The sequence below is a fragment of the Xiphophorus maculatus genome, chromosome 13, assembly GCF_002775205.1.
Source record: "Xiphophorus maculatus strain JP 163 A chromosome 13, X_maculatus-5.0-male, whole genome shotgun sequence".
NCBI lineage: Eukaryota > Metazoa > Chordata > Actinopteri > Cyprinodontiformes > Poeciliidae > Xiphophorus > Xiphophorus maculatus.
The window spans coordinates 9,737,900-9,983,874 of NC_036455.1; the positions used below are offsets into that span (position 1 = coordinate 9,737,900).

The 245,975-nt window shown below is 37.6% G+C and overlaps 15 protein-coding genes and 74 non-coding genes across 99 annotated transcripts in view; 10 read left to right on the forward strand and 79 right to left on the reverse strand.

The window, feature by feature from the left end:
* Positions 1-9,921, reverse strand: part of LOC111610605 (integumentary mucin C.1-like) — a gene marked incomplete at its 5' end in the record, with an annotated part of 20,458 nt that extends 10,537 nt beyond the window's left edge. Inside the window, 2 exons of the mRNA XM_023345306.1 lie at positions 5,734-5,823; positions 9,874-9,921. Of these exons, the coding sequence (XP_023201074.1) occupies positions 5,734-5,823; positions 9,874-9,921 (138 nt within the window). The remainder of the gene's footprint in view (positions 1-5,733; positions 5,824-9,873) is intronic.
* A 23,849-nt stretch (positions 9,922-33,770) lies between these two features.
* Positions 33,771-40,821, forward strand: LOC102226665 (E3 ubiquitin-protein ligase RING2-A). 2 transcript variants are annotated; one of them, XM_023345226.1, is made up of 7 exons: positions 33,771-34,024; positions 35,706-35,804; positions 36,793-36,953; positions 37,204-37,428; positions 38,201-38,521; positions 39,144-39,384; positions 39,476-40,821. In XM_023345226.1, exons 2-7 carry the CDS (start codon positions 35,727-35,729, stop codon positions 39,635-39,637), a joined length of 1,188 nt encoding a protein of 395 aa, XP_023200994.1. In that variant the 5' UTR covers positions 33,771-34,024; positions 35,706-35,726; the 3' UTR covers positions 39,638-40,821. The 2 variants fall into 2 exon arrangements, with proteins under 2 accessions (XP_023200994.1, XP_005804784.1); XM_005804727.3 differs by having other exon boundaries at positions 33,772-34,024; positions 37,204-37,419.
* A 57-nt stretch (positions 40,822-40,878) lies between these two features.
* rps18 (ribosomal protein S18) lies at positions 40,879-44,190 on the reverse strand. Its single transcript, XM_005804726.2, has 6 exons — positions 44,086-44,190; positions 43,379-43,477; positions 43,152-43,238; positions 42,189-42,290; positions 41,974-42,065; positions 40,879-41,000 (listed from the first exon to the last, which is right to left on the reverse strand). The coding sequence occupies exons 1-6, from the start codon at positions 44,086-44,088 to the stop codon at positions 40,925-40,927; spliced, it is 459 nt and encodes a 152-aa protein (XP_005804783.1). The 5' UTR covers positions 44,089-44,190; the 3' UTR covers positions 40,879-40,924.
* Positions 44,191-44,379: 189 nt separating this feature from the next.
* vps52 (VPS52, GARP complex subunit) lies at positions 44,380-56,999 on the forward strand. Its single transcript, XM_023345225.1, has 20 exons — positions 44,380-44,515; positions 45,165-45,246; positions 45,720-45,772; positions 46,360-46,435; positions 46,652-46,719; positions 46,911-47,086; positions 47,269-47,419; positions 47,949-48,049; positions 48,235-48,367; positions 48,575-48,632; positions 49,195-49,328; positions 49,743-49,898; positions 50,257-50,375; positions 50,544-50,667; positions 51,176-51,271; positions 51,538-51,645; positions 51,845-51,910; positions 53,302-53,413; positions 54,193-54,311; positions 55,064-56,999. The coding sequence occupies exons 1-20, from the start codon at positions 44,423-44,425 to the stop codon at positions 55,208-55,210; spliced, it is 2,172 nt and encodes a 723-aa protein (XP_023200993.1). The 5' UTR covers positions 44,380-44,422; the 3' UTR covers positions 55,211-56,999.
* A 1,295-nt stretch (positions 57,000-58,294) lies between these two features.
* LOC102225894 lies at positions 58,295-62,535 on the reverse strand. Its single transcript, XM_005804724.2, has 7 exons — positions 62,440-62,535; positions 61,604-61,647; positions 60,612-60,977; positions 60,165-60,255; positions 59,313-59,491; positions 59,071-59,121; positions 58,295-58,769 (listed from the first exon to the last, which is right to left on the reverse strand). Exons 1-7 carry the CDS (start codon positions 62,463-62,465, stop codon positions 58,690-58,692), a joined length of 837 nt encoding a protein of 278 aa, XP_005804781.1. The 5' UTR covers positions 62,466-62,535; the 3' UTR covers positions 58,295-58,689.
* A 2,104-nt stretch (positions 62,536-64,639) lies between these two features.
* Positions 64,640-72,850, forward strand: LOC111610391. The gene is made up of 5 exons (XM_023344434.1): positions 64,640-64,701; positions 65,951-66,310; positions 68,063-68,185; positions 72,335-72,393; positions 72,697-72,850. Exons 1-5 carry the CDS (start codon positions 64,668-64,670, stop codon positions 72,826-72,828), a joined length of 708 nt encoding a protein of 235 aa, XP_023200202.1. The 5' UTR covers positions 64,640-64,667; the 3' UTR covers positions 72,829-72,850.
* Positions 69,248-71,883, reverse strand: LOC111610390. The gene is made up of 2 exons (XM_023344433.1): positions 71,350-71,883; positions 69,248-70,510 (listed from the first exon to the last, which is right to left on the reverse strand). Exons 1-2 carry the CDS (start codon positions 71,671-71,673, stop codon positions 70,001-70,003), a joined length of 834 nt encoding a protein of 277 aa, XP_023200201.1. The 5' UTR covers positions 71,674-71,883; the 3' UTR covers positions 69,248-70,000.
* On the reverse strand, positions 72,730-77,833 carry LOC111610389. Its single transcript, XM_023344432.1, has 8 exons — positions 77,655-77,833; positions 76,450-76,755; positions 76,038-76,307; positions 75,468-75,530; positions 75,319-75,363; positions 75,119-75,232; positions 74,602-74,658; positions 72,730-74,514 (listed from the first exon to the last, which is right to left on the reverse strand). Exons 1-8 carry the CDS (start codon positions 77,728-77,730, stop codon positions 74,342-74,344), a joined length of 1,104 nt encoding a protein of 367 aa, XP_023200200.1. The 5' UTR covers positions 77,731-77,833; the 3' UTR covers positions 72,730-74,341.
* A 1,723-nt stretch (positions 77,834-79,556) lies between these two features.
* On the forward strand, positions 79,557-96,534 carry atf6b (activating transcription factor 6 beta). Of its 2 annotated transcripts, none has more exons than XM_023345268.1 (17): positions 79,557-79,883; positions 83,575-83,654; positions 85,523-85,604; positions 86,971-87,030; positions 87,111-87,190; positions 87,471-87,678; positions 89,179-89,343; positions 89,546-89,715; positions 90,044-90,223; positions 90,675-90,757; positions 90,954-91,169; positions 91,999-92,106; positions 92,598-92,697; positions 92,892-92,959; positions 93,559-93,658; positions 93,750-93,834; positions 93,937-96,534. In XM_023345268.1, exons 1-17 carry the CDS (start codon positions 79,811-79,813, stop codon positions 94,227-94,229), a joined length of 2,151 nt encoding a protein of 716 aa, XP_023201036.1. In that variant the 5' UTR covers positions 79,557-79,810; the 3' UTR covers positions 94,230-96,534. The 2 variants fall into 2 exon arrangements, with proteins under 2 accessions (XP_023201036.1, XP_005804780.1); XM_005804723.2 differs by having other exon boundaries at positions 89,182-89,343.
* Positions 96,535-124,682: 28,148 nt separating this feature from the next.
* On the forward strand, positions 124,683-183,494 carry LOC102233410 (tenascin-like). 2 transcript variants are annotated; one of them, XM_023345108.1, is made up of 20 exons: positions 124,683-124,786; positions 129,819-130,187; positions 130,392-130,449; positions 130,623-130,832; positions 154,514-155,974; positions 160,962-161,077; positions 171,279-171,432; positions 171,967-172,236; positions 172,798-175,614; positions 177,514-177,636; positions 177,755-177,898; positions 178,252-178,371; positions 178,898-179,047; positions 179,176-179,327; positions 179,586-179,718; positions 179,796-179,947; positions 180,039-180,135; positions 180,793-180,948; positions 181,057-181,220; positions 181,627-183,494. In XM_023345108.1, exons 2-20 carry the CDS (start codon positions 130,032-130,034, stop codon positions 181,729-181,731), a joined length of 6,738 nt encoding a protein of 2,245 aa, XP_023200876.1. In that variant the 5' UTR covers positions 124,683-124,786; positions 129,819-130,031; the 3' UTR covers positions 181,732-183,494. The 2 variants fall into 2 exon arrangements, with proteins under 2 accessions (XP_023200876.1, XP_023200877.1); XM_023345109.1 differs by lacking the exon at positions 172,798-175,614.
* On the reverse strand, positions 131,168-131,241 carry trnai-aau. The gene has a single exon. It is a non-coding gene; the product is annotated as a tRNA-Ile (tRNA).
* Positions 131,375-131,448, reverse strand: trnai-aau. Its single transcript has one exon. It is a non-coding gene; the product is annotated as a tRNA-Ile (tRNA).
* trnai-aau lies at positions 131,826-131,899 on the reverse strand. The gene has a single exon. It is a non-coding gene; the product is annotated as a tRNA-Ile (tRNA).
* trnai-aau lies at positions 132,257-132,330 on the reverse strand. Its single transcript has one exon. It is a non-coding gene; the product is annotated as a tRNA-Ile (tRNA).
* Positions 132,479-132,552, reverse strand: trnai-aau. Its single transcript has one exon. It is a non-coding gene; the product is annotated as a tRNA-Ile (tRNA).
* trnai-aau lies at positions 132,701-132,774 on the reverse strand. Its single transcript has one exon. It is a non-coding gene; the product is annotated as a tRNA-Ile (tRNA).
* trnai-aau lies at positions 133,347-133,420 on the reverse strand. The gene has a single exon. It is a non-coding gene; the product is annotated as a tRNA-Ile (tRNA).
* On the reverse strand, positions 133,785-133,858 carry trnai-gau. The gene has a single exon. It is a non-coding gene; the product is annotated as a tRNA-Ile (tRNA).
* trnai-aau lies at positions 133,987-134,060 on the reverse strand. The gene has a single exon. It is a non-coding gene; the product is annotated as a tRNA-Ile (tRNA).
* On the reverse strand, positions 134,457-134,530 carry trnai-aau. Its single transcript has one exon. It is a non-coding gene; the product is annotated as a tRNA-Ile (tRNA).
* Positions 134,692-134,765, reverse strand: trnai-aau. Its single transcript has one exon. It is a non-coding gene; the product is annotated as a tRNA-Ile (tRNA).
* On the reverse strand, positions 134,927-135,000 carry trnai-aau. The gene has a single exon. It is a non-coding gene; the product is annotated as a tRNA-Ile (tRNA).
* Positions 135,149-135,222, reverse strand: trnai-aau. Its single transcript has one exon. It is a non-coding gene; the product is annotated as a tRNA-Ile (tRNA).
* On the reverse strand, positions 135,606-135,679 carry trnai-aau. Its single transcript has one exon. It is a non-coding gene; the product is annotated as a tRNA-Ile (tRNA).
* Positions 136,063-136,136, reverse strand: trnai-aau. Its single transcript has one exon. It is a non-coding gene; the product is annotated as a tRNA-Ile (tRNA).
* Positions 136,285-136,358, reverse strand: trnai-aau. The gene has a single exon. It is a non-coding gene; the product is annotated as a tRNA-Ile (tRNA).
* On the reverse strand, positions 136,487-136,560 carry trnai-aau. Its single transcript has one exon. It is a non-coding gene; the product is annotated as a tRNA-Ile (tRNA).
* Positions 136,722-136,795, reverse strand: trnai-aau. The gene has a single exon. It is a non-coding gene; the product is annotated as a tRNA-Ile (tRNA).
* On the reverse strand, positions 136,957-137,030 carry trnai-aau. Its single transcript has one exon. It is a non-coding gene; the product is annotated as a tRNA-Ile (tRNA).
* trnai-aau lies at positions 137,179-137,252 on the reverse strand. The gene has a single exon. It is a non-coding gene; the product is annotated as a tRNA-Ile (tRNA).
* Positions 137,414-137,487, reverse strand: trnai-aau. The gene has a single exon. It is a non-coding gene; the product is annotated as a tRNA-Ile (tRNA).
* trnai-aau lies at positions 137,636-137,709 on the reverse strand. Its single transcript has one exon. It is a non-coding gene; the product is annotated as a tRNA-Ile (tRNA).
* trnai-aau lies at positions 137,838-137,911 on the reverse strand. Its single transcript has one exon. It is a non-coding gene; the product is annotated as a tRNA-Ile (tRNA).
* On the reverse strand, positions 138,308-138,381 carry trnai-aau. Its single transcript has one exon. It is a non-coding gene; the product is annotated as a tRNA-Ile (tRNA).
* trnai-aau lies at positions 138,530-138,603 on the reverse strand. The gene has a single exon. It is a non-coding gene; the product is annotated as a tRNA-Ile (tRNA).
* Positions 138,987-139,060, reverse strand: trnai-aau. The gene has a single exon. It is a non-coding gene; the product is annotated as a tRNA-Ile (tRNA).
* On the reverse strand, positions 139,209-139,282 carry trnai-aau. The gene has a single exon. It is a non-coding gene; the product is annotated as a tRNA-Ile (tRNA).
* trnai-aau lies at positions 139,444-139,517 on the reverse strand. Its single transcript has one exon. It is a non-coding gene; the product is annotated as a tRNA-Ile (tRNA).
* Positions 139,666-139,739, reverse strand: trnai-aau. The gene has a single exon. It is a non-coding gene; the product is annotated as a tRNA-Ile (tRNA).
* trnai-aau lies at positions 139,868-139,941 on the reverse strand. Its single transcript has one exon. It is a non-coding gene; the product is annotated as a tRNA-Ile (tRNA).
* On the reverse strand, positions 140,338-140,411 carry trnai-aau. Its single transcript has one exon. It is a non-coding gene; the product is annotated as a tRNA-Ile (tRNA).
* trnai-aau lies at positions 140,795-140,868 on the reverse strand. Its single transcript has one exon. It is a non-coding gene; the product is annotated as a tRNA-Ile (tRNA).
* trnai-aau lies at positions 141,030-141,103 on the reverse strand. The gene has a single exon. It is a non-coding gene; the product is annotated as a tRNA-Ile (tRNA).
* trnai-aau lies at positions 141,252-141,325 on the reverse strand. Its single transcript has one exon. It is a non-coding gene; the product is annotated as a tRNA-Ile (tRNA).
* trnai-aau lies at positions 141,474-141,547 on the reverse strand. The gene has a single exon. It is a non-coding gene; the product is annotated as a tRNA-Ile (tRNA).
* On the reverse strand, positions 141,709-141,782 carry trnai-aau. The gene has a single exon. It is a non-coding gene; the product is annotated as a tRNA-Ile (tRNA).
* On the reverse strand, positions 141,931-142,004 carry trnai-aau. The gene has a single exon. It is a non-coding gene; the product is annotated as a tRNA-Ile (tRNA).
* trnai-aau lies at positions 142,133-142,206 on the reverse strand. The gene has a single exon. It is a non-coding gene; the product is annotated as a tRNA-Ile (tRNA).
* Positions 142,368-142,441, reverse strand: trnai-aau. Its single transcript has one exon. It is a non-coding gene; the product is annotated as a tRNA-Ile (tRNA).
* On the reverse strand, positions 142,603-142,676 carry trnai-aau. The gene has a single exon. It is a non-coding gene; the product is annotated as a tRNA-Ile (tRNA).
* Positions 142,838-142,911, reverse strand: trnai-aau. The gene has a single exon. It is a non-coding gene; the product is annotated as a tRNA-Ile (tRNA).
* Positions 143,060-143,133, reverse strand: trnai-aau. Its single transcript has one exon. It is a non-coding gene; the product is annotated as a tRNA-Ile (tRNA).
* Positions 143,297-143,370, reverse strand: trnai-aau. The gene has a single exon. It is a non-coding gene; the product is annotated as a tRNA-Ile (tRNA).
* On the reverse strand, positions 143,734-143,807 carry trnai-aau. Its single transcript has one exon. It is a non-coding gene; the product is annotated as a tRNA-Ile (tRNA).
* On the reverse strand, positions 144,191-144,264 carry trnai-aau. Its single transcript has one exon. It is a non-coding gene; the product is annotated as a tRNA-Ile (tRNA).
* Positions 144,426-144,499, reverse strand: trnai-aau. The gene has a single exon. It is a non-coding gene; the product is annotated as a tRNA-Ile (tRNA).
* On the reverse strand, positions 144,648-144,721 carry trnai-aau. The gene has a single exon. It is a non-coding gene; the product is annotated as a tRNA-Ile (tRNA).
* Positions 144,870-144,943, reverse strand: trnai-aau. The gene has a single exon. It is a non-coding gene; the product is annotated as a tRNA-Ile (tRNA).
* On the reverse strand, positions 145,072-145,145 carry trnai-aau. The gene has a single exon. It is a non-coding gene; the product is annotated as a tRNA-Ile (tRNA).
* On the reverse strand, positions 145,529-145,602 carry trnai-aau. Its single transcript has one exon. It is a non-coding gene; the product is annotated as a tRNA-Ile (tRNA).
* trnai-aau lies at positions 145,731-145,804 on the reverse strand. The gene has a single exon. It is a non-coding gene; the product is annotated as a tRNA-Ile (tRNA).
* trnai-aau lies at positions 146,201-146,274 on the reverse strand. The gene has a single exon. It is a non-coding gene; the product is annotated as a tRNA-Ile (tRNA).
* Positions 146,658-146,731, reverse strand: trnai-aau. The gene has a single exon. It is a non-coding gene; the product is annotated as a tRNA-Ile (tRNA).
* On the reverse strand, positions 146,893-146,966 carry trnai-aau. Its single transcript has one exon. It is a non-coding gene; the product is annotated as a tRNA-Ile (tRNA).
* Positions 147,115-147,188, reverse strand: trnai-aau. Its single transcript has one exon. It is a non-coding gene; the product is annotated as a tRNA-Ile (tRNA).
* trnai-aau lies at positions 147,539-147,612 on the reverse strand. The gene has a single exon. It is a non-coding gene; the product is annotated as a tRNA-Ile (tRNA).
* Positions 147,774-147,847, reverse strand: trnai-aau. Its single transcript has one exon. It is a non-coding gene; the product is annotated as a tRNA-Ile (tRNA).
* Positions 148,009-148,082, reverse strand: trnai-aau. The gene has a single exon. It is a non-coding gene; the product is annotated as a tRNA-Ile (tRNA).
* On the reverse strand, positions 148,244-148,317 carry trnai-aau. The gene has a single exon. It is a non-coding gene; the product is annotated as a tRNA-Ile (tRNA).
* trnai-aau lies at positions 148,466-148,539 on the reverse strand. Its single transcript has one exon. It is a non-coding gene; the product is annotated as a tRNA-Ile (tRNA).
* On the reverse strand, positions 148,688-148,761 carry trnai-aau. The gene has a single exon. It is a non-coding gene; the product is annotated as a tRNA-Ile (tRNA).
* On the reverse strand, positions 149,347-149,420 carry trnai-aau. Its single transcript has one exon. It is a non-coding gene; the product is annotated as a tRNA-Ile (tRNA).
* trnai-aau lies at positions 149,582-149,655 on the reverse strand. Its single transcript has one exon. It is a non-coding gene; the product is annotated as a tRNA-Ile (tRNA).
* trnai-aau lies at positions 149,817-149,890 on the reverse strand. The gene has a single exon. It is a non-coding gene; the product is annotated as a tRNA-Ile (tRNA).
* On the reverse strand, positions 150,052-150,125 carry trnai-aau. Its single transcript has one exon. It is a non-coding gene; the product is annotated as a tRNA-Ile (tRNA).
* trnai-aau lies at positions 150,274-150,347 on the reverse strand. The gene has a single exon. It is a non-coding gene; the product is annotated as a tRNA-Ile (tRNA).
* Positions 150,496-150,569, reverse strand: trnai-aau. The gene has a single exon. It is a non-coding gene; the product is annotated as a tRNA-Ile (tRNA).
* On the reverse strand, positions 151,155-151,228 carry trnai-aau. The gene has a single exon. It is a non-coding gene; the product is annotated as a tRNA-Ile (tRNA).
* trnai-aau lies at positions 151,390-151,463 on the reverse strand. The gene has a single exon. It is a non-coding gene; the product is annotated as a tRNA-Ile (tRNA).
* On the reverse strand, positions 151,625-151,698 carry trnai-aau. Its single transcript has one exon. It is a non-coding gene; the product is annotated as a tRNA-Ile (tRNA).
* On the reverse strand, positions 152,271-152,344 carry trnai-aau. Its single transcript has one exon. It is a non-coding gene; the product is annotated as a tRNA-Ile (tRNA).
* On the reverse strand, positions 152,506-152,579 carry trnai-aau. Its single transcript has one exon. It is a non-coding gene; the product is annotated as a tRNA-Ile (tRNA).
* trnai-aau lies at positions 152,741-152,814 on the reverse strand. Its single transcript has one exon. It is a non-coding gene; the product is annotated as a tRNA-Ile (tRNA).
* On the reverse strand, positions 152,963-153,036 carry trnai-aau. The gene has a single exon. It is a non-coding gene; the product is annotated as a tRNA-Ile (tRNA).
* Positions 183,495-185,067: 1,573 nt separating the features above from the next.
* LOC106699781 (LIM/homeobox protein Awh-like) lies at positions 185,068-189,187 on the forward strand. The gene is made up of 6 exons (XM_014470883.1): positions 185,068-185,193; positions 186,055-186,257; positions 186,359-186,467; positions 186,545-186,677; positions 188,171-188,409; positions 188,801-189,187. The coding sequence occupies exons 1-6, from the start codon at positions 185,068-185,070 to the stop codon at positions 189,185-189,187; spliced, it is 1,197 nt and encodes a 398-aa protein (XP_014326369.1).
* A 2,049-nt stretch (positions 189,188-191,236) lies between these two features.
* Positions 191,237-194,234, forward strand: LOC106699779. The gene has a single exon (XM_023344558.1). It carries the CDS (start codon positions 191,681-191,683, stop codon positions 192,281-192,283), a length of 603 nt encoding a protein of 200 aa, XP_023200326.1. The 5' UTR covers positions 191,237-191,680; the 3' UTR covers positions 192,284-194,234.
* An 852-nt stretch (positions 194,235-195,086) lies between these two features.
* LOC102233148 (major histocompatibility complex class I-related gene protein-like) lies at positions 195,087-211,167 on the forward strand. 8 transcript variants are annotated; one of them, XM_023344550.1, is made up of 19 exons: positions 195,089-195,383; positions 197,046-197,318; positions 197,420-197,710; positions 198,500-198,784; positions 200,039-200,149; positions 201,627-201,653; positions 201,800-201,823; positions 202,108-202,137; positions 202,620-202,649; positions 203,131-203,160; positions 203,642-203,671; positions 204,153-204,182; positions 204,664-204,693; positions 205,202-205,249; positions 206,913-206,981; positions 207,308-207,343; positions 207,701-207,736; positions 207,955-207,996; positions 208,250-211,167. In XM_023344550.1, exons 1-19 carry the CDS (start codon positions 195,329-195,331, stop codon positions 208,267-208,269), a joined length of 1,497 nt encoding a protein of 498 aa, XP_023200318.1. In that variant the 5' UTR covers positions 195,089-195,328; the 3' UTR covers positions 208,270-211,167. The 8 variants fall into 8 exon arrangements, with proteins under 8 accessions (XP_023200321.1, XP_023200318.1, XP_023200320.1 ...); XM_023344551.1 differs by having other exon boundaries at positions 195,090-195,383; positions 206,934-206,981; XM_023344553.1 differs by lacking the exon at positions 207,955-207,996 and having other exon boundaries at positions 195,087-195,383.
* Positions 211,168-211,362: 195 nt separating this feature from the next.
* On the forward strand, positions 211,363-221,860 carry LOC102230961 (H-2 class I histocompatibility antigen, alpha chain-like). Its single transcript, XM_023345366.1, has 15 exons — positions 211,363-211,525; positions 212,569-212,841; positions 213,057-213,347; positions 213,638-213,922; positions 214,124-214,249; positions 215,449-215,475; positions 215,623-215,646; positions 215,810-215,833; positions 216,321-216,377; positions 217,137-217,160; positions 217,325-217,357; positions 217,870-217,926; positions 220,211-220,240; positions 220,638-220,673; positions 220,768-221,860. The coding sequence occupies exons 1-15, from the start codon at positions 211,471-211,473 to the stop codon at positions 220,803-220,805; spliced, it is 1,380 nt and encodes a 459-aa protein (XP_023201134.1). The 5' UTR covers positions 211,363-211,470; the 3' UTR covers positions 220,806-221,860.
* A 1,137-nt stretch (positions 221,861-222,997) lies between these two features.
* LOC106700434 lies at positions 222,998-242,829 on the forward strand. The gene is made up of 28 exons (XM_023345070.1): positions 222,998-223,134; positions 225,967-226,239; positions 226,439-226,729; positions 227,052-227,336; positions 227,537-227,662; positions 228,860-228,886; positions 229,028-229,051; positions 229,211-229,243; positions 229,717-229,749; positions 231,893-231,949; positions 232,381-232,398; positions 232,520-232,549; positions 232,914-232,937; positions 234,684-234,740; positions 235,172-235,189; positions 235,311-235,340; positions 235,693-235,716; positions 237,463-237,519; positions 237,951-237,968; positions 238,091-238,120; positions 238,482-238,505; positions 239,068-239,121; positions 239,812-239,884; positions 239,993-240,303; positions 240,380-240,558; positions 240,635-240,807; positions 240,882-241,096; positions 241,578-242,829. Exons 1-28 carry the CDS (start codon positions 223,080-223,082, stop codon positions 241,820-241,822), a joined length of 2,784 nt encoding a protein of 927 aa, XP_023200838.1. The 5' UTR covers positions 222,998-223,079; the 3' UTR covers positions 241,823-242,829.
* Positions 242,830-245,975: the final 3,146 nt, after the last annotated feature.

Consider the following 245,975-nt stretch of genomic DNA (forward strand, 5'->3'; position numbering starts at 1 on the left):
AGCTGTGGTTGTAGTTGGTGCAGGTGTGGTTGTTGTTGGGGCTGCTGTGGTTGTCGTTGGTGCAGGTGTGGTTGTCATTGGTGCAGCTGTGGTTGTAGTTGGTGCAGCTGTGGTTGTTGTTGGTGCAGGTGTAGTTGTAGTTGGTACAGCTGTGGTTGTTGTTGGTGCAGCAGTGGTTGTCGTTGGGGCTGCTGTGGTTGTAGTTGGTGCAGCTGTGGTTGTTGTTGGTGCAGGTGTGGTTGTAGTTGGTGCAGCTGTGGTTGTTGTTGGTGCAGGTGTGGTTGTCGTTGGAGCCGCTGTGGTTGTAGTTGGTGCAGCAGTGGTTGTTGTTGGTGCAGGTGTGGTTGTTGTTGGGGCTGCTGTGGTTGTTGTTGGTACAGCTGTGGTTGTAGTTGGGGCTGCTGTGGTTGTTGTTGGTGCAGCAGTGGTTGTTGTTGGGGCTGCTGTGGTTGTTGTTGGTACAGCTGTGGTTGTAGTTGGGGCTGCTGTGGTTGTTGTTGGTGCAGGTGTGGTTGTTGTTGGTGAAGGTGTGGTTGTAGTTAGTACAGGTGTGGTTGTTGTTGCTGCAGGTGTGGTTGTTGTTGGTGAAGGTGTGGTTGTAGATGGTACAGCTGTGGTTGTTGTTGGTGCCGGTGTGGTTGTTGTTGGTGCATGTGTGTTTGTTGTTGGTACAGCTGTGGTTGTTGTTGGGGCTGCTGTGGTTGTTGTTGGTGCAGGTGTGGTTGTCGTTGGTACAGCTGTGGTTGTAGTTGGTGCAGCTGTGGTTGTTGTTGGTGCAGGTGTAGTTGTAGTTCGTGGAGCTGTGGTTGTTGTTGGTGCAGGTGTGGTTGTAGTTGGTGCAGCTGTGGTTGTTGTTGGGGATGCTGTGGATGTTGGTGGTGCAGGTGTGGTTGTCGTTGGTGCAGCTGTGGTTGTAGTTAGTGCAGGTGTGGTTGTTGTTGCTGCAGGTGTGGTTGTTGTTGGTGAAGGTGTGGTTGTAGATGGTGCAGCTGTGGTTGTTGTTGGTGCAGGTGTAGTTGTAGTTGGTGCAGCTGTGGTTGTAGTTGGTGCAGGTGTGGTTGTTGTTGGGGCTGCTGTGGTTGTCGTTGGTGCAGGTGTGGTTGTCGTTGGTGCAGCTGTGGTTGTAGTTGGTGCAGCTGTGGTTGTTGTTGGTGCAGGTGTAGTTGTAGTTGGTACAGCTGTGGTTGTTGTTGGTGCAGCAGTGGTTGTCGTTGGGGCTGCTGTGGTTGTAGTTGGTGCAGCTGTGGTTGTTGTTGGTGCAGGTGTGGTTGTAGTTGGTGCAGCTGTGGTTGTTGTTGGTGCAGGTGTGGTTGTCGTTGGAGCCGCTGTGGTTGTAGTTGGTGCAGCAGTGGTTGTTGTTGGTGCAGGTGTGGTTGTTGTTGGGGCTGCTGTGGTTGTTGTTGGTACAGCTGTGGTTGTAGTTGGGGCTGCTGTGGTTGTTGTTGGTGCAGCAGTGGTTGTTGTTGGGGCTGCTGTGGTTGTTGTTGGTACAGCTGTGGTTGTAGTTGGGGCTGCTGTGGTTGTTGTTGGTGCAGGTGTGGTTGTTGTTGGTGAAGGTGTGGTTGTAGTTAGTACAGGTGTGGTTGTTGTTGCTGCAGGTGTGGTTGTTGTTGGTGAAGGTGTGGTTGTAGATGGTACAGCTGTGGTTGTTGTTGGTGCCGGTGTGGTTGTTGTTGGTGCATGTGTGGTTGTTGTTGGTACAGCTGTGGTTGTTGTTGGGGCTGCTGTGGTTGTTGTTGGTGCAGGTGTGGTTGTCGTTGGTACAGCTGTGGTTGTAGTTGGTGCAGCTGTGGTTGTTGTTGGTGCAGGTGTAGTTGTAGTTCGTGGAGCTGTGGTTGTTGTTGGTGCAGGTGTGGTTGTAGTTGGTGCAGCTGTGGTTGTTGTTGGGGATGCTGTGGATGTTGGTGGTGCAGGTGTGGTTGTCGTTGGTGCAGCTGTGGTTGTCGTTGGAGCAGGTGTGGTTGTTGTTGGTGAAGGTGTGGTTGTAGTTGGTGCAGCTGTGGTTGTCGTTGGAGCAGGTGTGGTTGTTGTTGGTGCAGGTGTGGTTGTAGCTGGTGCAGCTGTGGTTGTCGTTGGAGCAGGTGTGGTTGTTGTTGGAGCCGCTGAGGTTGTAGTTGGTGCAGGTGTGGTTGTAGTTGGTGCAGCTGTGGTTGTTGTTGGTGCAGGTGTGGTTGTCGTTGAAGCCGCTGTGGTTGTAGTTGGTGCAGCAGTGGTTGTTGTTGGGGCTGCTGTGGTTGTTGTTGGTACAGCTGTGGTTGTAGTTGGGGCTGCTGTGGTTGTTGTTGGTGCAGGTGTGGTTGTTGTTAATGCAGCTGTGCTTGTTATTGCTGCAGGTGTGGTTGTTGTTGGTGAAGGTGTGGTTGTAGATGGTGCAGCTGTGGTTGTTGTTGGTGCCGATGTGGTTGTTGGTGGTGCATGTGTGGTTGTTGTTGGTACACCTGTGGTTGATTTTGGGGCTGCTGTGATTGTTGTTGGTGCAGGTGTGGTTGTCGTTGGTACAGCTGTGGTTGTAGTTGGTGCAGCTGCGGTTGTTGTTGGTGCAGGTGTAGTTGTAGTTGGTGCAAGTGTGGTTGTAGTTGGTGCCGGTGTGGTTGTAGTTGGTGCAGCTGTGGTTGTTGTTGGGGCTGCTGTGGTTGTCGTTGGAGCCGGTGTGGTTGTTTTTGGAGCCGCTGAGGTTGTAGTTGGTGCAGCTGTGGTTGTTGTTGGTGCCGCTGTGGTTGTAGTTGGTGCAGCTGTGGTTGTTGTTGGTGCAGGTGTGGTTGTCGTTGGAGCAGGTGTGGTTGTTGTTGGTGCAATTGTGGTTGTCGTGGGAGCAGGTGTGGTTGTTGTTGGTACAGCTGTGGTTGTAGTTGGGGATGCTGTGGTTGTTGTTGGTGCAGCAGTGGTTGTTGTTGGGGCTGCTGTGGTTGTTGTTGGTACAGCGGTGGTTGTAGTTGGGGCTGCTGTGGTTGTTGTTGGTGCAGGTGTGGTTGTAGTTGGGGCTGCTGTGGTTGTTGTTGGTACAGCTGTGGTTGTAGTTGGGGCTGCTGTGGTTGTTGTTGGTGCAGGTGTGGTTGTTGTTGGTGAAGGTGTGGTTGTAGTTAGTACAGGTGTGGTTGTTGTTGCTGCAGCTGTGGTTGTTGTTGGTGCAGGTGTGGTTGTCGTTGGTACAGCTGTGGTTGTAGTTGGTGCAGCTGTGGTTGTTGTTGGTGCAGGTGTAGTTGTAGTTGGTACAGCTGTGGTTGTTGTTGGTGCAGCAGTGGTTGTCGTTGGGGCTGCTGTGGTTGTAGTTGGTGCAGCTGTGGTTGTTGTTGGTGCAGGTGTGGTTGTAGTTGGTGCAGCTGTGGTTGTTGTTGGTGCAGGTGTGGTTGTCGTTGGAGCCGCTGTGGTTGTAGTTGGTGCAGCAGTGGTTGTTGTTGGTGCAGGTGTAGTTGTAGTTGGTACAGCTGTGGTTGTTGTTGGTGCAGCAGTGGTTGTCGTTGGGGCTGCTGTGGTTGTAGTTGGTGCAGCTGTGGTTGTTGTTGGTGCAGGTGTGGTTGTAGTTGGTGCAGCTGTGGTTGTTGTTGGTGCAGGTGTGGTTGTCGTTGGAGCCGCTGTGGTTGTAGTTGGTGCAGCAGTGGTTGTTGTTGGTGCAGGTGTGGTTGTTGTTGGGGCTGCTGTGGTTGTTGTTGGTACAGCTGTGGTTGTAGTTGGGGCTGCTGTGGTTGTTGTTGGTGCAGCAGTGGTTGTTGTTGGGGCTGCTGTGGTTGTTGTTGGTACAGCTGTGGTTGTAGTTGGGGCTGCTGTGGTTGTTGTTGGTGCAGGTGTGGTTGTTGTTGGTGAAGGTGTGGTTGTAGTTAGTACAGGTGTGGTTGTTGTTGCTGCAGGTGTGGTTGTTGTTGGTGAAGGTGTGGTTGTAGATGGTACAGCTGTGGTTGTTGTTGGTGCCGGTGTGGTTGTTGTTGGTGCATGTGTGGTTGTTGTTGGTACAGCTGTGGGTGTTGTTGGGGCTGCTGTGGTTGTTGTTGGTGCAGGTGTGGTTGTCGTTGGTACAGCTGTGGTTGTAGTTGGTGCAGCTGTGGTTGTTGTTGGTGCAGGTGTAGTTGTAGTTCGTGGAGCTGTGGTTGTTGTTGGTGCAGGTGTGGTTGTAGTTGGTGCAGCTGTGGTTGTTGTTGGGGATGCTGTGGATGTTGGTGGTGCAGGTGTGGTTGTCGTTGGTGCAGCTGTGGTTGTCGTTGGAGCAGGTGTGGTTGTTGTTGGTGAAGGTGTGGTTGTAGTTGGTGCAGCTGTGGTTGTCGTTGGAGCAGGTGTGGTTGTTGTTGGTGCAGGTGTGGTTGTAGCTGGTGCAGCTGTGGTTGTCGTTGGAGCAGGTGTGGTTGTTGTTGGAGCCGCTGAGGTTGTAGTTGGTGCAGGTGTGGTTGTAGTTGGTGCAGCTGTGGTTGTTGTTGGTGCAGGTGTGGTTGTCGTTGAAGCCGCTGTGGTTGTAGTTGGTGCAGCAGTGGTTGTTGTTGGGGCTGCTGTGGTTGTTGTTGGTACAGCTGTGGTTGTAGTTGGGGCTGCTGTGGTTGTTGTTGGTGCAGGTGTGGTTGTTGTTAATGCAGCTGTGCTTGTTATTGCTGCAGGTGTGGTTGTTGTTGGTGAAGGTGTGGTTGTAGATGGTGCAGCTGTGGTTGTTGTTGGTGCCGATGTGGTTGTTGGTGGTGCATGTGTGGTTGTTGTTGGTACACCTGTGGTTGATTTTGGGGCTGCTGTGATTGTTGTTGGTGCAGGTGTGGTTGTCGTTGGTACAGCTGTGGTTGTAGTTGGTGCAGCTGCGGTTGTTGTTGGTGCAGGTGTAGTTGTAGTTGGTGCAAGTGTGGTTGTAGTTGGTGCCGGTGTGGTTGTAGTTGGTGCAGCTGTGGTTGTTGTTGGGGCTGCTGTGGTTGTCGTTGGAGCCGGTGTGGTTGTTTTTGGAGCCGCTGAGGTTGTAGTTGGTGCAGCTGTGGTTGTTGTTGGTGCCGCTGTGGTTGTAGTTGGTGCAGCTGTGGTTGTTGTTGGTGCAGGTGTGGTTGTCGTTGGAGCAGGTGTGGTTGTTGTTGGTGCAATTGTGGTTGTCGTGGGAGCAGGTGTGGTTGTTGTTGGTACAGCTGTGGTTGTAGTTGGGGATGCTTTGGTTGTTGTTGGTGCAGCAGTGGTTGTTGTTGGGGCTGCTGTGGTTGTTGTTGGTACAGCGGTGGTTGTAGTTGGGGCTGCTGTGGTTGTTGTTGGTGCAGGTGTGGTTGTTGTTGGTGAAGGTGTGGTTGTAGTTAGTACAGGTGTGGTTGTTGTTGCTGCAGGTGTGGTTGTTGTTGGTGAAGGTGTGGTTGTAGATAGTGCAGCTGTGGTTGTTGTTGGGGCTGCTGTGGTTGTTGTTGGTACAGCTGTGGTTGTAGTTGGGGCTGCTGTGGTTGTTGTTGGTGCAGGTGTGGTTGTTGTTGGTGAAGGTGTGGTTGTAGTTAGTACAGGTGTGGTTGTTGTTGCTGCAGCTGTGGTTGTTGTTGGTGCAGGTGTGGTTGTCGTTGGTACAGCTGTGGTTGTAGTTGGTGCAGCTGTGGTTGTTGTTGGTGCAGGTGTAGTTGTAGTTGGTGGAGCTGTGGTTGTAGTTGGTGCAGGTGTGGTTGTAGTTGGTGCAGCTGTGGTTGTTGTTGGGGCTGCTGTGGATGTTGTTGGTGCAGGTGTGGTTGTCGTTGGTGCAGCTGTGGTTGTCGTTGGAGCCGCTGTGGTTGTAGTTGGTGCAGCAGTGGTTGTTGTTGGTACAGTTGTGGTTGTAGTTGGGGCTGCTGTGGTTGTAGTTGGTGCAGGTGTGGTTGTTGTTAATGCAGCTGTGCTTGTTATTGCTGCAGGTGTGGTTGTTGTTGGTGAAGGTGTAGTTGTAGTTGGTGCAGGTGTGGTTGTAGTTGGTGCAGGTGTGGTTGTAGTTGGTGCAGCTGTGGTTGTTGTTGGTGCTGCTGTGGTTGTTGTTGGTGCACGTGTGGTTGTTGTTGGTGCAGGTGTGGTTGTAGTTGGTGCAGCTGTTGTTGTCGTTGGAGCAGGTGTGGTTGTTGTTGGAGCCGCTGTGGTTGTAGTTGGGGCGGCTGTGGTTGTTGTTGGTGCAGGTGTGGCTGTTGTTAATGCAGCTGTGCTTGTTGTTGCTGCAGGTGTGGTTGTTGTTGGTGAAGGTGTGGTTGTAGATGGTGCAGCTGTGGTTGTTGTTGGTGCTGGTGTGGTTGTTGTTGGTACACCTGTGGTTGTTGTTGGGGCTGCTGTGGTTGTTGGTGGTGCAGGTGTGGTTGTCGTTGGTACAGCTGTGGTTGTAGTTGGTACAGCTGTGGTTGTTGTTGGTGCAGGTGTAGTTGTAGTTGGTGCAGGTGTGGTTGTAGTTGGTGCAGGTGTGGTTGTAGTTGGTGCAGCTGTGGTTGTTGTTGGTGCTGCTGTGGTTGTTGTTGGTGCACGTGTGGTTGTTGTTGGTGCAGGTGTGGTTGTAGTTGGTGCAGCTGTGGTTGTCGTTGGAGCAGGTGTGGTTGTTGTTGGAGCCGATGAGGTTGTAGTTGGTGCAGCTGTGGTTGTTGTTGGTGCCGCTGTGGTTGTAGTTGGTGCAGCTGTGGTTGTTGTTGGTGCAGGTGTGGTTGTCGTTGGTGCAGCTGTGGTTGTAGTTGGGGCAGGTGTGGTTGTTGTTGGTACAGCTGTGGTTGTAGTTGGGGCTGCTGTGGTTGTTGTTGGTGCAGGTGTGGTTGTTGTTGGTGCAGCTGTGGTTGTTGTTGGTGCTGCTGTGGTTGTAGTTTGTGCAGGTGTGGTTGTTGTTGGGGCTGCTGTGGTTGTTGTTGGTGCTGCTGTGGTTGTTGTTGGTGCACGTGTGGTTGTTGTTGGTGCAGGTGTGGTTGTAGTTGGTGCAGCTGTGGTTGTCGTTGGAGCAGGTGTGGTTGTTGTTGGAGCCGCTGAGGTTGTAGTTGGTGCAGCTGTGGTTGTTGTTGGTGCAGGTGTGGTTGTCGTTGGTACAGCTGTGGTTGTAGTTGGGGCTGCTGTGGTTGTTGTTGGTGCAGGTGTGGTTGTTGTTGGTGCAGCTGTGGTTGTTGTTGGTGCTGCTGTGGTTGTAGTTTGTGCAGGTGTGGTTGTTGTTGGGGCTGCTGTGGTTGTTGTTGGTGCAGGTGTGGTTGTCGTTGGTGCAGCTGTGGTTGTTGTTGGTGCCGGTGTGGTTGTTGTTGGTGCAGGTGTGGTTGTTGTTGGGGCTGCTGTGGTTGTTGTTGGTACAGCTGTGGTTGTAGTTGGGGCTGCTGTGGTTGTAGTTGGTGCAGCAGTGGTTGTTGTTGGGGCTGCTGTGGTTGTTGTTGGTACAGCTGTGGTTGTAGTTGGGGCTGCTGTGGTTGTTGTTGGTGCAGGTGTGGTTGTTGTTGGTAAAGGTGTGGTTGTAGTTAGTGCAGGTGTGGTTGTTGTTGCTGCAGGTGTGGTTGTTGTTGGTGAAGGTGTGGTTGTAGATGGTGCAGCTGTGGTTGTTGTTGGTGCCGGTGTGGTTGTTGTTGGTGCATGTGTGGTTGTTGTTGGTACAGCTGTGGTTGTTGTTGGGGCTGCTGTGGTTGTTGTTGGTGCAGGTGTGGTTGTCGTTGGTACAGCTGTGGTTGTTGTTGGGGCTGCTGTGGTTGTTGTTGGTGCAGGTGTGGTTGTTGTTGGTGCCGGTGTGGTTGTTGTTGGTACAGCTGTGGTTGTTGTTGGTGCAGCTGTGGTTGTTGTTGGTGCCGGTGTGGTTGTTGTTGGTGCATGTGTGGTTGTTGTTGGTACAGCTGTGGTTGTTGTTGGGGCTGCTGTGGTTGTTGTTGGTGCAAGTGTGGTTGTTGTTGGTACAGCTGTGGTTGTTGTTGGGGCTGCTGTGGTTGTTGTTGGTGCAGGTGTGGTTGTTGTTGGTGCCGGTGTGGTTGTTGTTGGTACAGCTGTGGTTGTTGTTGGTGCAGCTGTGGTTGTCGTTGGAGCAGGTGTGGTTGTTGGTGGTGCAGGAGTGGTTGTAGTTGGTGCAGCTCTGGTTGTTGTTGGGGCCGCTGTGGTTGTAGTTGGTGCAGCTGTGGTTGTCGTTGGTGCAGCTGTCGTTGTAGTTGGGGCAGGTGTGGTTGTTGTTGGGGCTGCTGTGGTTGTTGTTGGTGCAAGTGTGGTTGTTGTTGGTACAGCTGTGGTTGTTGTTGGGGCTGCTGTGGTTGTTGTTGGTGCAGGTGTGGTTGTTGTTGGTGCCGGTGTGGTTGTTGTTGGTACAGCTGTGGTTGTTGTTGGTGCAGCTGTGGTTGTCGTTGGAGCAGGTGTGGTTGTTGGTGGTGCAGGAGTGGTTGTAGTTGGTGCAGCTGTGGTTGTTGTTGGGGCCGCTGTGGTTGTAGTTGGTGCAGCTGTGGTTGTCGTTGGTGCAGCTGTCGTTGTAGTTGGGGCAGGTGTGGTTGTTGTTGGTACAGCTGTGGTTGTAGTTGGGGCTGCTGTGGTTGTTGTTGGTGCAGGTGTGGTTGTTGGTGGTGCAGGTGTGGTTGTAGATGGTGCAGCTGTGGTTGTTCTTGGTGCCGGTGTGGTTGTTGTTGGTGGAGGTGTGGTTGTTGTTGGTACAGCTGTGGTTGTTGTTGGTACAGGTGTGGTTGTTGTTGGTGCAGCTGTGGTTGTAGTTGGTGCAGCTGTGGTTGTAGTTGGTGCAGCTGTGGTTGTTGTTGGTGGAGGTGTGGTTGTTGTTGGTACAGCTGTGGTTGTTGTTGGTGCAGGTGTGGTTGTTGTTGGTACAGCTGTGGTTGTTGTTGGGGCTGCTGTGGTTGTTGTTGGTGCAGGTGTGGTTGTTGTTGGTGCCGGTGTGGTTGTTGTTGGTACAGCTGTGGTTGTTGTTGGGGCTGCTGTGGTTGTTGTTGGTGCAGCTGTGGTTGTAGTTGGTGCAGCTGTGGTTGTTGTTGGTGCTGCTGTGGTTGTTGTTGGGGCTGCTGTGGTTGTTGTTGGTGCAGGTGTGGTTGTCGTTGGTGCAGCTGTGGTTGTCATTGGAGCAGCTGTGGTTGTTGTTGGTGCCGGTGTGGTTGTTGTTGGTGCAGGTGTGGTTGTTGTTGGTATAGCTGTGGTTGTTGTTGGTGCATGTGTGGTTGTTGTGGGTACAGCTGTGGTTGTTTTTGGGGCTGCTGTGGTTGTAGTTGGGGCTGCTGTGGTTGTTGTTGGTGCAGGTGTGGTTGTTGTTAATGCAGCTGTGCTTGTTATTGCTGCAGGTGTGGTTGTTGTTGGTGAAGGTGTGGTTGTAGATGGTGCAGCTGTGGTTGTTGTTGGTGCCGGTGTGGTTGTTGTTGGTGCATGTGTGGTTGTTGTTGGTACACCTGTGGTTGTTGTTGGTACACCTGTGGTTGTAGTTGGTACAGCTGTGGTTGTTGTTGGTGCAGGTGTAGTTGTAGTTGGTGCAGGTGTGGTTGTAGTTGGTGCAGGTGTGGTTGTAGTTGGTGCAGCTGTGGTTGTTGTTGGTGCTGCTGTGGTTGTTGTTGGTGCACGTGTGGTTGTTGTTGGTGCAGGTGTGGTTGTAGTTGGTGCAGCTGTGGTTGTCGTTGGAGCAGGTGTGGTTGTTGTTGGAGCCGATGAGGTTGTAGTTGGTGCAGCTGTGGTTGTTGTTGGTGCCGCTGTGGTTGTAGTTGGTGCAGCTGTGATTGTTGTTGGTGCAGGTGTGGTTGTCGTTGGTGCAGCTGTGGTTGTAGTTGGGGCAGGTGTGGTTGTTGTTGGTACAGCTGTGGTTGTAGTTGGGGCTGCTGTGGTTGTTGTTGGTGCAGGTGTGGTTGTTGTTGGTGCAGCTGTGGTTGTTGTTGGTGCTGCTGTGGTTGTAGTTTGTGCAGGTGTGGTTGTTGTTGGGGCTGCTGTGGTTGTTGTTGGTGCTGCTGTGGTTGTTGTTGGTGCACGTGTGGTTGTTGTTGGTGCAGGTGTGGTTGTAGTTGGTGCAGCTGTGGTTGTCGTTGGAGCAGGTGTGGTTGTTGTTGGAGCCGCTGAGGTTGTAGTTGGTGCAGCTGTGGTTGTTGTTGGTGCCGCTGTGGTTGTAGTTGGTGCAGCTGTGGTTGTTGTTGGTGCAGGTGTGGTTGTCGTTGGTGCAGCTGTGGTTGTAGTTGGGGCAGGTGTGGTTGTTGTTGGTACAGCTGTGGTTGTAGTTGGGGCTGCTGTGGTTGTTGTTGGTGCAGGTGTGGTTGTTGTTGGTGCAGCTGTGGTTGTTGTTGGTGCTGCTGTGGTTGTAGTTTGTGCAGGTGTGGTTGTTGTTGGGGCTGCTGTGGTTGTTGTTGGTGCAGGTGTGGTTGTCGTTGGTGCAGCTGTGGTTGTTGTTGGTGCCGGTGTGGTTGTTGTTGGTGCAGGTGTGGTTGTTGTTGGGGCTGCTGTGGTTGTTGTTGGTACAGCTGTGGTTGTAGTTGGGGCTGCTGTGGTTGTAGTTGGTGCAGCAGTGGTTGTTGTTGGGGCTGCTGTGGTTGTTGTTGGTACAGCTGTGGTTGTAGTTGGGGCTGCTGTGGTTGTTGTTGGTGCAGGTGTGGTTGTTGTTGGTAAAGGTGTGGTTGTAGTTAGTGCAGGTGTGGTTGTTGTTGCTGCAGGTGTGGTTGTTGTTGGTGAAGGTGTGGTTGTAGATGGTGCAGCTGTGGTTGTTGTTGGTGCCGGTGTGGTTGTTGTTGGTGCATGTGTGGTTGTTGTTGGTACAGCTGTGGTTGTTGTTGGGGCTGCTGTGGTTGTTGTTGGTGCAGGTGTGGTTGTCGTTGGTACAGCTGTGGTTGTTGTTGGGGCTGCTGTGGTTGTTGTTGGTGCAGGTGTGGTTGTTGTTGGTGCCGGTGTGGTTGTTGTTGGTACAGCTGTGGTTGTTGTTGGTGCAGCTGTGGTTGTTGTTGGTGCCGGTGTGGTTGTTGTTGGTGCATGTGTGGTTGTTGTTGGTACAGCTGTGGTTGTTGTTGGGGCTGCTGTGGTTGTTGTTGGTGCAAGTGTGGTTGTTGTTGGTACAGCTGTGGTTGTTGTTGGGGCTGCTGTGGTTGTTGTTGGTGCAGGTGTGGTTGTTGTTGGTGCCGGTGTGGTTGTTGTTGGTACAGCTGTGGTTGTTGTTGGTGCAGCTGTGGTTGTCGTTGGAGCAGGTGTGGTTGTTGGTGGTGCAGGAGTGGTTGTAGTTGGTGCAGCTGTGGTTGTTGTTGGGGCCGCTGTGGTTGTAGTTGGTGCAGCTGTGGTTGTCGTTGGTGCAGCTGTCGTTGTAGTTGGGGCAGATGTGGTTGTTGTTGGTACAGCTGTGGTTGTAGTTGGGGCTGCTGTGGTTGTTGTTGGTGCAGGTGTGGTTGTTGGTGGTGCAGGTGTGGTTGTAGATGGTGCAGCTGTGGTTGTTCTTGGTGCCGGTGTGGTTGTTGTTGGTGGAGGTGTGGTTGTTGTTGGTACAGCTGTGGTTGTTGTTGGTACAGGTGTGGTTGTTGTTGGTGCAGCTGTGGTTGTAGTTGGTGCAGCTGTGGTTGTAGTTGGTGCAGCTGTGGTTGTTGTTGGTGGAGGTGTGGTTGTTGTTGGTACAGCTGTGGTTGTTGTTGGTGCAGGTGTGGTTGTTGTTGGTACAGCTGTGGTTGTTGTTGGGGCTGCTGTGGTTGTTGTTGGTGCAGGTGTGGTTGTTGTTGGTGCCGGTGTGGTTGTTGTTGGTACAGCTGTGGTTGTTGTTGGGGCTGCTGTGGTTGTTGTTGGTGCAGCTGTGGTTGTAGTTGGTGCAGCTGTGGTTGTTGTTGGTGCTGCTGTGGTTGTTGTTGGGGCTGCTGTGGTTGTTGTTGGTGCAGGTGTGGTTGTCGTTGGTGCAGCTGTGGTTGTCATTGGAGCAGCTGTGGTTGTTGTTGGTGCCGGTGTGGTTGTTGTTGGTGCAGGTATGGTTGTTGTTGGTATAGCTGTGGTTGTTGTTGGTGCATGTGTGGTTGTTGTGGGTACAGCTGTGGTTGTTTTTGGGGCTGCTGTGGTTGTAGTTGGGGCTGCTGTGGTTGTTGTTGGTGCAGGTGTGGTTGTTGTTAATGCAGCTGTGCTTGTTATTGCTGCAGGTGTGGTTGTTGTTGGTGAAGGTGTGGTTGTAGATGGTGCAGCTGTGGTTGTTGTTGGTGCCGATGTGGTTGTTGGTGGTGCATGTGTGGTTGTTGTTGGTACACCTGTGGTTGTTTTTGGGGCTGCTGTGATTGTTGTTGGTGCAGATGTGGTTGTCGTTGGTACAGCTGTGGTTGTAGTTGGTGCAGCTGCGGTTGTTGTTGGTGCAGGTGTAGTTGTAGTTGGTGCAAGTGTGGTTGTAGTTGGTGCAGGTGTGGTTGTAGTTGGTGCAGCTGTGGTTGTTGTTGGGGCTGCTGTGGTTGTTGTTGGTGAACGTGTGGTTGTTGTTGGTGCAGGTGTGGTTGTAGTTGGTGCAGATGTGGTTGTCGTTGGAGCCGGTGTGGTTGTTTTTGGAGCCGCTGAGGTTGTAGTTGGTGCAGCTGTGGTTGTTGTTGGTGCCGCTGTGGTTGTAGTTGGTGCAGCTGTGGTTGTTGTTGGTGCAGGTGTGGTTGTCGTTGGAGCAGGTGTGGTTGTTGTTGGTGCAATTGTGGTTGTCGTGGGAGCAGGTGTGGTTGTTGTTGGTACAGCTGTGGTTGTAGTTGGGGATGCTGTGGTTGTTGTTGGTGCAGCAGTGGTTGTTGTTGGGGCTGCTGTGGTTGTTGTTGGTACAGCGGTGGTTGTAGTTGGGGCTGCTGTGGTTGTTGTTGGTGCAGGTGTGGTTGTTGTTGGTGAAGGTGTGGTTGTAGTTAGTACAGGTGTGGTTGTTGTTGCTGCAGGTGTGGTTGTTGTTGGTGAAGGTGTGGTTGTAGATGGTGCAGCTGTGGTTGTTGTTGGGGATGCTGTGGTTGTTGTTGGTACAGCTGTGGTTGTAGTTGGGGCTGCTGTGGTTGTTGTTGGTGCAGGTGTGGTTGTTGTTGTTGAAGGTGTGGTTGTAGTTAGTACAGGTGTGGTTGTTGTTGCTGCAGCTGTGGTTGTTGTTGGTGCAGGTGTGGTTGTCGTTGGTACAGCTGTGGTTGTAGTTGGTGCAGCTGTGGTTGTTGTTGGTGCAGGTGTAGTTGTAGTTGGTGGAGCTGTGGTTGTAGTTGGTGCAGGTGTGGTTGTTGTTGGTACAGCTGTGGTTGTTGTTGGGGCTGCTGTGGTTGTTGTTGGTGCAAGTGTGGTTGTTGTTGGTACAGCTGTGGTTGTTGTTGGGGCTGCTGTGGTTGTTGTTGGTGCAGGTGTGGTTGTTGTTGGTGCCGGTGTGGTTGTTGTTGGTACAGCTGTGGTTGTTGTTGGTACAGCTGTGGTTGTAGTTGGGGCTGCTGTGGTTGTAGTTGGTGCAGCAGTGGTTGTTGTTGGGGCTGCTGTGGTTGTTGTTGGTACAGCTGTGGTTGTAGTTGGGGCTGCTGTGGTTGTTGTTGGTGCAGGTGTGGTTGTTGTTGGTAAAGGTGTGGTTGTAGTTAGTGCAGGTGTGGTTGTTGTTGCTGCAGGTGTGGTTGTTGTTGGTGAAGGTGTGGTTGTAGATGGTGCAGCTGTGGTTGTTGTTGGTGCCGGTGTGGTTGTTGTTGGTGCATGTGTGGTTGTTGTTGGTACAGCTGTGGTTGTTGTTGGGGCTGCTGTGGTTGTTGTTGGTGCAGGTGTGGTTGTCGTTGGTACAGCTGTGGTTGTTGTTGGGGCTGCTGTGGTTGTTGTTGGTGCAGGTGTGGTTGTTGTTGGTGCCGGTGTGGTTGTTGTTGGTACAGCTGTGGTTGTTGTTGGTGCAGCTGTGGTTGTTGTTGGTGCCGGTTGTGGTTGTTGTTGGTGCATGTGTGGTTGTTGTTGGTACAGCTGTGGTTGTTGTTGGGGCTGCTGTGGTTGTTGTTGGTGCAAGTGTGGTTGTTGTTGGTACAGCTGTGGTTGTTGTTGGGGCTGCTGTGGTTGTTGTTGGTGCAGGTGTGGTTGTTGTTGGTGCCGGTGTGGTTGTTGTTGGTACAGCTGTGGTTGTTGTTGGTGCAGCTGTGGTTGTCGTTGGAGCAGGTGTGGTTGTTGGTGGTGCAGGAGTGGTTGTAGTTGGTGCAGCTGTGGTTGTTGTTGGGGCCGCTGTGGTTGTAGTTGGTGCAGCTGTGGTTGTCGTTGGTGCAGCTGTCGTTGTAGTTGGGGCAGGTGTGGTTGTTGTTGGTACAGCTGTGGTTGTAGTTGGGGCTGCTGTGGTTGTTGTTGGTGCAGGTGTGGTTGTTGGTGGTGCAGGTGTGGTTGTAGATGGTGCAGCTGTGGTTGTTCTTGGTGCCGGTGTGGTTGTTGTTGGTGGAGGTGTGGTTGTTGTTGGTACAGCTGTGGTTGTTGTTGGTACAGGTGTGGTTGTTGTTGGTGCAGCTGTGGTTGTAGTTGGTGCAGCTGTGGTTGTAGTTGGTGCAGCTGTGGTTGTTGTTGGTGGAGGTGTGGTTGTTGTTGGTACAGCTGTGGTTGTTGTTGGTGCAGGTGTGGTTGTTGTTGGTACAGCTGTGGTTGTTGTTGGGGCTGCTGTGGTTGTTGTTGGTGCAGGTGTGGTTGTTGTTGGTGCCGGTGTGGTTGTTGTTGGTACAGCTGTGGTTGTTGTTGGGGCTGCTGTGGTTGTTGTTGGTGCAGCTGTGGTTGTAGTTGGTGCAGCTGTGGTTGTTGTTGGTGCTGCTGTGGTTGTTGTTGGGGCTGCTGTGGTTGTTGTTGGTGCAGGTGTGGTTGTCGTTGGTGCAGCTGTGGTTGTCATTGGAGCAGCTGTGGTTGTTGTTGGTGCCGGTGTGGTTGTTGTTGGTGCAGGTGTGGTTGTTGTTGGTATAGCTGTGGTTGTTGTTGGTGCATGTGTGGTTGTTGTGGGTACAGCTGTGGTTGTTTTTGGGGCTGCTGTGGTTGTAGTTGGGGCTGCTGTGGTTGTTGTTGGTGCAGGTGTGGTTGTTGTTAATGCAGCTGTGCTTGTTATTGCTGCAGGTGTGGTTGTTGTTGGTGAAGGTGTGGTTGTAGATGGTGCAGCTGTGGTTGTTGTTGGTGCCGATGTGGTTGTTGGTGGTGCATGTGTGGTTGTTGTTGGTACACCTGTGGTTGTTTTTGGGGCTGCTGTGATTGTTGTTGGTGCAGGTGTGGTTGTCGTTGGTACAGCTGTGGTTGTAGTTGGTGCAGCTGCGGTTGTTGTTGGTGCAGGTGTAGTTGTAGTTGGTGCAAGTGTGGTTGTAGTTGGTGCAGGTGTGGTTGTAGTTGGTGCAGCTGTGGTTGTTGTTGGGGCTGCTGTGGTTGTTGTTGGTGAACGTGTGGTTGTTGTTGGTGCAGGTGTGGTTGTAGTTGGTGCAGATGTGGTTGTCGTTGGAGCCGGTGTGGTTGTTTTTGGAGCCGCTGAGGTTGTAGTTGGTGCAGCTGTGGTTGTTGTTGGTGCCGCTGTGGTTGTAGTTGGTGCAGCTGTGGTTGTTGTTGGTGCAGGTGTGGTTGTCGTTGGAGCAGGTGTGGTTGTTGTTGGTGCAATTGTGGTTGTCGTGGGAGCAGGTGTGGTTGTTGTTGGTACAGCTGTGGTTGTAGTTGGGGATGCTGTGGTTGTTGTTGGTGCAGCAGTGGTTGTTGTTGGGGCTGCTGTGGTTGTTGTTGGTACAGCGGTGGTTGTAGTTGGGGCTGCTGTGGTTGTTGTTGGTGCAGGTGTGGTTGTTGTTGGTGAAGGTGTGGTTGTAGTTAGTACAGGTGTGGTTGTTGTTGCTGCAGGTGTGGTTGTTGTTGGTGAAGGTGTGGTTGTAGATGGTGCAGCTGTGGTTGTTGTTGGGGATGCTGTGGTTGTTGTTGGTACAGCTGTGGTTGTAGTTGGGGCTGCTGTGGTTGTTGTTGGTGCAGGTGTGGTTGTTGTTGTTGAAGGTGTGGTTGTAGTTAGTACAGGTGTGGTTGTTGTTGCTGCAGCTGTGGTTGTTGTTGGTGCAGGTGTGGTTGTCGTTGGTACAGCTGTGGTTGTAGTTGGTGCAGCTGTGGTTGTTGTTGGTGCAGGTGTAGTTGTAGTTGGTGGAGCTGTGGTTGTAGTTGGTGCAGGTGTGGTTGTAGTTGGTGCAGCTGTGGTTGTTGTTGGGGCTGCTGTGGATGTTGTTGGTGCAGGTGTGGTTGTCGTTGGTGCAGCTGTGGTTGTCGTTGGAGCCGCTGTGGTTGTAGTTGGTGCAGCAGTGGTTGTTGTTGGTACAGTTGTGGTTGTAGTTGGGGCTGCTGTGGTTGTAGTTGGTGCAGGTGTGGTTGTTGTTAATGCAGCTGTGCTTGTTATTGCTGCAGGTGTGGTTGTTGTTGGTGAAGGTGTAGTTGTAGTTGGTGCAGGTGTGGTTGTAGTTGGTGCAGGTGTGGTTGTAGTTGGTGCAGCTGTGGTTGTTGTTGGTGCTGCTGTGGTTGTTGTTGGTGCACGTGTGGTTGTTGTTGGTGCAGGTGTGGTTGTAGTTGGTGCAGCTGTTGTTGTCGTTGGAGCAGGTGTGGTTGTTGTTGGAGCCGCTGTGGTTGTAGTTGGGGCTGCTGTGGTTGTTGTTGGTGCAGGTGTGGTTGTTGTTAATGCAGCGGTGCTTGTTATTGCTGCAGGTGTGGTTGTTGTTGGTGAAGGTGTGGTTGTAGATGGTGCAGCTGTGGTTGTTGTTGGTGCTGGTGTGGTTGTTGTTGGTACACCTGTGGTTGTTGTTGGGGCTGCTGTGGTTGTTGTTGGTGCAGGTGTGGTTGTCGTTGGTACAGCTGTGGTTGTAGTTTGTACAGCTGTGGTTGTTGTTGGTGCAGGTGTAGTTGTAGTTGGTGCAGGTGTGGTTGTAGTTGGTGCAGGTGTGGTTGTAGTTGGTGCAGCTGTGGTTGTTGTTGGTGCTGCTGTGGTTGTTGTTGGTGCACGTGTGGTTGTTGTTGGTGCAGGTGTGGTTGTAGTTGGTGCAGCTGTGGTTGTCGTTGGAGCAGGTGTGGTTGTTGTTGGAGCCGCTGAGGTTGTAGTTGGTGCAGCTGTGGTTGTTGTTGGTGCCGCTGTGGTTGTAGTTTGTGCAGCTGTGGTTGTTGTTGGTGCAGCTGTGGTTGTAGTTGGGGCAGGTGTGGTTGTTGTTGGTACAGCTGTGGTTGTAGTTGGGGCTGCTGTGGTTGTTGTTGGTGCAGGTGTGGTTGTTGTTGGTGCAGCTGTGGTTGTTGTTGGTGCTGCTGTGGTTGTAGTTTGTGCAGGTGTGGTTGTTGTTGGGGCTGCTGTGGTTGTTGTTGGTGCAGGTGTGGTTGTCGTTGGTGCAGCTGTGGTTGTCGTTGGAGCAGCTGTGGTTGTTGTTGGTGCCGGTGTGGTTGTTGTTGGTGCAGGTGTGGTTGTTGTTGGGGCTGCTGTGGTTGTTGTTGGTACAGCTGTGGTTATAGTTGGGGCTGCTGTGGTTGTAGTTGGTGCAGCAGTGGTTGTTGTTGGTGCAGCTGTGGTTGTTGTTGGTGCCGGTGTGGTTGTTGTTGGTGCATGTGTGGTTGTTGTTGGTACAGCTGTGGTTGTTGTTGGGGCTGCTGTGGTTGTTGTTGGTGCAAGTGTGGTTGTTGTTGGTACAGCTGTGGTTGTTGTTGGGGCTGCTGTGGTTGTTGTTGGGGCAGGTGTGGTTGTTGTTGGTGCCGGTGTGGTTGTTGTTGGTACAGCTGTGGTTGTTGTTGGTGCAGCTGTGGTTGTCGTTGGAGCAGGTGTGGTTGTTGGTGGTGCAGGTGTGGTTGTAGTTGGTGCAGCTGTGGTTGTTGTTGGGGCCGCTGTGGTTGTAGTTGGTGCAGCTGTGGTTGTCGTTGGTGCAGCTGTCGTTGTAGTTGGGGCAGGTGTGGTTGTTGTTGGTACAGCTGTGGTTGTAGTTGGGGCTGCTGTGGTTGTTGTTGGTGCAGGTGTGGTTGTTGGTGGTGCAGGTGTGGTTGTAGTTGGTGCAGCTGTGGTTGTCGTTGGTGCAGCTGTCGTTGTAGTTGGGGCAGGTGTGGTTGTTGTTGGTACAGCTGTGGTTGTAGTTGGGGCTGCTGTGGTTGTTGTTGGTGCAGGTGTGGTTGTTGGTGGTGCAGGTGTGGTTGTAGATGGTGCAGCTGTGGTTGTTCTTGGTGCCGGTGTGGTTGTTGTTGGTGGAGGTGTGGTTGTTGTTGGTACAGCTGTGGTTGTTGTTGGTACAGGTGTGGTTGTTGTTGGTGCAGCTGTGGTTGTAGTTGGTGCAGCTGTGGTTGTAGTTGGTGCAGCTGTGGTTGTTGTTGGTGGAGGTGTGGTTGTTGTTGGTACAGCTGTGGTTGTTGTTGGTGCAGGTGTGGTTGTTGTTGGTACAGCTGTGGTTGTTGTTGGGGCTGCTGTGGTTGTTGTTGGTGCAGGTGTGGTTGTTGTTGGTGCCGGTGTGGTTGTTGTTGGTACAGCTGTGGTTGTTGTTGGGGCTGCTGTGGTTGTTGTTGGTGCAGCTGTGGTTGTAGTTGGTGCAGCTGTGGTTGTTGTTGGTGCTGCTGTGGTTGTTGTTGGGGCTGCTGTGGTTGTTGTTGGGGCTGCTGTGGTTGTTGTTGGTGCAGGTGTGGTTGTAGTTGGTGCAGCTGTGGTTGTTGTTGGAGCCGCTGTGGTTGTTGTTGGTGCTGTCGTGGTTGTAGTTGGAGCCACTGTGTTTGTTGTTGGAGCTGCTGTGGTGGTTGTTGTAGCAGCTGTAGTTGTTGTTGGTGCAGCTGTGGTTGTTGTTTGTGCCGGTGTGGTTGTAGTTGGTGCAGCTGTGGTTTTTGTTGCTGCCGGTGTGGTTGTTATTGGTGGAGCTGTAGTTGTTGTTGCAGCAGTGGTTGAAGTTGGGGCCTCTGTGGTAGTTGTTGGAGATGCTGTGGTTGTTGCTGGTACAGCGGTGGTTGTTTGTGCATTTGTCTGCATCTCTAAAGCTTTCAAAAGAAACAGTTTTGAAGTCATTTTTGGTTTTTCTTTTTTTAGACCAGCATATGTTTGTTCCCCTGTGCAAACTTACCAAGTAGGACAAGCAAAATCATGGGAATCTTCTTCATCTTTCTTGAATTTTTTCTCTCTGTTTGAAATATAGAACTGTGTTGTGTTATTTAATCTTTTTCAAGTTAAAATATATTTTCATTTATCATCCTATTTGAAGTTATCCGTACTTTATGTGGATAGCTTTAAATAATCTTATTGTGTATATATGCTTTTTCAGAAAAGTATGGTTTTTATCACCATCCTTTTTTGTACATGACATTTTCAGTCTAGTCCTATTTTCTTTATATTTACTAATATTGTTCCTTCAGTGTTCCCCTTTTTAATTCAGATTTTCCAGAAGCTTTTATTTATTTTATTTAGACATAACTCCTTTCTGATATCAGTCTGACACATTTATTATTTTTTTTCTTCTTACTGAATACAATTCGGCAAATATAATTGTATATATAATATAATTATTATGTATTCACAATACATAATTGTGAATATGTATTATATAATAATGTTATACATACATTATCATGTATTCACAATACATAATAATTATGTATCCTTAATTAATAATACATAGTATTCATTCATGGTTGTACTAATACAAATCAATGCATTCTTTGTAAAAATCTTAAACATCTCATGCAGGAGCATACATGACAAAAATGATTATCCACTCATTGTCTGAAACCACTTATCCCAGCACTTTTGCTCTGGTGGCTTTTCCCTTTCTGTTTTGGTCATTTGATAAGAGATGGGTTACAACCTGAGTAGGTCCTGTTGTATGCCATTACAAGGGAAGAGAAAAAATCATCCTAACCCAAATTTTCACTGTAGACCACTTAAGAATTTAACCTTTGCCTAATATTTGAATGCTTGGAGAAAACTTGAGTATATGGAAGCACCTCATCCATACAAAGTAAGAGCATACAAAGACTGGACCTAACATAGTAAACATTATACCACTGTCCTAACCATCAAATCACATTTTTTGTAATATTATTACTAGAGGTAAACATAAAGTTTAAGATTTATGAAGACTAAAAATATGAAGTACTTACAGTTACGCTTGTTGAAATAAAATTCAGTACAGAAAATGTTATCTCCGATTATTTCTGCTTGCTGCCTGTGTTGTGACTGCTCTTAAGTTTCACAAAGAAGCTTTTATACCTGTATAGAGCAGGTACTGTGACATCAGGACTGAATAATGATGTAAAATATCTGAGTAATAATGTGAACAATACAGTTCTTTAGGTGTGGCCTCTTCAATGATTTTTTATTTTTTATGTATTAGCTCAACTGGTTGAGCAGCATTTCTTTTGCTATTGGGAATTATGATATGACGTTAGATGTGTTTTGTTTATAATTTTGTTATTCTATATAACAAGCAATTTTTTAGAACATGGAAGTCAATTTATAGCATGGCTGCAGTGTTATGTGAAGCTTTTTGTCACAGTCAAAGATGCAATTCTAGATGGTTGATTGTAGATCTATATTTGAAATGTCCACTTCATTTTTCACATTGAGCTTTCTGTGTAAGTTTTAGTTTAGACTTACTTTTATTCTTTTTTATTTACTTGTAATCAACATATGTACTAGGGGAATCTGACATTTTGATATTCTTATCATGGGAAGCGGGACCATTTTTGTGAATATTTATATTTTTAAAAAGTCATAAAGAAGAGAAAATCTGAGAAACACAAGAGGGTAGTGCAGAGCTTTAGTCTGGGTTTGTTATGAATAGTTTTACTAGTTTGGGTGGGTAACATAAGACAATTTCTGTAAGGAAAAGTGTACATGCCTCTGTAGGTTTAAAGAATGAGTAATAATGTGTAAGGAATTCCATTAGCATCGTGTTGTGGGTCACACACCATTACCTAGTTATGTTGGAGCGATAGAAACTGGCATAGAAACTAAGCCTCTTCTGCCTCTTCTTCTGTTTTGCCTCCTAACCTATCTGTGACATAGCTTCACTCCTTTTCTTCTCTCTGGCTGTTGACCCTGTCCAAATCCTTATTATTCCATTGTCAGAAATGTAACATTGTGTTGTGGTTTGGCTACAGATGATACATATCTGACAACAGACGGCTCATGAGATGCACCTTCAATCTATTTCAGAAAACTGGGTGGTCATTGATTGATCTAATGGAGAAACTCAAGATTTACCAGTTCAGGAGAGATTTAGAAAAATAATTTAGACAAACTTTTTTCCTAAAATTTAGACTTGTTGAAGTTGTCAAAGTCAAGTTGTCATAACTTATTATTATTTTTTTATTATTATTATTTCATCTTTATTCATTTCATTCAATACAAATAAAAAAAAAAGATTTTTAATACAAAGAAAAAAATAAAATAGTTTAAAAAAATGAAATGAAAGGTAGCAGAAAGAAGAAAATAATCTTATAATATCTGCCCCTTTTTCTCAACTATGGATCAAAACAACAAAAAACAAACAAACAAAAAAAAAGAAAAAACTAAATTTTTTTTTGATTTGTCTTATGTGACAAAAAAAAGAAAACAAAGGAAGAACAAAGAAACAAGGTCAATCATCAATCTCAACTGAACAATACTATACTTTGACTTTATACTATTTCATACTTCTTCAAAAAAACAATCTTTAACATTCTTTTAAACATGTGTAATGATTTAGCATTTTTAACATCGTTTTGCAGGTCGTTCCACAGTTTGACTCCTTGTATCGAAGTACATCGTTCTTTCAAACAAGTTCTGAATTTAGGTTTCTTAAAAATCTGTGTCCCCTTAAGGTTATAACCACTCTCTCTCTTTTCAAATTTTTTTTGGATGTTTAAGGGTAATGTTTTTAGGTGTGCCTTATACATAACCAACAAAATATTATAATCAACTAAATCATTGAATTTCAAAAACCTCAAATTACAAAATAATGTATTTGTTGGATATTTACCATGTTTTCGAGCAATAACTCTTATTGCCCTTTTTTGCAAAACAAAAACAGATTTTATACTAGTATAACATGCCTTTCCCCATACCTCAACACAATAAACCAAGTGTGGAACAATTAGTGCATTATACAACATAAATAGTGCATGATCATTCAGAAAATCCCGTACTTTATAAAGCACTGCAATTGATTTTGCTAATTTTGTTCTTACCTACTTACCTACCTCCCTCTGTTTTTCTTTCATAAGTCACCATACATTTAAGATTTAGTGCATGCAGTTGGTATGCAGTTTGCATACCAATTTCATTCCTATACCATTATCATAAGCATAAATTTATGCTTAAATGTTGTAGAGGTTGAAACAATTCAACCGAGATCCATATAATATATTTTGATCAACATGACAAAAACAATTGAAAACAGAAAAAAGTAGAGAATTGTACATGATCACAAAAGCATTTGCAATTTGTTGAAAGAAATAAGAAAATGTTTTTTGATTCTGTTCTGAGAAACTGAGAAAAACTGTTATATCCAAAAAGCATCTGGGATTCTGCAGTTCTGCTTTTCTTTCAAGGTTTCTGGGAATCTTGTTGGAGTACATGGATATGGTCTCTTTAAAGTAACAGCCAATTTTATATGTGGTGGCATTTCGGGTGAATGTCATCACCCGGTCTTCATGATGATCCAAAACATATGACCAAATAAACAACAACAAAAAGAAATGGTTGGCCAGACACAAAGTTAATGCTCTTTCCATGGTGCCCAGTTCAAAATACAAGACTTAAAATCCTTGTAGGTTTTTGTGGGATTAATTGAAGAGATCCAGGATGCTAAGGAGGTGAATCAAGATTCTGGAGGATCTAGAGAGATTATGTGAAAAGGATTGGTCTAAGAACTTCCTCTCTTATTGGTAAGGCTGTGAAATATGAGGAGACATCAGCTCACATCCACTTTATAGAAGACCATGTTTGCTTAAATTACATATCACAGACAGGCAGTCTGTCTGTAAGTATTATTTACTTGAATACTTACAAAATTAGAAGCCTGTTTTTGCTTCTACGACTTTCAACAGGGTGTTGAACTATGTTTCTAAGACTTTAAGCTCTGTGACTATGACTTTGTGTGTAGAAGCAAAATGTGTTTCCTTTAAGATGAACAGATAGAGAAATAACATATTTCTGTCCTTGTTGCTGTGTTTTCTCAGAGATTAACTTTTGTTGTATTTGTAGAAGTTGCATTTGCAATTTAAGTGTTGCCATTGAAATCCACATAATCTTGTAATTGAAAGGATTATGGATGTCAGCAATGGAATTGTAGATTTCACTACCTTTAAGCAAATAATAGGGCAAAGGTAAAAAGCATAACAAGTATGAGTAGAAAAAGGTCTAAATTTAGTCAAACAACTTTTTCCTCTATTAAATGAAAACAGTTATCCAAACTAACTTGGCCTTAGATAAAATAAGTAATTAATGCCTTATATAAATTACAAACTACCTGTCTGTCTGTCTATTTTTCATCCATCCATCCCTCAGCTGTGGAATGTTGTGGTATACTGTATTACCGAATGAGCTGCAGAATGCTGCAGAGAATAACAAATTATAACTATGACTCAGCACAAAAAGAAATGCTCTTTAAGGTCGCAGCCCAGGAATGACAGTATGCTGCAGAACAACTTTGTTCTTTTTAGACAACCAGTCACTTTTTGTTTGAGTTATCTTCATTACAGTCAGGGATGGTTTCAGATACGGGCAGCAGATATGGGCCAGCTCACCTCTTCGGCCCCCAGACATGGTGAGCTCACACCACTCCCTTCTTCCTCTTTCTTGAATCAATTTTTAAATTTGCAAAACAGGCAGTGTATTTCCCAAAAAAACATTTGTACAAACAGCAAAACAGCATGGATTACCTGTATGATTAAATTTCTTTCTCAAAATTCTTAGTTCATCTCTCAAACTCAGAATGTTAAGTACTTGTTTCACTGAGTTGGATAAGACAGTTAAATTGATTTGTCATGTCAATACAGCAGTGTACTCTGCAGGGATGTTTTGATGTAAGCTATAGAAAAACTTTTGATGATAAAAATTGTAAATTGTAATGGTGGGAGATCAACGGCAAGACATTGGACAAGATTCACATTTATGTTTTTACTGTAATTTGTTGACAGATCATGCCGTTGTGGTACAGTAAGCATAGCACAAAGTAAAAAAGTAGCATTAGGAACATACATAAAACAATCTCCTTTAGGAAAAGTGTGCATGCATTGCGGTCTTCCTAAACAAAAACAAAAAAAAACAGAAACAAAATAATTTCTCTTTATTCAACAAAAACAAAGATTTCAGATATTAGCCACTTAATTTGATATATGAGACTTTCTAACAGTCAGGAATATTTCTGTTAATACAGTATTCTGAGAGGCTACTGAAATTCAAAGGGTGTGGCATACTTTTTGTTTTCCTATTGCAAACAGGTTTGGCAGCTTTGTGACAGAAACTGAGTGGATGTGGACTCAATGATTTTACTTGAATGAACAAAAGCACCTTGCGTCATGACAATGATTCTCAAATATATCAGATGCATTTGTTGAATTTTAATGGTATAGTAAACACATCAGCAACACGAAAAGTTTTCTTTTTAATTGCCATCCCACGTAGCTCATTTGCAAAAGTATCAACAAAAGCGTTGCTTTTCTATTTTGAGGTTACATTAGGTCTAAAAAACATGTGGCCAGAGACAAGAACATCCAAAAATATGTCTACATGCTGCATCTGAAAGAAAGAGGCCTGCACAGAGAAGAATCCTTTTTTTTGGTTGTGTGTTCTCTATTTCTCAGTCAACATATGCCAATTCTTTGTGCAAGCACTCATCGCTTCATCTGTGCTTTTTAGCTTCCATCATCTAGTAATGAGAACAAAGGTCAGTTGACTTTGTCTTAATGAGGCTGTGCTTACCCTGACTGTATCATCTGATAATTCAGTCGCTTTTTTGCCATAGAGTGCTGCAGACTGTCCCTGCAAATGTCTAGCCATTAGTCATTATTGAGAAAGCTCTTGTAAATAGAATAATTCATTTTATCATGTGATTCCTGAAATAATGCCATGCTATAAAATGCAAAAAAATATATTTGACCATTACAGTTCACATGATAATTTGTACTGAAAAACTCAGCAAAATTCATAACATTGCTTCATTTTTTATTTAATTTATTCAAATCACAAAACTCCTTTTTTGGCCATGTAGCCATGAGAAGTGATAGTTGATGCTGTGCCTGTTTCCCAGACAAACTCTGATCTTTGTGTTCAGAAGCTACTGACATGGAAAAAAAACCTTCTCAGCTTGAAAGCAACATGGTATCTATCTTGCATAACTTTCTGTTTTTTATGAGGTTCCATGATGTATGGTCTATGGCAACACACCTATACACACCCAGTGTACAGTCCTTCCCTCTCTTGTTAGTGATATTGTCTTCAATCTCTGACGATTGTTGGTCAGATTTGTTGTGACTTCTGTTTGTAGTCATGAGGAAATTACAAACTCGCCTTGCGTGTACTTAGGAGTGGAGTGCTTGTTATCTGTCAGTCTGTGGGCTGGCTATCTCACCTCTGCACACAGACACAAAAGTAATCAAAAATGGTGAAGGGTTATAGAAAACAGGATCCTATCTCATTAATGTGACCTGTCTAGTTCGATATCAGATACAACCCTGATTTAACAAAGTCAATTATGCAGCTAAGCTAGGACACCACCCCTGACACAGACAGGAAACTGGCTCTTTTATAGTTTTCTCCAATTGCCAAGACAGGACATGTGTAAATAAAAAGAATTCAATAAAAATAGTTCACTCTCAAGTGTATTCTAGTGTAGGATGATTGTTTTAAATGTTGCAACTAAATCACCCATAGTAAGTAGTTAAATGTTAAAAGTATTGTATTGGAAGCTAATACAGCTATTATAGTGTTAATATAATCTAATTAATATTGATGTATTAATTAAATTAATGGAGTAATATAAAAATGTTTAAGGTCCATGCACAAAAACATTTTTTTATTTTTATTGGAGTGTTATTGAATTTCAATATAATCATAATGCTATACGGAAAGTGTTTGTTGTTTTTCTTTACCTGAAAAGTCTTTCAAGGACAACAGTAATAAATAAAATGAACAAGTAGAACAAGTACGATAATAATGAATAAGTTTTGATGAAGACAAGTCTCAACAAGCCATTAAGTTGCTGTTTTTTTATTGTACAGTCTGAATCTAGCTGGTCAGGTAACTTATTTTTACTAGTCTTAAGGAATGAGAACAATATTTATAAATGTAACAATTGTTTTAGCTTGAGAACTGAACTGGATGTGCAAACCCATATTATTAAAGCAATGGGAGGATATGGGGCAACAAGAGACTCATCCTAATGAAAGACACAAACAGCATCAACCAGAAGGGAAGATGTGCCAAATCTACCAAAATAATATAAGACCATAAAGTTTAATGTTGATCTGGAAAGTGCTATGTGCCCGTGCGCAGTAGAAATGGGCTACAAATTTTATGCAAATAGCACAAGATAAGATTCTAACATTGATCCTTTTTAACCCACTTTTAGAGAAAAGTAGGTTCGTGTTACTCTAAGCATAAGTGTGAGTAATAAGTGTGATTCACAGGTATTGGTTGAAGTAGGTTTCCTATTGTTACATTGGCACATTTTTTGTTGTGTTATATGTCATTATGATGCATATGTCTTATAAAAATAAAAACTATGATGATTAATTTCCCTTTGAACCTTCACTCAGATTGCTGTTTTAAGATTGCTCAGCAATTTCACCTAAAATAAAACTTAATTGAGGGATATAAAATCTATTAATTAAGATCCAGACTGTTGACTTACAACATGGTGGCTCTTGCAGCTGACTGTTAAATGCTTTTTACAGTCAAAGATTCGTCAGAGCATTTTTAGGCTTCATGTGTCTAGTTTTGAAGAGCACAAATTAGCAGCAGCTCTAAAAAATCAAAACTGAAATATTTTCTTGATTTTGACACCTATCAAATATTTGCAACCTTTGCCTTTTACATCGATCTTACTCAAAAAGGTGAAAAGCTAATTTTATTTAGTACTTTAGTCAGTTACATCAGCTTGACAATTTACATCAACAAATGTTTCAATATATAGAACAGTTTAGGTTCTATAGATTCTATAAATGTAGGTTCTATAAATGTTCTACATTTACAATTATGTAGTTGTTTGTGACCCCTAAATTAAGCACTTTAACTAATTACTCATTTGTAACTGATTACTAATTGTAATCTTCTGGAGTAATTTCATAAACTGGTGCATAAATGAACAGCTGTAAAGTTACACAAATTTAATGGCAGTTCATTTTTGAGTTTAAATTTGTTTTGTCAACTTCATTTGTGACCATGACATGGAGATGCAGAATGGGTGACTTATCAGTTATTTATCAGAGTCTCTCAGAGGAAGAGATGGCTTTGACTTTTAGGGACTACATATGTAAAAAATAAATAAATACAGCCATTAGTGGGGATTAACCAATCAAAGCCATCCATCCTTCCATCCATCTTCTTCCGCTTATCCGAGGTCGGGTCACGGGGGTAGCAGCTTCAGAAGGGAGGCCCAGACTTCCCTCTCCCCGGCCACTTCTTCTAGCTCTTCCGGGGGAATCCCGAGGCGTTCCCAGGCCAGCCGAGAGACATAGTCCCTCCAGCGTGTCCTGGGTCTTCCCCGGGGCCTCCTCCCGGTGGGACGTGCCCGGAACCCCTCACCAGGGAGGCGTCCAGGAGGCATCCTGACCAGATGCCCGAGCCACCTCAACTGGCTCCTCTCGATGTGAAGGAGCAGCGGCTCTACTCTGAGTCCCTCCCGGATGACTGAGGTTCTCACCCTATCTCTAAGGGAGAGCCCAGCCACCCTACGGAGAAAACCCATTTCGGCCGCTTGTATCCGCGATCTCGTTCTTTCGGTCATGACCCAAAGCTCATGACCATAGATGAGGGTGGGAATGTAGATCTACCGGTAAATTGAGAGCTTCGCTTTTTGGCTCAGCTCTCTCTTCACCACGACGGACCGGTACAGCGCCCGCTTGACGGCAGACGCTGCGCCAATCCGCCTGTCGATCTCCCGCTCCCTGAACAAGATCCCGAGATACTTGAACTCCTCCACTTGGGGCAGGACACCCCCCCTGACCCGGAGAAGGCACTCTACCCTTTTCCGGTTCAAGACCATGGCCTCGGATTTGGAGGTACTGATCCCCATCCCGGCCGCTTCACACTCGGCTGCAAACCGCTCCAGTGAGAGCTGCAGATCACGACCCGATGAAGCCAAAAGGACCACATCGTCTGCAAAAAGGAGAGGCAATCAAAGCCAATCAAAGCTTAGTTTTCCACCCACATTCCTAAGGACATTTTTGGAAAGTCAGGACCCAAACAGCATCAAAAGGAGAGATGACACACCTGATTAATAAGCTTAATGAGTAAGCTTAACATCTTAACAAATGCTGCGAAGCTGTTTGTTGTCATTGTTGAACTAATGTGAACTTATGGGCATTCGTCAGCCAATGTTAGCGTGTGGAATAATTGTGGGTGTTTTTTTTTTTTTTACCAGGACAACAAAACAAAGGTTAGAACAGATGGGAGAGGTAATCACAAGGCAAAACAGGACAAACAACCATCCACACACTCACGCCCACACGGCCACTCATCTAGAGGCAATTTAGAGATAACCATTAAACTACTAGTCATACTTTTGGACAGTGGGACGAAGTCACTGTACGTGGAGAAAACACACATACACTAGAAGAACTTTCAAATTCTGCAGGAAGACCCCAGGCTGTGACTCAAACCCAAGACATTACTGAAAGTCAAATTTGCTACCAACTGTGTCACTGTGCCCAACAAAAGAGTATCCAGGTTTTAAAAACGTGCTCTTGTTTTATGAACACAAAATGTATTTTGTGCATTTTGTACAAATGTACAAAATACGTAAAAGAAAATTTTAAAAAACTGAAACAAAATTGAAAATGGCAGACATCTTCTAGTGTCAAGGAACGGTGTGGTGAGGGGTGGTGAGGCAGACGCAGCGGACCCAGGTAAGATGAATAATGAATTTTAATGGCAGAAACTCAGTCCAAACAACGTGCAGCACGGCCGAGCAGAAGCCAGGGCTCGACGCCGGTAGCAACCGTTAAACCAACGGACAACACGAAGGACTCAGAACGCATTGACTAGCAACATTGACAAAACATTGACAAGGACCCGACGAGGAACAAGGAACACAGGTGGAGTTAAATACACAGCGGGTAATCACAGAACGAGACACACCTGGGAACAATCAAGGGGAGGACAGGACACAGAAGAGAATCAAGGACACAGAAAACTCGAAATAAATACACAGAAAACACAGATCCTGACATCTAGGCTTTGATTTTGATTATGTTCATAGATTGTACTGTACAGATTGATACCATTTCCCTGTTAAACTGAGGTAAATATTTCCTGGAGATTTAATACTAGTGAGGAATATTTCATGTTAGTAAATTGATTTCTCAAGAATTTTTAATTTTCCCGACTATTTTCTTCTTATGCAGTAGGCTAAACAAATCACTGAAATTTAAAAAGATTTATAAAGTTATGTCGCTTACCAGAAAAATGCCACTACAACAAAATGAATGGCTATTTTCACACACTGAGATGGCAGATGGGTTTTTTTAAGTGACAGTAGTAATTACTATCGGACATCCCACATGACACTAACTCTCCTATTCAGCATGAATATTTCTGATTGCCAACAATGGATTCCATTCCATCTTCAAAGCCACTTATATAACTAACAACCTGCATTATTTTTGGCTTGGCTCTTTGCCAACTCCCTGCAGGGTTGTTTCTTTGCAAGTCACACCTGTATGTTTTCTTAGTAACTGTCAGTTTGCATTTTACTCAATTCAACTTTTGCTTCCCTTTTAAATCTCTAAATCCAATCCATGCAGATAATAAAGACAATCTGTCACAAAGGAAAATACTAAGGTGGGTAATATTACATTTACTTAATTATATTTGCTTGATTAAAAATACATACATTTAGGAGTAGTTTCACTGCACTGTACTCTTTACTTGAAGAAAATACAGTATATGGCTACTTTACACACCGTGAGTAATTTCACCGAATGAAGAATAAACTTTTCTAAACCAAACATGCATCAGATACAGTTATTAATAGTTTTATGCTTCATCAACTATTCAACGTTGTATGTTTGTATGAATTTTTTTATTTTTGTGTTTTTATGAAGTAAAGGACATTGAACTGCCTTGTTCTGTTCTTATTGGTTAGTACATCCTTGTAAAATAGAGTAATAATTTTAATTGATTTCTTTCCTGAAAAAATAAAAGTAAAATAAATAATAACAAAAGAAGCAAGGCTGCCATCAGATGTATTGACAAATATATATAAAATCAAAAATGCCAACAATTTGTAAGAACTGAGGAAATACTAACCATTGGCTGTTAACAGCAGTGAAAGGACACAAGCTGAACTAGGGCCTGTTAAACCTTTTTTATAATTCTGGGCTGTATTTGATCAAAAATCTTTGATTCATAGTTTCCCCAAAATATTTCTAAAATTTCACCATGTCTCTTTCTCCTGAACCTGGTGGTGTGTATCATTTTGTAGGCTCCGGGTATATTTAGACCCCAAAAATTCAGGGTGTATTATCCTTTTTTCTCAAGGTGTGTCTTTCAATTGTGACCTCGGGTGGAATGGTTAGCTTTGGTTGATGCGAGGTTACATTGTGAGAAGAGACTGACCTTCAGGAGTACAAACATACTCATAAAAATACATTCTGAAGAGAATTTTACAGTCAGTTGCACAGGTTACCTTACAATTAACCCAACAAAGGCATATTGTTCAGTCAGTCTTCCACCCACATTACTCATTAGAAGAATGTTGGTGCCTTTTTTTTTTTTTTTTTCTCCGAAGAGTTTTTGCGGCGCTAGTGGCTCGTATTTTTAGTACAGTAGGCAGACAGGAAGGAATGTGAGGGGGGAAGACATGCGGTAAAGGTCGTCGGGACCGGGAGTCGAACCCGCGACGTCCGCGTCGAGGACTAAGGCCTCCAAATGTGGGGCGTGCTAACCCCCTGCACCAACACAGCACGCCCCTGTTGGTGCCTTTTTGTCACAGTAGGTGTGAATCTCCTGTACCAGAAATAGATTATCAGACGCGTTCTAGGTCTCACACTCTAGGTCTCACACCATGCAAGGACCATGCAAAAAATCACCCTAGAATGACATTCTAGTGCAAATACCAATAAAGAAAAATCAACAACTATTAATAAATCTGAAATGTTTAGATAAATAAAACAACTTTAGGTATTCTAAATGTGGCCTATACGCAACAAAATCTATACATGTAGATAATTATAAAGCTATTTACTGGTTCGATTGTGTTCCTGCATGTTGCAATCAAAATCCAAAATTTCAACATGTTGTGTCAATGAGCTCACTTTTGTTTGAAGTTAAGAACTTCAAAGACTGCAGTGTATTGGTACCAAGGAAATGGCCAGTCATTAACTCAACAAATCATTGCCACACCTCATTAGTAAGGAAACCTGTGGATTTTGTATATTTACTGTTGAGTTTAGGAGTTTTAAGCTTCCTATGACACATTAAAGACACAAGGGAACAAAGGATTTGCGGATTACAAAGAAGAAATAAGGACAGATAAAATTAAACTCGCACATGAAGCTTGAACAGTTTTACAAATTATTGCAGTTTAGTTAGAGTAACAGGAGGTCAGTAATCAAGGTGCTTTTTTTATTAACAATTAGCTCATACACTCTTGATTTTATGAAATAGGGAGAGAGGTTCTCAATCTTTAACAAAATATATCCCACTCAGCAAATTAAGATGGTTAATGTATTTTCTCAACTAAGTTTCCATATTTTTTGGCTAAGACAGTGAGTTTAGGCAAATCCAAGCCTGAAGTCAAATGTATTGGCACATACAAAAAAATCTAAAACTTTTTTTTAGCAAACGAATTTACATGTTCAGGCCAGTTAAACTGGACTGTCTACCTTCGTCATTGTTGGGCCTTGATGAGCTATTCAGAGAAACCTGAGCAACTGGGGTAGGACTAATAGTTTCTTTCATGTCTTTTGGACAATCGTAATTACATGGTGTGATTTGTTTTTTTTGGGGGTTTTTTATGTTTCCTTGGAACAAAACACATCACTTTTGAAAAAAATGCTCTTGCTTGTCATGTTTTTGTTCTAAAGAATCTCAGCTTGTAAGGTCATTGTATCGCCAGAAATGATATTTCAGTTTGTCAGAAGCTGTATGACATATTAGGTCCTTATTATTTGAGTCATTCTTAATATACAGGATACTTTTCAAAATATTGTGATATTTTCTTTTAGGATTTTGTGCCGCTCTTAGCCTTTATTAATCAGATAGGAAATTGACAAAGAGGAAAACATGAAAGGTTTTAAGGCCAGGAGTCAAATCCTTGTTTCTTTGGATTTGACTCATTATAAGGAGTATTGTAATTATAGAAATAATAATAATAATAATAATAATAATAATAACAATAATAATAATAATAATAATAATAATAATAATAATAATAATAATGCTACAATAATAATAATAAGAGTCAGTGCCAAAGAAATGCAAAAGACTGTGCTGCTAGGGGCCGCTTGCATAGTTCGACTAATACTCAGCTGAACACGTCTGAGATTAAACCTGAGACATGGTTGGCACTTGGTGAACGAAACAGCAATTAAATAAGAAATGCTGAAGTAATAATAATCATCATCATCATCATCATCATCATCATCATCATAATAATAACAACAACAACAATAATAATAATAATAAAATTGCCAAACCTCCAAAAACTTCTGATACATAAATATTTCTTTATAAGAACTGAGCTTTTTAAACATGAAAAACGAAACAATCCCTTTGTAAGATGAGTATCTATTGAACAGGTATCTTAACAATATAATGTTTTGATTTAAATGTACTTTTAGCATTTCCCTCTTTGTATTGATTTTTTGTAGTTTTTGTTCTTCACTTGCTTCACCTTGTTGTGCAGCACTTTGGTCCAACTTATTAATTGTAATACTGCTTTGACATTGAAATAGGCCTCAGCACTAAAACAAGGCAATGACTTTTGAGAATAAAAATTATTTGAACTATATTCACTTTTGATATCTGCAGGAGATATGTGGTATTGGCCATAAACAACATGTCTAACAATATAAGTATGATTTATCTTGTTTCTAAGTATAGAATAAAAATATATTAATTATTAATGTATATAGAATAAGACACTGGACAATAAGAACATTTACCACAGGACAAATAACACTGTTCAATTCCTGGAAACAATATACCACGGAACGTCGTGAGGCATATAGCTGAGAGCATACAAAGGCCACAGACCTCGACACGGCCATCCAGAACTTAAGTCCCGTCCTCTTGCCGCATGTCTGTTATTAAACAGACATGTCTATTAAAAATAGCGAGATATAAAGATATGAATCTCAGAGTGGTCATTACAAAATGCACTAATGAAATTGTGCAAATAAAATCAAGGCTGTGAAACTGCATGTAATTTGAAATTAAATAAAACGGTGAAGTACCAGTAAGAATTTAAACACTTACTGCGTTTGTTTGGACGGGCGGTGGCTATAAAGTCTTATGACTTCTGAAGCTTCAGCCATAATGCTCTTTTGTGTACATAGGATGCAGCAGAACACAAAGCAAACACATACAATAAAAAGGAAAGTAAGGATTATTTCAGTTTTTTATTTTGTTAATACAAATCGCAGGAAACTTAGGCCTCAAGTACAAAGGAACCAGCTGAATTATGTCAGTCAGTCCAATTAAATGTGTAAGTTAGGGTCTAAAAACTTACTTAAAAATCAAAGCTTGATTTTTTGTATTTTACTCATCATTTGGTTGCCATTTACAATGGAAATAAGCTTTTCGGCATTTTATTTTCCTATACATGGCTTGTCCGTTGGGGGCAGTCTTGCTAGGTAAGCGCGGTAGTATGACGTATGAAGAAGACGACGCAGAAATATGGCTACAGCTAATGCTAACTAGCCGTTGGTGTTGAGAAAAATGTTGCATATTTGATTCTTCTTTGCTACTTATCCTCCAGACGAGGCTTAGCCGGGACACTATTTCGACTGTGTAAAGACCCGGGCAGAAGATACGCATCGGTGTGTGTGTTTAGAGGTATTTACTGAGAAGTTTGTCTAGAAGTGGTGTGTGTTGGTGTCTGCTCCTGTCAGCTGTCCGTCAGTTAAACGTCAGGTGAGTTTCCGATTTGATCGAGCCATTTAGTTCTTTCCTTGTCTAAAAGCTGCATGAAATGATTGGTAGTGAGAATTTTGCGTGTAGCAGTCAGAAACTGGGAAGAATAAAAGTTGATATACTTGTTTACTGTTAGAAACGTATGACGTCTAAGGGTTTCGTTGTTGCTGGGGTTTAATGATCTCACTGTCAAATTAGCCCATTTGAACAGCATGAGCTCTAAATTACGTATTTAAGAATTGTTTGGGGACAGTTTTTAGCGAACTATATTGAGTTATTTTAAGCTATTGGCAGTGTTTAACAGTGACATTCGAAATTTTAGATGATGCATAAACAGTAGAATAAATGTGCATACCAAATTCTAAATTTAAGTTATATTTATTGAAGAAAGGATGAATTAGTAGTTTCTTAACAGCAATGATGCTGTTATGGTCCACAATTGTGAGTATTAAAAAAATGTTTTTCTGTAAATTAGTTGCTCTCAAGGTATTTTGCTTAAACATGGGTCGCCATGAAGAAGGATCAAATCAAATTAACTGCAAAGATAATAAAAGATTAAAATAACAAAAAACGCAATTTGCATTGTGTTCCCAATAATGGATCTTTTCAATAATAATATAGTCACCTCTTAGGAAATGTAAAAAAGGACAATACAGCTGATGCGGCAGTACACAAGGTATCGAAATGTTCAAGATTTGGTTTCATAGCCAGGAGACTGCCCGGATTTTTATCTTATTGAGAACATATTTAGGCATTTTCACATAAACTTGATGTATTCCTGAATAAAAACCCCTGAAACTTAAAAAATGTCATTGTTTAAACTTCATTATACCATGGGGACATCTTAAAATATTAAATGCAGTAAAACTTGAAGAAAGTCAACTGTACTAACAAGAGTTCAACCAAGTTTTCTTCATACTTTATTTCTAAGGAGTAAGATTTTCTTTTAATCTCTGCACATAAGCCCTTCAGTCTCTGGTGGTCTTTTAAAAATGTTTCTTTTAACTTTTTCTGCCTGTCAAAAGGCAGAAAAACTATTCTATTCACTAAAAACTATTTACTAACTATCCAGTCATAAAAGCCTCCAAAGTCACATAACGTGTTGCCAATGTCAGGGACAAAATACCTGGAAAACTGCTGCACAAAACTACTTTAAAAGATTAAAGGTTTTGCTGAATGAAAGTACATAAAAATAGGGAGTAGTTAAAGCTTTTTCACAGTATTACTCATCAAACACTGAATTTCTCTATTTCAATTAACACCACCATCTTCCAACCCAGAAACAATAATGTATTGATATCAGAAAGATAATTTAGGATACTTCTTACTTTTAATCTATGTTTTCCCAACACTTTTCTTTGCAGGCCATTAAACATTGTCTCCATAATGAACTCTAGACGTTTATCACATCTTGACGTTTCACACTAAAGACGTTTATCACATCTTGTTGGAGTCTATCCAACTTGCCAAACATGTAATGATTATGATGAATATCAGATATACTGCCTTGAAATACAATATCCTACCAATGATGTTCTTGTGGTGAAAGATTTCCACCTGGTCTTTTTGACTAACAAATCCTATAACCACATAAAGATTTATTATGTGGTTCTTTCTGGGGTTAAAAAAAATAAACTGTTACTAAGAATATAATGTTTTGTTTTCTCTCTTTTTAACTCAGTAATTGTGAGAAACCGCAGGCATGGCAGCTCCTGTAAATATCCAGACTCCAAGTAAGACCTGGGAGCTGAGTCTGTATGAACTACACAGGAGCCCTCAGGTAAGTGGTAGCACAAAACAAATATGAAATTCATAAAGCTGTTTGTAAGTCTGGATTGATGTGACCATTGCGTCATGTTTAAAGGGTGAAATATGTACAGTTTCGAATTAGACATGGATATGTTGGCGCTGACCTAACAGGGTTAAAACTCCATTGTTCAAAGGGGTGTATTACAGAAGAGATTAATGCCTCAGCTATGTTTTGCTGAACAAAGGCTGCCTGTGTTAAATAAGGCTAAAGGTCTGCCTGTATGACATCAAAGACATCATAGATCAGTCTGTTACGATCACTGACTGAGTTCGTAACTTCCCATGTAGCAATCTCTGAAAGTAAAACCTGTTCACTAATCATTTTTCTTATGTGTGATGAAAAAGCCAATGTAGAGAAGATTTGTCACCTCTAAAGTCAGTTTGAATATATTTAAACACTGATCATAAGTTCAATTGATTACCTGAATATATCAAATTGGCAGACAATGTTTGAATTTATTGTCTATATTTGCTGTGAAGTTTTGTTACTTTTCCTTGTTTTCTTTTATTATTTTAGTTTTTTTGAATTCTCTCAACTCAAATGCTCAACAACTCCAAATATGTAAGATATCTTACAAATAGTAAGATATCTTACATATATATGTAAGATATATATGTAAGATATCTTACAAATAGTAAGATATCTTACATATTTGGAGTTAATATTGGGTTTATCCGAACTGGTCGTAAAGATTTTGCCTAGATCATTCTAACCAAATATATAAAAAACATTATGAAATGTTCCAAATTGGATTCCTTCTGATAGCATCTGAATTTGACTATGTAAATAGGTGGCTTTTACAGGAAATTGATTGAATTTACTCAAACCGGGTCCAAGGAAATCAACTTGTATGAATTGGACTAATTTCCCCCATAAGGTTTTCTGAGATTGGATTTTTCCTTGATTGTTACAATGTAAAGCAACAGAATAAAGCAGAATTTTGTTTGTGTGTACACAGGAGGCCATCGTGGATGGGACTGAAGTGGCGGTGTCTCCTCGCTCGCTGCACAGTGAGCTGATGTGTCCCATCTGCTTGGACATGCTGAAGAACACGATGACCACCAAAGAGTGTCTGCACCGCTTTTGTTCTGACTGTATTGTCACTGCACTGCGATCTGGGTGAGAACAACTGCCATTAGGCGTTAGTGAAGTAATGCAGGGTGGAAACTTTTCAATAACTGTTCAATATGTGGAGGTACAATACGTAAACATCTAACTGGGATACTATCAACCCATCTGATTTTGAGAATAAACAGGACAACTTTAGTATATCTTTGAATGGAAGTGTGTCATATATACACAGGTGCAAAACAAGTATTTTTAAATACTTCATTGTATTTAAAAAAAACTTATCTTTATGACACCTCAGGAACAAAGAGTGCCCAACCTGCAGGAAGAAACTGGTCTCCCGACGTTCACTGCGCAGAGATTCAAACTTTGACGCGCTTATTTCAAAGATCTACCCGAGTCGTGACGAGTACGAGGCCCATCAGCGCACCGTCCTGGAGAGGCTCAACAGGCTGCACAACAAGGAGGCGCTGAGTTCCAGCATCGAGGAGGGGCTCCGCCAGCAGGCCCGCTACAGGTCCGAGAGGTGGGGGAGGAAAGGGAGGTCGTCAGGAGGGCTCATGGCGAATGATTTCCCCCCCCCCCTCCTAGATGAAAATGTTTTTAGTATCACCAGACAGTTTATTCTACAGTAATCATTCCCAGAACATCTTTGCTGACATGGTGTAAATAGAGTAGTAAACTTGCATACTAGTTTGTCTGTAATTGCAGGTTCTTGTTTTTTAGAGAACTCACTGCTTCTGCTGCAATTATAATAACATCCAAAATCATTATTTTTGGCCTTTGAAATAAATATTTGAGTGTTTCAGATTTTATTCTTTCAGATAAATGGCCTTCTTTTAGATGAAGAATGAAAAAGTCAAATAGTTTTGTCATATCAGGCCAAGTACATATTCAAATATTTGTCTTGTTTTCATTAAATCTTCACTCATTCAGTCCAATTATAACGTTTTAGAGAGAAACTGCCAGTTGAATTTGTAATCTTTGATTGGGTTCATATTGATTATTCGGAATCATCATAGGCATCATGCATTTTATTCTGGTATTCATTGCTGAAAATATATTCTTGAAATATATATGTGAAGGCTGAATATATGAAAATATATTCAACCTTCACATCAGCCTTCTGCTGCCCCCTTATGTTAATGCTTTGAGCCAGCAAGTGGCACAATTTCAATCCAAAACGTTCAGTGCTGTTGTGTTGCGATAGCAGGGAACCATTATGAGGGAAAACATCTTTTTCAGTTTTAAACAACACTAACTTTAAAATTTTGTTAATGTTTACCCGCTCCTTACAGGAATCACCGTGTGAAGAAGCCTACTCAAGAGAGCGACAACACCACTTTCAGCGGTGGTGAGGACAACGGTGACTCCCGTTCACACCTGTCCCATGACTCTGCCCCCTCGAACACGCCACACCCCAGGGGACAAACTCCCCCGGAGGCTGGACCGAGCCGCAAGCGGCAGCGTGCCTCAGATGACGGCTCGGGCCCCGAGGCGGACAGCGGGAGCCCAACTCCTCCCCTGAGGCGCCACAAGGAGGGGCCGGCCTCAGAGATCGAGTTGGTGTTCAGACCACACCCCCAGCTGGTCCATGGCAACGACTACAACCAGACCAGGTGAGATAAGAACATCTCATGTTGCATCCAAAGAGCACAGTGTGTGTTACCACGAATAGGCCTTTCAATTTTGCTGGACGATAAATCGTCCCAGACGTTTTTGCGATAAACAAAGTATTGTTGTTTTGAGACCATTTTCAAGTTATATAATGGTTATGGCATAATAATACATAAGCCCATTCTCAAAGATCAATAAAGTTTGATCTAAATACATTAAAAAAAATTGTCCTTCAAAGAAAGAGCTAGTTGAGACCAAAGCACCAGACTGAAGAGTTTATCCAAATTTTGGTAGAAACAGAAAAAAAACAAAAAAACAATAAATTATGGAAATGATTGAGATTGTTTTATTTTATCATGCAATGACAGACCTGGCTATGGATACATGCTTTTTAGAAATGATATCCAACAATTCTATTTTTAATTGCATATTAATGTTTTTATTTGCCCCTTTCAGATTAACATTCTGCGATAAACATTTTCTTTTCTACAAAATTCTGAAGAATATCAATTTATGACCAGCTTAATTGTTTGGCAATTAAATAGTAAACTATCTTAAAATATACTGCTGTTAATAGCTATAAATAGTAATAGTAATACAACTCATCTTTCCCTCTTTTAACAGATACGTGAAGACAACAGCCAACGCCACTGTGGACCATCTGTCAAAGTACCTGGCGCTGCGCATCGCTCTCGAGGAACGACGGACTGATGGACCAACGGACAACAGAGGAAAAGAGGAGGGAGGAGCAGAGGGAGAAGGTGAAACTGGAGCAGCGTCAAGGAGTGGAGAAGGGACAAGTCTGAGCAACATCAGTGAGAAACAATACACCATCTACATAACAACAAGGGGAGGGCAGTTTTCAGTGAGTAACATTTCATTCATCTTCAGGATAAAATGTTTGTTTCTGCATAAAGAAAATTTTGCGAGCCAGTCACCTATCTTTTTCCCCTCAGACTCTCAACGGTTCTCTGACACTAGAATTGGTCAACGAGAAATACTGGAAGGTCCGAAAGCCGCTGGAGCTTTATTACGCTCCCACCAAGGAGCAGCAGCAGCCTCAAGCAGCGCAGCAGCATCAGCCGCAGCAGAAATCCCCCCCACCGCAGGATGGATGAGGTCATAGCCCCGTTCTGTCAACTGCTACGAAAACACCCATTGTGTTTGCAATCTAGCATTAATTTTGGTTTATTCTTTGATTTCTTTTGCGTATTTTTTACTTGAAACATTTGACGGCCTAGATGAATTGGAATTGATCATAAACAGAAAACATGATGCAATCTGCAGCATTAAAAGAAAAACATTTAATAAAATTCACTTAAGTCAGCAGACTTTTCCTCCTTCAGGATTCACCATTTTCTCATTCCTTAATTTTTGATAAAATTTTTGTTGGCTAATGTGTTTCTCCAAAAATCTTTGTATCATGTACCATTCTTTGTTTTGGTTATTTTACAATCATAGGACTCTTTAATTCCAGCTATTTTATGGTTCCTTGACTTGTTCTCAATATGTTGGTGCTTTAGATTTACTGTCATGATGGGCATTTGATAAGGCATAGGTCATCCCAAATAGTTTCAGAAAATGAATTGTGATAAGTTAATGTTTTTCCTCTCCTCTTCTTTGTCTTGCAATCCTGATGAAGAGTAATTTATATAATGCTACTTTTAATAGATCATATGACTGAAGCTCCTACCAGCTCTTCATACTTATAAAACAGCTGTCATGTCATTACATGTTGTACTATTGTGGCAGTAATGACTAATTCACAGCTGTAACTTTTCAACATTGAGTGAACAAACTTTTGCAGCAACAGCTCTGAATATTAAGATACATTGGGAGTGGGGAAATTGTACATTTTGAAGCTTTTCTTTAATATAGATATGTAGATTTATCCAACTGTATTTAGAATGCTCAAGTCTTACTTTGTCCTGAATAATTTTGCTGTAATATAACTGGAAATGGGCAGAATGATTTATTGCCGTGTTTTACAGCCTCTTATTTTAACAATTTTTCTGATGTTTCTGTATTTTAACTCTTTTCACCCCTTTGATTTGCTTTAGTTAATACCACAGTATGTTTCTACACTTGCTTAAAAGACAAAAAAGCCATACATGGGCCTTCTTTATGAAGGCTGAACACAAGTTGAACAATTTCAACTCTGCTTATCGTTTCTTTGCACTTTATATTTCCTGCAGCCATAGCTTACCTACTTTCATGATATAATGGGTAAATTAAATGCAATATTATTCCTGTTACAAAAGTCACTCTTTCTGAACAATTGAGAATAAACTATTTAAACCAATTTCAGGATCAGTATTTGAATCAAAAACAAAACAAAAAAAAAGACAGGATAGGTAAATTTTGTGAAGTGTGGTGTTTTATTGAAACAAAGGGAAGCAGGGAGTTTACTTCTTCTTGGACACACCGACAGTGCGACCACGACGGCCGGTGGTCTTGGTGTGCTGACCGCGCACGCGGAGACTGTAGATAGAGAAAAGAGATGCAGGAAAAGTTAAAACTAATTAATTTTAGTTCATATGGAAACAAACTAAAGCAACAAGGACAGTTTTTTTCCCTTGGCAAATATTCTTTAAGAGCACTGTAACAATTTCACAGCAATACTTCAAAAGGTGAAATATATGTACAGAAAAATGTACTGTGGAATGGGGATTTTTACCAACTAATAAAGTTTATGCAGTAAATACAGTGCACCTTCCAACAGGAAATGCAAAGCTACACTGCCATATGTCTTTTACACGTGCCATTTTTTGTATGTAAAAGAGATGCCTTTTCCATTGTTATATAGACATGCTTGCCTTTCACACAGGGACCAATTTGCATTGGGACATTTACACAATATGCAACAGAAAAACTTCACTTTTAAAGAGAAGGACAATACTTTAGAAGGCTAATCAGATTAACATGATAGCAAAACTAAATTTAATGGCTTTTTAAATAGATTTTATTCAGTAGAACATAGACAGGGACGAGGAGAGAGAATGGCCTGAGACCAGGAATCTAACCCTGGACAACCATGTCGAAGATAACATCTCCACATGGTGCATGTGGTCTTTAAAAACTGAGTCATCAAGGACCAGCCTGCTCTTCTTTTAAGCCATTTTATTTAGTTAATTTATTTAGCCAGGCGTAGTGCAAAGTGTTCAGTATAGAAACCAAAATCATTCAATAGGAATTCAAGTGTCCCCAGGACAGGCTCTCTCTGCACCACTCATCTGTTCACCTTCCTGTATTTGAACAATCTTGAGCTGAACCAGTCTGCCACAGTCTGTGTAGGGCCTCGACACTTTGAGTTGCAATATTGTTCTCAATCTTAGCTTTATCCCAGTATTACGAATTAATCGACTAAAAATGACAAGATTGGTGTGAGAACAGAGCAGCTCCTGGTGAACAAGATGTTGGTGTTTGTTCTTGGACAAACGCTCTTAATTCTTACCCCCAGAAGTGTCTGAGACCACGATGAGCCCTGATCTTCTTCAGTCTCTCCAAATCTTCTCTCAGCTTGTTGTCCAAACCGTTGGCGAGGACCTAGAGATGCACATAAAAGTGATCCGTGACTAATTGAGGAAACATTTAAAAAAACTTTACAACATTTCAGGCTATAGTATCTCACTGGGTCCAAAAGGATTTATAATACTGTTGACCACTTACTTGGCTGTATTTGCCATCCTTGACGTCCTTTTGCCTGTTAAGGAACCAGTCTGGGATTTTGTACTGACGAGGGTTCTGCATGATAGTCACTACCCGCTCAACCTATAAAAAAAATAATTAAAAAATCATATATATAGATACATATATATGTATGTACACACACACACACATATATAGCGTCATTAGGACTAATAGTTGGTAGCAAATAAGAGATAGCTTGAATTCTACCAGAAAAAGGTCAGCCTATTTGCCTAGATGTAAATTTATTTATTTTTAATCATGAATCTGATGTGGATCAAATGTTTATTTTACCAACACATGGCTTCAATGTTTGTTTAGATAGTCTTTCAATAACCACCACAAAAAAAGTGTTCAGGCAAGTGAACGAAAGATATTTAGCTTTTAAATTATTTTTATTATTTTGAGGAATATATGCCAGTTAAGATAGAACCTAATGTTTTGAAATCAGATTATGAACCACGGTGTTCACTTTTTATTCCTTTATAACAGATAAGATGCTACTCATGTGAAGAGGATTATCTCATCATCTAAAAGGCTGAGATGTTTAATATTTCGACTATCTCACAAAGAACTCAGTTACTGGAAGGGCAAAGATCAATGGCAACCACATTTCAACCTTACTGAAGCTTCTGTTCATAAAGCAGGTTGTGGTTATACGGTCTAAAGAACCTCCCTTCAAATAACCAACTATTAAAATGCGTACACAATAACTGCAGAGCAGGAACAAACACATGGTCAAGACCAAAACTTCCAAAACACAAAATGGAAAACATTCACTGTTGACATTGGTAGGGCAACTACATCTTTACAGCAAATTTGAACTATATACATTTAAGTTTTCAAGACAACAATCATTCTTATTTAATTTAGTAATCTGTCCAAAAAAAGATTTCTAGCCAGACTTGGAACTAATAATTTTCAGTTTTTAGCAGCAATGCTTACCTCCTCCTCAGTGAGCTCTCCAGCCCTCTTGTTGAGGTCAATGTCAGCTTTCCTTAGGACGACATGAGCGTAACGTCTGCCTACACCCTTAAATCAGACAAACAGTAATTTAGTATTACTCTTATGGAAACAATCAGAAGAGACCAAGTGCAGCAAGCTCAAAATGTAAGTTCAAATGTAGCACAAAGTGTCAACTATTTTAAAAAGATCAATTTTTTCAAATATACCTTGATGGCCGTAATGGCGAAGGCGATCTTCCTCCTACCATCAATGTTCGTGTTGAGAACACGAAGAATGTGCTGGAACTTCTCAGGGATGACCAAAGACTGAAATCATAACCATAACAGGAAAAACATCACTAAAAGAAAAGAGATGATCAGAGGCTGAATCCTAGCAACAGAACTACCTTAAGACCACAGCATTGCAAAATACAAGATACAATCAACTGATAAATGTTTAACTTGTTCAATCAAACTAAATGCAAAAATGCAAATCTTAATACAAACAACAGGCTTCCATTTGTAGTGCTCTTGTTAATGCTAACAAAGTAGCTAGCTCAGCGATTGAAGCCCCGAGCAAAACTGTATGGGCGATATAAATATTGATTGGACCTCAAACGTAGCAATGTAACGCAAGTTATCACTGCTTTACCTGGCACGTAAAACGTGTTTTAGCGAAATTAACAATGAAAATTGTAGGTATTAATTAATCCACTGGCGCTTCTTAGCTTGTGACTCCTCACAGCTAACCAGCGTTGATAAGATAGGGTACCATATTTCAAATATAATGTTTCATATTTAAACGATTTCAAGTTATTTCATCACCACAACATACATAGTACTTAATGGGGACGAATAAACCACAGATAAAGTAGATATAAGCTCGATGATTACAGATTTTAAAAACATACTAGATCGGTCGAAAACCAACTTACCATCTTGGAAGCAGGTTCCGTGCAAAGAGGAAGACGCTATTATCTCGCGAGACTTTGCCTGAGTTTTTGACAGGAAATTGGTCCTCCGTTTTTAGTGAGTCCGATGAGATTCTATGCATCTGAAAGCCAATTTACGAAAACATAAATTATATACATGTTACAGTTATTTTATCTGTATAAAAACAATTTCGCCATTCTGAAGCCATATACCTTACTAGGTTTATAAAAATGTTAAATGCTTTTTCATGGCTGATATCTGTAAGCGGAACCAATGTATTGGTTGCATTTGTGTTTTTGTTTTCCTTTCTATCCTCTACGTTAGCATAAATTCGCCGCAATGGCGGAGGGAGTACCTGCTGGTATTATTGAAGCCGACGTAAACATAACTGGAAACCAAACACAAATCGCCATGGCGTATCTACAGGACGAGGTGACAGTTTATTTAGTTGACTCGATAGCCTTTTTTGAGGGAACTCAGTTAAATATTCAGAATAGCTTTGGACAATAATAGCACCTGCTAGCATTTCCCTAACAGGCTTCAAACTGTCTAGTCAAACTGTGGAGCACCTAGTTTGATGATAAAACCAAGATATTAAATGCTAACTATCAATCAGTTGTTGACCGACAACTTGATTAATTACCATGTTGATTCCAAACAACGAAAACCTAACTAGAGCAGACAATTGAGGGTGTTGCAAGTCAGGTGAGATTTTCACTGTGATAAACATTTGGTGGTGTCTTCTATACTTTGAATACCTCGCACTGCACAAGTACAAGTTTCACTAAATGAGATGAAACCCTTAGAGCACAGGTGTCAAACTCCAGTCCTCAAGGGCCGCAGTCCTACAGTTTTTAGATGTGCTACAGGTACAAAACACTGGAATGAAATGGCTACATTACCTCCTCCTTGCGTAGATCAGTTCTCCAGAGCCTTGCTAATGACCTAATTATTCTATTCAGGTGTGGTGCAGCAGAGGCACATCTAAAAGTTGCAGGACACCGGCCCTTGAGGACTGGAGTTTGACACCCCTGCCTTAGAGATTCTTTTCTGAAATATCTATATCTTTATTTTTCTCTAGAAAACTGATGGAGACATCACTAACCTTAACTTGGGAGAACTGGACCTGACCACTGATGAGTTTATCTTGGACGAAGTGGACAGTAAGACTGTGGTTCATTACTATATTGCTCCAACCTTTTTTTAGTTCACAAGGGATAAACATTTGTTATTGTATGTTCATATTTAAGCACCTTTTCATTCTGAAATAAGTTCACAGTCCCAAAATAAACTAGTTTTGCTCATTTATCGTTTTCCTTATGAAACAGTATTTAGTAATGCAGCGTTCATACATAATTGGTCTGTAAACATATTATCTCATCACTAAACATTTGCAACTTGGTCTCTGCGATCTTAAGTTCTGTTTCATTCTTTTTCCTTGCTAACAGAATCTGTATTTGATTTTATCTGAACTCTTAAAGTCTCTCATTGGCATGTTTTCATATTTTAGCTGTTGCTATACACTTATTTAAACATTTTCAGTCAAGTTTGGAGGATGAGTTTTTGTCTTAAAAAGTCTTTTTGATCTCAGATTTCTACAAAATTTTTCTTAATTATTATATCTTTCCTCCTGCAGCTCATATTCAGGCAAACTTGGAAGATGATCTTGTGAAAGAAGCTCTTAAAACGGTAAAAACAACATAACACATTTGTATCAAATATACAACTTAAATGTTTAAACTGACCTGGCTATTAATCCTCCTCATTTCTCCACTGTAGAGATTTAAATGGCCAAAGGATAACACCTGTTACTGTGACAATTACTTACTTCTTTATTATTTCTGAATTTTATATTTTGAATAAAGTGTACACTCAAGAAAGAAGGCATTCATTATTGTGTCTCAGTCACTTTCACTTTGCTGTTGCATTACCTGGTCCAGTATGTATTCTTTTTCACAAACCAGAAGCACAAAATATTTGGTGTAACTACACTGTTCATTTGTAGTTTCTGGCCTCTATGCAGTATATTGTTGTACACAAATGTAATTTGTTTTAATCCAAACTGCTAAATGAACATGTTCTCTAATGTCCTGAATCATCTCAGATTGCTCATCAGCCAGAATACACGTGGTCTGAAAAACCCTCTACAAATGAAGCAGTTACTTTTAACATGCTCTATTTTACAATGTAACTCTGAGGTGGACATCTTTTTACATGAAGCCAATAATAACCATGTTTTCTAATAGTTCAGTTCTTCTCTTTGTGTCTGTTTTCAGGGTGTTGACCTACGTCAGTACTCTAAGCAGGTGGAGGCGGAGCTGCAGAGGATCGAACAGGCCTCCATCAAAGATTGTATCCTTTAAATTTTAGAACTTACTGGCCCTCACGTTGTATCAATGTCAAACACGTTTGAAGCGAGATATAGGCTATGACTAAATCCGTGAGTCTGTTAAATGGTCAATTAATAAACTAACATTTCATTGAATTGTTTACTGAACTCTTGTGAGACTTGGAATTGTTTTACTTTTTCAACAATGCAAAATTCCATCCTGAGCACATTTATGTTAGACATTAAGGAAAGTCAAAACATTGCTCTTCTGCACAACCAGATTACTGCGTGTGACTCCATACTGGAGGTGAGACCATACTTAAGCACAGTTTATTTATATAGCACCTATCCACAGTACATCTAATAGAAAAATGTTCCATTTCCACATTTTTCTTAGTGTGTAGCTATTTCATATAACTAGAAAAAGATTAGTTAAAACATCTTTCCAGTTCTTGAGTTACAGATTTTTAATAGGTTGCTTTTTCTTTTCTTTCTTAGCGAATGGAGGGTATGCTGAGTGGCTTTCAGAGTGACCTTTCCTCCATCAGCAGTGAGATCCAGACCCTGCAGCAGCAGTCAGTCAGTATGAACGTCCGATTGAAGAACAGGCAGGCCGTACGCAGCCACCTCAGCCAGCTGGTGGACGAGCTAGTGGTGCCCGGAGTCATGATCTCGTAAGTTTAAAACAGAATAATTTCAATCATGTTGAGCATACAGACAACAGTTTGGAAAGCCTTAATTAATTTTCATGTTGCTTCATGACAAAATTAGAATAAGAAAAATAGGGATGTTGTATTAAAAATGAGCGACTAAAAAACTACTACAAGCGGCTTGATGTTGTCCTCTGTCATTGCAGCACCATCCTGGAAAGTCCAGTGACGGAGCAGGAATTTCTTGAGCAGCTCCATGAGCTCAACACAAAGATCAACTTTGCCAAAGAGCTGAGCTTCAGAGAAACTTTGGCCTGCTCTGACATCCAGGACATTGTTGATCGCCTCAAACTCAAGGTAAACCCCAGAGAGAGTGGAAATGTATTTTATGTTTTGTTACTCCTTGCGTCACAGCAGTAAATTCAGTTCTTTTATGTTCATGATAGATAGATAGATAGATAGATAGATAGATAGATAGATAGATAGATAGATCTTTATTGTCATTGTCACAAGAATAACGAAATTTAAAAAGTGCCATCAGTCAGTGCATATGCTTAAAAACAAAAAATAACTGTCTCACAATTCACACATAATGTAAGACATAACAAATAACTGGTAAAAAAAATAAAGCCACATTCTCACATACATCATTCATTCATGTTGTTTGCTTTTCAGTCATTGCTTTAAATGTACTCTTGCTGCATAAGGAAACACTTGTTTCAGGGTGTAGTAATATATGTACATAACTTTTTAACTCATTTGTCAAATGTTCAAAGGAACTGTTTGAACCCCGTATGAGTTTAGTTGTATTTGTATAAGTTGAACTCCTCTAGGATTCTTTTACAATGTTTTTCACAGTGAGTAAACTGAACTCTCTCCCCCTCAGGCAGTCTCAAAGATCAGAGAGTTTATTCTTCAGAAGATCTACTCCTTCAGGAAACCAATGACAAACTATCAGATCCCACAAAATACTCTGCTGAAATACAGGTGTGTACTTTTCTACTTTATGGTGGCTTTTGAAAAGGGTCATTCCAAATTTACATAAAAATTAAACCATCAAAGCAGCTAAAATGTCTAAGTTGAACAAAAGACCACATCCTTTTTCTATTTATTCCATATTCTAAAATGAGTGAAAATGGCTGATGGTTGTCCTTCTGACTGTCCTGCTGCAGATTTTTTTATCAGTTTCTTTTGGCTAATGAAAGAACCGTTGCCAAGGAGATCAGGGACGAGTATGTGGACACTATGAGCAAGATTTACTACAGTTACTTCAAGTCCTACAGTGGCCGGCTCCTCAAAGTGCAGGTCAGTGGATCCATTAAGAAAAATCACAAGCGTGTGATGTGACCTCCATAAGTTCATCTCTGCTTCATTACTTTTTGTATTTGGTCCACCACACATCCCAGACTGTCAGGATGTGGGAAAGCACTAAGCTCTTGTCCTTTTACTACCCTTCATTTTATTTAAAGGGTTTTATTTTATATTAGAATTTGTTTTTCTGCTCTGTTTCAGTATGAGGAGGTAGCAGACAAAGATGACCTGATGGGAGTGGAAGATACAGCTAAGAAAGATATCCTTCAATTTCTGTCTTTATGCATGGTTGTGTTTGCTCATGAAAAATGAAACATTCAAATTACATTAGAAGAAAATGAAACATAGTTTCTCTTAGGTAAGTAATACTGTAAATTATTTTGTTTTTAGAAAGAGTTTCATTTTCATACAGCAAAAATGATCATTTATTTTATAAAACAAAACATATAAAATCTTGTACCATGTTCTGCTACAGGCACACATAAACTAGAAGTGTAACCTTGATCCTACAAGTTCAGCACATTTAAGTCACCTTTTAGAATAAAGTGTTTAGTTTTTTTACTGAATTTTCATACATTGGCTCGTTATGTCCTCATCTATGAATGACATTTAACTGTTTGTGTTTTATGTTGAGGAGTTTCTGTAAACGGTTTCCTCTGTATGAATGTTGTCAGCTAAGGTAAAAAGTTTTAATATGTTAAGCTCAATTGATCTGAAGTGTTTCTATCAGAAGAACTCCAACTGCATGACTGTCAGTTGGACACAGGACAGCATTGATGTACCGATGCCCAGTTTAAATGAGCCTTGACTTTGAGCTGCAGGTTTTTTCTCCAAACCGTCTTTAAAGAGCAGGAACACCATTTTCACTTTGGGCCAGAGGGGGGCAATATTGAGTCCAGCAGAGCTGGAGGGTCCCATCCTGGTTCCACATACAGCTCAGAGAGGGGACAGCAGGGTGAGCACACGTTTAAAATTACAATCTAAATTAAAAACAAAAACTGATTTTATTCAAACTGTGAAAATACTCCTTGTATTATATACAAGGTTAACACTGGCTGCATTATAAGCGATAAATGATCAGTAATACTGTGATATGAGTCACAATATACATTGTTTGTACATTCCAATAAATTGTTCTCCTACAAATATAAAATTTTCATTTTTCTCAAAGGATTAATTGACTATAATTATATCCTTATTTTGTAACATAAACTCAGAAAGATAAATGTTCTTAAATATTGCCATAAAAGTCAATATTTAAGCAGGGGTAGGAAATGGTGTTTGTAATGTAAATATTAGTATTTTAGCATCATTTCTGCTTAGGGCTAAGAAACATTGTACTGTAATCTGTTAATTGTCTGTTCCCCAGTATCCGTATGAGACGTTGTTCCGCAGCCAGCACTATGCCCTGCTGGACAACAGCTGCAGAGAATACCTCTTCTTGTGTGACTTTTTCATGGTGACTGGAAACTCGGCCCTCGACCTTTTCAACTGCATCATGGGGAAAACTCTCAGCATGTTCATGGTATGGACATCTGTTTTATCTCCAGTTGTATAGTTGTATGGGTTTCATCCTACTGTAGAGTGCACACACTTTTGTTTTATATTTTACTCAATGCACCTATTGGTGTTTTTGTTCGTGTATGTAAGCCTAATTTGCCAAAATGGAAAACATATCTTAATAATGCATGAACAGGCTTTTATTATCTGATCTATAAATCTGTAGTTTTAGCTTTTTTAATTTATTTTATTTTTTTTATCTCGTGTTTATAGTTTTCATTTACAATTCCAACCTGGGCAAGCGGTTATTTATTTACTTCACTTTGCCTAATACACTACACACCTAAAACTTTAGTGATCTTGTTCTCTGTGTCTGCCTGCAGAAGAGCATGTCCACCTACGTGTCAGACTGCTACGACAGCATCGCTATCTTTCTCTGCATCCATATCATCCTCAGATTCAGAGCCATCACAGCGAAGAGGACCATCCCTGCTCTTGACAAGTCAGTTTCACATTGAAATTAAAAATACGTCATATGGATTTATGTTTTTATTTATTTTCTTACTTTCATTGGAGTCATTCTTACAAGAACAACTGGGGGGATGCACATATGATTGCGTTATTCTTTATATTTCTAAAATCACCTGAAGAAGTTGTGATTGTTTCTCAGGTACTGGGACACCGTGTTGGAGCTGCTGTGGCCGAGGTTTGAACTCATTCTGGAGATGAATATCCAGAGCATCAGAAACACGGACCCTCAGAAACTGGGAGTGCTGGACACCAGACCACACTACGTATGTGTTCACACACGAAGACCACGGCTCCTGGCCTCAATCATAGTGAAGCTGTTGCATCGGTTATGGTTCCAGCTTTATAATTACATTTTATGAGATGTGTGATTTGGTATAAAGAAAGTTATGTAGGTGCATTGCAGTAAAATTTAATGTAATCAACATTTTATTTATTTCAGTAATTATATTCTAAAAGTGAAATCCATATATTCCATAAAATCACAGTGTTTAGTAGTTTTTATGACTTACAGCTAACGAAAATCTGCAAGATTCTGTTTGTATGCAAGTAAGAGCAAAAACAAAAAACTGGATTTTTAATAGAAAAATGTTCTATTATTTCCATATTAATGCATATAAATTGCTGGAATGACAAAGGTTCTTTAGCAAGGCTCTTGCTAAAAAACCTGGTTGTTCAGACTACTTTATCCATCCATATTAATGGAAAGTTGAGTGGAAGAAAAAGTATATCAAAAAATGTTTTGTGGTGTGAGTTTATGTTTTCTAATTTCAGATCACTCGGCGATATGCAGAATTTTCCTCCGCCATTGTGAGCATCAATCAAACATTTCCTAATGAGAGGACCAACACTCTGCTGGGCCAGCTGCAGGTAACACACACACATGCATTCACACAATATTTATTCTATGATTATCTGCTGCCAAAAAAGTATTTCAGTTTGATGTGGTATACAAGTGGAGAGAGAAAAATTATTCAGAATTTTAAATTACGAAGAAATATTGGTCAGTTTGAAATTTCTCAGTTGAGGTTGTTTAGCAGGTTTTTGCAATGGAGTAAATCAAACAAAAAAACCCCAGTTAATTACATACATACAGTATATGTATATATATATAGACACATAATTTTTCTTTGCAGGTTGAGGTTGAAAACTTTGTGCTGAAGATGGCGGCAGAATTTCCCTCCAGGAGAGATCAGCTGATCTTCCTCATCAACAACTACGACATGATGCTCAGTGTCCTGATGGTGAGAATTACTCCGTATTTAGTGTTAATGATGTTTGCTCTGTAATCTGCTTTGATGATTTGCAGGGCACAAAAGGTTCTGTATTTGTTTTTTTAATCTAACACAAATCTTTTCTTTTGTACTAGAATATTTTTAGTATTTGTTTTCGTTTTCACTTGTCAATTCTGATTAGGTTGTTGTTGTTTTCTAACCTGTCCAGGAGAGGGCAGCAGATGACAGTAAAGAGGTGGAAAGTTTTCAACAGTTGCTCCTTGCTAGAACGCAGGTAAAATCTGATTATTTTTATTTCACAACACATTAAATTAATATGTATAACTAAACTTCTAATTATTAACACTTATAATTAAAAGAATCCATGAAAATATTTCAAGAGGTGGGTATTTAGTTACACTTTTTTCAATTAACACACTTTTGTTTAATAAATTAGTTTTGCATATTTAAGGCATATAATTTATATTTATTTTTTATAGTTATTTATAACAATCTAAAAAAAAATTTTAAACATGCATCCTCTGCTCGTAGAAAAGATGTTAGTCTGTTTAAGAAGAGTCACATCATTGGTTTGCATCAAGCAGAGGAAAAACTCTAAAGACATGGCAGTAGTTATTAAAGTGGGATTAGAAAAAGTTAATACATTATTGAAGGTTGAAGGAATGTTGGGGACCATTCTTCATCTGTATCCTTAAAATGACCAGAAATTGTTTTTATATCAACACCAATATATGTTTTTCCACAAAGTAAATTATTGGAAATAGTAAAACAATTTTTAAAAAGCAATAAAACAAGCATGTGAAAAAGTAATTGACTTTTTGGTTCAATTTCACTTGCCACTCCCAGACATTTCAAACAAGGACATTGCTTAAATACAACATGAAGCAGGCAAAAAATCCTTGCCTTGCCTTTTCTTTAAAGGCTAAAAAAATCCTTTAAGAAAGGCTTTTTTTAAAGACTTTTCTGACAGAAGCTTGTCTTTTGTAGCTTTAAAAAAAGACTAAAATCCCTTTGTATCTAGAGGAGGTTTCCACAGATGAGAATGACAATATGTTTGGGAGCAGGAAGAGGATGAAGAGACCTTCCTGCAATGGATGATAAAGACAGCACATCATGTTTTTAGCTAAAGATATTCAAGAACAGATGAGAAAGCAAAGTTATACATCCGGAAAGAGCTGCAAAGCTATTTCTAAGGCTGTGCTCTGAAGCAGTTCCAGCCAAACTGGACAAAATATGTAACTATGGTGAAACTTCCCAATTACTCAATTGGTGCATCACAAACTCCCTCTAGGAAGTCACAAAAGTACATAGAACAACTTCAGTTAAGCACACTTGGATTATGTAGCAGAACAATAAACCAAAAAAAAAACAACTTTTAAAGAAATGCTGGTTGGAGGGGCCTAGTGAAATTCCATACTTAATTACATTTGGGCTGTTGTGGCATGACCCTAAACACACTGTTAAGTCTTGAAAACCTTCCATTGTGATTGAATTCAAACAATAGAAAAGCAGTAGGAATACTGTTTCTCAGCACATTATTGCACACACATTATTATGTAACACAATAATAAGCTTTAAGCTTGTTTTATGCCTTTAAGCTTTCGCTTCAAGCAACTGAGCTTTTAAATATTCCTCCCTGTTTTTTATTCCGTCCCCACCTCGCAGGAGTTTATCGAGGAGATTCTGTCTCCTCCCTTTGGGGGGATGATTGCCTTCGTGAAGGAGGCTGAGGCACTGATGGAGAAAGGGCAGCTAGATCGACTGAAGAATGAGGAAGGTGAGAGAAATGTTTCAGATGTAGAAATGACTTTATGCGAAGGGCTGAAGATGGAACAGAACAGAGCTGCTAGCCACACCCAGAACAGTTTGTACTCTCGAGGCTTTATGGCCGCTATTGTTAAGGTTTCATGACAAAAGGAAACTGTGCATTTCTCCTAAAACTAAACCATGCCATTTTAAATGTTGAAGGGTTTTAGTGGTTATTTTAGATTTTGGGAACTTTAAATGCCTTACACAAATTTCAGATCATTTCTGGTTGTCACATATGTATTTTATGTAACTATAATACAAACATGGCTTATTTGGGTTATTGCTTATTTTGGTTGTTACTTGTTTTGAATACCTTCTCATGAGGGATTGTCAAAGATCACTCCGTTCTGGTCTCATGCTCTTCTTCACTCTAAAGATGATTGGAATACACCTAGATGTTTGTTTCATTTCAGCCTTCAGTTTTGTTTTACTGAGCAATGTGGAACTTCCTCCTTAGCTTTCCACTGTCCTTGCAGTTTTATGTCTCATCTGTCCAAATGTGTAGAAATGGTAAGTTCAGCTTTCTGCATCCTTTGTGTTTTGTCTTTTCAACCACATCATTTCCCCCGACAACCACAGTCTCATAAGTGTTTCTGCCATATGTAAAGTCAGACAGAAAACTGGCCTAAGTTCAGCATAAAGCAGAGAATGCAAGGAAACCTAACCATACTGCCCATTTCTTCCTCAGAAGACAAATAGAGAAAGAATAAAATGCTTGCAGTGCGTAACAGAAGTGTTTGTGTGCAGCTCGGATCACTCAGCTGGTCCGAGGGTTTTCCAGCACCTGGAAGCAGTCAGTGGAGTCAATGAGTCAAGATGTCATGAGGTCCTTCACTAACTTTAAAAATGGAACCAGCATCATACAGGTGAGCAACTAAACAAGTATGTTATCCAAACAAGCACTAGTGTCTGATTCCTCTAGTGCAGAATGTTCAGCATGATCATGCTGAAATGTTTGGCATATTGACCATTTCATTTGGAGGAAGTGCAGTTTTGAAGCATGGGCGTGGCACTATCATTTTATGTGGGTGTTTTGCTGTAGGAAGGACTGGTGCACAGCACAAAATTTCATCCTGAGAAAACAAATCATGTAGAATTTATGTAAGTTTGTCAACAAAATCATTTGAAGTCATTTGAAGTTGCCATCACAAAACTCAGATCTCAGTGCTATAGAACATTTATCGGCAGGGTGATCTGAGTGTCAGACAGCGAGAATAAAGCGGTTGTTTGTCTTTTGAAATACACCATATAAATTTCAGCGGTACAAGTGCATCACCTGTATAAAGAAAATTATTTAAGTGTATTTCCTTCTTGTTAAACATACATTAATTACTGAGAAGAAAGAAAATGTTTCTACATGATCTTGTATTTCTCTAAACCTCTGGACTGACAGACCATGCTTATTCCAAAATATCCAAAATTTGTTTCGATTTAATTAATGTCAAAGAACAAATATGTGGTATGAGCAAAGTATTCTGTTTGTTATTTCCACTCCACATCCACTTCAAGTAGACAAATAGGAAAGCAATGTTGAAGCGCCCATGTAGGAGGAAAGGAGCGCTGCACAAAGTCATTTTGCAAACTTTTACAAACTCTTGCTCTTTATCCTGCCCTGCAGGGCGCTCTGACTCAACTCATCCAATACTACCACGGCTTTCATAAGGTTCTGAACCAGCCGACGTTCCGCAGCCTGGCCGTCCGCTCAGAGCTCATCAACCTCCACCATCTCATGGTCGAGGTGAAGAAGCACAAACCCAATTTTTAACGAGTGGGAGAGTCGCTAAAACGCTGAGCTGCAACCTGGAAAGGATGACCCATCTAAGCTCATTTCGTCATTCCTTTTTCAGCCTCATTGAAGTCTGAATGTCCTCAGTCTTTCTTTTTTTCCACGTGACACAAGTTGCAACACAGATTACAGAGGAGGAGGTTTCATATCAACGTCTGACTGTTCATCATTGAACTTTTGCATACATTCCTCTGAAGAAACTGCAAAACACACATTTTGTGCCTGTGAACTTGGAAAATTAAGAACCTTCATTTAAACATAACCAAAATGTCCCCCGATTGAGTGTGCAACTTTGGTGTAAACGTTGCTGATATTAACGTAAACTACCAATATTTCGATCATTCAGCCAGTTGCTAAATCTGTGCATTTAAATTATCATCCAAATTTAGATTACAGAGGAATTAAATTAAATGTTACTATATTTTTCCCACTATTTATTTAAACAGTTGAACAAAATATTTGGGTGCAATTATGAAACACTGGAAGGACTTTACTGTGACAGCAAATGGACATTTGTGTGGCTGAAAGTATGGATTCAGTTATTTTGTGGACGTATATGAAGGAAAGTATGATTTTCTCTGGAAAAAGCCCACAATCTTGCTCTCCTAACATGGAAGAAACACTTGCATTTGTTTGTGATTTATAACACTGCACTAGGTCGAGAAAAGCCCCTTCAAAGTACTTTGAAAGGGCGTTGACCCTTAAGGTAGCTGTATTTTTGTCATGTCAGCAAATCCTATTGTTATAGGATTGAATTTAAAAGTCAATGAGCATCTCTTATCTTTGTTTAGAACAATCAATCTTTGGACTTTATCTCCTAAAAGCATTAATCTTTGGAAAAACCCAACTGCTTTTATCAACACGTCTATTAGTCCCAGCCTGCTCTCATTCCATACTTGTCAACAACATATTTAATATCTTGATAAATTATAGACAGAAACGGATCAATTCTCATGTGATTTAACCGAGTAATATTTTCTGAAGATTTGAGATTCCAACCTATTTTAATTAACATGATTCTGATCCCTCCTTAACCATTTACTAAACCTGACTTGTTCACAAAGAGACAGGCAATGTATTGGATGTATTGTATTCATTGTGAAGGAAGTCCTGGATAAAAAGATTATTCAAGTTGCAGCATGTCCTCGTTTCTTTGCCCTTTGTGTTGCATCTGTTCCTGTGAATGTGTGTATTAAGCCATTCCCATGTAACCAACATTCTGAATGAGTTAAAAATGAATAAAGAGCAAAACAAGTTTTTTTTTTAATTTCTTTATTTGAGATTTCAATTAAATAATAAATAATTTTTACAGATATGAAGCTTTATTTGTTTTAAACGTTTTCTACAAATACGGTCAAGAAACAATTTTGAATAAGCTTTGTTGTTTATAATTTTTAACAGTTATTTTTTTAATAAAATCACAAGTTGGTACAACTCAAAAAAGAATTAACATTTTGAAGCCATAGTTTTGGTGAATTATTTTATTGGTCTTTTAAACTCTGTTAGAGAGGTTTTAGACTATGTCAGTCTCAATGAGATTATGATTCTACATATTCGTTCAACTGGATTAAGAATTTCCATAAACAAATTTTCACTGTGAAATATCTGATTGTTAGATGGAGAGATCTGAATTTTGGAAGTAACGTTTTGTTAAAAAGGTACAAGCACTTCTTGTCATTTGTAGTTTTTTTTTTTAATTATTATTGTTTCAAATGAAAACAGATCAGTCATCACAGAGGCTGAAGCTAACCACTTGTTCGAGAGGCACCAAGATCAAAATGGACTTCTACTGCATTAAAAAAAAATCTCTATTCTGAAAAAGGTGTCAGTAGTTTATTGAAACGCTATTTTCTGAACCTTTATACCATTATTGTGCTTACAAGGGAGCTAAAGATTTTTTTTTTTTTACAATGGAGACGGTGGAAGGAGGCAGTGCATCACCAACGATCTTCATAAGTGAAACATGCTGAGAACAGAAACTATGAGTATTTCACTTCAAGTCAGAAAGAAAGCAATGTACGGAGCCCCTTGAAAGACACTGAAGGAAAATATAAAAATAAACTTTCTCATGCGCACCAGATATTGTTTGTTGTGCACGAGAAAGTATCTGGTTGCACAAGATGCTATCTGATGGGCAAGAGATGCTATCTGGTATGTATAAGAAAGTATGTGGTGCGTATGAGAAAGTTTATTTCTTCCTTCAGTGTCCCTTTAGGGGCTCTGTAGCAATGGGTGTTAAGAAATAATAAAAAAAATAAGGGTTTAACTTTTTACTCCCTAATATTTTTTGTCAATTTCTCTGTCACACCACACATGCTTTCTGTTCTCAGAATGTTTCACAAAGATGAATATTGATGATGCATTGCCAACTTCCGTTTCCTATGTTACTTAGCTTTTATGTAAAGAACCGTTTGACATGTTGATTGAAAAGTTGATGAAGGGGTGTTCACGTGAACCACTGACTTTTCTGGGATTTGTTTTAAGGCCATAGAGGTCCCCTCTGTTCTTGGCCTCTCAGAATAGTCAGTAGCTTCAGCCTCTCTGTCCAGCCAACTTGTGTTTTTGCTAAATTAACTGCTTATAACCATGTAATAAAACCACACGTCAAAACTAACAACCCTTTTTTATAAACTAGAACAATAGCTAGGTTTCTCATGTTGATTAGTCTAAATTTTCAATTGATTATAAAGAGTTAGAATTTACCAGAAAGGAGGGAAAAGACCAAAACACCCTCTAAAAGCTACATGTTGGGTAGATTAAATATGTAGACATAAAAAGAATTATGTCTATCTTTATCTTTCATAGATATAACAACAATATCAAACAGAACTATATCATGTTGCAAGCAGTGGTTCACAAAATGTTGTAACTGGAACCAAACATTTCCAATAGCTCAAAGAATAATGTGCAAATGTGCGAAACAGAATATATAAAAAAGAACGTTTCTGCTGCTAGACAGATGAAAGCTCCCCTAATACAGGTCTTAGGTCTTTGTTTTTACTTGTTGAAATTAACTAATGGATCAGTCTGCATCTTTTTAAGTTGATTGGCAGCTTTGACATATTTTATTTATTGTAGTTATGGGTTTTTTTTTTTTGAGAAGTTGCAAAATAGCCTATTATCAGTGACTTTTGATTAATTAAATAGTAAAAGGGATTGTCATAACACAGGAATATTTTCCATTAACATAAACTACAAGATGGTTCTTTTGAATGACATGAAAGAGAACTCTAGCACATAAGCAAATGATCAATTTAAAAACACACAATGATATCTACAAAATGTTGAGCATCAGAAATGGAACAGACTATAAATGAAAGTGTTTCAGGATTACAGTCATGCGCAGGATTGCAAGGCTTGTTGTTACTTCTCCTACTTACAAATCTTCTCTCTCTGCTGGTCATAGAGTGCTAAATTCTGTAGATGTTGTTGATAGTTACACGGCAGAAAAATATGTCTCAGTGAAGAAGAAGAATTTGGTAACACGAGAGCAGAACAGACAAGAGAAGAGCTGAACAGCTGCTTGTAGCTGCAGCATCTGAAAAGATAGAACAGATATATATTATTTTAGGTCAAAGTGCTTGCTTTAGGAATCACTTATATGTGTGTGATGTGTTTGTATGAGAAACATATATATTGGCATTTGACAATGAGACATAACAACTATAAAATAGACTTAACCCCATTGGTTTGCTATCATGCTTTTTGACAATAGATATTTTTACTTCTGCTGGATGAAAATTATTGCTGCTTGGAAACAAAACCAAGACTCTCAGTTGGTTGTTCTGAAAGTGCAAAGGTCACTGACTGTTTTGATTTCTGAAATTTCATATTCTCACCTGTCAGAATTTGTTCCTGCTTTTCTTGGATTCTCGATGACGGGGATTTTTCTGAAAGCAGAAATACTGAAAATGATCATGGTGCAGATGATGGTTGATATTAAACTACTCGTTAAGACAAAACATATGCAAAACATACATTTACATAGGTAAGTAATAAATATGATCAATTTTAACTTTTAATTTGAAGTTTAATACCAAAATCTAAACTTCACATTGTTCACAGGAAGCTGCGCTCTCACCCGTTATGTACAGCTGCATGGTGCTGACAGAGAGGTCGCCCTCATCCAAAACTTTGTATATTCCTTCATCAGAGTATTGAAGATTCTTTATCGTTAATTGTTCAAGCTGATGATGTTTTTCCATGCGTTCATTGTTTTCATCCCCTCTCTTCCACAAGTTCACCCATTCTGAACTGTCCCTGTGCAACATGAGAAAAAATGAAAACAAGATGAGCTTTATTGTGGAAATTGTTTTCTGGAGGCTGAAAGTGCTGAGAAACCCAAGCACGTTTGTGTACGAACAAAACCAAACAATAAGCTTCACTCTGCTTTAGTTTTATCTCCAAAATCCTAAAGCTGTTGCACTGTGTGATTATTTATAATAATCAAGCATGTTTTAGTAACAACAGGTTAGTTTACTAAGCAACCAAAATATTGTGTAGACACAAACAAAACCCCAGTGAGTGTCTTGCAGTTGGATAGAGAAATTTGAGTGACTCAGTAAATCTGTGATTTGAAGGATTCATGTTATGTGTGAAAATTTAATTATCACACTGTCTGCCACGGAGCAAAACAGTTAAACAAAAAAACAAACTGGAGATCCACCAAGCAGGTTTTTCTATTATGATCTTCAATTAACTTCCTTACGCCAATGAATAAATTACAAGAATATTTCTCTTTATTTTCCATCAAAACAAATGGTACTAATCTTCATTTTTTAAAATAAAATTCAAAATGAGTGTATTAAAGTATATAGTACTCTTAGTTGATCCCTTTATAAACCAAAACTAGTGGAAGTTCTTACTTTATTTATCCTGCTGATCACTGACTTGAGCCGATCAAAGAGTTTTCTTTAAATGGTTTTTAACTAACCTGCTCTGGAAGACCACTGCAAATGAGTGGGGGGTGTACAGCTCCAAAACCAGGTCGTCCCCTGGGTAAAGATCCTTCCGGGATTTGTGGTCTGAAAGTGGCGGACACAAAATACGAAGAAAATACATTAACATTCATAGCAACTAGACCAAGAGAGATCATGCTATTTATTAAAAGAGAAAGATGAAAACAGCGCCCATGATAAAAAATCAATTTTAATCAGCTTTGTAGAAATTTACTATTTTAAATGAATGAATACCAGAGAAATGCTATGTTAAAGGAAGGAGTGATGTTAGAAATAGAATACATAAAAATATCCATGTTTGTACTTTTATGTCTAAAAGAAGCTTGAATATAATATTCTAATATGAAGAAAAACTAAATGTTTGGATGGTGAGATTGCATTGTTAAATAAAAACAAAGCATCCCTCCTAGTCCCATACTAACCTGTCACAGACAATTTGACACTCTGAATGAAAACTCTGCTCTTTTGGGACCTCACGCCATCCACCACTATGAAGCTCTCGTATCTCCCCGTGTCTCCGATTTGAACGTCCTTGATGATCAGGGAACAATCCCCGGAGTTGAGTTTCTCCAGAGGCACTTCCACCCGGCCCTCGTACTCCGCCGCCTGCCACTTGTCTTCTCCAAGTTGTTCGAACACGGTGTATGGCGGAGACATCCACTGGATGTGGCAGCCGGACTCTGCCATTTCTTTCTGGGAGTCCTTCCAGCTGCAGGGAAGGACCACCTGGCTCCCCACCAGGGTCATGACAGGCACTGGGTTAGCAGTGGAGGGCAGAGCTGAAGAATCTGAAGACCAGGAGAAATTTCCAGAAGGTGTTTCCTTACTTATATTTTATTAATTGATAAGGACAATCAAAGCAGATAACCTAAATGTGTTACAATTTTATGTTTGATTTCCACACTCAAAGATCCAGACTACCCATTTGTGTAATTTTCAAGAAATGCATAAGTTCAATAGAAATACATTGTTTCCCAAAATATTGGAATATATATGTATATATGTATTTGCCTCTTATAGTTGAATGGTAGTGAAAATTAGATTTTTTTTTTATTTGACAAAGTGTAGAATATTTTCTCAAAATTGTATCAATTTATTCCAAATATGTCACAGTGAAAAATAAACCACAATATAAAGAGGATAACAGTTGGGAAACGGTGGCGCAGTTGGCAGCACTGAGCAGCAAGGTCCAGATTATAATCAGGGGTCTTTATGTAAGGAGTTAGTATGTTCTCCCTGTGCATGCATGGGATCTCTCACTCCAGCTTCCTCCCACATTCCAGTCAGTTCTTAACTAACATTTCTGGGAATCTATTGCTGCTGTCATCAAACCCTGACTAGCTTCAGAAAAAAACAGGAGAAAAAACAACAACATTATTTTTATTTCAGCCATAGGTCCAAGGCAGGTACTCACCAACTAAATTTCCAATAAGTATACCTTGTAGAAACACGAAAGACCTAAAACCCACACAAACAAATAAAAAAATAGCACAAGAAGATATCAGTTTTCAGTTCATCAAGCATTGTATTGTTTTGTATATTAAAAATTACAACAACAAAAAATAATTAAACTAAGTGAAAAGCGCAGACTGTATTTCAATACAATCTATGGTAAATTGTCCTCATCTAAGTCTAGAATAAATACTATAATAAAAATAATTAGCAATTATTTAGTCTTTTTTTCAACAGGAGATATGAAAAGTTGATTTTAAATAATATAATTTTGTATGGATTCATGAATGTATTATAATACAGATTAAACATTTGTTGTGAAGTGTCCATTTCTTATATTTTTATTGTTGTTGTTGTTTATGATTGAAACCTCCATTAACCACTGTAATTACTGGGAGCCAAACCGAAGAAATGAAACTAATAGTAAGTACACACTCATGAAATAAGCATGTGATATGATAGCTGTGTATGTTTTTAGGTTTCACACTTAAACAGTTTCTGCTTCTTGGAAAACGAAACTTAACGCGCCCTCTCTGGTGATTGGAGGAACTTTAAGGTGATGCAGAACGTGGCTATGTTTATGCTTTTCCCTGCACCCTGCAGATAAATGTATGCTCTATTTCATGGAAGGAAAATGCATATTTATTATGAGTTTAAGATAAAATCAATCAATCAATCAATCAATCAATAAGTGGTTAAGATAGGCAAACATAATATTTTTTTAAGTTTTTATGGTAATTCATAAAATACCATTACATTAAAATATCAAATTAGAAATAAATAAAATACATGTCTTACCAGAGTCGCTTCTGGAGAATGTCCATTTTGTTTACTTTGTGGAAATTTAGGTGATTCTCCACCTCTGCACTCCTCTGATGCTGGCAAAAGTGTGAGAGTTTCTCTCAGCTGGTATCCACTTTAGAAGCAGCGCTGGTATGGCAAGCCGTTTTAACATAAATTCGGTTTCGTCTGACTATCCATAATTACATTCTAGATATCTAATACATATAGAATATGTATTCTCTATAGTTTTGACTATACATAATACATATTCAAGATATCAGTAATGTCATTCTGACTAGTCAGAATGTTAATTTAAGATGTCTTAAATAGAAAAGCTGTTATTCAAGATATCTCTAATTAATTTAGAGATACCTTAAAAGGAATTTTGACTAGTCAAAATTACAATTCAAGATATCTTTAATTTAGTTTTGTCTAGTTATTATTTGCTTTTAAGATATCTATAATTTAGTTTTCACTAGTCAAAACTACATATCTCCTATCCAAAAATAAATTTAAGATATCTTGAATTATGTTGTCATTTGAGATATCTTTAGTTAGAATTATGACTAGTCAAAACTAAAATCGAGATACCTTGAATTTACTTTATGAGTAGTCATAATTTAATTGTAGATATCTGAAATGCGTTTTTCAGATAGTCAGTAATTCATTATACTGTAGATATCTTGAATTGAAGTCTCCATACAGCTCAGTGGTAAATCTGACGTCATTTCGACTAATCAGAATGTAAGTAGAGATATCTCAAATAAGTATTTTGTCTAGTCAAAATATAATTAGAGATATCTTAAATCGCTAAAACGTCTAGACATAAGAATGTAAGGGCGACAAAACAGAATTTATGTCAAAACGGCTTGCCATAGAGCTGACCTGCCTAAGTTTCGATTTACTGGCCGCCAAGATAAGACAAGTACAACTCGCTGCAGCAAACAGAAAGGGACGGACCATCTCATACCTTATTTGGAAATGGGACCATTGCACTCCGGAAGTGAAGGGGGTGCTATTTCGTATACAGTCACAAATGTCAATTTAAAATTTCAAATATATACACATCTAAAGAGCCTCAGTAAAAACGTGTTAATTATTAACTTTGGTGCAAAGAATTATTGAAAATCGATTTATTCACTGCGTGTTTATGTCTGTTAGTGTAAGGTTGAAAAGGAACTTCACTAACTCATAAATATTACAAATTTATGGGGTTTTTTGTTTGTTTGTTTCACGGAAAGTTTCTGTTTATATCACAGGTTTGTGGTACATTTCTGTCCTACAGAAAAAAAGATAAAACTTCAGATATTTCACAACGAGATATTAACATACATGGAAAATGTTACGAAAACCTTATATTATAGCAGAAAGTGCGATTACCACCGTAGGAAAGGCTTGCAGCATTCAATTATGCCGCATGAACTGATCAGTACATTATTGCAAGACAACGCAAAAGCGATTATTATTATTATTATTATTATTATTATTATTATTATTATTATTATTATTATTATTATTATTATTATTATTACTATTATTATTATTATTAGCAGCCTATTATTATTACTTTGTATAGTAACATGTTGAGTCGCTCTTTGACGGGTTTTCTTTAAGTAAAACTTGTCTTATGCACAGTTATAGTAGTTATTTTAAAATAATATGCATTTTAAAAACTTCAAAAATATTAATGTTGTTTAAAGAACTTTGTGTCTCAGCCATCATTTTTATGTTTATTTCATTAATATTAGTTTACTGTCAATTCCGTTTTTAGTGAAAAGTCTTAAACATCTAAACAGAATTCAATTTTTGACTGAACCAGATTTCTACTCATTAAGAAGCAACGAAACGTATAAATGAACCAAAGTCTATAAAAACCTGCATGTATGAAAAATAAGCGAGAGAAAGAGAGAGAGAGAGACAGAGAGAGAGAGAGAGTGAAAGAAGAGGGTGTTACCGAAAGGCTTTTATTTTGAAATATCAATTGACGCAAGCCAAGCAGCTCATGGTCTCCAGAGAAATGAAAGTTAATCACAGTCGTGTTTCAGTATTCACATGGAAAAACAGTCACGCTTCCGTTTTCTGCAGCAGCAGAAACATGTTGGTGGTCTCCCTGTGAATTCTGTGGCCAAACATAATTCACTTCCTCCCACAGAAATAAAAAACTGCAACCAACCTGAGCTCGGTTCAGTCAGCAGTCACCCTGTAACCAGTTCGTTCTGAGAGTATTTGTCTCCTTTAGGATAATGGAAGGTCTCTTTTGGATTTTCATGTTTCTTTGTAAGTCATTAATATTTGTGTATTATTTTCTTGATTTAAATGCAGACAGAATTTACTCAGAATTTTGGTTTTCTTATGTGTGTCTGAGGTTTTATAGGTCTTGTGGGTTTCTGTGCAAATCTCTAAAGGCTCATAATTGTTTATAGGTTGTGCTCCTTTTCTGTCCTTTTTCCCTTTGTTTCAACCAAACAAAACCCAGGAAGTTTTGTGGTAATGGTGGGTTTTACCTGAAGAATTGCACAAAACAAGCCCTTTGAACCTGAAATGTAGAACTGAAAACTGAAGTTGAATTTATTTCACCAAACTTCTCGCTTGATCTTCTTTCAACTGAATACAGCAATTTTATCAATCCAAAAACTCAGTTATTATAATACTTCTTTATATGAAATCTCCCTTCCACAAGCTTCTTTAACATTTTCAATGGAATTTAAAACAGGGCATTTGTAGTTTCGGATTGCAGGAGTCAATGGTTTAGGGAGAAGAGATTAAATGCTGCCATGTGAAGTTTTTTGCATCAGCCATGCAAAGCAGACTCTATGATAAATGTATTTTAATACATTTAAAATGCAAATTTTAATAAAGATACAAAGATCAGATTTTTCCTGACCAATGCCTTTTGATTTTGACCCTTTCCCAGTTTTTTTTATTGCATAGAATAAAAGACAAAGAATATGCGTCAGTTTCATTGATAAAAGTGAAAGTTTTGAATCCTGCAAAAATAAATTCCCACTTTATACATCAAAGTATAGATCATGAGCTTAATCTGATTTGTTGTAATCTCAAAAGGGGAATCAAAACAGAATGGTTTATTTTTTTTGGGCAGCTAATAAAAAAAATCTTCTTTATTTCTATTCTATTCTAAATTTTGATTACCGGTAAATCTTATAAACTGTTGTAGAATCTCTTTTCAGAATAATTTCATAAAACTAAAACAGTTCGCTTCAGAGTATAAACTAAGGATGGTCAAACACTCCTAAATTTCTTCATCACATGAAAAAGCCATTTAATTTACCATCAAATTTGATCATAACCAACTCTTTCAACCAGTGGTAGTGTATGGTGATATGTCTATTAAAACTAACCATTAGAAAACTGACGAGGTACATTTACATTTTAGTATCACAGCTACTACTTGATACCATTTCGCCCATTCAAAGAGAATGTTTCAATCAGGGTTGATGTGCTGAACAAACATGACAAATAATAAAATTTTTGGTCAGCATGATTCTGACTTGTCTGTTCTTCTCAGGTGTTGCAGGATGTCACCAGTCATCTCCCTCCCATGTTCCCCATGACCCACTGGTGGTCGTCAGGGGACAGAATGTCTCTCTGACCTGCAACATTACGCCCAGCTGTGATATCACCTGGTACCTGCTGAGTTCAGACCAGCTGTTGCCACTGCTTAAAGTCTCACAGACTAAACTCAAAATCAAAAAAGACATAATTGATTCTTACTCCAGTCGCATTACATGGACAGGAAACCTGAGTAGTGGGCTGATCAGACTGGAGATCCAGGCTGTGGAGGAGCAAGATGCTGGGCTGTATTTTTGTTCTGGGCTTTGTGAAGCTAAGGTGTGTGTAAGCAGAGGAATTCCCTTGAAACTTAATGGTAAGAACTGATCTTTTCTATTTGCATTTTAAATTATAGAAGCAATTATAGAAGCAATAATATATATATATATATATATATATATATATATATATATAAACTGCAGCTCTGGAAAAAAAGTAAGACACCTCTTAAAATGATCAGTTTCTCTGATTTTACTTTTAATAGTTATATATTTGAGTAAAATTAACATTGTTCTTTTATTCTATGAACTACTAACGACATGTCTCCGAAATAAAATGTAGTATTTATTTGCAGAAAATGTGAAATGGTCAAAATAACAAAAAAGATGCAGTGCTTTGAGACCTCAAATAATGCAAAGAAAGCAAGTTTATATTAATTTAGAAACAACAACACTAATGTTTTAACTCAGAAAGAGTTCAGAAATCAATATTTAGTGGAATAACCATGAGGTTTTTGATAGAGTTCATTGCAGTGGTCTCTTAATTTTGTTGTCTGAAGAGCTTTAAGTGAATATTTTGTTCTTAATGTCTTAAGACTTGATCTCATTAGAAATATTACATGGAAATGTTTATTTTTTTTATTGTACATGTTCTAAAAATGTTGAATGCTATAAAAACTAGAAGTGTTTTTTGTTGTTATTTTTTAGTGGGATTTGTTAGTATGATTAGATGTATTTAACCTTTGGGTTTACTCTGTAATTGATATCTATCAATAGTAACTCTGCTGGAGTTCAGCTGTGGCTTAGGTGGTAAGTTGAGTCATCAATGAATGAAGAAGAGCTCTTGGCATGCAACGAAACCACAGGACAGTCAGTTGACACAGATTGTCAGCTGAAGAGTATCTATCAAATTTTTTGATCAAACTAACCTCATCACAGTTCAAATGTTTCCTGTGGTCAAAAACATTTAGAGAAGAACTAGTTTTGATTTACATCATAACAGACATAACAGTAACAGCAATGAATTTATTACTGCTCAGGTTTGTCTCAGTTTACGGCAAATAAAATAAACAATAAAACTGTTTGATTTTATTATTTTACAAATAGAACATAAATCACAAAATAGTTCAAGTCTTTAAATATTCTACCTTTAACTCAGCTATAGGAGTATTTTCTTACTGTGTATATTTACTGACAGCATCGGTGTGCCCTTCTAGGTTATGGCACCAGGGCAGAAATTCACATTGCCCATATTAGAAACACTTCTGCTATCTTCAGAGTGTTTTGTTTTGTGTTATTATTTAAAAAAGAAATCAGTAAAAGCAGAAGGTAATTCTAAATAAGAACATAAAATAATTGTTTTCAGTATGTAAGGGTCTTTTGGTTTTGTTTACAGAATAGTATTCTATATAGCTGATATTGCTCAAAAGAAAAGACATTTAACCCAGAAAATGTATTAAAAAGTTCTAGTATCAAGGCAAAAACTAACAGAAGAGGGGATTCTTAAATGTTTTACCTGTGAAATATATCTGAGATTGAGATTCATGAAGAACATGTAAAACCAGGCACCACTCGCAACACCAGCATGGATTTTAGTCTCAAATGCTGCAAATTATATCCAGGTGCATTGCAACAGCCCACAGTTTTGTGCAAATTAGCACTGGTTCCCAGAGGATTATCTCAGTACAGGTTTACTAGAAAATGAAAATGACTGAAACAAGTAGAAACTCCACCCTTAAAAGAATGTGAGTTTCATAGCTTTGCATTACAGCTGTGAATGCCTCCACAGAACAATTTAACATTAAAATAATGTTGTCATCTTTGTGGGTTTTTCTTGTTATTATGTCCAGGAGTTGATGGGGACACTGCTGGAAGAAAAACTCGCCAACCTTGTTGGAGTCTGGGGATCTGTGTCCTTCCGGGTTTACTCGGCCTCTGTTCCTTTCTGATGATTGGACTCTACCTGTGCTCAGGTGAGTATCCACTTACATCCTCCACCTGTCGACACTTCTTCTGTAGCACTGCTTTTATTTTAAAACTGCTGCTCAACATCATCAGAATAATACATGATGATTATCAAATTTATGGGCATTTTTGAGTTCATTGTTCAAAGAAATTTTCAAATATATATATATATATATATATATATATATATATATATATATATATATATATATTTTAGCTCAGATTAAAGTTTTAAAAAACTTTTTCTTGTAAAAGAGAATTTTAAACTGTTTAATATATTGGTCTGTACCTGCATACTTCGTTCATCTGGCAAGTAAGCAAGCATACTGCATTCTCCTACTGCCCTCTGCTGCTCACCTATTAGAACTGCAGATGTCCAATATGTAGAGTAATTTTGGCTAATTTAAAACAAAACTAATGCTTAAAGAATTTTTTTTTGTTTTTTGATTGGCTGGTGGTCTTGCATTGTGTTTGCTAATGGAATCTGATCGTGTACTTTTGGCTTTCTCTTTTTATCATTTCGTCAAATTACTGACCTTAACATACACAGATATATGAGCATCTTTTTGCCAGTGTGGTTTTAAAACTCTGAATTTTGTGAAATCCAGCAGTGGAAAAATATGCTTCACCACCCAGCTCTGTCCTTATGAAGTCCTGCACATTTGCTAAAGAAAAATACGCCACTAGAGAGTATTTTTAAGCAAAAGTTCCAAGTTCCTGCACTTTCCCAAAACACAATAAATATCCTATAAATATAGAAACTGACATAAAAAATGGTAATAAATATATGGACATTATTGGTATTAACAGAAACATTTATTCAACGCTCTGTGTAATGCACATTTCATAGTACTTAAGCTGAGCTTCGAGATACACTGCGTTTTAGAGCCGGTTTTACTGGCTTTAAATGACGCAAGTGTAAAAATAAAGATTAAATCAGTGAGAGGTAAATGCTGTTCTGCAAACAGGTCTTCGCTTTGTGAAAAGGAGGAGCAGTTCCTAAATGTCAAACTTGATGTCAGTGCCAAAAATAATGCAGTGAAATACTTGAGTTAAATAAAGCATCGTAGTTAAAGGATTTGTGCTCTCCATTTTAATATTCATGACATATTTGTTACAGACTTTTAGTTCACAGGAAAAAGACATATGATTACAGTATAAAATCAGTTCAGACAAAAGGATTTCCAATTAGACTAGGGAGTAAACATAATCCCCACCACCACATTATGAAGTTTACAGGTATAAAAAATTTATGAAACAATCTTTGCAAATTGACAGGTTTATTGCTCATTTAATGATTTAGTCATTGTAGAGCATTCATTTCTTTTTTGACAAGTCAGTTCAATTATGTGCAATAATTAATAAAAATAAAACTAGGCTACAATCAAAATAGAAAAAAATAACTAAAAGTCTTTATGTGCCAGTGTAAATCAACTTAGAGAACTGCAGACCTTTCTACATCTTGTTTGCTTTCTCTTTTCATCATTTCGTCAAATTTGTATTTTTAGTAGATCTGTTTAGTAATTTCTGAATAATAAAAATATGAGACAAGCAAATTTGAGAAAATAGCGGTGAAGATAACGCAGGCAGGGAGGAAGTGTTCATAATGCAGAGCCTGGTATTCCTGATCGGTATTTGCGTGACCACTTAGCTAAAGCGACTATAGCAAACAGTAACTGAAGAAACTATCATAATCATTTCCACATCCTGATTGAAACAGATTTCACACTGTTTGCAAAACATTTCTATTTTCCCAGGGTGAAAGAAGTTTGCAGAACTTTTGCTGTTTATAATATCCCTGAATCTTCCAAGCATCCAAAAAGTCACACCTGCTTTATCAGGAGTCCATATGGACGAAGGGAATCCTCAATAATGACTTTCTCCTGCACGTTGGTGCTGCCTTCCGGGATGTACACCAACCAGATGCCCTCTCTCTGGCAGCTCTTCCTTTTTTGAGGGTTGATACGGTTCTGAAGAACTACTTTGTACATCTTCCCATCCACACTGTACTTGAATGTCGTGCAGTACTTCTCTGCCATCTTGATGTCTGGGGTTGAGTACACACCCCTGCCTCTGGTGTCGGGGTTTTGCAAAGCAGCGGCTCCGGCATCCAGAAAGTTTGGCTCGTTGTCTGGTGGGCCATCATGGGTGATGATGATGCCAAGGGAGCCGTCCATGTTGTGGCCGTGGTAGGAGACTGGCCAGGCGTCCTTTCCTGTCCCCAGCCAACTGTCCCCATCTTCATACTTCTTTAGGACACGCAGAGCGGTCCGTTTCCATCCACAGGGGCGAATGTACTTCTCATTTCCACGCGTAAATACCTTATCACCATCCTGTAGATCAAGATACATTTATCAGTTCAAAATGTGTCTTCTTTAATTTTGTTTAAAGAATAGGTGGGAATGCTTAGGAAAGTACTTTCTGATTTTGAGAAAAATCTGCTGTCATTTTTCTACAGCTGTCTCTATGCTTATTGCCACCCTTAGTAAGGATGTGAAAATGTCCTAAAATATCCCTTTCTGCATTTCATACAATTTTGTGTTGATCTCTCACATGAAATCCCATCAATATGCACAGATGTTAGTGGTTTTAACATAAAAGTGTTGACACCTTTGCAAACAACTGAAGAGAGATGCAGAAGTAGCTAGCTAATTTTAACATTTTGTGACTTCAACACATCTTTGCAGCATTTGATTGACATGCTGTCAAATCTTTTCTACTTTGAAAAGTCCTTATGAGAAGTGGGCTACTTTACAACATATATATGTCCCAGAGAAACAGGAAGTCATTGAATATTGATTAAAAGTATTTGAATTAAGGATTTAAATGATAGGTTTATTTATTCTAGACACATTCACTACAACCTTTGTTTATTCCAAGACATATGTGGACCCAGTAAGGTGAATTAACTTACAACATTACTCAATCACATTTTATCTGTACACACTTCCTCATTTCCTCCCTTAGTTAAAAGCCAGTCTACTCCAGAAACAGAGTTAGCCCAGTAGTTTTGTAAAATGTGACTGTTAGTATTTGTTCTTTCAGTTTTAATGACGCTGCAGTTTCAGGTCAACACAAACATGTTTTATGACCTGCTCTATTGCCTAAGGCCTTTGTCATGTGACGCGTTTACAAAGCAAAAAAAGAGAAAAAAACAACGGTTTCTCCTTACCTTTATGTTGGTGAAATCGTAGTCATACTCCGGATGGAAGAAGTCTTGGGTATTGATTCTAACGGTTGGTTTAATGCTTGCCACAGGTTCATGGGTCAATGCTGGTGGGGCGCTGTACATGTCCTGATTTTCCAAGTCCTGCAAGGATAAAGTTCCCAAGCTCGGGTACTCCAGTTCTTTGAATCCCTCCTGCTTGTAAAACTCTCTAAGGGCTACAATGTTGACAAAATCCTGCGATGTGAGCTGCGAGGATCCAGTTGTTGCCTCGACGTTACAGCCGGAGAGAGCTGACAGGGCCTCCAGGAAAAGCTTTATGTCTGGCATTTTGCTCCGGTGTTGTAAAAGATTTCAGGAAGGAAGACGGCCTCCTTGTCCTTCAGAGTTAGGTGGAACAATTGCCTTTTCTTTCTACCTTAAATAGAGTTACTTATTTATCAAGAAGACGTAAGAAATCAAGTCTAGCTTTCCTCTCGGCTGCTGAGGCAAAACACTGATCCTTAGTTTCACTTTAAGCCTTTAACAGTTTAATAGTTTCACTTTCACTTAGATAATTTCCTGTAAACCAGAGCATGCTCAGGAATAAATGCAGAGTGTTTCGAGGATTTGGACTATGATAGAATTACACTGTTTACCCCAGTCTAACACTATAAGCTTGTTGCAATCTGCTTTATGATGGTGTTTGTGATTATCTGGTGCTCTGCCTATCTGGTTACATTTCTGCCAGTTAACAACTAGTGTTCTGCATTTACTGTTTAGATCAGACACTTGGTGACTTTAAGTTTCTTCACTTTTATGTGAAGTTACTTTTGCTCCTTTTCACTTCTGACTCTGCAGATGGAAATACATGTAACCTGTAAATACTGACATCTTTTAAAACCTTCTAAAATATGCAAGTTTGAATACTATAACGGATTCAAATTAAATCAGAGCTTTCCATCAATCTCTTTTCATTCTACACCTCACTCCTATTCTGCTTTATCTTCAGGTAAACTGGGTCCTTGCTGTTGTAATCCAGGGAGACAGCATTCTTTGAGGATCACAGAGGTCAGTAGATGTATGCCAAGTTCACATGATGAGTTCACACAGCTAAAAGTTGAGTTATTTGCCTACAACACAAAATAGCAGAAGCTAGTTGTGTACATTTTGTGTTAGAAGTGGGATGACTTCCTTAAAATGTGTTGATTTGTATTGATTGATTTAAATTTTGTTAGGTAACATCCATTCATTCTAAATTCAGCTTTATTATTTTTCAGAAAGTAAATACATATGTTTTTTTTTCATGCTTACTGCATCATAGTACCAAGGAATGTGATATTTATGTCTCTTGTCTGACGTCTGTCTCTGCAGGAAGATTCTTTACATTACTCCAGTCTGAGGCATCCAGATAAGCCCCGCCCGTCTGTCAAGACCAGACCTAGATTGGCAGAAGACCTGGTCACATATTCTACAGTGACCACTCGCAAAAACTTAAATGGATAACAAGCAGAAAATAGATCATTTTATTTCTGCTCAGCGACTCTTAATATGACATTTGTTGATTCTTAGGAAACTTTATTCTAGTTTAAAAGTAAAATCATTTTCTATTGTTTTTTTTCTGATTAATTTTCAAATATATATATTTTTTTCCAGTAAATCTAGAGCATACACGGATTTCTAGATAACTGCTTTAGTCCTTCAGTAGTGCTAAATAAAATATTAATATTTCAAATCTTTTGCTATACCCACAAAGCGGGACACAATATGGGACTACAATGCAACTCAATATAAAAAATATAGCAATGTATTTTAAGCACCTCTTAGCCTCGTGTGCAATTACATTTCAATTAATATCAAAGCAAAAGTAGCAATTCTGAAAATAAATTTCATGTTTGCAATTTAGTTTACAATTTTAGTTTAGGGTTAACCTAACAATAAATCGTTCGGTTCACATTTTTAAATCACATGATTTGAAATTTAAAATCTGAATCTCTTTTATATCTGACGAAGAAAGAAAGTATTGTTAGTTTTGTTGTTGTTGTTTCTATGTGAATACAACCATATACATATTAAATATAACTGAGTCTGTTAATATGAGGTTGATCTGGACTCCTAACAGAATAAAGGTACAGTACAGCAACAAATTCAATAGCTCATATAAAATGTAATTAATTGCTATAATTAATAAATATAGGATATCGTAAGAGTTTTGAACTGGTGCTATGATAAAGCAAAGACAAACAACAAATCAACATACCCAGGTAACATAATCTCATTATTCTCAAGATGAATATGAGGTATAATGTAAGCTATATCACTCATTTTTGTTATACTGTTAAAATTTTGTGTAACTGTGGTAAAAATGTTTTTTTTTCTTTTGCTTCCTGCTGACATCTATATAACCAGTAAGCTACTGACATCAAGAATGTAAATATGGGCAATAATGCTGGCAGAAGCTGAACCCTGAGGATGGAGGGGACTCACACAAAACCCTGATGTGAAGAAATTCTCTTGTATGAAAAAGTTACCAGCTCAGCTCAGCATAACATTTCCTTTGTTTTATTATTTTTTATTTTTTAGAGTGTACATTTGTATTCCACTGTCAATTATGGGTCCATTTTTTTCAGTAACTCAAATGTAAATATGTTTATGATATTAAACTAACTTTCATAAAGTGTTTAAGAAGTAAAAAGCTGATTTTGTGCAAAACTGTTGATTTGCAGCATCTTGTTGACATTCCTCTTTGTTACAAATATAAATGAAATGTTGTTTTCAGTACCTTCTTTACAGTTAGCAAAAAACCAAATAAACATAACCTGACATAATATTTAACTTAACAGTTTCAGTTATTTTGTTATAAAGTCTCAAGGAAATAAAAAAGAAAATAACTGTTAATATTTCTGTGCTTCATGGTGTAACGACTTTAATCAAATGCTAAAAGTTATAAGTAATTGAGACACAAAAGGTCAAACACTTCTCAGTCTAGTTTGACAAAGAATGGCAGAAATAAACTGGATCAGGAGAAAGCGTGTTTGGCTGCAGGTCTGGTGATGACCGAGGAATAAATAACATTACTGCTGCTCTGATCTGGTGGAGACCAGCTGGGTCTCTGGCTCCAGATCTGTCGACTCAGAGAGGCGTAGTGGATGGTATCATCCTGCAGGGACGGACGCTTAAACACCTCATACTCTGCAGCCAAATAAAAGGAATCATTTAAATGCATTTAAATGACAAAATTACTTCCCTTTAGCAGATATGACTTTGTTATTTATTTACCAGTCTGGGAGTTATATGTCATCCACAGCTGCAGCTCTGTCTCTTCTTGTCTTTTTGCTACAACAGAGAAATATGTCTGAATTCAGGATATGTAAGATAATGAAGAGAATGCACAATGCTCATAAAATGTTTGTCACCTGTAGTAACTCAATTCACTATATTAATAGTGAATTCCTTATATAGTGAAATAGGAATTAGCTGATTAAAATCTTTATCCAGATGGCTGTTAATGTCTCTCTCTGTGCCTTTAAGAAAAGGTAAACTGATGTTTCTGATCAAGATTTGGATTCCTAGATGTCTGTTATATTAAACATTGAGCTGAATAAAGGGTAGAGTCAGTGACTCAGTTCCTAAATACCTGATTAGTGGCTTTAATGGCCATATTACTGTCAAACCTCTGGTTATAACTACTTGCAATTATCTTATTACAACATTACTATTTATCCTTAAAGCTAAAACTGAATTAAAGTGAAGATTATTCAGATAACTAACCAAATAACAATGCATAAATAAATACCTGCATATCTGTGTCTCCTCCTCTTTCTGCTCTTCATGCTGGTGAGGAAAATACAGACTAGAGCGATCAGGACGACCATTAACCCCAAACCAATGACAGCGACCAGCAGCAGAGCTAAAAACAAGCACAAACAACGAACATTAAAACCACAGAATAATACTGAGATGATTTCTTATTGCTCTTGACCGTGTGTGACTGACCATTCTCTGGTCTCTTCTTTGGTGGGTTCTGTGTTTCAAACACAACTAAAAACAAAAACAAAATGTAAAAATCTGTGCATCGCAGAATTGTTTTTGTGTATTTAAAAAAATAAACAGACTAAATGTATGATTTTGAAAGGAGAACCTACCTGACACAGCTGAGACTGTTCTTATTGTGGTAGATGATGGGATGCTGGCTGGCACAAGATGCTCTGAAATGTAGTTTTCAAATTTCAAAGTCTACAAGCATTATGAGTAAGCAATTAAATACATTTTGTTGTCAATACTGACAACAAAAATGTAATTTGAAAAATCTTAATTTATACATTTTTTATGTCTTTGCTGTTCAAATCCTTCTGATGGTTGTAGTGTTTAAACACTGACCTCAATTTATTTTTGCCTTATTTAAAGCTGATACGACATCAAGAATTACACATTTGCATGGAATGCATTGTATTTCAAAAATATAAAATATTTATATCAGTTACTTTAAAAGGAACAAGAAATTGCAAACCAAAGCAAAGATAAATAGCTCTGCAAATACAAAATAAAGAATCATAACAGAAAAAAACAGTTAGAATCAGCTTACTTAAAAAGACTATAAAGCCTATATTTCAGTTTTCATCATCAATAATTCCATTTTTTTCTTCTTCTTGTTCTTACTGCAATTTTTTTTTTTTTTTTTACAAAATAACCAGTTGAACATTTGACCGAGCTACCTTCCAGGAAGGTGAGTTTTGCCTGCAGAACTCTGTTGCAGATATACGCTCCAGCGTCCCCTGGCTGCAGGTCTGCGATCTGCAGTGCGCCATTTACGTAGCTCAGGCGACTCCCGTCTATTTCTGCTTTCCCTGTGCCATTTCTGAAACGGGTGAAGATGACCTCCTCCTTCTCCCCTTCTCTCTGTCTAAACCACCTGTGTTTAGACTTAGAGGAGCCTCTGCAGGGAAGCAGAAGCGTCCTGCCTGTAGATACAGTGAAGTCATGTCCTGGGGGTCAGAAGCAGAAGGATTACTGACTTTTAGTTTTTACCACTTTAAGGATTATAGTGTACAGTTCAGGAATGCATGGCTTCCTATAGTAAGGATGTCCTGGCTGGTATTTAACACTGTTGCTGTATTCTCATCATACCTGTAAGCACCTGCAGCTCAGCCACCAGCCGTTGGTTGCACTCATACTCTCCACTGTCTGAATCCTCGAGCTTCAGCATGCAGAGACCACCATCACTCAACAGAACATAATGCTGACGGTAGTGGTTGGTCTGGTAGCTGCTCTGCCGGGTCACCAGGACCCTCTGGTTCTGATGAGTCCAGATCACATTGGAGCCGGCAAACCCCCCACATGGCAAGCACACATGATGACCCTCCAATACTGAAAACCGGATCACTTCTGATGGAGAGAGACTGGCCAAAAACTCGAAGCTCTTAGCCTGAAGATCTGAGTTGGAAACCATTATTAAATCTATGTTTCATTTTAAAAAATAAGTTTGTTGCTCTTATTGCTTTTTAAAATCATTTATTTTACTTTGGCGTTTGCAGTTTTCAATACATGCATACATGTATGTAGTGATAAAAAAACAACTCAGTTGTGCTTCAAATTTTGTTAAAATTAAATGAAAAAACATTTAGTTTCTCTTTGTGATCAGTTAATTACTTTTGAATTTGAACATTATTTTGAGACAAGAGTAATGAAGTTCTTGAGATTCCCTCTAAATAACAAGAAAATAAATTTTTTTAGTCAGTTATAATAGAATTTTAGTCGTTTATCTAGATGACACTAATATTAACTATGACAGTCACACCTTACTGGAAGTCAACTTTTAGCCTTGTTTCCTGTCTTGCCTGCACTTCCTGTTTTATCTCATGGAAACATGCTCACTGTCATCCACTCAGACTAAAAATAATAACTGTACTGGAAAATTGTAAAAAAAACTTTGGGACATATGTTGGTGTTAAAAAATAAATAAATAGATGTGAAACATTTTTCAATAATATTTACAAAAAAATAAAAAAATACAGAGCAATATTTGTAAGACCTTCATTTTTTCTGTACTGTTTAATATAATTCTATTTTCATTCTAATAACATTACAAATGAGGTAGTTATTCAATATGCTTTAGTAATTTCTTACACATTATAAAATATGTGTAATTGCAATTCTTTATGGAAGATTTTATGAATTTAATCAGTTGAAATAACCATGGAAAAAGTAACACAATAAAGATGAATATCATTTGTTCATCATCAAGTGTTGCGATCCATTATAAGCACACATTATTAGCTGTATGATCAATATAAATGGTATTTAGTAGTAAAAAAACAGAGATCTGTCTGTACCTGTGGAGTTTTCAACACCGTCGATCACATCATGGATCAGAAACCAGACATGACAGAAAATCATAAACCTGAGCATCTTCACCACAAGACAACAGAAAATATGACTGCAGTGCAGAGGTCCTGTTGCCGGTTTGTCTGGAAAAATGAACCTTCTGTCTGTCTCAGTCTTTTTTTCCACATGTTCCTTCTGTCCGCCTTCCTCTTCCTCAAGCTGAGACCTTTTACATCTGAGCATTAGAGGCTGAGAAAATGGGAATCTGAACTCTAATCATGACTTTATGCCTATACTTTAAAATTTAAGTAATTAATTCTGCAAGTATTTTGGGGTTTTCTGTCTCTGGATATGTGGGTAAAATATGACCAATCACAAAGAAAGCCATTAAATTATAAGGGAGTTTTAAGAGCACAATGGACATAGCAGCTACAAGAAAGACATAAAATAATAGGCTGACTATGTACATGTATCCAGTTAAAACAAGATGCAATTTTAAGTATAAATTATGTAATTTATGAATTTAAACACAAGATACTGAAATCCATAAATAAAAAAATAACTGCACTTGACCCAAACAGAGGATGCAACAAAAGATAACAAGCATCATAGGCTTAATTAATACTTAATTAATACTTTAAAAAATTGTAAATGTCTTACATTTATTTCTGTTTTAGTGATTACTGCTGCATCCTGGGTGCACAAAGAAGCATTATCACAAATCCTCTCCCACCAGTTGTTAGACTTCATAACCATCACTATTAAAAAACCCCTCAAACTCATTAAATGTTTTCTTCACTGCTGTTGTTTTCACTTTTTCTCATCTCACAGAACATTACTATATACAGTCCATTTTTCAATTTCTTTGTTCCTGTTTTCAATGTACAAATATACACATTTTATACACTTTGAAAGACAATTAGCCTAAGTTTCTTTTGATGTGAGTATGCTGTTTTTAATAACTGAATAGTATTCTTTTTCTTATGTTCCTCTTATTGTGCAGTTTCAGTTTTTAGACTTTTTTTTTTACCTTAATTGCATGCAATGCAAGCAATATGCATGCTTCCATTTTGCACTTTAATTACCCTACAGTAGGACTACAAATGAAATTTCTATTTTATGAAAATAGCAAGTCAAAAACAACTATATAATGCATACTAAAATATGCACGTAGCTAAAATTACATCACATAGGGTACAAAAAATTGGGGAAAAAAATGACATCTACCACAGTGTTTGAAAATAGATTTTTAAAATGTATTGGACTTTACATTTATGGAAACTCAAAAATTGATTCTGTCTTACTTTTTCAAACAAACTCTCCCTCTGATGAATCAACAGCTCTGTGATTTTACAGCGCATGATTCACATTCTGGCAAACTGAAATCGACTTTTAGACGACCCTTTTGACACTGAAAAAGCAACTTGTGGTTAAGGTTTTAGTATAACTACCTCTTCCTTGTTCGGTTATGTAACAGCTCCCGCCCGGCACATGCATAACATTACAAAACTGGTCCTAATCCCATAGAAATCAATGTTTTGTAAATGTTTAATTTGTCCTAAAATTAACAATGAATTGCTATATGTTTTGAAAACATCCTAGTCTGATACAGGCCAGCTTTTCTGTTACAATGCTTGAATCCACGTGAGTCTTCTCATGACTATTTTTGTTTGCACCGGAAATTATCACGTTGTTTGGCTCATGGGTTTTGTCAATCAAACATCCGCAATCTTATTGGACAGAATCATCTTTAAAAGGATATCCCACAAGCTCCTGTTTAACAATAGGCTACCTAGCTGCCCAATCAAAGTCTTCCGGCTATTTCATTGGTCACTATCTGCGTCGATCAGAGCCTTCTTTACTCTCATTGGCTAACCCAACAAAAGCAGGCGGTAACCTTCTGGAAAATGCGTTTCCTATTCTGTCATATGCAAAGCGAAACGAAGGGTCGATAACTTCACTGGAGGGCATGAAAAAAAATCCAGTTTTCTACTCGGTTAAAAAAATTCTATTACTTTATAGCGCAAATGGTAGCCAAATATAGAATTAGCGCGTTAGCTTGAGGATAAAGCTAAGAGTTTTATCTAGTCTATGTTGGTTTAGCTGCTGTTATCACGTCTGACTGCAGACTCCTGCTGTCCAAACACACACCGCCTTTGTGGCGATGACTGCGGATTTACTGTCTGATCTGGACAGCCGATTCTTCGCTGATAACCTTTTGACGAGCGAAGATTGGGGTAAGGACATTTTAAAATCCGTTTATAAATGAAGATAAATGGGTAAAATTGACATTACAAGCTAACTGGGTGCGCTAACTGCTATACAGAGGCGAGGCCAACAGGGCGTTGCAAGATTTTCATTTTCAGTTTTACACGTTTTTAATGTTTATTCCCGAGTCTTACAACTGTAATTTATATCTAAGTTGGTTTTAATTGTGATACGTGTTGCACGCGGTTTTAGCTTTACTCTGAACTTGCTTCCTCAATCATCTAACCCGGACATTGCTGTTTATCATCCTCACAGTGGCTGGGAACGTGATTGAACGTTTTATATAACCTCCTCTAACTTTTTCTCTTTAAAATCGTCGCTTTATTGACTCTTGTTAACATGATTTCCATCTAAACCTATTCTTAGTTTGATAAGAGTTCCCACTATTAACTAACAGTCCATCACTGTGTTTTAATGCAACAATACTTATTAAAACATCACTAAAGATTGCAGTTGCTAATAGTCAGAAAAACACATTTCTAATCAAGTTTGCAGCTGTAACATGTGAAATATATTCCTGTAGTGGTTTTGGTAAAACAATTTGACAATAAAAAAGTTTAGCATGGGAATACATTTATTTTTTTAACTAAGCCACGGTTTTACTGCTGCCGGAAGAAGAACATACAATTTATTGTTGTGATGCTAATATTTCTTTAGCAGGCTAGCCCAAATTTTAATCTATTTTGTCTCATCATCAATATTTGTTCAGGACAGTCAGTAATATTTAACATCTCAATCATTCGTTTCAAGAACAGGTGTGGACTTAAAAGATGTTGAGTCCATCCAACTGGCCAAATACAAAATTAGCTTGTAGAACATTAATTCATACACTTCGCAGCTTATCAAATATTACATCTAAGCAGACTTTCCAATTGTAATTTTGTGCAATGATATTACCATGGTGATCTCAATTTGAAATTTAGATATTTTACAAATAGTAAAATGTAATCAGCAATTTAAAGAAAATGTTTGTTAGTCCTTCTTGATATGTGTTGGACTTCAGTTATCGTTATTATGGGCTGGTTATCATAGTATTAAAAAGTGATGTTTTAAAAACTATTAAATTGTTTCCTTGACTTGTTCTTACAATTTAAAGTGGTTGCAATAAAATGCTAAAGAGAGTTGTAGCTACCAAGACTTTTTCTAGTTTGATGTAGATCAATCCTTCTGCCCTTTTCCCCACCTATTTTTGCAGACTGCTGGTTCAGCTGGCTGAATAAAGGCTATTACTCTTTTCCGTAGCTTACAAGAAAGACAAATTTAGACGAAACAGATAGTTTGACTAATTAACCAGCTAACATCATCTTGTAGCACTTGTAGTGGTGTTTTATAAAGAGCAGAAAGAGAAAAAGTCAAAATAGTGAAATTTAAAATAGGCATTTCAACACTCATTTTCGATTATGTTTAGAATGTTTTATTTACGTCTCTGTATTAGCATTAAATAAAAAGAAATATGTAAATGCTATGCATAAATAAAGTGTAAATACTGTGATACTGAGGTATTTTTACTTAAGTTTTTATTATTATTATTATTTTTTACTGAGAATCTCATAAGGGCCTACATTTAACCCTCCTGTAGTGAAATACTGTGCTTTTCCTAGTGTGAATGTAAACTAGCAGTCGGCTCCAACACGTCTCAACCAATGTACTGATCTATATCAGTCATTTTTATTGGTGGTTAGTGGTTTTGACAGTTTATGATGAACAGTCAGTAGATGTGTTTGAGACGTCTTGTTGAGGTGTTGTTTGCTCTTGCAGCTTAAAGTATAAACTTTATATGTTTTCTCTGTTTAACTTTGTCAGCCTGCTTCACCTCAGATCCTTTAGGTAAATTTGACAGTCAAACTGAGCAGTTTTATGGCTCTGTGGCCCAAAGGACAAAGTTATTGCTCGTCCCTTCCAGTCAAGTAGTAAACGTGACTAGATTTAGATTAAGGGTAGGTGAATCATTACTTTTGGCTGACAGAAAGTAGGTTGAGTTGAGCTGCATGAACTGCTTCAGAAGACACATTTACGATTTCCTGCAATCTCAAATTCTTGTAACACTGAAAAGTTAAAGTTCAGGAGCAATCTTTCTGCTTTTTAGTGAGATAATCTAGATTATGTTGCATTTCTTTATTCTTTTTTCAGTAGCTTAAAAGGGTGAGTTCTTTCATTTAATAGGCAGGAAAGACTTACAGATACTTTTCTTTTATTAATTACTTGACTTGTTTGTTAATGTAAATTAACTTCAGTAAGTATAATCATTTGTTTATGGAACTTTAAAACTGATTAAAAAAATGTTTCTTTCAATTTTTCATTCTTTTTAACAGAATCTGATCACAGTAAAAGCTGAAGCGTCCCCTGTTTCTTTCAGTTTCAAAGTCCATTGTGTGGCTTATCAAGAGAACACAAAGCATGATGGGAGAAGTACCATTTTCTACCACTTTGCTTGTTTCCTGTAAATGAGGCATAAAATTAGTTTTTTTTACAAACAACAGCGTTTGTGTGACTAAATAGGAACATGTCTTCATATCTCCTGATGTGATCTCATGAAGATTCGTAGTTGACACAAATTTGTGTAATATCTCTGTAGGTTGGAGCTCATTTTGCCACAGAGTTTGATGAAGATATTAAAATCATATGTACATTGTAAAACTTTTGCCTGAGATTCAGTTTGGCTGGTGTCAGTGAACATTGCAACTTTCTAAAATATTTGTGTCACCTCACAGATTTCTCCTCCTCCTGGCTGGAGGAATCTAGTTCATAAGCGTTTATCTGATTCTTCTCAAATTCCTTTAGCGAAGGCTTTTTAACATGTGAGAGGGAATGTTGTACATCCATTCAGCCATCACAGTTCGTTTAAACAACTCATTTGTTAATTCAGATTCTGAGCGAAGGAAAAAAAGAATTTTTTTATTCATATAAAACTAAAATATCAGCAACAAAATAATAGAAAAAAAACATTCTATTAGAAAATTAAAACAATGTATAATATGAAGTAAGAAACATTGAGAATATCACATGGTTAGCATGACTGTTAGCTAGTAATCGTTAGCAAAAACGTTAATTCACTTATCTGCAGAGAATGGATAGGCAGTGCCATTGAAAATAGATGAAATGGTAAAAACTAAAACAACTCACTGAACTGGATTCTGTCTTTAAATTGTTTCATGCAGTCATGAACTGTGAATTAACATTATGTTTCAACTGACTGTTGCAGACCTATTTATATATGTTCCAGGTTTTGCCAGACAGAAAGTCACAAAGATGCTCCTGGTTCTTTTAACTCATTTATGTGAGAAGACTGAACATTTAGTTCAAAACCTTTGAGGTTAACAATAAAATGTTTGTTATTTGCTGTCCTCTAATTGTGTTTTGAGGTTTAACTTGTGAAAGAACATTTGCATGCACTTTCAGTCAAACTGATGCATGACTGAATCTGTTTGTGTCTCAATTTTGTTTCTTTCAAAGTTTTGCCTTCTTGTTGAATTGAATGATTTTTGGTGATGTTTCAGTAGTGTTTCTAAGTACTGATTTTACATGTTCAGAGATGTAAATTAAATGGCTGATTTGAATCTCCTCTGGTCTTGGACCAGCTTGTTTTTTGCTTCATCATCTGTCCCTGAGTTTTATTCCCTGTTCTTTGCTGATGTTTTGAAAATTTTGTCTCCTCTGCAGATGCCTGCCTGTTCAAGTGTGAGAGCATGGAGGAAGGAGAGGACGGGGACTTCAGTCAAGGGTTGAAATACGAACCATCGGTACGGTCATGAAAATATGTCTATGCATTGCAGCTTTTGTTTCAGTGCAGCTGACACTCAGCATTCATTGCTCACTTTGACTCAAGGCCTCTAAACGTGTGTCGCGCTATCCCCTACACCACCACAGCATGCCCTTTTAATGTTTTTAAATTACATCCAGGTGCATCAGTTTTTATGGGATAATTTAATCAGTGGGAACCTCTCTTCCTCCAAAAATAAACATTCAAATAGTTTTTAAGACTTCGTCAGCTCAGTTTTATTTCACCCAATCAATTGGATTAACTCTACTTCCTGAAAAAAATAACTTATTGGCTGGATAGCATGTTCATAAAACAGATTTACCAGAAAGTGTTCTCTTATTGTTTAGTTATTCTTGATGTTTCTTTTTGTTCTAATTATTCTAACAAGGATACTAACTTCACTCTAGTGAAGGCTATATTTTGATTTAGCGCCTTTTGTAAGATGAGCTTATTTTTTGTCTAACAGTTTAGAAATGTATTTTCTGCTGACTGTTTAGTTAATGAAAGTTTAGTTATTCACAAAAAGTTGAAAAAATTTAAATTGTTCTACTTGATTGTTTTATATCATATCAGATCTGTCTTTGGTGTTCTTGTGTCTTTATTGTATTAGATCAGTTACAGTGTATTGGCAAACCTACTGTGTTGGCTACAAAAGCAGATATACTGTATAAAAACCATAGGCACATATTAATCTGTGGTGCTCAGGTTTTGTTCTTTCTGAAAATATAAAAAAGGAAATATCAATTATAGTATAAATCTTATTGTTGTAAAAACATTTTAATTGTAAGTAAAAATAAATGTTTGTGTTTGTCTAGCAGACAAATTTGACTGGAATTTTATATGAAAAGGGAAGTTTATGTAGAAACATTGTTAAATTGCTGTTACTAGAATTTTTCCGTTGCATTGGCACGTTCCTTATTTTCAGCTATACAAATTTGACAACTATCAAACCATATTTTTTTCAGAAGGATTAGAGACTAAATGTAACAATGGAAAGAGCAATATCATTTGGATCTTGCTTTATCTTTGAAAGGTAGCTTTGTGAATCTGCTTTAACAGTGGAGTTTCTAAGCTTGAATATTTCAATAAACTCCTGGGGGAAATTGTCATTACTTATACATTTGACATTTTGTTGTTTTTACCATGGTTTCACTAGTTTGCTCAAGATGTGTTCAAATGCATTCGAAGGTGTTAGATTTGGCATGAATCCTTGTTCCTGGACAGTACCGAGCTACATCCTGGTTAAACCTGTACAGTTAACATTTTGTGCTTTGTTTTTTTTCATAAACAGAGTGACTGAGAAGTCAAACAAAATGCAGACAGTTTGCAGTTTTCTGAGGAACTGGTTTAGCGATGGTTTTGATAGAATCTCTTTGCAGTTTGTTGGCTCAGTCTGGACTGTAAGGGTTACAGCGTCATGTTATTGATTTCTATAAACCTGATTATAATGTAAATATTGTCAATTCCCAAACTTTAACTTTATGTATACACAGACTTTGTTATTTAGGCAGAGATTTTCTTTTTAAATGCTTGTAATCATCCAGTGGAGCTGCAGAAAACTATACAGAGCATAGTAACAAACCCTTGTGTGAGTGAAACTCTAGTGTTTATATACAGTTAGAATCAGGTTGTCGAAGTAGCAGCTTACACAGATGACTGTACAGGGCACAGTGCAGGCAGATGGTGTGTGTCGCCTGGCTGAGTAACACAAACATACACACCACCTCGGTCACACACACTCAGACACAGTAACCCTGCAGTTGTTTGGACATGTTTGATTCCTGACTTCCTGACTTTTTTTCCCACTTCACTCTCTCTTTCTCCAACCTCTCCACCAACTCCTCACAGTTTGACAATGACCTCGTGCTCACCCTCGATCCTGATAACCGCACGTCACCATGGCGATACCTTGACGACAACCTTCTCACAGGTACACACACCGTCCGCTCTCACCTTGGTGGCTCTCACCTCGGGCCCCTTGGATCACATCGCTTAGCATTTTGGTTTCACGGATCAGTCGTCTCTGCAACACGAGACGCTTTGTCCTCAGCCTGTGGAAACATTCTAACATTCTATTAGAAGCAGAGTCACTCTGTCTACATCTGCAGGTCTTCTCATCATATAGGCTTTATTTTTATGCCTATTTAGTGAGAATTAAGGGACAGTGTGAAAATAAAAACATAACATTTCTAAAACCACTTGTTTTTAATCTAAAACATTCTAGCTTAACAGTTTGAGCTTGCTTGTGTTGTTTATGTGATTGCATGGTTCTTTGACATCCCAAATGTATTCAGATTTAACGATCAGTGGCATTTTTATTCATTATTTATCCATAGAATATGTAAATTTCTCACTTTCATGTTTTTTGCAGAGAGCCAACAGAGCTCAATTTACTGAATCTTGTATCTAGTGCTGTTTTGCTTTCCTCTGTCTGAGAAACTTATGAATACAGACAAAAAATCCTCTCAGGGATTTAACTATTCACCTGCTATACATTCAGTGTAGCTACTTTTAAACTTACAACTATAATCCAAGAAGACTGCTTGAATAAAATGTTTGATTAATGATGATATTTAATTAAATTGAAGTATATACAATGTATAATCGTATTTGGCTTGTTAGATTGTCTTTTTCGTTGATGCTCACACCTGCAATAGATTTTATTTTTTTGTAGTGGTGGCAACAGATATTTTACCGACTATCAGCAATGTTTTCTTAGCATGGAGCTATATTATTCTTAAATGAAAATTTTTTAAATTTAATTTAAAGCAAACAAAGAGTTAAATATAAGGTGGACATTATCCCTCTATTAAAAGTCAGCAAAACAGATGATGCAAAATGGTAAAAGATTGACTCAGGAAGCTCAGTTGAGATAATTGATTTTGCAGAAATCTCTCCAATGAGCGGATCTGCCTTTCGTTCCATGAACTAGCTGTATGTAGCTCATTGTACCTGAGAGGTGTATAGATAGACTACCTTTTGAACAAAACCATTTATTTTGATTCAGACATAGCATTAAGAGAAAAAAATCTACTTCAGGTTTTAATTATGTCGATATGTTTATTAAATATTATTTATTATTTTTGGCAGAACTGAAGAAATCCAATGATATTTGCTTAAAAATCGGTTGTGTTTTTCTTTAAGAACAACATTTTCATTTAGCAAAATTTTGAAAGGTTTTTGCTCTTCATTTAATAAGCTTAGTGCAAGTATATAATTGCATCTAAAGGGTTTTATTTATCCAGTCATAATGTTGTTTAATATCACAACATCCATCTCTGTTTGTTTCTGTTTAGGAAGCACTTCGGTGATAAAAAATGAGATGACATTGACAGAGCCGCTCCCTGTGGAAATGTGTAAGCTGAGTTTTTCCTAATCTAATCTTTGCACATTGTGTTTTTACAATGTTTTCACTAGTTATGTGGTTTCTGTTCAGTGTTCCAGGTCAAGGCTGAGCCTCCCTCTCCTGCTTCCTCGCTGGACTCAGATTGTTCGACCTTGTCGCCTGACCCACAGGTGGGATTTTTCAGATGATAAAGGAGGCTGTTTTATCACACAAATGGACCAATAAAACTGTTTGTGTCATGATTTGGATGCTTATCTTTTAATATTAAAGGAAACTAATAAATAACTAAAGATATATTTCAAAGTCATAGAGTAAAGAGGCCATCTTTATTTATTTTTATTTATTTAACCTTTACTTGACCAGGTGAATGATTAAGAACCAATTTGTATTTACAGTAATGACCTGACTGGGAGGGAAGAATACAAACTTATTGTCCCATCTCCTTTCCAGGTTACAATTAAAGCCGAAAACCCTCCGACTCCTCCGTACATGTATGGAGACGTACTGTCTCCTCCGCTGGGGACGATGGAGGTAACCGTGGCAACTACAGCAGTACCCCCACCCCAGTCCCAGATTCCAATAATGACACAGACTCAGCTGCAGACACCATTAACATCTGTCCAAGCAGTCATCAATGGAATACCGACACAAACTGCAGGTATGTGACTTCTTGTTTACTCTAATATTCTTCTATTAGAGTATATTATTTTCTTCTATATTGACACAAAAAGAAGCGCTAGACAAGCATTACATTAGCTCTCCACACCTTTTGTTCATGCAAATCTGAAAACAGGATATTCCACTCATGGTTAGTGTTGCCGTTTTTTTTTTCTCTGCACATATCTGTGAGCTGTCAGCCCTAGAGCCTGAATAGAGAGCTCGGTTTACCTTCCACCCTGTGTTCCACTCATTTGTGGAGGTATTCTGTACACAGACCCTGGGGCAGTTCCCACACAATGGTGGGAGTACTGTGTAGGTGTGGGAACTCCTCCCCCTCCTCCTCTGAAGAAGAAGGGTCTTTGGTGGGTTGTAACCGAATACGGAGTTTTGGATAAATGGAACTTTTCTAGTCTTCATACTGAAAGACCTTCGAACATTTAAATAGCACCTCAGTCTGCAGTCTTGGAGACATCACAATGTTGTTTTCTTGATTAAGCACATACAGTTGTAAATATTGCATGTAAATTAACAAAATGCACTCAAAACTTTGGACATATAGGACAGTTTGAAGTTACTGGCATTTGGGTAACCCCTTTATTATCTTTAATGAAAGCATGGAGGACCTCTAAGTTATTGCATAGTTCCATCTGCCCAGTTATTGTCTTGTTTTATCATGTGTGTGTATATTTATGAGCTATGCTACTTTTTAGGAAAATAAATAAATCTTGGAAAAGATGTTTCCTCATTGGGACAAGAATCATAGAAATTATTTCTAAATGAAAACGTTGAAAACGAAATCGAGATTGGTGTTGAGAATCAGAGAAAAGTTACCAACCTGAAGCTGCTGTCTCCTTAGTACGCTTTGATATTAGAACCCTTTTTGAATGACTGCTTAGTTCTGATCATGCAAATTATTTTTATTTATTCCTCAGGTTAGGCTCAGTCGTAGTGACAAGACAGTTTTCTATTTGCATATTAACGTACATTTGGTGTCTAGTTATTAAAATAGGCAATTATGATAATTTTAAGTACATCTAAACTGAGGTTTTTGTGGATTATAGTTGTTTGCAGATGGTTGTGGTCTCTAACCTCAAATAAACTGAGTGGCTTAGAAGTCACTCTGTGACCAGTACAACCATATTGGCTGATTTATGACACTAAAACATTCCTGTTTGTTAAAATAATATTTAGTAACATGTACAATGTGAAATTGTTCTTAACTGCTGGTTTTCATTTCCAGTTATAGCACCAACTGTTCTCCATGTTTGAAATCTCTTTTTGTTTCTTTACACTTGATGTTGAGGGAGAACTGATTTAAAAAGCTTCTGCTGAATTCAATAACATGCCGGAGAAAGTGTTTAGTCATTTTAATCTAGTGTGTTTGAGGAGGAAAGCATTTCAGAACAGTTGTGCACAACACAGAGAAACTGCTACAGAATATATTGTATATAACTATCTTTTTGTGATGTGAAATAACCTAAAAGTGTGTGTTTTGTAGCAGTCCTGCCAAGCACATTAAAAGCCAGCACCATCCTGAGCACCAAACCTCCCATCCAGCCCCGACCAGTGTGTGTTGCTGCTACACTCCCCGTCCCGCAAAACCCTGCACCAGCGAAGACCCTCATACTGCAGGGGCTCCCCTCCATGGATCAGAACAGACCCGGTAGGACAGTATTGTCCTGTTAGCCGCATTTATAAATTTTCTTATTTATTTTGTTAAAAAATGAAGATCTTCAAGTATTTTTCATATGAAATAAAATGTAACTACCAGATAAATTCTCAGGTTTTTGTCCTTTTATTTTAAATTCCAGGTAAAGTAATTAGCTTTGTGTCTGATCGCTAACGTAGCGCCTTTCTCCCTCCAGTTGTCCTCTCTCCGTCCGTCTGTCTCAGTTCGGCTCCGGCTATTGTCAAAATGGAGCCCGTGTCCCCTACCATCCCTCAGCACTGCTCCAGCCCAGCTGCCTCCTCAACCAGCAAGCCCATCGTCCCGGCGACCACGCCGTTACCCAGCAACAACTCCAACGACATTGATGTGAGTAGGTGGATGCGGTGACTCACGCTGAAAAAAAAAAACCCTGACAGGTTGAAGGCTGGCTACAATGTTTTGCTCTTTTTCTGTTTGTAAATGCGCTGAAACTAATATGAATACCCACAGTTCATTACTCAGAGGTTTATCATTTTTGCTTGGCACTCAGAGAAATAAAAATATTAAGTTTTTCAGTTATACATAGACATGATAAAGATTTACCGACCTCAATTTCTGCTGCTGATTTTTAACTTGTCTAGCTAATTTCTTTCCCATTTTGAATTCTGACTCACTTCTGCCTACTTTCTTTCTCTTCAAATTTTTCCTTGCATAGATGAAGGTGCTAAAGCGGCAACAGAGGATGATAAAAAACAGAGAGTCTGCCTGCCAGTCGAGAAAGAAAAAGAAGGAATACCTGCAGAACCTGGAGGCTCAGCTTAGGGAAGCTCAGCAGGAGAACGAACGACTCCGCAGGGAGAACCAGGCGCTGAGGGAGAGACTGGCTGTGAAGGAGGTGAGTGGTGGTGAGACAGATATGAAGGGGAACTTTAGGATGAACAGGCTTGAAGAAAAACAAGTTACAATAACAGAAAACAAAAAAGTGTTATAAAATGACCAAGCTTCTGATTCTGAATGATAAGGTTTATGTCTTTAAAACTACATATGGAGAGCAGCTTTTTCTTCCACTCTGCTGGTTTTGCACCTGCACACGTGAAGAAGAGGAAGAAACATTTGGTAAACAGGGGAACTTGAATAACAAGATCTGAAGACTAAATGACGGGGAAACACACAAGAAACAGAGAAACCTGCTAATCCTGTTATAAAAAAACAAAACTATAAATCATGGACACTTTTTTTTCAGTATATACGTAGCAAAATGGACACGTTTGCAAAATAGAAAGCTGATTTTATGAGATTCAGCATGTGTGAAGAAAATTTCCATTTTTATGTTCTTTGTGTTTCAGAGTGGCGACTCTGCAAGCAACAAGAGAGCAGTGTGTGTCATGGCGGTTCTGCTGTTCATGACTTTCAGCTTTGGCCCCGTCAGGTATTCGCTTATGGCTTTCTTCAAAATATCAGGATGATATCATTTAGTTTAGCATCTCAGCTTGTTATTGTGTCATTCAGTGTCCAATTGTTTTTACAAAGTAAAAGCACAAACTATATTGTCCTGTATGGAATATATGGAAAAACCACAACAGTTGTATTTGAGGTTTAAATGATTTTGGTGTTTATCGCTGCAGCATCACTGACAGGAAGCTGTCAGCTAGTCTGCAGGAAGATCTGGTGTCTTATACGGGTCGCCGGCTGCTGGAGATCGAACAGCAGCCGGATCGCCAGGCTGATCCTCAACCTCTCCAGAAAATTGAGGACAAACCGGAGAAACCAGAGTCCGGCGGCGATGAGCGGTGGAAGGGAGGAGAGGCGGAGAGATACGCTCCAGAGTCTTATCAGTTCCGGTGAGGCAAATCAATAGCTGTAAACACATTATCCTGACATGCAGTGAAAAGACTGGGAATAAACAGAGGCTACAAGTTCCTCTGTGGAATTCTGATTAACTTTATATGAATAAAATCACACTAAGTTTTAAAAAACAAGCTATTACACAGAAGGCGACTGTTTTCGCAACCCAATATCACTTTATGCTAACAAACACAGACCGATGTAGAATGTAGTTTTTTTTTGTTTTGGTTTTTTTAGCAATACATTGACCCTTATTTAAGGGCTACTCAGTGTATGATTGTGTCAATATTGTTGTATTGCTAATATTTCAATGGACTTTGCAATAAGTACTTTTAGTTGAAGTATTATGAATTTTTTTTACTTAACACAGGATCAAAAGTCATTGCAGAATAAACCCTGCGAGTGGTCAATTAAATTCTTTTAAACAACCATTAAAAACTCAAATGCTAGATTTGGTTACTTAAGTTATCTTGTTTTTGTTTTTTTTAATCAGCGGATAAATGGTGCTGTTTGGTCATTGTCATGTTGGTGTCACAGTTCTCATTGTGTTCCTTGACTGTTGTACCCTGTTATATAACTCATTGCTATCCAGAATAGTAACCTGCATTTTATTTAGACACCCAACAAAGCTGGTTCTACAACATATCCCTCACTTCTTACATGTGGTACATAGAGTTTCTCTGCCGGAGTTTTTTCAACTTTATTTAAGGAATCTTAATTTAAAGCACAGACTTACATTTAGTAAAATATGATTATTTATTTTATTTCTCTGAGCAGCTTTCCTAGTGTCTAACCATTGTTCTGTATTTTCTGGTTGTTGGGCAGAAACCTGAGTGACATGTTCAGTGACTTGAAGGATCTGGTTCTGCCAGACATCGAACGTTACTTCACTTCCTCAGACTGCCGACAGTTCAACCGCTCTGAGTCTCTCAGGTCAGTCCTGCCCTGGTCGAAATATCTTGTTTTATCACGCCTTCATTTTTTACCACCTCCTCAGGAGAAATTTGTAACAAATGTTTAAACCCTCAAACTGCACAGGCAAGATAACAATACTTTAATTACCTTATGCTGTATTTGTTCACTAATTTCATTTCTTTAGTAAAGGTTAAAGAAACGACTCCGTTTCTTTAACCTTTACAAACAAACCCTGAAACAAACCCTGTTTGTTTCACAGCCTGCAACTCATTAATGTGCTCATCTTTGGTGTGATAGTTCTCAGTTAGACTTCCTCGGATTGTTTTTGCTCAGCTCATATTTATGAGCAGCTGCTGCACATTTTGTTGATGAGATTTATCCAAATAAACAAATCATTGTCCAGAAAAGAAGTCAGTAGAGTGCACTCAGTAAAGCTAGTTTTACAAAAAATGAGAAATGAAACTTTTTTTTGCGTAGCAGCTTAAACTGAAAGATCTCTGTGACTCCAGGCTCGCAGACGAGCTAAGAGGATGGGTTCATCGACATCAAATCGACAGGAAGAAGTCTGGAGGAAAAGCAAAGACGGCCAAAAAAGCAAAGATCACCCAGGTGAGAAAGATTTATCTTTTAAAAAGTGTATCTACTTTTTAAAAATGGTTTAGTTAACAAGGATTCATTAAGATCTCTTTTGAAATAGTTTCTTAGGAAGGAATGGCAGCAGCACATAAACACAGTTTCAGTTGTAAAGGATTTAACTTGGAAAAACCAAGACAAATCTTTTTTGTATCTTTCTTTTGAAACAGAAAGCTCAACTGAGGAAGGCAAACATTTCCAGATATCTGCCAATCCAGGCTCACCGCTCCATAGAAAGGTACAACCAAACACACACTCTTCAATGTAAACAAGACTGTTATTAAGGAGATGACTTAACTATGAGTAAAGAAGACAGGTTTTTTCTCATTTGACAGACTACAGGTACAAAAAAAAACTGAAAAGAAATAATTAATACCAAATTTATCTTATAAAATATCAAAAATTTCAGTTGTTTTCTTCTAAATTTATAAAGTTGAACATTTAAGTAATCAAATCCTGAATTTTAAAGGACACGTATTACTGATACTTTTGGAGCTTAACTATGTTGAATTATCTCATTTAACAAATATTACAACCAGTTTTAGAGTTCAAATCAGTTTTGTCTCAGCAGCAGCTCATTCTACTTATTCTAACAACACAAACAAGCAGAAACGTTTCTCCTTTCTGAGACTGGAAATATCAAATATGTTCAGAAGATTCCATCTTATTACTGGACTATGGCTTTGGCCATCACATCTTTTTATATGTTTTTAAAATGTTTGCTTATCTGTAGTGCTTGATTTTAACTAAACAGAACATTTTTGCCATAGTTCTTAGAATATTTCGGTTTGAGTTTTTAAGTTTCTTCTTCTGGTTCTTGTTTGGCTTCCCCTGCAGTCAGCTGAGGGTACTTCCTGGACCTGAGGTCACCTACAGCGACTTCCTGGACGCCATCGACCGTAGGGAAGACACGTTCTACGTCGTGTCTTTCAGGAGGGTAAGACTATTGAAAGCATTTCAGTTCCAATTTGTGATTTTAGATCTTAAATATCAGATATTAATCAATCAAAATGTGTTGATTCCTGCAGGACCACCTGTTACTGCCTGCCATCAGCCATAACAAAACCAGCCGGCCTAAAATGTCTCTGGTGATGCCGGCCATGTCTGTTAACGGTGAGTCTGTCTGGATGATATTTAAAGCATCTGAAGAGCAATGAATGATGCGTTCACTGTACTGGTTGCTGGGTTTGACCTTTCTGGTCTCGTCCTCCTCAGAGAGTCTCTACAACTCGTCTCAGGGCTACGAGATGATGATGCAGGTCGACTGCGAGGTCATGGACACTCGCATCATCCCCATAAAGTCCTCTGCCGTCCCTCCATCTCTTCGTGAACCCTCCCCTCCACCACCCTCCTCCCAGCATGGTGCCCACCATCACCATGGCAACAGCACCTCCCTCAGAGGGCGCCACCAGCACCATCCATCGTCTTCATCCCCTTCTCCAAGGCAGCCTCTACCTGCCCGAACTCAAACACCCGAATACTTGATCAGCCAATCAGAAGGGGTCTGAGGAGACACAGAGACGAGTCTGATGGTTGAAGGTTGGTGACTCAGATGAGGAATCAAAGAAAATTTTTTAAAATCTCTTCACTAAGCAAAAACGGTTTCAGAGACGGTTAAAATTGAACATCAGATTTCATCAGCGACTGGTACTGACAGGACTAAATAAAATACTATCAAAATATACAGATCTATTCCTTAAAGTAAAAAGACAAAGAGGGCACCGCCAGCACATGAAAGTGAATCAAACGGATCAGTTCCAGTTTTCTTCAGAGACTACTCGGTTATTTCTTTATCAAATCTTTATCAAATTTGACTCTTTATCGGACTCTGTTCAGTTTGACGGGGCCACATTTTGAAGTTCTTGTGGACGTTGCATATTTAAACCCATCAACTCTTTGGTTCTGCAGACATACTAAAGTCACTAAGGAAAGAAGTTATTGTGATATAATCTACATGTTTAGAGGTTATATTCAGGTTTCAGGACATGAAATGTTTTCATTGTCATGGATTGAGTTTTTTAATGGTTTCAGGGTTTAAAACTTTCATCTTGGGGGATTCTAGGCATATAGATCTAACCAGTAAAAGAGACATGATGTACATATTTATATACATTGTGATAAATAAAATTGCAGAAATCTAGTATTCCTTCATCTGAAAAAGACAGGAAACTTTAAAGGCCTTTACATTTTGTTGTAAATACAGTGTGTTTCATAAATCTGATTATTTGACACAACTCTGACAGCTGTTGCACAACGGCGGACGCTATTTGGTTAAAAAAAAATCTCAAAGGTGTTTTTTTTGTTCTTTTTGTAAATGTTATGGCATACATTTTTACAAAGGAGTCTTGTTGATTTGTTTTCCAGCGAACATACACTATATGAATGCCAGCTCCTGTTCAAGTTGAGCAGTGGTGTAGAAATTGAGTTTCAGCAGAAACAATTTGTTTAATGTGTTCAAGAGTTATGCCAACGCAAGATTTGAGCCTGCAGATTTGTTCAACCCTTGGTTTTTGTCCATTTGTTTGTTGTCAAAATATTTATTTTTCATTTTTTTTAAAAATAAAAACAACTAATATAAAAACAAAAATTTAAGTGAGGCGAAGATGATTTGTTGTTTTTTTTTCTGTGATGTTAACTCTGAAATCTTTTACTAATTTTGAGAGTCAAGCACCCCGCCTCGTGCATCAGCTGTCACTTTTATCCTTGTGTGTTTTTTTATGTTATTTAATATTTGTAAATATGCGTGTTGATATTTTGTTTGTATTTTGTCACATTTTCAATTTTTTATATTTCTCTTTTCACAACAAAAAGTAAAAAGATGAGAAAACCTGTGAAGTTTTTTTTTTTTTTGTCTTGGAAATGATATTTTCTATTTACATGTTGTGTCCAGTGGACCAGCCAGCCTCTCAATCTGTAAGTGTGAACTTATATTAGATTCATATTCTTTTTATGATTGTACATAGAAATAATAAAATTGAGTTCTTCTTTTTAATTTGTAAAGGAAAGACTATTAGTGCCTGAAAGAAACTCAATAATTTAGCATTTCTGACCTGGGACTTTGAATTTTGAACTGCTCATATTCGTAATGAGTTTTGTTTTAGTCCTACAGAGTTAGTTTCATCCTGTTCCATTTAGCTGAATGCAAAATGTAATATTAGACTCTAGCATCACTTCATAATCTTCATCTATCAAATCTGTCCGCTCTGCATGATGGATGGAAGCTGTAGGTGTATACTTGAGCTAGAGGATATCTCAGTTTGTGCAGCTTTGATGTAATTATTTCTAATGGGATTTAGAAGCTTCAAGAAATGTTTCGACATACATCTTCCCAGGGACATATTTTTTAAATTATGTTTTTTGGTTTTTTTTCTATTGAGGCAAAATAAGTTGAGAAGAAACGGGTGCATACAATTGAAATGGATTTTCAATTTTGTTTTGTATTTCAGAAGATGAAACAATTCAGCCAAAGTTTTATTATTATTCTGCATTATTATGGATGGTCACATTTCTAACTTTTTTATGTTTCTGAAGCCTTCAGTTTGCTGCTGGGTTCTGTTTGAACACGACCACAGAAAGTTTGGATTTCACTGTTGATTAGACTGTATTAGAAAAATGTACAAATCAGTTTTTGTTTTTTATAATTTTCCGATTTGTATAAAGGTATGCCAAGAAGAAGCTAATATGAAGTAGAAAGGGCCTTTTTTATTTGTAATTGGATGGTGTGCATTGAAGATGGGGAGGGACAAAAGAGTCAAGAATTGGGAGGTTTGTATAAAGTTTTTGGAGCAATGTTAATAAAACAGTGGTCATTCAGTTTCTGTCTTCTGATTATTGTCGACATGTTATCACTTCATATGGGACAAATGTCTCATTTACTCTTCCCAATTTCAGACCATGTTTTTAAATGATTCAAAAACATTAAGGATAACAATTTTAAGTGGACAGAAAATGGATCATTGTTCTGTATTCTTACTGAATAATGTATTTAAAAATGTTATGAATGAACATTTTAAAATACATTTTAAGGTCATTAAAATTAAAGTTGGAAAGATTTGGGAAACAATTTTGAATTTGGTTCTTTTCCTTTTGTTGTGTTCAGATGTTTAAAAACTAATCTTATTTACATTTGCAGTGCCAGAATATTATGATAAACACTATGCATTTTTCACGTAATATTTGGCTATATATTTCATATATATATATATATATATATATATATATATATATATATATATATATATATTTCACTATAATATTTGGCTTTCTGTACATTTGAAAAAGACAAGTTGGCTTTCGTTTTCACTCAGATCTTTGCCCTTTTGACCTGTGTTTAGGATTAAAATTGACTAGATGTCTGAAAAGTAACGGTATGTTCTTGGCAATTTTACTTGCATTAATAATTAAATTAATAAAAAAAATAGCTTACTTAATTTGTTTTAACAGTTTCAGAAATTTTTGATTCATTTATTCCCTTAGATTTTAAAATGAAAACAAAAATTCCTACTTTATTATTCAAACAGCTCTTTTTTTCCTTTATGCTCTTTGCCAAACTTTATTTGTTAAAACATCTGAATATTAAATTTAGGATATTCTTCTTAGAGTTTATTTTCAAGCAGTTCTTTTAAGCTGACAAGCCTCATTGAAAAGCATATTCCAATTTACTGAGATATATCTAGTTGCAACATTAATTAGCTTAGAAAAGTTAGTTGTAATATTAACTTTTCTAATTATTGATAGGCACAGCAAATAGTTTTACAGTTAATGTTTTAAATCTAATAATTTGCCAAGATATAACCTAAACAGGATCTGTTCGAAGAATAAAATGTCTTAGTATGGAGATAAGAGGGAGTAGTACATAATTCAACCACCAGGGGGCGGTTAGACGCTGCAGATTGGATGGGAGCCCCAGTGAGCTGCTGTCACACAGATGTGAAGAAGCAAGAGGGTGACTGACTCGGGAAACATTAATCACAGGTGAACACGATGACACAAACACATGATTTAAATTTCCCAGAAGGAAAATGAGCCTCAACGTGGCCGACTTCATGATTCACAGTCAGTGGCTGAGGTCGTGTTGTAATGTAAAGCTTATAAAATCAAGCTAGATTAACCAAAATATTTTAGTAGGAGGGATCTTTATCACAATGTTTAAATTCAGTCCAGGCTCTGCAGAACACACGCGAAATAAAAGGCAGCATGCTGCTGAACATATTCATATTCTGTGCATGGACGTCGTCCTCATGTCACCCTGAGGCTGAATTGTTAAACTTAAAGATGGGTTTGTTTTTTGTGGTCATGCTTTAGCCTAACATGAAACTTGTATCTGCTCTTATGTGTGTGGATACTTACGTTGATGGTGTTTACTTTACTGTCTGGTTTTTCTCCCTGTAATACTCGACAGATTTTAAATCTGCAGCTGATGACAGACGGCTCAGAGCCACGACGTTTTAGTGTCTTGTCTGCATTCCTTCTCCTTAGACAACCCTCAAGTTCATGAAGGGCAAACTCATGAGGCCAACATGTGTCACAGTTGTGTATCGTTGCACATTAAATAAGTTTATTTCCACCATGTGAAAGCAATGATGAATGATAACTGGAATAGCTCAAGTCTGGTGTTAATTTGGCCTTAGAGATTGTTTATTTACTTCTTTTATAAAGCTGTGTACACTGAGATCTATTTACATAAGAAAATTTATGAAGACGGGTGTACAGTATGTTTTTGGTCTACTTTCGGGACGACATCTGTTTCCTATGAGGTAACCAGCAAAACTTGCCGTTAAACATCAAGACATTCGCTTAGTGGGTGTTCGTAAACTCATAATGCCCCCATAATTACCTGCTTGTTAAAATAATAAACAATAAAGTGCAATTAAAGGAGTTTATGGAGACTTTATAGGCTCTGAACTGGCAGGATTACTGATGGCACAGCAGTGTTCTGTGTGTGATAATTGTTATGATTTAGTAATTTACATAGCTCAATTTAAGTGCTTAAAAAATGTCTTCCGGTTTAATCTTTTACCCAATGTTTGTTCTCATTTATCAGGAGCAAACAGGCCTGTATGACGTAATGTCCTCATGTCACTGCTGTAGAACAGAAGCTGTAAATTTGACCCAAACTCTGGACTTTCAAACTCCAATGAGGCTGGAAATGAAAACATTAAACTGCTACATTTACAGCTGTGAGCTGTAATTATTGGCAAAAACTAACACTATAGGTCTACTCACTTTTTAAACAACACTGCCTGTGAGATATGTATAAAAAGTTTTCTATGACATATAATTTCTGACGAGTAATTTTGTCCTTCAAGTGGGGCTGTGAGATCATTAGTTTGCTGCAGGAAAAGTCAATTTTTTTGTACTTGGTAATGACAGTTTTACAGGTTTAAACATGATGTTGTAACCCCTTGAGAATCTTTAGTCCTTTCCTAAATGAAATCATTTTTAGACATAGACTCTGTGTGTTGGGACACAACAACAGCTACAAAAAAGGCTTTAAAGTCAACAAAGTTATAAAATGGCTCTTCCATAACCAACAAGTAATTGTTTGCTTGTAAACAAACAGCGATGACTGAGAATTTATGGCAAGACTTGAAAATTGCTGTTAACAATTATTCCAGCTCCGTCTGATCTACATGTGATCAAAGCTGGAGTAATTTTGCAAAGAAGACGGACAGAAATGTTCAGCATCTACAAAATTGCGTCGAAAAGATCTACATTTTCTGACTACAGGACACCACAGGATTACTTCAAATAATTCATATAATTCAAAGAGGAACTGTTTTTAGTTGCCCCTGGAGAAACACGTTGACAAATGTCACATTGAATATGGTTAAACAAAAATCCTAATTACCGTAATATTTGTTTTTGAACTTTATCTGTATTTAAAATTTTACAAGTAAAAAAAAATCTGTAGAAATGTGTTTCTGTAAATGTCTTTTGATGATGTCACAAGAAGAAAAAGGCATGAATATATAATTAGAAATAAATATTTTGGATGATTTAAAAAAAATCTGTGCTTTATTTTCCTTCTAAGACACCTAGTAAATGGGAGCTTTTTACCAGCTGTTGGTGATAAACTGAAAGTCAGGTAGTCAGAAACAAAATGTCTGATCTCTGCAGGTCGAGCTGCTTGTGTGGTAAACCTAAAATATGAGAAGTGTTGTCTAGCAGCTAGAGCTGAATTCCAGCCTCATGATAGGAGAAAAAAGTCCTTTAGTTCTGCCCCCAGCAACACTTGAAACCCGCAAAGCAAACAACCACGTCCATATTTAGGTAGTGTGACCTGTTCCCTCTCTTTATAACTTATCTGGATTCACAGGTTCTAATGAATCAGATTCAGATTGAAACAACAAGGATGGTGTAAGGTCAGAAGTAATGGGCTCTTAAAACAGCAGCATTGGATGTAATTCACAATGATGGACAAAAATTTACTTGAAGTGGATTGAAAGGCCAGGAAAGGATCATAAACTATGATTTTTATAGAATATTTCTGCACTCTCCTGCAAGTAAACATCATAGATTTATTTAGTTAAGAAACAAATGTTTTCCTCTGTAATTAGAAGTGGTAACTTTGTGGACGATCCAATGTGTTTTAATGGTCAGCTCATTTTTCATTTGGTGGTTTTACCACATTTTCACCTAAAGCAGCTGTAACCCTCTGCCACAATCCTGTCTTGCAGAAGTGTAAATAATTTCCTCTCACGTACTTAAAGTTAAATTCCAGCTTAGAATAATAACCGGAGACAAGAAAATATTTTGTTATCCACTACTAACCAAAACCACCAGGCAGGGGTCAAAACTCATCATTAGGGGACTTTCAATTTTACTGCCAGCTTTCAAATCCTGGAACTACATCCAAAAATCCTGCGGAAAAGCTTTGATTTTATGTGAAAACAGAATCAAACTCTGGCACAAAGATCTGACTCTTTAGTGTGTGGAAACCTCCCAGACACCAGGCTTGTGTCTGTCGGTTGTTTTCTGAGAAAGAAAGTGTTTGTTTTCTTTGGCTGATGTGCAATATCACCGTCCTGGCTGGAAAAAAAAGACTTTATTTGATGGAAAGAGGAAAGGAGACAATGAATATGGCAGATTTTCAAAGACAAATGAGGCAAGAAATGTCTTGCAGCGTATAAATCATTCCTTGTTTGTTTTTAGAGCTTTTAATTACAAATATTATTTTTGTATGATTATTACATGGGTATTGAACTCAAACCATATTTTAGCTCTAAGAATAGCATTTTCACATGATGTAAATTTATCAAAACATGTCTGTTATTTGTTTTATTTGTGTGCATTTTATGGACATACAGCACCTGTAAATAACATGATATGACTCCAAGCTGCAAAGTACATGCAGATTCAGTATAAGCCAACAAAACAAGATTCAGGGAAAGAACGTTAACTAACACAGAAATAGAACTGGAAATTGTAAATATGATGCAATCTGCACTGAGTTGACAAAACATTATGATTTATGAAATAAAGTAAACAATGGTTTCTTTACTGTATTAGTAGGTTGGATATATTAGGCAGCAAGTGGATCTTGTAAAATCGGTGTATTAGAAGCAGGTGAAATTGGCAAGCACAATGCTTTAAGGGAGTTTGACAAAGAATAAATAGTGGTGACTGCACTACTGGCTGAGAACATCTCCAAAACGGCAGATTTTGTGGGTCTTTCCATTCTGCGGAGTTCAGTATCTGCCAAAAGTTGTCCAAGGAAGGAACAGCTGTGAATCTTTGATATGATCCAACAGAGGACTTACTGTAGCTCCAATTCCTGCCTCTTTTAGGATCGCTAAGCCCCCTAAAACTCTTATTAGAATTTAATTATTTAATATATTTAGTTTTCATTGTATAATTTATGTGATCTGGTTATTTTTGGGGCCTGCCATGCAAAGCAATGGCAGGAACCTATTACTATTGTCGGAGAAAGTGTTTCTTTCTTCTTCTTTATTTTTCTTCCGTAACCGTTAATGCGGCTCGTACCGCTGGGTGCACACCTACAAATGAGGTATCAAAACGTGCAGAAAATTCACGCCATTCCAGCTATTACTTTTGGTGGGATTTGGGCTTAACGTGGCGACATAATTCGCAAAAAACTACGAAAAAAACCCCATTATAAGTCAATGGGAAAAATCCTAGAAATACCCTATTTTTGAGGATTTTCTGTGTCGTCACAATTTCACCTAGAAATGCCATTCAAATTTCATTTTGTAGATACGTCTGTGATCTCTTCGAAAGTGAAGACGGCTCGTCGATACCAGTTACGGTTTGTCCACAATTTGCCTCTAAGCGACCCAAAGTTTCTCATTTTTCCTAAAGTTAGAGTGCGTCTCTGGCTGCTTAGAGTGAGAGATGAAGACAACTTTTTCAGCCCAAATCATTTTTGAAATCGCCATCACGCCCACAAATATCGCACGATTAGTATCAAAATCGGTCCTGACATTGATACGCCTGTCTGCTCCGGTAAAATGTTTTCGAAATTTATCTAGACCGTACGGTTTTCTGTCACGGTGCTTCAGAGCAAAGTCATGCGACAGGATTTTCTGAGGCTGTCTGAGGCTCTCTCCCATGTATTTGAATAGAATTTCAGATCTGGGCACAACATTTCTTTCTCTCATCACTGTAAATGCTCTGACTGAGGTACAGATATGAATCTCGGGACTATCGCAGAAGACACATTGACCTCTCATACGCTCGAAACGCTTTTCGAATATGTATTACGGTTCCCGAACACGAAGGATTTGTTTCCAATGCTTTTTTTCAGTAAAACGTGTAGGCTCAAACACACAATGGTGTGTTTGAGCATGTATGACTCACAGCTCACACCTGCTGAGACCATTATTTACCATGGCAACGGAACTCAAGAGGCTATTGGCTGGTGGTCAGGACTACAAATTCGCATCGCTGTAGTTCTATCTATCCTCAGTTGAAACAGATCAGGACTGAGAACTGGCCTTTAGAACTACCTGCTGCTATGGGCTGTATATAACTGATTTAACTCAGTAACTGTTACACATGGGATTAGTTTGGAACTTTAAAATTAAGCATATTGAAAATTTCAAAATAAAAGCCCTGAATATTTTTACATGACGTAATTGCTCTTTTTGGCTTTATTTTACTTTTCCATCCAAAGCACTGTTACACATGGGATTAGTTCGGAACTTTAAAATTAAGCATATTGAAAATTTCAAAATAAAAGCCTTGAATATTTTACATGACGTAATTGCTCTTTTTGGCCGTATATGACTTTTTCATCCAAAGCAATGTTACACATGGGATTAGTTCGGAACTTTAAAATGGAGCATAATAATAATTTCAAAATAAAAGCCTTGAATATTTTTACATCAGCTAATTGCTGTTTTTGGCTTTATGTGACTTTTTCATCCAAAGCACTGTTACACGTGGTATTAGTTTGGCCCTCTGAAATGAAGCATACTGAAAATTTCAAAATAAAAGCCTTGCATATTTTTACATCATGTAATTGCTTTTTTTGGCCGTATATGACTTTTTCATACAAAGCACTGTTACACATGGGATTAGTTTGGAACTTTAAAATGGAGCATAATAATAATTTCAAAATAAAAGCCTTGAATATTTTTACATCATGTAATTGCTCTTTTTGGCTTTATTTGACTTTTTCATCAATTTCAAAATAAAAGCCTTGAATATTTTTACATGACGTAATGAAGCATACTGAAAATTTCAAAATAAAAGCCTTGCATATTTTTACATGACGTAATTGCTCTTTTTGGCTTTATTTGACTTTTTCATCCAAAGCACTCTTACACGTGGTATTAGTTCAGAACTTTAAAATAAAGCATACTGCAAATTTCAAAATAAAAGCCTTTAATATTTTTACATCAGCTACTTGTGTTTTGAGCATTATATAACTATTTTAACCCAAGGACTATTACACATGGGATTAGTTTGGCCCTTTGAAATGAAGTTTAACAAAACTTCCAAAAATAAAAGCCTTGAATATTTTTACATCATGTAATTGCTCTTTTTGGCTTTATTTGACTTTTTCATCAATTTCAAAATAAAAGCCTTGAATATTTTTACATGACGTAATTGCTCATTTTGGCTTTATTTGACTTTTTCATCCAAAGCACTCTTACACGTGGTATTAGTTCGGAACTTTAAAATGAAGCATACTGAAAATTTCAAAATAAAAGCCTTGAATATTTTTACATCAGCTACTTGTGTTTTGAGCATTATATAACTATTTTCACCCAAGGACTATTACGCATGGGATTAGTTTGTCCCTTTGAAATGAAGTTTAACAAAACTTCCAAAATAAAAGCCTTGACAACATTTTAAATCGTACCGAATGGTGCACGTCCACCTCGCTTAACGTTCTTGCGGTTCTCCGCGTGCCACTGATTACGTCGCGGCGTTCTTTAGCGTCGATGCCGATTTGTAGCGACGACGCCGTGCCCAAACCCCACGGGCGCGCCTCGGCAGGCCCCGGCTAAATTTCTTCCGAAATTTTCTAGTCTCTATTTACTCTTTGAATCTGTTGGAGTTTCTTTTACACTTGATGTTAAATTTAAGTAATCATATGGACCAGATCATCTATTTATGTTTCTAAATTTGCGTGTGTATTAGATACGTAAGTGCCCGTCATAGATCTTGTTACCAGACACCACAGCAGACTTTCTGAGGTCTATCGGTAGCGACACACCGACCGGTCAGGACTGTTTTGAGAGCAGGTCACATTGTTAGGCAGGTGATCATACTGCAACACCTGATCAATGTAAAGAATATCTTTTAACAAAATCATGTCAATTATTGACCAGAGAATTTTTCATAAATGCCTTCAAGTTAAAGGAAAAAAGAGGCTCATCACAACCTTGGCCTTCTTTAAAAAAAGCAAAGAAATGATCATTCTAGCAGAAAGCCATCCGGCAGGAGCAGATGCCTCTCATTTCTCTCAGACACTCAATGATTCGATGGAACAAATGGAAATGAACTTTGGAGTTTTAAAGGATAACAAATCATTTACAACTTCATTCTTACCTTTCAGCTTCTTCACTTTCATAACCGGGATCATGCTGTCCGTCTCATGCATCATTAACAATCATTGGAGAAAGCAGTTATGACCATCCGTTATGAAAGTTGTTCGGCCACAGACACCTCGCTGGTAACCACATCACTCTATTTTTCCACTGCAGTCCCAGACACTGCCACACCATATTTTATTCCTATCTTTAAACTAAATGACACATGCCAACTTTTTTTCTTTTAATTCTATGGATGAAAGTTTCAACATTCTCCAAACATTGAAATTAGCTTAAACTCTAAGATCTTGCAACAATCAGCTCAGTCTTAAGAAGATGGAAAATTGGCAAGCATGCAGATTTAAGGGAGTTTGAAAGTTAGGATCAAAATGTTCAAACACCGTGATCTTCTTAGTGATGTGACTCAACTCCATCACATCATAGAGTTGAGTATAATTTTTAACCTCTGAAAAATGCTTTGTTACTTTTGACTATAAACTTACAGATAGTAGTGCAAATCCTCGGTCTTGAAACTTGGGTAATATTAAAACACCATTAATGTCCAAACCTATATATATCACAGGGATCAAAGGGTTTGCTGCTGCAGGGTAACCCTGGGTTTTTGTTTTTCTCAAGAGGATAGGGAGAAATGTGTTTGATCTTCTTTCAACCCGTTTCTCATGAGTCACGTTCATATGAGGTATTAACTGGCTCCTAAAAATTTTAATCAATCATTTCAGTAAACATATTTTCTCCGATATGAGCTCATCAGAGAGACAATAACAGAGGGAATTTAAATCCTGGGAATCATTAATAAGGCAGCCGTGTTTCTGGTGGAGAGGGTTTGGAAGTGGGGAGGGTTTTTAAGGGTTGTGCGATGCAGTCATGTGTCCCAAATAAACGTATTCCCCCTCACAGCCGGACGTTACAGGTTTGCACCAATAGTTTTAACAGCTGTGAGTGAACTATGCTTCACTAATGTGATGCAGGAATCTGCTAAACTCAGTCAGTTTTTTGTTAATTGTTAAAAAGTTTGATAATTAACTCTGACCTTTTTAAATAATGCTAACTGCATTATTGAAATTAGCAAGTTTATTTTATAAGGTTTTTTTTGTTGTTTTTAAACGAATCAAAAGAATAAAGTAAATAAGCATGTGCTTCCTGGTTATAAAATCTAAAAGTCTAGATCAAAGAAATAAAATAACAAAGATGAGAACTTCAAACTGTTACATTTTTAGTGATTAAGAATGACATATAATTCCCACTTAAAATTTTACATCACAAATTCTACTAAGTTTACAATTTTAAGTGGTTAAAAAATCTTTTTGAAGTGGATGGTAAAGTTAAAAGCTTCTGACAGATGCTCTGATTTCACTCTCTCTGTGTTTGGGTTTGCCAGGTTTGTCATTCTTTCCCAGACTATGATCTCATTTACTATTCAGTGATGATTGGCTGTCAGCTTGTATCCACTTTTCACTTGAATGTCCAAAATACACAGCTGCAGGTTTCATGACATAACTGAGAACTTCACTCTTGACATCTGTATTTCTTCTGACACCCAAAAAGCTAAATAAATGTAGAGTGCCCTGCACATTTATTTTACATACTTTAAACTTTATGTGTTTTATATTTTGTAATATATTTTAAAATAAGAGATTGTAGGTTTTGATATTTAAAAGCATAAATCTTCACAAAGTTCTGGGAAAATGTTTGTCAAAATGAGTCAAAAATCAATAAAATCCTCAAACCGGACAGATTTTTTCTTTTCTTATTTTACTATTCTTTACTAAATGGCTGAACCTGAGTCAGAGTGGCTGGAAAGAGCCAGTAAACATAATTTTTAAAGTCTTGCCTCTGACTCTTAATGGATTTAGGATTTTATCAAGACCGGTCCATTCTCCTGCAGTCTTCAGAAACTACAGATTGTCCTTCTAATGGCTTTCCTTTAACACATTCTTTCTTCTTGCTTCTTTTCCATAAAGATCTGATTCATGGTGTGCATGACTGATAATTTTCCTGTCTTTGGATTATCCCACTTAAGCAGTGGATCTGTGCAGCTGTCCCAGCGTTACCATGACTGCTTCTCGGGTTAATGCCCTCCTTTAGGAGGTTTGCCATTATTTCAATCAATTTTTCCATTTTAATATGCAGTTATACTGAGAATGAACATGCACAGCACACTTTAGGTTTTATTAGCAAAACATTTGATAAAAAATTTCTTGTAATTCACAATGATGCACTACTTTGTTTTGTTTTTCTTACATCTACTTTTGCACCACCGTAAATGTGAGAGATTTCTTACACAGCAAAGACATGAATTAATATCATATACCGAAAGTCTGTTATACATTCTACCAACAACAAAGGCATTTTCAGACACTTTTCTAGCACACAGGCTTTTGTGGCACAAGGATTTATTAAATAACTGTCTTTGGTACAACTTAAATTGAAGATGAAATTTCTATGTTGCAACAGACGGAACATAGATGTAAAAAGTAAGCTTTGAGTTACACTTACTTTTTACACATAAACCTGTAGCTCTGTCTCTGACCAAGGCCTGCTGGATTATAGTTTCGTTTTCTCAATTCTGATTATTATAGATAAGAGTAATTTAGGACAGACATAAGAAAATGGAAGAGTTTTCTTATGGTCAAAGACTCCTGGCTAGTTATGGTCAATAAAAAGTGCATGAAAACAGGCCAGTGTTTACATCATCATTGATCCTCTCACTGGAAGAATGAAAGGAATTTATAACATCATAAATCCATGTTTTGAAATTTTGCAGACAGAACAGAGAACCTGTCACCCCTTTGGTTGACATGCCTGCAAACGGGAAGCAGATTTCCAACAGTGATGCAACTGGAGAGTTGTTGCTTTGATGCAGAGCTTCTCCAAAATAACATGAAACACACACACAAAAAACGCCAAACACGCAGGTCAGCATCTGGTCCTAAAGACACAAACAATGATCCAAATAGCTTCTCGTGCATTTATAGATGGAACCAGGACTTCTTTAGAGAACTTTACATCTACTGTTGTGTAGAGATTTGACAGAAAGTCTCTTGTTTTTTACATGCTGCAAAAACGCACAACCCGATGTTAGGAAATATTAGTCACAGAGGTGTTTTTAGTAGATTTTTATGTAAATGTATTCAGACGACATTCAATAGTTTTATTAAGAGATCTGCTGATCTCACTCAGCTCAACACTGCTGCAGTCTTGGCACACAGTGCTTCTTGGTGGATTATACAGTGCATCCAAACAGCCTCACCTCTGCTCTCCTTTACCTTGGCGCACACCAACGATGCCATTCCTTTGCGCTCGCCCGGGTTTTCTCATTATTGTTTTTGTTTGTTTTGTTTTTAGGAAAACTCTCTGTTAGACTGGCTTGCCATTATTTATATAACCTTAACAAAAAGAATTAACAGGTTCCTTCACAACACCTGTATTTTAAACAAGACAAATATAGGAAGTGTCTAAAATGCATATTCATTGTTGCCTGAATCTTTAAAACTCATTTAAAAAGTGAAGCTGTTGCTGGTTTGGATCCAACTTGGATTAAAGTCGAATGCCGAGTCGAGGAAAAGTTTATATAAATGACTCCTACTCTTTTCCAAATGTTGTGAAACTGCCAGGTTAATAAGCAAATTGGAGCCATTGAGTTTTTTTCTTCCCCATATGAATTTAATGACCAAAGACAAAAAATATAAAGAACAAATGGACAAACAGATTAGTCTATATGTTACACATTTCAACTTTTTTCCACATTTCCCAAATCTAATGTGTTTCATAAATCTTATTAAAAAAATTTTGTTGTTGTTTTTTTTGGTATAAATTCTGAGATTTAACCAGTCCAAGTATTTCTAACAGTTAAATGCAGTCAAGACTAATTTAATAGCACAAAAATAGAAGGTTAACTTTACACTGAGCCGAAAGCTTTCAATCAGAGTCTAACAAAGAGATCTTCATTACTGGAACTATCTGTACTTAGACCGCTGTATAGCACTTTTTGCACTCTGTTAAAATTAGCGCTTTATTTGGCACGTCTAACAATTTGCACACAAGAAGTTTTAACTATTGAGTATTTAGTGATGAGCATGTTGCCTTTTTTCACCAGGCTCTGCACAGCTGCTCCTCATTGAGAAGTGAGGTGGTTGCCTGCGAAGGGAGGATAATTGTTACTTGGATCAGGGAGCGACTGGTTTGTAAAACTTGAGCAAATGTTTGAGCATAATATGTTAAGTGTGAAGGTGCTAAGCTGGAGTGACTTATCTGTCTTTTCAGTGTCCTCTCCAGGGTATTTGGACAAATACTTCCCTGGCGGTCCAGATACCGTTTTTAGGTTCCGGGAGAAGCCACGGGAAAGTGGGGATAAGCTCACATGATGGGGATTGTTTTTTTTTTTCTGTGTGTTTCATAATGGTACTTATGGTGTAAGGGTAAAATATTTATAAAAAGTAAATAGAAATGTGTTATTTGGTAAAAGCTGTATTATTTCTATAAGTGGTGATTGATAAATTGAGATCCACTCTGAATTACAGGTTGTTTGGTCCTTCACAGCTGGGACTAATTAATCCTGCAGCTGCACTTGTGGTTTTGTTCTTGATGCTGAACAAGAACAGCAAATCTTCGCTGTTTCCAACTTACTACCTCGATCTTCTTCTCTACTGTAAGTCCAGCCTCAAAAGGCCGCCTTGTTGCACACAGGCTGGCAAATGTTATCAAATGACTTAATCTCCAATAAGGCAAATATTATCCAAACTGGACCAGGATGATACTTATTGACTGATTTTCAATTCACGGTAGGAGCTCATGATGCCCTTCAAGCCATGCCACCCTTACTGTTAATATCTAAAGCAAACAATTGCTTTATACATCCATTTATGCAGCTGTTGAGATCAGCAGGCAGTTCAACAGGGATTTCAATGTAGCAGACTGAATCGTGTACATGTCGGCAAATTTCAGCTCATGGTTTTATATATATCTGCCTCTTGAGGTTTGACCTGCAGTAGCCTGAGGAAAAAAAAAAAGTTCACTATTCGCAGCAAGTTTTAGTACAGCTTAGAAGATCCATATCTCCGGGGGCGATAGTGATGATGGTGGTGTTATTATGATAGAGGTGCCTTTAAATCCCTGCTGGATCTACATGACATCATTTCTGTCAGTGGAGTCCTTCCAGTGGTTCTTTTCTTGAAATATTTGGTTACCAGATCCCCCAGCGATAAAACAAACTCACATTACAGATGTGACTGCAGAAGCTGCTGCTTGTGCAAACAGAAGCACAGAAGCTTGTGCTTTTGTCTTTAACGAGTCTGCTTCTCGGATGATGGAACGCAACTCAACTTTGGAGTTGCGCTCTTAAGAAAGTCTTGCGTCTGTCCGTACGTACCTCCTGTTCGGACTTTAAATATTTAATTAAAATTCCACAGCAGTATAGCTGTTTTTATTTTCCCTGTATAATTGATCCATGTTAAAATAAAAAATGTCTCGAGAGCAATGATCACCTTCCTCAAAAAAATACCAGTGAGTCAAATCTGTTCTTTTGGAAACTTCAGCATTTCCAAATCAAACAGTTGGTCTTTTTTTATTGCTTGCTGAGTTTTTCTTCTGTAATATAGTATAAATAAAAACGACAATTTGCATTAAACTGTCTGGAAAAGGTTAAGCATTTTTAGTTAAATTCCCATAGTTATGACATTGGATATTTGACTGTTTCTGCATAAATTTCAAATTACTTTGGCTGTAACTAAAATCAGCTCGGATTGCTTTTACAGGTGGATGTGATGGATTCATAAGAAGCTGCAGATGGTGCTCAACTGGCTCAGCAGCAGACCATTACTAAAAGCAGAATTATCATATTTGGACATATCAAAAGTAAGTGAAAGTGTCAGACTGTTTTTGTTTTGGTGTCAAATTCTAGACAGACGGACTCTAAAGTGGCATCTAAAATAGAATAAGGCAAATGAAATGTCAGCACATCACATCAATATCAGTCTTTGCAATCATAAACTTCGCCAAATAAAATAAAAAGTAATGGTTACAAGAAGGAAAAGCTAGAAGTTAGCAGACGTAGCCTCATAACATGCCATTTAAATCAGAGACAGGTATAAAGAGTATAATAATGGTAACATCATGTAAACTCAAACCACAACATGAAAACAATTTATTCATCTTGGCATCTGCTATGATGGAAACTGAAAGTGTCAGATTAATTTGATTAATGTTTTGACTAATGGACACGCAAAGCATTAAAAACATTCACATAGCTTTTAATGATGCAGGAAAACACTGAATTTCATCCGCTTGGTCTTAGTATACAGAAACTTTTCAGAACCGTGGTCATCAGTTGTAACAAATATGTAAAGCACATAATAAATCTTGTGCATTTCCTCACATGTAGATCCTCAAAATAAGTTTTTATAGACACCAGTGTTGGCTACACGAAAAGAAAGGTTGTTGTTTTCCCATCCGTTGATAAAAGTGCAATGCTTTATCCAAAGTCTGGTAAAGCTCTTATAAAAGAGCTGCACGGTTGGGAGCACTATCACCTTGCAGCAAGAAGGTCTTAGCCAGAATTCTGGCTCTACGTCTTTGTGCAGGCAGTTTGCATGTTCTCTGTTTTTTATTGGGTACCCCCAGCTTCCTCCCACAGAACAAAGACATGACTGGTTAATTTGTCTCTGTAAATTGTTTTTAGTGTATGTGTTGATGGTTGTTTATACTGTGTCTTTGTTCTGTGATGGACTTTTGACTCACCCAGTGATTGCTGGAAATAAGAGCTGATGATCTGAGCTACTAATGGAAAAAGTGAGTTTGTGAAGTTTGTTCAAGGACTCATCCATTGCAGGTAAGATCCTGACATCCTATGCACCTCTGCAGAACCCTCTAAAATTGTGTCTCTTGAATGTACATGGTTTTAGTTGATTATTTCTGATTTTCTTTACCATGTTCCACATTTTTAGAATATGATATAAACCAAAGAAATCCTCAAACCTCATGACAGATTGTTTGTTGTCAGTTTGTTATACAGTCCCCACTGTTGACTTTTAATATTTCTCTGTCATCTGCCTGACATTTCCCACTCCTCAGATCTCTATAGTTCTCAGCATAGCTTGAATTCTGCGTTCCCATTTGTGGCTGAATAGTTTGAATTTTATAGAGGAAAACCACTGAGTCGTTATTGCGTGTACAATGACTTCTTTCAGTTTCTTGAGGCTGTTTTTTCTGAGTCACACTTACCAGGAAAACATAATTTTGATGTGTCACTTTTTCTCTGAGTCCTGTTTTCGCTTCTGAGTTGATAAGAAAAAATTTCCAGCTAAAACACTATTTCACATTTTGAGCTGAGCAGAGCTGGTTCTTGCATGATTGGGACTCTGCAGGTCTCTGTTAATGACAGCTTCACACAACACAAGCACACACCAACTACCCCAACAAAGCCCATTTTGCAAAAAAAATAGACTGTTTTTAAGTAACTTATCAGAAAAACGTCTACATGGTGACTTTACCCTTCTTCCAAAACAAGTGTTCACATAAGGCAGAGCTTGCATTCTCTGGTTGTTGTTGGTTTTATAATAGATCACAATCTTTGCGTGGAAAGTGCTATATGCCAGTTTGCTCCAGATCTGAATCCCACGATGTGAATGTGGTGGAACAGAAGATTCACATCATTAATGTGTAGTTATCATTCTGAGTATTTTTGCTGATAAATGTTCATCTTTTAATGGTTTTTAATTTAGATTTCATCTTTTGCAAACATGTTTTTGTATTTGCACAAACTGCTAAGTTTTTACTATTATCATGGCTGTTTTGAATCATTTATCAATGCTTGGTGGTAATTAATTCATTTGGTCTCTGAACCAAAGCCTTGTCAGTATTTAGGGGTCATAGACCTGCTGTCATTCGGCCTGCTCTGCAATTTATCTTCGATGAATACCTTATTTTGTTCTTGGCTGCAGTAAATGCGGGGGTTGATACTGTCTCGACACTTCTGTCTGCTGACAACAGTCTGTGTTTCTGTGACATTTGAGCAATTTCACAAGCATCTATGTATCAGCCTACTGGAACTGGATTTTGCAGCCAAAGCAAAGGCTGCCCCCACCACTGGAGTTCATCCAGATCTGCAGCCAAGCATCATATCTCTGGGAAACTGTTAACCTTTAACAATACAAATGAAATATTTCCACAACAGACGAAAGGATAAAAGGGAGAAATAGCTTCTCTTGTTGTTTTTGCCGATGTTGCTTTATACTACCAAGGAAAGATTGCAACACATTCTAAACATATAATCTGAACTTGTGGTAACCTTTTAACACAACTATGAAATCCAGATATGCTCATCCATGAAAGTAAGCAGATTTTATTCTGGAAGAATGTATTTTATTTTTCCTTCTCTCTCAGAGATCGTGTTTTCCACATCTCAGGGTTCCAGCTTTCTATCCTCCAGCCTTTTTACGAGACAAGAGGTTAGTGTCCCCAGATGGTGAAGGAATGATTGAGCAGAAGAAAAGTAGGAAAGGAAAAAAAATAAAGGTGGGCAGTTTTTTTTCCCTTTGTCTCTTGTAAAATCAATCTCCACGTCACTTTTTGTCCATTTCTGAGAAGTGATACCTTTGCTGTTTCTTGATGTTCTTTCAGGCTCTCTGAAATGGAAATAAAACAAACCGATTTTTAAGGTAGCTCTGTCACAAATGTGTAAATAGAAAACAAAAGACAAGCATAAAAATAAACCTGTGCAAGAATAATTATCTAAGGACCTCTTTGTAGTGCATATTATGTCACAAAGTGCCGTAAACAAAAACTGACAAAAATAAAAAACAAAGTAAATTTACTTTCCTTGAGTAAGTGAAGATGATGCATTTATATTAACCCTCTCTTTCAGACAGAACTACAATTCCTAAATCAACTTTTCCAGGGGAAAGTTTTTTTTTTTTTTTTTTTTATCTGAGGAATATGGAAAACTATTGTTAATATTTCATTTCTGCTGCTGGGCTCCTCACACCTGTGAACTATTTCCCTAAAAGTTTATAGCCTAAAGAGGTCCAGCAGATGTCCCTTCACCGCCTGATGGTTGTGGTAAACACTAGTTCTTCTGGTGAGATGTTTGCTCACTCTTACCGTTACTTTCTCATGTTTTCCTATGTTTTAGACAGATTTACTTCTGGAGAGCTCAAAAACAGTGGTGTCTGAGGCACATCATAAGTTTAAAATTTTATTGCTTGAAGTGCCAAATTAGATTCTGCTGTTAGAATTTTAGAAGTTTAATTTATTTGGACGATGCTATTGATTGTATTGTCTTGCTGTTGCATTAACAACAGGAGGCAAGTGAGCAAATATTTGAGAAGTTCTCTTTCCTCCATCATAACTCTGCATTAAATCCTGGTGCATTAAAGCTTTCTCTGCCTACTGATTTATAGGAGAACTCCACATCTGCCCTCTTTGGTTAATATACACTCCCTACTGCTTGACATGGGTTTATGTGGCTCCATCTGCCCTTTTTATGTGTTTTCTTTGGCTTTAAGGTAAGGAGAGCATTCAGGTTGACCGTGCTCCCATTCTTGAGGCCTGGCCATTATGTTTCAATGGAAACTGTGAGTCAGAGGAAGTAGCCAATAATCAAACTGGCACATGTGCCCATCTTTTACCCAACATATGTTTGCTTATGTTATAGTCATTCACTGTAGAAAGTGTACTTCTGATATGTTTACACTCTCTGACTTAGAAGATTTGTAGCATTTGAGGTCTGTGCTTGGTCTCAACGTTTCTGAAACTAAACATAACTTGTCATTTTTTACAAAAACCAAAAATGTCCTGGATTTCTTCCAATTTAAGTGAATTTAGTTGTGCTGGAAGATAATCTGCTTTACTACATTTTCTGACTATAATCTGACTAGAGATTCTGTGAAGGTTTCATAGTTAAATTTACATGGCAAACAGAAATTGGCCTCCATCTGAGTTTCTACTGTTATCTCTCACTGATTGATATAACCCCTGATCCTGTTGCACATCATTGTCCAAAACGTTTATATGTTTTGGTGCAATTGTTAAATGGAGCAGAGTGAGGAATTTATTGGGATTAAATATTTTTGATCCAAATGATTTCCACAGAAGCTCCATATTAGTAGAACAGAGATTAAAACAATAATGTACTTTAGAGCAGGCAAAGGGTTTGAGTCAAAAGTTGCCTGTCTGTGACTAACTTTTTAAGCATTCAACTCTTGATAAACTCCAGCTTGTGTTTTTTTTGTATAAAACTCAGCTTTGTACATGTGTCACTTGTTTATTTGTCAGGAAATGGAAAAACTGCCTAATCCAGTAAAGTGACACAAAAGTTCTCACTTTTGGGTCAAACATAGGTTTTATATTTGGGCAACAATGACTCGTTCCATTGTCAGGAATTATTTTCTGCACTGCAGAGATTGAGGAAAAGTTGAGATGTTTTGAACATAATGTTCAAACAATTAAAGTTTTGTTCAGGAACTGTAGCTTTGTGGAGAATGTAATGTTTATGCTAATGCTAAAGGCTATTTTTGTTTAAGGAAAAGCTTGAAAACAAAAATTGCATCAGTGCTTTCAGTTTAAGTCATTCATATAAAGTTCCAGTTGCAGATTTGCTTCTAGAAGCACGGACGTATTTATTTTTTGACTCTCTAAGACTTTAGTGACTAAACCTTAGCTTTTTAAATTTTGCCCATTAATAAAAAAAAGGTTAACTAAATTTAAAATGTATGCATTAGTCTTGAAAGTCAAAGACCAAAGGACTGAGTTTATAAGAAGCTTGTTGGAAAGTTTTCTGTTGCTGAACTTTGGTAATTAATTCATTAATCTGCAGTAACAGGTTGAGGAGGGGTTTGATTAATGCAGCTAAAAAACATGGTCACTTTGGCATTTTATTAAAAACAATTTTAATTGCATAGGAACAGGATAAAGAATGACGATATAATTGAGCCATGCATAGTGGCGATATTTATCAGTTAAAGGAAATTTAACTGCGGTTTTCCAAACTTGTGGAATAAGAGCTAAAGGGAAGAAAAGTTTGAAACAGACCACAACAAACCTTCACTCCATACATTTCCAGCAAGTTAAAGCTGCACCTGTAAGGTGTGTTTTGTAATTACACTTTTCCTATGTGTAACTCTGTATTTAAGCTATCTATAAATTGTTGAGCGAAAACTATAGTACCAGCTTGTATTGACTCTCCAGCCAGACTTCAGTCCACTGGCTCTCAGTAATTCAGAATATAGACTTTAAAATACTTTTTAAATAAATCACTGAACAGCTTAGCACCAAAATATATTAAAGACCTGTTGTTGTATTAACCTTCCAGATCATTCAGATATTCTGGTTCTAGTCTACTCTGCATTCCCAGAAACAAACATGGAGAAGCATAATTAAGTTTTTATGCTCCACTAGTCTGGAGCAAACTTCTAGAAAACTGCAAAACATCTGAAACACAGAGTTCCTGTTTAGAGCTGCTATTCATTGAGCTTATTTGATGTGTATTTGCTTGATGATTTTGATGATTAGACATGAAAACATGTAATACTTATGGTTTGCTTCATTATTGGTGACTTTTTACGATGTAAAGCACTTTCAACTGCATTGCTGCTGAAATGTGTTGCAAGAATAAACTTAGCAGCTGTACCTAGTTTATTCCAGGTTTGCAAAATGTAAGATTTAAGTTTTATTTGAAGTTGTTTAATTCAGCAGGTGGAAAGATTAAATTTGTCAAAACTTTTTATGTTTGTATTCATGCAGAACAGATTCTGTCTAAAAGTGAAGTAGAAGAGAAGATATGTCTCTATGATGCAACAAACTGATTGTAGGGCTGCCCAGATTAACAAGTCTAAAATCTGCTTTTCTCATTCTTTCCTGCTGTGGTTTGGGAGACACACTCATGGTACCATTTAAACCTGAATCAGACTCACATACTCCATTAAACCTTCATTAAGAAAGACATATCTGGCAGGTACAAGAAATGAGTTATAGGTTATTCTTTGTATTGGTCTTACCTCTCTGTGTTTTTCTACATGTGCTACATGGTCCTGAAAAGACAGGCTTGCAGCCAGACAGGCAAGTCCTGCTGGCCCTGTTGTACATGCTCTGAAAATCTGATCCTTACTGATGTAATGCTGAAGTCACTTTGGATTGGAGCGGTGCGGAGAACAGGGAGCGAGCTGGATCCCCCCACTAATAGATTCTCATCCCAAAGTCATATTTCACTGCAGCTGGAAAAAGTCCACTTTAAGCACAAACATAAAAAATATTGTGGAAGCAATTGTACGTGTTAATGACTGCTTTAGTTACATTTCATTTTTTTATATATTAAATCATTGGAAAAGTAGAAGTAACACCACCTCTGAAATATTTTTCATATTTAGTTTCACTCTCATTCACAAAGGATGGTTTGTAAAAATGAAAGTGACGTTCATCAGTCAATGCGGAGATGCCATGTTGTGGTTAAGACGTGAAGAGGTTAGGAACTATTCAAGCATCACAAAGCAAACCCTGAGCTAAAGAGAGGAAATTAGAAGCTGATTTGATCATTAAGTTCCAAATATTCATGTATTTTGAGTTTGAAGCCACTGTGTTCTCTGTATCAAGTCATCCATAGCTGAACCTGTTAAACTATGTGTATATGTATAAGTTATGATTTACTTAATGTAAATGTCATATGGATTAAGCACATCTGGTAATTGGTTTAAATTTTAGTGTAAAATTTGTCTTTGGGGCTCTAATTGTGTGACAGATTTTTAGTCAAAAAAAGACTGATGAATTTCTAAGTGCTTTAATTGTCCTTTCTGTTGTAGTCATTTAAAATGATATTTTAAACTGATAACACCAATTTGTATTTTTTTAAATAATATTTTATTGCATTAGATGGAGATAAATTGTGTGTATTATCAGGATACTGGAGTGTTTTAAGCTTAAAGTCGTATATAAAATATGTGGTGGAAAAATAAAGGGGAAAGGACTTTGGAAAGCTTAGCATGGCCAGATTGGCAGGAGAGATGGTTCTTTTTGACAAATGTTCTTTTTTAAAAAGTGGACGAATAACTTGAACAGGACAACATAAAGTGTAACTGAATATCGATGAAGGACTTCAGTAAATATTAAGTACAAGGTAAATTCAAAAAGCTGTAATTGTAAGAGAGGAGGCCTGTAGATTAGACAGCACTGAGCATTTTAGTTTGCCTTAAACAGGCTTTTTTGAAACTGAAACATGTTCTCAATTCTTATAATGAAAAGCTGAAGACAAAAGCTAAAAAAATGACGCAGGAATGCATATGTTTGACTTAACAAGCCAACTTTCCTTTTTTAATCACTTTCCCCTCTTTGAACCAGATGTTTCTGATGTTTGGTTATTCTCTTCTGTGACCCTAGTGACCCCCTTACTTGGTTCAAACAATTTTACCATTTCTCTTTCTTAAATCACATATTTTTCCATTCAGCTTGTAAGCATATTGTGTTGCTTCGTCTCAACTAATGTAGGCTGAATCAGTTATGAGAGGAAAAAAAAGTAACATGTTTAGATCTGTGCACAGAACAAGTCAACGACATAAAACACTATTCATACACATTAAAGAAACTTCAGAGGCAGATATTCTGTTTTGATTCACATAGCCACATGCAGGCATAGTTCTTTATCATTAATCTCAATCATGGTGATATTGTACACTAACCTGATTTCCACAACCATCTTCAGTCATGCAGGTTGCAGACAATCCATCATCTAGTCAGACACATTATAAACACTGTTTGAACCACAACTTAATTGATTTGAAAATGAAAACAAAGAAGAAAAGGTTAATCAAAGACTCAATCAGTAAAGCAATAGAAGGAAGATCTTGTTTATTTGTTGGTTTGGTTTCTGAATTGACAAGGAGGATAAAAACTGTGCATAGAGAGATTAGAGAGGCAGAGGTAGAGATTGAAAAAGATTGACAAAGACTGAAAATGTCATTTTATAGCTACACCAATAGACTCATTTACGAAGTAGATCTCACTTCTATTTTAGTTTTGAACTTTAAAATTGCAGAGCTTGTAAATTGAACATACAGCTTGAAACACAAATGATCATTAGGGAAACGCTAACATGCTACTGGAAGCTGAATGTGGTGCTTCATCAGATGGCAAGATGGCAACATCTCTACACACATTCTGCATCCAAAACTGCCCTTGCGCATCTCTCCAAAAATGCCACACCATTTGTGTCGTCAACGTTTTATGAAATCATCTGCATAATCATTAAGTCAGTCAGCTTAATTTTCATTACCGCTTCACCATATAGACACTTTCTAAATCATTTGAACTCATGGTTTATAGAAAGCATTACTTAACAAATCAATACCTTTCTTTTTGTGCATGTCATATTTCCCTCTATCCTTAATTTTTTTTTTTTTAAATCCACTATACAACTATGTGACACTTTGTTTTGGAGTATTAGATGCAAATAAATTAAAATGTACTGAATTTGTCATGTTCCGTGTTTTTCCTGTGTATTTATTTCGAGTTTCTGTGTCTCTGAGTTTCCATGTTGTCTTGTCTTCCCCTTGATTGTCCCCAGGTGTTTCTCGTCCCTGTAATTACCTCCTGTGTATTTAGTGTCACCGTTGTGTCTCTGTGTCTTTGTCGGGTCCTCGTCTCATTTGGCGTCTGTTCTGCTGTGTGTCAGGTTTGTCCATTCGTGTTTTCTATTGCTACCTGTGTTGAGCCTCAGCTTCCGCTCAGCAGTGCTGCTAGAGATTTGGACTGTGCATTCTGGATTATTTTACAATAAATCATCATCATTCACCTCTACCTGGGTCTCCAAGCGTTCTGCCTCACCATCTACACCGCACCTTATGACAGAATTTTGTAGTTCTAACATGACAAAAGTTTGTACAAAACCTAGAAAAACTTTCTTAAGGTATGATATGATTGTTTTGAGTCTTCTTTGCAATCTCCAGACCTGAACAGTATTTCCCACTTGTGCTATAACAAATGTATCTCAGGCAAGATATTCAAGGCATTTCCTTTTATTGACTTACTTTTGCATTTAGCAGTCATTTTTCTACAACAAATGTTTATTTTCTACCTGCTATGTTTTCTGCACACGACGTCCATGAATATTTGCAATTAAATAAAGAAATCTTTAGGGCTTATATCTCTTTTAGAGTAAATCTATTTACAGAACATCCAATGGGCCATATGCTCTGCAGCCTTCCATCATGTCTGTTTATATGAGCTCAGACACGGCACACACTGTGACAAATGAATGTTTATGCAGTGGCTGTGTATACTGTGGGCCACATAACACAAACGACTCTTACTTTGACACCATTTTTGTGCTTACAGAATGTCATCAACTTCATTTCTAATTTTTCATACCGTTCCCTTACTCTCACGCTTTGGGTAAACAGAAAAGTCTTTAGATCTGGCTCAAACGTAAAACATATTTTCTTCAACTCACAAAAGACTCTTTCATTTTCTTTGTCACCTATTGGAATACTTCAGAATCTAGAACGAGACAGCTAAGCAACTTTAAGATACAAGAAGAACAATTGTTCATCAGGATATGTTAATCATGTAGTCCCTTTGCATATTTAGAATGTCAATGGATGTGAAGCTTGAAGTTACAACATAGGACAGAGTGATTTTTTATTGTTTATGCTGTGATCTTTTCTCCCATACTTAATGGCGACCTGACCATAAGTTGCTGAAAGTTTAATATTTCCAATTTGAATGTTCCTACGAACTAAAATAATATTAGGTTATTAAGAAAAAAACAGCCTGGTTGGCGATTACATTATGCAGGTCACAGTAGACACTTCCAGATCCTGTATTTGTTTACAGTCCAATCCATTGCTATGGAATCTTTCTTCTCTGTGTAACTGTGAATCCGATACACAGCCTTTATAGAGGTACGCCATAGGTTGTAAAGGAAATTGACATTCGTAAATTAAAACTAATCTGCTGGAAGCAGCGACAGGAATTTAGGTGACGTTACTAGTAGTCGGTGCCTGGTAACACAAAAGGGAAACAAAACAAAAGGCAGAAAAAAGAGGTTGCCAATCTTTAATCATCTGTAAATTGACCCTTCTTTGGGTAAATGAGTCACAGTGAACATAAGTGGGAAAATGTGCCGCAATTTGAACGTAAGCAATGTGTGCCAGCCAAATCCAATGATAGAGCAGGACATGTACCATACAGAGCTTATGTACTTTATTTGACCCCAGAGAAAAAAGTGATTTCTTGTGATGTTTTTAATGTCTTTTTGGAATAACAAAAATGAGATCCTTCATGTAGATCTCATTTCTTATCTCAATTTCAAATGCATTGTGGGGTAACATTACCAACTTGCAACCAGTAAGAAGATTGTCGTGCAAAACCAACATTCTGAGAACATTGTAATAAACAAAACATATGGTTAACAAATTGGTGCTAGAAGGCAGAGGGACTCAATCCACATTTAGTATCCCAATAAATTTTAATAAAATAAAATAAAATATAAAGGCATGGTGTTTAAAAGAAGCTCATAATTTACCAGTGGAACAATGTGTTCAGTGGAAATATGGTACCTTTCTATTTTGATCGGAAACTGTATTTCTTTTTCAATGTTTAGAATATGCTGCCAACCCCAGCCATGAATCCCTGAAATGTTTTTTTCTGATTGTTTGGGTTGCTACATCACGTAAGTCATATAATAACCCTATGCTGGAGGGTCACTTCCTGTCAAATTTAGGTAATTGACTGTTTGCTGCTGGCCTGCTATCACTGAGCTCATTCATACAACAAGGCCATTTAAAAACTGGCACAAAGAACATCATCAAAAACACTTGATTGGAACAATCATTACATTTTAACATAATTGAACATCTGTGCATTAAAGTATGGAACCACTTCCACTCGCCATCATCACTGAAAACAACCAAAATTACTGTATTCCACTTCTTAAAGTTTCATGACTCAATTTCTGCAATGGCTATGATACTTTTCCTTTGGCACTAGATGTTTTCATGTGAATTAAGAGAAAAAAAATATTCTAAGACATTTACAAACCACTTAGATCACTTGTGTCCAAATAAAATTTTCTATGCCAATGCCATCACAAGATGGCAAGCAATATATTTTTGAGTTATTGTAAGAACTCAAGCAATTTGAGCTTAAAGGTTTGTGATAAAAAAGATTTATCTGTTGCCAGAAGTATGACAGAAAGCAATGCACTGTGTGTGCTCTCACTCTTTATTTGTCATGTAGGGTCAAAAACTGCCAGACAGCTCCATGGAAGACATAAAGAAAAGACCCAAAGTGGGAAGTGTCTGTTTCCTCGTCATGTAATATCTCACAAACTGTCAGAATCTGTGACAGAATAATCAACTTTGAGATGTCGCCTTAAATTTACAAAGTCCACTCTCGTTATTCTGCAGACTCAGAGCGGCTTTGGCAGACCCTGCTGGGCTGGGCCAACAGCACATGTGGTACAATTAGCTGTGGCCTTATTGTGCACATGTGCTTGGTTTCTGAAGCATTTCGTTTATTTCGGAGCAGAGCCTGCAAAGGCCCCAAACAGGAGTCAGAAGGGCAAACTGAAAACTTTAAGAGTTCACGGTTAAAAGATGGAGTTTATCCATTCTTGGCATCAGAGTTCTCATTTGCTTTAAATCTAAATCTAAATACATTACATCCTCACGTAAACAAAATCTGTTTCCAGATGAGGTGAAGACAATTATGACCTCATCACAGTCTAGATCAGGGGTGGGCACTCCTGGTCCTCGAGGGCCGGTGTCCTGCAACTTTTAGATGCATCTCTACTTCAACACACCTGAGTCAAATAATGAGGTCGTTAACAGGACTCTGGAGAACTTGACTGCACTTAGGAGGAGATTCAGCTGTTGGATTCAGGTGTGTTGGACCAGGGAGACATCTAAGAGTTGCAGGACACCGGCCCTCGAGGACCAGGAGTGCCCACCCCTGGTCTAGATGGTGGAATCTCCAATTTGATTATTCTTCAGGATCTGAGGTTTCAACCTTTTAAAAAAGCTTCGAAAAGCAACTTAAAGATGGCTAACAAACCGTTTCACAAAAGGAGGAACAGTCATGATGACATTAATCTCTAGTTTGACTGTCTAATAGCTTTAGTTTAGCATTAGTAACAGAGATAACCACATGAGACAGATTCTATTGATGACAGAAAAACTGTTACTAATGCTATGACCCAGTCAGAGTTTTGTTAAAAGTTGGATTTCTAGCTTATCTAGCTAAATAAAAGCAATATATTGTTGGTGCAGGCTACTTCTTTTGGTTAACATTTCATCAGCTATTCATATCAAAAATAATGTTTAGATTGTATATTTTCCATCATTATACTCTATTGAAAGACATTTTTAAGGAAAAATGACAAGCTAACCCACTCCCAGGCTTGGCATCAATTCACAGCAGTACCGTTAGTATGAAAACATATTAACCTTCAGAAAAACTGGAAACCCTGGTACTGCTGTAGAAATATCTTTCAATAAATGAATTGCATTACAATAATGTCACTTTAATTTTTTGAGAAATCCAACCTATTTTAATGTTTTTTTCAGAGGGAAACATGTTGAAAGTTAAATCTTTTGAAAAATCCTTTCCATAAAGCCTTTTAGTTGCTCTAACATATCCTGTAATTGTAACTGAAACCTTGTAGAAGTTTTATTATTTTCTTTTAAGCAAAGAGTCTCTGTGTAGTTTTATTAGAACTCTCTCTCTCTCTCTCTATTTATATTTTTTTATGTTTATGTTGGTCCTATTCACTCTTCAAACAAGTCAGATAATTGCTTTTCTTTATAAGCCACAAATTTAAAACAAGAAAGCAGCTACTTGCTTAAATTTGCAATGTCTACAGCTGGAGCAGCAACTTAAAAGATTCAGACAGCTAGAATAAAGATGGTGGATTGAAACCTATTGTGCAAACGGTGAGGACATTTTTATGGGATGTTAACCAAATCTCCAAAGGCTCACTGAGTCTCCATAACAAAAATGTTTTTACAATGGATGACAATAGTGAAGGGTGCTTTTGCCTTCTGATGTGCAGCCATTCCTTTTGTTTTCTGTCCTTCACTGTTTTCCTTAGCTTTTCTTGGCTCATACATGTCATGCTGCAGTGCACTTCACTTTGTGTGGTCTAAAAAACAGCAGTGGTCATGTTGACTTTTACTTAGAAAAACAAAAACTGCATTCTAATCACACGGAAAGTGATCCTGTTTTATTTAAAATGGTTGCATGAGACCAAATTGATATGGCTTCAAAGAACCATAAAACTCAATAAACAGATGCTCCTCAGAGACTGTTCAGCTTGCAGCCTCAGATTTGAACACAAGTCCTGTCCCCTATAAAGGTAATCTGGTCTGCAGATGAACTGATGGTTCTGGTAGATTTCAGATCATTTTACTCAAAGTTGAGTCAAAAGAAATTCTCACATTTCATCCCGATACATTTTCTCACCAAAAAAATCTTGCTTTCATTTCATGTATTAAGAAAAAGTCCCAACCCATCACATGTCATAGTTTAGTTTTACTCCCTTTCTGACCAAAACAACAGTGAATGCAGCCAAATGTCTGTTTGTGATGTCAGATCCTGGAGCTGCTCCACTCACAGAGAGCGGAGCAGCAGGTCTGCTGGAGCCGCATCCACGGTGGACGGCGATTAGTAAACAGAGAAAAACATAGCAGACTGTCTCTTTCTGGGAGAGTCCAGCAGCAGGGGATGGAGACCCCTTAAAAACATTAAGAATTTCAGGCCCCTTAAAAACATTGAAAAATTCAGATGTTTTCCATCGGATATCCTCCGCCCAGTGGGGACCTGTGAAGCACATAGAATGACATCAGAAAGGGAAAGAAAGAGAAGGAGGAGAGGGAGGACAAATTCTTCAAGTATGAGAAAACTTCACTGTTCTCCTCCTTCCCTCCTCTTCGTCTTTCTTTCGTTTCTTTCCTTTCTCCTTCTCTCCATCCCCCTCCTCCTGCTGGTCAGTCAGAGAGAGAAAGAGGAAACAGCAGAGAGGCTTCAGGACCACTGGGAGAGGAACTCCTCACATCTCTCAGCAGGTAAGATGCTTATGTTTCCTCTATGATAAAGGCCATTTTGAATATTTATGTATTCAGTTAAATTAAATAAATAATCTTGGACAATCTCACAAGCATTATGCATATTATATCAATCTATAGATGGCGTTATTGATTAATTTGTAAAGAAAACTATTTGAATCAGTTTATTTGGTTCTTGCTTATTCCAGTTTTTCTTGACATGTTTTTTCACTTAAAAAAACATATCAAATTAACTCAGTATTGACTTCTGCTTTTTAAAAAGGGATAGGCTATATACCCTTGAATTATAATCAACTCGTTGTTCATTTTTATTACTGGAATGATTGAAAATACCTTTTTTATGTTCCACTTTTACACCTGCTGAAGCAGTCTGTAGGAAATGAATTAAGTTTTAATACTAATCCTTTTCATCTCCTGAGTGCAAACCTTAATTTAAAAATATGGTACAAAATAATCCAAGAGTTTGATATGAAATCCTACAAACCCTATAAAAACAAGGACTGCTCTTTTTGATTTGGAGTAGATGAGGTGGGAAATACAACTTCATGTTGGGATTTGTGAGGTTTTTTTTTATGGTTTTATGTGGTGTTCATGAGTTTGGTCTGTGGCAGTGTTTCTCCTTCTGCTATGTGATCGATTTCACAGCGGCTGCCTGTCATGACTTCAGAGACGGTGTTAAACAAATCTTAGTTGTTGATCATGAGAAGCTACTGATCAAACCGCTGAATTCTCCATATTTAGATCAAGGAAACTTTATTAATCACCAAGTACTTTTTTTTATTTGTTTACTTTACTATACCTCATGTTTTTTATTTCTGTATAGACGTGTGTTGAATTTTTTGTGATTCTGTTGCAAAGCTACAAGATCATGAGAGGCTTGATTGTGTGTTTAAGTTATCAAGAGTCAATATGAACCTACACATAACAGGTTGGATGGTTTATTAGATAAGCAGATGGATGGGTTGCTAAATATATCAGTTTAACCAATTATTTATATTTTAGCTCAAATATTTTGATTTTCATTTTTAAAAATGAAACAAAGATTTTTAGAATGACCTAGTCAAAGTCTAAGACCAATGTTGTGACAAGATGGGCTGCTCATGCTTGAAGACTTTTGTTTGTTGCAAAGTAAGAAAAATAGGAGAAAATTTCTCCAGAGATTTAGAAGACTGACTTTTACAACTTTTCCACAAAGCCACATTGGTTTGGATAGCTTTTTTCCCTCAAATAAAATCACTATTTTATTTTATTTTATTATTAAAAGCTTTGATTTTTGAAAGTTTTGAATCTGAAGAATTTCAGTGTGGAAAGTAAGCCAAAACTTGAAGAAATTAGTTGGGGACAAACATATTTTTAAAACACTGCAAATAAACAAACTCCTCTAAATAGGTGGTGTCTCAGTTGCATTGTGGGTACTGTAGGAACTTGCCTCTCTTAAGTCGGGTGAACGTGACAAGATTGAATACTGTTTAGTTGTACAAGTAACACAAGTACAGAAGTCGCTCAAGGTTTATTTACATCAGCTAAAAATAATACTGAGCAACGTATAAATGAGACCAAAGTGTCATTTGCTTTGCAAATTAGAAATAAGTTTGCTTAGCTGACAAAATCTTTATCTCTTATGAATACCTTTAGATTATTAAAGTTATATCACATATGTTTATTTTTGGCTCCCGACACCTGAGTGAAGAGAAGATAAAAAGCATCAACTTACAGAGCGATAAAGTAAAAACAAGGAGCGAGTCAGGAGTTTCAAATGTGTTGCCCTCTTAAACTTAGAGACATAGCAAATGGGACAGCTGCCACACATGATTTCAAGCTAATTGTTCACACTGGTGTTTGTAGTGCAGGTTCTACGGCTGGCTGCGATTCAGGCGGATATAAATCAAACCACAAATGTTGAGTCTTTGGGTCAGCTTACAATCAATTAACAGTGGAATAGAACAAAAATGTTTAAGATGTACCAAGATGGAGAGTAGTCTCCATAACCTGACATACTGTGTATGAATATTCAATCTTAAACCCAGGATGTGTCTGACATATCCTAGTTTTTCTGCAACATAATTCAAATGACCAATCAGATTTTATTTATAGAACCCTTTACTTACAGCTAAATGTAACACAAAATGTTTTAGAAAGATTAAAAACAAAGTAAGAAACATGCAAGGAACACAAAAGCTGAAATGAGAATGTAAATAATATTTATTATTACTGTAAGCAGCTGTAAGGAGCAAAATCATTTAGTTTAGTTGTGGTTGTCTGATTTAAAGGGCTCTCATGAAAGTCATCTTCAGCATTTTCACTGCAGTCAGAGGAGTGGTTTTCAAAAACAGAATCCATTCAGTTAACTCCAGCTTTTCAGACTGAAACGAAAGGTCAGGGGTTAGACTAGTTGGACTCTGCTAAAAAGTTTTTAAAGGCTAAAGTGAGCGGAAAAGCAGTTTTACGCACAGCTCTTCCATTGTTAAGGCATAGGGGTGATAACAGCTGCTGGAAATGCCAAGAACAGAAATTTAAGGAGGTGGTGAGCACTAACTCACCTAAATGTGACAGTCAGAGGGAAATTTAAAGCTTACCTCACTGATTGTGGTAACAGTCTAGCCTGCTGCTGGTTCTGTACTGGTGTGCCTTTGTTTTCTTGGACACTTTAAGTCTCTCGATACAGGCAGTCATTGTCTGAATTGGAAAACCTTTCCAAAGCCTGTTTCTCTATTTCAAAGCTAAATATCATCATGCAGGGATAAAAAATTGAAATGCAGTCGAAACAATAAAATCTAAAGCTATAAAGTGAAAATTTAGCTAAAAACTTTGTTCTGAATTCGCATTAATTTCCCTTAACATACCTTCTGTTATAAAATATGTAATAGCTTTCCATAATACAATACAAAGAAAATCTGCGTTAATAGATAATATATTAATAACTATGTATATGTTGTCCACTAATTTGATTTTATTGCTCCACCAGCAGGAAGAATGACGTTATATTCCTGTGAACTCTCAGCAGCTGCTTTCTTCATTCAAAGCTGCCGCTGAACGTGGCTTTGAAAAGTAGATCTGTCAAATGTTAACTAGCTTTGGTTGTTAACCTCACAGGGGAGATCCAAGCTATTAAAAATTTAAAGGTCTGACTCATATATGAGAATGTGATCAGCTACTGTTTTTGTGTTGTCGGCCATGTCACAGAAAATTTTATTTGGTGGGATTTCCTTGGTTTTTGATTAAAGTAGATCACTGAGGACATGGAGTGAAAACAGCTTGCCTGAAAAAAATTGTTTAAAACTGTCTTAAAAGCTATGTTGCATGAACTAGAAAATGTACCTTTGAAAGTCTGAAAGATATCTTAGTGTTTCTGCACCACAGAATTGCATCAAGAGGGTCCAGGGTTTGAATCCAAACCTGGAGTCTTCCTGCATGAAGTTTACATGTTCATGTTTGTTTATCAATGGTTTACCTCTGGATATCTCCACATGTCAAGTATTTGTATGTTACATTCATTTTCCTAAATCGCCCTTAGAGTATGAATGGTTTTGTGCATGGTTTTCTGTCATGTTTGTTTTTTTGTTGCCCTGTGATGGGCATGGCACTTCAACAGTCGTATCTCGTCCAATGTGTGCAAGAGACATCCATCCATCATACAAACAGTTTAACCATAGATGAGAGAAGTGAGCACAGCTAATTTTGTGAGTGAGAATGACAAAACATCTGCTCAATTTTACAGTTTTGATCAAATTATTCACTTTAAGGATCTCTCAACATTAATATAACCATATTTTATTGATGAAATTATCAATTATTATTAAAATACGGCCTTTAAAATACGGAAATTCTCTATGACTCACAAAAAAGATGAGATGTTATACTCCACAAAGAAAGGAACCATCAGCAAGTGGATCATTTTTATGTTTGCTCATTTTGCAACTGAAACGGAAAAGGAAAACATGTTTCTAAACAATAAATGAATGGAGGCACAAATAAAATGTATAAAATATGATCAGTTACAAAAGAGAAGCAATGTTAAAGATATTAAGCTTTTGCACACTTCTCCAGGATGTTGCACAGAACAACAACAATGGACAAAGTTACAAAGACGTGTTGAATTTAGAATATATTTTTGAAGTTAATTATAATTTTTGATTGCAAGTTTAAATTTAAATAATTTTCTAATTCAGCTACTGACATGACTTGTTTTTCTTTTCTTTATGACTGGTATCGTTATTTTATTTTGATGTAAAAACACAACTTAAGTCAAATGAAACAGCAGATCAGATTTCTTTGACAGCTTTTCTCAAATATGAACAAATTTTAAATGTCATCTAGAATGTCATTAAATTTTTCCTTTATCAGTTGTGACGAAGGTCTATAGGCAAGTCTATTATAGTGAAATATATAAAAATAATAAATGCCTTAAAAAATTGTATAAAATGTTTCCAGTCCATAAATGCATAAACTAAGTTTTTTGCTCAGAAGTTGGGAAGATATTATTTGAATCAAACTCATAAAAGTTTTGGGGTGTGATAACCCCAAAATTCTGCTTAGGAAGAAAAATATAGGCTCACAAATCAAAAACTGAGAAATCTATTCTTAATCCCTTTACTTTACTTGTTTTCATAAGAGAGAAAAAGGTCAACACAGATTTCTAGTTTTACCCAAAGTTTATCAGCTTATAGTACAAATGTTTTTCAGTCTGTTAAAGTTTACACGTTCAATTCAGCATAATTTTGATCATTTTGAGGAGCTTTTCATGCATTTTAAATTGAAAACTTTGTCATCAAATCTTTCAAATAAAATATGTAAATTGACTCAAATGATCAACAGCTGTGGAAAACATCTGCTCATTATGCCAGTCGTCTGCTGCATTCTGCATGTGTGTAAGCCAGACATAGGATAACTGAATGGGTTTCATTGGCTGACATGCAACTCTAACAAGCCCATAAACAACTAATGGTCCCATTTGTGGTAATTAATGTAATGTCTGCTGAGCTAATATGAAATTTAACGTGATCTTTAATCTGTGTTTCTGGTTTTCTTCCAGGTGGAAAGTTCTTGGAGAGAAGAAGACGATTGATGTCATCACCTATGAAGAGCCCGGCTGAGGCAAAGTGACAGCAGCTGAGAGTTCCCTGTTCTGCAGACAATAATAGTCTGAAAGAACTTGATAAAATAAGGTCCAGATCAATCAAAGAGCTTGGTTTTCCTGAACTGTCCAACAGCTTTCCTTTCCCTTTTCCTCCCACTAACCATTGGAATGGATTCCAGTCTGTTCCCAGTAATGCTTCCCCTCTTCCCCTCCCTCATCCTGATTCTTCTGGCTGGGCCAGCCATCCTGACCCCATCAACCTCCAAGGAGCTACAGGTCAGAGGTGAAAGGACACCGAGGGATGCTGACCAGGACACCATCAAGGTGATTTAAGTTATTATCACCAACTCTCAATAGCCACAGAATAGAAACACAGAAGTAATTAAATTAAGAGTTTAGGATGGATTGAGGTTATGGCCAAACCATCAGCCCTCATATTTGTGCAGTTGTGTGAAATGCATTTATATAGTGGAAATTCCAATAATAAAATACGTCTTCTGATAGTTTAACCAGGTGCTGTTGTTACAGGTGGTGATCTCTGAGGGGTGTTCCTCTCAGGGGGATTCATCTGATGTGAGCCAAGGAGGTAATACAAATTAGTTTGGCATTAACTATATATTTAACACTATGACAACAGTGCATATAATTGGTTGAAGAACAGATTTTTATTCTTCATCACAATATCATCACATATTTTTCTTACCCCCTCATTTTAACACTTGACAGTTATGTTTGCATTTTCCAAATGTTTCTCCTCAGGTAAAGAAATTGATCTGGCACCTGGCTCTCCCCTGGTGCTGACCCATAAGATAAAACTGGTTTCATCAGGGTCAGGTTCTGTGTCTTGTGGATGCAATGCAGACTTTGCTTCCTTGCGGGAGCGATTAGAAAGTCTGGAGCGGGAAGTGTCTGACCTTCGAGGGAAGTGTGGAGAAACAGGAGGAAGCTGCTGCACCTCAGAGAGCCAAGGTCAGTAGGCTTGATTATCCCCCCACCCCCTGAAATTCTAACTTTAACTCTAACTTTCAGTCAAATTTTGTTCTGTTTTGTTCGGGTTGGATATACAATAATGTGTTCACAGGTCAAAAGTAATTTATTACTTAATCTTATATTGAGCAATTTTACACAGAACATGTGTTTGGGTTTTTTCCTGCTTACCTGATTGGCTGTACATTGGCATGACTAAATGCATTTCATAAGCAGTAAAATTCTAATGTTTTGCAAAATCAACATCCATCAAGGTTTAATTTGAAGCCTCCCGCTCTTTTGAAGAGATGATTTTCCGGCAGACTTTATGTTTCAAATGGCCAGCATGGGGATTGAACCCATGACCTTGGTGTTATTAGCACCACGCTCTGACCAGCTGAGCTAACCGGCCATACATAATGTTGAGTTTTCACCGATATCAGAAAACCTTACAGGATCTTGACATAATGTTTTGCATGAATGTTTAATCTAAAGCCTCCCGCTCTTTTGAAGAGTTGATTTTCCGGCAGCATTTATGTTTCAAATGGCCAGTATGGGGATTGAACCCATGACCTTGGCATTATTAGCACCACACTCTGACCAACTGAGCTAACCGGCCATATATAATGTTGACTTTTCATCGATATAAGAAAACCTTATAGGATCTTGACATAAGCAGTGAAAGGCTAATGTTTTGCATGAATGTTTAATTTAAAGTCTATTGCTCTTTTGAAGAGTTGATTTTCCAGCAGACTTTATGTTTCAAATGGCAGGTATAGGGATTGAACCCATGACCTTGGCATTATTAGCACCACGCTCTGACCAGCGGAGCTAACTGGCCATACATAGTGTTGAGTTTTCATCGATATAAGAAAACCTTACAGGATCTTGACATAAGCAGTAAAATTCTAATGTTTTGCAAAATCCATCAAGGTTTAATTTGAAGCCTCCCGCTCTTTTGAAGAGTTGATTTTCCAGCAGCATTTATGTTTCAAATGGCCAGTATGGGGATTGAACCCATGACCTTGGCGTTATTAGCACCACGCTCTGACCAGCTGAGCTAACCGGACATTCATAATGTTGAGTTTTCATCGATATAAGAAAACCTTATAGGATCTTGACATAAGCAGTGAAAGGCTAATGTTTTGCATGAATGTTTAATTTGAAGCCTCCTGCTGTTTTGAAGAGATGATTTCCCGGCAGTATTTATGTTTCAAATGGCCAGTATGGGGATTGAACCCATGACCTTGGCTTTATTAGCACCACGCTCTGACCAGCCATACATAATGTTGACTTTTCATCGATATCAGAAAACATTACAGGATCTTGACATAAGCAGTGAAAGTCTAACGTTTTGCATGAATGTTTAATCTAAAGCCTCCCACTCTTTTGAAGAGTTGATTTTCCAGAAGCATTTATGTTTCAAATGGCCAATATGGGGATTGAACCCATGACCTTGGCGTTATTAGCACCACGCTCTGACCAGCTGAGCTAACCGGCCATACATAATGTTGACTTTTCATCAATATAAGAAAACCTTACAGGATCTTGACATAAGCAGTTAAAGTGTAATGTTTTGCATGAATGTTTAATTTAAAGTCTATTGCTCTTTTGAAGAGTTGATTTTCCGGCAGTCTTTATGTTTCAAATGGCCAGTATGGGGATTGAACCCATGACCTTGGCTTTATTAGCACCACGCTCTGACCAGCTGAGCTAACCGGCCATACGTAATGTTGACTTTTCATCGATATCAGAAAACATTACAGGATCTTGACATAAGCAGTGAAAGACTAATGTTTTGCATGAATGTTTAATCTAAAGCCTCCCACTCTCTTGAAGAGTTGATTTTCCAGAAGCATTTATGTTTCAAATGGCCAGTATGGGGATTGAACCCATGACCTTGGCGTTATTAGCACCACGCTCTGACCAGCTGAGCTAAACGGCCATACATAATGTTGACTTTTCATCGATATAAGAAAACCTTACAGGATCTTGACATAAGCAGTTAAAGTGTAATGTTTTGCATGAATGTTTAATTTAAAGTCTATTGCTCTTTTGAAGAGTTGATTTTCCGGCAGTCTTTATGTTTCAAATGGCCAGTATGGGGGTTGAACCCATGACCTTGGCGTTATTAGCAACACACTCTGACCACCTGAGCTAACCGGCCATACATAACGATGAGTTTTCATCGATGTAAGAAAACCTTACAGGATCTTGACATAAGTGGAGAAAGTCTAATTTAAAGCCTCCCACTCTTTTGAAGAGTTGATTTTCCGGCAGACATTATGTTTCAAATGGCCAGTATGGGGGTTGAACCCATGACCTTGGCATTATTAGCACCACGCTCTGACCAGCTGAGCTAACGGGCCATACATAATGTTGAGTTTTCATCGATATCAGAAAACCTTAAGGGATCTTGACATAAGCAGTGAAAGTCGAATGTTTTGCATGAATGTTTATTCTAAAGCCTCCCGCTCTTTTGAAGAGTTGATTTTCCAGAAGCATTTATGTTTCAAATGGCCAGTATGGGGATTGAACCCATGACCTTGGCATTATTAGCACCACGCTCTGACCAGCTGAGCTAACCGGCCATACATAATGTTGACTTTTCATCGATATAAGAAAACCTTATAGGATCTTGACATAAGCAGTGAAAGGCTAATGTTTAATTTAAAGTCTATTGCTCTTTTGAAGAGTTGATTTTCCAGCAGACTTTATGTTTCAAATGGCAGGTATAGGGATTGAACCCATGACCTTGGCGTTATTAGCACCACGCTCTGACCAGCGGAGCTAACTGGCCATACATAGTGTTGAGTTTTCATCGATATAAGAAAACCTTACAGGATCTTGACATAAGCAGTAAAATTCTAATGTTTTGCAAAATCCATCAAGGTTTAATTTGAAGCCTCCCGCTCTTTTGAAGAGTTGATTTTCTGGCAGTCTTTATGTTACAAATGGCCAGTATGGGGGTTGAACCCATGACCTTGGCGTTATCAGCACCACGCTCTGACCAGCTGAGCTAACCGGCCATACATAACGATGAGTTTTCATCGATGTAAGAAAACCTTACAGGATCTTGACATAAGTGGAGAAAGTCTAATTTAAAGCCTCCCAGTCTTTTGAAGAGTTGATTTTTGGGCAGTCTTTATGTTTCAAATGGCCAGTATGGGGGTTGAACCCATGACCTTGGCGTTATTAGCACCACGCTCTGACCAGCTGAGCTAACCGGCCATACATAATGTTGTCTTTTCATCGATATAAGAAAACCTTACAGGATCTTGACATAAGCAGTGAAATTCTAATGTTTTGCAAAATCAACATCCATCAAGGTTTAATTTGAAGCCTTCCGCTCTTTTGAAGAGTTGATTTTCTGGCAGTCTTTATGTTACAAATGGCCAGTATGGAGATTGAACCCATGACCTCGGCGTTATTAGCACCACGCTTTGACCAGCTGAGCTAAGCGGCCATACATAATGTTGTCTTTTCATCGATATAAGAAAACCTTACAGGATCTTGACATAAGCAGTGAATTTCTAATGTTTTGCACAATCAACATCCATCAATGTTTAATTTGAAGCCTCCCGCACTGTTGAAAAGATGATTTTCCGGCAGACTCTATGTTTCAAATGGCCAGTATGGGGATTGAACCCATGTCCTTGGCGTTATTAGCACCACGCTCTGACCAGCTGAGCTAACCGGCCATACATAATGTTGACTTTTCATCGATATAAGAAAACCTTACAGGCTCTTGACATAAGCAGTGAAATTCTAATGTTTTGCAAAATCAACATCCATCAAGGTTTAATTTGAAGCCTCCCGCTCTTTTAAAGAGTTGATTTTCTGGCAGTCTTTATGTTACAAATTGCCAGTATGGGGATTGAACCCATGACCTTGGCGTTATTAGCACCACGCTCTGACCAGCTGAGCTAACCGGCCATACATAATGTTGAGTTTTCATCGAAATAAGAAAACCTTACAGGATCTTGACATAAGCAATGAAATTCTAATGTTTTGCAAAATCAACATCCATCAAGGTTTAATTTGAAGCCTCCCGCTCTTTTGAAGAGTTGATTTTCCAGAAGCATTTATGTTTCGAATGGCCAGTATGGGGATTGAACCCATGACCTTGGCGTTATTAGCACCACGCTCTGACCAGGTGAGCTAACCAGCCATACATAACGATGAGTTTTCATCGATGTAAGAAAACCTTACAGGATCTTGACATAAGCAGTGAAAGTCTAATGTTTTGCATGAATTTTTAATCTAAAGCCTGCCGCACTGTTGAAAAGATGAATTTCCAGCAGACTCTATGTTTCAAATGGCCAGTATGGGGATTGAACCCATGACCTTGGCGTTATTAGCACCACGCTCTGACCAGCTGAGCTAACCGGCCATACATAATGGTGAGTTTTCATCGATATAAGAAAACCTTACAGGATCTTGACATAAGCAGTGAAAGTCTAATGTTTTGCATGAATGTTTAATTTAAAGTCTATTGCTCTTTTGAAGAGTTGATTTTCCAGCAGTCTTTATGTTTCAAATGGCCAGTATGGGGATTGAACCCATGACCGTGGCGTTATTAGCACCACGCTCTGACCAGGTGAGCTAACCAGCCATACATAACGATGAGTTTTCATCGATGTAAGAAAACCTTACAGGATCTTGACATAAGCAGTGAATTTCTAATGTTTTGCACAATCAACATCCATCAATGTTTAATTTGAAGTCTCCCGCACTGTTGAAAAGATGAATTTCCAGCAGACTCTATGTTTCAAATGGCCAGTATGGGGATTGAACCCATGACCTTGGCGTTATTAGCACCACGCTCTGACCAGCTGAGCTAACCGGCCATACATAATGGTGAGTTTTCATCGATATAAGAAAACCTTACAGGATCTTGACATAAGCAGTGAAAGTCTAATGTTTTGCATGAATGTTTAATTTAAAGTCTATTGCTCTTTTGAAGAGTTGATTTTCCAGCAGTCTTTATGTTTCAAATGGCCAGTATGGGGATTGAACCCATGACCTTGGCGTTATTAGCACCACGCTCTGACCAGGTGAGATAACCAGCCATACATAACGATGAGTTTTCATCGATGTAAGAAAACCTTACAGGATCTTGACATAAGCAGTGAATTTCTAATGTTTTGCACAATCAACATCCATCAATGTTTAATTTGAAGTCTCCCGCACTGTTGAAAAGATGAATTTCCAGCAGACTCTATGTTTCAAATGGCCAGTATGGGGATTGAACCCATGACCTTGGCGTTATTAGCACCACGCTCTGACCAGCTGAGCTAACCGGCCATACATAATGGTGAGTTTTCATCGATATAAGAAAACCTTACAGGATCTTGACATAAGCAGTGAAAGTCTAATGTTTTGCATGAATGTTTAATTTAAAGTCTATTGCTCTTTTGAAGAGTTGATTTTCCAGCAGTCTTTATGTTTCAAATGGCCAGTATGGGGATTGAACCCATGACCTTGGCGTTATTAGCACCACGCTCTGACCAGGTGAGCTAACCAGCCATACATAACGATGAGTTTTCATCGATGTAAGAAAACCTTACAGGATCTTGACATAAGTGGAGAAAGTCTAATTTAAAGCCTCCCAGTCTTTTGAAGAGTTGATTTTCGGGCAGTCTTTATGTTTCAAATGGCCAGTATGGGGGTTGAACCCATGACCTTGGCGTTATTAGCACCACGCTCTGACCAGCTGAGCTAACCGGCCATACATAATGTTGACTTTTCATCGATATAAGAAAACCTTACAGGCTCTTGACATAAGCAGTGAAATTCTAATGTTTTGCAAAATCAACATCCATCAAGGTTTAATTTGAAGCCTCCCGCTCTTTTAAAGAGCTGATTTTCTGGCAGTCTTTATGTTACAAATGGCCAGTATGGGGATTGAACCCATGACCTTGGCGTTATTAGCACCACGCTCTGACCAGCTGAGCTAACCGGCCATACATAATGTTGAGTTTTCATCGAAATAAGAAAACCTTACAGGATCTTGACATAAGCAATGAAATTCTAATGTTTTGCAAAATCAACATCCATCAAGGTTTAATTTGAAGCCTCCCGCTCTTTTGAAGAGTTGATTTTCCAGAAGCATTTATTTTTCGAATGGCCAGTATGGGGATTGAACCCATGACCTTGGCGTTATTAGCACCACGCTCTGACCAGCTGAGCTAACCGGCCATACATAATGGTGAGTTTTCATCGATAAAAGAAAACCTTACAGGATCTTGACATAAGCAGTGAAAGTCTAATGTTTTGCATGAATGTTTAATTTAAAGTCTATTGCTCTTTTGAAGAGTTGATTTTCCAGCAGTCTTTATGTTTCAAATGGCCAGTATGGGGATTGAACCCATGACCTTGGCGTTATTAGCACCACGCTCTGACCAGGTGAGCTAACCAGCCATACATAACGATGAGTTTTCATCGATGTAAGAAAACCTTACAGGATCTTGACATAAGCAGTGAATTTCTAATGTTTTGCACAATCAACATCCATCAATGTTTAATTTGAAGTCTCCCGCACTGTTGAAAAGATGAATTTCCAGCAGACTCTATGTTTCAAATGGCCAGTATGGGGATTGAACCCATGACCTTGGCGTTATTAGCACCACGCTCTGACCAGCTGAGCTAACCGGCCATACATAATGGTGAGTTTTCATCGATATAAGAAAACCTTACAGGATCTTGACATAAGCAGTGAAAGTCTAATGTTTTGCATGAATGTTTAATTTAAAGTCTATTGCTCTTTTGAAGAGTTGATTTTCCAGCAGTCTTTATGTTTCAAATGGCCAGTATGGGGATTGAACCCATGACCTTGGCGTTATTAGCACCACGCTCTGACCAGGTGAGCTAACCAGCCATACATAACGATGAGTTTTCATCGATGTAAGAAAACCTTACAGGATCTTGACATAAGTGGAGAAAGTCTAATTTAAAGCCTCCCAGTCTTTTGAAGAGTTGATTTTCGGGCAGTCTTTATGTTTCAAATGGCCAGTATGGGGGTTGAACCCATGACCTTGGCGTTATTAGCACCACGCTCTGACCAGCTGAGCTAACCGGCCATACATAATGTTGTCTTTTCATCGATATAAGAAAACCTTACAGGATCTTGACATAAGCAGTGAAATTCTAATGTTTTGCAAAATCAACATCCATCAAGGTTTAATTTGAAGCCTTCCGCTCTTTTGAAGAGTTGATTTTCTGGCAGTCTTTATGTTACAAATGGCCAGTATGGAGATTGAACCCATGACCTCGGCGTTATTAGCACCACGCTTTGACCAGCTGAGCTAAGCGGCCATACATAATGTTGTCTTTTCATCGATATAAGAAAACCTTACAGGATCTTGACATAAGCAGTGAATTTCTAATGTTTTGCACAATCAACATCCATCAATGTTTAATTTGAAGCCTCCCGCACTGTTGAAAAGATGATTTTCCGGCAGACTCTATGTTTCAAATGGCCAGTATGGGGATTGAACCCATGTCCTTGGCGTTATTAGCACCACGCTCTGACCAGCTGAGCTAACCGGCCATACATAATGTTGAGTTTTCATCGATATAAGAAAACCTTACAGGATCTTTGCATAAGCAGTGAAAGTCTAATGTTTTGCATGAATGTTTAATCTAAAGCCTGCCGCTCTCTTGAAGAGTTGATTTTCCGGCAGACTTAATGTTTCAAATGGCCATTATGGGGATTGAACCCATGACCTTGGCGTTATTAGCACCACGCTCTGACCAGCTGAGCTAACCGGCCATACATAATGGTGAGTTTTCATCGATATAAGAAAACCTTACAGGATCTTGACATAAGCAGTGAAAGTCTAATGTTTTGCATGAATGTTTAATTTAAAGTCTATTGCTCTTTTGAAGAGTTGATTTTCCAGCAGTCTTTATGTTTCAAATGGCCAGTATGGGGATTGAACCCATGACCGTGGCGTTATTAGCACCACGCTCTGACCAGGTGAGCTAACCAGCCATACATAACGATGAGTTTTCATCGATGTAAGAAAACCTTACAGGATCTTGACATAAGCAGTGAATTTCTAATGTTTTGCACAATCAACATCCATCAATGTTTAATTTGAAGTCTCCCGCACTGTTGAAAAGATGAATTTCCAGCAGACTCTTTGTTTCAAATGGCCAGTATGGGGATTGAACCCATGACCTTGGCGTTATTAGCACCACGCTCTGACCAGCTGAGCTAACCGGCCATACATAATGGTGAGTTTTCATCGATATAAGAAAACCTTACAGGATCTTGACATAAGCAGTGAAAGTCTAATGTTTTGCATGAATGTTTAATTTAAAGTCTATTGCTCTTTTGAAGAGTTGATTTTCCAGCAGTCTTTATGTTTCAAATGGCCAGTATGGGGATTGAACCCATGACCTTGGCGTTATTAGCACCACGCTCTGACCAGGTGAGCTAACCAGCCATACATAACGATGAGTTTTCATCGATGTAAGAAAACCTTACAGGATCTTGACATAAGCAGTGAATTTCTAATGTTTTGCACAATCAACATCCATCAATGTTTAATTTGAAGTCTCCCGCACTGTTGAAAAGATGAATTTCCAGCAGACTCTATGTTTCAAATGGCCAGTATGGGGATTGAACCCATGACCTTGGCGTTATTAGCACCACGCTCTGACCAGCTGAGCTAACCGGCCATACATAATGGTGAGTTTTCATCGATATAAGAAAACCTTACAGGATCTTGACATAAGCAGTGAAAGTCTAATGTTTTGCATGAATGTTTAATTTAAAGTCTATTGCTCTTTTGAAGAGTTGATTTTCCAGCAGTCTTTATGTTTCAAATGGCCAGTATGGGGATTGAACCCATGACCTTGGCGTTATTAGCACCACGCTCTGACCAGGTGAGCTAACCAGCCATACATAACGATGAGTTTTCATCGATGTAAGAAAACCTTACAGGATCTTGACATAAGTGGAGAAAGTCTAATTTAAAGCCTCCCAGTCTTTTGAAGAGTTGATTTTCGGGCAGTCTTTATGTTTCAAATGGCCAGTATGGGGGTTGAACCCATGACCTTGGCGTTATTAGCACCACGCTCTGACCAGCTGAGCTAACCGGCCATACATAATGTTGTCTTTTCATCGATATAAGAAAACCTTACAGGATCTTGACATAAGCAGTGAAATTCTAATGTTTTGCAAAATCAACATCCATCAAGGTTTAATTTGAAGCCTTCCGCTCTTTTGAAGAGTTGATTTTCTGGCAGTCTTTATGTTACAAATGGCCAGTATGGAGATTGAACCCATGACCTCGGCGTTATTAGCACCACGCTTTGACCAGCTGAGCTAAGCGGCCATACATAATGTTGTCTTTTCATCGATATAAGAAAACCTTACAGGATCTTGACATAAGCAGTGAATTTCTAATGTTTTGCACAATCAACATCCATCAATGTTTAATTTGAAGCCTCCCGCACTGTTGAAAAGATGATTTTCCGGCAGACTCTATGTTTCAAATGGCCAGTATGGGGATTGAACCCATGTCCTTGGCGTTATTAGCACCACGCTCTGACCAGCTGAGCTAACCGGCCATACATAATGTTGAGTTTTCATCGATATAAGAAAACCTTACAGGATCTTTGCATAAGCAGTGAAAGTCTAATGTTTTGCATGAATGTTTAATCTAAAGCCTGCCGCTCTCTTGAAGAGTTGATTTTCCGGCAGACTTAATGTTTCAAATGGCCATTATGGGGATTGAACCCATGACCTTGGCGTTATTAGCAACACGCTCTGACCAGCTGAGCTAACCGGCCATACATAATGTTGACTTTTCATCGATATAAGAAAACCTTACAGGCTCTTGACATAAGCAGTGAAATTCTAATGTTTTGCAAAATCAACATCCATCAAGGTTTAATTTGAAGCCTCCCGCTCTTTTAAAGAGTTGATTTTCTGGCAGTCTTTATGTTACAAATGGCCAGTATGGGGATTGAACCCATGACCTTGGCGTTATTAGCACCACGCTCTGACCAGCTGAGCTAACCGGCCATACATAATGTTGAGTTTTCATCGAAATAAGAAAACCTCACAGGATCTTGACATAAGCAATGAAATTCTAATGTTTTGCAAAATCAACATCCATCAAGGTTTAATTTGAAGCCTCCCGCTCTTTTGAAGAGTTGATTTTCCAGAAGCATTTATGTTTCGAATGGCCAGTATGGGGATTGAACCCATGACCTTGGCGTTATTAGCACCACGCTCTGACCAGCTGAGCTAACCGGCCATACATAATGTTGACTTTTCATCGATATAAGAAAACCTTACAGGATCTTGACATAAGCAGTGAAAGTCTAATGTTTTGCATGAATTTTTAATCTAAAGCCTGCCGCTCTTTTGAAGAGTTGATTTTCCAGAAGCATTTATGTTTCAAATGGCCAGTATGGGGATTGAACACATGACCTTGGCGTTATTAGCACCACGCTCTGACCAGCTGAGCTAACCGGCCATACATAATGGTGAGTTTTCATCGATATAAGAAAACCTTACAGGATCTTGACATAAGCAGTGAAAGTCTAATGTTTTGCATGAATGTTTAATTTAAAGTCTATTGCTCTTTTGAAGGGTTGATTTTCCAGCAGTCTTTATGTTTCAAATGGCCAGTATGGGGATTGAACCCATGACCTTGGCGTTATTAGCACCACGCTCTGACCAGGTGAGCTAACCAGCCATACATAACGATGAGTTTTCATCGATGTAAGAAAACCTTACAGGATCTTGACATAAGCAGTGAATTTCTAATGTTTTGCACAATCAACATCCATCAATGTTTAATTTGAAGTCTCCCGCACTGTTGAAAAGATGAATTTCCAGCAGACTCTATGTTTCAAATGGCCAGTATGGGGATTGAACCCATGACCTTGGCGTTATTAGCACCACGCTCTGACCAGCTGAGCTAACCGGCCATACATAATGGTGAGTTTTCATCGATATAAGAAAACCTTACAGGATCTTGACATAAGCAGTGAAAGTCTAATGTTTTGCATGAATGTTTAATTTAAAGTCTATTGCTCTTTTGAAGAGTTGATTTTCCAGCAGTCTTTATGTTTCAAATGGCCAGTATGGGGATTGAACCCATGACCTTGGCGTTATTAGCACCACGCTCTGACCAGGTGAGCTAACCAGCCATACATAACGATGAGTTTTCATCGATGTAAGAAAACCTTACAGGATCTTGACATAAGTGGAGAAAGTCTAATTTAAAGCCTCCCAGTCTTTTGAAGAGTTGATTTTCGGGCAGTCTTTATGTTTCAAATGGCCAGTATGGGGGTTGAACCCATGACCTTGGCGTTATTAGCACCACGCTCTGACCAGCTGAGCTAACCGGCCATACATAATGTTGACTTTTCATCGATATAAGAAAACCTTACAGGCTCTTGACATAAGCAGTGAAATTCTAATGTTTTGCAAAATCAACATCCATCAAGGTTTAATTTGAAGCCTCCCGCTCTTTTAAAGAGCTGATTTTCTGGCAGTCTTTATGTTACAAATGGCCAGTATGGGGATTGAACCCATGACCTTGGCGTTATTAGCACCACGCTCTGACCAGCTGAGCTAACCGGCCATACATAATGTTGACTTTTCATCGATATAAGAAAACCTTACAGGCTCTTGACATAAGCAGTGAAATTCTAATGTTTTGCAAAATCAACATCCATCAAGGTTTAATTTGAAGCCTCCCGCTCTTTTAAAGAGCTGATTTTCTGGCAGTCTTTATGTTACAAATGGCCAGTATGGGGATTGAACCCATGACCTTGGCGTTATTAGCACCACGCTCTGACCAGCTGAGCTAACCGGCCATACATAATGTTGAGTTTTCATCGAAATAAGAAAACCTTACAGGATCTTGACATAAGCAATGAAATTCTAATGTTTTGCAAAATCAACATCCATCAAGGTTTAATTTGAAGCCTCCCGCTCTTTTGAAGAGTTGATTTTCCAGAAGCATTTATGTTTCGAATGGCCAGTATGGGGATTGAACCCATGACCTTGGCGTTATTAGCACCACGCTCTGACCAGCTGAGCTAACCGGCCATACATAATGTTGACTTTTCATCGATATAAGAAAACCTTACAGGATCTTGACATAAGCAGTGAAAGTCTAATGTTTTGCATGAATTTTTAATCTAAAGCCTGCCGCTCTTTTGAAGAGTTGATTTTCCAGAAGCATTTATGTTTCAAATGGCCAGTATGGGGATTGAACCCATGACCTTGGCGTTATTAGCACCACGCTCTGACCAGGTGAGCTAACCAGCCATACATAACGATGAGTTTTCATCGATGTAAGAAAACCTTACAGGATCTTGACATAAGTGGAGAAAGTCTAATTTAAAGCCTCCCAGTCTTTTGAATGAATGTTTAATTTAAAGTCTATTGCTCTTTTGAAGAGTTGATTTTCCAGCAGTCTTTATGTTTCAAATGGCCAGTATGGGGATTGAACCCATGACCTTGGCGTTATTAGCACCACGCTCTGACCAGGTGAGCTAACCAGCCATACATAACGATGAGTTTTCATCGATGTAAGAAAACCTTACAGGATCTTGACATAAGTGGAGAAAGTCTAATTTAAAGCCTCCCAGTCTTTTGAAGAGTTGATTTTCGGGCAGTCTTTATGTTTCAAACGGCCAGTATGGGGGTTGAACACATGACCTTGGCGTTATTAGCACCACGCTTTGACCAGCTGAGCTAAGCGGCCATACATAATGTTGTCTTTTCATCGATATAAGAAAACCTTACAGGATCTTGACATAAGCAGTGAATTTCTAATGTTTTGCACAATCAACATCCATCAATGTTTAATTTGAAGCCTCCCGCACTGTTGAAAAGATGATTTTCCGGCAGACTCTATGTTTCAAATGGCCAGTATGGGGATTGAACCCATGTCCTTGGCGTTATTAGCACCACGCTCTGACCAGCTGAGCTAACCGGCCATACATAATGTTGAGTTTTCATCGATATAAGAAAACCTTACAGGATCTTTGCATAAGCAGTGAAAGTCTAATGTTTTGCATGAATGTTTAATCTAAAGCCTGCCGCTCTCTTGAAGAGTTGATTTTCCGGCAGACTTAATGTTTCAAATGGCCATTATGGGGATTGAACCCATGACCTTGGCGTTATTAGCAACACGCTCTGACCAGCTGAGCTAACCGGCCATACATAATGTTGACTTTTCATCGATATAAGAAAACCTTACAGGCTCTTGACATAAGCAGTGAAATTCTAATGTTTTGCAAAATCAACATCCATCAAGGTTTAATTTGAAGCCTCCCGCTCTTTTAAAGAGTTGATTTTCTGGCAGTCTTTATGTTACAAATGGCCAGTATGGGGATTGAACCCATGACCTTGGCGTTATTAGCACCACGCTCTGACCAGCTGAGCTAACCGGCCATACATAATGTTGAGTTTTCATCGAAATAAGAAAACCTTACAGGATCTTGACATAAGCAATGAAATTCTAATGTTTTGCAAAATCAACATCCATCAAGGTTTAATTTGAAGCCTCCCGCTCTTTTGAGGAGTTGATTTTCCAGAAGCATTTATGTTTCGAATGGCCAGTATGGGGATTGAACCCATGACCTTGACGTTATTAGCACCACGCTCTGACCAGCTGAGCTAACCGGCCATACATAATGTTGACTTTTCATCGATATAAGAAAACCTTACAGGATCTTGACATAAGCAGTGAAAGTCTAATGTTTTGCATGAATTTTTAATCTAAAGCCTGCCGCTCTTTTGAAGAGTTGATTTTCCAGAAGCATTTATGTTTCAAATGGCCAGTATGGGGATTGAACACATGACCTTGGCGTTATTAGCACCACGCTCTGACCAGCTGAGCTAACCGGCCATACATAATGGTGAGTTTTCATCGATATAAGAAAACCTTACAGGATCTTGACATAAGCAGTGAAAGTCTAATGTTTTGCATGAATGTTTAATTTAAAGTCTATTGCTCTTTTGAAGAGTTGATTTTCCAGCAGTCTTTATGTTTCAAATGGCCAGTATGGGGATTGAACCCATGACCTTGGCGTTATTAGCACCACGCTCTGACCAGGTGAGCTAACCAGCCATACATAACGATGAGTTTTCATCGATGTAAGAAAACCTTACAGGATCTTGACATAAGTGGAGAAAGTCAAATTTAAAACCTCCCAGTCTTTTGAAGAGTTGATTTTCGGGCAGTCTTTATGTTTCAAATGGCCAGTATGGGGGTTGAACCCATGACCTTGGCGTTATTAGCACCACGCTCTGACCAGCTGAGCTAACCGGCCATACATAATGTTGTCTTTTCATCGATATAAGAAAACCTTACAGGATCTTGACATAAGCAGTGAATTTCTAATGTTTTGCACAATCAACATCCATCAATGTTTAATTTGAAGCCTCCCGCACTGTTGAAAAGATGATTTTCCGGCAGACTCTATGTTTCAAATGGCCAGTATGGGGATTGAACCCATGTCCTTGACGTTATTAGCACCACGCTCTGACCAGCTGAGCTAACCGGCCATACATAATGTTGAGTTTTCATCGATATAAGAAAACCTTACAGGATCTTGACATAAGCAGTGAAAGTCTAATGTTTTGCATGAATGTTTAATTTAAAGTCTATTGCTCTTTTGAAGAGTTGATTTTCCAGCAGTCTTTATGTTTCAAATGGCCAGTATGGGGATTGAACCCATGACCTTGGCGTTATTAGCACCACGCTCTGACCAGGTGAGCTAACCAGCCATACATAACGATGAGTTTTCATCGATGTAAGAAAACCTTACAGGATCTTGACATAAGTGGAGAAAGTCTAATTTAAAGCCTCCCAGTCTTTTGAAGAGTTGATTTTCGGGCAGTCTTTATGTTTCAAATGGCCAGTATGGGGGTTGAACCCATGACCTTGGCGTTATTAGCACCACGCTCTGACCAGCTGAGCTAACCGGCCATACATAATGTTGACTTTTCATCGATATAAGAAAACCTTACAGGATCTTGACATAAGCAGTGAAATTCTAATGTTTTGCAAAATCAACATCCATCAAGGTTTAATTTGAAGCCTTCCGCTCTTTTGAAGAGTTGATTTTCTGGCAGTCTTTATGTTACAAATGGCCAGTATGGAGATTGAACCCATGACCTCGGCGTTATTAGCACCACGCTTTGACCAGCTGAGCTAAGCGGCCATACATAATGTTGTCTTTTCATCGATATAAGAAAACCTTACAGGATCTTGACATAAGCAGCGAATTTCTAATGTTTTGCACAATCAACATCCATCAATGTTTAATTTGAAGTCTCCCGCACTGTTGAAAAGATGAATTTCCGGCAGACTCTATGTTTCAAATGGCCAGTATGGGGATTGAACCCATGTCCTTGGCGTTATTAGCACCACGCTCTGACCAGCTGAGCTAACCGGCCATACATAATGTTGAGTTTTCATCGATATAAGAAAACCTTACAGGATCTTTGCATAAGCAGTGAAAGTCTAATGTTTTGCATGAATGTTTAATCTAAAGCCTGCCGCTCTCTTGAAGAGTTGATTTTCCGGCAGACTTAATGTTTCAAATGGCCATTATGGGGATTGAACCCATGACCTTGGCGTTATTAGCAACACGCTCTGACCAGCTGAGCTAACCGGCCATACATAATGTTGACTTTTCATCGATATAAGAAAACCTTACAGGCTCTTGACATAAGCAGTGAAATTCTAATGTTTTGCAAAATCAACATCCATCAAGGTTTAATTTGAAGCCTCCCGCTCTTTTAAAGAGTTGATTTTCTGGCAGTCTTTATGTTACAAATGGCCAGTATGGGGATTGAACCCATGACCTTGGCGTTATTAGCACCACGCTCTGACCAGCTGAGCTAACCGGCCATACATAATGTTGAGTTTTCATCGAAATAAGAAAACCTTACAGGATCTTGACATAAGCAATGAAATTCTAATGTTTTGCAAAATCAACATCCATCAAGGTTTAATTTGAAGCCTCCCGCTCTTTTGAAGAGTTGATTTTCCAGAAGCATTTATGTTTCGAATGGCCAGTATGGGGATTGAACCCATGACCTTGGCGTTATTAGCACCACGCTCTGACCAGCTGAGCTAACCGGCCATACATAATGTTGACTTTTCATCGATATAAGAAAACCTTACAGGATCTTGACATAAGCAGTGAAAGTCTAATGTTTTGCATGAATTTTTAATCTAAAGCCTGCCGCTCTTTTGAAGAGTTGATTTTCCAGAAGCATTTATGTTTCAAATGGCCAGTATGGGGATTGAACCCATGACCTTGGCGTTATTAGCACCACGCTCTGACCAGCTGAGCAAACTGGCCATACATAATGGTGAGTTTTCATCGATATAAGAAAACCTTACAGGATCTTGACATAAGCAGTGAAAGTCTAATGTTTTGCATGAATGTTTAATTTAAAGTCTATTGCTCTTTTGAAGAGTTGATTTTCCAGCAGTCTTTATGTTTCAAATGGCCAGTATGGGGGTTGAACCCATGACCTTGGCGTTATTAGCAACACAGTCTGACCAGCTGAGCTAACCGGCCATACATAACGATGAGTTTTCATCGATGTAAGAAAATCTTACAGGATCTTGACATAGGTGGAGAAAGTCTAATTTAAAGCCTCCCACTCTTTTGAAGAGTTGATTTTCCAGCAGATATTATGTTTCAAATGGCCAGTATGGGGATTGAACCCATGACCTTGGCGTTATTAGCACCACGCTCTGACCAGCTGAGCTAACCGGCCATACATAATGGTGAGTTTTCATCGATAAAAAAAAACCTTACAGGCTCTTGACATAAGCAGTGAAATTCTAATGTTTTGCAAAATCAACATCCATTAAGGTTGAATTTGAAGCCTCCTGCTCTTTTGAAGAGTTGATTTTCCGGCAGATATTATGTTTCAAATGGCCAGTATGGGGATTGAACCCATGACCTTGGCGTTATTAGCAACACGCTCTGACCAGCTGAGCTAACCGGCCATACATAATGTTGACTTTTCATCGATATAAGAAAACCTTACAGGCTCTTGACATAAGCAGTGAAATTCTAATGTTTTGCAAAATCAACATCCATCAAGGTTTAATTTGAAGCCTCCCGCTCTTTTAAAGAGTTGATTTTCTGTCAGTCTTTATGTTACAAATGGCCAGTATGGGGATTGAACCCATGACCTTGGCGTTATTAGCACCACGCTCTGACCAGCTGAGCTAACCGGCCATACATAATGTTGAGTTTTCATCGAAATAAGAAAACCTTACAGGATCTTGACATAAGCAATGAAATTCTAATGTTTTGCAAAATCAACATCCATCAAGGTTTAATTTGAAGCCTCCCGCTCTTTTGAAGAGTTGATTTTCCAGAAGCATTTATGTTTCGAATGGCCAGTATGGGGATTGAACCCATGACCTTGGCGTTATTAGCACCACGCTCTGACCAGCTGAGCTAACCGGCCATACATAATGTTGACTTTTCATCGATATAAGAAAACCTTACAGGATCTTGACATAAGCAGTGAAAGTCTAATGTTTTGCATGAATTTTTAATCTAAAGCCTGCCGCTCTTTTGAAGAGTTGATTTTCCAGAAGCATTTATGTTTCAAATGGCCAGTATGGGGATTGAACCCATGACCTTGGCGTTATTAGCACCACGCTCTGACCAGCTGAGCTAACTGGCCATACATAATGGTGAGTTTTCATCGATATAAGAAAACCTTACAGGATCTTGACATAAGCAGTGAAAGTCTAATGTTTTGCATGAATGTTTAATTTAAAGTCTATTGCTCTTTTGAAGAGTTGATTTTCCAGCAGTCTTTATGTTTCAAATGGCCAGTATGGGGATTGAACCCATGACCTTGGCGTTATTAGCACCACGCTCTGACCAGCTGAGCTAACCAGCCATACATAAAGATGAGTTTTCATCGATGTAAGAAAACCTTACAGGATCTTGACATAAGCAGTGAAATTCTAATGTTTTGCAAAATCAACATCCATCAAGGTTTAATTTGAAGCCTTCCGCTCTTTTGAAGAGTTGATTTTCTGGCAGTCTTTATGTTACAAATGGCCAGTATGGAGATTGAACCCATGACCTCGGCGTTATTAGCACCACGCTCTGACCAGCTGAGCTAACCGGCCATACATAATGGTGAGTTTTCATCGATAAAAGAAAACCTTACAGGATCTTGACATAAGCAGTGAAAGTCTAATGTTTTGCATGAATGTTTAATTTAAAGTCTATTGCTCTTTTGAAGAGTTGATTTTCCAGCAGTCTTTATGTTTCAAATGGCCAGTATGGGGGTTGAACCCATGACCTTGGCGTTATTAGCAACACAGTCTGACCAGCTGAGCTAACCGGCCATACATAACGATGAGTTTTCATCGATGTAAGAAAATCTTACAGGATCTTGACATAGGTGGAGAAAGTCTAATTTAAAGCCTCCCACTCTTTTGAAGAGTTGATTTTCCAGCAGATATTATGTTTCAAATGGCCAGTATGGGGATTGAACCCATGACCTTGGCGTTATTAGCACCACGCTCTGACCAGCTGAGCTAACCGGCCATACATAATGGTGAGTTTTCATCGATAAAAAAAAACCTTACAGGCTCTTGACATAAGCAGTGAAATTCTAATGTTTTGCAAAATCAACATCCATTAAGGTTGAATTTGAAGCCTCCTGCTCTTTTGAAGAGTTGATTTTCCGGCAGATATTATGTTTCAAATGGCCAGTATGGGGATTGAACCCATGACCTTGGCGTTATTAGCACCACGCTCTGACCAGCTGAGCTAACCGGCCATACATAATGGTGAGTTTTCATCGATAAAAAAAAACCTTACAGGCTCTTGACATAAGCAGTGAAATTCTAATGTTTTGCAAAATCAACATCCATCAAGGTTTAATTTGAAGCCTCCCGCTCTTTTAAAGAGTTGATTTTCTGTCAGTCTTTATGTTACAAATGGCCAGTATGGGGATTGAACCCATGACCTTGGCGTTATTAGCACCACGCTCTGACCAGCTGAGCTAACCGGCCATACATAATGTTGAGTTTTCATCGAAATAAGAAAACCTTACAGGATCTTGACATAAGCAATGAAATTCTAATGTTTTGCAAAATCAACATCCATCAAGGTTTAATTTGAAGCCTCCCGCTCTTTTGAAGAGTTGATTTTCCAGAAGCATTTATGTTTCGAATGGCCAGTATGGGGATTGAACCCATGACCTTGGCGTTATTAGCACCACGCTCTGACCAGCTGAGCTAACCGGCCATACATAATGTTGACTTTTCATCGATATAAGAAAACCTTACAGGATCTTGACATAAGCAGTGAAAGTCTAATGTTTTGCATGAATTTTTAATCTAAAGCCTGCCGCTCTTTTGAAGAGTTGATTTTCCAGAAGCATTTATGTTTCAAATGGCCAGTATGGGGATTGAACCCATGACCTTGGCGTTATTAGCACCACGCTCTGACCAGCTGAGCTAACTGGCCATACATAATGGTGAGTTTTCATCGATATAAGAAAACCTTACAGGATCTTGACATAAGCAGTGAAAGTCTAATGTTTTGCATGAATGTTTAATTTAAAGTCTATTGCTCTTTTGAAGAGTTGATTTTCCAGCAGTCTTTATGTTTCAAATGGCCAGTATGGGGATTGAACCCATGACCTTGGCGTTATTAGCACCACGCTCTGACCAGCTGAGCTAACCAGCCATACATAAAGATGAGTTTTCATCGATGTAAGAAAACCTTACAGGATCTTGACATAAGCAGTGAAATTCTAATGTTTTGCAAAATCAACATCCATCAAGGTTTAATTTGAAGCCTTCCGCTCTTTTGAAGAGTTGATTTTCTGGCAGTCTTTATGTTACAAATGGCCAGTATGGAGATTGAACCCATGACCTCGGCGTTATTAGCACCACGCTCTGACCAGCTGAGCTAACCGGCCATACATAATGGTGAGTTTTCATCGATAAAAGAAAACCTTACAGGATCTTGACATAAGCAGTGAAAGTCTAATGTTTTGCATGAATGTTTAATTTAAAGTCTATTGCTCTTTTGAAGAGTTGATTTTCCAGCAGTCTTTATGTTTCAAATGGCCAGTATGGGGGTTGAACCCATGACCTTGGCGTTATTAGCAACACAGTCTGACCAGCTGAGCTAACCGGCCATACATAACGATGAGTTTTCATCGATGTAAGAAAATCTTACAGGATCTTGACATAGGTGGAGAAAGTCTAATTTAAAGCCTCCCACTCTTTTGAAGAGTTGATTTTCCAGCAGATATTATGTTTCAAATGGCCAGTATGGGGATTGAACCCATGACCTTGGCGTTATTAGCACCACGCTCTGACCAGCTGAGCTAACCGGCCATACATAATGGTGAGTTTTCATCGATAAAAAAAAACCTTACAGGCTCTTGACATAAGCAGTGAAATTCTAATGTTTTGCAAAATCAACATCCATTAAGGTTGAATTTGAAGCCTCCTGCTCTTTTGAAGAGTTGATTTTCCGGCAGATATTATGTTTCAAATGGCCAGTATGGGGATTGAACCCATGACCTTGGCGTTATTAGCACCACGCTCTGACCAGCTGAGCTAACCGGCCATACATAATGGTGAGTTTTCATCGATAAAAAAAAACCTTACAGGCTCTTGACATAAGCAGTGAAATTCTAATGTTTTGCAAAATCAACATCCATTAAGGTTGAATTTGAAGCCTCCTGCTCTTTTGAAGAGTTGATTTTCCGGCAGATATTATGTTTCAAATGGCCAGTATGGGGATTGAACCCATGACCTTGGCGTTATTAGCACCACGCTCTGACCAGCTGAGCTAACCGGCCATACATAATGTTGACTTTTCATCGATATAAGAAAACCTTGCAGGATCTTGACATAAGCAGTGAAAGTCTAATGTTTTGCATGAATGTTTAATTTAAAGTCTATTGCTCTTTTGAAGAGTTGATTTTCTGGCAGTCTTTATGTTACAAATGGCCAGTATGGAGATTGAACCCATGACCTCGGCGTTATTAGCACCACGCTCTGACCAGCTGAGCTAACCGGCCATACATAATGGTGAGTTTTCATCGATAAAAGAAAACCTTACAGGATCTTGACATAAGCAGTGAAAGTCTAATGTTTTGCATGAATGTTTAATTTAAAGTCTATTGCTCTTTTGAAGAGTTGATTTTCCAGCAGTCTTTATGTTTCAAATGGCCAGTATGGGGGTTGAACCCATGACCTTGGCGTTATTAGCAACACAGTCTGACCAGCTGAGCTAACCGGCCATACATAACGATGAGTTTTCATCGATGTAAGAAAATCTTACAGGATCTTGACATAGGTGGAGAAAGTCTAATTTAAAGCCTCCCACTCTTTTGAAGAGTTGATTTTCCAGCAGATATTATGTTTCAAATGGCCAGTATGGGGATTGAACCCATGACCTTGGCGTTATTAGCACCACGCTCTGACCAGCTGAGCTAACCGGCCATACATAATGGTGAGTTTTCATCGATAAAAAAAAACCTTACAGGCTCTTGACATAAGCAGTGAAATTCTAATGTTTTGCAAAATCAACATCCATTAAGGTTGAATTTGAAGCCTCCTGCTCTTTTGAAGAGTTGATTTTCCGGCAGATATTATGTTTCAAATGGCCAGTATGGGGATTGAACCCATGACCTTGGCGTTATTAGCACCACGCTCTGACCAGCTGAGCTAACCGGCCATACATAATGGTGAGTTTTCATCGATAAAAAAAAACCTTACAGGCTCTTGACATAAGCAGTGAAATTCTAATGTTTTGCAAAATCAACATCCATTAAGGTTGAATTTGAAGCCTCCTGCTCTTTTGAAGAGTTGATTTTCCGGCAGATATTATGTTTCAAATGGCCAGTATGGGGATTGAACCCATGACCTTGGCGTTATTAGCACCACGCTCTGACCAGCTGAGCTAACCGGCCATACATAATGTTGACTTTTCATCGATATAAGAAAACCTTGCAGGATCTTGGCATAAGCAGTGAAAGTCTAATGTTTTGCATGAATGTTTAATTTAAAGTCTATTGCTCTTTTGAAGAGTTGATTTTCTGGCAGTCTTTATGTTTCAAATGGCCTGTATGGGGGTTGAACCCATGACCTTGGCGTTATTAGCACCACGCTCTGACCAGCTGAGCTAACCGGCCATACATAATGTTGAGTTTTCATCGATATAAGAAAACCTTACAGGATCTTGACATAAACAGTGAAATTCTAATGTTTTGCAAAATCAACATCCATCAAAGTTTAATTTAAAGCCTCCTGCTCTTTTGAAGACTTGATTTTCTGGCAGACTTTAACCGGCCATACATAATATCGAGTTTTCATTGATATACGAATACCGTACATGATCTGACCACAATGAAGATTTGAAAAAATGCTAATATTATGTTCTTCAAAATCAACATGCTTAAAGGTGTTTTTTCCAGTCTTTTTTTATCTTGAAGTGTTGATTTTATTTTTCAGACATTTTTATTTTGAAGTGTTGATTTTTTTTTCAGAGCCATTTTTTATTTTGAAGTGTTGATTTTAAAACGTTTCTCAGTCAATGAAGATTTAAGAAAAGTGCTCATATTCCCATATTGATTTTTCAAAATCAATATGCATAATGGTTTAATTTAAAGCCTTCTGCCATTTTTAAAATACTTAAGTCAAATGTTAAAGTTACCAAAAATAAGTCTGAAATGAATAACCCTTACTTGGTAATCTAGTATTGTAGATAATTTTGTCATCTAGATATAAAAACACAGTGATGATGACTGATCAAAAATGTTTTTTTTTGTTCTTTTTGTAGAATATTTGTCATCGAGAAGATAAAGTTGGCCTTTAAAAACTATAGTTTAATTTATAGCCAAATGCCTGCTGAAGAATTTGACTAAGAACATGATAAACTGCCAGAAATCAAGCGATGAGCTAATACAGTTCAGTTTATTATCCACTTTGCTTGATTTTGTCTTAGAAGGAAAAATTTTAATCATGTTGTAGTTTACATTTTAGTTAGCCTTCAGGAAAGGATTTAAGTAAATGTACTGTGAGGTTATGGAAACACAACTTGATCTGTTGCTGCTGTGTGTGTGTGTGTATATGTGTGTTACCCCTCAGTTCTTTGCCCACTGTGATCTCAGTCTCTTCTCACACCAATGGAGTTCCTCCACTCATAGTTTCAACAGCAGATACACACACACCCTAGTGCACACCCGCACGAGGGAAATTCAAACGAGGGCATTAATACATCCACCTATTGTCTACACTGCTTGTCTGGAGAGGTTTGGGAGGGAGTCATTGCCTATCTCCAAAGGCCAAGACGTTTAACAGGATCTGTTAAACAGGACGTTTAAAATGATAAGTCGACATATCATGTTAACTTGATATGTCAGCTGTTAAATCAACTAGCATATCAAGTCAGCTGAATTACATTTTATGGCCATTATTGGAGTGGATATCTCCCAGTTTACTGAATCCCAGTCTTGTAGTGTATAGCACACTTGTAGGCTATACAGGACATAAAATGATATATAAATACATTTGTACATATACTGTAGATATTTATATATTTTGCATTTGTTCAACTTTATTAAACAAATCTAACAGAAACCTTTGTCTGGGTCTATCTATTTTCTTTAGGTGCTGGCTGCTCCATAAAACCAGAAAAGGAGGAATGTCCCAATGAGTGCAGTGATCAAGGTCGCTGTGTGGATGGCAAGTGCGTCTGCTTTCCAGGCTACAGCGGGCCGGACTGCAGCGAGTCCAGCTGTCCCGGGAACTGTAAAGGCCACGGGAGGTGCGTGAATGGACAGTGTGTGTGTGACCCTGGTTTCTCTGGTCCCGACTGCTCCCAAAAAGCCTGCCCAGACAACTGCAGCAATCGTGGGAAGTGTGTGAACGGCAAGTGTGTATGCAACTCTGGTTCCACAGGTCCAAGTTGTTCTGAAGAATCTTGTCCTAAAAACTGCAACAGAAGAGGACGCTGCGTTAATGGCCAGTGCGTGTGTAACACTGGATTCACAGGTCCAGATTGTTCCAAAAGGGGCTGTCCTGGAAACTGCAACAACAGGGGGCGCTGTGTCGATGGCAAATGTGTTTGTGACTCCGGCTCCACTGGTCCTGACTGCTCTGAGGTCGCCTGTCCTGGAAACTGCAACAACAGGGGGCGCTGTGTTGATGGCAAATGTGTTTGTGACTCCGGCTCCACTGGTCCTGACTGCTCTGAGGTCGCCTGTCCTGGAAACTGCAACAACAGGGGGCGCTGTGTCAATGGCAAATGTGTTTGTGACTCCGGCTCCACTGGTCCTGACTGCTCTGAGGTCGCCTGTCCTGGAAACTGCAACAACAGGGGGCGCTGTGTCGATGGTAAATGCGTTTGTGACATCGGCTCCACTGGTCCTGACTGCTCCAAGGTCGCCTGTCCTGGAAACTGCAACAACAGGGGGCGCTGTGTCGATGGCAAATGTGTTTGTGATGATGGTTTCACTGGCAAGGACTGCCAGGAAAGAGCATGCCCTAATGACTGTAATGACCGTGGGAGGTGTGTAGATGGAAAATGTGTCTGTGACAACGGCTTCACTGGTACTGACTGTACTGAGACCACCTGTCCGGGAAACTGCAACAACAGGGGGCGCTGCATTAATGGACAGTGTGTTTGTGACAATGGTTTCACAGGTGAAGACTGCTCTGAAAAAACCTGCCCCGATAACTGCAGCAATCGTGGAACATGTGTTGATGGCCGATGTGTCTGTGAGAGCGGCTTCTCTGGCGATGATTGTTCTGAGTACGCTTGCCCTGAGAACTGCAAAAACAGGGGGCGCTGCATCGATGGACAATGTGTTTGTAATGAGGGATTCATTGGTGAAGACTGCTCTGAAAAAGGTTGCCCCAACAACTGCAACAACCATGGAAGATGCGTGAATGGGAAATGTGTTTGTGATGTCCCGTTCACCGGACCGGACTGTTCTATTAGAGGTTGTCCCAATAACTGCAGCAACAAAGGGCGATGCATCAAAGGACATTGTGTTTGCCGGCGAGGATTTACTGGACCGGACTGCAGCCAGTGCAAAGAGGGCATGACTGGGCCAAACTGTAACATTGGTAAGTCAGAGTCACCTTAATCTATATTTAATAATATAGGTCTTCCTTAATGTCTTTTTACGGAAGACATTAAAGAGTAGGTTTTAGTGCGAGAAAACAAGGAGTAATCCAAGGTTTCTTCTCCTCAAGGGTACTTTCATTGAAATGACAAGTAAAAAAGAGGGATTCTCCGATTTTGAAATTCCTATTTCCTTCTGCTCTAGAATAAAATTATTTGTATCATTATCAGCCAGGTTACTTTGATCCAATGCAGTTGCACTTTCTTGCTGTTGTTTTCAAGGGATGTTGCCATGGTGTGTTAGCACATAAGCTTTCATGGAGCCGGTTAAAGTTGCAATCATTCCACTGACGGAACTGTTTCATTAACAGTGGAGCAGAACCAAGACCCACTGCCCATAAAAATGCCTCATACTCCTGTGTAATGGGTGTTTGCTCGAGTCTGACACAAGACATGAGTGTGTTTCAGTGTGTTATGTGCTTTTCCAAATGTGTGCAAGTATTTACAGGAGTTGATGGAGGGATGCCCCACAATCTAGAGTCCTCTGGTGGAAAAGCTAAGTGGGTATCATAAACTTTTCATGGAATTTTTGCAAAAATACTTTGATCTCAATAAAAGAAAATTAACATGGGAAAGAATACTGAAGAAAAAGCTTACATTTTAAGACCTAACTACACACTGACCTTTGATAGTTGTTCAAGATAACGTTTCACATTTACACAAAAAATGTCCAGGCTGTCACACTTATTTTTAGGTATTTGAGTGTAATGTAGTGTTCAAATGTAATCTGAACTAATATGTAAATACACAAGCCTATTTACTAAATAACAAGACAGGTAGATGGAGTTTAGCTAAACATGCAGTAGAGCGTTTTGAAAGATTAGTTACAGGTTTGGTTTAAATCAGTAACAAGGTGGCAAAAACATTTATAAATGGTGTAAAAATGCAAAAAGAACAAACAGAAACAAAATACTAAATAAGGAGTTGCTAAACTACTGAAAACTGCATTTAAATTCCAACATACTGTTCATTAGATGATTAAACATTTCAGACTATAGGGCTAATAAAAGTCACAACCAGAGAATAAATGGCTTTCATTTTCTGCAGACATTCACGTTTACATGACCTGATGTCAAAGAAAAAACAATTTCCTGCCTTTGAAAGTTTCATGGTTGTTGAGCTGCATAAGCAAGGTCCTTGTACAAAGCTCAGTTGGTGCCATGGTTAGATGCATTAAAAATTATTAATTTTTAAAAATGTTTCTGAGAGAAATTCAAGTGTGGATCTCAGAGTTTTACTTGTGCTGAGCAGAAGGCGGCTTAAAATGTATGAAGAGAAAGGTAGATTTTTAGCCAAACTAAGACCCCTTGTTATGCTGATTGTACTGTAGTCTAATAACTATAGAGTGGTATCTGTGAAAGAAAGGCTTAAAGATCAAAAAACCCTTTCAAAATCCCAAGCAATGTCCAAGGCTTAGTCCTCCCTCCAAAAAAGTTTTATTCTCTGACAAGAAAGAAAATAAGTAATTTGTCCTGAATGGTTCCAATAACACTGGCATGAAAAAAAGATCTTGCTTCAGATGTTTATTGTATGCAGCACAGTGAATAGGGTTCTGGAGATCTTCACCTTAAGTAAACAATAGCGCTCCAGGTCGTGACTACATCTTATTATGTGGAGATGTTGCATCAGGCTTCCCTGTTTGACGGAGGGCCTCATCTGTATGACAATGACTGGGTCTTTCAATAAGACAATATTGCAGTTAACAATCCCTTCTTTTTGCTTTGGACTATATTGAACACTAGTGGTTCTTGCCTGGATGTTTCCACAGGTGAGCAGCTCTTTCTGTTTTTTACCACCTTCCCTAAAGACCTAGAGAGACTTATTAGATCACATCCACTTTTTTACACAATTCTAACTGTAGACGACAAACTTGTTCACATACACAACTGACAGATAAGTTATAAATATATTTTTCTTTCTTTATTTAGTGGATGTTCAACAGTTCCAAATCAATTTTGTACATTTTTTGAGGAAGGATTTCAGTTCCAGACATTAGATTCTTTCGTGGAGCCATCTTCATCACATGGAGAGTCAATTCCATCAACCCTCTGGAAACACATGAAGCATTTCTAACCAAATCTTTGGAACTGGATAACGAGAGCAGTGGGGCCACTCACAACTAAATCCTAGTTCACACATTTTTTTCATTCGTTTTTGGATCTTCATAAGGAGTATAAAAAGTTAGACTAGTTAAATTCTGGATTTTATTAGTTTGTGAAAATGTCACTTTTTATTGATTCGTTCTTGAATGAACCCTTTTAGAACATGAGAATTATTTCATATGTTCACTCAAAAATATTTACTTATACATTTCATTCATTCAATATTTACCAAAACAGGAAGAGACAACTTATAGATTGATGTCTCTGTTTTCCCATTTGTTTTCCTGCTGCAGAAACTTAGTGTAGATGTACATCTGGTTGCTTTTTAACCAGAACTTCACATATTTATAGTAATGAAGACACTGGAGAATGATAAAGAACTGCTTTCATATTTCTGTTAAATGCTTTTGTGATCTTCATGTTTTATTTGGATAATTGCTTATGGGAATATTACATCATACTCTCAGTGAGTGGTGAGTTTTCAGTTCTTTTTTAAGAGGGCCTTGCTGCAGTAAAACAAGTCTGTGAATTATTATCTCAGTAAGCCATAATTTTGTTCAGTTATTCATCAATGGGGGGCTCCACAGTTTAGAGATCCTAAACTTGTAGAATGCACTAAAGTTGTGAAAGGAACTAAATTGGTGCAATAAACAGCTGGTGGGACTTTGGGTGGAGTTATTCTTCACAGATTATGAATCTGGCCTCCGTAGGTGTGTAGATCTGAGGAATTTGTGGAAATATGAGCAAAATAAATAGCCAGCATGACGGTGCTGCATTCTTGATTTCTAACAAAAGGTTACTGGTATTATGTCTCTGCTGGAATGCCTCTTAACAATCTGAAACGTTTCTCCATGTAAGGGAGTATCTGCAGCTCCAAAGGTTTCCGACTAGCTGTGGAAGAGGAAGCAGAGTTTGTATCAGCTGCCCAGCAGCTCCAGGGCTTCTCAGCTTGACAAATACATTTTACATTTGATGTGCACTCTGCGACTCCTTGTTCTGAGTAGTAAACTTACATGTGCAATTTGGAGATGTGTGCACTCCTCTCTGTAAAGAAGCCTGGTCATGGCACTACATTTATAGGTATGGAGATAAAGGATTGTTTATTTCCACTTCTTGCCAATATTCACATCCAGGAGTGTTGCAATAATTATTTGGGGTTCTACCAGTTCAATGTTGGCATCAGGAGGTTGCAGCTTTGGCATGAAGTTAATATTGCTAGTTCATCCATTATTCTGGTAGATCAGTCTAGTGTGATGGGGTACAGTCTATAATTTTTTGCCTCAGCCACATAACTGGAAATGTTTATTGCACACCTGATTATTCATTTTTTACAGTTCCGGTATTCTGGGTTTGGATTCAACCAACTCCTGGTAAAAGTATCTGTGTATTTCCAGTTTTATTTAAAACACATAGACTGAATGTCAGCCACATGATCCAAAACCAGGCCCTGGTGAGTTTTAAATCATAACCCTGGATATGACTCTTAATTACAATACCACCCTGTATCATCTGAACTGTATCCCTTTCAAACAGATCAGATTTGACTGTGTTTTGTATTGAATGTTCTGAGAAGCAGATGGCTTAGGATTTAGTTGAAGATTAATGCAAATACATACATTTACTGACACGTGCTTGGTAAAGATAGGAACCTAAGTACATTTTTAGAGGGGACTAAATAATGTCCACAGGTCAGTTTGTTCCATGGTGGTGTGCGGTTTATAGAGGGAATATGTTTCCTGGTTCTCCTTTACTGCTGTTTAAAACAATACTCTGCTTTTCACTCAATTATAAAACAAGTCCTGAGAATTTTTTTTTTCAGTTAATACATAAACAGAATATTTTTTGATGATTAAATACGATTACAGTTGCAATATCTGATTTTATAACTTTAATGGTTTTATAAGGGAGAATACACACTAAAAAGAAACAGAATCATGGACCCAGAACTGCTTTCTGTGTTAAAGAAAAGTATAAATTTAAAGGATGCAGAAGAGGAACATTAAGCTGTTGGCAGCAGCAATTTAGATGATGCCACCCTCCAGGGAGGGATCACAACTAAAGAGAACGCCAGACCAGATGTAGCTTCTAGAAGACTAAACAAAAATGGAGAGAAAGCAGGAAGTTAAAAGTTGAAATAATAGCAAATAATGCATGCAGGAGAGATACTGAAACTTTAGTATGTTTTCATTTTGTTGCAGTGTTTGGTTTTTCACCAGCAGTATAGAAAAGGAAGTATCCATGTTAAACTGATTATTCACCAGTTTTTATTTCCATTTTTGCTTCTCCCTCATGCTTTGTCATTTTGTACCAGTAAAATTAGTAATTCTTTGCCAATGCTATCAACTAGTGCTAGTCATTTCACTTGATTGACCACTATTGTGAAGAATATCAAAGAAGAATGATTAAAAATGCTCACATCCAATATAATTATAATTTCTGTTGACTAGTTTGCATTACTCCTGTAGATTGTTGTTCTGATCCCACCTATGGCAGTCAGTCCTTACTTTATTTCATTTCCTGTATGTCAAAGTAGGAAATGTTGGAAAGACAGGTATTGATTGACCAATAGAGAGTACGATGGAAAGAGACTTAATAAGGTAAGTCTCTGATAAGTACTAAGTAGCGAATTGGCTAAATGACCAGCACCCTAAATAGGACATAATATGATGAGCAAAGTGGCACAAGAAAACAAAATAATTGATTTCTGAACTAAATCAATGGGAATACCTAATTTAGCTAAGTCCTGCTTTTGGATCCTTTTTATTTGGAGCTACAGAGGAAAGAATATCCACTGCTCTGAACAAGTTATTGTTGTTTTCTCTTTAAGCCATGGCGGGTGTGTCTCAGCTGGGTGTTCAGGACGTCACAGATTCTTCTGCCACTTTGATTTGGACTCAACCTGCTGTTCAGTATGAGACTTATCATATCACGTTTACCAGCCACGTAAGTTCTCAACCTATTTTCACATTTCTCTTTGTCTATGATCCAAAAGTGTGTTTTGTTCATAATCCTTCAATTTTTATAAGAAATTCACAGAATTACTCCATCAGGTCTGATACTCCTCATTCCTTTGACTAAGCATGCCTTACAAAAAATTAGTTAAAACCTAAAAGCTGTATACCACTGAATATCGTTACAGTTTCGTTCCCTACATTTAACATTCTTGTATCATTCTGAGAAGTAATTCAGAATTATTAGATTAGAGCTGAATCAAAGATTAAATTAGTTTTTAGTCTGATGTCTCTTTAGGGTCCTTCAGGGAAAAGAAAAAACTGAAATAATCTGAAAATTGAGACAGATGAAAATAATAATGGTTATAATAGAAAAACCTTTGAATTCACAATAAAAGTTGCAGAATGTTTTTACTGTGAAGAGTTAGTATGGAAAGAGGAGAGCCTGGTCTTGTTTTTGTCTTTTGTCACTGAATCAAACTTATGTTGGTTTTTTGTGTAAGCCAACAACAGACTGGTCTTTTTTCCAGGAGGAGTAGCTCAGCAGTCAGAACACCTGTTTCCAAATACTAGCACCTCATTTATCTTCAGCACACATGTTGCATTTCCTGAACGATTCTTCGCTAACCGGATTTTAGGACATTTCCCTTCACTCAGAGGAGCTGTCTGCGATTCGTCATTCTGAAAGAGTGTCTTTAGTGATTAAACTGGCAGCTTAAACGGCATCAAACCATCTGCTGCTCTGGTTGTAATGGGAAACATAAAAGTAAACATAGCAACAGACTCTGAAGGAAGCAGCTCAATCTGTTGCTGAAGTTCACTAAGGAGACAAACCACAGAACTCTCCTCTTTTTCCCTTTCAAGGGTTATCGTTGTATTGCTCCCATAGCCAGAGCAGTAACATTCCTACATGCTTTGTTTAGCTATAATTGATCAAATATGTAACCATTGTGACAAATGCTGTTAATTGTATATTTGGTAAACAAAATATGTGAATATAACTTCCATCCATCCATCCATCCATCCATCCATCCATCCATCCATCCATCCATCCATCCATCTTCTTCCGCTTATCCGAGGTCGGGTCGCGGGGGTAGCAGCTTCAGAAGGGAGGCCCAGACTTCCCTCTCCCCAGCCACTTCTTCTAGCTCCTCCGGGGGAATCCCGAGGCGTTCCCAGGCCAGCCAAGAGACATAGTCCCTCCAGCGTGTCCTGGGTCTTCCCCGGGGCCTCCTCCCGGTGGGACGTGCCCGGAACACCTCACCAGGGAGGCGTCCAGGAGGCATCCTGACCAGATGCCCGAGCCACCTCAACTGGCTCCTCTCGATGTGAAGGAGCAGCGGCTCTACTCTGAGTCCCTCCCGGATGACTGAGCTTCTCACCCTATCTCTAAGGGAGAGCCCAGCCACCCTACGGAGAAAACCCATTTCGGCCGCTTGTATCCGCGATCTCGTTCTTTCGGTCATGACCCAAAGCTCATGACCATAGATGAGGGTGGGAACGTAGATCGACCGGTAAATCGAGAGCTTCGCTTTTTGGCTCAGCTCTCTCTTCACCACGACGGACCGGTACAGCGCCCGCTTGACAGCAGACGCTGCGCCAATCCGCCTGTCGATCTCCCGCTCCCTTCTTCCCCCATTCGTGAACAAGATCCCGAGATACTTAAACTCCTCCACTTGGGGCAGGACACCCCCCCTGACCCGGAGAAGGCACTCTACCCTTTTCCGGCTCAAGACCATGGCCTCGGATTTGGAGGCACTGATCCCCATCCCGGCCGCTTCACACTCGGCTGCGAACCGCTCCAGCGAGAGCTGCAGATCACGATCTGATGAAGCCAAAAGGACCACATCGTCTGCGAAAAGCAGAGATGAGATCCTAAGGCCACCAAATCGGATCCCCTCAACACCTTGGCTGCGCCTAGAAATTCTGTCCATGAAAGTGATGAACAGAATCGGTGACAAAGGGCAGCCCTGGCGGAGTCCAACTCTCACCGGAAACGACCCCGACTTACTGCCGGCAATGCGGACCAGACTCTGACACCGGTCATACAGGGACCTGACAGCCCGTATCAAAGGGCCCGGTACCCCATACTCCCGGAGAACCCCCCACAGGGCGAATTGGCGAATGGGCGAACTCCCATGCACCCTCCAGGACCCTGCCGAGGGTGTAGAGCTGGTCCAGCGTTCCACGACCAGGACGAAAACCACACTGCTCTTCCTGAATCCGAGGTTCGACTATCCGACGGACCCTCCTCTCCAGGACCCCTGAATAGACCTTGCCAGGGAGGCTTAAGAGTGTGACCCCTCTATAATTGGAGCACACCCTCCGGTCCCCCTTTTTGAACAGGGGGACCACCACCCCAGTCTGCCAATCCAGGGGAACTGCCCCCGATGTCCATGCGACATTGCAGAGTCGCGTCAACCAACACAACCCTACAACATCCAGAGCCTTAAGGAACTCCGGGCGGATCTCATCCACCCCCGGGGCCTTGCCACCGAGGAGCTTTTTAACCACCTCGGCGACCTCGCCCCCAGAGATTGGAGAGCCCAACCCAGAGTCCCCAGGCTCCGCTTCCTCAGTGGAAGGCATGTTGGTGGGATTGAGGAGGTCTTCGAAGTACTCTGCCCACCGGCCCACAACATCCCGAGTAGAGGTCAGCAGCACACCATCCCCACTATAAACAGTGTTGGTGCTGCACCGCTTCCCCCCCCTGAGACGCCGGATGGTGGACCAGAATCGCCTCGAAGCCGTACGGAAGTCTTTCTCCATGGCCTCTCCAAACTCCTCCCACGCCCGAGTTTTTGCCTCAGCAACCGCCCGAGCCGCATGCCGCTTCGCCCGCCGGTACCCATCAGCTGCTTCCGGAGTCCCACAGGCCAAAAAGGCCCGATAGGACTCCTTCTTCAGCCTGACGGCATCCCTCACCGAAGGTGTCCACCAGCGGGTTCGAGGGTTGCCGCCGCGACAGGCACCGACAACCTTGCGGCCACAGCTCCGATCGGCCGCCTCGACAATGGAGGCACGGAACACGGTCCACTCAGACTCCATGTCCCCCACCTCCCCCGGGACGTGTTCGAAGTTTTGCCGGAGATGGGAGTTAAAGCTCCGTCTCACAGGGGATTCCGCCAGACGTTCCCAGCAGACCCTCACAACACGTTTGGGCCTGCCAGGTCTGACCGGCTTTCGCCCCCACCACCGGAGCCAACTCACCACCAGGTAGTGGTCAGTGGACAGCTCCGCACCTCTCTTCACCCGAGTGTCCAAGACATACGGCCGCAGATCCGATGAGACGATGACAAAGTCGATCATCGAACTGCGGCCTAGGGTGTCCTGGTGCCAAGTGCACATATGGACACCCTTATGCTTGAACATGGTGTTCGTTATGGACAATCCATGGCGAGCACAGAAGTCCAGCAACAGAACACCGCTCGAGTTCAGTTCGGGCGGGCCGTTCCTCCCAACCACGCCCCTCCAGGTCTCACTGTCATTGCCCACGTGAGCGTTGAAGTCCCCCAGCAGAACAAGGGAGTCCCCAGGAGGAGCACTCTCCAGTACCCCCTCTAAGGACTCCAAAAAGGGTGGGTAATCTGAACTGTCGTTCGGCCCGTAAGCACAAACGACAGTCAGAACCCGTCCCCCCACCCGTAGGCGGAGGGATGCTACCCTCTCGTTCACCGGGGTAAACCCCAACGTACAGGCGCCGAGATGGGGAGCAACAAGTATGCCCACTCCTGCCCGACGCCTCTCACCTTGGGCAACTCCAGAGTGGAAGTATGTCCAGCCCCTCTCAAGGAGACTGGTTCCAGAACCAGAGCCGTGCGTCGAGGTGAGACCGACTATTTCTAGCCGGAACCTCTCGACCTCACGCACTAGCTCCGGCTCCTTCCCCACCAGAGAGGTGACATTCCACGTCCCAAGAGCCAGTTTCTGCAACCGAGGATCGGACCGCCAGGGTCCCCTCCCTCTGCTGCCACCCATCCCACACTGCACCCGACCCCTTTGGCCCCTCCCACGGGTGGTGGGCCCATGGGAGGGGGGGCCCATGTTTCCTCTTCGGGCTGAGCCCGGCCGGGCTCCATGGGTAAAAGCCCGGCCACCAGACGCTCGCCATCGTGCCCCCCCTCCAGGCCTGGCTCCAGAGTGGGGCCCCGGTGACCCGCGTCCGGGCGAGGGAACACCAAGTCCAATGTTTTTATCCATCATTGGGGTCTTCGGGCTGCGCTTTGTCTGGTCCCTCACCTAGGACCTGTCTGCCTTGGGTGACCCTACCAGGGGCATGGAGCCCCAGACAGCATAGCTCCTAGGATCATTGGGACACTCAAACCCCTCCACCACGATAAGGTGGCAGCCCATGGAGGAGGTGAATATAACTTGCTAATTCAAACCATACAACAAAAACATTATATTTAGGGGGTAATTTTGACTTTCAACATGTAATGATTGGAGTATTTCAGAAATTAGTGGTCCACTGAGATTTTATAGCACGGCTATCTCTATTTCAGTTTTACAGAAAAAGGTTGAGTCAGAAAAAAGTATCCACGAAGCAGAATTTATGTGGATGAAAACGATAAATTGATGTCAGAGGGGAATGGGAATGCTAGTTTGCTATGAAAGAAAGACAGGAGTAGCTCAAATAACCACTTGTTACAGTCCAGGTATACATCAACTCTGAAATGCAAAAGATTGAAACTTGAAGCAGAATAGGGTCAACATTTTACAGAAGAAACATGAAAACAATGTCTCACACTGTGGGATGTCTTACACATAACTACCAAAGCATCATTGTTTTAATATTATAATCTTTCTAGTAGTGTTGGATTATGAACACATCTTGGAGGATAATCCATATAACTTAGCTCAAGTCATGGAAATCCTGTTTTTCTTACATAAAAATGAATTCACCGTATTATAACAGTCGCCCCAAAACACCACAGTCCACCAGAACACATCTGAGATCTGATGAAAGAGGAGATTACTATTATAGATACAGCTAAAACATCTCCAATATTTCAGGTTGATGGTGACAGGAAAATGATTTGGGAGATATTTTCTTGCCAGAATTTGATATCTACCATGAATAATGCAGTTCTGAAGGCAAATGGGAGTTTGGCCAGGTACCAGCAACAAGTACCTAGTTAAGTGGCTGGTCAGTGCATACACTGCAGTTGCACCTTCCTGTGTTTTCAGGCAAAATATATTGGCCCAAGGAGATGGTTTTTCTTTTGTTTGTGTTGTTTTTGTTTTTGAGGATCATAATCTCTGCACACCAGACTTGGATTCTGTCTCTTTTCAACTTCACGGTCACCAGCAGTAAACCCAAATTTACGCTTTGAAGTTTTCCATTCAACAAGTTCTCAGAGATTCCCACACATGTTCTTCCCTGAACAGCCGGATATTTTTTGGGCTTCATTATCTGGACTGCTAAATTCCCAAGGACAATAAGTGTTGCAGTGAACATTTCTGAAACTGTCAAACAATCTCAATCTCTTTTATAGAGTAAGGTTGTCTTTTGTAGGGGCAAAATACTTGATAGTATGCCGTTTCTTTTATACAGCAGTTAAAGATCAGCTCATGTATTAGGTACTTTACAATTAGTTGTTGTCCAGCATGGTTTGTTCATAAACATGTGTGATGAATCCATTCCAGAGGACATTAAAGAAGAGGAAAATTACAACATGCATTTGAAAGTGACTGAAACGGAAAAGGCAACTGAACAAAGAAAACACTTCTTAACCTTATTTTCTAAAATATTTAAATTTAAAACTGTCACCAAGATGAAAGGGAAGCAACTCACTGTTTTAGATTACTGCACAAAGTCTGGACATTTTACCACCACAAGGCACATGTTTTTTCCTTTTGAACATTTTTTTCCCATGCAAACCGTGTCATAATGATTGTCACGTATGGTGATTAATTTCAAGAGGCCAGTGTTTGATCCAGCAGTGACTTTATGGAGGACTTTAAGACTCCAAATAGGTTTGGAAAAAACACACACCATAGAATATCTGGATGGTTGGATGGATGACCCAAATACAAACTTCTGTTATTAACTTTAAATATAGTTAAGCCTAAAATTATTCATACGCTGGGTAGACTTTGATTTAAAATTATTTCCAATCAACAGACATTTTATTCTACATAAATAACATGTAATATAAAGGGACTATCAACTTAAAATTTTTATTTACATTTTTATTTAACATTTTGAGGGCCCTAGAGGCCTTTAGTCATTAGTATCTTGACAGGAAGGGCAAAGAGGGAAAGGGGATGATATGCAGAAAATGACTGGAAGTTGGGAATCAAACTTTGCATAGCTGTTATACATAAATCTGTTTTGTCATTTATGTATGTTCTATGGTACAAAAATGTGGTCATTATTAGCCAGGTTCTAGTACCCTGGGACTAAGTCTAGCAGTGTTTAAACTATTAGTCACTGACTGCCCTCTTTTGCTTTCATCACCTCTAAGTTGATCCTAAAATTATCATTCAAGACAGGAGGACAAGAACTCTGAACTCAGAGGTTACGTCCAGCACAATTTAGTTAAAAACAAGAGTCATGAATTACATGAACTGCTCCAGAGAAAAAAATAAATAAATAATGCAGATGTGAGATGCTTGTTGTTATGGAAATATGTAAACACTGTCAAAAACAAGGTGGCTGCCAGAGAGATGACATCACAGCCGAGGCACAGCTGTGACACAGGACAGGACCCACGGATAGAAAGAAGTAGAAAGACGACATTCTTCAACCCGTCGGCGTTTACAGATAAACGTTGAGGAAAAATTCAGCTTCAGTCTGGAAGCTCTCTGCAGACTCATACAAACAACAGATTAGCTTTTAGAAACATGAGAAGTTGTGTTTACTGCTTTTCTGTGTCCTGGTTACAGCATGAATCTTCCTTTGTTTTATTTTACTTATCAGGCCTTAATGCAAACAGCAACAGACTGATGTCACAGTACAGTTTTTGTTTTATTTTTAAGGTTTTATTGGCTTTAGAGACCTTTATTTGAGACTGGTCAGACAGGTCATCAGAAAGGTCATTAGGCCAGAACTCGAACCTGTGGCAACCGCAACGAGGACTAAGACCTCCACTCATGTTTGTTCTTTACCCCTGGGTCACCACAGCACTCCATAGTTTTTTTTGATTATTCAAAGGTTTTTCTGGGGAGGGGACTATTATAGAAACATTAATATAGACCTTCTTAGGCCCAGAGGGCTTTTGTTTCTCTGAGTAAATAATCTGGTGAACTTAAAGAGCAGTGCAATATGCTTCTTTTTCTGCAAATGCGTTGCACATGTTTCACTTGCGGTGGCTGCTTCACACCTGCATATATTTATGCGACGGATTGCGCTATGTTCTTGAATTTACAAGCCAAGAGCAACCAATGCAAGTAGTTTACACCTAATTTTACACCAACCACAGACACAACAGGTGGAAAAACAGCTAAAGAGATGAAGAGGTGGCTCTTTTCCCTTTTGCATTTCATAAACATCTCCTGTCTGTCCGACTGCAGAGTTACATGTTTGCGCTGTGATTTATATGAATACATGGAACTATAGCTGATCTCCCTCCAAATGCATGCACAATACTGGACTGAAATATTGGAGAACCTTTCAGCACAAGAAATTTGCTGGTCTAATTTTGAATGCAATTAAGAATTAGACAAAAATTTGGATTGCAATGCTTTTTGATGCATAAATTGCTTTGTAATAGAACATTTTTAGACTAAGCCTCATTGAATTAGTAGGTTTGGAAAAGACATTGATTTAAGCTAAATAAATAACCCCATCACATTACTGAAGACACTAATCAGTTTAATATCTTTTATGCATCACAAAAATATTAAAGTCCCATATATACAAAAACATTTATCTTTTTCATTTGTCAACATCTGTTCAGTTTTTCACAAAAACATAGACACTTTACTGTGTTGGTTACAAATTAAGGCAGTGTCGTTGCAGTATCATGACCTTAAAATTAATCAAAAATGTTATATTCTATCAAATGTAATAAGCAGGATTACATTTTATTGTCATTTCTGGAATCAGTATTGTGAGAAAACCCACTCAAAAGTTAAAGCTGGACTGGAAATCAATATGTTTTAGGGTCAAGAAATAAATATCCTTTAAAAGTTTCCAATATAAATGTAGAAAAACATTTCTACATAGACAACAGTGTGGCATTATATTTAGAATATTTAATGTAGTGTTGTTTTATTCACATATCTTTTGAAAATCTAAAAAATTCTTAAACTATCATTTCTTCCTGGAAGATATTTTGAAGTTGTTCCTCGATGTAGTGCAACAGCTGGACATTAAAAAAAAGAGAAATGTCTCATCTTCCATGTCTGATCTCATCTTATTTTTGGGTGTAACCACCACATTCCCCCTTCAAATTCTTCTCAGAGGGTGTTTTTTAGATAGGCCTTCTGAGCCTTTAATTTGTATCAGCTGTAACTGTTGGCTGTTTTTAAATTTTACTAGTTTCCTCTTTACAGTAACAATGCGTTTTTTGTTGCAAACCCATAGACAGATCTAGTTAAATAGTAAGGAGCTGCAGAATGATTCAGATACTCCTGCTCTTTTAGGGTGAAATGTATATATTTTTGCCATTAATTTGGCGTAGATGTATGGAATGACCAATGAATAATAACTTCCAATCCTTTCAAGTAATCAAAAATATCTATGTGTATATGTATTCATGTGATGAACAGACATCAGCTTCCTCAGTGGAACAAGGTTCCAAAGGAAATGAATAGTTACAATTTGGTTTTCTGAATAAAATAAACTTAATTTGAATCAAATTACAGGCTAAATTTAAAGTTTTATGTGGATGAATCACAAAAAGCTAAATTTAGTAAAAATGGATCATGGATCTTGCAGTAGAAGCAGGTCATTCAATTTTATTTAACTATAGTTAACTCGGTGCCAGTTTCCATTGGTGGTCACCAGTGGAAAATTTTACAGGATTCCTTTTTATTTTCAAAGACCCTAAAACGATACCAAAAGTGGGAAAAGTGTTTTCAGTTTGAGCAGAAGAACATCATGGGTAAGTTTAAATTAAAAATATATATATTTCTACCACTGAGCAAACTATATCTTACAAAGTAGCATGAATCGCAGTGATGCAAATGCATTCAAACAAAGAAAAAGCCTGACTTTAGTCTGTCAGCTTGATTTTACAGTGTTAATATGGAGTTTCTCTGTGACTGAGCCAACACTTTAACACCACAGGGCTGATTCTGTTTTAATGCATGTCTTGATTTTATTAGAAGCCTCAATTTAAATGATGTCACCCTCATTATTATGGAAATTAATGGAATTGCTTTGACACGAGGACACTGATCTGGGCAACCAACATAGTGGCCAACCTAACAACCAGATGGTGTCCATTTAGAGTAAAGCTTGGTATCCATTCATTAGAAAGCCATTTGCACTCAGCTGAGAGCAAATGGCTTATTTAATATTTCAGCTTTGGATTCATGGAAAGTGTTACGGTTTTGAGATGTAATGTCCAGCTTCAAGTCAAGAGGAAAAGCGCGAGTCATGGATGTTTTAAGCTCCACATATCAGATATCATGGATAAGCTGCCACTGCTACATACTCCCCTGTCTTACGCAGCTCCTAGATATGCTCCCTGTATAATAATTAAACACCAGGGTCTCCCGGAGGAGGTTTTCTGCTTAATCTTCATGGATCTCTTACGGATTTCCAGGAAACTCTCATGCTCAGTCATGCTCTCATACGCACAAGAAGAACTTATCCAGACCCTGCAAATACATCCATATTCTGATTTGTTTTAAACATTGTAGTGTAATCTTAATTAGATGAAATTAGATTTATTGTCATTGCAAAGCCCTATCCAACTCAGCATAAGGCTTTCTTTCCAAAAAAATAATCAAAACAAAAAGTGGCTGTTTAAATCAAAGTGGAAAGATTAACACATGCCTAATAAAACAAAACAACACCCCAGAAATATGAACATTGTTTCCTGCATAGCCCTAGATATCCTTGCAACAAAGTGTGTGCAATCTGACTTCTTGATCAGCAACTCATTAGTAATAATAATAATAACTGTAAAGTACACCAATAATTTAAGGTCATTAAACTTCTAAGAGGTACAGGTAGATTCAAACAAAGGGATATCTGTGGTTTTTACTTACTCCATACTCTCTTTCTCTTTATCGTACAGAAAGAAAAGGATCAGCAGATCACTGCACAGGTGGATGGAAGCCTGACCACCTTCACTCAAACGGGCCTGGCAGCCGGTCAGGAGTACATCGTCACCATCGTTGGAGAGATTAATGGCAGAAGGGGAGTTGAGAGCACAGCTGAATTTTTGACTGGTAAGATTCCTGCTGTATGTTTGCAATTTATTAAGGATGTCAACCACTTTGTGACCCCCAACTTTAAACTTTTTCTTAATTCTTTAAAACTATATTTTGGACATGTTTCAGGTTGATGTCAACATTTGATATATAATTCCACTCAATGAAAAAAGCAATTGTGTCACAAAGTGGAATTTGAAATAAAACACATTTTACTGTAATTTTTGCAAATGCAAAATGTCCTAAGTTTTGCGAATGCAAAACATGAGGTTTTGAGCATACAAGGTGAGAAAGAAACTTCTTACTAGCTTATTGCCTATTGTGATCATCTCAAATTGTGAAATTTAGAGAAAAAGCTTGAGCAATTCCTTTCTGCTTCCCTAACTCTGAATAGAGAGAGTGAGGCTGCAGAAGTTTAGGAATATATTAAGGTTAAATTATGAAACTCTTAAGTGGATTGTGCTGTACTACATGGCAGTTAGTCATGCAGCAATATTTTGACAAGTTAGAAACTATAACTTGTGTCTTTATCTTATCCTTCAACATCTTCAGCTATCTCTGGTCCAACGAACCTCCAAGTTGTTAAGACCACCTCCACTTCAGCAGTAGTCCAATGGGAGGAGTCGCAGGCAGACATTGACAGGTACCGTTTGACCATCACATCCAAAGACGGAGCAGGGAGGTCTCGGGAAATGACCATAGAAGCTGGCCAAAACTCTGCCCATATTCAGCAGCTGGAGGCAGGGCGTTTGTACGACGTCTTATTGGTGGCAGAGAAGGGAGTGGTCCGTAGCCAGCCAGCAACTACCCAGGTAGTTCCCGGTGAGTAAAAAACCTTACTGGTTAAAGACAGCAAAAAGCATCTGGTCAAAGTTTTCTCCTCCATCAATGCACAAACTGCCAATAGCTTCAAATATCCAAGTAAAATATTTGTTTCCCAAGGCAAGTAAAGACAGCTGTGGTGTTGAGAAGTGAACCTATATGTGTCCAGACACCTCATTATTCCAAGCATCACAGCATATAAAACACATTACAGGAAAGTCTGTAAAAGTTAATAGAGCAATGCCCTAACCTCTCCATCTGTTCCTGAGCTCAGTGTGGATATTTTCTTCTCACCAGAGGAACAAACGCCAAGTCTGTCCAGGGAAAACATTGTTTATGTGTTCATTTTCTCTTTGCAGGTTCTTCGTCAACATGCCTTCATTTCTTGTTTGTGTAAAACTGGCAAACATCTTGCATATTTCTTAAATATGTCTTTAAAATGTTATAATTTCTGCTAAAACATGCTTTTCTTCCTTTATTAGATATGACATCTTCTGGATTACTGCAACATATGATGACCTTAACACTTAATCCAAATGATCACTGCTCTCACATCTTTAGGCACCACTTTCCCAAGGGCTACCATTGAGGACTTGACCATGCAGGTTACTCAAGCACCAGGACAAGACCTTGGCAGCAAAAGCAGAGACTCCTCATCTTTTGTGAGTGCCAGACCCAAAACAAGAAGACCTATGGTGACAAAGCCAGGGCTGTTCCGTGCCAATGCAACCAGAGTCTTGCCTGGAAGAAGACGTTTTTTACCTGATTCTAAACACAAAATCCCAGTGGTGTTGAAAAAAGGTGAATCAAAAGAAATTGATGAATCTAAAGCAGATGTTCATATCATCCGGGAGTCTGTGGCAGACCAGAGTGAAGAGACATTAAGCTCTGAGAGGAGTGGTAACCAAAGTCCAGCTGTAATCCCTGGAAAAGACTTTGAACCTTCGTCGCCCCCGTCTGAACCAAATAAGGAAAGTAACTCAGAGGAACTGTTCTACACTGGCTCAAAAGGACAACCAGGTGCCATGACTAAAAATAATACTAATTCAGTGTCTTCCGAGCCAACTGGGAATATCCGAAGCCAGGAGAAGAAATGTATGAATAAAATTAAGGTAACTCACTTCAGATTCCCTTTAAAGAACAGAGGCAATGGGTGTGAAGAGGATGGGATAGGTTTGAGAGAAAATGCTTTAAGTTCTAGTAAAGAAGAAATGCCTCCTAATCAAGAGAAGGGCCTTGATTTGCCACAAGACCCCTTACACAAACTAATAACTGAAACGTTTGATGAGCTTAATATCACAACAATTTCAGTTCACCTAGCAAGACCTCTAAACCTTTCAGCTGATGCAGAAATGGTAAGAAAACAGATTTTAAAGGGGTTTCCTTCACTCTTAACAACGTCATCATTAACTGCAAAATCATCCAACTTATCACCCACCAAGACATCATCCCCTGATGCAAAATCACTTTCCTCACCAACAGATTTAACGTCATCTTCACACCTGTCATTACTATCACCTTCTTCAAAAAAATCATCTGTGTCACTCCCCTCACCATTACCCACCTCAACCAGCATGGATGCGTTAGGTTTAAATGGAAGCAATGAATTGGATTCTACTTCCGACTCTGCACTTACTGAGGATAGTGAACTATCAAGTTCAGAAGAAAGTGAAAGTTCCCCTTTCTACCATGGTGATCCAAAACGAGGGTCCATACGTCGCCTTTACCCCAACTTCGACTTGCTTCGAAACAAAAGCCATCAAAATGTGAAAGTTTCCATCCATTCTCCTCCTCATTTGAGGCAGACCTTAATAAAAGAAACAAACAATGTATCATCTTCACCATCTTTGTCTGCTTCAAGAAAAACACCCTCATTGGAAAGAAATCGTCCTGTGAAAGATGGAAACAGAGAGCCAGATGGAATATCCAGAAAAGTAACCTCTGGGGTGGGAGAAAGCCAGAAAAAGATGCCGTCAGAACGTAGACATTTCCCTGTCCGTCGCCTCCCTCTGAAGGGTATATACCCACGTCGGATGCTTTCAAATGTTCAAAACAGAACCCGACCAGTGTCAAAGATTTTGACTCAACCCTCCCTATCTATAAATCCTGACGCAGATACCTTGAAACAACAGATGCTTCCCACTGAATTATTAAAAAATTCCACATCTCATTCTAGAGAATCTGTACTATCTGATCCTATGCCTATAACTGAAGAAAAAGAAGGAGTCGGGATAAGTTTCCCCAAAACCAGCATGTCAAATGAGTTCACTCACATCCCAAGGGGAAGGGTTGCACCTTCCTCCCTTCAGCCAAACCTTCATCACCCACACCAACATGGTGAATCTGTGCAAAATAAAACATTCATGAACTGGAGGCGTCGCCAAAATCCTATCCGAGGTCCAATACGCAGACCTTTCATAGGGAAAAAGCAAAGTGGAGGCCCTCTTACTCCTCGGGTCAAAACTAATGAACTGGGAAAAGACAGTACCAGTGAGAATCCTGAATCACAATCAGAAAACCTAAATACTCAGAGGCTTAGCCATGGCCTGCAAAGTAATCAATCACGTGAACAAGTAAATGGCATATTAAGACAAAATATTCTTATGCATGAACAGAAAACCAGTGCTGACAAACAAACAAAGGAGTCAGATAATGGAGATGATGTCCTGATCAAACTGGAAGCACCAATAGATGCTGACATCAAAGAGAGACATGATATTGACAGGGATATTGGTGCCACAAATCAAAGTAGCATCTCTGTCAAACCTGTCACACTTCTAAATAGACAACCCATATCCAGAACTGTTATAGGTGAGCATCCTGGTTCCCAAAGTATTGATGGAATACAAAAGAAAGAGTTTCCAAAAACAAATCCCATTGTAAACACTGTTTTTGATGCTGAAACTGACGGGACAAAAAGTCTTGCTTCTGAGGTTTCTTCTTCTGGGGACAAAAGAGAACCCCTGAACTTTGTAGATGTGACAAACCAGACTTCTGATGGATTCACAGTGATGTGGGATTCGCCTGAAGGGAAGTACAAAAACTTTCTTATAAGTAGAACAGAGGTTGATAAAGATGAAAGCCGAAAACAGAAGGAAATTAAACAAGATAAAGATCGAGACACCAAAGAATTCTCAACAGAAAATGGAGGTGACGAGGACAATAACAAAGTACCTAAAGATTTTCAAGTCCCAATTACCCAAAAAGGTGGAGTGGACAAACCAACAGAGAGGGAGAAAAGCTTCAGACAAGTGCTGCCTGGTTCTGCTCGCTCCCACCAGTTTGAACATCTACCTCCTCAGACGGAGTACACCATAACCTTGCTTGGAAAAGGTCCCGGCATTCTATCCAGACTGCACAAGCTTGTCATCAGTACAGGTACTAACAATGGTGACAGGTAGAAGAACCACCTCACTATTATTTTTGTCAAGTCTTGATCCAAAGAGTCACTCTTGCTCTTACAATCTAGAACCTTCCATGAGTTTCAACCTATTAAATGTTATTTGTGTCATGTCTTCACAGTGTATCACGTCAATTGTCACTTTGCTTGACCACCACTGGATATATCTGCTTGCAATCAAATGCTCCCTACATTTCTGTTTCATAAGTGTGTTGTACTCTTGTAAACTGTGTCTGGTTTGCCGTCCTGTGTCCGTCATGTGAACATATGTTCACTCTTACATAACCAGTTTTTTTGTTCCTATTATTTTTGAACACATTGGTGTTAAATAGTCTGTTTAATGTTTTGTGTAAGTGCTGCTGTTGTACACTAATTTTCCAGCTTCCATGAATATGTGAGATACGCATATTCATGAATGACTACATCATAATCACTACCCATCTTACAATAAAATCTGAGTTATTTGATGTCATCCTTCAGAAGTCATTGCTATAAATTGTCATTTAACACTCCAGAAATTGCAAGATTGATTTTTTTCTGAAACTACAAATTGTCAAATATTTACTTTTTGATGATCAGTATTAAATATTTATGATTGTCTTTGAAACAATTGATAATATATACAAATCTCTTGCAGCAAACATTTTATTTTGCTTTGAAAGCAAATTCAGTGCTTTCAATGTCATTTCTATATTGATCTAGTTTTCATAACGTTTTAATAAAAGTGTAAATGTAAACCTTCCAAGGATCTAGTAGTAAGCTTTGAGGAACACCTGTACGCATTCTGTATTTCTGCCTAGCTATCCAAACCTTAGTAAATAGTTTCTGTCCTGACTGACCCATTTTTCAACCTGACTGATTTTATGCGATCATCAGCTGAGATGACATCAAAAACAGTCACCCCATAACTCCATTTATTCACTGCTGCTCTGGTCTTCTCTCATTTAGGGTAAGCTAACAGCCAGCTTCACTGACACCCCTTCATCTCTCACCCAAACCAGGGTAAGACCACAGCTGGTCATTGTACATTTGGTCTATATCTTTGACATTTGTATTTTAAATGCAAGAAAACCAAATGAGTTAAGTTACTCTGAGGTTAAACCATTTTGGGTGTCAAAAGGTAAAAACTGTTCAGGTTCAGGTTATGTCTGTCATAAATTCATGATTTTACTTGGTAGAGTAATGTTGTTTTAAAGTATTTTAAATATGGGGCTCAGTAAGTTTTAAAAAAGGTCCAGTTCCAGTTTTTAATTGTCTTCTAAATAAAAGAGAAATATCACAATGACAAAAAAATACCATTAACACTTTTTACATGATCCTTCATTTCAAGCTTGTTATTGTACTCATCTAATATGTAAATATATGTTTTTGTTCCCTTTTTAGTAACGTAAAAATAATTTCTTCTTCCCTGTGTGTCTTTATCATTCATTCCTGCAATGCTTCTGTTTTCAGGAATTGACTGACCTGCTAATTACTGTGTTTGTAAAGATTCATAAAGTTGTCATTCTCTCCTTTTCTGCTGCCCAGGAGCCATGATCTGCCTGAATTTGTTACTGTCTGTCTGTGTATAACTTGTATACTGTATATATGTTTGTGCTGTACATATATACACACAAACTTACTGGATTACCAAAAGAAAATGTGTGAATGGATAAATATGATTGAGACAAGAGTTTTGGTCTTTTGTGCATAATCCATTTATCCGTTTCCCCCTTTTTCTTTGTTAAATTCTCTTTTTCTTTGCATTCCTTTATTGATGTTTTTAAATGATCTTATATGTGTTTCTGAATTTGTCTTACTAAGTCATATATTCTGCTGTTTGTCCCAACCTTCCTTGCTTTAATGTACCTTTACTCTTGGCGGTTTTTGTCCTCCAGGACCAGAGCCTCCATCCAACATAATGTTCAGCGAGGTGACTGAAGACTCTGTGACAGTGTCATGGACAAAACCAAAAAGTTCTGTTGATGGTTTCAAAGTCACCTACACTCACGCAGATGAGGGTAAGACAAGAAAATGACTGAAAACAATCTTGAATCTGACTGTTCTTCACTTCACCACATGATTTCTTACATGAAAAAAAACCCAACTAATTGTTAATCCTTATTTTGTCTCTCGCAGGAGAGCCAGTGTCAGTAACGGTAGGCTCCCTGGACTCCACCCTCGATCTATCTCAACTGTCTCCAGGATCCTCTTATGAAGTCACCATCGTCTCCACCCTCGGACTGGATGAGAGTGATCCAATTAAAGATACTGTCATGACACGTGAGTTCTGCGAGTTAAAAAAAGGGGATGACAATAATTCAATTCAAATATATAAGAACATTGAAATGATCATCTGTGGGACATGATGATTTCATTAATGCCGTCCCAACATGTGTTCCAATTTAAAATTCTTGACAATAAATGGACTGTGTGAAATTCACAAGTCGGTACTTTTATGAGTGTCAGTCTGAATCTATTTCAATTTTCTGCTAGGTTAGTTTAATGCTTTCTAACAGCTTGTGTGATTGATTAAATCCAGACTGTGTTCTGTATGTGGAATTTTGTATCTTTAGGAAAATACTGCATTTTCTTGTTTATAATTCTGTTATTATCTCCACTTTTGTCACTCTTAGTGCCTGACCCACCCACTGACCTACAAGCAGTCAATGTGACTGACTCCACAGCATTATTATTGTGGCGTCCAACTCTTGCCTCTGTTGATAAGTACACCATTGTATATGGCTCAGGTACAGGTAAGTCCTGATGGTGTCAGGCTGAAACATTTTTATGTGTTCTTCCTTATTTGGCAACTGTAGCTTGAATTTAAAATTCTCTTGCATTCATTTTTTGTTTTAAAAGGCATTGATCATAATTTATCTGCTTTTCAAATAATGATTTTATGACTTTGACCCCATTACAAAGTCATGAGTTGAAAGTTGTTGGTCATATGTTCTGGAAAGCTGAGTTCAAATCCATCAGTCACACCCAAGTCTGATTAGTAACTTAAACATTAAAAGCACTTAAAATCAGGCTTAAAGATCTCACAAATAACTGTAGTTCATCAGAGAATGGGAATGCAGATTTCATGTTGACCATCCATAGGTGGCACAAACTTTCTTTTGATAAGAGAGGCATGGTTGCAAATGGCTTTCTTTACCAAAAGGGCTTTAATGACCATTATGATGTATTTATTTATTGTTTTTTTTAAATATTTATAGGTTGTATGGGCCTAAAATTCATGCTTGGAACTGGTATGGTTGTGCTTTTTTCCCTGTGTAGGATCAGAAGTGAGGGTTACAGTTTCAGGAAACGCAGCTGAGCAGCAGCTGAGCAGTCTTGAAGGATCTACCACCTATACTGTCACTGTAAGAAGTCAGCTGGGCAACCTGGAGAGTTCACCAGCTACAACCAGCTTTACCACCAAAAGCGGTCAGCAACCAATCGCACCTTCAGACACATGCACGAAATATGTTTCTAAGCCAGACCTTGTATTTTCTTAATTATAAAATACTTCATTTAGAAGACAATAATCAATCATGAAAATGAAACTTACTCAGGCTCTGCAGGCTCAGGGCAAGATCAAAATGAACCTCAAGATCTAAAGGCCATCAATGTGACCCCTCGGAGTGCTGTTGTGTCATGGATACCTTTGTCAAAGCCAGTGGATAAATACATACTGGTTTATAGGATCAAAGGTGAAAGCCCACAGGTAGGAAAACTGTCAGTGTACAAGTGCCTTTTTGTGTTTTATTTTACATTTTAGTTTCTATAAACTGAGATTTACTGTACTTTACTATATTATTATATGGCATTCCCTTCAATTACAGTTTTGTATAAAATGTCAAACTTGGCCTGGAATTTGAGTCTATAGTTTTAAAAATATTACCTTTTTTTACCCAGTTTTCTTCTTTATAACAGGCATGTTCATCCTTTTGCTGTTAATTCTTGATGTTTTACATTCTGACAGGAAATTATTGTAGGCTCAGACCTAACACAGTTCGAGCTGACCAGACTGCATCCAGGGTCTTTGTACATTGTGGAACTACGGTCTATAAGGGGAGGACAGCTGGCAGCCAGCAGTAACACTGAATTCACTACTGGTACCTCCTGTTATTTTAAGAGTCCTTATTATTAACTGATAAAAAGTTTATCTCATTACAAACTTCTTTCTCTTAAGGCACACTGAAGTTCCCATTCCCAACTGACTGCTCTCAGGAACTGTTGAACGGTGTTGTCTCTTCAAATGTGGTGGAGATCTTCCCTCAGGGGAAACTTGGCAAGTCGATGAACGTTTTCTGTGACATGGAGACCGACGGCGGCGGTTGGATGGTACAGTCAGAACTGTAAACTTCAGGAATCAGGAAGATGTCCTTCTGTTATATTTAGTTTCCCCTTCTTTATGTTTCCGACCCGTGTCCAGGTCTTCCAGAGGAGGAAGGATGGCTCGGTGGAATTCTACAATGGTTGGAAGGATTATGTTTCTGGCTTTGGAAATCTGAGTGGAGAGTTCTGGCTTGGTGAGAGAAACTCTTCACAGTAATGAAATGTGTATTAGGTCAGAATGCTTGACAGCTTACAGACAATCCTAAAAAGTTTCTGTAATCTACAGTAATAGTTTTTTTAACTCAAGCTGAAGATTTTATTATCACTTTTCATTGACAAATGTACACAATTTTTTAAATATTTGTGGTAGGATGCAATTAAAAATCAATTAAATAGGAGCTTTGATTAATCACATTTTTATCAAGTAGTGATATTTGATGCAAGAGCTATTTTTTTTATTTCAATTTTGCTAGTAACTGAATCAATTAATATTTATTAGTATATTTTGTATCTTGATGGTGAATAGTGATATCTGCCTATGACTTTCTTGCCGTGATTCAACCGTGAAGATTCAACTGCAGTTAGATTTTTAAAAAATGTAAATATTTTACCCTTCATTCTCCTCAAAATTATGCATCATTCAAGGGAAAAAGTTTGATGTCTCCATATTTTACCTGGTTTGACCACCAGGTCTTAACTACATCTATATTCAGAAATGTTCAACCATTCTCTGTGTCACTCTTTACAGTCACTGCATTGTGATGTAAATGTAATTTTTATTTTCGATAAATGAAATGCATTTTTTGACAAAATCTTGAATGTCTCAAGCAAGCCTAATTTCACGCTTTTAGGTCTTGAAAAAATTCACAACTTGACTAAGATGATGAAGATGAATCTACGGGTCGACCTACGAGACGGAAGCGAGCAGGTGTTCGCCAAGTATTCAACATTTGAGGTGTCCACCAGGAACTACAAACTGAGTGTGGGTGGATACAGCGGCACTGCAGGTGAAATGGAAATTCAAAAGCTTTCCTGGTCATACTGGCTCCCAAAACCTGACTGAATGATCTGCATGAAAGGAAACCTATTCAATTTCTCATGTTCCCTGGTTTCAGGTGACTCCCTTAGTTACCACAACAACTGCGTCTTCTCCACCAAAGACCGGGATCCGGCACCGTGGATCACCCGCTGTGCCATTTCTTATCAAGGTGGCTGGTGGTACAAAAACTGCCATCAAGCTAATCTGAATGGTCGTTATGGAATTGACTACAAACATCAGGTAGCAACATCAGACAAATTGTACAGTAAACAGAATATTGCTAACTCTGTAAACGGAACTGAAATATTTATAGGATGTCACATCAAATGTGAATTCACAGGTTCAAATCTAAACAAGACTTCCCATTAATTCAACTAAATATATGAACAAATGTCTGGTACAACATGCTAAAAAAGAGCACTGAATGTGAGAGGAGCACACTATTATTTTGCATCTGTTACATTGTAGAGACGTATTTGTGCAGCTATAGCTACAGACAAGTTTTCCCTTTTTTACAAGGAAGATTAATTGTTTGAACAATTTTGCATACAATATGAAATGTAAACAATTATATAGGGAAGGTATGAGCCATCTGATACTTAGGATTGTAAGATGGCATGTGACTATTTCTCTGTTTGTGTCTTAGGGTGTGATCTGGAAGTCATGGAAAGGAGAACACCATTCCATCCAGTTTACAGAAATGAAGATGAGACCAGCATCCTTCAGGCCTCCAGCCACCAGAACGAAGTGAGAAACAGGATGGTGAACTCATAAAGAAGCAGTGTCATCATATGTACACATATATTTTAACAAATGCCTTGTTCTCTTTTGGAAATAGAGATATTTTTCATGTGTACAAAGCAAGTTATCAGTGTGTAACTGTAAATTGTGAAGTTTTTATTTTTTCAGAAACAGTTGATCAAAATTATTAGCTGGTATCTTAATAAGCAGCCGTTTGTGACCTCAAAATGCTAAAAGTTTCAGAAATGCAAAACCCAAATTTAGTGTTTTTTTTATTGATACAATCTAAAACTAACCCAGGGAAAATATTTCCAAACCCTAAAAACTGCAAAAGGCTTGGCTGTGAAGTTTCTAAGTTTCATCCTAATCAAAAAAGAGAAAACAAAAAGAAACAGAACATTAAATGAATTCCATGGCATAAAAGGGTGTAAAAAATCTTTAATTGATGAGAGAAACTGATATTAGAAAATGTGCTAATATGCTTAAAAACATAAAGATGCTTCTCATTAAACCTTTACAGTCACACATAAAAACCAGATGAATCTGACCTTTTGAAGTTTAAGGACTTCATCAATACAAACAATGCAGTATGGTTGTCTCAGCAACTGTTAAAATAGAATGCTTTCTTTATTGTCAAAAAAAGATGCTTCTTGAGCAGCATTAAAAACATTTTAACAATTCAATTAAAAAAACACTCCCAAGTTAAGTGGATTCTACTACAATATCAGAAAATTATTATTGGTCAAAATGTTTTTGAAAGGAGTTTCTCATGGATAACTTGGCATATCCTTTAAAATTTTAAGATTTTTGAATTTTTCCCAGTGTATATAATAGAGCTAATTGAGTGTTACAAGCTTTATAAGAAAAAATGAAATTATGTCATGGACTGGAAGTGTATCAAAGAGGCTGCACAGAAATTCTGCTAAATTTGTAAAATAAATGCAATAAAAAGTAAGTAAAACAAATGGAAATGTCACAGGCAAATCCAACAAAAAGAATCCACTTAGACCAAATTGAAGGGTTTGCATGCTGCTGCAGGTCTGAAGACTTTAAAGCAAATAGCCTCGCTAAAATAGGAATGTAAAACATTACTTATAAACTAAGCTGGAATCAGGAGCATTACTGAACTCATTAGCATAATTGATGTGGAAAGCTGGTAATGAGTGGGAGTATTGTGTGTTATTTCAAATGGTTGCAGTTCTGTGTTGACAGTTTTGTTCATATACTGTTCTGTTTGCAGCATTTTAAGCTAGTTTATGTTCTTTGGCTCCCTCTCTGTCTTCTGTAAATAAACTTACTGGTTGCTCAGAGTTCAGTAAGTCTGTGCATATTTTTTTTTTTTTTGCTCTGAACATTTAGAATGTGCTTCTTACGGTATTGAAAACATAAATGTATGTATCTTTTCTTGTTGAAAGCCAATCTGAAAATCTCTTTCCTTTTTCAAATTGGATATCAAGCCAAAAACAGGATCTGATTGTGTCTCTTTATTCTCCTCTGTAACTTTTATCCTCTCATCATCCCTGCTTTAAAGCTCAGCAGTGCCCCCTACTGTTCAGTTTTCCACCTCAGCTGGGCTTCTCAGTGTGTACAGAGAAAGAAGAGAAAAGCACCTGCTGTGGTTCAGCTGCCATGACAGGTGCATCACTGTCCTCACCGTGTTTGTCTTTTCTGTTTTATTTTGTCTTTTTGTAAACATATCAGTGTTTTATGTTTGTCTACCTGTGGTGCCTTGTAAGAAAATACAACAATAAAATGATTTGAGTTTGAAACTTGTGACATTTGGACCTAAATTATGTTCACATTTTTTAAATAAATATTTATTTCTTGGTTGGTTTTTTTTGCACAAAATACTGAAAGTGCTTTCACATATTGTGTCAATTGAATTAGATATGTAACTTTCATATAACAAACACTTAGGGTGAGTCCAACACAAAATGAAGAATTAGTATATAGTACCTGTTGGGTATGTTGGAGGATCTCTGATGTTGTTGATCGGCTTCTGAAAATGTTGCAGAGCATTGTATCATGAACCAGAACTTTTAGGTTAAAATCTGTCCCAAAACATCCCACAGAATAGAACAGCAGTAAGAACCCTAGAATCCGGACAATATAGAGAAATTGGGGAGGGGGGGGGGGGGAGGGGGAAAACTGCAATAACCTGATTTTAAACTAATGGATTGCCAGTAATTCCAGTATCCCACCTTTGAGTCAATCAGTGTCGTACATTTCAACTTGACAATATTTGCCCACTCTAGCTCAGAAAGATTCTCTAACCCCATCGGTCTGTGAGTAAAATATCTCGTCCACATCCCTCTTTGGGAGATGCTGCAGATTTTCTGTTAGATTTAGTTCTGGATTCTGCCTGGGACATTCCAGATCTTTCATGAAGTCAGTCTATTGGTGACTTGCCAGTCATGCAAGAAACATTTTGGATGCACAAAAGACGGTTTGTTTTTCTTATTGCTGCATTCTTTGGGAAGTCACACATGTGTATTTTGTTATATTTTTTATTGGTCATCCTCTCACTGTTGACACAATGAGTTTAATTTAACAAAACACCAAAGGAAGAGAAGAGCTGGATATCAAAGACGAGTGTAAAAGTGTCTTAATTTTTCAACACATTTCCCAGATGTCCTCTTAAACACATTTTGTTTTTTTTTAATTGGCCCCCTGTGTAAAGCCCTCTACCCCACCCTTTGACCTGCTCACCAGGCAGCCAATCGCAGTGCTTCCTTGTTGCTCTCTGAGCCAGCTGGGCTTCTTGTTTACAGGTGCTTGTCACCTGGGACTGCCGACAGATCGGATGCTGGGAAAGTGGTTGGACAATGCTAAGGTGAAGAGGCAGACCTCAGGTGAAGTGGGTTCACACCAAAACCACAAAACAGGAGGCTGCAAGGACACCTGCAACAGGGGAAGCACTGTGGTTTGCAGTTGAAAGAAAAGGGATGAGATTTTTTTATAAAGAAGGAATGTTTTCAAGATAAAAGAGAAAGTTTGGAACCGGAAAACTGGATCTAACACTTTTTGTTACTCCTTGGAGAGAAGTTTTTCATGATTAGTACTGAGGGCACACTCAGTGAGAACCAAATAATAATCAATTCAATAAACAAAGGTAAGTTCTCCGTTGTATCTATATATGAGTTCCTCAAGTATTGTTTCCTCAAGTTGATTGATAACATGCTGTTTAGTTCACATAAAAACAATTACTTCACCTAAAGATTTTATCTGTTTTTATAATAAACATTTAAAACAGCTGAAAATTGTTGCGTGCTTATCAATAGAAACATAGACCTGTGGTTACAGAGAAGACTGCTAATTACCCCCTGCTTTCTCAGATTTCTTAATCATGATGTCTCCAGACGACCAAGCCCTGGAGGACCTTTTGTATGGCAGCGACCTCGGTGACACGCCGGAGGTGGTACAGCTGGCCGGTGGCCCAACAGCAGTGGAGGAGAACACTGCTTCAGAAAATGTAATTATAATACCATAAATCATTGAATCATTGAAGCTTTCATTTTTTTATGTGAGATGGTTGACAGAAGAAGAACCTTAAGGTTAGTTTCTGCACAGCTTGGCAGATCAATAACATTAATTCATACTGCTTGTATTTTATGCTTTAAATATTTTTACTTCTTCTGGCTTATGTGATATTGTGTGTTAGCATGTTTTAGAAAAGAAGTATGTTTTTCTTCACCTCCTGACAGGCAACATGAGCTTCATGCTAACAAGCAGAGCTCACAAGATTGATGTCATTCTTTAAATTACTAATTTATACTTTACGTTTTTGTGTCTAAAACATAAAATTTTAACTTTAGCAAACACCTGCAAGTCATCCTGAAAGCTAATCAAAGCTAAATGCTTACTTGTTTAGTTTAACTTAGGTATTTGCTATGCAAACATTATTCATATTCACAAAAAAATAAATAAAAATAAAAATGAAAAAAAAATCTTAATTTTAATCTCAGCATTCTGACAAAGCCCAATTTTTTTTCAGGAATCTGTACAAAATTCCCTCGCAAACTCAGAATTTATGTATTTAGCAAGAAGTTGGTTTCTAACATATAATTAGATGAGTATCTCTAAAAAATAACAAAGCAATGTCTGAAGCAGTATTAATTCGAAAAGAAACAATTTTTTGTCATTTTTTTAAAGGTATGCATAGCATTCTCAATAACAAATTAAATTCTATTTTACAATTTGACACTATTTTTTAAGGAATTTATTTTTGCTGCTGAGATCCAAATCTTTGACATTGGAAGCCCTCTGTGCCATAAACCTAATGTTTACTTCCCCTCTTTATCTTTCATTTTTGATCACATCAAACTTTTTTTAGGTTTCAACAAGTGTGTCCATTCCAGAGCCAATCATATGTGCCGGATGTGGCGAGCAGGTATGTGATCGCTTCTTCCTATTGGCTGCAGGGAGGGTATGGCACAGCATCTGCCTCCGCTGCAGCCAGTGCCACTGCGAGCTACAGACTCACCCTTCCCTCTTCTGGAGAGATGGAAACATTTACTGCCAGCAGGACTACAGCAGGTATAAGTGATTCTGCATGCTGAACCACTTCACTTCCTACCATCTGCACTGAGTTAACATGTGACTTCAGTTTCTGACATCTGGTTTCCTTCTCTCATCAGAACTTTTGGAGGCGGCCAATGTGCTCGCTGCCTCCAGCCAATCCCACCCACTGATTTGGTCATGAGGTCTGGTGAGCTGACCTTTCATCCCCACTGTTTTTCCTGCCAGGTTAGTTAACCAACTAGCTACTAGTTTAATTACAAATTAACAAATGAATGCATGCTTTTTAAAATTGTATTTTGCAGGAATGTGATGTAAAATTAATGCCAGGGAACCTCTACTGCATGCAGGGCCCAAACCTGTATTGTGAGTCACATTATAATGGTGATGGAGGCAATCTGCCACTGCAAGACCCCTCACAATCACATCTAAAAGAAGGTCAGTGTGTTTGTAAGTGTTTTCAAAAATGACTTGGGATGATAAACGTTAAAACCGCTTTGAAACGTTTTGTTGAAATTTAGGTACAGTTTTATAGTTGTACGTTAGCTAGTTCCACAATCCCACCCTTAGTTGATTCATCTAGCTGTCTTCTGACCAGAACCCATGTACTTAAAGGCAGCAAGCATGACTAAGCATCATTTTATGCTTCATGCTTCAAGCTTAAAGGAGTAGTGTCATGCAAACAACTCGCAATAATTCATGAAGTGTCAAGTCTAATTTTGCAAATATCTCCAGTAGGGGGCAGTAAACAAAGCAACATTGTGTTAAGAGTAATTTTTTGTTGTTTGGTTATGGTTAAAACTTTGAAAATTAAAACACAAACAATGATAAATCTCATCACTAAGTTACAATACATGCATATTTGCCAGCATTAACAATTATTGCATTATTAGCCTATCACGAGGTACCTATAGGTGTGGTACTGGTGAGGTCGCTAATCAACTATTCATTGTCATCTAACCATTACTTAACAAAAATACCTAAAATAATTCTTCTTTTGAGGCTTTGCAACATAAGTCAGTCCAGTGATATCATGTAGCTAAAACATGAAGCTGGATAATAGACTCAAAGGGGCATGATGTAAACCTCAGTCCAAAAGCCATGAGCACATGCTCAAAATATCTTTCCATAATTTTCCCTATTCCCAACAACATCTGACTGAGCTCTGAGTTACTGCTCAATTTTCTGGCTTTCCAAATACAAATGAAGTTGTTGAGTGTTATTCTCAACATGCAATGGCCTGTAAATTATATGGTTGGCTAAATCTGGCACATTTACAGCAATCTAAACATGTCACATAATGTAATACCGTCCCTTCTAAACAAGTAAATAAAATAAATAAATAAATAAAATTCTGCTCAAAAATATATTTTAGAAATTAGACAAAGACTAGTGTTTCCCAACCCTGGTCCTCAAAGCACACTGTCCTACATGTTTTAGAGGTGTCCCTGCTTTAATATGCCTGATTCAACTGACTGCAGTTAATCAGTGATCAATTGAAATCAGTTGGACTGAAGAAAGGAAATACCTAAAATATGCAGGGCAGTGTGCCTTGAGGACCAGGGTTGGGAAACACTGGACTAAAGGATCATCTGGTGGTTATACTTGCAAATTGAGTTTGTGCTACAACTAATGTGTTTGAATTTTATCATATAACTATACACAGTATTCCAGGTGTAACAACTGTAACTCTCCCTTCCATGTCAACATCGTGTGAAGCAAGAAGAACAAAAGTAGATTTAACTGTAGCTAGCCGTTTATAAAATAAGTAATTTATCTGGGTTGAGTGAAGCTTTTATCTGACTTGAGCGCAACCTGAAAATATCAAGTCAAAAACATGGCTTTTAGCTTTTTCAGCTCATTGACTTTGTGTCTAAGGATGTTTAAGGTATTTAACTAACATCATCACCATGATCATTATCTGATGCCAGAGACGGGTCAAAACCAGGTGTCCGGTGAAGGGGAGGAGTCTGTCAGCAGTCCAGAACCACGAGTGGACGACAAAGAGGTGGGTGGGCGGACGCGCAGACGGACCAAGCGAATCAGGACATGTTTCCGCAGCGAGCAGCTCAGAGCACTTGAGTCATACTTTGCCCAGAAGCACAACCCTGACGGCAAAGACTGGACTTGCCTTGCTCATAAGACTGGTCTGCCTAAGAGAGTCCTGCAGGTATGCATCACTCAGTCCTCCACTTAATATTATGTGAAAATAATGCATTTCCCATATTTGATGGTGCAGTAAAGGTCACAGACATTTAATAATAATTTGAAGTGAACTTTTAGAAAGTATGAGAAAAGTATAGTAAAATCTGGAGTTTGTTTTTGTGGCAGGTGATCAGATAGGTTTTTAAAGAGGTCAATGAATATGGCTCCATAAAAACTCTAACCATCTTCCAAAACTGAATGAAAGAAGAAAGGTCTTCTTTAATCGTGATTCAAAATTCACATTCAATAGATGCTTGGATCTTCCAATGATCTGTTTTTTAACCTGTTTCGCAGCTGTTTTCAGTCTCTGTTATCATACTCCATACGCTTTCCTTCCTTCCATAATATTCCCTCAGGTGTGGTTTCAGAACGCTCGGGCCAAGCTGAGACGTTCCCTCAACTCTGAAGACTCCCAGGCCAACTCCCCTTCCGCTCCCCCTGGAGCTGTTGCCCTGGCAACCACCCCCTCATCACTTTCTTGCTCTTCGCTAGACCAATCGCAGCCTTTCCCTGCCAGCACCATCGACCAGCTGCAGCTGTCCTTGCTCACTGGTTCAGCAGTTGAATCCTCTGTAAGCCCAATCCTCAATCAGTCATGCCAGATGTTGCAAAGCCCCAACATTTTTCTGGACTACGATCCCCAGAATGCATTTGGTTGCATCCCTTCTCTCGAGCCCCTTCAGGAGTTTGAGGTGGTAGAGAGAGAAATTGATGCTGAGACTTTTGGACCAAATTACAGTTAACTGATGGTTCTGCAGTGACAGTTTTTTCCAGTTCTAAATGACAGCTGGAGAAACAACTTCAGCCTTAACTTAATGTACAAGAAGACAAAGTGGAGTTGACATTTAATAAGTGGTTCAGCTCAAAAGTGGCTTTGATTGCTTTGTGATTGCTAGATACTAGTATAGTTTAGTTAATTGTGTGAATAAACTGCTGTTTCATTATATTTTCTTCAGTAAAGTTTGTTGTCATTCTCTTCACTGAATCACCACATGGAGGTGATTCAGTGAAATGTCTTTTCATGCAGAAAGAATATTTGATTATGAAATGCAGCAACATGCAATCTGAGGGAACATTAACATCCCTGACAGTTTTTTCTTTCTCTCAGAACAAGTCAGTCATTTTGAATACAATCAAAAAACTACATTTATTTCAGCAGTTTGATTCAAATAGTGAATCTCATCAGCATGGTGGAGAAGGGGGGTAGATTTTGTCCTGCTTTAGAATCACTTGCATGACCCTTACAATCATTGAGTCAGTGATCTTATTCCAGAGTCAGAAACTACGTGGTGTGCCAGAAGTTAAAGAGTAGGCAGAGATTGGGTCATTCAAGCAATGAAACTGTGCTGAAAAAAATGGAGAGGGAACAAATTTGTATAGAAACAGCTGCTTCAAGTTATTATATGTTAATGATGGTAAAACAAGCTCCTGAATCATTGGGTGTACGCAGCTTTTCAGCCACATTTTCATTCTGTTTTTTTGTTTCATAAATAATGACTCTGTGAAATATGTTTGGCACAAAACTCAGTGCTTTTATGAGCAGCCTGGCTACATCAAACCCTGTTTGTGTTTTGTGTATTTCAATTACGTGCTCAACCTCTTGGTACCACGGAAACACTTCCTCTGTAACAATGTGGTTTTAGATTTTAAACAAGGCCTTTTTTTACAATCAGTCTTGAATCCACCTCCTGATTCACAGTTAAATTAGGCTTGTGGGTCCGCAAATATTTTGGAACATAATTGATGTTATTTTCATTCAAGCAAAGGCCTCATTTGGTTTCAGGTTTGGGTTTGTCACGGGATTACTATGACATTTTTCAGGTATGTTTGTGTTATCCTATCAAAACAATGCTAATTACAAGCACAGACATAAAAGAAATCCCGGAGACTCTCTCTAATCAGAAACATCTTAATTAATCTTTTGCATCCACTTCACCTCTCGCCAAACAAGGAGTCATAATTGGCCTCAGTACTAACCCAGGCAAATGTTGCTGAGCTAATAAGAAGAAAGTTTAAGGTATTTGGTGAAAATGTTAGTGCGTCAGAGGGCGGAGCAACCAATGTGTGATGGCAGAACGGAGGAGACAAGTTGGAGGTTTTAAAAGGGTCCGAAGCAACAAATGTTACAGAAGACACAAGGTGCCTGACAGGAAACAAGGTAAGAAATATCTAATCTGAGGAGAGTTTCTTGTATGTTTTGGAAATAATTTTAGTTTTTTGTATTAATGTTATACCTTATGGAAAATGTGTATGTCCAGAGAAACTAAAACGTAGAGCCAGAAGGCATGAGAGTTTAAATGACCAAACCTCAAATTAAGATAAAAATAATTGGTTTCTTTTAAGTTAAGAGTACCTTCTGGAATAAACAATAAAAACTTAAGTCTCTGTCTGATTAACTATTTAAACCAAATCAAACTTTTATCAGCTCTTTATATTTCTTAAAGGATCGCAGTGGTTTTTAAAGTCTTTATGTGAAGTGGGTTTTTTTTCATTTCAAAAGTGTTAAATATATTTTAATGTCAGTTATAATTGACATTAATTTAAAGACTTACTAAAATTAATGTTTCCAATTAGACCAGCATCTGCAATCTTTAGTCATTTTTACTCAGTTCAGCAAAATAAAATTTATCCGCAACAAATGCTACCTGACCTTTTGAAAAAATACAATTTATAACTTAAACATCAAGTGCAAGAAATGCCATTTTTGAATAACCACAATTGTATTTTTATTTTAGGTTTTAAAATAAACAACTTTTACAAAGAGAATTTAAATACATTTTCTTGTATGGGATGTAAATATTGGCAGAAAAACTGTTTCCAACCTAATGACAAAAAAGTTTATCTAAAAGATATGCTACGGACACTTTTAGTGTCATTCTGTTGTAGAAATTCAATGTATTTCCATGAAAATCAGAAAAATGATCTAAAACTTCCATTTTTTTATTTTAATCTTTAGAGAGAGGCATTGTTTTACCTGATAATTTTGTTTATAGTAACAACTACAAACTCTGATCAATGATGCTTGAAAACCTTTATCATTGGCTACATGGCATTTATTTTTATCCAACTCAAAATCAATTAAGGAACAAAAATAATCCAATTTTGTTTTAAGTTTTCTACAATCTAATATCATGCTTTATATTTTTCCCATTTTATGAATGCCCTACATATCTTATCCTAATTGAATATGTTTAAAGCAAATGAAATCTAATAAAGGATTTTAAACTCCCTATAACATGATCATTGCTGCTCTTTTTGTCCAGATGAGACTGCCTTTCCATATCAGTGCCTCACAGGTAACCCTCCTCTTCCTCAACCTCCTCTGCCCAATCCCACACACAGTTTCCACGCATCTCCCATCTTCTGCTGCTTTCTATCCCAGTCAAGAGCTGGAGTCCAGCCTGTATGACCTCAGAGCTCCACTGCAGGACACCAAAGTCCCTAAAATGTGGTCTGACTGGCTTCAAGACTCTCTGCAAATTCTTCTAGAGCCTGAGGAAGTGGGTGGTGTCTGGGAAGAAGAGCAGCTGCTGAGAGACCAGAGAGAAGACGTTATGGATCTGCCACTCTCCCCATTTGCTGCTGATAACTCTCTAGAGGCCATGAACTATCAGGACGGAGAAGGTGAAGAAGGCTGGAAAAGAAACGATGCTCTTACATCCATGGCCGGAGGGCTTCAAGCCGTCAGCCGAGAGAAAGGAGGATTTGGTTTCCGCTTTGGGAGGAAGAGACGACTAGAAAAGAGGAGGAGGGATGGAGGGGTAATTGAAGGAGCTGGAAAACAGAGGAGGACAAGAGAAAGGAGAAAGAGAGGTTTCATAACTGAAGTGTGGGGTTAAACAGGATTCCTTTTTTTATCTTTACTTTATTGTCAACAGAAAGCAACCAGTAGTATCTAATGCATTTTAAACAGAGAGAAGATGCAGAAAGCTGCTCTGTGCTTCACTGCCTATAATTGTAAGAAACGAGGCAATAACGAAGATTTTTGTTTAATAAACATTACATAATTTACATGCCTTAAAAATTCATATTAACTCTTCATGAAATTGCACAAATGAAAACAAACTGTTAAGTTAAATATGTGACTTCACTCATTGTATCTGTCTCTCAGGCCTTGATGTTTTTTTTTTAAATTTACAGACATTGTACAGCAGTTCATCAACCCTTTCAAAGGAAATTTGAATGGTACCAGGTGAAAGCAAAAATGACTAATTTCAACCTGTAGTACAAGTACAATTTAACAAAGGTTGTGAATTGATGATCAATCAGAATAAAAATAAGTGCATATTGTTGCATTCTATACATATCCAATACATCATGTTTCATGTCTCATTAAAACCAACTAAGCTACTGTTTTACTCAGCACCATCATTAATAAGTGTATATCTGCTTGGATTAACCAATTTAAGACGAGTGCAGCATGCTAAACTTTAGGACGCTGCACTCACCTCTTGATGGCGCCTTAGTGATTCTAATCATTTTAGTGCATCTCTGTGTGACAAACCTTCCCAGGTTCTTGGAACAGCAATATCATAAAGAATTTTGTAAAGTAAACATTTACCATTTCGAGGGGCTGATCATTAAACTCCTCAGAGCCATTACTTTGAGAAATAATGAGATTTGGTTAAGAATAAAAAAGGGTTTAATGCCGAAAATGATCAAATGTTACACGTCATACAAATGGAATAGGGTGACATTCACTGTCCAGCGCTAGACTCCACTCATCTCGCCTTAAGAGCACACACCAAGTGAAGCAAAGAATGTAGAATATTCTCCTCATTCTGCACCCTCTGTGTGCCAGTTTTATATGTTATGCACACTGCTTACTGCTATGCAAGCATGCAGCATCATATACTGCGTATGATCATATATATAAAGGACACAGAATCATATACCCATAAAAAATGTTTGCAGGAAGTATGAGACTTCTGAAATGTAAAAAAATCATATTTGAAAAGAAAATGACAGTCGTCATATAGTCTGGATTTCATGTCATGAAGCCTGTAGTTACTTTTCTACATTGATGCAAGAGGTTTAGTCACACAATATAGAAAACATAAAAATGTCAGTTTAGATACATATGTGAAACCTCAATGGCAAGAGATCCATGACTATGCCTAAAATTTGATCATTCAAGTCATTTAAAGACTTTCTAAGTCTTTAAAATAGGTCCAACAGATATATGAAACATCAGAAGCTTCCAGTAATTCGGTTAAAGAGTATTAAAAAGGCAATGAATAAATAAAAATACATATGCCCTTGTCGGTTACCACAATATGTTATTTGCTTTTCAGTTTTACATTTAAAAAACCGTCGTTAGGCTACTACTTGCTTTCAGTCAAACCTATAATGCTGTAATCTGCCTAGCGACTGATTACGATTTATCGGATTGGCTGATCATGAAGAAAGACACTGAGGCTGACGCTGGTCGGTTTAGGCGTGTAGGTGTGTTACCTTAACTAGTCACTGCCAGTCCTAAAAGCCGATAATAGTAGAGAGAGTCATCTAATGAACAAAAACAGCTCATGTTTACAGACTAGAAATTTTAATACTTCACAATTAAAGGAGCAAAACAAAAGTTACCGCACATTACTCCACACGAGGTGTAGGTATTTAATTCTGCATATAATCAAAAGCAAAAACATGATTTATTTGCATTGTCAACTTCGCTGTCATTCAAAATGAATTTGAAGCTCCACAAAATATTTGAACAAAAGAGGAAGTGGCTCAACTGAAAAAAAAAAAAAAAACAAGCCTGATGAAATCCGGAAGAGTATAATGTCGCGTTCACGGATCCTTGTAAATTTAGGAAAATCTGCTTGTAGCATACTGGCTATTACAAAATAACCAACATTCAGTCACAGAAAGCAAGGAAAAACCATGATTATGGTATAGCTCAACAGACATTCTTCTCGGAAAGTGCAAAAACTGTTAAGAAGTCATAAAAACAAATGATCAAATCAGTTTCCTAAAATATTTTCACCTATTAAAAATGTTAATGCAGTACATTAAAACCGACCAAAATCAACTTTGCAGTGTTTGTAACTTAAAATATTGTTTATTTCAAAATTGATTTTTAAGAAAATTTCATGAGCTGGCACCAACTGAAAGACAGGAGGTTTATGATCAAAATAAATTTAATCGAAACCTGCTTTGCGAAAAAGAAAATAATTCTGAAAAGGGAAACAAATACCATTTCAATTTTTTTAAATATTAAATTATATTTAAGAAAATGGAATGTGTAACGTTGGTAAAATAAACACATCACAGAGATTAAAAACAGGTTATAGTGTGCTGCTGAGAAATCACTGCACTACAAAGAGTAAACACAGCAATAAAAAGAAGATGCAGTAGAGTGAAATCTGATGTCTGTTTCTTCCAGATTATTCCAAATATGACATTACAAAAAAACATTGAAAACAAATAACTCATGTATGAATTTCTTGTAAAATTTCAAAAGAATCGATGTTTATTTGTTTAAAATTCTAGGTTCTTCTAAAGTTTTAACAAGGCAGCTTATTTTGAAATGGTCATGAACTTAAAGAAATTGAAAGACTTCAGTTAAGTTTAGGAAGACCAACAGAAAAAAAAGCTTTATTTTAACTATGTCGCTTTTCTCTTTCTCTTTTAAAAAAAATTATGCTTGTTTTGAAAACAAGGCATTTGACCATTTTTATTTTTTGCGACAGTGGATCAATTGCACTACAACGATTGGAAGTAAAAAACTAAAATCTCTAAAGTCCGAGGAACCCTAAAAGCATCTTAACCGAGGGGAAAAAAAACATCGAAGCTGAAGACAACGAGGGATCCCGGGCAAAAAAGATAACAAAAAATCCAAAACAAATACATTTCAGCTGAAGAACCTAACCTGATTCTGGCTCGGAATGAGTCTTCTATCATTTGCTGTCCTTTTTGGGACGGCAATCACGGTGTTCAGCGGTAATATTCTTGATTTTTTCTGACATGTTGACGCTGTTGTTAAAAGTGAAACTAAAAACCGATGTGACGTCGTTAAAAATAAAGTCTTCTGCCGATAAATTTGCGTTATTTACCGACTAACTAGACCCGTTTGCTAATATTAAGTAAAGTTCAATTGTTCTGTGCCGACCCAGTTTAAAATAAACCGACACCAGAACTTTTAAGGTGAACTTTGTCGCAGTATGTCTGGCGCATATTCATTAGCACACGAAGCCGCTGAGTTCGGTGTCCTGTCCTTTTATAAGCTCTTCCCAACATACTTTAGATATTTGTTTGGTTCAGCACACCTTTTTCACACTGAGGCTTATCAGGCTGAAGTCATTTATAACCAGTAAATCAAGTGTTTGGATCAAAGATCAATTTGAAGTATGCGGAAGACACAAGGTTAGAAAACACTGGTTTAAACGTCACTCGGGTATGTTAGCTACGTTCAAGTTATAAATAGCCTATGCCAAAACAAATGTTGCTTTGAGGTGGTTGTGCAGCTAGTTATGTACTTATAGCACTAACGGCAAATTAATTCACTGATGGCACAATACTTACTTCAACACATAACAAAAGGGATTTTACTAATTAAATACTTTAATGGTCTACTGATAAAATTAACTAAATTGAGTTCTGTATTTAGTAGATTAATGTCAAAAGGTTATCTTCCAGTCCAAAGGAATCGGTTGTAATTAACAACTTCATAAAGTTCACTGGGTTTATATCTGGGAAATTTTACATAATTTATCAAAACACCTTAAAGTTAAGACAGTTGATGCTATGATCCATATAATAGAGTGGGATTCAAGCATGTTCTAGAACTTCGTAAGTATCTAGTTTGTGAAAGGGCCGTGTAGACAAACAACATTGCTTGGATAACTGTGACATGAGGTGTGACTGTAAAACTTCCTCATTAAAACTGCAGACAAAAACTGAAACAAAGTAAAGAGAAAACTGGAGCAATTCGCGTTATAACAAATGATTTTTTTCATAGATGCATAAGCTACTAAGCCTGTTGCCATAAGCGATTCATTAAGTAATCCATCAGTTGTATGACCAATTAAAATGATTTCAGTAATTCCAATTCTGATTATTAATATTTTATGAAGGTCAATTTTGTTTAGAAAGAGATCATAATCAATTTTATTTATGGTTTCAGTTGTATATGTGTGTTATTTTATCTCCCTTTTATTTATTGTTTTCAGTTGTTTATTTATTTTGGATATATAAAATACCTTCTAGTTCCAGTGTTTAGTGTTCTTTATAAAATTAAAGTTCACTGGTTTTTGAGAGGGTGAACTTGCTTTATGCTTGGTACTATAAGTTTTAACAACCTGGCCAGTAATATTTCCAAATGATTGAATTTTGTCTGTCATTTGAGAGAAAACTGTATAAGGCTTCTTAAAACCCCACTCACTTTTGCACTTTATCTAGTTTACAGCTCAGTTATGGTGTGCCATAAATGTTTGACAGCTTTGATGCCAGTAATCGGCCCATGTCATATTCTAAGTTACTTTGACCAAAATATCTATATATCAAGACAATATTACATAAAATGACTAAAGGTCAAAGCATAACCACTTTCAGTTTTTCACAAGCCTCTCTTTAAATTAATACCTGTTCTTTTATTTATTTTAGAAAAGCACTCTCTCTCTTACATCTACACGGCATTTTCCAACCCTGTGGATCTGCCAGGGTTTCATGAGTTCACTGCCATGGGATTACTGGACAACCGAATGATTGACTACTATGACAGTGACAACCAAATAAAAGTTCCCAAACAGGACTGGATGAAAGAGCATCTTGAACAAGAGTACTGGGAGAAAGGCACCCAGTCCAGAAAGAGCAAGCAGCAATGGTTCAAGGTCAACATCGACATATTGATGAAACGAATGAGACAGAATGACACAGGTAGATAGATACATCTTATTTATTCTCAGAAAATTTACCTGTCTGCAAAATCTTTTATTTCTTAGTTTTTAATTATTTTTTTCTCCTACATTTTCTTACAGACACCCATATTCTCCAGTGGATGCATGGCTGTGAGGGTGAAACTCAGTCTGATGGGACGATGCAGTTTGTCCGTGGGATGGACATGTACAACTATGATGGAAACGACTTTCTGTCCTTTGACGATGACAGACAGGTTTGGGTTGCTCCCATTCATGCAGCAGAAGAAACCAAGAGGAAGTGGGATGAGGTCCAGGTGCTGAAGGAATACACCAAGGGCTACCTGGAGAAGGAATGCATGGAATGGATGAGCAAGTTTAGAGACTTTGGGAAAGAGCAGCTTCAAAGAGCCAGTATGTATAACTTTTAAGCATTTTTTAGCCTTTCCCAAAACAATAAACTATATTCCTTCTATTTCACAATTATGAGGCATTTTATACTACAATCTGTGCAAATGTTTCAAATGTATGAATACTTGGGCTAAACAATCGTGACACAAAAGTCCACAATGAAGAACAAGAACCACAAAAAACATGTGAAACTTTCTTTATGTCCAAAAAAATCAGTTATTTCTGCTGATTGTGCATAATGCTAGAGATACAAGATGCCCACAATCCATCTCCATCTCCTCTTCTTCCTTTTTTCCCCAGCGATCTGATGCTTTACAGACTGGTATCCTTAAATCCATCACATTCTTCGGTTTTAGTGACTTTTTCAAAGTTTATGTGCCTAGGAAATACTTTGTTTAACTTTACTAAAAAAAGAAATTACAGAAAAAAAATCAAACAAAAATTCAGCTGTTTACAAAAACCTTAATATTTCACTACAAGAACATTTAAAAGTTGGTATTATGCTTTACAGGGACATCTCTCTTAAAAAATCACAACATGAAACTATTTCACTGTCATTTAAAACTATTATGAACAAATTAGGGTGTATAAAGGGTATACTTCTGTGTTCTTGAGGAGAAGCTTAAAATATAGAAGAGACATGTCTGTTTTTATTTAAAGTGTCCAAATTATCTCATGGATGACAGAATACTGCTATGAAAAATATAAGAGATCGAAATTTCTGCCATATATGTTTTGACATTGTTCCATTATTGCTGTCTTACCAACACAAGTTTCCAATATCCTCTCCAGCTCCACCTACAGTGCATTTGTTCACTCGTAAGGCCAACGTCGAGACGAACACCATTTTGACATGTCTGGCTACGGGCTTCTATCCAAAAGACATCATTCTGCATATCAAAAGAAATGGCCGGATCCTTACTAAGGAGGACAGGGTACAGACCGATGGAGTTCTCCCAAATCATGACGACACCTTTCAGAGAAGAGATTATGTAGAGATCTTGAAGTCTGATGTTGCCAAGTACACCTGTGAAGTTAAACATCCTGCCTCTTCAATGCACATTGAAACGAGTTTGGGTGAGTAACTTTTTGTTGCACTTTTGATATGTCAGTTTGTTTTTTTAATATCATAGCAGTGTTATTGGCTGGTGGACCAAATCATACTCTCATCCAGCAACTACCTACCTATTGCATTTCCCATGTGTTAACTGCTAGCCCATAAATTTATGTCAAAGAGTTCTAGCTGTTGAAATATATATTTTCTGATATATATTCAGGAAGCCGCTGAGAGCAACTGTGAGTGAGGAGATGATAGAATTTTTTTATTCTATTGAGGAGCTGTGGTTGACCTAATTACTAGGTGTGATTCTGCCTTTTGGGGGCTGTGATTGGTTGACAGGAGAAACAAAATAAGACAGAAAAAACAAATATACCCCCAGTAGCCAGTTGGTAAAAATTAACCCATTGTTGAATCAAAACTAAATCAAGTAAAATGTGTCATGATGATGAAACTGCTACATTTAGGTAAGCATCAACATGTTTGATTGCACCTTACTTACATCCTTGTTATCATTCTGATTTGTCATGACTTCGTGTCAGTCATCTGTTTGAAATTAATTGCTGTCAGCAATTCACTGTGATCACCTGCTCGTTTAAGCTTGTTTGATTTGGTGAAATAACCAACATAAAGGATTCATAAACCAAACAGGAAAGAAACGGTGCATGCTGTTCTCACAGCTCTATCCATTTTATCTCTATCTTTTCTCTGTCGGTTTTCCACCATCTTACCTGCTTAAGACACTTATAGGCTCACTAAAAGTCCTCTTCACTACTTCTAACATTTTGTCAAGTTAAACTATCAAGGTTCTTTGTGAATAACTTTTATCTTACATAGGTAAGAAAAATCTCTGAAAATTCTCAGAATTGAAAAAAAAATTCTGTTGTTGATTTTCTTTAAATTGGGAAATGATGAGTTCTTTTCTTTTTTAAATCTTTAAGCCTACTTCATGTTGTCTGGCAGGTTCTACTAAAGTGACTACTTGATAGTGCAGGTTTGGCTGCAAAGTGTGTCCAAGGAAACTGAATCCTGTTATCTAGAGCAGAGGATTAAGTCATGACTTTACCATATAAAAATGGCATTTTATAATTACTGTGGTTATCTTTGAAAATAAAATTTGTTTGATCTGAAATTTGAGAGAAAACAATAATAAAAATAAATATGTAAAGTGGAAAATAGTTTCTAGCAATAATATGAGTTTTTTTTTATAATTTGTATATCTATAGTTGAAATGGCTGCATATTAAAACTACTATCACATTTGTTTTATTTTAGAGCCCAAAGGAGAAGGAAATTCACTCGTCATCATTGCTGCTATTATCCCTATCCTGATCGTGCTTGGAATTGGTGTACTTGCTTTCCTTAAGTTTAAGACACACTATCTTGGTAAGATTTTTTTTTTCCCCCCTCTGTCCATTGAAATTAACTTGTGTACCTTTTCTTTCCTTACTGGATGTTTCATATGCATTTATTAAGATAATTGATTATCTTTTAAGAAAAAAGTTTAACTTCTTTTTCAGGAACAGTGGTCTCTATTATTTTATTATGGTTTTTATGGCATGTCATAAATCATACTGAGTGGTTCAACGATCCATCATTACATAATAGACTAGTTTTCATTTCCATTCTTCATGTAGCTTGAAGTGAGGTGTTTGATCCATTAAAGCTTCACCTCCAACAAAATGTTGTTGTGTGTATAATACACGATAAGGTGTATCAAGAAATCAAGAATTAATTTCTGGTTTTAACAAGGAAAACGCTGGAAGCCAGCAGGTCATATTCATACGCATGTTAATTCATTCAATTTTGTGAATTATATGCAAGGATAATGATGTAGTTCTTGGTACTTGGTTAAATAAGATATAGAATATTGGTATAATATATTAATTTCATACATTGGCTCTGGTTTTATATCATCTAATGTTTAAATGTTTTGACGTCTATGTTGAAAATATGCTTCACCATTATCATTGCTGTAATTTAGTCTGATTTCTGATCATTAAGAACCTCAACTATGGGAACAGTTGATCTAAATAACTCTACAGACCGACATCTTGAGTTTTTCAGCTGCAACTGACTGATGAGACAAATCATCAGTCAGCTGGACACATTATCAGTTCATCAGGCTGGCTAGATTCCTGTTGAGTTAATTTTCATGCAAGTCAGTTTTCCAACACTGTAATTAATATATAAAACTTCCTGTACATGCACCAAGAAGAAAGTATTTGCAACATCCAACAACGTATTCACCTTCTCTGTACTTGCTTAATAGAATCACAGGTAGTTGTTAAAGTGATTGGCTCTATGAAAGAAAAATCTTGTCCACTTACTGATCGCTGTTCCCAGCACTGACTCATGTATAAAGATGAATCCAGAAACAAAATATTTAATTTATCAAAATTCATTCTTCTGAGCTCTTGTTTAACATTCATCTCCTGGGTTTTCCAAGAGATGAAAAGCCGTTAATCATGCCATTGATTAATGGCATAATAATCAGCATTATCATGCCATTACTGGTTTATAGGGTTCAAGTCTTCAAAAAAAAACTATTGTTTAAATTGTGTCTACATGAATAATCTATGTTATTATTATTATTATTGTTTAAAATTCTGGTAATTTAAAATAAATCATGCTCATAAAGAGTTGCTTTATTTTTCTCTAGAAATTGTTAAATTTTTCTCCAGAAAAATTAAACAATGCATTATTTTTTTTTTAATGCTTTAAAAATATTTATTTTAAAGTATTATTTAAACCATGAACTTTTTAGGATATTGCTTATCAGGTTGTGATTATTAACTTGGGGGATTTAATATGCAAATAATTTGCTGTTAAATGTTTTTAATAAATGTTTCTGTATTAATAGATTGCTCTGAAGGCTCAACTCATTCATGTAAGTGCTTTATTTCTTTGCAATGCATTTGTCAATCACTTTCACACTCTGTTTAAAGTACAAGTGTCATGTATACAAAATGTTTGTTTAGTTTACTGAGCTGTTTATGAGTAAGGAGATATACTAACATATGTCTTTATTTTTAGGTCTAGAGTATGTGACCACCTCCAGTAAGTCGCATTTCATAAATTTTCTTCACCCAATTTTTTTTTTGTTTGTTTTGGTGAAAAAACATTTTTTTCCTGAAGTGTAAACCTTGAAGTGTCATACACTTAAGTTAAAATAGTTTTAGTAACCATACCTGTAAATGTATGTATCTCTGTATGTGCAGGCGACCCCGATGGCGAAAAGAAGATTGTTTTTATTGCTATGTTTTATTTATGTATGATTCTGCATCAGTGCAGTGTCTGTGAAAGTTGTAGCAATCAATAAATCTGTGTCTCTGTTTGTGCAGGCACCAATGGTCACATGATTCAAAACAACGGTAAGTGTTTATTGTCATTTTATATTGCTTAATTCAATAGTAACTAGTACCAAATAAAGGTCAGTAAAAATCCATTTCAGCTGTCAGCTGTAATGGATCTATTGCACAGTGGTTTCAGGTGTTTGCATTGTTGCCGTTTTCCTTTATGTTCATCATGACATGGACATCATTTACTCAACCAATCACAACTCCTCTTTCTAATCTGTGTAGAGATAAAAATTCAGAGCCACTGCTGCTAAATAAACCATAAATCATTAAATAAATGTTAACACACCAGTACATTAAAATTAAAGAAGTATTTTTTTTTTTAGAACTGCGAAGCATTATATTATTACCGACCTAACATGTTTACTTTAATTGGGTATTAATGATTTTTACTCTTTATACTCATGATGCTAGTTTATGATTATTTAATAAAAAAACAAGTTTATGAAACAGTTCAATCTTCTTATCAATAAATCTGTGTGTCTCTGTTTGTGCAGGCACCAATGGTCACATGATTCAAAACAACGGTAAGTGTTTATTGTCATTTTACATTGCTTAATTCAATAGTAACTAGTACCAAATAAAAGTCAGTAAAAATCCATTTCAGCTGTCAGCTGTAATGGATCTATTGCACAGTGGTTTCAGGTGTTTGCATTGTTGCCGTTTTCCTTTATGTTCAACATGACATGGACATCATTTACTCAACCATTCACAACTCCTCTTTCTAATCTGTGTAGAGATAAAAATTCAGAGCCACTGCTGCTAAATAAACCATAAATCATTAAATAAATGTTACCACACCAGTACATTAAAATTAAAGAAGTATTTTTTTTTTTAGAATTGCGAAGCATTATATTATTACCGACCTAACATGTTTACTTTAATTGGGTATTAATGATTTTTACTCTTTATACTCATGATGCTAGTTTATGATTATTTAATAAAAAACAAGTTTGAGAAACAGTTCAATCTTCTTATCAATAAATCTGTGTGTCTCTGTTTGTGCAGGCACCAATGGTCACATGATTCAAAACAACGGTAAGTGTTTATTGTCATTTTACATTGCTTAATTCAATAGTAACTAGTACCAAATAAAAGTCAGTAAAAATCCATTTCAGCTGTCAGCTGTAATGGATCTATTGCACAGTGGTTTCAGGTGTTTGCATTGTTGCCGTTTTCCTTTATGTTCAACATGACATGGACATCATTTACTCAACTAATCACAACTCCTCTTTCTAATCTGTGTAGAGATAAAAATTCAGAGCCACTGCTGCTAAATAAACCATAAATCATTAAATAAATGTTACCACACCAGTACATTAAAATTAAAGAAGTATTTTTTTTTTTAGAATTGCGAAGCATTATATTATTACCGACCTAACATGTTTACTTTAATTGGGTATTAATGATTTTTACTCTTTATACTCATGATGCTAGTTTATGATTATTTAATAAAAAACAAGTTTGAGAAACAGTTCAATCTTCTTATCAATAAATCTGTGTGTCTCTGTTTGTGCAGGCACCAATGGTCACATGATTCAAAACAACGGTAAGTGTTTATTGTCATTTTACATTGCTTAATTCAATAGTAACTAGTACCAAATAAAAGTCAGTAAAAATCCATTTCAGCTGTCAGCTGTAATGGATCTATTGCACAGTGGTTTCAGGTGTTTGCATTGTTGCCGTTTTCCTTTATGTTCAACATGACATGGACATCATTTACTCAACCATTCACAACTCCTCTTTCTAATCTGTGTAGAGATAAAAATTCAGAGCCACTGCTGCTAAATAAACCATAAATCATTAAATAAATGTTACCACACCAGTACATTAAAATTAAAGAAGTATTTTTTTTTTTAGAATTGCGAAGCATTATATTATTACCGACCTAACATGTTTACTTTAATTGGGTATTAATGATTTTTACTCTTTATACTCATGATGCTAGTTTATGATTATTTAATAAAAAACAAGTTTGAGAAACAGTTCAATCTTCTTATCAATAAATCTGTGTGTCTCTGTTTGTGCAGGCACCAATGGTCACATGATTCAAAACAACGGTAAGTGTTTATTGTCATTTTACATTGCTTAATTCAATAGTAACTAGTACCAAATAAAAGTCAGTAAAAATCCATTTCAGCTGTCAGCTGTAATGGATCTATTGCACAGTGGTTTCAGGTGTTTGCATTGTTGCCGTTTTCCTTTATGTTCAACATGACATGGACATCATTTACTCAACTAATCACAACTCCTCTTTCTAATCTGTGTAGAGATAAAAATTCAGAGCCACTGCTGCTAAATAAACCATAAATCATTAAATAAATGTTACCACACCAGTACATTAAAATTAAAGAAGTATTTTTTTTTTTAGAATTGCGAAGCATTATATTATTACCGACCTAACATGTTTACTTTAATTGGGTATTAATGATTTTTACTCTTTATACTCATGATGCTAGTTTATGATTATTTAATAAAAAACAAGTTTGAGAAACAGTTCAATCTTCTTATCAATAAATCTGTGTGTCTCTGTTTGTGCAGGCACCAATGGTTCCATGATTCAAAACAACGGTAAGTGTTTATTGTCATTTTACATTGCTTAATTTAATAGTAACTAATACCAAATAAAGGTCAGTAAAAATCCATTTCAGCTGTCAGCTGTAATGGATTTATTGCACAGTGGTTTCAGGTGTTTGCAATGTTGCCTAGTAGCAGTGGTTTCAAACCCTAGCCTGGGGTTTCTCTGGAGTTTGCAGGTTCTTCCCATCTATGTGTGGATTCTCTGGGTACTCCAGCTTTCTCCCACAGTCCAGAAACAGCCATGTCTGGTTAAAAACTGCCTTTAAATGTTAGTGTTTGCATGGTTGTTTGTGCTGTGTCTCTCTGTTGGTAGCCTATCCAGGGTGAACCCCATCTCTCACCCAATGACCGTTGGAGATAGGAACCATTTCCCCTGCAATCCTTAAAGGATATTTGAGTGTAGACAGTGCTACATGGATTAAAATGAAGAACAGAAGTGTTTAAAATGATTTTAAAGCAATTTGGTCTTCATATACCTTGTATGTACACCTCTGTGCAGGTACAGGAGATAACAGCGCTACCACACCCCTCATGAGTGAAACTGAAGGTAAATTGATTCCCTTTAGTATATTTAATTTCATTTATATATATATATATATATATATATATATATATATATATATATATATCAAAATATTAGCATATTGTGATAAAGTTCATTATTTTCCATAATGTAATGATAAAAATTGAACATTCATATATTTTAGATTCATTGCACACTAACTGAAATATTTCAGGTCTTTTATTGTCTTAATACAGATGATTTTGGCATACAGCTCATGAAAACCCAAAATTCCTATGTCACAAAATTAGCATATTTCATCCGACCAATAAAAGAAAAGTGTTTTTAATACAAAAAAAAGTCAACCTTCAAATAATTATGCATAGTTATGCACTCAATACTTGGTCGGGAATCCTTTTGCAGAAATGACTGCTTCAATGCAGCGTGGCATGGAGGCAATCAGCCAGTGGCACTGCTGAGGTCTTATGGAGGCCCAGGATACTTCGATAGCGGCCTTCAGCTCATCCAGAGTGTTGGGTCTTGCGTCTCTCAACTTTCTCTTCACAATATCCCACAGATTCTCTATGGGATTCAGGTCAGGAGAGTTGGCAGGCCAATTGAGCACAGTGATACCATGGTCAGTAAACCATTTACCAGTGGTTTTAGCACTGTGAGCAGGTGCCAGGTCGTGCTGAAAAATGAAATCTTCATCTCCATAAAGCTAAATCATGAAGTGCTCCAAAATCTCCTGATAGCTAGCTGCATTGACCCTGCCCTTGATAAAACACAGTGGACCAACACCAGCAGCTGACATGGCACCCCAGACAATCACTGACTGTGGGTACTTGACACTGGACTTCTGGCATTTTGGCATTTCCTTTTCCCCAGTCTTCCTCCAGACTCTGGCACCTTGATTTCCGAATGACATGCAAAATTTGCTTTCATCCGAAAAAGTACTTTGGACCACTGAGCAACAGTCCAGTGCTGCTTCTCTGTAGCCCAGGTCAGGTGCCTCTGCAGCTGTTTCTGGTTCAAAAGTGGCTTGACCTGGGGAATGCAGCACCTGTAGCCCATTTCCTGCACACGCCTGTGCACGGTGGCTCTGGATGTTTCTACTCCAGACTCAGTCCACTGCTTCTGCAGGTCCCCCAAGGTCTGGAATCGGCCCTTCTCCACAATCTTCTTCAGGGTCCGGTCACCTCTTCTCGTTGTGCAGCGTTTTCTGCCACACTTTTTCCTTCCCAAAGACTTCCCACTGAGGTGCCTTGATACAGCACTCTGGGAACAGCCTATTCGTTCAGAAATATCTATCTGTGTCATACCCTCTTGCTTGAGGGTGTCAATGATGGCCTTCTGGACAGCAGTCAGGTCGGCAGTCTTACCCATGATTGGGGTTTTGAGTGATGAACCAGGCTGGGAGTTTTAAAGGCCTCAGGAATCTTTTGCAGGTGTTTAGAGTTAATTCGTTGCTTCAGATGATTACGTTCATAGCTCGTTTAGAGACCCTTTTCATGATATGCTAATTTTGTGAGATAGGAATTTTGGGTTTTCATGAGCTGTATGCCAAAATCATCCGTATTAAGACAATAAAAGACCTGAAATGTTTCAGTTAGTGTGCAATGAATCTAAAATATATGAATATTCAATTTTTATCATTACATTATGGAAAATAATGAACTTTATCACAATATGCTAATATTTTGAGAAGGACCTGTACACCTCTGTGCAGGTACAGAAGATAACAGCGCTACCACACCCCTCATGAGTAACACTGAAGGTAAATTTATTCCCTTTAGTATATTTAATTTCATTTTTTTATATAGCATCAGTTCTGAGCATAATTTGAGTACAAATTAAACTCTGGGCAGTTTTTCTGATTGTCATACAGTTTTAAAATCACAATTTGTAAAACCTACAAAAATAAAATCATCACATTAATTTATATAAATTTCATGAAGCTTTTGATCTAGGTTTTCCTTTGAGGATTATAAATAATGCTTACCTTTTAAAAAATGTTATTGAACAGCCTATTTTAAACTACATTAATATTATTTGTCCTACTTATGTTGAAGTCATCAATCATTACAAACTATGTCTTTACAGGAAACGCTGGTGGAGAGGGAGACAACAACAGTCAAGGTTGAATAATGCAATAAAAATCCTGTTTTGTGACATTCTTTCCTATTTCTCACTACTACTTTTATATACTGTATATATATATATATATATATATATATATATATATATATATATATATATATATATATATATATATATATAATATAAAGTTTGCAGTCAAATGTTGTCAGCCTACCAAACTCTAGGGGGACATTCTAACCATTGTTGCAATTTAATATTAGTTAATAAAAGAAAAGAGCAAACTGACACAAATGGTGTTAAGAAATCTGAAATCGTTTACAAATTATTTACAAAATTGCAAGACCATAGACATTTAACTTTTTACATTTCTTAAAACATTTCTCTCTGTGCTTGCAGAAAGTGGGATTTCATCTGGAGAATCAGATAAAAAGAGTAAGTACCACAAAGACCCATATTAAGTATTTACAGAAAAGAACTGTACCAGCAAACCTTGATGAGAGAGAATTGCTTCAGGAGTGCTCTTGCATATATAATGAAACAGTCTGGTTTATGGTGTATCTGCCCTAGCTTTGTAGGACACAGAGAGATTATGTGAAGGTTTTTATGCAAACCGGTAAAACCTGAATTTTAATCTGACTGCTTGTTTTCAGGCTCAGATGAATCTCTTAACAAGAGTGACTCTGGAGCTGGTTGTAAGTACTGCACAATGCTGACAGGCATAGCATAACTTGTGCTGCATGAATCTTAATTTCTGAAAGAACAAAACACCTTCCTGTCTTTTTTGTGGTGTAATCCAAAAGTAAAAGGTGGATTTGTTAGTATTCATGCTTAAATGCAGTTCTGTTAGTTTGGTAGCTGAAAACCTAAAAAACTCAATTCATGTATTTATGTAAATCAAGAAAATTCACATTTACTGAAGAAAGATTTGTCATTTTGTCCCAACAGCCACAGAATCCAACGATTAAAGGGAGACTCCTCATTCAAGTAATTCAGAGTTCAGTGGAAAGTGATGATCGTCCGAACTCTAGTCAGATGACTGCAAACATCGCTGCAGCCTGAATAACCAGTTTGGAGCATATTTTTAACCCGTGACACGGAAACTTTGAGCACTTTTATTCTGTTGGCTTGCCTCTGAGGCTCTTTGTAGTTAGGGAAACTGCAGTTTGATTGATTTTTCTTTATGTGTGTTTAAAAAAACCGTGCTTATTGTTCTTTAAGCTGCTTTGTCAGATAGGAACATAATTATGTTGTTAATTTGATTCTTGAAATATTACTTGGAAATATTAGCACACTTTTTATTTTTATTTTTCAATTTCAGTTTAACAGAACTTCATTTCAACAACTACCAAATTTCGAGTCGGCTGTTGCAATAGAACCTTCCTTGAACCCATAAAAGCATTTCAATAACTTGGGTTAGGGAAGCTTATTAAATGTTGAATCTGTTACTCACTGTCTCCCAGTAAAAACGACGTTACAAAAATCTACTGAAACTTACAAAACCTATACCATTTCTTGTAAAAACTTAACAAAATTAAATTATGCTCCCTCAACCTGAGCAGCAAGTGAAAATAAAAACAAATGTATTTGCTTGTCATAATGCAAAGTAACTAACTGAAACGTTCAAAGAAAGTTTGAAGAGTAGTAGAATGCATAAAGTAGACAAATCATTCTTGGAGTTGAAATGATACGAGAGCTTGTACTAGTAATAAGCTTGTTCATTTGTCTCTCAGATCAATAGACAATCTCTAAGGTGTTGGTATTTTTCAGAGCTGATATTTCTAAACAGCTGGGGGAGCACAGTTTATAGGGTTACATTTCACTTCTACATGTGTATATGCTTCAATCGTATTCAAACGCAGAACCACTAACAGGAATTCAGATGTATTATGGTTGTGGTTTTTCTTCTATTGAGTGAAAATTCAGAACATTACTCTGTGGTGGTAGCACAGGAACGTTTAGATCACTTTTTGCGTTTATATATTGTGCAGTAATTTTGTTGTTATGGATATATAAAGATACTCAAGGTCAATCACACAATTGAATAACCTACGTTTCCATAGGTTGAGGTTTGTTACATTAGAGAAGTAACTTTGTCAATACATGCTAATGTAATTGGAATGTACTTACAATTGAGGAAACTAAAATTCAAGGAAAAAACAAGTTTATGTTGAAAATGATATTGCTAAATATTAAAATGGGCTCCTGGAAGCTTTAAAGTACTAAAATTTGAATACGCTTATAAATTATATATTTTTTTAACAAGGTCGTGCATTTCAGATTTAAAATGTGATAAATGTAACATAAACAATGAGACAATTTGGCTAACTGAATTGATGACTAATGACTGATGTTAGCAGCCAGATTAGAGGAGTAAAATCCGATTTGGTTTAGACAGGCGTCTCTTTTCATTTAGCACCAGTTGTGTAAAAAAGCATTTCGATAACATTAGATGGGTGGAAAGTTTCAAATAAACTCTTTAGTTTTTAAGAACATTTAAAGTTCTCCACGAAAACAGATAAATGAAACATGCGCCACAAGCTTATTATTGTTACACAATACAAGGAAGTAGGTAGAAAAAAAAAACATCTTCAAATCAGAAAGACATGGTGGAGCGTTCACTGATCTCTGTAAATCTGAACATTTCAAATGTTCTTCTGAGCCTAAACTCTATCGACTTAAACTGCAACTGATATGAAAGCAAATGAGCCACTTTTTACAATTTTTATGTTTTCATGTCTAATCATAATGATATTTAATTTAAGTATCAAAGTAAGTCAAGTGTAAATATTGTTATTAGGGCTGAAAAATAAATCGATGCGATTGCGTAATCTGATTTTTGAAGATTTTATTTTTGAAGAATCTGGATTTTTTTTGTCATCAATTTTCTCTTTGGGTTTCTGTAGTTCACTGAAGTCAGCCCCCCACCCCCTCAGTGCCAACCATCTTGTTTTACAAGCCTGATTTACTGCTTGTATTTTAATTGGACTTTGAAGTCAGGTCTACTCCCAGAAGGGATGACTGAAATAAAAGCAAGTTTTAAAAATATTTAGTTTATTTTGTAATGTCTTTTTAAGAAAAGAAACAAGAAAAATACATTAAAATTGTATGGTGTATGAAAAAATTTGAGATCCCATTTTAAGTCGTATTGCCCAGATCACAAAACATTTTTGCTTTTTATCCACTTTAATAAGTTTCTCCTTTGTTATTATTTTTGTTCATTTCAAGATGAATCAGGTTCCAAAATGGCTATAAAATGAAAGCGCATCAAATATGAACTTGTAAAGAAATTAAGTCTTGTAAAATACAAATCTGTTTTGGTTACACTTTAATAAGAAAATAGTTGTCAAACTCAATGTATCTGTATTTGTTTGGAGCTATTTGAAAATGTTTTTAATTGACTTTAATTTTGTGTGTTTTTCAATTACTTGTGTCTTACTGTAGATTACCTGGGTATTTGAAGTTCTTCGTCTGTATTTTTAATTGTTTTTATGTTAATAAATCAGAAAAATATTCACAGATTGATAATTGGTAGCAATAAAATTTTGGAGAACTGAATTAATGCTGCAGTTAACAAACCCAAAACATTTTGCAAACTCCCATTTTTTGTTTTATAATGATTTATTGATTCTAATTTTAATTAAAATTTTATTAAATCAGGCTTAAAATCGAGCTTTAAATCTGAATGTTTTAAGCTTTGCAATTTTATGTTTTTTGTCATCTATGAATTATCTTTTCTGATTGTGGTTTAGTTGAGCTGTAAAAAAAAATCTGAATATTTCATGTTGCTAGAAAAAAGTACACAGTTTGGAATGGCTCATGGTTGTTTATCTTCAATAAAATATATTTTATGAAAAATCTTGAAAGTCTTTGATCAAAGTGTTATGTGTGTTGCAAAACAACTGCTCTACCGTGTTAAATTTTTATTGCTGTTAATTTTTGTGGCAGATGTATAAGTGGTTGAAAATGATGTTAATTTTAAAGGAAGACAAAAGTTTCTTGATTTACGATGGTCCCTAAAGGCACAGTGGTGAAGGAGTAACAACAGATCAGGAAAGAGAGAACCAGTCTAACAGGTGAGCTTTAGGAACAAACACAGAGAGGAGCACCATCCTACAGCCCAACATAAGTAGTTCTCCCCGAGGAGCAGAACTTAATTTGGGTTCAGAATGTCACTCCTGGCTGTTTTGGTTCTTTTGGGGACAGGAATCACCATCAACAGCGGTAAGTGTTTTTTTTTTTTCTTCTTCTTCTTTTGTACTTTGACAATTTCAAGTGCATTTGTTAAAATAAAAGTGAAACTGCTTGTGACTTTTGTCTAAGTAACTCAATGTATTCTTCTATTAAACTTAGAATATATGTTTGTTGATATTTAGCTATGTGTGTTTAGTTCATAATTTAGAAATTATGAACAAATTTCTAGTTAGAAATTAGTTCATAATCCACATAGGATCCACATCCTATGTGGATATCATATCCACATAGGATGTTCCTATGTGGAGGATATAACATCCCAGATAATCGGGAAGTTCACCTAAACATTGCCTTTGTTATTATTAAATATTAAAGTGTTAAGAATGCTGATGGTAGGTGGTTAATAATAGTCTGGAATTTCTAAAAGGTGAAAACTTTAAAGGAAAAATAGTTAATGAGCTCTAATCTCTGACTGATCTAATAATGTTTTGGAATATGTAAAATGGTTGTGGCAGATTTGTCATGTACGAAACTAAAAAATATATACCATACTTAAACTTCAACCCAACAAATATTGTTCACCATTATATAAAATGTTCCAGGAAGGCATCAGTCCTTTCAAATAGTTCCAGGTGAAGGTGGGGCAGTCTGGCTGAATGTAGGCAGACAACATTACTGGGATAGTTTTGACATGAGTTGCCATCAAGACTGGGGTGTTTTTTGTTTCTTTTTCTGTCCCAGCAGTATAGTACATCTGTTTTACTTTTTTCTTTCCCTCTCTGAAAAAGTCAATTTGGTTTAACAATAACTACATACAAAATATTAAGTATCATGAATGTCTAAACTCAAATTGAAAAAGGACTTAATACCAGGAGCATTTTGATCCAGAGATTTTGACCAACGTTTCACCTAAATAATAATTACAGGGTTTGCACAATTTATTTTGACCAAGATATCTGTATACCAAGACAATGTTCCATAAAATGACTAAAGGTCAAAGCATAACCACTTTCAGTTTTTCACAAGCCTCTCTTTAAATTAATACCTGTTCTTTTTATTTATATGTTTTTTAGAAAAGCACACCCTCACCTACATCTACACGGCCTTCTCCAAGCCAGTGAATCTCCCAGGGTTACATGAGTTCACTGCTATGGGTTTATTGGATAACAGTATGATTGACTACTATGACAGTGAGAACCAAATAAAAGTTCCCAAACAGGAGTGGATGAAAGAGCATCTTGAACAAGAGTACTGGGAGAAAGGCACCCAGTCCAGAAAGAGCAAGCAGCAATGGTTCAAGGTCAACATCGACATATTGATGAAACGAATGAGACAGAATGACACAAGTAAGTTCAAAGGAGTTTAGGATACCTACAGTCAATAATCAAAGCATTAAAGTAATGATTACTGTAAACTATCATTGACACAGGTCCAATCTAAATGTCAAGATTCTTACGACAGCAACAAGATTTAACAGTTTATTAAGTCTCTAAATCTTTTAATGACTAAAATAGTTTTTTCTTGATGTTTATTTAGTTTTTTCTCTATTGTTTTCTTGCAGACACCCATATTCTCCAGTGGATGCATGGCTGCGAGGGTGAAACTCAGCCTGATGGGACGATGCAGTTTGTCCGTGGGATGGACATGTACAACTATGATGGAAACGACTTTCTGTCCTTTGACGATGACAGACAGGTTTGGGTTGCTCCCATTCATGCAGCAGAAGAAACCAAGAGGAAGTGGGATGAGGTCCAGGTGCTGAAGGAATACACCAAGGGCTACCTGGAGAAGGAGTGCATGGAATGGATGAGCAAGTTTAGAGACTTTGGGAAAGAGCAGCTTCTAAAAGCCAGTATGTATATATTTTCTTGCCTATATGTTTTTGTTTATTTTTTTTCCATATGCTCTCTCCCGACAATATGCTTACCTTAGATTTGCTTTCAAATAATTTCCTGAACAAAGTCAAACAAAACTTTTGTTTTGAAAACTTTTATTCTGGTGTACTTTAAAGAGAAACTTTATTTAAAAAAGGCCTTTTTATGTTTTAGGTGCTTAAATGATCTCATGAATGAAAGCATATAAATATCAAAATGTTATTGATTAAAATTTCTGGAACAAACTTTTCCATTTTTCCCTCACCAGGTCCACCTACAGTGCATTTGTTCACTCGTAAAGCCAAGTCTGAGACAAACACAATTTTGACATGTCTGGCTACGGGTTTCTTACCAAAGGACATCACTCTGTATATCAAAAGAAATGGACGTGTCCTGACTCTAGAGGACGGGTTGGTGACCACTGGAGTTCTCCCAAATAATGACAACACCTTCCAGAGAAGAGATCATGTAGAGATTTTGAAGTCTGATGTTTCCATCTACACCTGTGAAGTTAATCATCGTGCCTCTAAAATGCGTGTTGAAGAGAAATGGGGTGAGAAACGTTTAGTTTCCCATTGTTTGTTTGTATATGAAACAAATATATGTATGTAAAATTGGTTTCTTCTATCAACCAATCACAATACCTATAGACATACAATCTTACTATAGATTGTATGTCTAGTAATTTGTTTATTAAAATCCACAGAAGTACTAAAAGTGAACTAAAATTAATATGAAGTTTGTTTTGTTTTAGATCACATTATTGTGGAAGACAATGAGAATATGCCCATCATCATTGGTGCTGCTGTCACTATTCTGATTGTGGTTGCAGCCATTGGTGGGATACTTATTTTCCTTAAGAAGAAGACACGCCGACTTGGTAAGATTTTTTTCCCCTTTATCCATTAAAGATCACTTATATACCTTTTGTTTCATAACTGGATGTTCATTAAGATAAGATTAACTTTTAATAAAATGTACTGAAATGACTGAAAGTTACATTTACAATTATTTAAACACCACATATACAGTGTTTCAGTTGCACAGAAAAAAGTATTTTAAGATTCTTTTTCAGGAACAGTGGTCGTTATTATTTTATTATGTACTATATGAGATATCATAAGTCATACGGAGTGGCTGAACAGTCCATCATTACATAGACTAATTTCCATTTTTCAAGTAGCTTTTAGTTTATACTGAGCTTTTTGATCCATTGAACTTCACCTCCATCAAAAAGTTGTTGTGCATAATGCATAAGGTTTAACAAGAAATCAAGAATTCATTTCTGGTTTTCACAAGGAAAACTCTGGAAGCCAGCCGGTTATATTCATACATTAAATTTTATGAGTTACATGCAGGGATAATGTAGTTGTTGCTGCATAGTATATTGATTTCATATTCAGCTACTAGCAGGGCACATGATCAGTTGATGAGGCTGGTTAGATTTGTTTTAAGATAATGTTCATGAAAAAGTCAGTTTTCCGATACCATATAAAATATGAAATTTCCTCTACATGCCTTGTGTATGCACATATTTACAACATCAAACGATGTATTTGCATTCATAGTTCTTTCTTTATACAACCACTGGTAGTTGTTAAAGTGGTTGACTCTCTGACAGAAACTGTTGTCCGCTTACTGACCATTGTTCCCAGCACTTATGTTTAACGATAAATCTGGAAACAAAATATTTAATTTATGAAAATGTTTTCTTCTGAGCTCTGGCTTAACATTCATCCCCTGGATTTTCCAACCAGTGGAATGCACATACACACATTACAGAAAATCTGCATTATTATGCCTTTAGTCTGTAGGCTTCAAGTCTTCTATCATGTTTAAAGGAATAATCTGTAGATTTTCTTTATTATTGTTTAAAACCCTGCTAATTTAAAAAAAACCTATGGTCATAGAGTTGTTTTATTTTTATCTAAAAGAATATATATATTTATTTTAAAGCATTATTTAAAACCATGAACGTCTAAAGATATTTCTTATCAGGTTGTGATCATTAGGTTGGGGGATTTAATATATAAATAAATTGTTGTTAAATGTTTTTAATAAATGTTTCTGTATTAATAGAATGCAAAGAAGGCTCCAGTCAGTCAAGTAAGTGCTTTATTTCTTTGCAATGCATTTGTCAATCACTTTCACACTCTGTTTAAAGTACAAGTGTCATGTATACTAAAATGTTTGTTTAGTTTACTGAGCTGTTTATGAGTAAGGCGATATACTAACATATATCTTTATTTTTAGGTCTAGGGACTGTAAGCACCTCCAGTAAGTAACATCTCATTAATTTTCTTCACCAAAAATTTTATTTATTTTTTGGTTAAAAAAAAAACATTTTCTTCTTGAAGTGTAAACCTTAAAGTGTCATACACTTAAGTTAAAATAGTTTTAGTCACCATACCTGTAAATGTATGTATCTCTGTATGTGCAGGCTCCAATGATAGCCAAAAGAAGGGTAAGTAGGATTTATTTTAATTGTTTTTTAAAATTTATTTATGTATGATTCTGCATTAGTGCAGTGTCTGTGAAAGTTGTAGCAATTTGAATGTTTTCCCCAGATATTTATAGTCAATACAATATTGGCATTATTTACTCAACCAATCATAATAAAATCATAAAATAAATCATAAATAATTAAATAGATGTCAGTTGACCAGTACATTGAAATTGAAAACGTATATTTTTTTTAGTGGTACATAGAAATACATTAATTCTTTACCAACACTGACAGTTGTCCTGTCTCAAAAGTTAGTGTCCTGTTGTAACATTACTACACAAATGTAACTAATTAAATCAAATACAATTACAAAAACAGATTTCACAATGGGAATGAACCTAAAAAACAAATGCTTCTGTTGTTTAGATATAATGGTACATATATTCAAAAACATTTAGCAGTAGTGAGTTCGATATTTACTGTCTGCTTGAATCTTTCTATGTAGATCAACCAGTCACTGGTACAAGCACACCTAATGAGAAGGAGCCCCTCATGGATAATGGTAAGTTTTCTGTTCATTAACCTTTTTAAATTCAGAACCGTCATACAGTATTATTCTATAACACATTCAAAACCCTTTTCTCTCAGAAAGGGGACACTTATAGTTCTTAACACATGTGCTTTTCAAACAAATTTACTTTTCCCTTAAATACACCAGTGGATAAGTATTATAGGTTTACTAAAATATGAAAGATAAATATTTAGATTCATATTACAAGTGTAAAACTTTCTACAAGAATAATATTTATTTGTTAGTATTTATTTGTTTATATTTTTAATTTACTTTTCCCTTAAATACACCAGTGGCTAAGTATAATAAGTTTACTAAAATATGAAAGATAAAAATTTAGATCCATATTACAAGTGTAAAAGTTTCTACAAGAATAATATTTATTTGCAAGGTTTTGACACGTATAACAATGTCAGCTTTTTTGCCACATTCCCTCTGCTTTACAAATATAAGACCTACATTTCCACTAAATCCTGGTATTTACAAATATTTCTGTGTTGAATGCTTTAAATGTTTATATACTATATATATATATATATATATATATATATATATATATATATATATATATATATATATATATATATATATACATACATCTGCAGACACAGCTTCTTATCCAAATAATTTATTTCTTTGCCAAACCATTTGTGAATGGAAAACACAAGTGTCAGGCAGATTAAGTTGTTTTTTAGTTTGCCGAGTTGTTTATTGCTACAAAGATATACTAACATATATCTTTACTTTTAGGTCTAGAGTCTGTGGCCACCTCCAGTAAGTCACATCTCATTAATTTTCTTCACCAAAAAATGTTTTTTCCTTTTTTTTTGGTGAAAAATAATTTTTTTTCTGAAGAGGAAACCTTAAAGTGTCATAAACTTAAATTAAGATAGGTTTAGTCACCATACTTGTAAATGTATGTATCTCTGTATGTGCAGGCGCCAATGGTGACCATGGTAGCCAGAAGAAGGGTAAGTAGGATTTTTTTTATTGTTTTTTTTTATTTTTTATTTATGTATGATTCTGCATTAGTGCAGTGTCTGTGAAAGTTGTAGCAATGGGAATGTTTTCCACAGATATTTATATTCAATACAATATTGACATCATTTACTCAACCAATCATAACCAACCTTTCTAATTTCTGCTAAATAAATCATAAATCATTAAATAAATGTCAGTTGACCAGTACATTGAAATTGAAAACGTATATTTTTTTTAGTGGTACATAGAAATACATTAATTATTTACCAACACTGACAGTTGTCCTGTCTCAAAAGTTAGTGTCCTGTTGTAACATTTCTAAACAAATGTCATTGATTAAATCAAATACAATTACAAAAACAGATTTCACAATGGGAATGAACCTAAAATGGCACATTAAAAACAAATGCTTCTGTTGTTTAGATATAATGGTACATATATTCAAAAACATTTAGCAGTAGTGAGTTTGATATTTACTGTCTGCTTGAATCTTTCTATGTAGCTCAACCAGTCACTGGTACAAGCACACCTAATGAGAAGGAGCCCCTCATGGATAATGGTAAGTTTTCTGTTCATTAACCTTTTTAAATTCAGAACCGTCATACAGTATTATTCTATAACACATTCAAAATCCTTTTCTCTCAGAAAGGGGACACTTATAGTTCTTAACACATGTGCTTTTCAAACAAATTTACTTTTCCCTTAAATACACCAGTGGATAAGTATTATAGGTTTACTAAAATATGAAAGATAAATATTTAGATCCATATTACAAGTGTAAAAATTTCTACAAGAATAATATTTATTTGCAAGGTTTTGACACGTATAACAATGTCAGCTTTTTTGCCACATTCCCTCTGCTTTACAAATATAAGACCTACATTTATAAATATTTCTATGTTAAATGCTTTAAATATCTTTTATATATATATATATATATATCTAACATATATATAATGTTAGATTATATATACAGTGGTGTGAAAAAGTGTTTGCCCCCTTCCTCATTTCCTGTTTTTCTGCATGTTTGTCACACTTAAGTGTTTCGGAACATCAAACCAATTTAAAAAATAGTCAAGGACAACACAAGTAAACACAAAATGCAATTTGTAAATGAAGGTGTTTAGTATTAAAGGAGAAAAAAAATCCAAACCATCATGGCCCTGTGTGAAAAAGTGATTGCCCCCTACACCTAATAACTGGTTGGGCCACCTTTAGCAGCAACAACTGCAACCAAGCGTTTGCGATAACTTGCAATGAGTCTTTTACAGCGTTCTGGAGGAATTTTGGCCCACTCATCTTTGCAGAATTGTTCTAATTCAGTTACATTACAGGGTTTTCGAGCATGAACAGCCTTTTTAAGGTCATACCACAACATCTCAATAGGATTCAGGTCAGGACTTTGGCTAGGCCACTCCAAAGTCTTCATTTTGTTTTTCTTCAGCCATTCAGTGGTGGACTTGCTGGTGTGTTTAGGATCATTGTCCTGCTGCAGAACCCAAGTTCGTTTCAGCTTGAGTTCACAAACAGATGGTCGGACATTCTCCTTCAGGATCCTTTGGTAGACAGCAGAATTCATAGTTCCATTTATCACAGCAAGTCTTCCAGGTCCTGACGCAGCAAAACAGCCCCAGACCATCACACTACCACCACCATATTTTACTGTTGGTATAATGTTCTTTTTCTGAAATGCAGTGTTCCTTTTACGCCAGACGCAATGGGACACACACCTTCCAAAGAGTTCCACTTTTGTCTCATCGGTCCACAGAATATTTTCCCAAAAGACTTGGGGATCACCAAGATGTGTTTTGGAAAAATTGAGACGAGCTCTAATGTTTTTTTGCTCAGCAGTGGTTTTCTTCTTGGAACTCTGCCATGCAGGCCATTTTTGCCCAGTCTTTTTCTGATGGTGGAGGCATGGACGCTGACCTTAACTGAGGCAAGTGAGGCCTGCAGTTCTTTGGACGTTGTTTTGTGGTCTTTTGTGACCTCTTGGATGAGTCGTCGCTGCGCTCTTGGGGTGATTTTGGGCGGCTGGCCACTCCTGGGAAGGTTCACCACTGTTCCATGTCTTCGCCATTTGTGGATAATGGCTCTCACTGTGGTTCGCTGGATTCCCAAAGCTATGGAAATGGCTTTATAACCCTTTCCAGACTGATAGATCTTAATTACTGTCTTTCTCAATTGTTCCTGAATTTCTTTGAATCTCGGCATGATGTGTAGCTTTTAAGGATCTTTTGGTGGACTTTACTGTGTCAGGCAGCTCTTATTTAAGTCATGCCTTGATTGAAAACAGGTGTGGCAATAATCAGGCCTGGGTGTGGCTAGAGAAATTGAACTTGGGTGTTAAAAACCACAGTTATAATCTATTTTAACGAGGGGGGCAATCACTTTTTCACACAGGGCCATGATGGTTTGGATTCTTTTTCTCCTTTAATACTAAACACCTTCATTTACAAATTGCATTTTGTGTTTACTTGTGTTGTCCTTGACTATTTTTTAAATTGGTTTGATGTTCCGAAACACTTAAGTGTGACAAACATGCAGAAAAACAGGAAATGAGGAAGGGGGCAAACACTTTTTCACACCACTGTATATATAATCTAACACATATATATACACAGTATATATGTATATATATACATATATATATATATATATATATATATATTCCTCTACAGACACAACTTCTTATCCAAGTAATTTATTTCTTTGCCAATCCATTTGTGAATCACCTTTGTACTTTGTGGAAAATATAAGTGTCAGGCAGAATAAGATGTTTTTTTAGGTTACTGAGTTGTTTATTGCTACAAAGATATACTAACATATATCTTTATTTTTAGGTCTAAATTCTCAGGGCTCCTCTGGAACAGGCAAGTTACACCCAATGATTTTCTACACTTTTAAATTTTATTTCTATATGAAATTTCTTTTAAATCCCAAAGTGTAAAGCCCAGATTTTCATTGCGTAAATAATGAGAGGGTTTTCAGGTCCCACAGTAAGAATTTGTTTCATTCTTTTATTCAGAGTTGTTTTATCATGACAGATGTCCAATTTTTCCCAGCTTCGATCACTTTAGTATTAAAACTATGTACCACTAAGACTTTCTCATAATAGAGTTGAGTATAGGATAGATAATTACTTTTGTCATCACAGAGCAAGAAAAAGAAACTCCTAGTTAGATGAAGTAGACAAGGCAAATATGTCTTTTTTTCTTAAAAGTATTGAAGAAATTGATTTAACATGAACATATTCTGTGTATTCTTTAGAACAAGCCAATCCATCCTATGATTCTGGTGCTGATAGTAAGTAGCTTTACACAAATTGAAACTTTTGCTGTGCACATTTTGTAAAAAAAAAAAAAAAAAATAAAATAATAAACACCGTTTCTTCCTGCAGATTCATCTCCTAGTTCCAACAATCAGAGCGATGAATAAAAGTGACACGAGTCTGACTAATTAGCAATCTCAATCATTTGGAGCCAGATTATAATATGGCAAAAATATTGAGAAACAAGTCATGTTCCCAAGCAGATCTATGAAATCTAATATATGAAGTTATTTGAGGAATGAAAAACTAAGTTTTCTCATAAATATATTTACTACATATTTGGGAACATGTAGCGCACTACATGTTTACTACATGTTTGGAAACCTGTATTAAACACTATGGACAAAGTAGTCAGCAAATATGCCAATACCTAATTACAAATAAGAAGAATTGGAAAGATGCGTTTCAGGTTTTTGTTTTTTCAGTGAGGACATGTTACACCTTGATCCATTAATGTAAAATCATATTTTTCCTTCTGACAAATCTGCTAAAACAACAAAAGATAGCAAATTATTTAAAAGAAAGTTTGAAGTAAAAAAAAGACTGTAAGACCTCAGAGTAAGAAAAAATACTGCAGTGTGAGCTTTTTTGTAGACCTATAATAAATCATATTCACAATTTGAAAGTATTTTGAGTTAGCCAAACCGATCATGTTTGTTACACGATTACATATGCTATTTGAAGTAATAAGGGAAGTTTAGTTATTCTCTTTTGGATCTTTACAATGCTTCATGAATTTTTTTGGTTACTTTTTAAACTCTGTATTATATTATTGCTTTAAAAGTTTTTAAAACTCCAAGTTTTAGGGGGTTTTATTTGTATTTTGGGACTTGTGGGGCTTTTACTGACTAAATATTTTGTACTGTATTTGCACTGGTGGTACGAAGAGTGATATTTTTCTTTGTCTAATTGTGACATTGTGAGGAAAGAATAAGTATTTGCAACTTTTCTCTAATGATTAAATCATCAAGTTATGTATGAAACTAGATGTTTACGTAGAATCTTTGCAGTATCTCTTAGATCATCGTATCGTTACGTTTGCTATTCATTGATCTGTTGAGAGATTTTTTTTCAAATGATTAAGACTTCAAAACTAAAATGTACCTTCATGTAACTGTATTTTCTATCTGAATAAAACAAAGAATTATTTTTACCCAATGAACTGTCATTGAGATATATTTCTTCAGTAGTTTTCTTCATCCAGATTATTTACAAATGAGAAAGTTTGTAGTTTATGTGAAAAGATGTTTAGACATTTCTTTTAACAGAGCATAGATCCATCAAGAAAAGTTTTACATTACACAAAGATTCCCAGAGTTCTCTCAGAACGCTTCAGTCTCAGTATAAAAATTACTGCCAATGTGTCCTAGATTGAGAGCGATTCTGTCAGCTGCTGAGAACGTCTGAACTGAACTGAAATGGAGAGATGACAGAAGTCCTCATCTTAGAGAGGAAGTGTGTTTGACCTTGTTGCTAGGTATGACATAATCTTTTGGCTCCTCTTCTATTTTATTTACTGCCACCATCTGGTAAGAAGTGTGTATTAAATATCATCTTCCCAAAAAATCTTGTCATACAAAGTAGTCTGTCTAAAAAATAGAATATAGCCTGGTAACTTTTACTTTTTGAGACTTAAATAAATCAATACAGTCTACTTTGGCAGTGATTGGTTGCTGCACAAAACAAAGTAAGAGACAAAAAACCAATACACCCCAGTAATCAGTTGATAAAAAAATTACCAATGAGACTGGATTAAGAAAAGGGTCATGATGGGATGATGAAACTATGCAAAAATGCATCAATTGTACAGATTCAACATTTGATTTTAACTTGATTAAATATAGGCTATAATTATATTATTTAATCTAAATCTGTTTTATTTGAGTTGGATTAGCTTTTAATGTTTTTTTTTATTTTTTTGCAATTTGGCTTTTGTGTGGTCCCATCTAATTATGTTTTTATGATTATTTGTTTAAGTAATCTCTATATGAAAAAAAACATAATTTTTTATGCTACAGTTTGGATGGATTATTGTTGTTTGTAAAATATGTTTTAACACAAAACCTTGGAGTCTTAAAAATATATATATTATTTATGACAATAAATATTTAAATTATTAATGAAATATATTTATTTGTTTCATAATTTTATTTTCCGTGGCAGATGTGAAAGTGCTTGGAAAGTGTGTGTCTTAAAAAGGAAATCAGAAGTTCTCTAAATTATGACAGAAAGCCACATTAGCAAATGATTAACAGGAACAGACCATAAAACACAGAGAACATTCTAACAAATCAGATTTTGTAGCAGACAAGGAAAGGAGCGCCGTCGAACAGCCGAACATAAGGGCTTCTCCACAGAGCCGAACCTACTTTGGGTTCAGAATGTCACTTCTAGCTGTTTTAGTCCTTTTGGGGACTGGAATGGCAGTAAACAGCGGTAAGTTAGAGGGGGGTTTTCTGTTTTGTTTTTTTGTGATGATTTTAAGTTTATTTTTAAAAGTGAAAGCAAAATTGTGACATTTGTCTTAGTAACTGATTTTATGTACTATTCCACTTCTAAGAATGGTTGTTAAGATTTACCAATGTAGATTTAGTTAATAAAATAGAAACCTGATACAGTGGAGAAAGGTGGAGAATCTCAGGTAACTAAGAAATTCACCTAAATTCCACCTTTTGTGCTTGTTAAATACAGAAGTGTTAAGAATGCTGATAGTGGGTGATTAATGAAACAAATCTAGAATTTCTAAAAAGGTGAAAACCTAAAAGAAAAGTCATTGAGCTCTCACCTTTGATTGGCTCAGATTGTAGTAGATTGAGTGGTAAACAAGGGTGCAAAGTACAGACTGTCAAAATGTGATAGCCCTCATAAAGTTATTGTGGCTTTGGCATATTGTTTCTATATTTCATGTCCTTGTCTTTTATGAAAAAGCCCACATCCCTCCATTATGGAGTCCTGTGCAATATAAAGGGTATTTTACTTCCCAACAAGTTAGATAACACAACAAAGGTTGAGGGGAGAACACAAATACTAAATGATGTTTGTCAGTTGTGACAGTGTGACGCTCATATAGTTGCAATAACCTAGAATAAATATGATAAGACGTTATAAGTGACCTTTGTTACTCTTGTCCTCCAGTCTCCTGTTTTTTATTGTCTCAAGCAGGAAGATAAGTTTAATAAATCTGTAAGGTGTGTCCAAATACCAAATCAAAAGTACATCACATTGAAAATTTCCTTAAACCAGTATCATAGGATCTGACCTTAGAAAGTTTATTTAAGTTGATTTCAAGCTGTAGAGTGGACAAGTTTTCTGCCAAAGTGAGATCTCTTGAAGTTTAAAGATCTCAGTCTTTTTGGTATCTCTCGCCCTTTTCTTACTAAGTAAGGTGGCTCTATTGTGTAACTCATACAAAGGTTCAGAGGACAAATTAACTTTATACAGTATTTGAAATTCTTCTAGGTTTATTTATTTTCTTAAGAAAAGATTTCCCCCATGTCACCAGGGCTCCATTTCAGAAAGCAGGGTTAACAAGCCTTGATAAGAAGGTTCAAAAATCAGTCAATAATTTGTGTGATTTGTTTTCTGTCGCTCTAAATAATCAATCTATTTCCAGTGATTGTGTATTTGACCTCTGTTTTGACCAGTTTACAATTATGAAGCAGCCATGAAATGGTCTACCTACCTGTGACAGAATGTGGTAAACAAGGGTGCAAAGTACAGACTGTCAAAGTTTAACAGCCCTCATAAAGTTATTGTGGCTTTGGCATATTGTTTCTATATTTCATGTCCTTGTCTTTTATGAAAAAGCCCACATCCCTCCACTATGGAGCCCTGTGCAATATAAAGGGTATTTTACTTCCCAACAAGTTAGATAACACAACAAAGGTTGAAAGGGGGAACACAAATACTAAATGATATTTTTCAGTTGAGACAGTGTGACGCTAATAAAGTTGAAATAACTTATAATATACAGTATGTGATAAGAAGTTATAAGTAACCTTTGTTACTCTTGTCTTCTAGGCTCCTGGTTTTTATTGTCTCTAGCTGGAAGATAAGTTTAATTAATCTGTAAGGTGTGTCCAAATACTAAATCGAAAGTATTTCATCACATTGAAAATTTCCTGACATTATTATCATACGATCTGACCTTAGCTGATTTAAAGCTGTAATGGCAGAGTGGACAAGTTTTCTGCCAAAATTAGATCTCTTGGTGCTTAAGGAGTTTAACATTTTTCTTTTGTCTCGCTAGATGTAAGATGGTTCTGTCTCTTAAAAGGGTCTGAGAGGCAGAAAAATGTTAAACTAGTATTTATTTCTTTTCTTTTGAAAAATATTTTTCTTTCTTGTAGAGAGAAAGAAAATATTTCCCTCTCATGGAACCAGATGTACAATACAACACCATAGGCTAAATTCAGCCTTTTCCATATTATACCCAAGATAGTTTTGACCTTTGACCAGTTGTTTGGGGGTAATTAAGCATTTTTGTGAACAATTGAAACTTTAAAAAAAAATAAACTTACATACTGCAGCTTTAATAAAAAGAAAAACAACCCTAAATAAAATACAATACACTCTTGTTCCAGAGAACTGTTTCAGTTATAAGCAGAATCTGTCACGAGGAATAGCTTTTTATTTAAGATGGACCCGTGGAAATTATCTGAAATACCCACATCAAGAGGTTAATGTTCTGACTTCAGACTTAGGGAGACACCTATTTAAAATTACTCTACTGTATGTGATGTTTTTATGAAGACAGTCTTTCTATTATCTATTACAAAGGAGATTCTGAACCAAATGGATGAACTTTTGGGAACTTTTAGATGAGATTTTTAGCTTTGTGAAAGCAAAACTATTAATTCAGAAATAGTACGAAATGTCTTGTAATTGGAAGAGAAAAGATTTTCCATTATTCTCAGTTCTCTGTTTTACTTTGGCCAGAATTAATGTGTCAGGGTGTGAGGAAATGGGTTTGAAATTGAGCTAAATTATTTAGAATTTCAATCTGTCAGAACCTAACTTGAAAGTAACAAAAAGGAAATAGCATTTTGTACAAAGACTTCATGGCTAAATATAGTCATTTAAAGATTTGCACTCTAGGTAATCACTGATATTTCATTGAATTCATGTCTTTATCCTTCTGTCACTGACAATGACAGTGCCATGAAAGGTGCCACAAAATGACTAGTTCAAAGCATAGGCGTTTCAGTTTTCACAAGCTTTTCTTTAAATTAATTCCTGTTATTTTATTTATTTATTTATGTTTTTTAGAAAAGCACTCCCTCACCTACATCTACACAGCCTTCTCCAAGCCAGTGAATCTCCCAGGGTTGCATGAGTTCACTGCTATGGGTTTACTGGACAACCGGATGATTGACTACTATGACAGTGAGAACCAAATAAAAGTTCCCAAACAGGACTGGATGAAAGAGCATCTTGAACAAGAGTACTGGGAGAAAGGCACCCAGTCCAGAAAGAGCAAGCAGCAATGGTTCAAGGTCAACATCGACATATTGATGAAACGAATGAGACAGAATGACACAGGTAAGAGCCAAGAAATTTTGGCAGAAATAAAACCATTAAAATTATAACCATTGTGAACTCTTATTGATAAATGTCCAATCTAGACATCAAGATTCTTACTACATCAGCAAGATATTATAGCTTATTTACTGTCTTTTTTTGCCTGTAAAATATTTTACTACTTCTTGTATAATTAGTGTATCCTCATGTTTTCTTACAGACACCCATATTCTTCAGTGGATGCATGGCTGTGAGGGTGAAACTCAGTCTGATGGCTCACTGAAGTTTGTCCGTGGGATGGACATGTACAACTATGATGGAAACGACTTTCTGTCCTTTGACGATGATGAACAGGTTTGGGTTGCTCCCATTCATGCAGCAGAAGAAACCAAGAGGAAGTGGGATGAGGTCCAGGTGCTGAAGGAATACACCAAGGGCTACCTGGAGAAGGAGTGCATGGAATGGATGAGCAAGTTTAGAGACTTCGGGAAAGAGCAGCTTCTAGAAGCCAGTATGTATACTGTATATTTTCTTGCCTAAATATTTTTGTTTATTTTTTTCCATATGCTCTCTCCCAACAATATGCTTATCTTAGATTTGCTTAAAAATAATTTCCTGAACAAAGTCAAACAAAACAATCAGTTGTTTTGAAAACTTTTATTCTGGTGTACTTTAAAGTGAAACTTTATTTTAAAAAAAAGGCTTTTTTATGTTTTAGGTGCCTAAATGATCTCATGAATGAAAGCATATAACTATGAAAATGTTATTGATTAAAATTTCTGCCATATATGTTGTCTATCCTACAACAAACCTTTCCATTTTTCCCTCACCAGGTCCACCTACAGTGCATTTGTTCACTCGTAAAGCCAAGTCTGAGACAAACACAATTTTGACATGTCTGGCTACGGGTTTCTTACCAAAGGACATCACTCTGTATATCAAAAGAAATGGACGTGTCCTGACTCTAGAGGACGGGTTGGTGACCACTGGAGTTCTCCCAAATAATGACAACACCTTCCAGAGAAGAGATCATGTAGAGATTTTGAAGTCTGATGTTTCCATCTACACCTGTGAAGTTAATCATCGTGCCTCTAAAATGCGTGTTGAAGAGAAATGGGGTGAGAAACTTTTAGTTTGCCATTGTTTGTTTGTATATGAAACAAATATATATATGTAAAATTGTTTTCTTCTATCAACCAATCACAATACCTATAGACATACAATCTTACTATAGATTGTATGTCTAGTAATTTGTTTATAAAATCCACAGAAGTACTAAAAGTGAACTAAAATTAATATGAAGTTTGTTTTGTTTTAGATCACATTATTGTGGAAGACAATAAGAATATGCCCATTGTCATTGGTGCTGCTGTCACTATTGTGATTGTGGTTGCAGTCATTAGTGGGATACTTATTTACCTTAAGAAGAAGACACACCGACTTGGTAAGATTTTTTTCCGCTTTATCCATTAAAGATCACTTATATACCTTTTGTTTTGTAACTGGATGTTCATTAAGATAACAGATTAACTTTTAATAAAATGTACTGAAATGACTGAAAGTTACATTTACAATTATTTAAACACCACATATACAGTGTTTCAGTTGCGCAGAAAAAATTATTTTAAGATTCTTTTTCAGGAACAGTGATCATTATTATTTTATTATGTACTTTATGAGATATCATAAGTCATACGGAGTGGCTGAACAGTCCATCATTACATAGACTAATTTCCATTTTTCAAGTAGCTTTTAGTTTATACTGAGCTTTTTGATCCATTGAACTTCACCTCCATCAAAAAGTTGTTGTGCATAATGCATAAGGTTTAACAAGAAATCAAGAATTCATTTCTGGTTTCACAAGGAAAACTCTGGAAGCCAGCCGGTTATATTCATACATTAAATTTTATGAGTTATATGCAGGGATAATGTAGTTGTTGCTGCATAGTATATTGATTTCATATTCAGCTACTAGCAGGGCACATGATCAGTTGATGAGGTTGGTTAGATTCGCTTTAAGATAATTTTCATGGAAAAGTCAGTTTTCCGATACAATATAAAATATGAAATTTCCTCTACATGCCCTGTGTATGCACGTATTTACAACATTAAACAATGTATTTGCATTCATAGTTCTTTCTTTATACAACCACTGGTAGTTGTTAAAGTGATTGACTCTCTGACAGAAACTCTTGTCCACTTACTGACCATTGTTCCCAGCACTTATGTTTAACGATAAATCTGGAAACAAAATATTTAATTTATGAAAATGTTTTCTTCTGAGCTCTGGCTTAACATTCATCCCCTGGATTTTCCAACCAGTGGAATGCACATACACACATTACAGAAAATCTGCATTATTATGCCATTAGTCTGTAGGCTTCAAGTCTTCTATCATGTTTAAAGGAATAATCTGTAGATTTTCATTATTATTGTTTAAAACCCTGCTAATTTAAAAAACCTATGGTCATAGAGTTGCTTTATTTTTATCTAAAAGAATATATATATTTATCTTAAAGCATTATTTAAAACCATGAACTTCCAAAGATATTTCTTATCAGGTTGTGATCATTAGGTTGGGGGATTAAATATATAAATAATTTGTTGTTAAGTGTTTTAATAAATGTTTCTGTATTAATAGATTGCCCTGAAGGCTCAACTCATTCAAGTAAGTGCTTTATTTCTTTGTGATGCATTTGTCAATCACTTTCACACTCTGTTTAAAGTACAAGTGTCATGTATACTAAAATGTTTGTTTAGTTTACTGAGCTGTTTAAGGAGATATACTAACATATATCTTTATTTTTAGGTCTAGATTCTGTGACCACCTCCAGTAAGTAACATCTCATTAATTTTCTTCACCAAAAAATGTTGGTTTTTTTTCGGTAAAAAAACTTTTTTTTCCTGAAGTGTAAACCTAAAGTGTCATACACTTAAATTAAAATAGTTTTAGTCACCATACTTGTAAATGTATGTATCTCTGTATGTGCAGGCGACAATGGTGACCTTGATAGCCAAAAGAAGGGTAAGTAGGATTTTTTTTAATTGCTTTTTTTTTATTTATTTATGTATGATTCTGCATTAGTGCAGTGTCTGTGAAAGTTGCAGAAATGGGAATGTTTTCCCAAGATATTTCTATTCAATACTATATTGACATCATTTACTCAACCAATCATAACCAACCTTTCTAATTTCTGCTAAATAAATAAAAAATCATTAAATAAATGTCAGTTGACCAGTAAGGTACATTGAAATTGAAAACGTATATTTTTTAGTGGTACATAGCAATACATTATTACCTAGCCGGCATGTTTATTTAGTTGGGAAATGATGCTAGTTTATGCTAATGACCACTGTAGATAAGCAGCAGCACCCCAGCAAGCCTTAATGAATAACTGAAAATAGACAATAGATGGATGAAAATAAAGAAAAAAACTGTTTAAAAAGATTTTCAAGCCGTTTGCTCTTCTCATACCTTATCTATGCTTCTATGTGCAGACATCACATCACCACTCTTGAACGGAGGCAAAGGTATATTTTCACTTTTTATGTATTTGAAATAATTTGTTTATATAACATCAGTTCTTCTCAGTAAAAGTAATGTAAGTGCATACTATAGGTAAAATATCAATGTGAAAAATAAAAAAAAACATTAGTTGATACAAATTTCCAGACGCTTTTGATGTAGGTTTTCCTTTGAGGATTATAAACATGTCAACTGCTTAAAAAGCTGTTCTTGTTGTTGAACAGCTTATTTTCTAGATCATTAATATTATTTGTCCTACCTATGTTGAAGTCATCAATCATTACAAACTATTTCTTTATAGTAGGCGCTGGTGGAGAGGGAGACAACTGCAGCCAAGGTTGAATAATACTTATGTCAATACAGTAAAGATTCATTTTTTGTGACACTCTTTCCAATCTGTTTCAAATATAAATCTACTTTATCTAAATATGACACGAAAAACAAATAATGCTAAAAAAACAATTTTTTTCATGCTCGAGCCATTTATCTTTTTACCTTTTCAGCATATTGTATGTGTAAACAGTGCATTTGCATCTGACTTGTAATTATAAATGCATTTTGCTTTGCATTTATGTTGTGTCAGACTTTACCAAACTCTTGCACCAACATTCTGACTGTTGTTGCATATTGATCTACAATTTTATAATAGTTAATAAAGTAAAATAAAAATGGCACAAATGGTGTCAAGAAGTCTGAAATAAATACAAGAAAGAGTCGCAGGTATGAAAAACTGGACAGCACCAGGGCCTGACATGATCCATGCCTACTGGCTAAAGAAACTCACTGCCCTCCATGAGCGACTGACAGGCCAAATGAACCAGCTGCTACAAAGTGGGACTCACCCTGAATGGTTAACTGAAGGGCGGACAATCCTAATCCAGAAGGATCCATCAAAGGGTCCAGTCCCACCCAACTACCGACCAATAACCTGCCTCTCCACAACATGGAAGCTCATGTCAGGCATGAATAGGCAGAATATGGACTGGAAACCCCAAGATCAAAGTGGGAAACACCCCCAAAGGTGGCGGAGAACGCCAGAGCTAAGATCCTGTGGGACTTCCAGATCCAGACAGACAAAATGGTAATGGCGAACCAACCAGACATTGTCGTAGTGGATAAACAACAGAGGAAAGCCGTTGTGGTAGATGTAGCAATACCAAGCGACTGCAACATCAGGAAAAAGGAGCACGAGAAACTAGAGAAATACCAGGGCCTCAGGGAGGAACTGGAGAGGGCCTGGAAGGTGAAGACCACAGTGGTGCCTGTGGTCATCGGGGCCCTCGGGGCAGTGACCCCCAAACTGGACCAATAGCTACAACAGATCCCAGGAACAACATCAGACATCTCAGTTCAAAAATGTGCAGTCCTTGGCACAGCCAAGATACTGCGCAGAACCCTCAAGCTCCCAGGCCTCTGGTAGAGGACCCGAGCTCAGAGGATAAGAACCACCCGCGGTGGGTGAGAAGGGAATTTTTTTATTTTTTATATGTTTATTGGTTCAAAGGTATATGAACACAATGTCTTTATTTGTAGATCTAGAGTCTGTGACCACCTCTGAGTCCGGCAAGTCACTGCAGCAAACTAAGTGTTAATTTTCTGTTTAATTTCACAAAATAATGTTCATTTATAAATTGTAAGTTGACTCTAAGATGTTGTAGAGTTAATTGTGTAAAAAAAAAAAAAAAAAATTTCAGCTCGGTCCCATTATATATCTATTTAATTTAGTATTTTTAAAATGCTGATTTGCCGAGGAGATTATATTGTCATCTGTGTAGATGGAGCTTGTGCATAGTGGAACATGAGCTTAAGTCCAGTCATTGACATCTGCATCAAAATTATGGAAATTTCACAGTAATGGTACCTTTGTGCAGAATAGTATATTATTGTATATTATATTTCATACTACATTTTTCACATACAGTAGTGTGACAGTGGTCTGATTTGAAAAATAAAAAAGGCCATGTTGTAAAATTATTTAACAAATTGGATCAAATAACAACTATATAATAGATGGCACAACATGAATACACCTAAAATAATACATTAAAAATGAATGTTTCTGTTAAGGTATAATGGTATATTCATTCAAAACCAGATAACAGCAGTGAGTTTTGTATTTACTGTCTATGTTTGAATCTTTGTGTGTAGATCAACCAGTCACCGATAAAAACACACCTGATGAAAATCAAAAACTCCTTAATGGTGGTAAGTTTTCTTTACCTTGTTTTCATATCCTTTTTTTTTATTCAGAAAATTCATACCATACTATTTTTTAATACATTCATACGTGGTCATTCTCTGTTAGATGGGACACATACCAGTGGTTCTTAACCAATATGTTTTCATACACATTTATCTTTTTCCTTTAAATATCTGTAATTAGGTTTAAAAACTTGGCTAAAATTTGAATGATGAATATTTTGATTCAGATTAGGAGTATGATCAAACTATGTAATCAGTAATTTCAATAAAAATATTTTTGCAAGGATTTGCCATCTATCATGGCATTTGCTTTTTATTATTTTGTATCACATTCTCTTTTCTTTACCAATATCAAATCTACATTTTCATTGTATTAGTGGATCAGTTTGTTGTTAAAAGTTTTAAAAACTGTTTTTGTTTTCTTTGCCCTAAAGATTCATCCTCCAATCCAAGTAAGTACTTTCGATCTTTGCTATGCTTTTGTCATTCACCTTAGTCCCACATTGAAAGTATAAATGTCAAGCACACTGTTTATAAGTATAAAGATATATCAACATGTGTCTTTATTTGTAGGTCTGGATTCTGCGATCACCTCTGCTTCCAGTATGTTACACCCCTTCATTTTCTAAACTTTCAGAAATGTTCTGTCTTCAGTTTCAAGCTTGAGTGTGTAAAATGGCAGGTTGTGGATGTGAAATGCCTGATGAAAAATTGTGGACCTGAGTACTTGTTCACTTAGATAGGTTTAAATATGGATCAGGAAACATAAAATAGTTTATTAAAATGCAAAAGTTAATGAAAAGTTATCCTTCTTATGTCTGTAATTAGGTTTGACAAAAAATTACAGTCTACGTATTTTCATGTGTATTAAATGTATTATGAAACTGATTATTCACTAATTTTAGTGAAAGGAATATTTTTTTTTACAAGATTTGCCTCTATAACATTGTTTTTTTTTTACTAATAGGTTTCACAGACTCCTCTGGAACAGGTATGTTACATGTATTGATTTTCTAAGCTCAAAAATGTTTTGTCTGCTCTTATAAGTCCTAAAGTGTAAACCTTAAAGTCTGAAAAAATTTTATGCTTTTTAACTTGACAGATGTTCATTTTTTTCATTAGCCCTGCTCTATTTAGTCTTGAATGCTAAAACCAATCTCGGTTGGGTCTAACTAAATATTCTAGTAGAGTCCATTGCAGGATAGACATCTACCTCATTCATCACATAGCATCATGCTAGAAACAGAAGCTCGTAGTTAGATGAGATAGTAAGGGCAAATATGCCTAATTTTCTTAAAAGTGTTGATCAGAGTTAGCCAAATGAAAATGTTCATTAGTATGTTTTAAATAAAAAGAGGACCTTATGAGAAGTATGACAAAGAAAAAAAAAATACCACAGTTTTACCTTTATGTCTTTTGTGTATTTGTGGGCGCAGACAAAAGCTCTGGCAAACAAACAATATCTTTCAAAATAATTTTTCATGAGGCAAAGATACAAATGCACAGATTATAGCACATAAATACTGTTGTTTGTAATTAATATTTATTTGTAGATGGAAATTCCAGAGATCCAAAGCCAGCAAATGAAATTAATCTGCTGCAACAAAGGAAGTGTTATTTTCTGTTTAATTTCACAAAATAATGTTTATTTATAAACTGTAAGTTGACTCTAAGATGTTGTAGAGTTAATTGTGTAAAAAAAAATCAATTTCAGTTCGTTCCCATTATGTATCTATTTAATATAGTATTTTTAAAATGCTGATTTGTCTTAAATATGTCAAAATTAGGAATCACGCAAATTGTTTAAAATATGCATTATAAATACAAGTAATTTTTCAAGGTATTGAATTAAAATTAACTGCCGCCTCATTCGACTCAGCACTTCTCTCTTCGCAGCGGAGGTTGGAGGTTGGATGGTTCAGCCTCCAACCTCCACTGATTGGAGGTGGAGGTTGAACTACCTCCAACCTCCAATTTCACCTCCACCTCCAATTCTCCAATTTTCCGGAGATTTTCCTGGAGCAGGAAATTTCCTGCTCAATTTCCTGGAGCAGGAAATTGCTCCAGGAAATTGCTAACAGGAGCAATTTCCTGTTAGCTTCTTATTGTCAAACTGGCATATTACATACGTCTTGGGCAAATGTTAGCAATTGGGTAAAATTTAATACTTCAACACAGTCCACGCCTCCAGGAAGCAATTGTTTCTCAACAGCTGAGAGCCCAGATTTTTACTAGACAAATTAGTTTTTTACTTAAAGGTCAAACCAAAGTTTTTATTTAGTTTAAGTGACTAAATTTTACTAAATATTAGTCAGGTAAAATGTGCTTCAGCATGCCGAGGAGATTATATTGTCATCTGTGTAGATGGAGCTTGTGCATAGTGGAACATGAGCTTAAGTCCAGTCATTGACATCTGCATCAAAATTATGGAAATTTCACAGTAATGGTACCTTTGTGCAGAATAGTATATTATTGTATATTATATTTCATACTACATTTTTCACATACAGTAGTGTGACAGTGGTCTGATTTGAAAAATAAAAAAGGCCATGTTGTAAAATTATTTAACAAATTGGATCAAATAACAACTATATAACAGATGGCACAACATGAATACACCTAAAATAATACAATAAAAATGAATGTTTCTGTTAAGGTATAATGGTATATTCATTCTAAACCAGATAACAGCAGTGAGTTTTGTATTTACTGTCTCTGCTTGAATCTTTGTGTGTAGATCAACCAGTCACCGATAAAAACACACCTGATGAAAATCAAAAACTCCTTAATGGTGGTAAGTTTTCTTTACCTTGTTTTCATATCCTTTTTTTTTATTCAGAAAATTCATACCATACTATTTTTTAATACATTCATACATGGTCATTCTCTGTTAGATGGGACACATACCAGTGGTTCTTAACCAATATGTTTTCATACACAGTTATCTTTTTCCTTTAAATATCTGTAATTAGGTTTAAAAACTTGGCTAAAATTTGAATGATGAATATTTTGATTCAGATTAGGAGTATGATCAAACTATGTAATCAGTAATTTCAATAAAAATATTTTTGCAAGGATTTGCCATTTATCATGGCATTTGCTTTTTATTATTTTGTATCACATTCTCTTTTCTTTACCAATATCAAATCTACATTTTCATTGTATTAGTGGATCAGTTTGTTGTTAAAAGTTTTAAAAACTGTTTTTGTTTTCTTTGCCCTAAAGATTCATCCTCCAATCCAAGTAAGTACTTTAGATCTTTGCTATGCTTTTGTCATTCACCTTAGTCCCACATTGAAAGTATAAATGTCAAGCACACTGTTTATAAGTATAAAGATATATCAACATGTGTCTTTATTTGTAGGTCTGGATTCTGCGATCACATCTGCTTCCAGTATGTTACACCCCTTCATTTTCTAAACTTTCAGAAATGTTCTGTCTTCAGTTTCAAGCTTGAGTGTGTAAAATGGCAGGTTGTGGATGTGAAATGCCTGATGAAAAATTGTGGACCTGAGTACTTGTTCACTTAGATAGGTTTAAATATGGATCAGGAAACATAAAATAGTTTATCAAAATTAAAAGTTATCCTTCTTATGTCTGTAATTAGGTTTGACAAAAAATTACAGTCTACGTATTTTCATGTGTATTAAATGTATTATGAAACTGATTATTCACTAATTTTAGTGAAAGGAATATTTTTTTTTACAAGATTTGCCTCTATAACATTGTTTTTTTTTTACTAATAGGTTTCACAGACTCCTCTGGAACAGGTATGTTACATGTATTGATTTTCTAAGCTCAAAAATGTTTTGTCTGCTCTTATAAGTCCTAAAGTGTAAACCTTAAAGTCTGAAAAAATTTTATGCTTTTTAACTTGACAGATGTTCATTTTTTTCATTAGCCCTGCTCTATTTAGTCTTGAATGCTAAAACCAATCTCGGTTGGGTCTAACTAAATATTCTAGTAGAGTCCATTGCAGGATAGACATCTACCTCATTCATCACATAGCATCATGCTAGAAACAGAAGCTCGTAGTTAGATGAGATAGTAAGGGCAAATATGCCTAATTTTCTTAAAAGTGTTGATCAGAGTTAGCCAAATGAAAATGTTCATTAGTATGTTTTAAATAAAAAGAGGACCTTATGAGAAGTATGACAAAGAAAAAAAAAATACCACAGTTTTACCTTTATGTCTTTTGTGTATTTGTGGGCGCAGACAAAAGCTCTGGCAAACAAACAATATCTTTCAAAATAATTTTTCATGAGGCAAAGATACAAATGCACAGATTATAGCACATAAATACTGTTGTTTGTAATTAATATTTATTTGTAGATGGAAATTCCAGAGATCCAAAGCCAGCAAATGAAATTAATCTGCTGCAACAAAGGAAGTGTTATTTTCTGTTTAATTTCACAAAATAATGTTTATTTATAAACTGTAAGTTGACTCTAAGATGTTGTAGAGTTAATTGTGTAAAAAAAAATCAATTTCAGTTCGTTCCCATTATGTATCTATTTAATATAGTATTTTTAAAATGCTGATTTGTCTTAAATATGTCAAAATTAGGAATCACGCAAATTGTTTAAAATATGCATTATAAATACAAGTAATTTTTCAAGGTATTGAATTAAAATTAACTGCCGCCTCATTCGACTCAGCACTTCTCTCTTCGCAGCGGAGGTTGGAGGTTGGATGGTTCAGCCTCCAACCTCCACTGATTGGAGGTGGAGGTTGAACTACCTCCAACCTCCAATTTCACCTCCACCTCCAATTCTCCAATTTTCCGGAGATTTTCCTGGAGCAGGAAATTTCCTGCTCAATTTCCTGGAGCAGGAAATTGCTCCAGGAAATTGCTAACAGGAGCAATTTCCTGTTAGCTTCTTATTGTCAAACTGGCATATTACATACGTCTTGGGCAAATGTTAGCAATTGGGTAAAATTTAATACTTCAACACAGTCCACGCCTCCAGGAAGCAATTGTTTCTCAACAGCTGAGAGCCCAGATTTTTACTAGACAAATTAGTTTTTTACTTAAAGGTCAAACCAAAGTTTTTATTTAGTTTAAGTGACTAAATTTTACTAAATATTAGTCAGGTAAAATGTGCTTCAGCATGCCGAGGAGATTATATTGTCATCTGTGTAGATGGAGCTTGTGCATAGTGGAACATGAGCTTAAGTCCAGTCATTGACATCTGCATCAAAATTATGGAAATTTCACAGTAATGGTACCTTTGTGCAGAATAGTATATTATTGTATATTATATTTCATACTAAATTTTTCACATACAGTAGTGTGACAGTGGTCTGATTTGAAAAATAAAAAAGGCCATGTTGTAAAATTATTTAACAAATTGGATCAAATAACAACTATATAACAGATGGCACAACATGAATACACCTAAAATAATACAATAAAAATGAATGTTTCTGTTAAGGTATAATGGTATATTCATTCTAAACCAGATAACAGCAGTGAGTTTTGTATTTACTGTCTCTGCTTGAATCTTTGTGTGTAGATCAACCAGTCACCGATAAAAACACACCTGATGAAAATCAAAAACTCCTTAATGGTGGTAAGTTTTCTTTACCTTGTTTTCATATCCTTTTTTTTTATTCAGAAAATTCATACCATACTATTTTTTAATACATTCATACATGGTCATTCTCTGTTAGATGGGACACATACCAGTGGTTCTTAACCAATATGTTTTCATACACAGTTATCTTTTTCCTTTAAATATCTGTAATTAGGTTTAAAAACTTGGCTAAAATTTGAATGATGAATATTTTGATTCAGATTAGGAGTATGATCAAACTATGTAATCAGTAATTTCAATAAAAATATTTTTGCAAGGATTTGCCATCTATCATGGCATTTGCTTTTTATTATTTTGTATCACATTCTCTTTTCTTTACCAATATCAAATCTACATTTTCATTGTATTAGTGGATCAGTTTGTTGTTAAAAGTTTTAAAAACTGTTTTTGTTTTCTTTGCCCTAAAGATTCATCCTCCAATCCAAGTAAGTACTTTCGATCTTTTGCTATGTTTTTGTCATTCACCTTAGTCTCACATTGAAAGTATAAATGTCAAGCACACTGTTTATAAGTATAAAGATATATCAACATGTGTCTTTATTTATAGGTCTGGATTCTGCGATCACCTCTGCTTCCAGTATGTTACACCCCTTCATTTTCTAAACTTCAGAAATGTTCTGTCTTCAGTTTCAAGCTTGAGTGTGTAAAATGGCAGGTTGTGGATATGAATGCCTGATGAAAAATTGTGGACCTGAGTACTTGTTCACTTAGATAGGTTTAAATATGGATCAGGAAACATAAAATAGTTTATTAAAATGCAAAAGTTAATGAAAAGTTATCCTTCTTATGTCTGTAATTAGGTTTGACAAAAAATTACAGTCTACGTATTTTCATGTGTATTAAATGTATTATGAAACTGATTATTCACTAATTTTAGTGAAAGGAATATTTTTTTTTACAAGATTTGCCTCTATAACATTGGTATTTTTTACTAATAGGTTTCACAGACTCCTCTGGAACAGGTATGTTACATGTATTGATTTTCTAAGCTCAAAAATGTTTTGTCTGCTCTTATAAGTCCTAAAGTGTAAACCTTAAAGTCTGAAAAAATTTTATGCTTTTTAACTTGACAGATGTTCATTTTTTTCATTAGCCCTGCTCTATTTAGTCTTGAATGCTAAAACCAATCTCGGTTGGGTCTAACTAAATATTCTAGTAGAGTCCATTGCAGGATAGACATCTACCTCATTCATCACATAGCATCATGCTAGAAACAGAAGCTCGTAGTTAGATGAGATAGTAAGGGCAAATATGCCTAATTTTCTTAAAAGTGTTGATCAGAGTTAGCCAAATGAAAATGTTCATTAGTATGTTTTAAATAAAAAGAGGACCTTATGAGAAGTATGACAAAGAAAAAAAAAATACCACAGTTTTACCTTTATGTCTTTTGTGTATTTGTGGGCGCAGACAAAAGCTCTGGCAAACAAACAATATCTTTCAAAATATTTTTTTATGAGGCAAAGATACAAATACACAGATGCTAGCACATAAATACTGTTGTTTGTAATTAATATTTATTTGTAGATGGAAATTCCAGAGATCCAAAGCCAGCAAATGAAATTAATCTGCTGCAGCAAAGTGAGTGTTATTTTCTGCTTAATTTCACAAAATAATGTTTATTTATAAACTGTAAGTTGACTCTAAGATGTTGTAGAGTTAATTGTGTAAAAAAAATCAATTTCAGTTCGTTCCCATTATGTATCTATTTAATTTAGTATTTTCAAAATGCTGATTTGTCTTAAATATGTCAAAATTAGGAATCACGCAAATTGTTTAAAATATGCATTATAAATACAAGTAATTTTTCAAGGTATTGAATTAAAATTAACTGCCGCCTCGTTCAACTCAGCACTTCTCTCTTCACAGTGGAGGTTTGAGGTTGGATGGTTCAACCTCCATCTCCAGTGATTGGAGGTGGAGGTTGAACTACCTCCATCCTCCAATTTCACCTCCAATCCTCCAATTTTCCAGAGATTTTCTTGGAGCAGGAAATTTCCTGCTCAATTTCCTGGAGCAGGAAATTGCTCCAGGAAATTGCTAACAGGAGCAATTTCCTGTTAGCTTCTTATTGTCAAACTGGCATATTACATACGTCTTGGGCAAATGTTAGCAATTGAGTAAAATTTAATACCTCAACACAGTCCACGCCTCCAGGAAGCAATTGTTTCTCAACAGTATAGTATAAGTATTTTCATGTGTATTAAATGTATTATGAAACTGATAATTCACTAATTTTAGTGAAAGGAATCTTTCTTTCTTTTTTACAAGATTTGCCTCCGTCTTCTCCATTTACTGGGCCACCTGCGTCTCCACAACATCCACCAGAGTTGCCTTTGGATGAGTGAGTCAAAATTGCATATTCTGGCAGTGTCTTATGAAATTAATTTTGACAGTTGCAAACCATTATTTACTCCAACAATAAACAATAAAATTTATTTTCTTCTTACAGAACAAATCTTCAGGCTATATTAGCAAAACTATACAGCAAGGTTGATATGACTTTCTCTCCTACAAGCAACCAAATAAATGTGTGCAGAGACAGGATTTTAGAATGGAGCCTGCATGCCTTCAGAAGACGCCGTTTTGATCCAGCAGCAAAACTGAATGTTATTTTTGTGGATGAAGAGGACAATGCTGAAGGGGCAGTTTATGAAGGTGGTCCCACACGGGAGTATCTAAGACTGTTAATGAGGGCCATTCATCAATCTAATGTCTTTGAGGGGCATGAGAATAACCGCCATCTAGCTTTGGACACTAGTGGTCAGTATTCTTTCCTTTTTTTTTCTTCCCAATTCTTAAGGATGGAAAATTGTCAACTAACATTTTTTTTCTTTAGGGCTGGAGTCAAAAATGTACAACTGTATTGGAAAAATGATATCAGTCTGTTTGGTGCATGGAGGCATTGGACCACATTTCTTCTCTCAAAGGCTGTATGACCAGATTTGTGGCACATTGTCTCAACCTACCCTGGTTGAGGAAGTTGTTAACCATTCATTCAGACAGCAGTTGATCAAAGTTAGTAGCAATTTTAAGAATTTTGTTTATTGATCATAAGCTTAAATTCAGTTTCACATCTTTTTTTTCTTTTTAGATTCAGGATACAAACACAATCGTGGAGGCAAACGAAGCCATTATGCAGGCAGCAGATACCCTGAGCACTGTGGGAACATTAAGGCGTGTAACTACTCTGGAAGAGAGGGACTCCCTTGTGCAATCTGCTGCAGACTACTTTGTAAATGGTCGAGTGTGCACTGCATTGCAACAGTAAGCAAGATCCTAATTTTTTCTATTAGAAATCTTGTATTCTAAAAGTAAGACCATATTCTCATTTCTTAAAGGTTTATGGAAGGTTTGAAGACTCTTAATGTGCTAGACGAGATTCAGAAAAACCCTGCAGTCTTTCATGAATTGTTTGTCTGTGAGGAGAAACCACTCTCGGCACGGGACCTGAACACACTTTTCCAAGTGTGTTTTTCTGTGCAAGGCAGCAATAAAAGGAGGATAGAAAATCAAACCATATGCTACTGGAGAGACTGGTTGGTGGATATTGAAGGTACAATTATTGTGATACTGTAAACACAATCTGTATCAATTACATTTTATGACCTATTTATCACCACTGTCCAAAAAGAAGTAATCATAGTTTGAGTACAGAGGCAGACTTTTTAAATGATTAATGACAGGACCAAAAACAGTTAAATTACTAGAAAAATCTATTTCCTGGAAAGTCTTTTTATTAAGCTGCCATAGAAATTGTCTGTCATTTACCAGTGAATATATATATATTGGGTAATTTGTTGCATAAATGCATACTTTTACATACTATTTACATTGATCATGCTTAGTCATTTTTCATCTTCAAAATGTTTATTGATTTATATTTACTAACAAGAAATGCATTGTCACCACCAATATAACAAGATTGAGGAGGAACAAGGACAGATATTTAACACATTTTCTTCCATGTCTTTAAGAGTACGTACACACTGGATACCTTATAACAAAGGTCATAATTTCAACATTTTGTCTTTCAGAAGAAGAATGCAGTCCCATTACCCTTAAAATGATACTGGAGTTCGCTTCCGGAGCATCCACAGTACCTCCACTGGGCTTTCCCCATCGTCCAAAAATTGAATTCCTCCATGAGGCTAACAGAGTCTTCCCAGAAGCAAATACTTGCCTTGTAGTACTCCGCCTTCCTGTACACCCAGACTATGAGTCTTTCACAAAGCACATGACAGACGGGGTGCTGCAGGCACCTACTTTTGGTGTTGCATAATCAGCTAAGTGTAATAAACAGTTCTTTTAAAAAAGAGTTGGAACGTTTTGAAAAGTTAAGTGTTTTAAAGCAAGTTATAGTAAGGGTAATGTAATGGCCAAACTTGGAAAATATTGAAATGTAATGTAATTGCTTCTTCTTTTTTTTCTTGCAAAGAATAGATGTCTTATTAACCACTTTTTGGTTTCATAATTTAAAGGTGGATGTTTGAGCCACACTGCAAAAACAAAAGGTCTTATCAAGTATTTTTGGACTACTTTCTAGTGCAAATTTCTTAGTACACTAGAGATAAAACTAATATACATGTAACTTTTCATCAAGATATGAGCTTGTTTTAAGTCTAATTATTTAGCATTGTTTAAAAAATAGTCACATTGGCATATTAATTTCACTTATAACTGGACATCTTTCCCTTGCTATAAGTGAAGTAATCTGACAATGTAATAAGTCCTTCTTCATCAATATTAAGGAAAAAATGACTTAAAACAAGCTCATATCTTGATGAAAAGTTACTTATATCTTACTTGTGTCTTATTTGAAGTGTAGAAAGAGTTTTGCACTGGAAAATCTTTGGTAAGATTTTTTTGTTGTTTTTTCTGTGTAAATGGGCATTGTAGTTTAATCTTTTGTAATGATTGTTCTAGTTCATGTAATGCTCATTTGGATTAAAAACAAAATCCAATTCTAAAGATGCTCAAAGGCTCCAAAATATACATTTGAAAAGGGGGTTGGGATATACTAGTCATTTCTACATGAACATTTCCAAAAGTAGAATTTTTATTGTTCTTTCCCTCTCCAGAATGTGTAATTAATTTGTCATGTCTTTAAACACCTGAACATTTTATAATTAAATTTGTAAGGTTACTTACTCATATCAGTTCTGAGTTTTATTTGTAGTAATTGTATCTTTATAACAATGCATTTGATCAAATGTTCTTGATGTTTGTCACTCCTCAAACATAGTGACATGTACTTAAATCAATAAAGCATTTGCTATTTCTGCACAACAGGCCTGGTATTTCTCCTTCAGATCTGAAATATGATTGACTGCAAGATTAACTGACTGAAGTTGCTGCTGACTGAGCCTAGTTTGGGTTGGTTCTACAACTACACTAGGAACCTCTTCAGCATCAGTGGTTGGTAGTGGCCAGAGGCCATGCTGTTGCAAAGGTTCTTCAAGAGTCTCTGGTGCGTTGGAATTTTCCCCAAACATGTTGTTAGTTGCTGTGCTGTTGGCACCCATCTTTGCCAACATCTGTTCAGTCCAGATTTGTGTTGGTGTTTTATTATTTTCTGTACGCAAGGAATGGTGGCTCCATGCCTTTCTGAATTGTTCTAGTCGGCTTTGAATCTCAGGAAGAAAAACTATGTGAAGAGAAAGTTTGTGCACATCATTGCTGGGATCCGAGAAGGCTGAATCTTCAAGATTATAAAACGTGCTATAAAATGGTTCCAGAACATGTAAAAACACATCCCTCCAAAGACGCTCAATTCTCTGATTATGGATGGATTCCCCAGTTAGATGACTCCGACATTCAATGCCCTGAAGGAGGTTCATCACCAGTGCCACTTGCACATTCTCTCCACCATGGTCTGACCTCACTCTAGAAGGTAAGCCATAGAGGCCTGTTGCCTTGAGAAAATGAAATAGCACTGTTGAGGCACGATTGTCTGTGCTGCAGTTCAAGTAAATAATTAAGCGAGAACATCCATCGATGCCACCATGGACCACAAAGCCCCACCTAAATGGAAATACAAAAAATGTATAAGGAATAATGTATGCAAATGTGTATAGCGAATTTAATTCTAAGTCATCTACTCTGAAATAAATTCCTGATATTTTCAGATACCTTATGAGACGCATGTTGCCATCAATATGCCATAAACTGTTGGGATACGGCACATGATAGACACGTTGAGATACTGCACTGCTCCCCCTCCTTGCAGTTGCCATTGGGTTGATTCAAGCCATCATCTCACGGACCTTACGCCGTGGAACCACTAGTCCTTGTGCATGCAACAAGCCTTGCATCATCTGGTTCAATGAAGGACATCTGGTCTTACTATTTCGAACCATCACACAATTTTACATTTTGAAAGTACCGTAATCTTTTACAAAATATAGGTTTCAGATTTCACATCTGGTCATAAAATAAATGATTTTTTTTATCATCATCATTTGTGACACTTAACATTAAATAATTAGTATTCTGCACCACCACTGTTGAACATATTACTTGTTCAGAAGTAATATATTTAGATTCCATACCTCAGTCCCAGAATTTGGATACAGGGATTGAAGTTGTCTGATATTAGTTTCAAGGTCTTCATCAGTCACTGCAGCCAACCTTCCCCTGATTGGTACCCCAAGTGCTTTGGACTTCTTATAAAGAAATGATGTTGAGCATCCAAAGATGTTTGCCATCCTCTTTACCGTGTGTCCTTGGGCCAAAAGAAAGTTGATCTGCTCTCTTGTAATATGAATTGCTGGTCTACCTCGACCACCTAAAATAGAATCATATTCAAATGCATCAGCATAATGTTTACTTTATACATCTGTTTTTCTCTATCTCTCTGTCTATATCTTTCTGTCCTCTACAGGTGTCCCTGTGTCTCCTAAGGGTGACACAATGCTTTTCACATAATGTATAAATGTATTTTGATATACATAATTTCCTGTTGCAAATGCATGAACACAAAGCTTTAAACTTTTATAGACGCTGGAAAGCAACTTAAAGTGTGAATCAGACATGAACCGGGGTTGCGCTTTTATTTTCAGAGGAGCTAAAGGAGGGAGCTGTAGTGCCGTGTAGCATGTCAAAATCAAGAGCTGGCTGGCTTTACTAGAATTTCCGAAGAGGCAGATAGCTTTACCACAGTATAAAAACTACAACTGGTTACTACCTGAACTGGCCGGGGCTGCAGAATATTCCCCACTTCCAGCTTGGACATGGGTCGATAGTAGCACTTTCAGCTCCCCTAAGCCGTTTTTCAGTGCATTGTGTGTTTCGACAGAAAGTAAATCAGAAATTCTTTGCAAATTTCTTAAGCATTCTTCAAGTACACGATTTTCGCGCTCTCCGCATATCCCATACTGAAGAGCTCTTTCTATATTGTGGCATTTTCTTACAATTTTGTCCAAAACTGCCAGCCCCATTGAATGTTCAGGCAATTGTTTGGACAGCTCAGTACAGCCAAAGAGGGGCTTAGACGCAATCTCTTAATTCAGATATCTAAAATTGTAATTCTGACTAGTCATAATTACGTTCGAGATATCTTAAATTATAATTACGGATGTATGACCCTTCCAATGACGGATCCGGTGACGTCATTTGAGATATCTTGAAAGGAATTTTGACTAGTCAAAATGTAATTGAAGATATCTTGAATTATTATTCTTCCTAGTCAGAATGTAAATACAGATATCTTAAATTACCATTCCAGATAGTCAGAATGTAGTTTGGTCTAGTCAAAATGCAATTTTAGATATCTGGAATGTATTTACGGATAGTCAGACGAAACCTAATTTATGTTAAAACGGCTTGCCATAGTAGGTTGGATGGTTCAACCTCCACCTCCACTGACTGGAGGTTGGAGGTTGAACTACCTCCAACCTCCAATTTCACCTCCACCTCCAATTCTCCAATTTTCCGGAGATTTTCCTGGAGCAGGAAATTTCCTGCTCAATTTCCTGCTCCAGGAAATAGATGGGACACATACCAGTGGTTCTTAACCAATATGTTTTCATACACATTTATCTTTTTCCTTTAAATATCTGTAATTAGATTTAAAAACTTGGCTAAAATTTGAATGATGAATATTTTGATTCAGATTAGAAGTATGATCAAACTATGTAATCAGTAATTTCTACTTTACATGAGTCACATGATCAACAGCTACCAGATCAATAGGATGTATTACGAGCTTGATGGTTTGTTTTGCATATCATACAAGCTCCACATTGTTTTTCAGAATATGTGCTACAATTTTTAATGACTCATAGCTTATTCATGTGTGATTCCAATTTAATTTCTTATTTAATAGCAATTAAATAAGACATTAGCAGAATATTGACAAAAATATTTATGGGTGTTACTACTGACGTAAAAGACAGAGGATGACAGGATAATGTTGTGGCATATTTTTTAATGAC

Coding starts and splice junctions, on each gene's coding strand:
- LOC102226665 (XM_023345226.1), top strand. CDS start 35,727: ATGGCAGCTCCTGTAAATATCCAGACTCCAAGTAAGACCTGGGAGCTG. Junction 36,954..37,203: donor GTCACTGCACTGCGATCTGG/GTGAGAACAACT, acceptor ATGACACCTCAG/GAACAAAGAGTGCCCAACCT. Junction 37,429..38,200: donor GCCCGCTACAGGTCCGAGAG/GTGGGGGAGGAA, acceptor CGCTCCTTACAG/GAATCACCGTGTGAAGAAGC.
- rps18 (XM_005804726.2), bottom strand. Junction 42,291..43,151: donor GAGAGCTCACTGAGGAGGAG/GTAAGCATTGCT, acceptor TTTTTTTTATAG/GTTGAGCGGGTAGTGACTAT. Junction 42,066..42,188: donor AGGATGGCAAATACAGCCAA/GTAAGTGGTCAA, acceptor GTGCATCTCTAG/GTCCTCGCCAACGGTTTGGA.
- vps52 (XM_023345225.1), top strand. CDS start 44,423: ATGGCGGAGGGAGTACCTGCTGGTATTATTGAAGCCGACGTAAACATA. Junction 46,720..46,910: donor CGTGTGACTCCATACTGGAG/GTGAGACCATAC, acceptor TTTCTTTCTTAG/CGAATGGAGGGTATGCTGAG. Junction 51,272..51,537: donor CTCTGCTGGGCCAGCTGCAG/GTAACACACACA, acceptor TTTTCTTTGCAG/GTTGAGGTTGAAAACTTTGT.
- LOC102225894 (XM_005804724.2), bottom strand. CDS start 62,465: ATGGACATTCTCCAGAAGCGACTCTG. Junction 60,256..60,611: donor TGTCAAATTGTCTGTGACAG/GTTAGTATGGGA, acceptor CGCCACTTTCAG/ACCACAAATCCCGGAAGGAT. Junction 59,492..60,164: donor GCAGTGGTCTTCCAGAGCAG/GTTAGTTAAAAA, acceptor CATGTTGCACAG/GGACAGTTCAGAATGGGTGA.
- LOC111610391 (XM_023344434.1), top strand. CDS start 64,668: ATGGAAGGTCTCTTTTGGATTTTCATGTTTCTTT. Junction 64,702..65,950: donor TTGGATTTTCATGTTTCTTT/GTAAGTCATTAA, acceptor TGTTCTTCTCAG/GTGTTGCAGGATGTCACCAG. Junction 72,394..72,696: donor ATTCTTTGAGGATCACAGAG/GTCAGTAGATGT, acceptor CTGTCTCTGCAG/GAAGATTCTTTACATTACTC.
- LOC111610390 (XM_023344433.1), bottom strand. CDS start 71,673: ATGCCAGACATAAAGCTTTTCCTGGAGGCCCTGTCAGCTCTCTCCGGC. Junction 70,511..71,349: donor ACGATTTCACCAACATAAAG/GTAAGGAGAAAC, acceptor CTTGATCTACAG/GATGGTGATAAGGTATTTAC.
- LOC111610389 (XM_023344432.1), bottom strand. CDS start 77,730: ATGCTCAGGTTTATGATTTTCTGTCATGTCTGGTTTCTGATCCATGAT. Junction 76,756..77,654: donor CGGTGTTGAAAACTCCACAG/GTACAGACAGAT, acceptor TTTCCAACTCAG/ATCTTCAGGCTAAGAGCTTC. Junction 74,515..74,601: donor GACATATAACTCCCAGACTG/GTAAATAAATAA, acceptor ATTTGGCTGCAG/AGTATGAGGTGTTTAAGCGT.
- atf6b (XM_023345268.1), top strand. CDS start 79,811: ATGACTGCGGATTTACTGTCTGATCTGGACAGCCGATTCTTCGCTGAT. Junction 91,170..91,998: donor CCAGAGTCTTATCAGTTCCG/GTGAGGCAAATC, acceptor GTTGTTGGGCAG/AAACCTGAGTGACATGTTCA. Junction 93,835..93,936: donor GCCGGCCATGTCTGTTAACG/GTGAGTCTGTCT, acceptor CGTCCTCCTCAG/AGAGTCTCTACAACTCGTCT.
- LOC102233410 (XM_023345108.1), top strand. CDS start 130,032: ATGGATTCCAGTCTGTTCCCAGTAATGCTTCCCCTCTTCCCCTCCCTC. Junction 175,615..177,513: donor CAAGCTTGTCATCAGTACAG/GTACTAACAATG, acceptor TTTGTCCTCCAG/GACCAGAGCCTCCATCCAAC. Junction 177,899..178,251: donor TAAAGATACTGTCATGACAC/GTGAGTTCTGCG, acceptor TGTCACTCTTAG/TGCCTGACCCACCCACTGAC.
- LOC106699781 (XM_014470883.1), top strand. CDS start 185,068: ATGATGTCTCCAGACGACCAAGCCCTGGAGGACCTTTTGTATGGCAGC. Junction 186,258..186,358: donor TGCCAGCAGGACTACAGCAG/GTATAAGTGATT, acceptor TTCTCTCATCAG/AACTTTTGGAGGCGGCCAAT. Junction 186,678..188,170: donor ACAATCACATCTAAAAGAAG/GTCAGTGTGTTT, acceptor ATCTGATGCCAG/AGACGGGTCAAAACCAGGTG.
- LOC106699779 (XM_023344558.1), top strand. CDS start 191,681: ATGATCATTGCTGCTCTTTTTGTCCAGATGAGACTGCCTTTCCATATC.
- LOC102233148 (XM_023344550.1), top strand. CDS start 195,329: ATGAGTCTTCTATCATTTGCTGTCCTTTTTGGGACGGCAATCACGGTG. Junction 201,654..201,799: donor TGAAGGCTCAACTCATTCAT/GTAAGTGCTTTA, acceptor CTTTATTTTTAG/GTCTAGAGTATGTGACCACC. Junction 201,824..202,107: donor AGAGTATGTGACCACCTCCA/GTAAGTCGCATT, acceptor CTGTTTGTGCAG/GCACCAATGGTCACATGATT.
- LOC102230961 (XM_023345366.1), top strand. CDS start 211,471: ATGTCACTCCTGGCTGTTTTGGTTCTTTTGGGGACAGGAATCACCATC. Junction 217,927..220,210: donor GGAGCCCCTCATGGATAATG/GTAAGTTTTCTG, acceptor CTTTATTTTTAG/GTCTAAATTCTCAGGGCTCC. Junction 220,241..220,637: donor TCAGGGCTCCTCTGGAACAG/GCAAGTTACACC, acceptor TGTATTCTTTAG/AACAAGCCAATCCATCCTAT.
- LOC106700434 (XM_023345070.1), top strand. CDS start 223,080: ATGTCACTTCTAGCTGTTTTAGTCCTTTTGGGGACTGGAATGGCAGTA. Junction 235,341..235,692: donor TGCGATCACATCTGCTTCCA/GTATGTTACACC, acceptor TTTTACTAATAG/GTTTCACAGACTCCTCTGGA. Junction 240,304..240,379: donor TCTAGCTTTGGACACTAGTG/GTCAGTATTCTT, acceptor TTTTTTCTTTAG/GGCTGGAGTCAAAAATGTAC.